The 282559-nt window shown below is 41.9% G+C and overlaps 16 protein-coding genes across 34 annotated transcripts; 9 read left to right on the top strand and 7 right to left on the bottom strand.

The window, feature by feature from the left end:
* The first annotated feature begins 13749 nt into the window (after window positions 1–13749).
* Window positions 13750–27705, top strand: SLC4A9 (solute carrier family 4 member 9). The gene is made up of 21 exons (XM_036750969.1): window positions 13750–13958; window positions 14300–14460; window positions 14977–15114; window positions 15896–15951; window positions 16235–16392; window positions 16831–16918; window positions 17090–17244; window positions 19348–19470; window positions 19693–19867; window positions 20292–20425; window positions 20769–21049; window positions 21513–21574; window positions 22273–22461; window positions 22624–22737; window positions 23697–23858; window positions 24231–24409; window positions 24664–24736; window positions 25551–25619; window positions 26027–26200; window positions 26991–27107; window positions 27652–27705. The coding sequence occupies exons 1-21, from the start codon at window positions 13750–13752 to the stop codon at window positions 27703–27705; spliced, it is 2871 nt and encodes a 956-aa protein (XP_036606864.1).
* Window positions 27706–45652: 17947 nt separating this feature from the next.
* Window positions 45653–164905, top strand: LOC118843675 (ankyrin repeat and KH domain-containing protein 1). Of its 9 annotated transcripts, none has more exons than XM_036751416.1 (35): window positions 45663–46046; window positions 74976–75129; window positions 92004–92160; window positions 92786–92933; window positions 93775–93922; window positions 94676–94909; window positions 96464–96558; window positions 98483–98720; window positions 99022–99213; window positions 100776–100885; window positions 107649–107708; window positions 113580–113667; window positions 114979–115106; window positions 115338–115481; window positions 116646–116748; window positions 123539–124291; window positions 129747–129892; window positions 130057–130168; window positions 130648–130793; window positions 131321–131463; window positions 131851–132064; window positions 133402–133577; window positions 133802–133964; window positions 135947–136042; window positions 137691–137807; window positions 143708–143882; window positions 145259–145715; window positions 146559–146705; window positions 156377–156526; window positions 156685–158291; window positions 160777–160953; window positions 162469–162669; window positions 163101–163276; window positions 163997–164161; window positions 164395–164905. In XM_036751416.1, exons 1-35 carry the CDS (start codon window positions 45696–45698, stop codon window positions 164452–164454), a joined length of 7731 nt encoding a protein of 2576 aa, XP_036607311.1. In that variant the 5' UTR covers window positions 45663–45695; the 3' UTR covers window positions 164455–164905. The 9 variants fall into 9 exon arrangements, with proteins under 9 accessions (XP_036607317.1, XP_036607319.1, XP_036607311.1 ...); XM_036751415.1 differs by having other exon boundaries at window positions 45664–46046; window positions 162418–162669; XM_036751419.1 differs by lacking the exon at window positions 107649–107708.
* A 3680-nt stretch (window positions 164906–168585) lies between these two features.
* On the top strand, window positions 168586–170850 carry EIF4EBP3 (eukaryotic translation initiation factor 4E binding protein 3). The gene is made up of 3 exons (XM_036751425.1): window positions 168586–168710; window positions 169965–170144; window positions 170508–170850. The coding sequence occupies exons 1-3, from the start codon at window positions 168608–168610 to the stop codon at window positions 170534–170536; spliced, it is 312 nt and encodes a 103-aa protein (XP_036607320.1). The 5' UTR covers window positions 168586–168607; the 3' UTR covers window positions 170537–170850.
* Window positions 170851–172118: 1268 nt separating this feature from the next.
* Window positions 172119–176009, bottom strand: SRA1 (steroid receptor RNA activator 1). The gene is made up of 5 exons (XM_036749647.1): window positions 175182–176009; window positions 174409–174534; window positions 173769–173971; window positions 172965–173073; window positions 172119–172624 (listed from the first exon to the last, which is right to left on the bottom strand). The coding sequence occupies exons 1-5, from the start codon at window positions 175285–175287 to the stop codon at window positions 172419–172421; spliced, it is 750 nt and encodes a 249-aa protein (XP_036605542.1). The 5' UTR covers window positions 175288–176009; the 3' UTR covers window positions 172119–172418.
* A 3746-nt stretch (window positions 176010–179755) lies between these two features.
* APBB3 (amyloid beta precursor protein binding family B member 3) lies at window positions 179756–186544 on the bottom strand. Of its 4 annotated transcripts, none has more exons than XM_036749642.1 (13): window positions 186290–186544; window positions 185404–185567; window positions 185213–185289; window positions 185052–185112; window positions 184366–184512; window positions 183798–183925; window positions 183447–183452; window positions 183150–183264; window positions 182945–183029; window positions 182536–182619; window positions 182105–182247; window positions 181691–181888; window positions 179756–180374 (listed from the first exon to the last, which is right to left on the bottom strand). In XM_036749642.1, the coding sequence occupies exons 1-13, from the start codon at window positions 186336–186338 to the stop codon at window positions 180132–180134; spliced, it is 1500 nt and encodes a 499-aa protein (XP_036605537.1). In that variant the 5' UTR covers window positions 186339–186544; the 3' UTR covers window positions 179756–180131. The 4 variants fall into 4 exon arrangements, with proteins under 4 accessions (XP_036605537.1, XP_036605538.1, XP_036605536.1 ...); XM_036749643.1 differs by having other exon boundaries at window positions 182105–182220; XM_036749641.1 differs by having other exon boundaries at window positions 182105–182619.
* Window positions 186545–187099: 555 nt separating this feature from the next.
* SLC35A4 (solute carrier family 35 member A4) lies at window positions 187100–198766 on the top strand. 4 transcript variants are annotated; one of them, XR_005009878.1, is made up of 4 exons: window positions 187111–188670; window positions 189143–192151; window positions 198059–198221; window positions 198516–198766. XR_005009878.1 is itself a non-coding variant. In XM_036749646.1 (3 exons), exon 3 carries the CDS (start codon window positions 189795–189797, stop codon window positions 190755–190757), a length of 963 nt encoding a protein of 320 aa, XP_036605541.1. In that variant the 5' UTR covers window positions 187100–187142; window positions 188572–188670; window positions 189143–189794; the 3' UTR covers window positions 190758–192042. The 4 variants fall into 4 exon arrangements, 2 of the variants coding, with proteins under 2 accessions (XP_036605541.1, XP_036605540.1); XM_036749646.1 differs by lacking the exons at window positions 198059–198221; window positions 198516–198766 and having other exon boundaries at window positions 187100–187142; window positions 188572–188670; window positions 189143–192042; XR_005009877.1 differs by having other exon boundaries at window positions 198059–198766.
* On the bottom strand, window positions 198491–204807 carry LOC118841349. Its single transcript, XM_036748723.1, has 13 exons — window positions 204787–204807; window positions 204653–204707; window positions 204448–204521; window positions 203915–204034; window positions 203716–203793; window positions 203514–203596; window positions 203061–203147; window positions 202591–202721; window positions 202068–202282; window positions 201905–201988; window positions 199061–199223; window positions 198819–198952; window positions 198491–198673 (listed from the first exon to the last, which is right to left on the bottom strand). Exons 1-13 carry the CDS (start codon window positions 204805–204807, stop codon window positions 198491–198493), a joined length of 1428 nt encoding a protein of 475 aa, XP_036604618.1.
* A 687-nt stretch (window positions 204808–205494) lies between these two features.
* CD14 (CD14 molecule) lies at window positions 205495–208467 on the bottom strand. Its single transcript, XM_036748321.1, has 2 exons — window positions 207404–208467; window positions 205495–206854 (listed from the first exon to the last, which is right to left on the bottom strand). Exons 1-2 carry the CDS (start codon window positions 207404–207406, stop codon window positions 205709–205711), a joined length of 1149 nt encoding a protein of 382 aa, XP_036604216.1. The 5' UTR covers window positions 207407–208467; the 3' UTR covers window positions 205495–205708.
* A 1590-nt stretch (window positions 208468–210057) lies between these two features.
* Window positions 210058–217271, top strand: TMCO6 (transmembrane and coiled-coil domains 6). 2 transcript variants are annotated; one of them, XM_036749219.1, is made up of 12 exons: window positions 210058–210433; window positions 211140–211252; window positions 211476–211588; window positions 211893–212076; window positions 214308–214412; window positions 214531–214616; window positions 214830–214946; window positions 215302–215413; window positions 215609–215795; window positions 216031–216125; window positions 216418–216585; window positions 216883–217271. In XM_036749219.1, exons 1-12 carry the CDS (start codon window positions 210349–210351, stop codon window positions 217027–217029), a joined length of 1512 nt encoding a protein of 503 aa, XP_036605114.1. In that variant the 5' UTR covers window positions 210058–210348; the 3' UTR covers window positions 217030–217271. The 2 variants fall into 2 exon arrangements, with proteins under 2 accessions (XP_036605114.1, XP_036605115.1); XM_036749220.1 differs by having other exon boundaries at window positions 210235–210433; window positions 213863–214412.
* On the bottom strand, window positions 217228–218559 carry NDUFA2 (NADH:ubiquinone oxidoreductase subunit A2). Its single transcript, XM_036749221.1, has 3 exons — window positions 218392–218559; window positions 218010–218116; window positions 217228–217547 (listed from the first exon to the last, which is right to left on the bottom strand). Exons 1-3 carry the CDS (start codon window positions 218493–218495, stop codon window positions 217453–217455), a joined length of 306 nt encoding a protein of 101 aa, XP_036605116.1. The 5' UTR covers window positions 218496–218559; the 3' UTR covers window positions 217228–217452.
* Window positions 218560–218868: 309 nt separating this feature from the next.
* Window positions 218869–229745, top strand: IK (IK cytokine). Its single transcript, XM_036752451.1, has 20 exons — window positions 218869–218957; window positions 219161–219227; window positions 220636–220728; window positions 221009–221068; window positions 221706–221873; window positions 222079–222193; window positions 222369–222439; window positions 222533–222579; window positions 224102–224265; window positions 224383–224491; window positions 225658–225697; window positions 225858–226083; window positions 226712–226730; window positions 227110–227188; window positions 227853–227933; window positions 228157–228214; window positions 228739–228827; window positions 228980–229088; window positions 229323–229357; window positions 229587–229745. The coding sequence occupies exons 1-20, from the start codon at window positions 218942–218944 to the stop codon at window positions 229612–229614; spliced, it is 1674 nt and encodes a 557-aa protein (XP_036608346.1). The 5' UTR covers window positions 218869–218941; the 3' UTR covers window positions 229615–229745.
* A 1508-nt stretch (window positions 229746–231253) lies between these two features.
* Window positions 231254–234281, top strand: WDR55 (WD repeat domain 55). Of its 2 annotated transcripts, XM_036748007.1 has the most exons (8): window positions 231254–231930; window positions 232030–232184; window positions 232404–232504; window positions 232801–232888; window positions 233033–233212; window positions 233311–233410; window positions 233516–233685; window positions 233775–234281. In XM_036748007.1, exons 1-8 carry the CDS (start codon window positions 231760–231762, stop codon window positions 234088–234090), a joined length of 1281 nt encoding a protein of 426 aa, XP_036603902.1. In that variant the 5' UTR covers window positions 231254–231759; the 3' UTR covers window positions 234091–234281. The 2 variants fall into 2 exon arrangements, with proteins under 2 accessions (XP_036603902.1, XP_036603901.1); XM_036748006.1 differs by having other exon boundaries at window positions 231429–232184.
* A 146-nt stretch (window positions 234282–234427) lies between these two features.
* DND1 (DND microRNA-mediated repression inhibitor 1) lies at window positions 234428–236579 on the bottom strand. The gene is made up of 3 exons (XM_036748722.1): window positions 236372–236579; window positions 235476–235937; window positions 234428–235267 (listed from the first exon to the last, which is right to left on the bottom strand). Exons 1-3 carry the CDS (start codon window positions 236577–236579, stop codon window positions 234816–234818), a joined length of 1122 nt encoding a protein of 373 aa, XP_036604617.1. The 3' UTR covers window positions 234428–234815.
* Window positions 236580–237047: 468 nt separating this feature from the next.
* Window positions 237048–246795, bottom strand: LOC118841705 (histidine--tRNA ligase, cytoplasmic). Its single transcript, XM_036749298.1, has 13 exons — window positions 246254–246795; window positions 245746–245835; window positions 244688–244807; window positions 244210–244305; window positions 243438–243563; window positions 242854–242961; window positions 242562–242660; window positions 242268–242361; window positions 241843–241970; window positions 241517–241759; window positions 239506–239622; window positions 239128–239274; window positions 237048–237458 (listed from the first exon to the last, which is right to left on the bottom strand). Exons 1-13 carry the CDS (start codon window positions 246341–246343, stop codon window positions 237381–237383), a joined length of 1536 nt encoding a protein of 511 aa, XP_036605193.1. The 5' UTR covers window positions 246344–246795; the 3' UTR covers window positions 237048–237380.
* Window positions 246442–256104, top strand: LOC118841703 (histidine--tRNA ligase, mitochondrial-like). 3 transcript variants are annotated; one of them, XR_005009868.1, is made up of 14 exons: window positions 246515–246834; window positions 249128–249202; window positions 249630–249749; window positions 249858–249953; window positions 250320–250445; window positions 250551–250658; window positions 250902–251000; window positions 251529–251622; window positions 252165–252292; window positions 252376–252618; window positions 252763–252876; window positions 253068–253214; window positions 254246–254523; window positions 255714–256104. XR_005009868.1 is itself a non-coding variant. In XM_036749297.1 (13 exons), the coding sequence occupies exons 1-13, from the start codon at window positions 246532–246534 to the stop codon at window positions 254303–254305; spliced, it is 1713 nt and encodes a 570-aa protein (XP_036605192.1). In that variant the 5' UTR covers window positions 246442–246531; the 3' UTR covers window positions 254306–256104. The 3 variants fall into 3 exon arrangements, 2 of the variants coding, with proteins under 2 accessions (XP_036605192.1, XP_036605191.1); XM_036749297.1 differs by having other exon boundaries at window positions 246442–246834; window positions 254246–256104; XM_036749296.1 differs by having other exon boundaries at window positions 250359–250445; window positions 254246–256104.
* A 103-nt stretch (window positions 256105–256207) lies between these two features.
* Window positions 256208–262600, top strand: ZMAT2 (zinc finger matrin-type 2). The gene is made up of 6 exons (XM_036752942.1): window positions 256208–256324; window positions 256932–257025; window positions 259103–259226; window positions 259901–259974; window positions 260594–260739; window positions 261635–262600. Exons 1-6 carry the CDS (start codon window positions 256307–256309, stop codon window positions 261776–261778), a joined length of 600 nt encoding a protein of 199 aa, XP_036608837.1. The 5' UTR covers window positions 256208–256306; the 3' UTR covers window positions 261779–262600.
* The last annotated feature ends 19959 nt before the right edge of the window (window positions 262601–282559 follow it).

Here is a 282559-nt window from a genome sequence, read left to right as displayed (position 1 = left end):
GAATTGGCCATTCTCTATGGCCTCATCTCTACCGTCCTCAACTATTTGGTGAGCTGGTGACTCACTCTGACCCTAGTCCCCAGGGGGGGCCTTTTCCATACTTGGGGGTTGTTCTCAGCAACCAGTGGGTGGAGGCAAAGGGGGTCCAATCCTATAGATGGGTTCTTTTGAAAAGAAAATGCCTTTCTAGCTAGAGGTTTTGGGTGCAAATCCATATTTTTATGCCTATGTATCCTTGAGAAAATAACAACCTTTCTGGGGCTAACTTTCCCTTTATCTGTAGAATGAGGTTTAGATGAAATGATTTCTTAAGGCCCCATTCAGCACGAATTTCCATAGTCCTGTGATCCCGGCTCCAATCACTTATCACAGATTGGGAACTGAATTCTTGGTCATGAAAAGATAATCCCAGATTTCAAGGGGTGGGGAAAGCATTGGTAGAAAAGGAATCTGTACGCCAGCTATTTATCCCCAACATCCTGATGCTTCTTCCTTTCCTCATTCTCCCTTTTGCTCCAACTTGCAGTCCTCAAAAAATAAGCAGCCTGATTCTCCTGTCTCCGTCCTGCCATCCACCAGGTTTCTCTGTCACCTTGGTGGTATGCAGCTTCTGGCCTAGGGAAAGAGAAGGAATGGGGAATGGGGGTGCTGGAATGTTGTGTTCTTAGGCAGTGAAACTAGAGTGGAGGTGGCTGGAGGGAGGAAGTGCCCTCCAGTGGCCATCAAGAGAAGCGCAGAGTTGCCTCCAGCTTCCATAGGCAATTACGTGAGACTTCCAAAAAGCATTCACTTAATCTCCAAATCACAGATTTAAAGCAGGAGATGACCTTAGAGACTTTCTTGTCTGACCCCTTCATTTCACATAGCAAACAAGACCAGAGGGTTAAGGGACTTTCTAGAGGTCACGCAGGTTAATAAGAGACGGGAAGGGGTCTTGAGACTCCAAAGCTTTCGCACTTACACTGTCTTACGCTTATCTCATTGGATCTTTCATCCTGCTCCCCTTGATGCCAGCCACAGTCTTGGAGCTCACAAGTCAGCTCAGGGGAAATACCTGATCTTTTGGTCAAGTAGCACAAAGTAAAATTTTGAAGGTAGGGACTCTTTTGACTTTTGCCCCAATGGCCCCAATACCAAAACATTGTAAGTATTGAAAAACAAATGTTTGCTGAATAAAATGACTTGTGGCTATTATGGCTGAACTTGGTATTCATGAAGCACAGAGCGGTGAGGACGAACCTGGGGTTCTTCAACATGGTATCATATACTGGCCTCTGCTATTTAATGCTGGGTGATCTTGGGCAGGGGGCTCACCTTCTTTGGGAGAGTATCAATGAATGCGGACGATGGACGAAGACCAGTTGACCACCCCACGCTATTATCCCTTTGGCCCTGCGGGATCCAACAAGTCTCTCACTACCTCAATAATCTTGGTCGTCTGGCCAGACTTCTTCATAGTGAGCAGATGTTGCCCCCAGAACCAGGATGTGTCCTCTTCATTTTGCACAGGAAAAAATAGAGGTTCACAGAAGTGAGGTGACTTGCCCAAGATCATTCAGGTAGAAGCCGAGTTGAGATGCAAACCCAGGTCCTCTGCCTACAAATACTTCCATTCTGCTGCTATTTATTCCTTCATTAATTTTCCTCCTTCCCTCCCCCTATACACACATTCCAACCTCTCAGACCTCCAGCAATCCTCAGGTTAGGGTTCGCCTTTGCATCTGATTTATTTCAGTCATGTAGCTCCTCCTTCTGCTCCACACACACACACAAACACACACACACACACACATACACGCACCCCTCTTCAAGCAAGGTTGGAGAATGACTCATACTTAAGCCCCATTCACTACACTCTGGATATCATTTTCTCCCAGTTTCTATGGCACTCTGATTCAGCTTACAGGTAGTGAAGATCATCTTTTTTTTTTTTAAATAAAAAATGGCATAGAGAACTCCCAATAAGGAGACTCCTTCTACCAATGCAAATAGGTAATTACTGTATACTTATAGTTGTATTAAGCTATCTGGGACACCAAAAAGTTTGTGACTTGCTCCACATCATATAGTCAGTATGTCAGAGTTGGGACATGAACTCAGTTCTTCCTGATTCCAAGGACAACTCTCTATCCATTGTGCTGTTGTGGGTATAATCTTGGGGAGAATATAATCATGAAATCTGGTTACCAGGGACTAAGAACTGAGGGCAGGGTCAGAACTCAGAGGCAACAATTTGGGGGAAGAGAAGGACAAGGGATGATGGGAGGAGGACTCAAGGTATGGGAGGGAGCTGAATTTTCTGTCTTGATCTAGACAAGAAAGCTTGACTTTACCTAAGTTTCTCTTAGCTAACCTTGTAACCTCTGATAAAATTCTCCTCTTATGTTTTATCAAGTCATGGAGATGATCCTGAATATACACCTGGAAACTACATTAGGTCTTATGCATTTTGAACAGATTCCTCACTATCTCTCGCCCCACACACACATCCCATATCCAAGCTGTTGCCAAGACCTGTTGATTTCCCCTCTGTAACATCCCTCCAATATGCTATCTTCTCTCCTCTGACACTGTCATCACTCTAGTGCAGATCATCATCACCTCACACTTGGACTATTGCAATAGGCTGCTGGTGGGTCTGCCCACCCCAGGTCTCTCCCCACTCCGATACATTCTCCATTCAATCACCAAAGTGATTTTCCTAAAGTGTAGGTCCAATCACATCACTCCCTTACTCAACAAACTCTCTGTTGCCTCCAGAATCAATTATCATGGAGATGATCCTGAATATACACCTGGAAACTACATTAGGTCTTATGCATTTTGAAGAGTTTCCAGTATGGGCTTGTGACATTCCATGTGTTTTTCAACTAAGGATCAGTCTAGAGAAATTCAGGAAGTCTCATCACCAAACGCTCCAGCCATGGCCGAGAGAGATTAGAACATGGTGATGATGTTGGCCAAGAGAAGCCCCACAATGACTCAGGCCAAATCCACGAAGGCATCAAAGAAGTTAAGAGAAGAGAAAAAGATGTGGGGACTTCCAAGAAGTGGGCTACTGGCCAGGACAAAAAAGACTCCATCATGAAAAACACAGCCAAGCTGTACCAAGAGACTGAGGAACTTCACTAAGACTGATCACTCCAGAAGTGAGTAAAGTGATCCAATAGGACCATCAGAACAAGGGATTGACTCAGAAGGATGATCACAAAAACCAATAAAAAGTCCCACATTATCATTGACTGTATGGGCCATTCCTAATAACCAGGTCTTGAGCAAGATCAAAAGAACCATTGGTCTAAGCTTCATGAGAAGGACACCTGAATGCCAATTGAGATAGGACCAAAGGGGAATTGAACATAAAGCCTCAAAGTCAGTTCGTTCATACTGTTCTGGTCTGGTGGGTTCTCCTTCACCACTAGAATCAATGTGTCACTTCATATTATCAAGATGAACAGGGGGATATTAAACTCGTTTGTGGAGGGGGGGGGGAACCTTCCAAATACATACCTGCTATAACAAAAAAAAGCAAAACCTCACAAATTAATTTTTTTCTGACACCACCCCCCCTTCCTTTTCTGAAAATTGAGGAAGTAAAACTAATAATTCTCTTAATTTTGTCAGAAAATGTTTATCTCTATAGAAGCAGTTTTACCTTTTGGGGGCATTACGGCAGGTGTTGAAATGGGATCAATTTATATTAATGTCTTTTAAGGGGAAGGTTAAATATGGAAAAGGATATATCTGTTTTGTATCCAGGGACCCTGTTCCTTGTCTCACAGAGTGCAAATGTGAACTTTGTGATCTCTGTTCTCCTTAACCTGCATTTTTAAGAGAAACTAATAAAACTTGTGAAGAAGGAGAATAGGAGGAGGAGGAGAAGAAGGAGAAGAAGAAAGAGGAGAAGAAGAAGGAGAAGGAGGAGAAGAAGAAGAAGAAGAAGAAGAAGAAGAAGAAGAAGAAGAAGAAGAAGAAGAAGAAGAAGAAGAAGAAGAAGAAGAAGAAGAAGAAGAAGAAGAAGAAGAAGAAGAAGAAGAAGAAGAAGAAGAAGAAGAAGAAGAAGAAGAAGAAGAAGAAGAAGAAGAAGGTTTTATCACCAGGGTGGACAGGAGGATGGATTTTTTGGCTAAATAAAAGTAGTTCTTATTCAGTGTTAAGAGGATTGCAATATGCCTCAGTGAAAGGAATATTATATCACAGAACCCTTTCTTCTCTGCCTCCTGGGGAATGGGAGGAGCTTGGGTCTCTAAGGAATCCCTCAGACCTATACAAGTGAGTTCCCTGAGGGAGGAATGGCAGCACCGTTCACACAAATACCCCTGCTGGGGGAAGGGAAAAGGAATGGGTGGTGGTATCAACAATGGAATTGCTTGATTTGGGTTCATCATGAGTCAATTTTTAATTTTCATTGCTAATTTTGCTTTTATGTCAACTTTTAAGTCCCCAAATATATCTCTTCTTAACTCTTCTACAAAGAAAGTTGTGCCCCCTTAACAGAGGATAAAAAAGAAGAGGAGAAAAAAGCGATTCACTCAAACTCATCAACATATCAACCCAATCCAATAGTATATCTACTTCTTCACATTCATGGTTACCCACCTCTGAAAAAAAGGGAGGGAGGCACATTTTCTCATCCTGTCTCTGGGGCCAAGTTTGGTTGTATGTGTTCAGTTTGGGGTCTTTTTGCTTTTTCTAGTGACATTGTTGGAGTTAAAGTGGATGTTTTTTTTTCCTGGTTCTACTTATTGTGTTTTTTCATGTGTGTATTCTTTTTTTTAAATTTATTTTTATTTAATATATTTAGTTTTCGGCATTGATTTTCACAAGAGCTTGAATTTCAAATTTTCTCCCCATTTCTACCCTCCCCCCACTCCAAGATGGTGTATATTCTGGTTGCCCTGTTCCCCAGTCAGCCCTCCCTTCTGTCACCCCACTCCCCTCCCATCCCCTTTTCCCTTCCTTTCTTGTAGGGCAAGATAAATTTCTACGCCCCATTGCCTGTGTATCTTATTTTCTAGTTGCATGTGTGTGGGTTGGATAATTGTGAAGACTTCACAGGGTATGTCTAATGGAGAGGTTCTGGGATCTGGCTTTGTAATTTTGGGAAGGCATGCCCTTCCCCCCCTCTCTCAGATATTAGAAGATAATGAACTTCCTGTGAGCTATTTGTTCTCTGCTCCAGGAAGGGTCTCTCCTTCCCCCATCCCATTTCTCCTCCTAGACTTTCAGACGCCACCTTGGCAGTTGAGTTCTGATAGGGAAAAACCTGGACAAACCGGATCAATCTTGGTCCTCTGTGTAGTTTTCATGCCTAGACTGTAAGCCCACCTCTCAGCCAATGGTGAGAAGGGATAGAGGTGGGTGAGAATCTTTTTCATTAAGACTATAAATTAAGGCAGGTTCTCTTTTTCCTTGCCTCCTCCCTTATGGAGGTGTGCCCAGATCTTGCAAGGTTTGTAGAATAAAATTTACTTTGTTTCTCTTAAAGATGTCTCTCCTATTATTTTAAAATTCTGTCCCATCCACATGCAAAAACTTTTTTTTTGTTTTTGAACATCTCTTTTTAAAACTTTGAGTTCCAAATTCTCTCCCTTCTTCCCTTCCCACCCACCCTCCCTAAGAAGTCAAGCAATTCAACATGGGCCACATGGGTATCATTATGTATAACCCTTCCACAATACTCATGTGAAAGACTAACTACATTTTGCTTCTTCCTAACCTGTCCCCCTTTATTGAATTTTCTCCCTTGACCCTGTCCCTCTTCAAAAGTGTTTGTTTTTGATTACCTCCACCACCATCTGCCCTCCCTTCTATCATTCCCCCCTTTTTTTCTATCTTTTTCCTCCTTCTTTCCTGTGGAGTAAGTTACCCAATTGAGCATGTATGTTATTCCCTCCTCAGGTCAAATCTGATGAGAGCAAGATTCACTCATTCCCCCTTACCTGACTTCTCTTCTCTTCCTACAGAACTGCTTTTTCTTGCCACTTTTATGTGAGATAATTTACCCCATTCTATCTCTCCCTATCTCCCTCTCTCAATATATTCCTCTTTCATCCCTTAATTTGATTTTATTTCTTTTAGATATCTTCCCTTCATCTTCAACTCACCCTGTGCCCTCTCTCTCTCTCTCTCTCTCTCTCTCTATATATATATATATATATATATATATATATACACACACATACATATATACATACATACACACTCACATATACATATATATAGATAACATATATATATATATATATGGATATTCCCTTCAGCTACCCTAATACTGAGGTCTCATGAATCATACACATCATCTTTCCGTGTAGAAATGTCAACAAAACAGTTCAACTTTAGTAAGTCCCTTGCAATTTCTTTTTCTTGTTCTTTTTCTTGATTACCTTTTCATGCTTCTCTTGATTCTTGTGTTTGAAAGTCAAATTTTCTATTCAGCTCTGGTCTTTTCACTGAGAAAGCTTGAAAGTCCTCTATTTTATTGAAAATCCATATTTTGCCTTGGAGCATGATACTCAGTTTTGCTGGGTAGGTGATTCTTGGTTTTAATCCTAGCTCCATTGACCTCTGGAATATCGTATTCCAAGCCCTTCGATCCCTTAATGTAGAAGCTGCTAGATCTTGGATTATTCTGATTGCGTTTCCACAATACTCAAATTGTTTCCTTCTGGCTGCTTGCAATATTTTCTCCTTGATCTGGGAGCTCTGGAATTTGGCAACAATATTCCTAGGAGATTTCTTTTTGGGATCTATTTGAGGAGGCAATCGGTGGATTCTTTCAATTTCTATTTTGCACTGTGGCTCTAGAATATCAGGGCAGTTCTCCTTGATAATTTCTTGAAAGATGATATTGTAGCCATAATGGCTTTTGTTTTCTTTGAATGGCTCAGCTTGCCTCATTGAGCCTCTGGACACTGTGGCTTGCTCTTCCGGGGCAGGAGGCCCGGGGAGCATGCCGGGAGGCAGACGGCTTCCTGTGTGGGGAGTCATGGGGCTGGCTGAGGGGAGGTGTTAGCTCCAGAACCTGGTCTACCCTAGGGGGAGGAGCCAACTCAGGAACCAATCGGCCCTGGTCATTTGGGCGGAGCTTGATGATGTCAGAAACCCTATAAGAGGGGAGAGGACAGCTTGAAGATTCTTCCTCTCTTTCCTTTTCCGGTTGGAGCCAGAGGCAGTTACAACGACCGTTACAGAGGCAGTTACGACCGTTACATCGTCAGTTTCAGTTGCAGCTTCAGTTTCAGAAACAGACACAGCTGAGGCAGGAGCTGCCAGCAGCAGAGCTGATCTACGGGAGGAAGTTGAACAAAGACTTCAGTCCAGTGGGTAATCTTATTACCATCAAGGGGGAAACATGATTTTGCTTTACGCAATCATGTTTCTCTGTAGCCTCCTGGTTACTCTTTCAAGGCGTACCTATTGGGCCTGGAAGATTATGACCAACATATCAAAATGGGGCTTCTGGTTCATGGGTTGGTTACTGTGGAGCCTAAATAAATGTTTTGATTCTTCTGCCTTCTACTTTGAGAGTTTCTTCTATCCGGCGATTCCGAACCTTTCAGACATGTTTATGATCTTCTTTGAGATTATAAACTCGGCCCTCCTGATACATTTGGCGTCACGAACAGGATCGCTAGATATAAGATCTCTATTTAGAAGCAGAACAATTCCAGAGGAAGAGATAAATATCCCAGGATGGGAGGATCCATTTTATTCCTCCCTAGCAAAAGAATTGGCTAAAAAAGCTGGACCCTGTGAAAACTGGGAACCAAGGCTACGGAGAGGAGATCCTAGGGATTTAGAAAAGTGTTTACGAGAAGTTGGGATTCAGTCAGGGGCATCACTATCTAGGCAAAGCTGGATAGTGTTATCAGCCTACCGGCTAGTATACGAAAGATTGAGATTAAGTGAAAGACATGGGGGCACTCGTACCCCACAGGAAGAAGGGAAATCTCAGATAGCAGAAGACCAAACTGACTCAAATGAGAACTTTTCTATTAATGTGGCTAAGAGCAACAGGAGACCAAAAAAGCCCAGAGTGCATTTCAACCCAGCCCAGAAAGAGCCGGCTGAGGCACAAAACACTACTGGGGTTCAGGATGTGCCTCACATAGAGAATAGGAGATGGTTAAATGATCAGACAAGGGCTCGACCCATACAAAGGAGGAAGACAGAAACCCGAGGTGAAGATTCAGTTACAAGGGAAATTCAGGAAGATTTCTCACCGCAAGAGGTCACAGATATTTTGAGTAGATTCAGCCAAAGAATAGGAGAACCATTGATATCTTGGATGGTAAGACTCAGTGATCAAGGGGCCGGTGGAATATCAGTAGATGGGACAGACTGCATGAGATTCATAGGTATCAGCCATGATCCTCTAGTTCAACAAGCTTTTAGGGAACATCATCAGCAAGGAGATGGTGATAGCAGGACTACTCTGTTGGCATTAGCCGCTGTGGGATGCAATAAGAGATATGATACTGATTCTATGTGGCCCACTGAGCACAGACCCTGGTATTCACTTAGAGATTGTATCATGAGACTAAAGGAGGAGGTAATGAAGACTGCCATTATGACAGGAACTGCAGACAAATATTACAATGATCCAATGGGACTGTCTCATAGGAATTTAATAATTAGGACAGCTCCCCCTGCTTATAAACAACTAATTTTGAATTTATTACTTGGAGAAGTAGGGAGCCGTCTTACAACAGTGATAAATAAGATCTTACAGTTATATGACTTAGGTGACTGGGGAAGGGATAGATCTCCTCAAGAGAGAAGAGTGAATAACCAGCAAACTTGGCGCCAAAGGAGAGTAACAAGGAAAGAAATGTTTACTACTTTATTGAGAGCAGGAGTAGGTTTTGAAATGATAGATGGAATTCCAACCAATGAATTATACAGAATGTATAGAGGACTTGATAACACGAGAAATAGGGAAATAAGAACTGCTCCTGCAAACCTACAAGCCACTCAGACTGAAGGTGACCTTGTGTGATTAACGGATGAAAACTTGTACATTTGGGGAAAGGCTGGGAGGACAATCTTAGTCTATATCTAGGGTGGGATCCTCTTGGCTTCCTCATTATGTTCCTTTTGAAAAGAAACATTTCCCACCTGAGTTTGGCTCTGATGTTGGATCTTTGCATAACTGAAATCTCAACCAAACTTGAGATGATTTTATTTGAAGAATTATAGTCCATACTTGACTATTCTTTTTGTCCTTTGTTTTGGCTAACCTTGTTGCTAGTTTTGTTTCCTTCAGGCTTAAGCACCCTGCACTTTCCGGTGACTGCCTAAGCATGTAGCATTCTTGGAATTCCTGCCAGCTCCTTAAAGAAATGACCTCTGGAATGGGACTTTTTGGGGGCAGGGCCATCTCTACATCCAATTTCAGCATGAAGAAGCTATGGAAAATGAGACCTTCACCCCTCACCCCAAGATTTTGAGCCCCAATCGTTCAAGGGGGGTGGAAATGATGATAGTGTTCTGTTTACTTATTTTGTGTTATCCTTGCTGTGTTGTTTTATTGTTATGATATTATTGATCCTATGTAATGGATACAAGGATTTAGGGGTGGACATTTGAATTATTAATAATTATTTTGGGGATGATTGATTGAAGAGATTATTTTGCTGGGATCTAGGGGTGGATCACATTTGAATCGTTAACCAATGTTTGGGAATGTCACTGAATGATATGTTTTGCTTTATAATGAATGATATGTTTTAGTTTCCTTTGTAATTGAATCACAATGTATGTTCTAGGATACATGGCTGATTAGATTATGTATCCTATAACAAGGGGTGGAATGTAGCCATAATGGCTTTTGTTTTCTTTGAATGGCTCAGCTTGCCTCATTGAGCCTCTGGACACTGTGGCTTGCTCTTCCGGGGCAGGAGGCCCGGGGAGCATGCCGGGAGGCAGACGGCTTCCTGTGTGGGGAGTCATGGGGCTGGCTGAGGGGAGGTGTTAGCTCCAGAACCTGGTCTACCCTAGGGGGAGGAGCCAACTCAGGAACCAATCGGCCCTGGTCATTTGGGCGGAGCTTGATGATGTCAGAAACCCTATAAGAGGGGAGAGGACAGCTTGAAGATTCTTCCTCTCTTTCCTTTTCCGGTTGGAGCCAGAGGCAGTTACAACGACCGTTACAGAGGCAGTTACGACCGTTACATCGTCAGTTTCAGTTGCAGCTTCAGTTTCAGAAACAGACACAGCTGAGGCAGGAGCTGCCAGCAGCAGAGCTGATCTACGGGAGGAAGTTGAACAAAGACTTCAGTCCAGTGGGTAATCTTATTACCATCAAGGGGGAAACATGATTTTGCTTTACGCAATCATGTTTCTCTGTAGCCTCCTGGTTACTCTTTCAAGGCGTACCTATTGGGCCTGGAAGATTATGACCAACATATCAAAATGGGGCTTCTGGTTCATGGGTTGGTTACTGTGGAGCCTAAATAAATGTTTTGATTCTTCTGCCTTCTACTTTGAGAGTTTCTTCTATCCGGCGATTCCGAACCTTTCAGACATGTTTATGATCTTCTTTGAGATTATAAACTCGGCCCTCCTGATACAGATATCTAGGCTCTTTTTTTGATCATGGCTTTCAGGTAGTCCAATAATTTTTAAATTATCTCTCCTGGATCTATTCTCCAGGTCAGTGGTTTTTCCAATGAGATATTTGACATTGTCTTCCATTTTTTCATTCCTTTGGTTCTGTTTTATAATATCTTGATTTCTCATCAAGTCACTAGCTTCCACTTGCTCCAATCTAATTTTTAATGCAGTATTTTCTTCAGTGGTCTTTTGGACCTCCTTTTCCATTTGGCTAATTCTTCCTTTCAAGGCATTCTTCTCCTCATTGGCTTTTTGGAGCTCTTTTGCCATTTAAGTTAGTCTATTTTTTAAGGTGTTGTTTTCTTCAGTATATTTTTCAGTCTTTTTCTGGGTCTCCTTTAGCAAGTCATTGACTTGTTTTTCATGGTTTTCTCTCATGCTTCTCATTTCTCTTCCTAATTTTTCCTCTACTTCTCTAACTTGCTTTTCCAAATCCTTTTTGAGCTCTTCCATGGCCTGAGACCAGTTCATGTTTTTCTTGGAGGCTTTTGTTGTAGGCTCTTGCACTTTGTTGACTTCTTCGGGCTTTATATTTTGGTCTTCTTTGTCACCAAAGAAAGATTCCAAAGTCTGAGACTGAATCTGCGTGCGTTTTCGCTGCCTGGCCATGTTCCCAGCCAACTTACTTGACCCTTGAGTTTTTCAGCAGGGTATGACTGCTTGTAGAGTAAAGAGTTCTATGTTCCAAGCTTGGGGGGATGCACCAGCTCTGCCACACCAGCCCTCCTCCTTCCCCAAGAACCCCCAACCCGGACTGAACTTAGGTCTTCAGCAGGCTCTTCACTCCTGCTCTGATCCACCACTTAATTCCTCCCACCAAGTGGGCCTGGGGCTGGAAGCAACTGCAGCTGTAGTTCTGTAGCTGCCCCACCTCTGCTGCCCCCGGGGCGGTGGCCGAACCATGAACTCCCTGTCCCCAGCAGCTTTTCCCACTAACCTTCTCTGTTGTCTTTGGTGTTTCTGGGTTGAGGAATCCGGTAACTGCTGTAGCTCACTAATTCAGGGCGCTAGGCCTCCGCCCGGCTCCTGGCCTGGTTGGTCTGCCTGCCCACGCTGAGCTCTGCTCCGCTCAGCTCCGCTCTGCTCCAGGCTCCATGCAGGATAGACCTCACCCAGCGACCATCCAGGCTGTCCTGGGCTGGAGCCCTGCTTCCCTCTGTTATTTTGTGGGTTCTGCAGTTCTAGAATTGGTTCAGAGCCAATTTTTATAGGATTTTGGAGGGACTTGGCGGGGAGCTCATGCTAGTCCCTTCTTTCCAGCCGCCATCTTGGCTCCACCCCTCATGTGTGTATTCTTAGTGGTCATCACTTCTTATAGCAGATTAATATTCCATTACATTCATGTACCACAATTTGTTGAGCCGTTCTCCAATCAATAGGCATCTACTTTGTTTTCATTTCAATGTTGCTACGAATATTTTTATTTATACGAGACTTTTCTTTATGTCTTTGACCTTCTTGGGGTATATACCTAGCCATGATATATCAAACAGAAGGGACATTTTAGTCACTTTCGTGGTACAGTTCCAAATTCCTAATTCCTATGGCCTAATCCATAGCTTCACCAATCATGTATTCGTAGACCTGCTTTTTCTGAAGTCTCTTCAGCACTGACTATAGCCTACTTATTAACAAAGTATTTGCTCATTTGGAACTATGCTCTAAAAATCCATTAAGCTGTGCATACCCTTTATCTAATGATACTACTATGTCCCAAGATCAAAGAAAAGCGACTAGTGTATGGAATTATTAATAGCAACTCTTTTTGTAATAGCAAAGACTTTGAAACTAAAAGAGTGCTGCTGATCTACTGGAGAAATGGCTAAACAAATTATATAATTTGGGATATTATTACATTATAAGAAATGAGGAAATGGATGAGTTCAAAGAAACCTGGGAAGACATGTATAAACTGATACAGATTGAAGTGAGCAGAACCAGGAGAGCAATTTAAAAGAAAAACAATTTTGAAAGACTTAAGAACTTTGATCAATGTAATGCCCAGTCATGATTCTAGAGGACTAATGAAGAAAGATGTTGCCTATCTCTCGACAGAGAGTTAACGGACATTTTTTTGGATACAGTCAATGTGGGAATTTGTTTTGCTTTACTATGCTTACCTGATACAAGGACTTTGTTTTTCTTTTCCCTAATGGGGAAGGGACAGGATAGAAAAAAAAATGAAAAAAAAAGAGTAAGAATCACTGAGACACCTATGTGTGTGCAAAGAAAAGAACAGAAAGGTAGGATAGCTTTGAAAGCTACAAATTGAATTTATGTACTTAGAAAAGCAAACGACGTAATAAGAGGATTCATATGTCAGTATCATTTTCAGTTCTATCATGTATATGGAAATTATATTTGGTGTTTGTTAGGTTCAGAATAAAAATTAAAATTTAAGTGATTGCTCCCACCTACCTCAAGTCATTCTATCCTTCCTAACTCCTACTCCAGAAACCCTGGCTGTACCATTTATGATCTCCTGTTACACAATAAACCCCTATTTTGGCTCCCTCCCCAAATGTGACTATTTCCCACCCCCACTGAAGTGATGACACTAAAAACAGTCTTGGATATTTATTGTTTGCACTTGACACAAGATAAGGGGAGAAAAAGGGGCATACAACGTGCCCAGAGTATGATATGAAAGCAAGTTTGGCTTTCCCAACCCAACTACCTCCTACTGTTTATACGCAACAAACTGGCCAAAAGCCCATGCCCCTCAGACCTCCCCTGTCTTCTCCTGGGAGAAGGGGGAAGAGCTGGGGCTCTGAGGAGTCCCTCAGACTTAGACAAGTGGGTTCCCTGAGACAGGAATGCCAGTAATGGTCGTACACAAACACCCATGCTTGTGTGGGGAAGGAGTGGTTAGTGTTGATAATGGAATAGTCTGAGCTGGGCTGATCCAGAGTCAACTGGGACTGATGTGTTTTTCTTTGTGTATGTGTTTATGGAGGTAGGATGGGATGGAGGTGGTTGGAAAGGGGTGGTGCCCCATTCAGCTGGGACTTTGGAGGGGTCGCCTTTTTAAGGTAATCTGCTTGTCTCCGTAAGTCACTCCAGGCTTAGGAACTCTGGACCAGGCAGACACAAGAAAGAGTAGTTTCACTGTTTCTCCAACCTGTTGGATAGATGAGGCCACCAGAACAGGAGCTTGAATACCTTGGGGATCCTGAGACTTCCCCGCTGAGGGACTCAGGCAGCAGCCATAGACCTACCCCTCTGGGCTCCTCAGAAGAAGAAGGGAGGAAGCAAAGAGGGGTGGGGGGTCCCTACTTCTTCATTCAACTGAATGAGCTCCTGGGAAGCCCTCAAAACCAGGAATGGAGAGAAACAGGCAGGTGAGTGGTTTAAGGACCCTTGTCACCTTCCCCCTCCCATTTCCCCTGGGCCTCCTACTCCTTTAATCATCTAACCTACTTTCTCTTTCCTCAACTGCTTAGTTTGGGAAGAGGAGACAGAATCCTAAGAGCCAAAGAAGGGGTGCTCCCTTTTTTGCCACTGTCACTTCCCATATTCTTCATTCTCTCCCCTCTTATCCTCTACAGAGGTTTATTAGGGGAATTGGGTGTGTCCTTTTTTTACCCAGAGCAGTGAAGAGTGGGGAGGGTAGAGAGGGGGAGAGGGGTTGGGTATTTGGGATCCATGGAGCCAGATGCTATTCCCTTCTGCACATACCCAGATGGATGTTGTTTGAAGAGAAGCTAGACCTAGAGGCCAGACGTTGGAGCAGCCCACATGTGCCCATCCTGTCCCTGTCAAGCATCTGGGAGCTTCGGGCCCTGCTGACCACAGGCCTGGTCCTCTTAGACTGTCCTGTACAAAGTCTCTCTGAGCTAACAGGTATCCAGGGAAGATGAGAAGTGGATGGACCCTAAGCAAGGATGTACTCTGTCTTCACTCATATAGCTTCTCACTCCAGAGAGGGTCCCACAACTTTTCCAGATTTGGGGTATTTCTGTGAGACCCCTAAATACTGGTAGTGACTCTGTCAGACAGTATGGAGCTTCCCACTCCCCATCCCCTAACAAAGCTAGAGCTAGATCATTCAATCTTCACCAGATTCATTCCAGTCCCCTAGAATGGATTCAGCATTCCCTAAAACTCAGGCATAGAGATTGAGAGGATAAGCTGGGTATTCTGAGGATTTCAGAGGATAGAGGAGTAGAGAGACAACCACCATTATTGTTCCCCCTTCTCAAATTCTCTCAGAATTAGAACATGATCACATGGCAAATGCAGCTGGAGGAGAAAGAGACTGGTTAAGGAGGAACAGGAGGGGAGGTAACTAGGGGAGGGAGCAGTCCCTGGAATGAGAAGCAGGAACAGAAAGTAGAGTTTTGTGTCTCTTTTCCCCAGAACAGGTGACCAGGGTGGAATCATTGAACCCAGAAGTGAGAGAGAGGCTGAAATCAGTCCTGCTCCAGAGACCTCAGCACCACATGCAGCCCATGTGTTGGTCAGCTGCCAGGAGACTTGGCACAAGACTCTGCAGGGGTAAGGGACCTCTCCACCAAATCCTCAGAGGGCACAGCTCCTTCAAGGGAATTCCTAAAAAAATATTCCTGATAAGTGTTTCCATGAGCACTATACCCACTCTCTGGAAGAATGTAATAAAATGCCTTCCTCTGCCTAAAAAAAAAAAATATTCCTGAGAACAAGGAAGACTTCTGTGTTTTGAGGGTGAAAATTAGTGTAATGAATATCTCTTGACCTTTCCCCCTACAAATTCAGGGAGTCCTAGAATCATTCAATTGGAAGAGACCTTAAAAGTAATTTAGTTTAACCTCTCACCCAGTAAAGAAACACCTCCTGTAGCAAGGATTTGTAGACTTTTTGTCAGTCTGGTAAAGCCTATATATGTACTCCTCAGGGAAAAAAAATGTTTTTAAAAGCATAAAATAAAATTCGTCAGATTACAAAGGAAACTAATTATACCGAAATGCAATTATCAAATTAAAAAAAAGAAGTAGTTCATGGACAGAGCAGGCTAAGAACCCCTGTTCTACGGCGCCTATGACAAGTGTTCGTTTATTTGTCCTTTGCTTTTACATATCTGGTGATAGGAAGCCCAGTCTTCCATGTGACAGTGCATTCCACTGGGGAACACTTCTTAGCCCTCAAAAGTTGTTTCTTATATTGAGCTGAAGTCTGCTGCCCCCACATTTGCAGCCATCAACTAGAGAACCACAGACCCTTAAAGTTGGAAGGGACCACATGGGTCATCCAGCCCAACCTCCCACCCCATAAAGGAAGTCCTTGATAACATCCCTTACAGGTGGGCATCCTACTGAGACTCCTTCTTCTGCTGAAGAGCCACCCCTGAAGGAACAGGTCTGTGTAACTTCCTACCTTTAGGCAGGACCGGAGGGGATGGTTATAGGGATCCACATTCACCTCTCTCCCTGCATGCACAGGAGGACCTGGGCACAGATGAGTGGGATGAGACAGTTCTTTCTGTGGGCAAGAAAGGGAAGTTCTCATCACCCCCTCCACTAAGATCATCTGATTCTCACCAGCAAAGATTCTCCTCATCTCCCCTTCCTCAACTCACTGCCTCCCATGAGTCTCCCTTCCAGGCAGTCCCTCACCCTTTGTTCCCCACCCAATTCACCAGCTACACAGCCCTCTGTGGCAGAAGCTGCCTCCTGGGACCGAGGCTGCGGCTGTGCTGGTTGGAGAGTTGGACTTCCTGACGCAGAGACTGGGAGTCTTTGTGCATTTTCCGGAGCCAGTGGTACTGGGGACTTTGACAGAAGTGCCCCTACCCACCAGGTATAGGCTGGGCATTAGGGCCAGGGACTCATAGCTGGGAAGTAGATCTTTGGTAGAAGCATAAGGAGTGAGTTGGAGGCATGGCAATCAGGAGTCGGGAAAACTAATATCAAATCCCAGTGTGGACACTGCCTAACTGTGTGACTGTGGATAAGTCACTTGATATCCCAGCCTCACTTCCCTCAACTGTCAAAAGGGGAATCATAATATTGGTAATACTGTCCTCGTGGGGTTGTTGTGAGGAAAGTGTTTTGGAAATCTTAAAGAGCTACAGCAATACCAGTTGCCGTTGCTCTCCAACTCAGATCCCAGGTGACTAAACTCAGAATTGACAGATATGTGCTTGGGAAGCCGGGTCAGAATGGCAGTAGTAGGGAAAGCTGGGTCTTTGACTCTCCACGCTGTGTTTGCTCCCCTCGCCCACTGTGTCTGCCCTAGGTTTGTCTGTATCATCCTTGGTCCCCCAGCCCTGGGTAAAGACTATCGTGAGATGGGCAGATCTGTGGCTGTTCTCCTGAGTGATCAGGTAAACAAACCTTAGAATCCAAACTATGGGGCTTTTTTTTCATGGAAAAAGAATAATACATAAACTTAAAACCAACGATAAGAATTGATTTGTTTGCTATCTCTTTCTGACCTCTTCCTATGCATCAAGGAAGTTTTGTTGCTTTGGGCCTAACTCCTCCTACCTCCGCAGTTGTTTCGTAGGTCAGCCAGCCAGGCCAGTGGTCCCCAAGACCTTATCTCTGCAATGGATACCTTCCTAGAAGAGGTGATGGTGCTGCCCCCTGGCGGAGGAGACCTCACAGAACGGATCCCTCCACCAAAGTGCCTGTCTATTTTGCACAAGAGGTACATGGAAGGGAAAGGAGGAAGACCCAGGAGGCCTTCATTTGGCATAGATCCATCCCCCACAGATTCCTGGTTCTGGGCATGCTGATAGAGAAAAGAGTAGGCTCAGTAGAGAAATGGGTGGTCAAAGGACTTTGACAAACAAATCTCTAAAAAGAAAGCACCAATTGTCAATCACAACTTGAAAAATTGTTCAAACTATCAGCAATACAAACTAAAACAACTCTGAGAAATCACCTTAAACAGGCAAGGATAGTTTAAAAAAAATAAACATTTCAACTACTACACTCCTGGTGGAACTGTCCAGCCAGTACCTTCTTTTTAGACAGCAACTCAGCATGAGAAGGTAAGAGCTGCCAAACTGCTCACATATTTTGACCCATTAATGCTAAGACTATGGCATATGGAGGTTAGGGGTAGAAGGAAAAGATGCTTATATATACAAAATATGCATGTAATCTCGAAAAACTGGGACGAACCCAAGCATGCAACAATTGGAGAGCTGCTAAATAGATTGTGGTACCTATGAATATAATAAAATATGATTGGCAAATATGAAGACTACAAAGAAATATGAGAAGATGCTTGGAGTGTTCCACAGAGAAAGAAGCATAAGCAGATAAGATTCTTGCCACTGAACGCTATATACCCTGACTATGTAGAAAAAAATCCTAATGTAGAACTATGTGAAAAACCAATAATAAAAATTGCAACAAAATTTGAAAGAATACATACAAAAAAGCAAAAGAGATCAGAAGGGGACATTGAAGCAAACAGGGCATTTTATTGTTTTGTCACAGTTAGCATATGTATTTAAAAGTAAAAATATCTCAGTGTTCACAGTTTTATGGAACATAGTCTTTCTTTAAATTTAAATGATTTTTGGTAAGAAACTCTCAAGATTAGAACTTTTTGTTTAAAAAAAAAGGGACACCCATTTCAATCTGTTAAAGAAACTGTATGCGGTAGCCACAGGTAGCCACCAGAGGGCAGGGCAATTCAATCCAACAAACCTTGACTAAGCCATGACTGTATGCCTAGCATACCTCGAGGTGTTGAGAATATAAAGACTACAGCAAAATGAAACCACAAAAGAGAGATGGTCTATGCCTTCACATCCTACTGGTATGTGGATGTTCAACATGTATGTATGTAAGTAAATAAAAAGTATATTCAAAAAACTCTTCTTGTTCGGTCACGTCGGACTGTGACCCCATCTGGCATTTTCTTGGCGAAGATACTGGAGTGGTTTGCCATTTCCTTCTCCAGCTCATTTGACAGATGAGGAAACTGAGGCAAACAGGGTTAAGTGACTTACCCAGGGTCATACAGTTAGTATGTGCCTGGGGTCGCATTTGAATTCAGGTCCTCCTGACTCCAGGCCCAGTGCTCCATTCTATGCACCACCTACCTGTCTCTATATACAAAAACACAACGAGAAAAAGAAGGAAACATCTGGGAGCACCAAGAAAAGTTTCACAGAGAAGACGGTATCTGAATTGGGTCTTAAAGGAAGCTGGAGATCATAAGGAGCAGAAGTGAGGAAAAAATACGTTCCCTGGAACAAAGGCAGAGATGGGAGGCTGAATTTCTTGTATGAGGAACAGCTAGTAGGCCAGTTGAGCTGGGAACCAAACGGGTAGGCCAGGGGGTGGAAGGCCTTAAAGGCCTGACTGAATTTTTTTGTATTTTATCCTGGAAGCAACAGGAATCCCTGAAGATTTTTGAGAACATGTGTTGATGTGTGTGGCACAGTCAAAGCAATGTTTTAGAAATCTTAATCTAGCAGCCGCGTGTAGGATGAATAGAGAGGGGTGGGACTGGAAGCAGGAAGACTAATTAGGAGAATGTTGCAATAGTCCATGTGAGAGGTGATGCATGAGGGTGGAGGATGTGTGAATGGAGAGAGGAAAATGGATGGGAGAGGGATTGTGGAGGTATAACCAACCAGACTTGGCAACATCCTGGGCATGGGAGGAGAGGTGGTGGGGGGTGCCAAGGGCCAAGAGTCTCAGAAGTTGAGGGAGTTCCCAGGGTGGAGTGGGGGGGAGGGGGTGACAATTGGTATGACTCAACAAACCCTATAGTCTTTTCCCTTGTTAGGCTTCCTTTACAGCTCCGGGAGCCCAAGGACTCTTGCAATGGAAATACTAACCCCAAGAGGGATAGGCATGGCTATGAGCATGAGCCTCAGCCTGTTAGCAAGGAGCTCCAGAGGACGGGGAGGTGAGTGTGGGCCAGAAAGGAGATAGGAAGTGGAAGTGAGGGGGAAGGGGAAAAGGGGTACATGAGACCAGGAGAGGGGGAAGACCAGGGGAAGGGTGTAGAGAGGGCGCGGGGGATGGACTTGCTGTAGTGACCCAGAGGAAACCCTGCAGAAACTGAGCGGAATGGGGGGAGGGTCCTAGTGACTGATCTGATGCCTGGGATGGGTGTGGGGGAGGGTAGACTGTTTGGGGCTTTGGTACAGGATATAAGAAGGAAGGCCCCCTGGTACCTGAGTGACTTCTCAGATGCCCTGAATGTTCAATGCTTTCCTGCTGTACTCTACATCTATCTGGCCACGATCACCAATGCTATCACCTTTGGAGGGCTACTGGGTGATGCCACCGACAATTTCCAGGTGGGTTAGGGGTGGGAGCCCACTTACCGTGTAGTTTTCCCAAAGAGACTAGAGACTGGAGTCAGGGAGCATAGACCCAGAACCCCTAGCTCAGCAGCCCACTTGTACCCTTAACTTTCCTTGTCTTATCCAGCTTGCCTGAGGTTGCAGGTAGCCCAGCCAGGACTTAAACCTAGGTCCTTGGTCATTTGAATAAAATGAGCTATGGGGGTTCTGAGGAGGGAGAGATGACTTCTGGAGCAAGTGATCCTAGCACAGAAAACTGGGGTATCTGAGTCAAGCTAGAAGACAGACATTAAGAAGTCTGTACCCTCTCTGCATGGTTTTATCCCCTTTCTTGTGAAAGCTACTGAGGACTGCTTTGGTCTGAGGGGTTGTTCCTGCTCCCTAAAGTTTAGTGCATCCACTTCCCCCTATTGACCAGGGCGTGCTGGAGAGCTTCCTAGGCACTGCTGTGGCGGGGTCCATATTCTGCCTCTTTGCCGGACAGCCTCTTACCATTCTCAGTAGCACAGGGCCTGTCCTTGTCTTTGAGAGGATACTCTTTGCTTTTAGCAGGTAAGAGAACATCACCTCCCTCCAACCCCCACTGTCCTATCCTCTCTTACAATCCAGGGCAAGACTGTGCCCAATGGGAATTCCCAAGCCTGAGTAAGCAGGAGCTTCCTGTCCCCTTGCTCCCACTCAACCCCTAGCCACCACTGAACCAGCCATGCCTTTTACAGAGCCCTATGGGAGTAAGGAAGATAGGAGAGCTTTGGGAAGTAGTTACTTCTGTCCTTCAGGGAATTATAGGTCAGCTACCCGGGGAGGCCAGGCCCAGGCCCAGACCCAGACTAGGGATTGCAGATGAATTCAATCAGAGCCCTTGAATCTTCTCCCCATTTCTTCCACTGAATAGGGATCATGGCCTAGACTATCTACCCTTCCGTCTGTGGGTGGGGATCTGGGTGGCATTCTTCTGCCTGGTGCTGGTGGCCCTGGAGGCCAGTGTCCTGGTGCGTCATTTCACCCGCTTCACAGAAGAAGGTTTCTGTGCCCTCATCAGCCTTATCTTCATCTATGACGCCATTGGCAAGATGCTGAGCCTCATGGAGGCCTACCCTATCTACCGACCTGGCATCTCTGGAGATACTGGCGTTGTCCCTTATGGCTGCCTCTGTTACTTCCCAGACACAAAAGGTGGGCAGAAAGGAGGTGGGCTAGAGGGGAAACTGTCCGATGCTCTCAGTGAAGGTATCATAGGTGTCATTGCTCCATCAATGGGTGAAAGGCACAATACACAGAGAGAACTTAGTCTCAGATAGGTGACTGAGTGCCAAGATTTTTCTAAGTTTAGAGAGTTGCAAACACCAGGCCAGTTCCATGGAATCAGAGAATTTTAGAGGTAGAAAGACCCTCAGTGACCATTGAGCTCAACTCATAAGGGAAAGGAAATTCCTACTATAGCACCTGTGAAGTACTCATCGAGCCTCATCCAGAAAGAAGACTGGGAGAAATCTGCTGCTTCCCAGGACAGCCCCTCCCCCTTTGGGAAAGTTCCGATTATTAAGAGCTGACATATTACACGGAGCTGAAATTTGGCACTTTACAACTTCGATCACTGGGTATGAGTGAACCCCGGCTGTTTTGTCTCCTCCTTCAGGGAACGCGTCTTTGTGGAAGGGGCAGAGCCCAGAGGACAAAGATGCTGCTCTGAGGATGAAGGTGAGGCAAAATTAAGGATGAGATGGTTCTTGGGTGGGAATGGGAGCTACTGGAGGGTTCTTGGGGCAGGCCTCGGGGAAAATCAGTGCTTTCTGGCTCTCTCCCTATTGCCCTCGCATGATTCTCATGTACTATATTTCACTGCGTAATGATTGAACCCTAAATTATGGATTTTTTACACCAAAAATTGGTTTGTAACCTTTCATCACGTAATTGTCACATGGTACAGTTCTGTTTGTCATGCCGCTTAAAAGATAAATGGAGCAGCAATTTATTCACCAATGGCATATGGCTATGCATTTATCTCTTGTGCTTTGGGAGCTGGGAGCCATGAATTCTCAGCCCACATGCATTGTCAGTATTCAATTTTAACATATATTCACAAGTATTCTGTGTGTCCCAAACTTGCACCAAAGACAGTTTAGTAATAAATGATATTTAAGTAATACCCGCACAAATTAAAAAAAAAACAACTAGCTTCATGTAATGATCACATCCCATATTTTTGCAAAAAATTGGTATAAAATCTGTGACAATTATACGGTGAAATATGGTAGCTCAGCAGTTCCTGCAGGCCACAGGGCCCTCTATCCCCACCTCTACCCCCCACTCCAAGGGGCTCCCCAGAGAGATGTATCCAAAGAGCCAGACTTCCCTTTTAGCTTTCCCCTGTCTCCCTTTTTTCCTCTTCAAATTAGGACCTAGGCCTTGGCAATGTGTCTCTGCTGTCCCCACCTGAGTGTGCCCTTCAAGGAGGCCAACCAAGAGGTCTTGGCTGTCACTTTGTCCCGGATATTGCCTTCTTTTCCCTCCTACTTTTCTTTGCCACCTTCCTCTGTGCCACCATCCTCAAGCACTTCAAATCCAGCCATTTCTTCCCCTCCAGGGTAAGTATCTCCTTCTACACCACCCACTCCCCCATCCCAACTATCCTAGAAGATGTCAGTTACAAAGGACATTGGGATGGGGGAAGGAAGGAAGGGTGTCTTAGTTTGCTTCTCTGATGGGCCTTGGAAAGGCCAGATCAGGATTGAATCTCGTGTGGTCAGGTACGGAAGGTGATCAGTGACTTCTCCATGGTCCTCGCCATCCTGCTAGGTTGTGGACTGGATGCTTCCTTTGGCCTCAGCACACCCAAGCTCATAGTGCCCAGTGAATTTAAGGTGAGCTAAGGGTCCTAGAGGGAGTGGGTGGGCACCTGAAGCACATGGGGAGGAAGAAGGAAACAATCCTAATAACCTCACTTCTGGACCTGGGACTGCTGACTTAAGTAAGAAGACCCTAAACCCTCACTCCATCATCTACTCCCAGTTTTCTGCTTCTAGGAGGACTCTTGTGGATTCTGACTTGACTCCTCCTACTAAATCCCAACCTTCACTCTGGGACTCCTTTCTCTGTAGCCCACAACTGAGGATCCTCATGCTTTTAGCTGACTTTTGTAGTTTAGGAGGAGCGAACAGACCATGCATTCACAACATAGGGGACCTTCAGGGCACAGGGTATGGCTTATCTCAGACAGATTTTGTCTCTATGCCTGAGAGTCTTCCTCTGGCTCATGGGGCCCAGTATCCTACAGGGCCTTCAGGGCAGGAGGTAAAGGGGAAGAGAGGGCTCCTGTTCAGGAAGCTTTAGGGGTTCAGGAACTCAGAAATAGTCAAGTCTTTACCCTCACCAAGTCTCCACTCCCCAAGCACTCCTCTGGCTCCTGTAATCAGAGCTGATGCTACCACACCCAGTCCTGCCCCAGACTCAGGCTTCTAGGCAGGCCTGAACTTGGGTTGACACACCCTGGGTCCCAAGATGGCACATATAGGTCATTTTTTACCAGTTCTTTGTCATCTTCCAATAGTAATAGAGGGACAATTTCCAGGGTCCCCTAGCTCGGGTCCTCCAACTATGTGCTACCCTTTTTTAGGAATCTGACCCATATACCAGCTCTTCTAGGTCCTCAGTAAAGTGGAAGAAAAGAGGTAATGGGATGGAGTTTCCTCATTGAGAAGCAATGGGGGCCAAGTAGGGGCAGAGATCATGGATTTGGAGGAGTCTTGGTTTGAGTTCAAGGGGCAAGATACCTTTTTGGACACTTTCCACTCCATCCTTTCTCTACCTCCATCGCACATAGCTCACTCATCCTGGTCGGAGGTGGCTAGTACCATTGTTTGGAGCCAATCCTTGGTGGCTGTGCCTGGCTACAGCTCTGCCAGCCCTTCTGATGTCTATCCTTGTCTTCATGGACCAGCAGATTACTGCTGTCATCCTCAACCGAAAGGAGTACCAGCTTCAGGTGAGATTGCCTCCTTACTCCTGTATACCTAGTCTTCCCCCAGGATACAGTCTCTTCTAGCCCTGGGGCTGTCAGTTTCCAACCCCTAGGAATACTGGAGTAGGAATAATCTAAGAATATTTTCTTGATTTCCCCAATTGTCCCCCCAAAATTTGTATTTATTTTGTATATATCATCTATTTGATTATGTACATGTATGCTATATGCCTTCCAGTAAAATTTAAGCTTCTTAAGGACAGGGGAAATTTTTCATTTTTGTCTTTGCATCTCAGTGCTTGTCAAATAGCAGGTGCTTAATAAATGCTCCTTAAATTGACTTAAATGGGGGTGGGGATGTTGACCAAGGTCTATGCTGTCCCTCCCCTACTGCAGAAGGGTGCTGGATTTCACTTAGACCTGTTCTGGGTTGCCATGCTGATGCTGTTGACCTCAGCCTTAGGGCTGCCCTGGTACGTCTCCACTACTGTCATCTCACTGGCCCATATGGATAGTCTTCGTCGGGAGAGTGCAACCTGTGTTCCTGGGGAGCTGCCCCACTTCCTGGGCATCAGGTGGGGCCGGTGTTTGAGATGTGTTTTGACTGAGGAGGGGGAGTGTCTTTGGCTCCTTTAAATCAGAGCTAATGGTTTCCAAAGGTTCTTTTTTCTTTCTTTTCTTCTTCTCTTCTTTCTCAAAATCCAAACTTGAATGAGAATCTGGAGGGAAGGGCATGGTCAAGGGTTTCGGTATGAGGGTGGGGGGAGGAGGGTGCTGGAATGATTGATATTTTTATCCCATCAACCTCAGCTCCTCACTCTTGACACAGGGAGCAACGGCTTACAGGCCTAGTCGTCTTCATCCTCACCGGTGTCTCCATCTTTCTGGCCCCTGGGCTCAAGGTAATAGTCTTTGGCATAGAGATACTGTTAGTGGGGCTCTGGTCTTCTTAGTGAGAGCAGGTCCTTCCCACTCCTACGCCACCGGGTCACAGTCTTGGCTTGGGGTCTCAGAGTCCTCCATCCCAATCCCAGCCTTTCTGGGACATCTCAGAGAATAGTACAACTCTACAGCCCAGGACAGCTTTGAAAACAAAATCTCTTGATTTCTCCATAACCAAGTATTTATTGAACACACATGTGTAAGGCACTCATCTGGGAACAGGAGAGACAAAAGAAACATAAGATAAAGCCCATGCCTTCTGGAAGCTTCTTCTATTTAGGGAACTAAGACATAAACATATGAAAAATGAAATAACAACATGAGGTCTTCTGATAGTAATACCGAAGCCACCTATCATAGGGTAGCTTATCTTAAGTGCTGCAGGATTCAAAAATTAATAAAATCCTAAAGCCGGGGGGACTGAAAAGTCATCTTGTCCCGGCTCTTCCTTTTACAGATGAAGAAAGTGAATCTTAGAGAAGTTAAATGACTTACCCAAAAGCACATAGTGAGTTACTGACAGAACCAGCACCAGGACCCAGGGGTCTTGATGCCCAGTTGAGAACTTTCCCCACATAGCACCCTATCTTCCCCCAAGTTAAAGGAGATAGCACTATGGACTGATGGCCCCAAGTCCCCATCAGATCCGTCAGAGTGGGAGGGAGGAAGAGAGCCTGAAGACAAACTCCTCTGAGAGAAATCTGGTCAGCCTGCTTTCATTGTGCTCTATCACCGGAGCTCCCTGAAACCAGCTCCTTTCTTTGGGTTTTCCAGTTTATCCCCATGCCTGTGCTCTATGGCATCTTCTTTTACATGGGAATGGCAGCACTGAGCAGCACCCAGGTAAGCAGAGTCACCCAGAGGGCCTTTCATCTTAACCCTGATCTCCAAGCCTTTGTTGTTGTTCTCAGCCCCACCCCACCCCCAGGCTCTTTCTTGCCCTGGTTTTCCAGTTCTTGGTCCCAGTGGCCATCTGTTCCTATTGCTCACATCCCTCAAAGTCTTACTCCCCTTTTCTTGATCCCCATTGCTCTCTTCCCTGGGTTCAGGCCATCTGGAGTCAAATTCTATAGATCAAAGGATGATGGAAATAGTTTGGTTTTCTTTTTGAAGACAGCTTAGAAGAAGAGGATAGAGGCTTCCCCTGTACAGTCATCATACCTGAAAGTACTCCTGGATAGTCAAGGCTTTAAGGGGTAAAAGTTATTCCCCTGACCTCCATCCCCTAACCTTCCTTTCTTCTCCCACAGTTCTTAGAACGTGTGAAGCTGCTGCTGATGCCAGCAAAACAACAGCCAGACCTGTTGCTTCTAAGGCACGTGCCTCTCAGCCGAATCCACCTCTTCACAACAGTACAGCTGGTCTGCTTGGGTCTACTCTGGGCAGTCAAGTCTACAGCAGCTGCCATTGTGTTTCCCCTCATGGTGACAGTGGGCTGCGGGGGTGGGGTGGGCTTTATAGTACAAAGGTTTGGAAGAGAGCAATTTCCCTAGTCTTTGTGGTCTAAGTGGGGTGTCTATGGTTCCCTAAAACTACTTTCTTCTACCAACATTCCATGAAATGGAAACTATCTTCTATAGCAGTTCCCAGGTCATAGGTCTGGCTATTGAAATGAGGTTAATTAATTTGACTCTGGGAATGTTCCCAAGGCAACCCTTAGGGTAATCAAAGAGAGAAAAGAGAAAAGTCTGGTTCCAAGCAGACAGTGAAGTGGTATACAGACTGAGAGGAGAGCCCTTCTGACATCTAAGACCTCTCCTCCCACCCCTTCATCAACAAGCATTTATCAAGCAGTTACTGAGTTCAAGGTACTGGTTGGGGATCCACATGTAAAAGAGATAGCTTCTGCCTTCCAGGAGCTAACCTTCTACTGAGGGGATACAAAATGTTCTCAGAGAAGTAAATACTGATATATGCAAAATAAACACACAGACATTAATTACCAGGGGAATAAGGAAAGGCCTCCTGGAGTTAGCACTTGAGCTAAAAAGCCTTAAAGGGAGCTACGGTTCTGAAAACTGGAGGTAAGGACAAGCGAGCATTCTAGAACCTGAGAGAAAGCCTGGGCAGGGGTAGGGAGGTAGAAGATGAAATGTCAGGCATGGGGTACGGCAAGTGGGCCAGCCTGGCTGGAGCAGAGTGCAAGAGGGAAAGACAGGCTGGAGCAAGGTCATGGAGGGTGGCTTCCTGACAGCCACTTTGCTCCTGGTACAGCTGCTGGGCCTGGTGGGGATCCGCAAAGCCCTGGAGAGGATCTTCTCACCACAGGAGTTAAGCTGGCTAGATGACCCAGTACAAGAAGAAAATGAGAAGAAAGTGCAGGAAGAGAAGGTATTGGAACCAGAATTTAATTCCACAGGGAACAGTGAGCATGTGAGCCTGTAGCCAAGGGGACTGAGATGGGGAACCAGGGCAAACAGTGGACATCTGTCCCTGAGAAGAGGAGCTTCTATTCAGCCCCAAATAACACAGTAATTCCATTCTCTACTCAGCTACAGGGAAAATGACATAAAAGTTAGAGGGTGACCCTTGGAGTCAGGAAGATTGAAATTCAGGTCACTTAAATTTCTCAGCAACCTAGGCAACTCCTTATAAAATCCCAGAAGGCTTGTTGATATGCATTATTGGAAGGAGTGCCATTGTACTGATGAAATCACAGATCCAGATCCCCCTCAAAAATGTTTGTGCTAACTAAGAGGAAATGCACAGGATGAATATGGGGCTTTTCCCATGGCGGGGGTAAGGAGGTGGGCAGAGGGGCATTCTCCCTTGCTCTCTCTTACTCTGAGATCTGAGTGATGGGGTAGCCCAGCTGGATTGGCCTCTCTAGCCCTTACTGGGGAACCCAGTTTTTTTTTCACTCTTATCCCCAAAGTCTGAGTTGATATATCAGCTGAGGGCTCCAGAAATTAACATCTCTGTGAATTAGCTGGAGGAGACGGAGGAGGAGGAAGAGATTCTCACAGCTACACCTGAGGTAAGAGTGTGTAAAGGATTGGGGATTTTAGTCCATCTGTGTTTTTTTATGACACACTCCCTAGGAGGAAATGCCTCGGGGTTTAGGGGAGTGAGATCTGTTGGCAATTTAATAGGAGCAAACCTTCACCCCATGTAGAGCTGAGATCTGGCCAGGAGAGGGAGCCCTAGCTACCAAAATTCCTGCACTAAAGTCAATGGGTTTATTTACTAAAGGCAAGAGCTTCTCAAACTGTGGTCTTCCAGGTCAAAGCTATTTTCATAATAATATCAAGATGTTTTCATTCCTAACATGGCAATAACAATAGACATAACTCACATAAACAAAAATTTTTTTGGGGGGGGAAGCTTTAATCTTTTGAGTGTAAAAGGGTCCTGAGATGAAGAGTTTGAGAGCCATTGACGGAAGGGAACCAACCCCCTCCGTTTCAACATCCCCACTCCAGCCCTGGCCCCAGAAGGGAGAGAAAAGAGTGAAGAAGGGGAAAGGGGAAGATTGTAGAGAAAAAGATAAGAAGATTGAGAAGAGTGAGGCAGGGAGGAGAGGGAAGGAGATTGGGATGAAAAAGAACTGGGCAAACTGCTCTGTCTTCTTGCCCATAGTTGCTTTCTCTGGGCACAGGTCATTTAGAGTTTATGCACTGGGGAGAGGGGTAAAGAACAGGAGTTAGGAAGTCTCTTGCATTTCTCCCTTCATTCCTACCTCCTTCAAAGTTATTTGATCATAAAAGGGATAAGTGTTACACTTCCTTTCTCACATGATTCCCCCAAATTTGTGTCTGTGTCTGGTCAGACTTCTTGTTCCCACAGTATCTGGAGCTAAAAGATAGCCTCTCTCGATGGGGGATTCTTTCAGGAGCCCCATGCTGTGGAGATACCACTTTTCACAGATTCTGATCATGTGGGTATGCCGTAAGGTGTTGACATGGGGCTGCAATACCAGCAGGCACAGCATAGTCTGGTGTACGAAGCTGACTTTACTTAGACACGTACCTTTCTATCTTGGAGCAATGGCAATTTTGAGGACACCGGTTGTTTGGCAGAGGAACTGAATGAACACTGAAACCTAGGCTGCAGCTGTTACCATCTTAATCAAGGACTGGATAAGATATTGGGGTTCAGGATGCCATTCCCTCCCCCTGCCCCATCTATTCCATTCCCTTTGGGCTATTCCCATGCCCCTCAGATACTGCAACCTGCACACGTTGTCCCCCTCACGACACTGCTAAAAACCATAAAAGCACACCTACCTAAACCAGAGTATACACTACATGATGTCGCCATGCTGCAGAGGCCATGCAGTCTTCTAGGAAGTATAGCCAAAGAATTTCCCTCTGTGAGCTGGACTCATTTCCAGACACTGGAGGATTATGGAATCCATGCAAAGGGACACACATTGAGAACAATGAGGAGGAAGTATGATTTCCTAAGTGGAGAATGGGGTGTCCCAGGCAAAGAAGCCAAAAAGTTGATCGTTCCTCCTTTTTCCAGGTCTCACCTGTTTCGATCTGCTCCACTCTTCTGCCTTGAACAGTCCTTGGCATATCCAATCTCCATTCCCCTCAGTATTCCACCACCTTCCACCCTCCCCATCCCACTCTCTTTAACGGGCACATTTCTCAGATGCTGAGACAATGCCTGCTTCTGTCTCATCTGTTTGGCTGGGCATTATGTGTGGTGGCTTGGGCTGAGCTCCTTCATTCAAGGCTCAGGAAGTAACTGCTGGAGGGGGGAAGGATCCAGAGCCAGCCGTCCTTCAGACTAGGACTCCAGTGAGCTGAGGTCTCAGCCATTGTCCTGATCTTTGCCTGAACTGGATGAAATTTAAAAAAAAAAAGTTGGCTGTTCTGTCTGCAGAAATGTTGAATAGGCAAAATCGCTGTCTAAGGACTCTCATTAAAATGAATAAAACCCTCAAAGTATTTCTCATTTCTTGTTTCTTTTATAAGCTCTTATAATTTGGTCAGATTCCGGGATTACAATGTAGGATATTCCTCCTGAAGACAGGAGACTGTTCTTCTTGCTAAAGCTAGGTTTCCTCTTTAGTCCCCAAAGCCCCTGGTTCTTTGCCTGACACGAAATCAGGGTAGAAGGGCTGGACACTTGGGCATCACTCCCTACTTCCAGAGAAGCTAATGCACGTGATGGTGAGAATGAGGACAGTGGTTAAAGAGGAATATAGTGAGACAACCAGCAGGTACAGAATACTACTAAGATGCCAGGTTACTAGGCATCAGTGTATAGAGGCCAAGATCATTCCATTCCTCTCCTTACCTTCTCTCACTAGAATGAGTAAAAAAGGCACCAGTACCTAGCTCAAAATTCAAGTGCCTTAATACTCTCTAGGCTGTGGGTTCGTAAACTAGGGTCTGTAAAAAAAAAGTTCTGATAACTATATTTCAATATAATTGATTTTTCTAGTCTTATATATCATTTTCTGCATTTGAAAATTATTCTGAAAAGGGGTCTACCAAAGGGGTCCATGACACAAAAAGGTGTTCCTAGCAAACCTGTTTATTGGGACATCTCCTTCTCTAGCTCTTGTGGCTGGATTGGCTAGTTAAGCCCACATAAGGCTAAGCAGTTCCAAGGGACACAAGGCAAGGTATGCGGTCCTTTTTTTAACCCCTTCAAACCAAGAAAATGACTATGGGTATAAGGAAACTGACATTGGGTTATTCTCTCTTAGCCACCCTCCAAGTGCCCAACTCCCTCCGAGACAAAAGAATGTAGAATCCCCGCAGAACACCCACCCAGGAAAACCTTGGAGGGAGCACTTTCGGCCATGTACTGCCCTTTTATTGACTAGTGCCCAGGACGTTTAATCAGCAACAGGAAAATAGTAAAGAACGTCAGGAACTAACAAGAGATAATGAGTTGAAGTTTCTGGGCATAGTTTGGGAAAGGATTCCAACCTCAAGAAACTAACAGGTAATCCTAGTGAAAATCTGTGCTGTAGATCTAACCTCTAGAAAAGATGCAACTTAAATGCCATTTCCCAATACTTATGTGTGTGTGTGTGCGTGTCTGTATGTGTGCATTTGTATAAGTGGATATATGCAAGTGCACTTGTCCATGCCTGTCTTTTGCATGAATGTGGGCAGGCTGGAGTGACAATAGAGAGGAATAAGCTTGGTAGGAAGGTGGATACCATATTGCCTGTTCCTCTGCTCTTTTCAAGCAATCAACAATCACTTATTAAACACCTGCTCTTGCCACTGTTAGCTGCTTCTCTCTCCATCATGAATCTGGGTTTGTATATCAGAATAAGGGGTATCATTCTCTAAGGCCAGTCCCCAAGATTTCAGTAACACTGGCTAACAGATCCTGAAATATACTTGGCTTTCTCCCAAAATCTTCCCCAGTCACTGACTCTCATCCTAAGGCTCCAAAAGTCAGAGGGAAGGACAGGGCTCAGCTTGAGGGAAAGGGGAAAGGTAAGCAAGTCAACATGTTAATTCACATTTTTACTTCCCCAAAGTCTGACTTTATTCATGTCCTAGACTTGCTCTAATTTAACAGGTGGGACAATGAATGCAGATATTATTATTTAATTTTTAAAAATGTTAAGTGTTTGTGTCACTTCAATAAGGGGCTGAGCAAGAGGTTGATAATGGACTTTTGGAGGAATGTATACTCTGTCTCTAGAACTGAACTCATTTCTGTCCTCAGCTCTTCATACTAGTCTTCTTAGACAGCCCTGGCTCAGTCTCAAGCTCTTATCTCCGGCTGTTACTGCAAGGGCCTAAAAGTTGGAGAAAGGTGAAAAAAATTCCCTTTGGCACCAGCCCAGAACTCTGCTGTCCCTCTCTCCCTTTCCTAGTGGTCACAGGTGGAAGAGGGCACAGGCCTTCCCTTTCATGAAGTCACACAGAACTATGAATTCTAAGCATTAGAGAAAACTCTCCATATGGCCAATGCCACACATTTCAGCACTGCTCTCGGGTTCTTTCTGCGATTTGGCTTCACTGATCCAGAGATACACTTTAGGGCTAGAAGGGGAGAACTGGTGATAGAATAAAGTGAGTATAGCACAGCTACTTAAAAGTTATCATCACCCCCAACCAGGAACATAGATTTCAAACTTTAAGGGCCTTTAGAGCCTTGGAGCCCAACCCTTCCATTTTACAGATGAGGAAACTGAGGTCCAGAGAGCTTAAATGACTTGCCCAGTGTCCAAGGAAAGATTTGAACCCATGACTTCAACTCCCAGTGTCCTGTGCTCTATGATCCATTACATAGTGCCAGATATTTCCACTAAATAAGCAAGGATAATTAAATGTTCTTTCTAGCAGAAAGAAATAAAAGTTCAAATTAACATTTTCTATCACTTCAAATTTTCTGAGTTGAATATATTTATCCAACTTCAACTTTAAAAACAATTTAAGTCAAAGATAGAGCAGAATGTTTTCTAATTTGGGGGCTCTAAGGTTTTTTTAAAGTGAGGCAGCATGATGTAGGGAGTGTTCTACTCAGAGTCAGGGAAACCTGGGTTTCAAATCCCAGCCTCTGACACTAACTAGCTGGATAACCTCGGGCAAGTTACTTAATTCTTTTAGCCTGTTTCTTCAGCTGTTTAAAGGGGGTGCTAATAATACCTATTGTACCTACCTCATAGGGTTGTTGTGATGATCAAAGGAGATCATGGATATGAAGCACTTTGTAAATCTTGAAGCTATATATAAAGGTCAGCTATTACTATTATTCCATAAATGGGACAAATGTGCCAGAAATAGCTGTGAACTCTTAAGTAACAGGGTCAGTGGTGTACATGCAGTGAAAAAAAAATCTCTTACTCTGGACTTATTCTGTCCAACACCTTCCCCCCAGAAACTCTTGGTTTCACCAAGAACTTCCCAACATTCCCCAGAGGCTATTCACTGGATATCAACTAGGGCCCCCAGAACCTAAGCTGACGGAATACATTCCTCCTTTCCCTGGAGCCTCTACTGTGGCTTAATCTCAGTTAAGTAATTTGTATTTCATAAGCAGAAGATCTGCCAGCAACCGTTGCCCTACTCTCTATAGGACTGGCTGAGGAACTACCTTCAGCAGTAGAAACTCCTCTTTCCTCCTACTCCCTGCAGAAACAAAATGCTTTATCAAGCCAGGTCCCTCCCATATATCAGACATATGAACTATGGATGGAATGATGGAAACCGACACACTTTCTAATGGTTGTTGGCCAGATTTTTCCCTACCTCCCACCCTTACCTCCCATGCCTAACCAGAAGGCTAACCCCTAGTTGGTTTTACTATCTTGCTATTGTTTAACAGTAAACCTGAAAATTGGGCCTGTGGCTGAGAGAAACTTACAGGTTAGAAGAGTGCCTGGGCGAGTCCTGACAATCATCCCTCTTACTCATGGTCCCAGGATCCATGAGGTGTAGGTCCTGGTGCTTGCTCCATGCTTGAATCTTACCTGGGTTCTCTCAAGACACTCTGCAGCCACAACATGCATTACACTGCTTCCTTAAGGAACAGCACCTGGTGGGCGGCACTGTTACCTGCCCTACAGGTGAACACTGAACCGCATCTCCTAATTTATGGGCCTGACCTCATAAGCAAGGGGTGCGGTAAATTGAGTTCAAAGACTGAATAAGAGTGTCTCGGTTCTTGGCTTAACCAGCAAGGTGACTAGGTTCCCACTTATAAACAAAAATTGCTCCCCAAATAGGAGTTCTGGATAGATGCCCTTGAGACTTTGGTCTGTTTGAAATGCTTCTGATTCTTGATGGTTAAGTCAGAGGTTGAAGAACATATGTGGGAGACCATGCTGTAAATTTCCCTGGACATGTTGTACCAAATGTGAAGCCTCACTAAATATAAAATTTTACATGTTACTGGAAGATGAGTTGATACCAAATCAACCAATATCTAGCAGATATACACGCCTGAAAGGGTGTGTAGATTGGTTTGGAAAGTTCTGAAGTTTTCAAGGCCCTGTTCCTATAAGCCAAGAGGGACAGCCCAAAGAGCCCTCCTTGCTAGTTCATTGTAAAATCTTGGTACACTTTTCTTTCTAATTTTTAAAAAATTTAATTCAATTATTTATTTGTGATAAATTTCATTTACATATTCTAACCTTAACAAACTACAAATAAAATGGGCATTTCCATGTGCTTATTAGAACAGAAAAAGAAAATGTGATCTTCATATGAAAATGTAGATCTTTATTATGTTTAGCTTGCTTTACTTTTTAAAATAAATAATAAGTTAAACCTATAGCTTTCAAAGCTGTCTCATTTTTCAGTACTTCCTATTTACTCTTAATTTAAAAAAAAATCTTTTTAAAAGATTGACACATTTCAATTGTCACTGTCTCCCTATAACATCAGGATGTCCATTTCTAGAATAGTGATCCAAGGCATTAGTGGCACCTGTTTTTGGTCTGTGCCTTAGAGAAGGCTTCTTGACTGAAATGGAATGTGACTGGAGAAGGACTCATGGTTCTAGGCTCTAGCTAAAGGAATTCCAACATCTAGAGTGTGAAGGCCAACTTGGGAGAGTATTGTGAAGAGGCTGAGTGTAGATTAAATAAATGTCTAAAATGTGTAAGAAGTCACCTGAATGAGACCAATGCAACACTGAAAAGCCATGTCTCTTCTAACTAGTTGCCAGGCTGGCAGACACAGTCAGGTGCTATTTCAAAATATACTGAGAAGGAAGAGGAACTTCTTCTGTTTCAACTATGTATCAAAATGACCCAGCATTTAGTAGACTGAGGTGCTGCTTGTTTGCATAATTTCTATACTGTCTAGAATGGACCTCAGACTTCTTGATGCATGAGATGAGGAGACGTATGGGCCTTAATAGTGGATTCTCAGTCTTTTCATTGGATTACAGGTCTCTGGAGAGCTACATCTTGCCTTGAGTCCAATCAGACCTTTCTCATCTTATATGGGCTGGTGTCTATCTACTTTGCACCTCACACACTTATCTGAGTTACACTCCTATCAACCAATAATTAACAAATGTTTAATAAGTGCTATGTTCCAGGTACTGTGCTTGGTAAAGGAGATACAAAGACAAAAGTGAAATAGTCTCCAACTTCAAGTAACTTAGTTTCTGACAGGGAGACAAAATGTACATACATAAGTACATACAAAAATAAATACAAGGTAGATATATACAAAACTGATACAAAGTAGTTTTGGGAGGGAAGACGCTAGCAGCTAGGGGTAATCAGAAACTTCATGCAGAGACCAGGAGTTGAGCTAAGTCTCAAAGGAAACCAGGGATTCCAAGAGATAGAGATGAGGCAGGAATTCATAGCCAATTCAAAGGCAGATGACAGGAGACGGAGTGCCATGTAAAAGAAACAGCAAATATACCACACTATGGGGAGGACTGTAGTGTGTGGAAGGTAATAATGCATAATAGGATTGGAAAGGTAATTTGGGGTCAGTTTGTAAAGAGCTTTAAAAGCCAAAGAGTTTATATTTGGTTCCAGACATAATAAGAAGCCATCGGATTTTGATGAGTAAGAGAGTGTCATGGGCAGACCTGTGTTTCAGAAAAATAAGGAGGTACTTAAAGGAGGTCAATTAGGAAGCTAGTGCTGTAGCCAAGGGAGAGGTGATAAAGAACTGAACCAGAGGGGTGGCCACAAGAAGAAAGGTACGCTTGGAGGAAAGGGACATTGTGGAGATAGAACTGATAAGGTTGGGCAAGTGAATGGATATTCATATCTGTATTCACAAATGGATATGGAATGGATATTCACATGCTTATTCACATGAACAGATATTCATGTCAGGTCAGACAGAGTTGAAGAGGTGAAGATATCAAACTCGATTTTGAACCTGAGTGACTGAAAAGATGGTAGAATCCTAAACAGAAATAAGAAATTTTGAGAAAGGAATGGGTGACAAGGGAAAGATAATCAATTCTGTTTTGGACATTTTGAGCTTGTGGTATTTATCGGGCTTCCAGCTGGAAATGACCAATAGGCTGTTGATGGTGCAGGACTAGAATTTAGAACAACTATGGCTTCACATACAGATATCTAGGAGTCATACGCATAGACATATAACAGTTAAATGCAGGGCAGCTGATAAAATCACCAAGTGACAGAGGATAGAGAGAAAAGGACCCAGAACAGAGACTTCAGATTTACCCATAATACCCATGGGGGCATGATATGAAAACTTAGCTAATGAGACTAAAAAGAAACAGACAGGTAGAAGAACCAAGAGAGAGAAGTCTCTTGAAAACCCAGAAAACAGTGACTGTCACTGTCATCAGTATCAATGTGACAAAGAGGTCAAGAATGGTGAGGACTGAGAGATGGCCATCAGACTTGGCAATTAAGAGGTAATCTGCTTTCCAACTCGCATGACAAGGTCAGAAGCCAGAATGCAAATGGTTGAGGAGTGAGGAGAGGAAGTAGAGGTTATGAGTGCAGATGGCTTTTTTCCCTAGGAATTAGTCTGTGAAAGGAAGGATGGATATAGGACGGCAGCTTGAGGGGATGGTAGAGTCCAGTGATAGTTTTTTTAAGGATAGATGAGTCTTGGGTATGTTTGCAGGCTGCAAGAAAAGGAAGGAGAGAGAGAATAAATGTGGGAGTAGTGTGCTGAAGACGTGAGGGAATAGGATCAAGGGTACATGTTAGAGGGGCTGACTTAGGAGAAGAAAAGTGGCACTAAAGACCAGAGAAATGGAGAAGAACGAGGGATAATGTCAAAGCATTCTGAGATGATGGGAAGGGGAAAAGAGGGAGCTCATGGTGAATAGGTTTTATTCTCTCGGTGAAGTATTAGGCAATATCCTTAGTTGGGGCGGGGAGGAGGGAAAGAGGTATTGGAGGCTTGAGGAGAGAAAAGTGGGTTTGGAACAGCCTTTGTGATAGAGAATCAATTAAACAATACAAGAATTGCCTTGCTGCAGTGAGGTCCCAGTTGAGACTAAATAATATAAATTTGTGGTGGACCCTGGTCAGGTATTTCTAGACTTACTCTAACTTACAGAACATCCCTTCCTTCACTTAGTGAAAAAAAAAAGTGTGTGTGTGTGGGGGCAGCTTACAAAAGTGCCAATGTTTATATTTTCGGTCTTCTAAAAGGGCTCAAAGCACTGAAGGCAAGGACTGATGAGGAGAAAAAAATGGCTGAATCATCATTTCTGGTCATGACTCAACAATGTTATAACTTGAATCCCAGTGACTATCAAACATTTCCCTTTTTCAAAGAAACATTGGTTGACAAGAGTAACTTGTCTGATACTTAGGACTTCATGGTTTCATTACTGTGGGTATTCCCTCTCCTGATCCTTATCACAATTCTTCTAATACTTCAATAGTTGCTACGACCAAAAAAATTATTCGTTAGGGGTCAACCTGGTGATAAGCCTCACTGAAAAACACACAAGAGTCCTACAAATGGCAGTACCCCTCAGACCATCAGTTCTGCTTCTAGCCCAGCCCTCACAGCCATCATCTGGGGAAGGAACTCCTATGGAGAAGAGGCCAGTCCCATCAACTGCCAATCAACTGCCACATACACAGGGCATATGCTCCAGGCTAGCTGAAGTAGCAGGTCACTGTGAGGGAGAGATAGGAGGAAGTAAGGTGCTAAGCAAGTCAAGCCACAATCACCATCATCTTTCTTCATGTGCCAATACAGGGAGCCCAGGACCTTGAGCCCAAGAACCTGGAAAACAGCAGTACTTCTAGCAGTGTCTGAAACGATCATACCGAGAAGTAATCCTTCTGGAGATGCAGCGTGGTAACTACTCCTTCCATCTTTTGAAGGTCCAAAAAGAAAGTTCTTGTCACCAAGTCCTTGGCATTATCACATGGTTTACCATCAGGAGCTGACAGGATTTTATCAGTGGAAATGACATTAAAAAGAGGCATTAATATCTGTTTTGCTTCTGTACCCTAAGAACCCTGGGACATTTCCATCTAACTTAACAGCTCAAACCTTCCATATGTTTTATCTCTTCCATTAAAATGTGAGCTTCTTGAGAGCAGGGACTGTCTTACTTTCTTTCCTATTTGAATCCCCAGTGCTTTGCACATAGTTAAGACTTAGAAAATGCTTCATTCATTCATTCATTTTAAACTTAGCTAGACTGGTACTGAACAAGATAAAAGTATGCTTAGAGTGGCTTAGACTGAATGTCAAGGGTAACTGTTTCTCTTTGGAACAGCAACCCTGAGGGTCTTCTCCTCTTTTTTTCTAATTAAAGGGGCCACCCCTTGACTCACTTCTTAAAAAGGCCTATTTACTGAATGGGCCTTACCTCACTCTAAGTGATCACACGAAAAGGCCTAAGCCTAAAAGGGCCAGGGTCTCCCATTGCATCCTGGGTCATCTCCAGTCATCCTGATGAATACCTGGTCTCTGGATCCAGATGACTCTGGAGGAGAAAGTGAGGCTGGTGACCTTGCACAGACCTCCCGCACTCAAATCCAAGTCAACTGCAAGTCACGTCATCATTTCATTGATGCCATGGTCTTCTTTGAAAATGAAGGACAAACACAAGTATACTGGCTTAAAAACTCACCTATTTCAAGCCTTTTATAACTAACTCCACGTGCCACTTTGAGCACTATGTACTTCATATCTCCCTATATATATATACACACACACACACACACACACACACATATATATATCTAGGCCTCCAGACTTGACCTCTACCAGATATCTTTTTCTATATGTTCCACTAACCCATGAACAAGTCTAATACTGAATTTACTGCCCACATACTAGCACCTCCTGGTTTCCCCATTTCTGCTGATGGCACTACCATGTTGTTAACATCATGTAAAATGCTAGGCTGGATGAATCAAAAGCTGGAATTAAGCCTGCCGAGAGAAATATCAACAAACTCATATGTAGATGATACCACTCTGATGGCAGAAAGTGAAGAATTAAGAAGCCTCTTGATGAGGGTGAAAGAGGAGAGTGTAAAAGCTGGCTCGAAGTTTAACACCAAAAAACTAAGATCTTGGCTACTGGATCCAATGTTCCTGGCAAACAGATGGAGAAGAAATGGAAGCAGTGTCAGATTTTATATCCTTGGACTCAGAAATCTCTAAAGATGGCAAACTGCAGCCACAACATTAAAAGATGCTTGCTCCTTGGAAACCAGACCATGGCAAAATCTGGACAGTATACTAAAAAGCAGAGACACCCCCTTACTGACAAAGGTATGTAGAGCTAAAGTGATAGTTTTTCCAGTAGCAATGTATCACTGTGAGAGTTGGACTATAAGGAAAGCTGAGTGCTATAGAGTCGATGCTTTTGAAATGTGGCAAAGACTTCTGAAAATCCCTTGGACAGCAAGGAGATTAAATAAGTCAATACTCAAAGAAACTAATCCAGACTATTCACTGGAAGGTCAAATGCTGACATTGAAGCTTCAATACTTTGGCCACAGAATGAAAGACAGGACTCATTAGAAAAGACCCTGATGTTGGGAAAAACGGAAGGCAAAAGGAGAAGGGGACAGCAGAGGAAGAGATGATATAGTGCCATAGAAACAAAGAACACGAACGTGGGACAGACTTTGAGAGACAGTGGAAGATAGAAGAGCTTGGTGTGCTATGGTCCGTGGGGTCATAAAGAGTTGGACACAACTGAATGATTGGACAACAGCCAAGGCAACACCATCTCCCTGAGTTCAAATCTGACCCCAGACCCTTACTAGCTGTGTGACCCTGGGCAAGTCACTTACCTTCTTTTTGCCGCAGTTTATTCAACTGTATAATGGGGAAAATAACAGCACCTACTTTGTGAGGATCAAATGAGATAATGTTTGTAAAAGCACTTAGTACAGCGTCTGGCACACAGTAGGTGCTATGTAAATGCTTATTCCCCTCCTTAACCTTTCCCTCACCTAGACTTAAAAGACTGGAATCACCTTTGACTCCTAGTTCATTTTTGCCCCATACATCCGATCATCAAGTCCAACTGACTGAAATGGTCCCTAAGTCCTTCCCCAATGTCACCTCCCTAAATTCAGACCCTCATCTCTCAGGGTCAAAACAGTGTCAGATTTAGAATTAGGGGTCATGGATTTGAATTCCAGATCTGCTATTTATTACCTATTTGACATAGAAAGCAGCAATTAACTTCTCTGAGCCTCAATTTCTTTATCAGTAAAATGGGGAGGAGGGGTGGTACTAGATGACCACTACAGTACTTTGTAACCCAAAATATGTAATCCTATGATTTACCTTCTATCGAAAGTTTCCTAACTAGTCCCCTCCCCATCTTCAATATTTTCTTCTTCTAATCTTATAAATTATTGTCAGATTACTCTTCCTATCCATTGTTATATTCATATTAATCCCCTGCTCAAAAGCATTCAATGGTTCCCCACTGACAAGATAAAGTTGAAACTACTTAACTTGGAATTTAAGATTCTCCATAATCTGGCTTCAACCAACCTCATCTCATATTTTTCCCCTCCATGTATCTACTTCACAGGTTTCTTTCAGGGAAAACCATTTTGTAAACCTTAAATGGGAATTACTATTCTATACTTTTCCAATTCTATGTTTTTGTTCACATGAGTACCTCTGCTTGGCATGGCAGGAAACCCTACCTTGTAAAAAAAAAAAAAAGATTAAGAAAAAACACCAGTTCAGCAAAATCAACCATGTCTGACAAGGAATGCAATATTCTCTATACCCACAGTCCTTCATCTCTTCAACAAAGGCAGTCTCCCTCTCATTTTTGCTTGTCAGCATCAAATCCATCCTATAAGGTGAGTTCAAATGGCATCTCTTCCACAATCCTTTCCACCTGAGAGTCATCTTTTTCTCCTAAAAACTTTCATAGCACTTTATTGCCATACCTAGGATCACAAGTTTTAGATCTGGAAAAGATTTTAGAGAACATTTATTGCAGCATCATTTTAGAGAAGGAAATGAAGGCCCAGAAAGATTAAATGATTTGGCCAAGTTCATATAGGTAATAAATAGCAGTCAGAATCTGAACCCAGGTCTTCTCAACCCCAAACCAGTAAACTTTCCTTTTATCCCATTCTGCCCCATACATTTACTGCTTTCTGCTTTGTGCACATGTTGTATAACCCCAACCATACTTAGGGTAGGCACCATATCTTATTCACCTTCATATGTCCTTCAGAGTCCAGCACAGGCCTCTCGCATACCAGCTGCTCAATAAATACTTGTTAATGGATTAAAATTATATAGAATTAAAGCTGGTTTTAAGGGTATAATTTGCTTGAGCCGTGTCACAATTGCATGTAGATTTAAGAAACATATTTATGGTGTAAGATTTACTTTCAGTACTGAAAATCTCTAAAAAGCAACCTGGGTAAATTCCTCAAATGACAGACTACTAGGCAGTTTCTACAAACCTTGGCCCTCTCTCTGGAAAAGGGCAAAAGGTGTGAGCACAAATGACTAACTGTTCTCTGTGTAAATCTCACTCTGAATTCCCTTTCCCCATTACCACCCACCTCTCACCAGACCCCTCAAAGAGTAAATCAAATAAACAATGTGGTGACAGATTTGGATTCTGTACCCTATTGCCACTGTTGGTCTTTTTTTTAACTTGCCAAAAAGAAAGGCCGAACAACCATCCAAATTCAGTAGCCCACTTACCTCTTGAAGTGGCATTAAGTTTGTCAAGACAAAAAAAAAGGAGTTATTGCTTACTGTCCTCAAGATTTTGTCAGGATTCACTAGTATTTATATTGCTAGATGAAAGTAGAGAAATTAAAACATGTATGTAGTAGGGTGACATGGGCAATGGTGTCTAGTGGGATTCAGGTCTTGCTCTTGGCAAAACATATGGCTCTTTGTCTCTCCATGGATGATTCCAGTTCGTTTTCTAAATAACTGATTAAACTATTCCTTAAGTATAAATTGAGTTTGTTGAGAAATTGAGGGGGGAAGGTAAAGAGTATTTTAACTCCTTTAAAATCCATAGTGGAGCATCTCATCCCCTGGAAGACTAAAATTATAATGAAACATTACTGTTATCTGGATTATTTGGCTCTGCGATTCTGGAATACATTTGCAATCACTTATTAATCAATACATCCAATGACTGAGCAACAAGCCTTTACTAAACACTTATTGTGTGCCAGGCACCATTCTAGGTATTTTAGATACAAAGTAAAACAAAAAAGAATGTCCTTGCCCTCAGGAAGCTTATAGTCTAGCATTAGAAACAACCTGTACACCTATCAGTCTTATCAGATAAACGAACTGAAGTATATCAAGCATAAGACTTATATGTTGAAATTAGATGTCCTGGAAAGCTTTGGGTTGTATGTCAATAAAATGTGGATTGATAACTTCACTTTCATGAGTGTGTATCGCTGGTTTGGCTTATCAAGCTCACATCCATCACTAGTGAGAAGCTGTTTACCATGTCAGCATTTTTGAAATTCTGTGGTTACAGAGTTTCCCTTTCTCTGTTTTTCCCTTCTTGGCTTTACATAGCACTGTTTTACCCTTCTCTATTATACTTACTGTATAATACTGTATATACGTTATATGTCTTAACCCTCTACTAAACCTGAGCTCTTGGGAGGCAAGGCCTATGTCTTATTAAGATTTTGCACCTCCTTCTCCAGGGCCAGAACAGAGCTATGTACATAAATGTCTGCTGAAATGAAACAACAGTCAAACTAGAGTCAAAGTTCTCTAGACCAGCTCATGGATACGCAAATAATTGTTCTGATCCTTGTTCTATATTAAATGCTGTTTTCATATTCATTTTAAACAAAACATATTCTTTAAAAGGGTTCTGTGTTCTTCAAAATTTATTCAATACTTTCTAATCAAAGTTTTATCCTTTCATTAGCTTATTAACACATTTGTCACATCAATATGAATCTCGTTCTTCTACAGACGTGGAAACTGAGGTCATATTTCAATCATACTGATAGAGATTCATAACTTTATCTTGAATGTGCAACACGTATCAATTATGATTGGGGGAGGTGATCACAAAATAAGGAGAGATCTACTACCATGGCGCTTAAAGATCATCTAGTACAATCCTTTCATCTTACAGATAAGAAAACTGAGGTCCAGAAAGGTTAAATGAATTGGTGAAGGTTATATAGCTAGGAAGTAGGAGAGCTGGGATTTAAACTCTGGTCCTCTTGACTCCCAATCCAGCACTTCTCCAGAACTATACTCTCTCCCTCTATCACAAGTTTCCTCATCTGTAAAACTGTTTTGTGTAGTGGATAGTGCATCGGACTTGGAGTAAGAAAGTCCTGGCTTCAGATTTCAATGTAAAATAGGGATAACAGCACCGACCTCAAAAGTGCTTTGAGAATCAAATGTGATAAGGTATGTAAAGGACTATGAATCTTAAAGCACCATGTGGGAACTATTATTATACATTGAAAATATTAAATAATTTTTAATATTCATTTTACATATCAGCAAGTACAAGAGTGGCTTTGGAAGTTTTCAACTACCACATTATCTGTAAAACCATTGAGCCAAGTGTCCTACCAATCCTTGGGCAGTTACACTTCCAAGACCTTACAACAAGGAGATAATTTTTTTCCTCAGGTCTCTTAAGATTCAGAGTCCTTGTTTAAATAAATTTAAAAAGACAAAGTTTTTAGATAGTTCAAAAGTATGTTTTGAGTTAGCAGGTATGCCAAGAAGACCCCTCTCCTCCCTAATAATGTTTTACCTGTCAGCACCTATTTTTGTTGCAGGATGTATACATACTGAGTTTGAATCATCTAGCTTTGAAGTGGGTTGGGCAGTGTGGTGCTTCTGTTGTTATTAGTTTGGGTCATAAACTGGACCTATGTGACTTCAAGATTCTAAAACACTGAGGATCTGAAATAATTATGTTTCATAGCTGCTAGGTGAAGTCATAGTAAACTATCTTTAACTTAATATTCTTGTGTAGTATTTACAGAAGAATTCCTTTCCATTAAGTATAAACTCCTTTGAGTAGCTGAAAATAACAAGCTTATCTAACATGCTTTATTCAGGTCATTTGAACGTTTCACATAAAGGGAAATAAATCATCATGCCATGGATACACTGCCAATCGTTATTAGTTTCCTAATATTTTTGCAGAAACTGGTTTACTAGATTCTTTTTCCAAAGGTTTTTTTCAGTTGCTAGTTCAAAACGGATGAAACAATAAATACTGCACAACCAAGCTGTACAGAAACTAAGTTTTACTAATAAGGCTGCAAGACAGCAAGCAATGTCAAATCTTTAATCTTTAGCCAACTCATTATCATGTTGACATTTTCTGGGTCAAAGGACACGTGGCGACTGAAGTCTCCCCAAGGTTTCTCTCTTGCTCTGGCTAACCGAGGGGAGAGGCCTGGCAGGTGGAGTGGCAAGAGCACCGGCCCTGGTAATCTTCAGGCCTGGATTTTGTCCCTAGCTCGGCCACTACCTGTGTGACCTCGAACGAGTCGCTTTATCTATGGAGGCTCGTTCCTGTAGCTGTCCAATGCGGTCCCTTCCAGCTGTGACATTTATTCTAGGAGATCAGCCGCGATAAGGACTTCCATCCCCGTCGTGCCAAGAGCACATACAACTTTCTCCGGAGGAGCCTTCAAGTACCCTCCACTTAGCCTGTTTTCTTTTACAGCCCGGGCCGGGCGAGGTCCTCGGGCTCTTTGCTCCACCGCGGCCGCCGCGCTGCCCGGCCGGGCGGTCGGCACAGTCCCATCGAGCCCGGCCTATTTCGACACACTCTGCGTGGGGGAGTGAAGGTGACACCGAAGCCGCGGCTGCCGCTCAGGGCTGGGGGGAGGGGCGCGGACCAACACTCCGGGTCCTCAGCTGCCCGCGCCCAGGCCTGCGCGGAGTCACCGAGGCTGGGGGCTGGTAGGCCTCCCGCGGAAAGTCCTCGGAGCGGTTACTCGAGGGTGCCCCGCGCGCCCCAAGTCCAGAGCCTCACCATAGGGCGGGGGCGGGGCCAGACCCCAGGAAGCCTGGGGCTTCCGCAGCTCCCGAGAGCTTCTCCCCTCCCCTTGGCAACTCTCCGCCTCCTATATGGTGGAGAAGCCAGAGCAAACCGCGGAGAGCGCGGGAGGGTGGGGTTCGAAGGGAAGTGCAGCCTCACCTGCCCAAGAGGCGGAGCTCGCTTTTACTGACTGACGCTCAGTTCCCCCAATCATAGATCGACATGAGGGGAGGAGCCTTTCGTTGACTGACAGCACCCCTTCCTCCAATCAGAGGGTGGACTTTCTCTGACCGGCCATAGTTTCCGCGCCTGTCTTAGAGCGGCGCCTGGGAACTGCGTTGCCCTCTTCTTCCCCCTCCCTCTCTAGTTCTTTGGGCCGGTGCCACGAAAGCCCAACCAACCGGAGAGTGAATGCTACTCCAAACCTCACCTATCCCTGGGCGTCATTCTCGCCAGCACTGAAATAGGGATTGGGGATTCCCCAGGCCCTTCCCGTCACCTCAGATGGGGGGGCGGGATGACTGCTACACTAACCGGCCAATTGAGCCACTCGACGTCCGGTGAACAAATGACCGACACTTCATCGCGCCAATGAAATCCCCCATTGTGAGGGGTCAACGGGACTGACGACGCGGCCGGCTAATCCGCATTAAGGTTGTGAAGAGATGGGCAAGGGAGCTAGCCAATAAGAACAGAGCAAGACCGGAAGTTAGCGCGCGCGGAGTAGAGGGTGGGCGCTCGCAACCGCCTCGGCCTGCGCTGCTCAACGCAGCTTGGTGGCCTCGAGCCAGCGAGCAGCGCGTGACGAAGGGACTGAGCGACGGGCAGCCGCGACCAATAAACGGCGGCCGCCGGGGCTCTGCAGCCAGTGGCGAGTGGGGGGGCGGGAGGCAGCAGGTTAGGCTGTGGGAAGTTAGTGGCGCTGCTGGGACTGGGGGAAGGAGAAGCTTCTTCCTCCTGCAGTTCCTCTCGCTCCGGGGACCAGCGGCGGCGGCAGCGGCGGCGGCCGCGGGCTACTCGGCTGCTGCTCCGGCTCCGCGTGCGAACTATGTTGACAGACGGCGGCGGCGGGAGCGGCGGCGGCGGCTCCTTCGAGGAGGATCTGGACTCTGTGACTCCGCGCTCGGCTCCGGCCGGGGCCTCGGAGCCACCTCCGCCGGGAGGGGTCGGGCTGGGGCTCCGCACCGTGCGGCTCTTCGGGGAGGCCGGGCCCGCGCCGGGTGGCGGTGGTAGCAGCGGTGGCGGTGGCAGTAGTGGAGGTGGAGGTGGAGGTGGCGGCGCGGGCGGAGGGGACGCGGCGCTGGATTTCAAGCTGGCAGCCGCCGTGCTCCGTACCGGGGGTGGCGGCGGCGGCGGCGGCGGCGGCGGCTCCGGCAGTGATGAAGATGAGGTTTCGGAGGTACGTCTCCTCTCTCCGCCTCCCGGACCCTCTCCACCATCCCCGGGGGTGATGCTCCCCTTCGGTCGAGTGGGGGAGTCAGTTCGCTTTGCCTCTTTCTGTCGCCTGAGCTGTCTCCTGACAGCCAGCGGGGCCCATGGCGGCGGCGCGGGGCCTACTGCGCACTCGGCCCCATCTCACAGCCTGGGGACCGGGAGGACGGGCTCCCCGGGCTACCCCACGCCCTCTGAACACCGGGAAAGAGGAGACAGTCTGAGGCCCTTCATCTTCCGGCCCCTCAGGGGAGTGAGGGGTTCCTAATGGCCCCTCCCCCACCCGCCTTCGGGCTCGAAAGGGGAGCGGGCGTCGGTCAGAGTGTCCCTGTCCCTGGGACTGAGTAGAATCGGGGATCGCCGCTGAGCACCTGCACCACTTTTTATTTTTCGGAGGGGAGAAGGATTAAGGTCCCTTTCCCCCGCCTCCCCAAACTTGAGCTGGATGCTCGCCATATGAGTTCTCTTGCCTTTGGATTTAAGAGGCTTTTAGTTAATGTATCGTCTTGGTAGATATGGGAAGTGGGCATTCCAAAGAACTTCCGAACATGACCTGAAAAATATTTCCTGCCCTGTTGAGAATCCACTATGAAGATGGAGAGGAAAAGTTGTGCTGGTGCATTGTTCCCTTTTGGGATGATAGCTCCCATAGTCTTTAGAAAGCTTGAGGAACATCTGGCACCCTAGGGTACCTTTTTAGCATAAAAAGAATTAGGGTCTTTGAATTCCTTGCTCTGGGAGTATTTCCTGCCCGTATAGGATGAGACCCAGGTACGGTTTCCCTTTGGACCCTGGGGAAAACGGGAGACCAAACAGTTCCTCCCTTCTCATGATTCTGTACCACATGAGGCTGCTCGTGGTACCATTCTTAATTTGTAACTAAGGTCATATTTTGCAATCAACTATTCCATCCCTTTCTTTTCTTGGTATATATATATACATACATGTATAACTTCTTATATATGTCCCCGTGCTTCTATGTGAGAAGATTCTGAAAAGAGAAACCCTGCTAAGGGGCTACAGAGAGCTCTGTCCCTTGTATACTGCGCTAATTAAGGGGTCTTCCAGAATAGGATAAGAAGAGACAGCCTAGGATAATAGATAAGGGAGCTGGCCTTGGAGTCAGGCCGACCTGAGTTCAAATGAAGCCTCTGACACATACTTGCTGAGTGACTCTCCGCAAGACATTTAGCTTCTCAGTGCTGTACGCAACTCGCTAAAACTATAAGTTATGGAGGAGGTGCCTGTGCACATTAGTAGAGGGAGTTGATTCATGCTGGAGTTCCTTATATTCGTGAAATCACAGGTGCAGTCCGTATCCAGAACTGCAACCAGGATTTTACCAACCCAGGTATTTTGTTTCCTCGTATCTTTTTTGAAGGAGAGTGGGGAGGAGGTCGGGGCTGAGATTTTGGCTCCATGATTAAAGAAAGTTGTCTTAATTGTGTATCTCCTTTAGTATCAGCGTCTTGCACTTAGTAGGTACTTAACAAATGTTTAATGAATGTGTGAAATCAAGGTGGGGCAGATAATATTTAAGTAAGCCTGGTTCAGCCGAAGTTAGGTTGTGGGGAGTGTCTGGAGCACGTACTGCCTTGGGCTTATAGATAATCCACCTTGCTAAGAACGTCTACACTTTTAATTGGAAGTGCTTGGATGCATATTTAGTACTTCAAAATCTTGGAGGGGGGGAGAGGGAGAGAGAGAGAACTAGCTGTAATATACCTTTGTTTAGTGAACTGATTCTTTGATTTTTTTTCTGAAAACTTGAGAGTAGTCTCTTACTTTGAAGGGGGGGAAGTTCCTGTAACTTTCATATTGTAGATAAGAGTAGGAGAGATAAAAACACCTATTTATACCAGTCAGTATTCCTAGTCATATTCTGGAATTTTAGTGGGAGAGATCCCATTAGAGGCAGTTTTTTATCTAAGGATTCAGTTTCTTGATCTATCCTTTCATTAGTTATGTGACTTTAGGCAAGTGACCACTCTGACTTATTGGTGAAATAGGGTACTAAAATTTACCCAGTGCACCTACCTCACAGGGTTGTTGTGAGGATCAAATGAAATAGATGTCTTGATTACGTTATAAAATTGTAAAGAGCTATGCAAATGTAGTATGATAATTTTAATGTCATTTGGACAGAATTGAAGGGAAAAGTTTCACCAGCATATCTTTGGTTGAAGTATCCCTAAAATTTTAGTCTTTGGAGTACCATTTATTTTGTGCTCTATTGGTAGAAGTGGAGTGCTCCAGATTATCCTTCTTTTTTTTGATACAGAGAACATTGTGTATATGCCCCTGCCCAATACTCCTATATGAAATGGAAGAAATGTTACTTGTGGGCTACATGCAGATCACACTTGACACATGATCCTTTTTATTCTATTCCAATTAAAGGCGATTCTAGAACAATTTCAAAACCTTTCGATTCTAGTTCTTTAAGAGAAATGGTTTAGGGATTTTTCTAGGATTTTTAATGTGACTCAGAACTTAAATTTTGTTTTGGGAATACTTCCTGGTTCCCATGTAAGGGTAATGGTACGTATATCCTCATTCTGTTTCTCAGGCTAAAGGGCCCAATTACTTACATGTTCCTTGTACCTAAGGATATTGGTGATAATGTCTAGATAGGTTCACAGTTTTGAGACTGAATTTCTACATATTAAATTGAACAAAGGTATTAGGTGCCTATAGTATCTTCAGGGCACTGTGCCAGATGCTGGGGGAGAGATGATTAAAAAAAAAAGTTTTGTTAAGACATAGTCCCTACCCTCATCGAGCCCAAGCAAGAGGATGAGACACATATGCAGAATATGATACACACTGATTCATGATTAGCATATTAGAAAAGAAATTGTTTTGTGATGTCCTGATGAGTAAAGGTAGTAATCCACCCTAGAGGGATAGGCTTCATGGTAAAGCTGGAATTAGAGGTGAGGTGAACTTTAAAAAGATGCCCAACGCACATCACTTGTGACCTGCCCAGTAGGAGAAAGAACTTATCTTTTTATCATCTTATTTTTCTGACATCTGTTAGAAGAAGTGTCTCCAGAGGACCTGTGTCTCTTTCATTGAGTAAGACAAGAATCTTTTATGCACCCTTTCCACCCTTGTGGGTGAAGAGAAAGTAAGAACGACCACATGTTTATGCTGATCAGGTAACATGCTCAATACTTTTTTCTTTATTCCATGAGATAGGATGAAACTCTTTATCCTGTGTATCTGTGTGTAATACTTTTAAGTCCCAAGTTACTATGTAAAATCTAAATATTTAGTAGGGCATGCTGCTTAGATGTAAAATACCGAGTTTATATAGAATTTGTTAGACAACTTTTTACCTCTTTTGCAAATAGTTTGTAAATAGGCTGTATTGAAAATCTATGCAGAATAGTAATTGCTGACGTTTTTAGCCTGGCCATATTTGCAGTATCTCATTGGATCATTCTAAAAATCTTGTGATTTTAGTGATGAGGGAGGGAATTGATGCTCAGAAAGATAAAAGGGAAACAGTTGTTGAGGGAAACAGGAGTACAGTCCAGGTCTTTTGGCTCCACCCCCAAACGTTCTCTACACCATGGGACTTTTTCCCTGGAATTATGGTAGGTTTAATAACTCTAGATTGTGATCTTTGGGCTTTTATTGCCTTAAATGTAGGAGTATCCATAATGTATTAAATGAAGCCCATCATATTGTCAGAGTGTTCTTTATTTAGAGCCTTGAATAGAAAAATCAGAATTTGAATTGTATCCCATTGAATTGATAGCTATTGTTTAAAGTAGAGGTCAGGTTGAAAAGTTGTTTTAATAAGTGCTGAAGGGTTGAAAGCGGAAAAAGTTTAAGAAACCCTGCTTTAGAGGTTGTTCAAAATTGGATTCATTCATGAATGTAGTAACATTTATTTATTAGGTTAAAAGAGAAGTAAAAGCCATTCAAAAACCTAGGAAGTTTAGGACCTATTTTTTTTTTGTTATCTATGCAGTTTAGTTCCCATTTTTTGTCATCTTTTAAGTGTGTGGAAGCTGTACACACTCTGAAAGATATTCATTGGTTTGTAAATCAGAAATGTATATCATTTTTGTTTTCTCTAAGTGGGTATGAGCTCAGCAATTAGGTGAGACTGTAAAAATTGTATTAAAATTGAAACTTTTAAGTAGAAACTCATCACGAAAATCACTACTGGAGTCTAAAGGTGTACAATATAATAGATACATATTTTGTATATATTTCTGTGTGTATAAGTAAAAGATAGGTCTTTAATCTGTATACATACGCATATGTGTGAATTTAGACTCAAATTTAAGAAAAAAATTTATATAACTAGAGCTGTGCCAAAATGGAATCTAGGTTGCCTTTGGAAGGTAATAGGGTTTCCTTTCACCAGGGTCTAAAGGCTGAACATTTGTTAGGGTCATTATAAGAAGGAATTCTCCTATTTGAGTATAGCTTTAACTGCTGAGGTCTCTTCCAACTTTGAGATTCATCGATTTTGTATAAAGAGGAAAACCAGAGAGAAATGCCGCTCTCAGGAGAGCAAAGAACTGTCCTTTGGAGAATTGATTAGAATCTTGTACTTTTCAGTGGATACTTTCCTTATTGGTGGTTCTGTCATCTTTATCATGAAAAGCCCACATTTATTCAGACTACACAGGCTAGTAAGGTGAGTCACTGCTTTTAGTAGCATTTTAAAGTTTACACTTACTATTTAGATTATGAAGAAATAAAAATGGAATGCTGAACAAAATTAATGTAAAATTAAGATATTTACTATACTTTTTTGTTGAATACCAGCTTATCAGCCAGAAGACTTTTGCAAATGTAACAAGCAGTCAGTTGGAAAGAGTACTTGCTTTTTACAAACTTGAATTAATCAAGTTTTTCTATAAACTTTTTACACAAACTTGAGTTAACACTGTAGTAAGAGTAAATTTATTTTGTGAAGTTTGGATTTTAAAAAGGAAATAGGAATTTATTCTATTAGGCTAAGTTTTGAAGAAACTTGAAAATACCGAATAAATACAAGAAGGCCATGTTTGTATGCTGAAAAATTCCCTTGCACGAAGGTGCAGCTTATAAATAATGAATTTTTTTGATTAAAGGTTGATTTTTTTTTTTTGCAGGGGGGAATGCTGGGCAATTGGGGTTAAGTGACTTGCCCAAGGTCACACAGCTAGTAAGTATGTCGTCTGAGGCTGCATTTGAACTCAGGTCCTCCTGACTTCAGGGCTGGTGCTCTCTGCACTGCGCCACCTAGCTGCCCCAAAGGTTGATTTTTTTCTAAAAGAAGTTTAATTTGAATTGAATTTTGAAAATGGAATTTTCAAAATGAAATTTTGAAGTAAAAGATTTAGGCAATTTTTAAAAATTTCAATGGATTTGTGCTTTCTATAAAATTTTAGGAATGAAGTAGGTGAATCTCTTTATGAGAATGGTTTAAGTTTAGTTTTATTTAAGTATGGTTTGAAAATTATAAACTAGATGACTTTTGAACATCCATTTTTAAATGTCTCTGATTTCATGAAAGATGAAATGATAATGGGTTTTAATTTTATTTAGTACTTTTCCCACAGTAGCCCTGTAAAGTAGATAGCTAGAAAGATGAATGATAAAATTTAGATTCAAATGGGAAGGCATCATTTTTGAAGGACAGAAAAAAGTGGTTGCATTTAGTTTGATATAGAATAATAAAGTTAGCTATACCAAACAGGCCACATTTTAAGGCAGTTTATAAATAATGGGGGAAATTACTAGTTTTTGGCCAGCTGGCCTTTCTTTAGAACAACAAAAGTAGTTTTAAAAAGAAAAGGAAGAAAATGAAATTAGTATTTTTTATTAAATTACTTAATATAAATAATTGCTAGTGGTGGGTAGCAGTGAGATTCTAAGGAGAAGAGGTGATAAATGTCAATGAGAAATTGAAATTTATATTGCCATTTAGATACAAAGTGGGATTAAGGCAAGAAATAAGCTATGGTAAGATTTAAGGAAGATACAGAGACTGACTCTTAACATCCAGTATCCAAGTAGTTTTTTGGGAAATGATTCAAAAGTCAGTATGTCCTTGATGGTCCAAGGTAGGCAGCTACTGGCCTACCTTGTATTTCAAAATCGAATAATTAGAAAATTGTACCCATTTAGCTTATATATTTAATAGAGATAGGTTTCATTGATATAAGGAACTCCTGGGTAGGGAAGCTCCCTTTACACCAATTTAATAGTCTTAAGAGAGGTACCTAGACTAGAGCACTGAGAGGTCCAGTGACTTGCTCAGCTTCTCTCTCCCTCATCTCCCTCCTCCCCCCCCCCCCAACCATGTGTCATAGGTTCATAAGATTTAGAGTTCGAAGAGACCTTAAAGGCCACAAAGTTCAATCTCCCCATTTTACAAAGGAGGAAACTGAGGAATACAAAAGTTTAACTGACTTCTCCAGGATCTTACAGCTATTAAGTATCTGAGGTGTAGGATTTGAATCCAGGTCCTCTTGACTCCAAGCCCCATTTTATATCTGCTATGCCACACTTATGCATTTACTAAAGAGAAAAATAAAGGTCATCTTTTGCCTGTATACATAATTATATTTCTTCATATGGATAGATTGATTTTGGCAGTATAAAAGTGATGTCTTTTAAGGCAGGTTTATAGATACAAAAATCAATATTCTGGAGACTGGTTGAAGGTTTGAGGTTGCAGTACACCTATTTTGTTGGTTGATAAATTTGTAGGTTTTTCTCTCCAGAAAGGAGTGAGGCATTCTCATTTGCAAGTGTCATTGGAATGTGCAGTGCTCTATAAACAACAGACACTCAATAAATGCTGGTTGACTCATTGAATCAGTTGTGGGTTATCATATTCTTGCTGTTATCCATTACTTTGAAATGAATGGAATAGTAATTCAATGATACTTTTGAATTGTGGCTTCTTACAGAAAACATTTTGTCAAGTGTGAAGTACTTTGGATGTGAGCTCTTATTTGGATCATTTGCAACAGGACATATAAATAAATACATATACTTCTTTTACTAAAGTATAGTGCACTGTAAGGTTTCCAAAATGCTTTCACTCTAACCTCTGGGAGTAGGTGGTTTGAGGATTATACTAATTTTACAGATAAACAGATTGCTTTAAGGGGCTTGCCTCAGAGTTGCACAGTACTTCTTGGAGCCAAAGTTTAAACTTAACTATTCTGATTTCACTACTCTACATGACCTTACCATACTATTCTGGATAGGAAAGTTTGTCTAATTTGGAAAAAATATATGTATCTTGGCAATTGATTATGTTTCCCCTTTGGAAGTTAGGCCTTCAGAACTTTCAGGGGGAGGACCTGAACATTAGCAACAACTACCTAACGGCTGTTCTTTTTAAAATCTTTTAAACTAACATTTCATTTTTTCCCCAGTTATGTGTAAAGACAATTTTAAACATTCATTTAAAAGAATTTCTTCTCACCTTCCCTCTCCCCGAGACAGTAAGAAATTTGTTATAGGTTATACATATTTAATCATGCAATATATATTATCATAATAGTCATGTTGTGAAAGAAGACACAGACCCAAAGGAAAAAAAATACAGAAAGTGAAAAATGGTAAGCTTTGATTTGCATTCATATTGATTGTTTCTCGGGAGGTGGATAGCATTTTTTCATCATGAGTCTTTGGAATTGTCTTGTATTATTGTATTGCTAAGAATAGCTATGTCATTCACAATTGATCATCACAGAGTATTGCTGTTACTATGTACAGTGTTCTCATTCTGCTCACTTCATTTTGTATCAGTTCATGTTCATGTAAGTCTCTTCAGATTTTTTCTGTAATTAGCCTGTTTATCATTCCGTATAGCACAGTATGATTCCATTACAATCATGTACCACAACTTGTTCAGCCATTCCCCAGTGGATGGGCATCCCCACAATTTCCAATTCCTTGCCACCACAGAAAGAGGTACTATAAATATTTTTGTAAAGATAGGTCCTTCCTTCTCCCCTTTAAAATCTCTTTGGGCTACAGAGTTAGCTATTTTTGCTGGTTCTATATTGCTGTATTGCTAGGTTGAAAGGTATGGTCAATTTTGGGCATAGTTCCAAATTGCTCTCCACAATGGTTGGATCAGTACACAACTCCACCAACAATGCATTCATATCCTAATTTTTCCGTATCCCCTCCAACATGTATTATTTTCCTTTTCTGCCATATTAGCCAATGATAGATGTGAGTTATTTTAATTTGCATTTCTCAGTAGTGATGTAGAGCATTTTTTCATATGACTATAGATAGCTTCAATTTCTTCATCTGAAAACTGCCTCTAACAGCTCTTCTCAGAGATAGTAAGAAAATGATTAGCCAATTGGGGCAGGCCCCATAGGTTCTGTTAAATTTTTTAAAAAATTATCTCTTGTTGATTTCCAAGGCCATCTTGACTTAAGTGTCCCAGAGGAACCTCAAATTCAACATGCCTGAAACAACTCATCTTTCTCCAGATCACTTTGAAATATGATGCCCATTTTAGCTGAAATCGTTAACCATGCAAGACCAAACATTCCTTGTGGGATTTAGGAGGCTGAAAATGCCTGAGATATACGCTAGAAGTTAAGATGCCTTTTTCCATTTTGTTTTTTAAAAAGTTAAGTTGACTTAGAAAAATTATCAGGAATATTTTTAGATCCTATTAAACATAGGTTTTGGTTTTTTTTTACATACAGTGTTAAGAGTTATGGTTTTGCTGGCATCTGAGTATACAATAAAATGGTTCTGAGATCCAGATTGAATAAATGAGATAGTAATGTCCATCTTATACAGTATGACTTGGTTACTTAGTCCTAAAGATATCCATATTTCTCCCTCTTCCCCACAAATTATTGGAGAATTTTTAAAATAAAAGGACTAATTCATTGTCGGTGGAATTATAAACTGATGTAACTATTTCAGAAAGCAATCTGGAATTATGCCCAAAGAGTTATCAAACTACCTTTGACCCAGCAATACCTCTAATTTGGTCTATTTCCAAAGATGATTAGGGAAAAAGGAAAAGAACCTCTATGTTCTAAAACATTTGTAGCAGCTTTCTTTGTGGTGGCAAAGAACTGGAAATTGCAAGGATTCCCATCAGTTGGGGAATGGTTGAACAAGTTGTGGTGTATCAGCGTGATGGAATACTACTGTGCTATAAGAAATGATGAGCTAAGTGATTTTAGAAAAAACATGGAAAGATTTGCATGAAATAATGAAGAGGGAAAGGAGCAGAACCAAGAGAACATTGTATACAGTAAAAGAATGACTTCGAGCAAATAAAGTTATTTCGACTATTATAAATACCCAAACTAACTATAAAGGACACATGAAGATGCTATTTGCATCCAGAGAAAGAATGGATAAGTAGAAGTATGTATAGAAAAGTTTTACACCCACCCACCCTATATGTAATGGTAGCCATTTCTAAGATGGGGGAAGAAGAAAAAAGGGAAAAAATTTACATGATAATTTTGTTGCGTATTTGAATGGAATAGCAAGTTGTGCATAGTAGATTTGCAGTTTCATGTGCAATCATCTTTTTAATTGTACTGTTATGGAAATGCTTGTTTTATTCCAAAAATTATAAATAAATTAATTTAAGAAAATAAAAGGACCATAGATTCACCTGGGTGGAAGGGACTTTAGGGATAATTTAGCTCAACCCTTTCATTTTCTTTAGATGAAATGGCCCTGTAGGGAGCAACCTGCTAACATCACAACTTTTGACCCTTCCAGTACTCTTTCCATTGACTATACCATCTTGTGTTGTACTGGAGCAGTGAACCTGTTAACATTTCACAGAGTCTTCTCTGGTAAATGTTAGTTCTAGGTTAGTGTGTAGCACAGATATGTTTATTAAGAACTGATTTGATATTCACTGACAATCACATAGCTCAAAATTGTTAATCTAGTATTTGATGCCCCCAAAATTTTAACAGCTAGTCTTTTGAAAAAGCCTCTTAAGTATGCTCCAGGACTCTGCTATAGAGACTTTTCTCTTTTTGTATATTCTCTTTTGGTCTCATTACCTCCTGGGGATTCAGTGGATAAAGCTGGGCTTGGAGTCAGGAGGACCTAGACACTTACTATGTGAGTCTGGGCAAAGTCACTTAACCTCTGTTTCTCTGTATTTCCCCAGCTAGAAAATAAGAATGATGATAATAGTGCCTCCCTCCCAGGGTTGTTGTGAGGATCAAATGAGATAATATTTGTAAAGCACTTAGCACAGTACCTAACGCATAGTAGCCACTTAATAAATGCTTATTTCCTTCCTTCCATGGATTCAGTTATTGTCTATGCAAATGACTCCCAAATTTACATATCAGTCATTCTTCATTTGTCTCCCCAGTACTTAGCACAGTCCTTGGCACACAGTAAATGCTTATTAAATGTTTTTTCCTTCATTCAGCTCTTCTGAGGCCAAAATCTGTATTACCAGCCATTATTAAACCCCATATTACCCCATATTACTTAACATTTCCCAAACAACTTATCTTTCCCTCTAAATTTAACCGTCTTTCTAGTAGAGGGTACTAGCATCCTTCTAGTCACCTAGATTTACAGTCTGAATTATCTTTCACACTTCTCTTTCTTTCACACTACCTTGCCTCCTCCCCCCCCCCCCCCCCCGGCCCATGTAATTATTTGCGAAGTTTTGTTTCTGTCTCCATTATTGCTCTCATCCATCCCCTTCTCTTCACTCCTGGGGCTACCATCCTAGTTAAGGCCCTCATTTCCCCTTTGCTTGGACTATGGCAATACCTTCATATTAGGTCTGCCTGGCTCCAATCATTTCACCTCTCTAATCAGTTTTCCATGTATCTGCTAAATTGATATTCCTGAAGAACAGGTCTGACTGTCACTATCTTGCTCAAGAAGCTTCATTAGCTTCCTGTTGGCCTCTAGGACAAAATATAAACTCCTGTGTTTGGCGTTTGAAGCTTTTTATCGTCTAGTGCCCACTTCTCTTAAATTTTTTTTTGCAGGGGGGGAGGGCAGGGCAATTGGGGTTAAGCCCACTTCTCTTTCTAGACTGATTTCATGATAATAACTCTCCTGAGCTAAGCTGCATGTATACATGATATTTTGTCTCCCATCTTTGTTCTTTGGAATAGGATCCCCCACATTCCCTTCCCTTCTATCCACTCTCTTCCCCCGTGCCTAGAATACTCTTCCTCATTTCTGGCTCTTTTAATCCTTAGTTCCCTTTGAGGCTAAAATGAAGTGCCATCTCTTAGTGTAGAATTTCCTTTTTGTAACCACTCCCCTCCCTTTTCTATGCTGCCTCCCAATTACTTTTTATTTGTTCTTTGTATACTTTGTATTTACTTAGACAAGTTAGTTTCCCTTGAACAAAATGTAAACTCTTTGATGGTATGGACTGTTTTGTTTGTACCTTGGTATACTCGGCACCTAGCAAGCACTATGCCTTGCAAATAAGAGGTAGTGGTTGTTGAGTGAATGGTTATGAAATAACTACGGATCAAGAAATAAGAGCTGTAACAAAGTATACTTTAGTAATAGGAGAAGCACTCTGTTTGCAATACTTAGTATATGGTACCTTGATTTATTTTATAAAAATTAATCTACATGGGCTGCTGTTCTTCAGAGGAAGCAGATAAAAATCTTTAAAATAATCACTGGCAGTGCTTTGTCCATCTGAGTGGAATCAAATTGTTTTTACTCCAAATGGCATACCTTAGCTGAAGTTAGTGATTGACTGACTTAATCCAAAAAGCTAATGTGGACTTACATAGCTCTAAAATTTATTTTCAGTCCATCAAAAAATCATTACATTTTGTCTGTATTCATGCTTCTGTTCACAACCTAAAGGTTTTGTTTTAACTGGTTGCTGTCCTTATCAGGTTCTTAGCTACACACCAATGCAGTAGTAACTTTGGGAGCAAAAAGTAAGCAGAAGCACATTTTCAACATACCTGGCTAATTTTTCAGGTTCTGTCTAATGACGGATTGAGAACAAGTGTTAACTCATAAGAAATTTATCAGTTGTTTTTTGGTCCATGATAGTAATAGTAAGAGATTGAAAATCTTAGCACGTGAGAGAATATGAAGGAAAAAAAATCTGTATGTATACTATATGAATGCTCAATGCTCCCTCTCCTGAAGTCAACAAGAGCCCAGCTATTTTCAGTTAAGTTTACTATTTGCCAAGCACTGTTAAACACCAGAAATTACAAAGCAAAACCAAACCAAACCAGCCCTCAAGCAACCTATACCTATATTATATATAAGTGCTATGTTCTAAGTAGAAGATGAAATAATAGTGGACATATAGCTCTTTAAAGTTTGCAAAGCACTTTATATGCATTAATCTTGTTTTAACCTCATAGCAGCCTTGGGAGATAATTCTGCACATTTTACATATGAGGACACTGGCTCTAGGAGAAGTTAAATAACTTGTCCACAATTGTAAAACTAATGTGTCACGATTGGGATTTGAAGTTAGGTCTCTCTTGTCTCTAAGTCTAGAGCTCCTACTGTATCATCTTTTATGATTAAGTCCTCTTTATGTACTTTCAAAAATTCAGGAGATTACTTTTTAATTCTTGAAAGGAGTAGAGGCCTATTAGCATTTATTTTATCACAACATTAAATTGTGTAGACTTGTATTATCTCTTTTACAGGTACAAAATTTGGAAAGCTTTTTGCCTGTGTATTTTGTGAAATCTGAGACAGAAGTTAAAGGTCAAATCTTGTCATTTGAAACCTTATAAACTTATATGTGACATGACTTCTAAGTCTCAGCATCTAGCTCTAACTGCCTGATTGTTCTTTTCTGAATATTTCACTTTTTAAAGTTGTAAATGCCTTTTCATATGGGAGAAGAAACTTGGCAGGAACTAATAAGTTGAGGGGCAAATTTAGAAGGAAAGAGTAGTCAGATTAGATGAATAAATTACTGGTTCCTTTGGTGGCCTGATTTCTGAGTGGGAAATATTTTTTTTTCTAAGCTGAATTTGTAGTCACAGGTTTTTTCCTTCTATCCTGGATCTGAAATTGTGCTCCAGTCATTGAAACTTCACTGCATCTTTGTGTGAATGATGGTGGCTTTCAAATAATTCAAACTTGTAATTAGTATTAAAAGAACTTAAAGTCTTAGTTGAAGAACTTTTTTTTTTTTTTGCTTCTTCCCCCTCTTCCCTTAACATGACCTTTAGAAAATCTCTCCTTAAAGAAAAGGGTAAGAGTGAGATTAGAATGAGTTAGGAGAACTGAGTAATTCAGTGGATTTTGAGGCAATATTTTTGTAAACTTATATGGGGACATATGAATATTCACAATAGACTTTTTTTTAAAGTAGCTACAATTTTTTGACCACGTATAGTCAATTAAATGTGATATAAATAAAACAGCAGTAATTTTTCATTTCATGTGTGTTCAGCAACTAATCACAATTATTTGTCAACTTAATTCTTAAGTAATGTTAGGTTTGTTTTTATTTTATCTTATGTTATGGTTTAAATGATTATCCAGCAAAAATGGATCTTGAATGTTAGAGCTTAAATTGTCACAGTCATGCTGTATTACTGATTACTTTTTGTGGTAGTGAGCTGCATAATGAGACTGCAGCATCTTAGCACCTATCTTTCTTTGCTTTTGAGTGACAGGTTTATAGAGAAAAGTTAGTTGTTTGAAGGTATCCTTTAATTTTTAGCATGACATTTTTACCATCTGCATGGACATGAACAGCACTGCATGTAACCAGTTTTGCCTTCATCTCCTTGCCTCCAAATTGAAATTATAATTTAGTTTCATTTATTCCTTGCACATATGGGCATGTAGACACACAAAACTTATAAAAGAAAATCAACAAGGAGAATTTAAGCATAGTTTCAATGTAAAAATTGTTGCCAAATAGCAGTACTATGTAATATATGTATTACAGTTAAATTTTACCCTCCAAAATGAAAATTACTATTATTATACTGCAAAAGATTTTATCAGTGTGGGTATTCTCTTCCTCAATACAGATGGTGTCACCCTTAGTACTTCTTTTCATAAGTTGCTTTGTTCAGAAATCTATCATGTGCAATGTTTTGATGATGATCCTCTTCAAACTTGGCCAGGAAGGCAGGAGGGAGGGAAACAAGCATTTATTACTGCCTGGCCTACTATGTGCCAGGAACTGTGCTGAGAGTTTTATAGATATCTTAGGCTGCTCTTTCAATAACATTCTGTCACAGGATCCACATAAAAACTTAAAACTTGCCACTTGTTTTGCATTGGCAAAAATTTGGCCTTCTAATGAGTGATCTAATGATCATGGTTGCTGGAATTTAGATGTTTATTTATAAGGATTTGGTGGAGGAGTGGCACTTTCCATAACACCCGTAGTAAAATAACTCATTCAGATTCCTCAAATATAGTCAGTTCAAGGACTCTTTTGTACATTTAAAATTGATTTGTGTTAACATGCAATATACCTCTCTAAATTTGAATATATGTAGATGTAAAGAACTTCTTATCAGTAGTTTTTGACTTGAGTGGCAAAACAGTAAATTGTTGGAAAACTGTACTGTTATTCAGTGTTGCTAGGTGTTTTCTCTTCCATATTTTTTTCTGTTATTAGGTTCAGTAGGAGAATATCTGGTCCTCAGATTGTATAAGAATGTATAAACCAGCTTTTTAAAATTTCCTTAAGAAAAAAACCAAGTCTCTTGAAACTTAGTATAATGAGAATAGTAAACACCTTGAATGTTTTTCTATAGTGTCACCAAGAAAAGTATATGACCACTTTGGCATATTGTAAGCAAAATTCATTGGTAAACAGTTTATTTTTGCTTACGTTTAGCTTTATGTTGATAGGATTTAGATGTGGAAGATTTTAGAAAAAATAATCTAGTTCATCCCCTTTTATTACAAATGAAAGGTAACTGAAGGAGGAGGGGGCTGGGACAAGCAAATGGCTTGTCCAAGATCACAGTAGTCATAAGTAATAGAGCTAGGATCTGTACTCAGGCAGGTCCTCCAGTTCCAAATCCTGTGTTCTCTCTCACATCACTGTTTCATTTCAAATCCATAGATTTAGGATTGTAAAGGACCTTCAGTGTTATCATTTCAAACCCATTCATTTTATAGATAAGAAAATTTGAGAACTTTTAAAGAGGTTAGGTAATTTGTCCAAAGTCATACAGGTAGTAAGTACCAGAACTAAAATTTGAACCCAGGTCCATTGACTCCACTGCAGCATTCTAAACTGTTATCCTACAGTAATTTGATGAGTTAATCTTAATAAATTGGAAGAGATTTTCTAAAAGTCATTTTATAGAACATGAGTAATAACTAGATTTTAGATATCTTTTCATGACCTTGTGTTGTCTCCGAATTCTAGGTGTAAGAGACAACTCTTTCCCTGGGGTGGACTGATGTATGCCATACCCTGCCTTTGATAGCTTAATATACTTTCCTGAGAGGATTCTGGCATAATTATTCAAAACAAAAGTATATATGTGCAATCTATACAACAATATTTGTTCGCTTGCGCATCAGCATAACCAAAATTGACAACCTCAGTATTTAGGAATAGAATTGAGCGTGTACGCCATCTACTGGCACTGAAGGAGCAAAGCAGGCACTGAAACACGTTCACATAGGACTTTAATGGGAGACACACCTGCTAGCGGGGCAAAGACAAAGGATGCAGGTGGGTCATTGAGGGTGAGGAGTTTGGGTAGCCATGAAGAGATTCTGGGGCATGCTTACTTCATTATTATTAATGATGGATTATGGTATTCGAGGCTCTTCTGAAACTATTGAAGAACCTATTTCTTTTGCAAGTCCATTAATTTTTTTGGTGGGGGGATGAGAAGACAGGGTTTATGCCCATTATCCCTTGGGAGGGGGTGAAGAGGGCAGAAGGGTGGAATTTCATCTATCCTTTTGGCCTTTTTCATAGTCCAGATTTATTTAGATCTGGTGGTGCTTGCAAAGATGGTGTTTTTTCATTTGGTTCTCACAGCTCTGGGGCAAAGACTATTATCCCCCTTTTAAGATGAAGGAGCAGGTTCAGAGAGATTAAGTGACTTGCCCAAGTCATGTAGTCAGTGATGTGTATGTAGGGCAGGATTTGAATACAGGTCTTTGAGTATTAAGTCCATGGGTCTATCCATTACACCATGATGTTTGGTTTTGCTGCCTGGCATTCCATTTTGTTAGCTTCATTAACACATTTTCAGGCTTTCTTCTTGTGGCATTTTTTAAATTTACCTAGTTTAAAAGGAGATAAACTATTACCAAAAAAACCACTAAATAAAAGCTCTGCATTTTTAGGATAAATTTGGCAGGCAAAGTGTTTATGGGGTTGAAGGTTGTCATTATTGTGATCCTTCTTCCATTGCCAAACTTAACCCTTGAAAACTTCTCACTAGGTCCTTCTCACTTAGAATTACAGAATTTTAGAACTATAAGAGACATGAAAAACTATGCTATCCAACTCCCTCACTTTATAGGTGAGGCATTTGAGACCTAATGAGGTCAAGTTGCAGAACTAGTTAAGAGTGTATGGCCTGGTCTTATAACCTCTCTCCTTGTTCTTCAGCTACATCTTAAGGTTTTGATAGCACACACAGAAGGTAGACCACTTGCATTTACAAAATAAAAAGACAAAACCTGGTGAAAGATACATCAGCTTTTTTTTTTCATTTCAAGTTCTCAATCTCCATTCCCTCAGGGAGTTTTCACATGTGGAAAATGTTTTAGCTTTTTGAGGGTTAGCCTGTGATAAGAGCTTATTGTTCCCTTAATATATGTGGTTAACTCCAGTTAGGAGATAATACTTCTATACATCATTAACCCTGACATGATCAAGGGATGAGAGATTTAAGAATATAAGTTGATATTTAAAAACGCCAAAACAAAATCATATGTATCCAATTTAAACCAATCAAGCAGTTGTCATTGCTTTCAATTCAGCCCTATACTAAGCAAAGGAAATTTTTAAAAGGGCCCAAACAGTCTCTGCCTTCAAAGAGCTTCCCAGTGGGGAAATTGATGTGTGATTAATTAGTGCATACAAGATATGGAGTAAGTGGAAGGAAACCCTTGAGGGCAATGCTATAGCAACTAAGGGGGAACTGAGAAAGGCTTCCAGCAAGAATGTGAAATTTGAGCTGTCTTGAAGGAAACCAGAAATTCTGAGAGGTAGAAATAAGGAGACAGCATTCTAAATATGGGGAAGGGGCAGGGAGATGGGAGATAGAGAGTGCTGTTTATGAGGACTAGCAAGTAGGTCAGCATAGTTGGATCAGTCAGTTGATAAACGTTTATCAGTTGCCTGTTATGTGCCAGGCACTGTGTTAAGTGCTGAGGATACAAAGAAAGGTAAAAGACAGTCCCCATTCTCTTGGAGGAATCAGGAAAGTCTTCATGTAGAAGATGACATTCTACCTGAGACTTGAAGGAAACCAGGGAAACCGGGAGGTAGAGACAAGAGGAGGGAGAGTATTCTGTTCATGGGGCAGATAGGGAAAATGCCCAGAGTGTGGAGATGGAATGTCTTGTTTGAGGAACAGCAAGGAGGCAATTGTCACTGGATCAAAGAGTATATGTTACCTGGTAGTATTGGGGGAGTAAAATGTAAGAAGATTGGAAAGGTGAGGGGGGGCTAAGTTATGAAAGGCTTTGAGAAGTTAAGTTGTAAACATGTTGAGTTTTTTATCTATGGGATATCCACTTCTATATGTCCAGTAGACAGTTGGAGATGTGAGACTAGAGGTCAGCAGACAGGTTAGGGGTAGATGAATAGATTTGAGAATCATCAGCGTAGAAATGATAATTGAACCCATGGGAGCTGATGAGATCACCAAGTAAAATAAAGGGAGAAGAGAAGAAGGTCTAGGACAGAACCTTGGGGGGATACCCAGGATTAGAGGGTGTGATTTGGGTGAAGATCTAGCAAAGGAGACTGAGAAGGAGCGTTCAGATACGTTGAGAAGAGAACCAGAAGAGATCAGCATCTGAAAATGTAGGGAGAAGAGAGTATCAAAGGAAAGAGAGTGATTGACAGTGTCAAGAGTATAGAGAGGAGCAAAATGTAAGAAGACTTGGAAAGGTAGATAGGGATCAGGTTGTAAACCTAGGCATTCTGTCTAGTATTTGTCACTGTTAAAGTATTTTAGTAATAAGCCTTAATCACCGAATGGGCTTTGCCTCAACCAAACTGAGACCTGTTAAAGACCTTAGCTTGAAAAGTCCGAGGTCCCCCATTGCATCCTGGACCATCTCCAGTTGTCCTGATCTGTATCTGGCCACTGGACCCAGATGGCTCAGGAAGAGGAAATGCAGTTGTTGACTTTGCACAGCCCTCCCTCACTTAAATTCAATTCTTTTCCTTGTATGTCATGGCATCACTTCCCTGATGTCATGGTCCTCTTCCAGAATGAAGGACAGACAGCAACAACAACTCATCGTGATAGTAACAATTGATCACTGATTACATTTGCTAGGTTTTTATCTTAAATTATTAGGGTTTAAAATTAGTGTTTTAAATTCTGATTCTTTTCACTCCTGCCCCCCTTTGCTGTCATTCTACTACTGTCACTGCAGATTTGGAAAGAGGATGCACAGAATTGAGGGCCATTTTATATTTTTCTTTGGTTTTTTTTGGGTTGCCGTGGCCAAAGAATTCATTATCTCATGGGCATCCTATTGAGTAATAAGAGCTAGTGTGTTCATTTGGTAGCAATATAATATCCAGATGTAGTGTGTTGAGGAAACATGGGAATCATAAATGCTTAGGACATAATTTTGGATGCAATCTTTTGGATGGGATATCCAAATGGAGCTGACACATCTATTGAAATGTTGAATGTGTTCAACGAACACATTTTGGTTATTTTGTCCCCATAAATTTAAAGGGTTATAAGGAGAAATAGATGAACCTTCTATTGCTATTTCTAAGTAAACAACACTTAAATTATTAAACCAGTCTTTGTTTAGGTAGACTGTTCCACCTGCCTGGTTCTTCAGGCTTATATAACTCACCTCAGTGGTTTAGTCTCCGCAGTAACTGTTACCATCTAATGGTTCATTTGAAATGTCAGATGTAAAAAAAGCATCCTCAGGTGTTTGTTTTTGAGTTTTTTTTTTTAAGTCTGGATTGAAGTTTGAGGCATGCATGCACGTGTGTGTGTGTGTGTGTGTGTGTAAAAAATGAGGAAAAGTCACTGTGAGTTGGTTGTCATGGGCTCTTGCTCTACAGCAGCTGGCTTTTAAGAGGTACTATCTTTAGCAATTAACAGATATATTGCTTTTGATAGGCTTTATATACTTTTTTCCACTTGAATCTAATCACACTTAGGGAAAGCAAAGCCCTGTGGGACTCGTTTAGTGCCGTAAGTCTATGACCTGAAACAAATTTCCATGTTTTTGAAAAACATTATACCAATATAGTTGTATCTAAATGTTTGTGAACATTGCTGTTGGCCAGGGATAGTGATGTGCAACTGTATCTTTTGAACAGTTTGAAATCTGTCATTACTAAGAACCTATGAAGATCTTGTATTCCTTTGAGTGATAATGTTACTAGATATTTATTTAAGGCCTATAGTCATTGTCTATGGTGTGTCATCATGAGATACTAGAAATCTGCAGTGTTTTGTTACACAGCATTTATCTGATATCAAAAATCTCTGTAATTATACATGACTTAACTTAATTTGAGTATTTATATACAAACTAACTTATGCCAGTATTTTAATATAATATAAATTGTCAAAAGTGGCTCATTAACTCTTCCCCAAATAGTAAACATTATGTAAATATTCTGTCATTTTACTATGATGGATTACACTTGAAAATTCAGAGGAGATAGAGTATGATTGATTTACGTGTAACAGTAATTGCCTCTCTTAAAAGGTGTTGGTGCTATTTTATTTTAGTTTTTTTTTTGTTTTTTTTTACCTAAGCAATCAGGGTTAAGTGACTTGCCCAGGGTCACACAGCTAGTACCTGTCAAGTATCTGAGGCTACATTTGAACTCAGGTCCTCCTGACTCTAGGGCCAGTGCTCTATCTACTTTACCACTTAGCTGTTGTTGGTACTATTTTAAAGGCAGGACATTTAAGACCTGGCATAGTTTGGCAACATCCTACCTTCCAACCTTTTTTTCCCCATACTGTTTCCTTTCATGAACTTTTTTATTCCCATCTAAACTCAGTAGTCCAGATCCCACCTCTGAGACTTTACACAAGGCTAGCCTTCTTCCCTGAAAGGCAGTCCCTCATTTCTGCCTCTTAGAATTCTGATTTTCTTTCAAGGCTTAGCTTGAAGCCTTCCTTGATATTCCCCTTACATTGCCTTCTTCCTCCTCAAATTGTCTTGTATTATACTTATTTGGGTACATTTTTGTATCCTTCCAATAGAATATAAACTCTCTGGGCAGGGGTATTTATATTTAGCCTTTTTCATGTCATGGACTCCTTTAGCAATGGCAGCCTGTGGACTCCTGAGGATAATGCTTTCACATGAATAAAATAAAATACAATAAGCTCACAAAAGAAACTAATATTGAAATAGTTATCAAAATATCAAAATAAAAACATTCACGGACCTTGGGTTAAGAACCAAATCACCTGCTTTGTGGACAGGTAGTTTGGTTTTTGTCTTCATATCCCCAATGTCTTGCACATAATAGGTACTTAATAAATATTTCTTAAATTTAAAATATATTTACAAATATTTTTGTCATTTTACTTTATAATAGACCTCAAGTGTATTATAATATAATAAAATGTAATTGTAATAGATGTATTATACAATTAAAATGAAATTATATTATTTTGTAATTTTTGAAATATATCTTTTAGTCAAACTGGAAATATCAGTGCCTAAATAACTATTTAATGATTTGACTAAATGCAAAGCATGCTGCTTAAAATTCATAGCTCATGATTATTTCTTATTTAGAAGGATGTATTTTAAAAGTTGCAATTCTGCGTATTGTTGATTCAGTTGCCACAGCATCTCTCAAATCCATTCTATTCCCTCCATTTACTTTACCCAGTATTCTATTTCAGGTTCTTTTAATCTCTCAACTCTGTTACTGTAATAGCCCCACAGTTGGTTTCCCTGTCCCATGAATCTCCCGTTTCCAAAATACCCTTCACACAGAGCTGTGAAGTTGACATTTTTAAAGCATACTTCTGACCATAGCACTTTCATTAAGAACCCCTTATGGTTCCTTAATCACTCTAGGTTAAAATACAGATTTTTCTGTTTGGCCTTTCACAGTCTGACTCCAGCCTACCTTTTCAAGCTTATTGCACATTATTTCTCTTTAAGCACTCTACATTCCAGTCAAATTGGCTTATTTAATTACTGTTCCCTGTACAAGACATTTCATCTCTTCTTGTTGAGTCTGTACAAACTTTTCCCCATTCCAGGAATGCATTCCTTCTTCATATTTGCCTCTTCGAATCCAGAGTTTCTCCAAGGTCAAGTATTATTCCTACATGAAATTTCCTGATTTCACACACAGACACACCCACACACCCACACACACACACACAGGTGCCCTTGACTTTTCCATGTAATGTTACTTCCTTCTAGGAGAATGTAAGCTCCTTAAGGGAAGGAACTGTTTCTGTTTTTATATCCCCTGCCTGGCACTTAGTCTCTTGTTTGTTGAATGAATGAATGATTATGTCAATTTATGTCCATTCATTAAGCTCTGCAAGCTCTGTAACCCCCATAATCAAATATAAATTCTTTTGTTTGACATTTAAAGCTTTTACATAACCTGCCCCCCCATTCCACCTTCCCAATTTTCTTACACTTTCATCTCCATGAATTCTAAATTCTAGCAATGTTGTCCTATATGACACTCTTCCCATCTCCCTCCCTTTGCTGACCTCTACACCTGGAAGTCTCTGTGTCTTTACCTCTGCATCTCAGAAAGGCCTCTCTAACCCTGGAGCTCTTAATCTTTTTTTTTTTCCCATCATCAACCTCCTTAGCAGTCCGAAGCCTATGGACCCTTTCTCAGAATGCTTTTAAATATGTAAAGTAAAATACGGATTACAAAGGAAACCAATTACATTGGAATAGTTTTTAAAAATAGCTGCTATCGCCTTGTATCTACTCTGTATTTATCTTGTCTACCTAGTTGTTTCATTTGTCATTAGCACAGTGCCTGACACATAGTACACACAATAAATGCTTGTTGACTTACTGACAAAATGACTTGTTACCTCATTTGAACTTTGCAACTACCTTGTAAAGTAGGCAAGGCACATATTACCTTTTATAGATGGGCAACTGCAACATCAAGGAACTTGCCTGTGATTGTGAAGCATGTTTAGTGAGGGAGGCATAACTAAAACCCAAATGACCTTCATATATCAAACTGCTTCTCACAACACAGATCTACATGACCTTCAACATATAAGAGTATTATGTTCAGCAAATTTGTTTGAGGTGTTTTTTCAGACTAGTCATGCTTTTTTAAAATGAGGGCAAGAGTTTTTCTGACCACGGTTTCTGTGTGCTGTTGCTGGTTAAATGTAGCTACTTCCTCTCTCCTGTCTGTCCTCTCTTCCCTTTCCATCTTCCTTTAATTCATGCTTATTCCTCTAGTGATATCTTGTGTTTCCTTACCTTCAATTATCCCCTATACAAATGATCCCCAGATTTAGATCTACTTGGCTTCAATCTTGCATTGCTAACTTCCCATTGAGCTAACAGCTCATTGAAAGGCACAACTTGAATGGCCTCTCAATATTTCAAATTCAGTATAAAATCTGACTCATTATTTTCCTTACCTGTTCCCCAGTCCCTCCTTTCTCTTCCTGATTTCCTATTTCTGTGATTAATATCACTGTTCTCCTGGTCAAATTCAAAACCTTGAGGCCTTTGATTCTTTCCTTTTCCTTGTTTCCTCACATCCATTTCTTGTTCTCAGTCAACGAGTATTTAATAAGCACCTACTCTGTACTACGTACTATGATAAGCAATAGGCTTACAGGTATAAAAAATGAAGCGATCCCTATTCATGAGGAGCTTAATGCTATGAGGATCAAATAATATAGGTAAAGTTTATGAATCTTTTTTTTTATTTTTAGTTTACAGCACTTTGTTCTACATAATTTTGAGTTCCAGATTTTCTTCCCTCCTTCCCTCCCCCCCCAAGATGGCACGGAATCCCATATAACTTCCATGTATAACTTCTCATTGAATTAATTTACACACTAGCCAAGTTGTGGAGAATTATGACCAATGGAATAAATCATGAGAAAGAAGAAACAGAACCAAAAAAACCCCAAAAACAGAAAGACAAAAAAGGGGGGGGCGGGGAAAGGTAAGCATGAAGTGTGCAGACTGAGGCAAACTATTTGCTCTCTCTATCTCTGCATTCATACTTCATAGTTCTTTTTCTGGATGTAGATAGTGTTCTCCATCGTAAGTCCTTTGGAGTGGGCTTTGCACCTTGTGTTGTTGAGAAGAGCAAAATCTATCAGGGTTAGTCCTCACAGAATCCATACATGTATCTGTGGTTGTGTATAATGTTCTCCTGGCTCTGCTCTGCTCACTCAGCGTTACGTCGTGTAGGTTTTTCCAGGTTGTTATGAAGTCCGTATCATCCCCATTTCTTATAGCACAATAGTATTCCATTACCTTCATATACCACGGCTTGTTCAGCCATTCCCCAATTGATGGGCATCCCTTTGATTTCCGATTCTTAGCTACCACAAAAAGAGCCGCTATAAATATTTTTGTACATATGGTTCCTTTTCCCACTTGTGTGATCTCTTTGGGATACAACCCTAGAAGTGGTATTGCTGGGTCAAAGGGTATGAACATTTTTATAGCCCTTTGGGCATAGTTCCACATTGCTCTCCAGAATGACTGGATCAGTTCTCAACTCCACCAGAAATGTAACAATGTTCCAATTTTCCCACGTCCTCTCCAGCATTTATCATTTTCCTGTTTTGTCATTTTAGCCAATCTGACAGGAGAGATGTGGTATCTAAGAGTTGTTTTGATTTGCATTCTCTAATCAGTAGTGATTTCGAGCATTTTTTCATATGCCTTATAGGTATCTTTAATTTCTTCCTCTGAAAACTGCCTGTTCGTATCCTTTGACCATTTCTCAATTGGGGAAAAGTTTACAAATCTTAAAGTCCTGTATGTTAGATGTTGTTACCATTATCCTAGTAGTTGCCAGACCCAGCCCGTTTCACCTTTACAGTGTATCCTGTATCCATTCCTTTTCAATAACTGCTATCACCCTGGTTTAGTCCTTGTTTCCTCTTAGAATATTTTCCTAATTAGTTTCCCCAATTTCCCAATATCAATGCCTTCCTTTTCTAATCTGTCTCACATCCTGTTGCTAGTATAGATCTAGAGCTTGAAGGACCTTTAAAAATATCCTACTAACCCTTTCCCTGTCCACTCCCAACATGGCATATGAGGAAACTGAGGTTCAAAGAGGTTGAGTGACTTGCCCAAAGTAACCCAGATTTGAACTGAGGTTCTCCGACTCCAAATATAGTCCACTTTCTACTAGTCTTTGCTGCCTGCCAATATCTTTTTCAAGCAAAGTTTTGATCTTTTCATTCCCCTTAACAATAACTTTTAGTTGTTCTTTGTTACCTACCATTTAAAATGTAAGCAGCCCAACTTTTGATGTCCCAGCCCCAGTTTATGTCCTACTTCCTTATAGTTTCTTACTTTATCAGCCATTTGGAACCATTTTCTGTTCCCTGAACATATTTCTGTGTTCATGTTATTCTGTCTGCTGGAATTTGTAGAATGTTTGTTGGGAGCATTTGTTACAGAAAAAGGAAGAAAGAAATAGAGGAAGAGAGAGAGAAAGGAGGAAGCATTTATAAAGTGTTTACTGTGTTCTAGGCACTATGCTTAAGTGAAACACATTGGATACCCTAACTTGAAGTGGTTGCTTCTTCCTTTGAATTCATATTGTGCTTTGGTACTCATGGCATCATTTATATCCTGCCTCATATCTATTTGTGTGGTTATATTATCGCTGTTAGATTGTAAGCTCCCTAATGACAGAGGACATGTGACCATGTAATATTTGTATGAATGTGTATGTAAGAGGCTTAGGGAGATATGATAACAAGAGTACTGGACTTGTCAGGAGATATGGGTTCAAATGCAGCCTCTAACATTTTATACAATGTGTGACCATGGGCAAGTCATTTTGAATTGCAATTTCTTGTCTCTAAAATAGGAATACCTATTAGTACCTACTTCTTAGGGTTGTTGTAAAAGCCAAATGAGATCATCTAAGTGCGTTACTGTAAAGTGTAAATACTTTAAAGTGCTATATAAACATCAACTACTATTATTTGTATACCCTAGCAGGACTTTGTCCAATGCTATGACATGTAGTGATTATCAAGTTGAATTTAATTAGGATTCCATCAATAAGTATTTAGGGATAATGCCTCTTAGTAACTACTTTTTAAGGTTATTTTGAGAATCAACTGAAATTGTAAAGCACTTTTCAAACTTGAATGTGCTTTATGGGTATCATCTATTACTACTATTATTAGTTGGAATTCAAGGACAGAAATGAAAAATATACCCTTCCTTTAAGATGCTCACATTCTATAGAAACGTAACCTTAACTTTTTCATTCTGCTATTTAATCTGTGTTTAAATTCCAATAAGATGCCAAATAGTACATCTGTTTGCTTTTTTGTTTAAAATGAGAATTTCATCTAAATACAATCTTTAGTAGTAATGAGAAAGTTGATACCCAATTTTATTTAGTTTGTTTGAAATACTGTTCAGTCTACCCTCAAAACTGACAGGTAAGTCTGCCAGGAGATGCCTAACTCCCTTTCTGTGTTTGTAACAAGCTCTTTGTTGTGCAAGAAGTTGCTGTGCAAGGTCATTTTGACAGTTGGTAAGCTACATTTATCCTACTGGCCCAGATCCAAAATGAAGTTCTCTTTGTAAAGAAATAACATTGCATCATAGTATATGGTTTAATTTCAGTAGTTTTGAAGTTAGAGATTGGTTATATAAAATAGTTGTTCTTCGCGGCTGGTTCAGAGGTAGGCAATTTCTAGACTGTTTGGTGTTTACCATCTTTTGTGGGAATCTCTCTTTTTGTGGTAGGACTAGCAACCATTTGGTATGCATTATAAATCATAAATTAACATATAGAACAGATGCAATTTCTTATAGGCCATTGAAGTAAAAATTGTGGTGTTTGGAAGAAGAGAAATAATTAATTTTGGACTTATCCAAAGCACAGGTTGTGGATTGTAGATCATAACTGTTCTTATCCCACTTTGGTTTTGCTGTTTGTCTTTTTAAGTTCCTCACAACCTGAACATTCATTCTTTACTTTGATTTTACTTCTCTCTACATACTGCAGCCATACTGGCCAACTTCCTTGCACATAATACTTCATATTTATCTCCTTGCCTTTGCATTGGCTGTCAGTATACCTGTAATGCTCTGTCTTCTCACCTTCACCTCTTAGAATTTGTTTCTCCAAGACTCAGCTTAAATAGCACCTTCTCCAGGAAGCATTCTCCCCCTTTCCCTCCCCAGAGGCTAGAGCCTTTCCCTCTCAGGTTAACTTCTGTCTACTCTATATGCATCTGGTATATACTTATTTATTTTCTTGTTGTCTTTTTGAGGGCAGGGAGTATTTTTACTTAGCTCAGTTTCTGGAGCATGTTATTTTTTGAGTTGTATGTAATTCTTTGAGGTCGAATTTGGGCTTTTCTTTCCAAAGATCCTAGAGTGGTTATCCCTTTTCTTTTCCAGCTCATCTTATAGATGAGGAAACTGAGGCAAGCAGGGTTAAGTGACCTGCCCAGGGTCACATAGCTAGTAAGTATCTGAGGCCAGATTTGAACTTGGGAAGATGAGTCTTCCTGATTCCAGGCCTGGGACTTTATCCACTGTGTCACCTAGCTGCCTTCTGGAACAGAGTACTTAGATAAAATATGGGTGACAAGCAGTTTAATTGACTGGCATCTTCCCTCCCTTATTCTGGAATGTATTAAGTGCTTAAATAAATGCTTGTTGATTTCCACCAATAGGGCAGATCAGAGGGAAGATGCCAGTCAGACTGCTTGTCACCTGTATTTTATAGGTACAGTTAGTACTGTTATAATGCTTCTTTGTAAAATATTAATTTCTTCCAATGGAATTTATATATTAGGGAATTTTTTTTTTTAGCATAATGCAATTTTTGAGTTGTGCAAGATGTCTTATGCAGAAAACAGTACCACTTTGCAATAACACACAAGCTGCTACCCTTCCATCTCCTACTTCCACAAACAAACTTTAGGGCCTTTATCAAGGCGAAATGCCATATAGTCAATTCAATTCAATAAATATTTATTAAGGGGGCAGCTGGGTGGTGCAGTGAGTAGAGCACCAGCCCTAGAGTCAGGAGGCTTTGAGTTCAAATCCGACCTCAGACACTTGACACACTTACTAGCTGTGTGACCTTGGGCAACTCACTTGACCCCAATTGCCCTGCCTTCCCCCCTCTAAAAAACCAAAAAAAAAAAATTATTAAGCATCTGCTATGTGCCAGGCATTGTGTTAAGCAAGACAAAGCGCTGGAATTAAGAAGTGTTAAGGAAGACTTCGTGTAGAAGGTGCAGTTTTAGTTGAGACTTACAGAGAGATCAGTAGTTGAGGTGGAGGAGGGAGAGCATTACAGGCATGGGAGACAGCTTGAGAAAATGCCCGGAAAAATGGTTCAGTTGTAACTGTGGGCAGAGGAGTGCTGGTCCAGATCCCTCTCCCCCTTTCCCTGGACCTAGGGTCAGAGTTGCCGCTTGCCCAGCTTTCTTGGCGGGAGAGTGTGTGTGTGGGGGGGGCGTGGCACGGTAATATGAGGATGTAGGCAGAGCAGCAACCCAAGGCTGTAGATGGAGGCCAAGGACTCGGCCACTATGTATTTCATAACTATTTAATGTGTTTAAAACTGCACTACTGTTATTTATTAGGTTCTTATCTTTTTTAAATGTGTTGTTGAGGACATTTTAAGCATTGTGCTCCTAACCCATTTTCCCCATAAGCCCTGTGGTTTTATTGCTCGATTTTGCATAGTACAATACATTTGGAGGACATATATGACACTTGACTTTCTACTGGACATTCCATTATTAACTCTTATAATAAGGAAGGGATTAAAATCAAAGCTTAACGACATCTAATCAGTTTTACCAGGAAATGGGGAAATATCAGGTAGCTTGCTGTTTTTAGAGAAAGCTTGGACCTTTTTTATATCAGTGGTTTAAAACAGAATAGATTATAAAATCTGTGATGTATAACTTGTATACACAAATAGTACAGCTTATATAATTTATTAAAATAGGACAATGGCTTTTATACTAAAATAAATGTACATGTTTTCTAGTTATAGAGGCAATCAAATTACCCAATTCAACTAGTGACTTAAATTCCTACTGATTTACATTTTTCTTGAAGAAAATGCCCATTGAATTTATTACAGTTTATGAATCCGTGAGGGTTATTTGTTAAATTTCCTTAAGTATAATGATGTCATGTCCATAAAGGTCTTAGGCAAGGGGTTTTTAACTTGGGATACATGGACACCCCACCCCCAGGGGTCCCTGTATAGATTATAGGGGATCTCTGTGACTTTGTGTGTGGGGGAATTGCATACTTATTTTCACTAACCTCTAACTGAAGACAAATTAAAATAAATTTGGTTTTATTTTTTTCTATCCCCGTGAGTCTGTAGTACGCCTATTTTTCTCTCTTTGTCTCTCTTTCATACACAGACACAAACATACACCTCTTTTAAACTCAAGTTTAACAGGAAATTTATCAGACAGTAATTTTAGAGATATACTATAGCTTTTATAAAATCTGTTTAATGGAGCTCACTTTAATTCTCAAACAGGTTGAGTCATTTATTTTGGACCAAGAAGATCTGGATAACCCAGTGCTTAAAACAACATCAGAGTTATTCTTATCGAGTGCAGCAGAAGGAACAGATTTACGCACAGTGGATCCGGAGACGCAAGCAAGATTAGAAGCATTGTTGGAAGCAGCAGGTACTTTATTTGCATTCTCATGTTATCCTTGCCAAGTGTTTTTTCACTTTACGTACATATAAACTGTTAGGTGTCTATACAGAATTGATTAAACTTTTAGTTATTAAGAATATGTTCACATTTTTTAACTTGAACGCAGAAAGTTCCAAGTTTAAAAAATGAAAGGCACTATGAAACTTGAATACCTTAAATTTCAATTAGTGACTATTTTTTTGTAATAGTATAAAGTGCTATTATACTAATGGCAAACTCCTTTGCTCTCAACACTTCACAAAATAAAAATAATGTGGAAGACAATTCTCATTAAATTTGAGAATCCTTGATTTTGATCTATAGAATCCCATATGTATTTATGTTTGATCATGATAAATTATATTTCCCGTATAATGAATTAATCAACATAAAATAAGCCAAAATTTTTGGTATATCTATAAGTGATGCTAAATAAGCATAAAATATTTTTAAAAATAAATGGATGAAAATATCTAGGAACACAAAGTTTGAGATAAAAGTCAACAAGAGTAGACGTGTATCTTCAGACTTTTAAAACATTACAGAATAAATATCAAAATCATCTGATATTAAAAAAAAGGGAGAGACAGACAAACCCATGGAACAGAATAGAGATTTCAAGCATGGGATCAAAATATACAAAAGACTAATGTTTGCTCAACCTATAAAAATAAAAGATGGGAAAAGGATTAATCTTTTAATAAATATTGAGAAAACTGGTTAGCACTATGATAGAAAATAGATTTATTCTCATAGCTCACATACACCAGAGTAAAATCTACATGGCTTATAGACTCTGTTTTAAAACCTGTAACAAAAATAGAAGAAAATAGAATAGCATATCTTTATCACTTATGGAGGGAAGGTAAGTATCTATTAAATGGAAGAAATTATTGAGGACAAGATAAATGGGCTTGATTATTTAAAAAGAAAACCTTTCCATGTGATGGAAAATAACATTGTATGAAAAAAACCTCTCAATTTTTAGAAGGAAATACATGAAGTAGTCAAAGACCTAGTCTCCAGTGCATATCTGATTAAAGGATAGGAACGCAAATTTAAAAAAGGGGAACAAGTGGTCCTTTTTTAAAAAATCATGTGAAGAAATATCATCCTTGACAATAAATAAATGAAAATTGAAACAGCCTTGAAAGTATCACCTCATGCCAATTAAATTATCTTTTGAAAAAAATAAAATTAATTGCTGGCATATTGGGGGATAATGCCCTACTCATACATTTTGGATGAAATTGTAACCTGAGTTTTTTTTTTAACAAGCAATCTAGCAGCACTCCATAAACATTACAAAAAATAACAGTAATTCATCCCACTGTCAGGAATGTAGCCTTAGAATGTTCTTTAAAAAAGAAGAAAAAAGTGTCTGTTCAAATATATTTATCTCAGCACTTTGTCAATGTGAAAAAACTGTGTGTGTGTGTGTGTGTGTGTGCGTGCGAGTGTGATCACATGTATACACTAATAGTAATTGGGCAGCTAGGTAGCTCAATGAATAGAGTCCTGGATCTGGAGTCAGGAAAACTTGTTTGTGAGTTCAAATCTGGACTCAGATACTTGGTAGCTACATGACCCTGAGTAAGTCACTTTGCCCTGTTTGTCTCAGTTTCCTCATCTGTACAATGAGCTGGAAAAGGAAATGGCAAACCACTGCAGTATCTCTGCCAAGAAAACTCCAAATGAGGTCACAAAGAGTTGGGACACAACTGAATAATAGCAAAAATAATAGGAATATGGAAATAGCTAAATACATTGTTATGTTAGTGTAATAGAGTAGTATAACTTTGTTAGTAAATTAGTACTGCGAGGAATATAAAGAAATCTAGAAGGACCTTATGAAATAATATAGAGTATAGAAATCAGACCAGAAGAACAGATTACATGCTAATTATGATGATATAAGATGAAAGTGTACAGAAATGGATGGACAGATGACAAAAGCTTATTTAGATCCAAAGAGAGATTTCCAACAAAATGTTGTTTATGTCACATGTTAAAATTCATTTTTTCAAATGCATATAGTTATAAAGCAAGTAGAATTTTTTTTTTGTTAATGTCAAGTTTATTATAAGCCATAAAAAAATGCACAGGGCTTTGTAAACTACCAAAAAGCCCCAGAACCCTGAAAATGAGGCAAGGCAAAAATAAAAATATGTTAAATGTATAAAGCCTGCTTCATAAAGACAATGCACACTTATCAGTTTTAATTGTATTTTAACAATTTTTCTTGATTATTTCCTGTAAGAAGCTTCCATCAAATTAAAAAAACAAGCTTTCTTTAGAGGTTAACCATTCAAGTAAAAGTTAAAGTCTTTTATGCCCTATACGCATAATAGTCTCATTCATATATTTTATTTTATTTTTTTAAAGAAAGAATATGATGTATAAGAGAAGGAAATTTTATAGTTTATTATTTTTTTAAAGCGCCTCTAGAAGCATCTAGGTATACCCCACCTAATGTCTTTAGTTCCATGAAAAAAAGCTGTTAGGTAAAATGACCTTATAGTGGGGAGTTGCATAGGAACAACTTTTTAAAATGGACAATTCACTGGAAACTACTTTCAAAAAGATTTTACAATTTTACATTAGACCTTGGTTATTATGTATTATGAAATATTATGTGTCAGAAGAGGAAAAGGAAAATTCCTTGGTTTTCCAGTGTGCGATGGTAGTGGAAAGAGTACTAGACTTCTCAGGAGAACTGAGTTCAACTCTCAGCTCCAGAATTTAATAGTGGTGTGACTGAGCAGGTAGCTTAAACTTTTTGTGTTTCGGTCCCTACATCTTTCAAATAGTGGTAATATTTGTATGATTTACTGCACAGGGTCCTTGTGAAAAGGGGGCTTTATAAACATCAAAATGCTGATAAATAGCACAGTGCTTGGCTTGGCCAAATAATGATGAAATGTAAGTAAGGAATAAAGGGGCAAAATTTAGAAGTATTTTCATAAGATTATAGGAAATCAGTTGATATTAAAATGTACATTTGTTTAGGATCTCATTTATCCATAAACTTTATACTATTATGGAAAAGCACAGGTAAGATTGTAGCAAGATTGATTTTCTGATTGTGGTTTCTCTGACGAATTAGTGGATGGCTCTAAATTAGATCTTTAAAACTAGTCTGAATAGAGCATTTGAATTTGACTTATTACCATACTTGCAGTTTGAAGCTTAGTTAAAAAAATTTAAATAGAAAAGATTTTGTGATGACTATTTACTTTAGATCTACTATAACAAATGAGCTAAAACTGTAAGTGAAATAGCTTAATTCCTACTTTGTCACTTTAGTCGAGAATAAAGGTGAAGCACAGAAAACTTCATCTTTTTCTAGAATGATTTTGAAACACTGACTATAAGATGGGATCTAGCTAAAAATTATTACTATTAATAAATCTAGTAGCTGTATCCCACCAAAAGTAAAGAGTAATTACTTCTTCAAAGTGATTGAAACCATCAGAATGGTGACTCCTCTTCCAGTACAGAAAAAAGTTTAAAAATAGAGAAAAAAGTTTAGTGCTTTCCATTTTGTCTGCTGATATATTGTTTAAATATTCCTTACAGAACAAATTTCAACATGAAGATCATTCTTGAATCCTGTTTAAAATAGATTTAATTATGGAGGTTTTAAAAAGACCACTATACCAAGGCATTTTTACCAAAAGGCCATCTCATGGAGTAAACCTAGATAATAACATTGTCATGAGCACATACACTGTTATGGATAATGTAGGAAAATGTTTCTGACCTAGTCATGTTTTTTTGCCCAAGTTTTTCTTTTGTCAAGTTGATGCTGAATCCTCTTGAGAAGTAGGTGACTTTGCACGATGGTACTTTGTGCTTGGAAACATTTACCTTTCCTTTGATATATAATCATTTGATTTTATTTATTTGTGGGGTGGGGGGGGAGGCAGGGTTTACAGAGCCTATCCAGGAAAGTAGATCAGGTTTTGGCTGAACTCCAGTGATGGAAATCTAGACTAGGGACAGACAATTACAATTTTTGGGAGCACTTATACCTGTCTGGAAGGTTTCTAGGAAGCTAGATCAGCTTTGGGGTTGACCCTACTGATTCAGGTCTTCTCTAGGGTGGAAATGGGGATCTAATTCATCTCATACTGAATCCAGAGAACCAAAAACCTTGTGCTTTTCCTACTTTGCTCATAGTCTCAGATTTGGGCTAGAAAAATACCTTCATAATTCACCTTTTAGTGAGAGGTGCTGCTGTCCTATTTTGATGCAAAGGCCAGAACTCATGAGATCATTTAGTGGATGTGCTCACTTATGTGTTGATTTGTTTCTTATTCAGGATATTAAGCAGAATCTTGGGGAGTTTTTTAGAAGCCATATAGGAACGTGTCATAAGTATGTCACTTTTGTCAGCAGGTCTCCACTAAAGTCCTACTCCGATGCCTCATTGTGGCCTACAGGTGACCCTGGGTTCTTGAAGGTTATGCTAGCAGAGCGCAAGCTCCGGCAGGTCCTACCAGGCTGGAAAGGCTTCAAGTATGGGCCCTTTGAATGGACTCTATATCTGTCATCCATGGACCAACCTAGCTAAGTTCGAAGAGGCTCATCACCAGAAGGTTGGACACCAGGTGATGAATTTTTTGGCTACAGCAATTCATGAAACAGTCTATTAAGGTATGGAGGGGTTGCAATATGTATAGGCAGAGGGAATTCCACCCACACTAATAGAATCATGTATCTTTTGAAGTATTGAAGTATGTCAGCAGGCACTATGAGAAGAGACATCTTAACTCTACATTCAAACAATTATGCCATTGTAAAATTCACCTCAAAAATTCATAGCATTATAGATCTAGAGCTGAGAAGAACCTGTATCTAGTCTAGTGCCTTCTTCCATTTGAAAAGTTTTGGTAATCAAGTATTTGTAGTCTCCTTAAATAATCTTATGGATAGTTAGATGTAGCCTTTCAGCTTAGATTTCATTTAAGAATAATATAACCTTATACTTTGAAATACAAACAATTTTAAAAATCCATAAGGAGTTATACTTAATTCAAGACAATTACTCCTTCTCCACATATACAGAATCATTTGATAATGAAAACTGTCTTGAAAATTAAAGTTTGGAAATATCTACTTTTAAAATTGTGGCAGATACTGAACTTAGATGCAGAGAAGATAAAATGTTGAAAAATGTCATTGCCAAGGCAGTTAGCACCAATATTTAGAATGCCAACTATTAATACTTCATTACTTCAATGGATCTTATTGATGTGGGTATTTTATTTAAGGATGCAGATTACAACCCATCCATGCCTTCTCATCCTGTTCAGTTCTTGTCCATGTTATTTATGGAAATAAATTCTGCTGAGAGGATCTACCCAATGTGGGGGCAAGAGGCCTTCCCTCTAGGTCTTTAACATATTCTGGGTACTATTACAGCCATTTGGGCTATCCGTCTTTAATTCCTTGATCTTGATACATGACCATCCCACCTTCTTTTCTCATCATACATTTCCTGGATGACCTTTTATACTACTTCTTGTGTACAAGTGACCTTGGTTTTACTTGATTTTACTTTGATTTGACAGCATCATAGAGAAAAAGAGGTGTTTATTTTAATTATTTTTTGGTCAAGGAGAATCTTGAGTGCATTGAAAGAAAGCACTGTGTATTTTTTGCAAATGTAATCTGTTCTTTTCTTTTTGTTCAGTTCTGGACCCAACTCATTGTCCATTTGCAGTGCCTGTCTAAGAGTTATACTAATGAACTGACTTATTGTTTGTTCATCTAATTGCATGTCTGGACAATAGGTATTTTTTCATCCCTTGGGCATTTCTGAATAGATTATTAGGCCCATTTCTTCATCTTAGGGATTTTGTTGAAGATTATCCGTAGTAGTATTCTGGGCCCTGATATAACAGAGTTTTATGCAAATAGTAGTATCTGGAGGACCATACCATTGAAAATAGTGGAGAATATCCTCTATGATAGTGAAAAACATCTTTCGTGAGCATGTATCCCCTTGTTATGTGCCTCACTCAATAGGACAAATGGTCGTTGAACAAAGTTTCCTCTGGTTATACCTACCAAGGAATCTTGTATGATAACAAAAGTGATCTATGATAATTTCAGATTTGAAAAGTATTTTATGTACATAATTTCATTTGAGTCTGACACAACCCTGGAAGTTGCAGCCACATCTGTTATTATTCTCAAGCTTAGTCTGAGAGCTTGTTGAATTGGCCATGGTGGCAAAGCTAGTGTCACCAGTGGAGTTTGACCCCATGTTTTCCTAGCTCCAAGTCCAGTGCTTTGTCCACTCTGCCAAGCTGTCTTTTAGCCTATGAATTGGAAAGAAAGGAAGGAAACTAGCATTTATGAAGCACTGTGCTAAATCCTTGGCAAATATTATCTCATTTGCTCTTCACAACAACCCTGTGAAGTAGGTGCTATATATTATCCCCATCTTACAGTTGAGGAAACTGAGACAGAGGTTAAGTGACTTGCCAAGGGGTTGCACAGATGGTAAGTGGCTGAGGCCAGCTTTGAACTCAGATTTCCCTGCCTTTGGGCCCAGTATTTTATCCACGGTGCCACATAGCTATGTGGAAGATACTTTGTTGGAGGAAGGCATTGAATGCATTTTGCCTTACAGGTTCAAATACTTTTTTAAAAAATCTTAAACACCATGGAATCTTACGTTTTCTATACCTTTCCTTCAATTTAGTGACTGTGAAGACATAGTCCACTATAGAAAATGGTTTGTGAAAGCATATTTATTCTCTTCTCATATTTGCATCAAGGATGCCTTTAACATATGTGTAGATCATTCTCTTAAAGATCTTCTGGAGATTAGAAAATATACCTATGGATTGATAGTTACTGACATCCTCATTTACTTTTTTGGCTAGTAATATAGTCATTCTCCCCTCACTCCAGTCATTTGGTATTTTCTTCTTTTGAGGTCTTGAAAATTGATTCCCCAATGCCTTCAGAATTATGTTTCATACAACAGAGATTTGATTTGTACTTAGTCTAGTCTAGCTACTTTAAGTACTTTATCTAAATGTCATTTCCAGTTTCTCAAGTGTTTAGTAAGTCATTATTTCCAAATGTGTTGATTCTGCTGCGCACAATGAGAATAGACTGTTCCCTTTTCTGTTATCCTCCCTTCAATTTTGTTTAGGAGCTTTTGAGATAACCTGGTTCACACTAAACTTTCTACAGACTTAAATTTTTCACTTCATTACTTTTCCTTGTTTTGTGAGGTGATACTGCTCATAGTCTCCCATGATCCTGTGCTGTGTAATGAATCTTTACTAATTTCTGCTTGGTAGTGAGGTCAGATATTTGTTGGTTACAGAGGTTCCTTGGTTCTTTTGGTCACCTTTGTGGTTACTGTTCTACAGTGGTTAAACTTCTGTAGGAAAAGGTAACAATAAATCTTAGATTTTACCTTTGTTCATTTCCCATTTTTGAAAAAAATCACCACCTGCTTTGAATAGGCCAAATTTGAACTGTCCTAATTGTAGTGTGTCTTTTCATTTTTGAGCTTCAAAATTTATTATTGTTTTTGACATTTGCTTTAGTTGATTACACATAGTTCATTGGAATAATTCAGTAACTACTCAATGAGCAAGCAACCAGTCTTTTTCTGTATATTAAAATGTAGTCAGTTTCTTTTTTTGTGTGTCTTATTATTCAGTGTTTGCCACGTCTGGAAGAAAGCATTCAGTATTGTGTGGGCACCAGGCTTCTGAGTTCACCTGCTTTTGGTTTCTTTCATTTCATGATCTCAAACTACACCCCTTCCCTCTGGTCATCTTTGCATTCATGTCATCTAAGTTTGAAGATATATTCTAACTTGATCTCGTGGATCTTGGCAAATTTTTGTTGCATTTCTCTTTTACTTGGCCTTTTCAACAGTGGTTTACCTATAAGCTGCAACGATTTTTATAACGGTCATTATTGTTTATGTTCATCATATACACTGCAGAGTGAGATAACCATATTCCATGAGTGATGTTTATTGCCTTTGGATGCATGATGAAGACAACTCTGCCAACTGCTTTATGTGCTTTTCCAAGCAGAACCTGTGAGCCATCCTTCCTTTTTAGCTTCTACTTCCTTATCCCTTCTTCTTTCATTTGTAGTGAGAATATCAATGTTGATATTCTAAACATGTTAATGTTGATGTTGTTCCGCTCTTCCAGTAGTATCTCAACTTAATTCATTGGTCGTTGAATAGTCTCATATTTAAATTACCTAGAGTTAAATTAATCTTTTTAGGTGAGTCAAAAGCTGTGAATCTTAGTGTTCTCTGCCACAGCACTGTAGAGTGAACAGGGATTGCATAGGATTGAAAGTTCATTTCTTTATTTTTCATTGTTTCATGGGTTGCCATGGCCAAAAAATTCCTGTCATATAGTCCCAGCCTACTTGTGATGAACATCTTTACTTTGTCTAGTCTCTTGATGTAGTTCAGTGCTGGGATTATACTCAGGGCCTTTCTAGTTTGAGAGAGAGAGAGAGAGAGAGAGAGAGAGAGAGAGAGAGAGAGAGAGAGAGAGAGAGAGAGAGAGAGTGTGTGCGCTCTCCTGGAATATTCTTCAGGTATCCAGAGTCACCTCCAAATCATGTTGAGGCATCAGAGGACTATCAGGGAAATAAAATATCAACTAACCGTCCAAAATTGTCCCTTTTTTACCTGTAAGAAAATAGTTTAGTGATGAATAGAGGGATCTTGAAGAAGTAGCAAGGCAAAGGCTGTGGAAGGAACGTTGTTTTATAGAAATTTCCTGTCTTGGCCATCCTTAGGTAATTTGAGAGGACCACATTAATTAGATAAAAGTGAGAGATGAAAAATGACTAGTTACAGGTGACAAAACAATAACTTTATGGGTACAGTGGATAAGTTTTGTTGAAGATAGATGGAAATTCATTAAATATTTAAAATCAAAACCATATTCATTCAACTAACATTTTTCGAGGTGCCTGCTATGTACTGTTTTGATCAGCCAGCTAGTTTTTGTCAGCAGCATCGAGTGCTGTGTGCAAGGAGTGTATCAGTTCCTTTAAAAGTAATGAAGCCATTACAAACAGACCTAGATAAAAGACAATAAATGAGATGGCTAAGTCTGATGTCTAATGGCTAAGAGCAGTTTTGGAGATGAAAGGTCAGATGGAATTGTTTGTACACATTGGTTGGAAATCCCAGGTTTGAATAGTAGAAGGTCAAGTTTTTCTAAAACATCAAGCATATCAGTTACTTTTGGTAAAGAAGGAACATGGCGGTAGGAGAGAAGTTTGAAAAGCCTTAAGCAAAGCCTCTTCATAGATAATAAAAAAAATAGTTTAGGGCTTGCTTAAATGCCTACTATTATGGAGATAGGTGATGGAGATATGATCATGAAATAAGATACTGTCCTTGCAGGAGCTTATAGCCTATTAGAAAATAAGATAAATATATTAAAATATGTGTGTGTGTGCATTTATTCCATCCATTTTGGAAGGCAATATATAATATGCATATGTGTATACACACAGACATACATGCATATGTAAGTATAACGCACATTTGTTTTATGATAAGTACATAAAAGTAGTTTAAAAAGCTATGTGGCTAAAAGAAGAGGGATATTGGTATTTCTTAGTGAGAAGGCCTGTAGAGGACTCACTCTGAAGGGAGCTCACATTCATCACAGACCCCAATCCTCAGGACACCGGGGCAGTAGAGGACTTGTTCCAGAGGGAACTCCCATCCATCACTGATCCTGAGACCCAAGATTCAAAAGTACTGGGGGACTTGTGCTTCTTCATGCAGATTGGGAGGTCAGCTCCATGTGTATGGGAAATCTTCTGAATGTGTCTTGCCCCTCTACCTTGGGATGAGGCTAAAGGGCTAGTGCTGAGTGGTGTTTTTTTTTTTTAACTTTTACTTTTTATTATGAACTTTTGCTACACATCAACAAATGAATATTTCCATATATGTGAAGAAAAAGATTGTATATAAAACCACAAATCTCTATTATGTATACCTTGAGTTTTTTAAAAAGTATGTAACAAATTAATTCCAAAGCTCATGTACTTATCTGTCTCCCCCTAAACTTCATTCTGTTCTCTTTTGAGTCTTTGTATTTTCTTTTATATTTCTTAAATGTTTAATTGATGCTCTGTTTTTGCTTTCTTTTTTTGGCATCATTGTCACTATCTGTCCTTTCCTCTGCCAAAAAAAAAAAAAGCCCTCCCTTGAAACAAATAAGCATAGTCAAGCAAAATAAATGCAGACATTGACAGTGTTTAAAAGTATATGTCTCGTTCTGCACCTCTAGTCCATCATCTCTCTGACAGTGAGTGAGAAGAATGTTTCATCATCAGTCTTCTGTAATTATGGCAGATCATCACGTTGATCAGAATTCTTAAATCTTGCAAGGTTGTTTTCTTTTACAGTGTTGTAGTCATTATATAAATTGCCTTCCTGTTTCTGATCATTTCATAAGGTTATGTAAGTCCTACCAGGTTTCTTTGAATCTCTCCTTTTCATTATTTCTTATTTCACAGCAATATTCTATCACATTCATAAACCATAATTTGTTCAGCTATTCCCCACTTAAGAGATACTTCCTTAATTTTTCAGTTCTTTGGTATACCAGAAAGTGCTACTGTGAATATTTCTGTACACATAGGTACTTTTCCTCTTTATTTGATCTCTGAGGTATACGTAGGCCCATTGCCAGGCCACAAGGCACTCATAGGTTATGATGACTTTGAGTGTAATTCCAAATTGCATTCCTGAATGGCAGAACTAATTCACAACTCCATGGACAACAGTACCTTAGGTTTTAAAATTTTTTTTTAAAGAATTCTGGACTTAGCAAACACCAAATAAGATGCTCATTTCCATATACAACATAGAATAGAAAAAGAAGATTGTATGTAAAGCTGTGAGTCTATATTACACACAGCTTACTTTTCTCTTTAATTGTATAATAAAATTAAAAATGTTATTTTCAAAGCTGATTTGCTTGTCTATTCAGCAGGGCATTAACATGGCTGGCTACTTGAGGTAGAAGATCAGAGTTGTTTTAACACTAGAAAGACTAGAATTTAACAATACCACAAAACACCAAGCTTTATCAGTTGAAATATTTTTTTTATCTGCAAAGCAAATAAGATATAGTAGGATACAATTTTTCATTTCAAAGTAAAATTATTTTTATTTCAAAATTTGATGTACTTAGTTCTTTTTGTTAGTAATATAGAGCATTTTTTCCTATATGGCTGTTGATAGCTTTTATTTCTGTTTTTGAGAACTGCCCATTCATGTGGTTTGACCATTTGTCTGTGGAGAATGCTGTGTGAATTTAGTCTAACATTCAATGGCCTAAACACTACATCTACTCATCTGCCACTGCTGGGATCTCAGAATTGTAAGAGATACTGGTCCTTAGGGAGCCTGAGGCAATAGAGGACAGTCATCGAAGGGGATTGAAATAATTCACAACTGCCAAACCTTCGAGGTATATGACATAGTAAAAGGATTCCTTCAAAAGGGATTTATGCATATCACAGATCTTGTGTCTCAGGAAACCTAAGGTACCTGCGGGCCTGTGATTATGAAGTCTCTGAGATGTTTCATGTTTGCTTGGTGGGCCTTATTCCTCGCTGTCTTGGGGTGGGGTTAAATGGCTGTTTTAAAGCCTGAATTCAGCTTCACTAGGAGACTAGAACATTTTTCATTGACCTAAGTGCCTGTATTGAGACCTCTGCTCCCTCTGTACTCTTAGTCATTTCCAGTGTCTCTGGAATTTCTCTCTGTTTTGGAATACCCAGTCAGGGAAACTTAAACCCACTGCCCTGTACTCTGTGCTCAAACATCACAAGACCTTTGTATCTTTCCCTCATGTTATGGTGGATGAACTGCCTAATATTTCTTTTTCATGCTTCTCGCTATGTTGTTGTCAACCTCTGGCCTACCCATCTACACTTTTCCTCCTCTGCCCTTTTGTTCTTTTGTGCCCTCTGAACCTCCTGTTATTAACAGACTCCCTTTCATGCTGGATCTCCTTTATTTCTTCATCTTTCCATTACCTTGTACTCAGGGAAACCTGGCTCTCTCCAGAAGATACTTTATTCCTGTTCACCATCCTTCTAGATGCACTTTTTCTCATGCCTCTGGATTCACTAGGCTAGGATGAGTAAGAGTAAATTACAGATATTCTGAAAAGGGCTCCATAGGCTTCTTTAGACTTGCCAGAGGAGTCCATGACACTAAACAGATGAAGAATGTCTTCCCTGGATCATTCTCACTCATTCTCAGGGAGTTCAACCCCTGGTTCATATTTTTGCTACTCACCTTAGCCCTTGCCCTCATACTTGAAGAGCTTTCATCTGCCCTTGAACACTTCAGTCTCCCAGTTCATCAGTCTAGTCAACTTCTATAACCTACATCTCCACTCTATCTTAGGCACCCGTTGAGATTGAATGTTCAAACTATCTGTCCATCACCTGTAATTGCTGCCTCCGTGATCTAGAGCTCTGAAATTCTGATTTTCTGTCCTTACATCACTCCTCTGCCTCAGTCCTCCTAAGTGTATACTTCGTTCTAACTATGACTGCTCTTCCAAGTTCAAAACTTCTATCTGGCCTCACTTTGCTTCACAGTTTAGATTCTGTGATTATCCAGTTTATTTATACACTGTCGTCTACCCTTGAATACCTTGTCTTCTTTCCTCTTTTGCCATACCAAATCCCGACTTAATATCTACCTTTTCTGTTCCCCCTTGATTACTTTGGAATGGTGCTGGACAAAGTTAAATAACTCTACTAATTATAAATTTGTCACATTAATTCAACTGATACTCACTGGTATATGGTAATTCTTTTTATTTTTCCTTTACTTTCTAGCACGCATCCTATTGCAGCTGTTCCAAACCTCCCTTTCTCCACCTATATCATCTCTTGTCTCATCAGAGGGTCTTAATGCCTACTTTCTGGGGAAATTTGTCATGACCTTTCTCCAAAACATTTCTCATATCCAGTTGCTTTTCCATATTTACACAGTCAGCACCTTAGTTCTGGCCCTCATAACCTCTTGCCTAAACTATTAGAATGACCTCCTAAATGGTTTTCTGCCCCAAGGTTGTTTCTGCTTTGTCCTACCCTCTATTCAGCTATCAAAGTATTTTCCTTAAGCATGGATCAGTCACCCTGCAAAACCCCAAATTCCTGTGGCTTCCCATTGCCTCTATGGTCAAGCATAAACTCTTGTTTAGCTTTCAAAGCCTTTTTTTTGGTATCTCTAGCACTTAGCACATAATAGGTACTTAAAAATACATACTGGATTGATTCTCCTTTGTTCCACACACCAGAATGGCATCCCCTAGTCTTTCTTCCTTTTATTCATACTCTCAGCCTTCCCTTCATACCCTTCACCCTCAGTAGAAAGGCAGCCACTTTAATGAGGGACTGTTTCATAATCGTTCTTGTATCCTCGATACCTACTACACTGTCTTGCATGTTGTCAATGCTTAATCAGGATTTGTTGAATTGAGTTTAGTGTTTATGATAAATTTTAACCATGAGCGCTCAGCAGATCCCTGCCACAGCTGCATTGGATCAATTTTCTTCTTTTTTTTTCTGTAAAGGAATTAACACCTTTTGTGAAATAATGATTTTAATTTAAAACAGTAAGATAGCAATTGTGGTTTTGGAAATATCCCTAATTTGAAATAATTCACATGTCAGTAATCAGACAGTTTTTTCTTATAAAAATATAGTCAATTTCATTTAATTACCATAGGACCTATTTAGAGTATCATTTCTTACCCGAATCTTGTGAGATTATGAATAAGCAGAAAAAATGCCTATGTGAGTCACACAGTCCATGGTGGACTGAATAAATTTCAGGTAGTCTGGCCTGTTGTAGGATTTAGTGCAATCTACTCTTCATCTCTTTTTATATATAAAACATGGCTAAGTCACCAGGAATTTGATCGTAGAAATAGGTGCCACTCTTTCTAAACCTACTTTGTAGTGATACACTGAATATTGTTTGTGCCTGGTACATCAAAAAAATTGGCATCATTATTTATTAGTCAAGGACAATTTAGTCTTCAGTTTTCCCTCTCTGTTTAGATAGTGGAAATTTTTCGTGGCCACCTGCTAACTGGTTCTGCAGTCTTTAACACTAGGTTCAGTTCATCACTTGCACTGTTATTTCAAGAACTGCAGTACTAATGTTAAAGATAATAGAAGGCTTATATTCACCCATTCATTATGTTTTTTATTTTTTGTGTGCTACCTACAAGTCTTATAGTAGGTTCTCTATGGATTTCCTAGAAGATTAAGACATAATTGTGAGTTTAGTGGAACTGTTGTACCAGAAGTGAGCGAGACACACCACAGAGTATAAGTTTTAAGTGGAGAATTTATTAGCCGGCGGCCATCGGGGTACAGCACCACAAATCAATGGCAAATGTGTTGGGGTGATGGCTTGGCTTATATAGGATATGGGGGTACAGAGTAGGGGGGAAGAGGAACAAAGGTCCTGGCTGATCAAAAGATTCAGTCAGGTTATCGTACTAGTGGGATAATCTCATTTACATTCCTTGGTGGAGTCCCAGAGTCCCAGGGATATCTCCCAGGAAGGGTCTGTCAAGTTATCTCTCAGTGGGATGGTCCTATCTATTGAGATTCCTTGGTGGAGTCATGGAGTCCCAGGGGGTTTGCTAAATGCCAAAGATATCTGAGTCCATTCTTTCTGGGGGGGCTTGTCAGTAGCTAGGGGTTACTCAGGGGTTCCTAATTTTCCTTGTATTACAGAACTTGACTCATTTGTACTGGAAACATTTGGACAAGTAAGTTTAATACAAGGCAAGATGTGGGGGGAAAAATACAAATACAAAGTTCAAAATACCAAGTGATAATTTCGTGGTACAGTGAAAAAAGCACTAGATTTGGAATTAGGGAGCCTGGACTACAGTCCTGACTGGTTCTGCCATTTACTGTCTGGGTGATCTTGAGCAGGTCATATGACACCTCTGCATTTTTCCTGGTCTGTGAAATGAAGGTTAGATTAAATCTGATATGTTTATATGCATTTTAATGGTGAGTAGATTTTTTTCAGACTTAGGGAATTGTTGGATGTCAGTTGCTTAGAGTTTAGTTTTTTCCTATCTCCCAAGATGGAAGAATGTCATCAGCATAGTATATAGTTGATTTTTTAAAGGTAATATCAAAAGGTAGGACCAGTAGTAGAACATAGATAAACTGTTAGGTTAGTCTATTTCCAGTGAAAATCACTTGTTTATTTGTTAACCTGTATTCTCAGTGTCAGAGAGTAGAAGTTGGTTTGATAGTTTTGGGAGCCATGGAAAACACTGGGAGAAAATATGAAACAAGATGGATAAAGTAAAAGAGGAAGGTCAGTGTTGAATAGATGATGCTACATGTAGCCCAGAAGATGTTTACATATCACATTTTACAAAAAGATGGGAGTTCGGTAAATGTTGTGTACTGTTACCACAGAGTAGTTCCTATTGGATTGGTATTAAAAGGTAGGACCAGTTGAATCTTTGCCTCTTTTTGCATCCCCAGTGCTTAAGCACATAATAGATGCTTAATAAGTGTTAATTGACTGACTGACCAAGTGGATTCCTATCCTGCAGATTCTTCTGGATCTTTTGGTTTTATGTAAAGAGTGCTTTATGTTTATATTTCACCTTATAAGGAATGCCATGCATTTGAATGAGTGAAAAGGTTTAAAGGTTTCCTATAAGGTTTGTGTTAATCTTTGGGGATGCAAATACAAAGTGTTTAGCAAATAATCTAAGCTGTTTTCTGATGGTTTAAATTTGAAGACTAGTATTATACCCATCATAAAGATGGCCACACAAAGAAGGGTATTAGATCTATTTTCCTGTAGCATATAAAATTAGTGACAAAGCTGGGATTTTAGTAGCTTTTGTATGCTGATCTTCAATTTAGTACTCTATTCATTAAACTATGCCACCTTTTAAGACAAAGATCTTTGAGGGGAAAATTCTGCCCAATAAAGAATCATTGGCATACTATCTGCCATTAGTTTATAAAGCTACTTCTATTATAGTACATACTTAAAGTTAGTAGCTAGTGTGTATAATTACAGCCTGTATAATTTTGTTCAGTGCAGTTTTAAAATTAAACACCAAAACATAGTGTTTAGCCATACCTGCTTGCTATTCTTTAGATGATCAATAGTTAATGTTTGAGTTTTAAAAACTAAGCTGAATTTCCCTTTCTTTGATGCATTTGTCTCTGGTTGCATACTTAACACAAAGATAATGAAGGGTAATTCTAAAATCATTTCAGTGCAACTCATATTTTTATGAGACTCAATGTCCTCTTTTTTTTTTTTTTTGAATGAAGAAGGGTGGGCATAGGTATTTGAGAGGGCTATATGTCAGCATCTTAAGCCCATGAAAAATCAAGCACTTATTTTCAAGCACTTAATTTCTCTCCACTCTTCCTTACACATACATCACCCTCAGCATACTTACAAAGTGAAGGTTTTTATTTCATTCTTAAAGGACTTTTAAAAAAATAATTTGTCACCAAATTTTAGTTTAAATAATAAATCCAGTAGCCTAAGTTTTTGAAATATAATCATCTTAAAACAAGTAGTTTAGACTAAAACATGCTTTCTTGTTTTGAACTTTATTATTTCTGCCTTGTTTGTAAATCATACTTTCAAAGTCAGATGTGTTGAATGTCATTTTTTAGCATGTTTATAAATTATTTGGGACTAATCATGCATGTGGCTGAAATTTTAAAATTGTGCATCTTTTGTGTGATTTTTTTTTTGTACTAACCCATTTGATGAACATACTCTGAAGGAATTGGTAAATTGTCAACTGCCGATGGTAAAGCCTTCGCAGATCCTGAGGTGCTCCGAAGACTGACTTCTTCTGTCAGCTGTGCATTGGATGAAGCTGCTGCTGCTTTGACGCGAATGAGAGCAGAGAACAGTCATAATGCAGGACAAGTGGACAAGTATGTATTTGATAACTGGAGAGTAGTTATGTTTTTCTTGTGGGCAATTTCTAGGAACAATAGTTTCCTTTAAATATTTTATTTATTTGAGGGGAACCAATAGACTTTAGCTTGAGGTGTTGCTGTAATTTTGTTAACTTTGTTAACTTATTGAGTGCTTACTATATTTTAGGCACTGTGATAGAAACAAATGTGAGTAGGGTACCATCCTTGCCTTCAAGAGAAGTTACCTTTCTAGCAGTTGCAGTTTTATTTGATTTAACTCTTAAATTCTAAGTAGATCTTCCTGTATGTGTACTGATATTTCGGCTAGTGAATGAAATGTGTTGTTTGAGTAGAAAGAAAAATAGAAATACACATTAAAGTAATTCACCTGTTTCTACTTTGTTTTAAAATAATGTTTTTTAAGAGTCTGGAGTTTTTATTTTTTTGTTTTAAAAACTGAATCTTTTTTAAACTTTGAACCATTTGTGTATAATAGCTTATAATGATTCAGTAGCAGAGGTTTAGAAACTTTTTAAAAAATATTTTTGACTCTTTAGTGTTGTCCTTAGCACATTATAGTATTATGAACTCTAGCAATTATTTATTGAACATTTCTTTATCCTTTGATTTTGTTTTTTAGTCGCAGTTTGGCAGAAGCTTGCTCAGATGGGGATGTGAATGCTGTCCGAAAATTGCTAGATGAAGGAAGAAGTGTAAATGAGCATACTGAAGAAGGAGAAAGTTTGCTCTGTTTGGCCTGTTCAGCAGGGTACTATGAATTAGCACAAGTGAGTAGAAATGTTTGCATTAGAAGGGTTTTGGCATTCTTTTTATGTCTTAGTTTCTTTGATTTTAAGAAGCAATATAACCAGAGGATGTAGCATTGTTTCATTAATACTAGTGAAATAATTCAGTTATTTTTACATATGGCTAGTCATTCATATTTCTTTCACCCAGTTATTATATAGGCCCAACATATACGAGTAAATAAGAGAATTAAGAGGCATGTTATATAGCATTGGGGGGGAGGGTACATTTTTTAAACTTTTGGAGGATAAGAGTAATATATCTGCTTTTAGAATAAATTTTGTTTTAGTTTTCTCCTAACACTATAGAAACTAGCCACATAAAGAAGTCTAATCAACCACAAGTAACTTTTACACATACAGATTTTTACTATTTAAATAGTTTGGTAGTAAGAGCATTGAATGTGAAGACTGAAGACAAATTGCTTCCTTTTATGGGCAAAAAGTGCTACGTTATAGCAAATTTGACAGCTTTGAATAGCAGACATTGATAGAGTCTTTAGCACTTACTATGTGCCAGGCAGAAGTCCAGAGAGTGAGGCAAGCAGGGTTTGAAGTGATTGTGTTTGGGATCCCTCAAGAAGTGTTGGTGTGAAAAAGGGAGTGATGAGCCTCAGGGTGGAGGTTTCTCCAGGTTGGGAAGACAGGAGATAGAGACGCTCAGTTTAAAAACCAACAAACATAAAACATAATTTATTCTATTCCTTGGATTTGTTTACTAAAGGAAAAAAATTACCCCAGTTTTTATGGATTCAGCAAAAATGGTATGAAGTCTAGTAGTTATGAGCTCGCATGACTATTTCTGAACGCCTTTTTTTTAAAGGTGTTGCTTGCTATGCATGCAAATGTTGAAGATCGAGGGAATAAAGGAGACATAACTCCTCTAATGGCAGCTGCCAGTGGAGGCTATGTAGACATTGTGAAGCTGTTGCTTGTTCATTGTGCAGATGTCAATGCCCAGTCTTCAACAGGTATGTATTATCAAAGCATATACAGCATAATTGACAAAAGAGAAATCTATATTTATCACAACTCTCTTTTTGTAGAGTTCCAGATTTTGTTTATCAGTAGTTTTTATTTTAATAATTCTGGAATCAATTTAAAGATATTCTTGCTTTTTAAAGAATTAAAACATTTCCTTTGAGGTTTTATAATAGTGGTGACCCATATGCCACCTAGTGCTCCTTGTCATTTAACTGCACCTGTTCCCACAGTGGCTAGTTGAAATTAATTAAGGTTGAGTATAGAAATAGAGTTAACCTTATAAAAATGATTCTCTTGAAACCGTCTGATAGAGTAATAAACATTTATTTAGTGTTTATTGTATATCCAATTCTATGCTAGACCCTGTTGAGGATACAGAATTTTAAGAAATGATTCTTAAAATATCAGGCATTTATTATCTTGTTTAAGAGACTAGACTAATTTTTATGAAATCATCAGAGAAAAGTTAAATAGAAATGAAGTTATGAAATTATCATATCAAGTGCTATATGGTATGTACGAAAAACAGCTAAAAATGGCTGCTACTAAGAAAATAGCCTTGATAAAGCCATTCATTTCTTTCTGCTACCTAGTTTTTACTACTTCTATTTAATACAAACAAAGAAAGTTGAGGGTGCTCCTTCTAGAAGTTTACAGGAGATGGAATGTTTTTCTCAGCTATGGTTGTGATTAGTATAGTTTAATTGCAATTTTTCACCTTTTTTCCCCTGATTTGTTAGGAAACACAGCACTAACTTATGCTTGTGCTGGGGGATTTGTGGACATTGTGAAAGTGCTGCTGAAAGCAGGAGCTAATATAGAGGATCACAATGAAAATGGACATACCCCCTTAATGGAAGCAGCCAGTGCTGGTCATGTGGAAGTTGCTAGAGTTCTCCTGGAGTATGGGGCAGGCATCAACACTCACTCAAATGAATTCAAAGAGAGTGCACTTACACTTGCATGTTATAAAGGTAAGTGCTACTATATATTACATGATAGGTTTAGTGGTGGCAGGGTTTTTAATGTCAAAAATTAAAATATCCCTGCTGAACACAATATGTGATGCTGCTTATATTCTTAGTTATGTGGTGACTATGACTGGAATTAGTTTTCGGTTTTTTTTTTTAACCTACTTCTCAAATTCTCTAATATTCAGGGAATCCCAGTTTGATTTTTATGTTCACTGGTTTCATATAAGAGTTAAAACTTATCAAAGTATGATTCTTTGTTATAGTACTTTTACTTTGATCTTAAAAAACCCCAATTTCCGTTGATAGGCTATGAGATCCATGATAATGGATAATCAAATTTAGAAGATTGCCATTGTTTTAAATGGAATTCTGTATAAGTTACTTATATTTACATTTTTAGATTATGGTATAATTTGAGCTGGAACCCTTGTAACAAATATATGTAGTCAATTAAAACGAGTTTCCTTATTGGCCCTATCTGAAAACTATGTCTCATTATGTACCCTGTGTCCACTTTTCTCTCAGGGTGGGGGTGGGGTGGTGCTTCATGAGAGGTCCTCTGGAGTCATGGTTTGATCAGAATTTTTAAGTCTTTCAAAGTTGTGTCTTTTTACAGTGTTGCTTATTATATAAATTGTTCTTATTCTGCACACTTCCCTGTATCAGTCTTCCCAATTTTCACTGAAAACCATCCCTTTCATCATTTCTTCTAACATAATAGTATTTCATTACATTCATATTCTATAATTTGTTCAGCTATTCCTCAGTTGGTAAGCATTCCTTTAGTTCTTTGATACTACAAAAAGAGCAGCTATGAATATTTTTGTATAGATACGACCTTTTCCTCATTCTTTGATTTCTTTGGGATATAGGCCTACATAGTAGTGATATTATTGGATCAAAGTTATAGTTTAGTAACTTTTTGAGCATAGCTCCAAATTATATTTCAAAATGATCCGACTAATTTGTAGCTGTACCTACAATGCCTCAATATGTGCCTGTTTTTCTGCAGCTGTCTTTTCTCTAGCAAATGTCATTTTCATTTTTTGGTTGGTTTTGCCAGTCTGATGGGTGTGAGGTGAAACCACAGAGTTGCTTTAATTTACATTTCTCTAATTCTTATTCAAAGCACTTTTTTTATATGGCTGTCAGTAGCTTGGATTTCTTCCTTTGAAAACTGACCATATCCTTTGATCATTTATCAGTTGGAGAGAATGACTCTTAATGTTACATATCTTTGAATGGCGTTAGTTTTTCATATTTAATTTAAATATTTCTGACACGATGAATGAGTGAATCATAGAAAGCATCAAAACATGAAGAATGCTGTTACTTCTTCAATGGTGAGCAAGACTTTTAAGAAAAACCCACCATCAGTGCATGTCAGCTTTCATAAAATCTTGTCCTTGGTGTTTCAATTTTTGACTGTAAAAAGAGTATTTTACAAGCTTTCATAGTCATGAAAGAAAATTGTGGAACACCTTAATAGGAAACTCTTTGGCAGTTATTTCTTTTAAAGCATTGTTTTAAAATATTGTGTATTTTTTTTTGAAGGCCATTTAGATATGGTTCGTTTTCTGCTTGAAGCTGGTGCAGATCAAGAACACAAAACTGATGAGATGCACACAGCTCTAATGGAGGCCTGCATGGTAATGATTTTTGAGTTGAATTCATTTACTCTTTTTGAGGGGAGAAGAGAAAAATACATTTATTTTTAACCTTTCAGGATTTAGGAAACAGACTTTAGTTTCTAAAATTCGTTACTTTAGTTCTAAGCAAAGTTTAGTTGATTCAGCACCCATAAGAGGTTGACAGTTTATAGGTGAAGTGCCAACTCTGGCCTGCCCACTTATTTTTTTTTTTCTATTTTCATGGGCTAAGAATGATTTTGACATTTAAAAATACAGTGACACTTCATTCTAAAATGTAAAAATCATTATCAGCTTGGTGGATACAAAAGCTATTGGCATAGATGAATCAAGGAAGAGATCAGTGGCACAACTAAACCTAAAGGCATTAATATGTTTAGGTTCATAAATAGTGTGTTGTGGGTTGGGGCAGGAGTTAGCAGATAAACTTTTCTAACTAATAGGTAATCAAGAATTGACTATAATCTAAGCAACTGGTAAAAATCACTTTTGTTTTTTCATAACACTAGAATCATATAAACATTTTTTAAAATCCCTTAAGACTTAAGGTTGGGTTTCCAAGGCCTTGGATTCTTGCTGGAACTGTACTCAGATTATGTTGTTGGAAAGTTATTTTGTTTTTTAAATTACCACTTAGTGGGTTTCTTTGTAATTTTATTATCATAGAAGGCCAGGAGCCATGGTTGCTGATATGGGGAGAGGGATAGATGATGCATTTTAAAAAAAAATTTTTTTTCTTTTTAGTCAGTAATTTAATTGATTAGAAAGGACTTATATGAAATAATTCTTAGGTAAAATCTGTTATTTTAATTGAGTTTTGTGCTATTTTCTTGGACTGTCTTTAGGTGCAGTTGATCTCATTTTGGCCAGTATTAAATTCAAGTCACAAATATTGATTAAAAGTTTATTGTGCTAGACACTAAGAAAGGAAGTAACTGAGTTTAAGAACATGTAGACATGGTTCCTACTCTTCATGGAGTTTACAGACTAGAGAGGGATAAAACTTAGGGCAGAAGTGTATAATAGGGTACACACGTGTAAAACTTGGCATCTGCAGTAATCATAGTACATTTGAGCAGGAATTAGAATCTGAAGGAGAGGAAATTGTAAGGGTAAAGTTGGAAAATGGAGTATCAGTGTTAAAACATTTTGTCACTAATTGCCATTGTCTAAGCACATTTGTTTACGGTGCAATTGATTACAAGTGATTAATACTTTAATTTTATATGTATTTGAGAAATAGAGTTAATCTCCAAGTCAGATTTGTCCCATAACAGCAGACTGTTTCACCAGGGGAAATGTATGGGACTGCTTTGAGCCACAAGAGGATTTCCCTTAATGATATAATCTCCAGTGGCAATAGCTTCATAGAAATCAACTGTGGTGGTGGTGGTTTTCTTTTTTTTGGTGGGGAGGTTGGGGGCAAGTCTTTGCTTTTAAAATTTTTCACATGACGTTTTCTGCACTTTATTATATGATACCTGTCTGTGAAATTAGAGTGATTCTTACTAAACTCCTAGGCTTATGATTTGGCAAGATTAAAAACCATTATGTGCTACATGGTTTCTAAATTATCTTGAAGTATCCTTGGCTACTATGTCTTCTGTTACACGTTGTTTTCAGAAGCATGCTCAGGTTAATATTGTTTGCATTTGATGGTATATCTTTCTATGTCATCAGTCCTAATTCTTTAAAGAAATTATTGGGTTAATGCAAAAATTGGGATATATCAAATATGTAATTGGCACACACACAGCTGAGAATTTTGAGCTTGATATAACTGATAGTATGAATCTAAGATAATGTTCTTTTTTCCTCCCTTTTCTTCTTCCTTCTCTCTTTCTATCAATTTCTTGCTTCCTTTCCCTACTGTCAACATAAAACCTATAAAAAATTTTTTCTCTTGCTCCTGAAAATTCTACAGGATGGACATGTAGAGGTAGCACGTCTGCTTTTGGATAGTGGTGCTCAAGTGAATATGCCTGCAGATTCCTTTGAGTCCCCACTAACATTAGCAGCTTGTGGTGGACATGTTGAGTTGGCAGCTTTACTGATAGAAAGGGGAGCAAATCTTGAGGAAGTTAATGATGAAGGTTATACTCCCTTGATGGAAGCTGCTCGTGAAGGCCATGAAGAGATGGTGGCACTCCTGTTAGCACAAGGTAGGAAAATTTGACCTCTGTTCTTTTCCTCGAGTTGGTTTGGATGTCTTATTCGAGAATGTTAAACCAGATCATTTTTAAGTTTCCTTCCAGCTTTATATCCTATGAACATATTCTGTTATTGCTAAATTTTATTTTATCACATAACTTTGTTATATATCAATGCAAAAATATTTATTTGCGTTGGCAACAAACTAAATATAACAAAAGTAAAGAAGGCAGAAGTGAATATCTGAATTTTTGTGAATATATTTTTGGAAATTTTGGTAACCAATTTGATCTATCTATATGGCTACCCTAGGAGCAAATATAAATGCACAGACAGAAGAAACACAAGAAACTGCTCTTACTTTAGCATGCTGTGGAGGATTCTCTGAAGTAGCTGATTTCCTAATTAAGGCTGGGGCTGATATAGAACTCGGGTGCTCAACACCGTTAATGGAGGCTGCTCAAGAAGGACACCTCGAGTTAGTTAAATATTTGCTGGCAGCAGGTATGTGAATTATTTTAAAATGCAAAAAAGGACATTAGATTGCGTGGCTAATTTTTTTAATGAATTTTAACCTTGTTAGTGGGTATTCCTTCCATCAACAGAGATCACAACCCTTTTATAACAAAATAGATGATCTTTGAGAATTGCTGAGGCCAAATAATTTATGACTGCAGTCAGCCTAGTAATGAACCTTTCCAAGTTACTTAGTCTAATCCTTTGAAAATGGACAGATTGCACCTTAGCAGTCCCATGCTTTAAGCTTTTCCATATCAGTTTATTATCTGCTAGAGCTTGTCTTATCCTCCACAGGCAGAACCTTTGAGAAGCAAAGGTCACTCCATGCCAAAATGAGCCATCATCATAGGAGGACTTGATTATGGAACAGTCACATTTTAAAAGAATCGTTAGACTCCTTGTAAAGTTTTCTAACTGTAAAGTACTATATGAACACTGAGCTATTTACTATTTATGATTTGTACTCAAAAAGTGTTTCTTGTTGAACGCACTCTTTCTATTATGTGGTTATTGATCTCTGAATCAAGAATAGTAGCTACCACCATTACCATGTCCATTCTACAAATAAGCATGATGTTAGAGTTCTCTTGATTCTGTTTATTCTCTGGCTATCCATAAGACTTACAGAATGGGAACAACTAATTTATATGCATTTTTGTCCTCTTTGGCTGGAGGAACATCAAAATGATTTGTAAATTTTATACTGTTTTGCAGTAATCACCCATTTATGTCGCTCGTTTTTCAGATTGATAATTTGAAATAGCATAGACACGTTTCTGAACACATGCATGTTATATTTGGGTTTTTAGAGTAGCAAGGTAATATTAGGGGTAATTTATTTACATGTACATTAGATACCTGATTGTGAGAAATGATATATGTAAGTCTGAATAACTCACATTCTGGCAGGTTGGTTGCAAATAAGACTTTTGTAAATTAAGAAAATAACAAGTATCATTCATCCAGTAAACTTTTAAGGAAATGCTATGATAATTTTGGTGATAGCTTTAGTTAGTACAATCAATCCACAGCTTTTTTTTTTTTTTTTGCTTTGAAAAATTCATTGAAATTAAACTAGGAAAAGTTAATATTTTGGATTATGCTTCATATTTTGAGCTAATGATCAAACCAGTCGTGAAAGTTTACTAATGTCTTCCCTTTGACAGGTGACCATAAGCACTCACACACTATTAATCAGTGTATATATGCATTATTTGGCCTCTTTCCCTGCTGTATTCACTGGGCTGTGAGAAGAATGATCCGTATTCTTAAGTGCTGTTCAGCCATTTTCTCTATTGTCATCTTCTCATCTGCTTATTTTAAGCTTAATTATTCTTGGGTATTTATTTATGCTTACCTATTTTGCATCATTTGAGAATATGGTCCCTAGTCATGTAGCAAAGTACATAAGATTTATTTTATTTATACCACTTGGATGATTTTTTTTTAAATGAGGAAAATAAACATATTTTGAAAGTACAATGCAATTCTTTAATTTTACCAGATTTAAGAATTGAGTGATAAAGTGCTTTTCCTTTGTCATTTAGGGGCTAATGTTCATGCCACGACAGCAACAGGAGACACAGCTCTGACCTATGCTTGTGAAAATGGTCATACTGATGTTGCAGATGTATTACTTCAAGCAGGGGCTGACTTAGTAAGATAAAATTACTTTTGTGTTTTTTTTATATGGGAAGTGATCATGTTTATATTTTCCTTTACAGAAACAGTACTGAAATTCTGGCTTGCGTGTTTTATATGAATAATGTTGTCAGACAACTTTTCTGTCTACCATGCATGTGTGCTGAGTGGGTGTGTCAAAGTGTGTAATATTGAAGGGGCAGGTACCTTAGTTATTGACATTAACTAAGTTTCTTCTGTTGCTTTATGACTTTTCCAGCTTCCCTCAGTAAAATATACCACAGATTCACTGACATGCGCAGAAGTAGTCTTAGAAATACCTTTGTGTGGCGTGTTACTTTTGTTTTTCAGATCCCAGAAAATTAAGTTTTAAATAGCTTATTGTCTCTGAATGATTAATATGAAAACAGAGCCTTTGTTTCCTCTTAACAATTTTTATTGCTATTTATGTCCTGATCTTCCAAATTAGAAGGCAGACCCAGATGTAGTAAAAAAACAAACAAACCTATAGGTTATTATTAACTTCATTTTTACTCATTCCACTACACTTTGAGAAAATAAGCTTTATGAGCATCCTTTAAAGTTGTCAAGTGATATGTAGCATTTCTTCCAGATCCCAACTCTGTATACTTCTGCATAAGACCACTCAGATGTACGTAAGAGTTAACATTCAATTTTCATGACTTGTCTTTAGAACTTTGAAATACTCTTGATGCATTCTTAATTGTGTTCAACTAAACTTTTTAGGAATTCAGTTGAAAAACAAAATAGCTCAGTGACTACTTATTTTGTAACATTTTCTTTCAAAACAGTATACCACCAAAAAAATAGGATTATGATAATATAACTATTTCTAAAAATAATTAAAGGACTTAAAGGTACTTAGCAATCATTCATGTCCATAGAGACTTTACTCTGTAAATTAAAATCTGCAGGCAGCCCCCAGTTTAAAATAAAACAAAACTGCTAGCAATACTTTGCTTTTGATGATAATATTAAATGATTTGTTATGGGAATCAGATTATTTTTATCACCTTTTTAACATCTCCCTCCTCTTTCAAAGTATTACTTCTGTAGATTGTACAGGAAAATGGGAGCTAAAGTATTTATCATTTGATGGAAGAGGATTTAGGTATAGGTCAAAAGTTTATAGATACTCTCATAAAAGTTTAACTCTTGCCTTCTAAATTTTTAATCTAGAATATCTCAACCATACCTCTTTTACATGGGAGAGTATTGTATCTTTTATGTATGTTCTAAGGTATTTTTTTTTAAATCTCAGCAACGTTAAGAGGAATTTTAAGGTGTAGCAAATCTCACAAACTTCAATTAGTTGATGGAAAACCTAGTCTGAGTTAGTGAAAAATGCAAGTCAGAAAGTATGATTCTGTTATTTTCTGGAGAAGCATAGTATAGGGCAAGGTGTGCTCAGGAGACTTGACTTTTATCAGCTTTATATATTATTCAATGTGTGATGCTAGACATTTCATTTCTCTTGTGGGTACTTCATCTGTAAAATGAAGGGGGTTTGATCTCCAAGATTCCTTATAGTTTTGAAATTCTGTTTTAATGTATATTAACTGCAATAAAGTTATAATGTTGACTCTGTGTTTCAATAACTAATGAATAGATAAAAGAATGATATTTAAGAATATTTAGAATTTTGGAAAAGTGAGAATATTTGTTATTAGCTGCTTTTAATGTAGTCAGAGTTGTTTAACTTGAAATATACTTAATATAGTTTTAAGTTTTAGTGACTTCAGAAATATAAATGTTACAAATCTATTTTTTTAAAAATACTTGAAAGATTATTTAGATTTTTAAAATATTGATGTTATTAAATTTAAAATAATCACCATCTTGTGCTATAATCACTCTAGCTGATTTTCAAAATTTATAAAAACTTTCGTCATCATTTCTCAATGTTTAAAAAGGTTACATTTGCAGCCCCTTATGTTAAGATCTTCCATAGAATAAGGTTTTAATCTATACATGACATTTTTCATATTACCTTGCAAGAAAAAAAAATCTAATGGCTGTAGAACAAGTGACAGTCCAAGAAAGTCATGTGTGATGCATAGCTTTATCTTGTTAAAATTAAAATAAAAATTTACTATTCAAAATTCACAAAACTAAGTGTAAAATACATTTAGATAATTGAATTTTCAAATGGGGGTGGGGTGGGATATGTGTGTAGCATTTATGCTGTAGGAGTTATTGGAGCTTAAAACTGCACCAGGAAGAACACCCTGTATTTAAGAAGGGCTTAGATAAATTTTAAGAAGTAGAGAGCTGTTCGTAAAGAAATTAAGGGTGTTTAGGGTATAACTCTAGCCTTTTAAGGTTGAGGGTATAGAGGGCAACTGTTTTATCCTCCCACAAAATATTGTTTGGTTTGGTTCTCAGAATATTGAACTCTGGTTCTTACTCAGTGAGAATAATTTCTTAATGTCTTAAAATGATTTTTCCTTGCAAAAACCTGGCCATATTTTGAACCATTTCTTTGTTAGTGGAAGGTATGCCCAGCACACATTTAAAAATGTTAAGAATTCCTTATTTAATAGAATCTGCACTAATTAAATATTACTGTTCTTTTTAGTTATACATGATATAATCTTTTTGGAGGCGCTCTCTTGGGGGGTGTTAATTTGTGTTTATTTCTAAGAAGGGTATTCTATCAGTGTCAGAACATTTAGGTTTGTTTAATAAGACAAGCTACAGGAAGTTTACATGAATTTCAAATATTGAGTTACATTTTGAATCTTCCTAAAGTCCTGCTCTGGTTTTGTTATGGAGGTGACTCTAGGATACTCAAAGGCAATACCTGCAGAGCACAAAAGTTGGGCAGGTCCTGTCTAACTGGCTTTGAGTATTGGCGCAGTGATTAGTTATAAATGTTAACTGTTGGAGGATCAGCTTAGTTAAGTTCAAAGAGGTTCATCACAAGTTTGGCAACAGAGTGAGGAACTTTTTGGCCACATCAGCTCTTAAAGACCATCATATAAGCTGTAGATGGGATATACTTTGTATTGGCTGAACACTGAATAAACGAAACCACAGATTATTGTCTATTTAAAATTTTTTATTACATTTTGTCATTAAAACAGGAATGATTCCTTATCTAAGTATGCTTTGCTTTGTTGATATTATTTCTAATCTAATTGCATAAATAAATTGGGCTTATTAAACTGCCTACTAAGATAAAATTGAGACACTTTAATGGTATTTAATTCTAGAAGATACAATACACATAATTTAGAATTCACTTTTAAAAAGGAATTTAGCAGTTTTCTCATCTATTCTAATAAGACAAAATTTCTTTGTAACTGAAAATTGCTGATTTACCTAAATTTGTTTCTTTTAATTCAGGTAGATGAATCTGAAACTTTTGATACACTTCATAATACTGGTACTTAGGCTCTCCTATAGATTAAGTATTTTTTAAAGGTGATAGTAATTTTAATGGTTAAAGAAAAGAATACCTGGCAGGGTAGAATAATAAGTATCCTTTTCTGTGTTACAGTGGCATCTATTATAATGATACTAAATTATACCCTAATGGAAAAAAAAAATCAGTGTTTGAAAAATATTGATGTCATTGCTGAAGACTTCAAGAAGACCATCTCAGAATTACCAAACTGCCCAGTTTAACAATTTCATTCTGAACTAGTTTTAGAGCTTAAAAAAAAAAAGCTTCCCTTGAGATTATTAACCTTAGGCTAACCAGATTTTTCTTCAAGTACTTTTCTAATATCCGTTAGCATTATATTATTGGCCTTTATCTATCATCCAGATATTTTCCTTTATAATGTGGAACATTATACATGCAGTAAAAATTATAGTTGTTAGGTCCCCCCCCCCCCCCCGGCCTCCCTTTTCCTGATAGCATGTTTACCTTTGTTAGGACCAGGTTTGGTTTTTTTTTTATTTGGTGCCCACAGGCAAACAGATGGTCTGAACCTGTCTAAGAGAATTTATATATAAAAAAAAATTACCAACTGCAGACCCTCTAGAATACCTACTCAAGAAGAAACAGTAAAGGACTTTCTTTGGAAGACCCACTTAAATCTGGTTCTGTGAAAAGTGTAGAAGTATTTTGTGAATGCTTAATTTCCCTGAAAATTTGTTATCTAATCTGCTTGACTAAATAATTTCCTTCTTAAACTGAATTTGACAAGTCTCTATTTTAATTTCCATTAACCTTTATTTTCAAGGTATATTTTGGTACTAAAATTTTTTTCTTTGTGAAAAATAGGATAAGTTCATTTTTAATACCCTGACACTCAGGCATTTTAAAATAATGGATCCTGGGGCAGCTAGGTGGCACAGTGAGTAGAGTACCAGCCTTGGAGTCAGGAGGACCTGTGTTCAAATGCGGTCTCAGATACTTGACACACTTACTAGCTGTGTGACCTTGGGCAAGTCACTTAACCCCAATTGCCTTGCGTTCCCCCTCCAAAAAAACAAAAAAAATAACGGATCCTTTCAGAGACTTATCATTTAGTCTCTAGAAGGGCACTAAGAAGGATCCTCCCAAAGGCCTTAGTTCTGATTGTGAGTTTGGACTTCGCCCCGTGGTCACTGTTTTATGCAATCACATTTCCTTGACTAGGGTCACTGATCATGGGTGATATACTTCTCTTTCCCATATAGTTTGTGGAAAAGATGTAATGTATTGATTCAGTTTTCAGCTTGACATGTTAGTTTTAGCATTTAAGCCATTAAACATTAACTGACTTGACTGTATCAGAGAAGTGCTGTAGAAACAGTATATTTGGATTTGGCAAAGCATTCAAGAAGTTCTTTTATGATATTTTTGTGAACAAAATGAAGAAATGTGGTCTTGTTAGAGTAGGTAGATAGATTTGTTTCTGGCTGAATGACCAGTCTGAGTTGTCAGCCTGGAGGGAAATCTGTATTCATACATAAAATCTTGAAGCTAAGATTGCTTTGAGCCAAATGTATTATATATGTGCAAGAACTAATCAAAAAATTACCAGCACTATGTTTTTTAAAACAACTATCTCTGTAGTCATAAGTTATTTTAATGTGATTACTTAATTCTGTGAGTGATTCCAGAGTTTGGATACTGACAAAATAGTCCTAGGAGGCATAACATTTCTATAATAAGGTCCCTTCTATTTTAACTTAATCTTTTTCCTCTTCCTTTATGGAATATTCATTCAATTTAATCTTAGCTTCAGCAAATATTAGCTGTCTCTTTCTGCAGATAGTTTGTTGCATGGTGTTGCATGGAGTTTGGAACTAATTGGTATATCCTTGAACTTGTCCTTCTCTTCCTATATAACTCTCAAACCTTTCTCTTTTAAACTTGTTTACCTTTGCCTCTTCAGGGAATTGTTACCACAAGTTTAGTTTTGTAGCTATCATGGTTGCAGTTATCAGTGAAACTTAGAACTCACACTTAGATTTCCTAGAAGCTTACCACCTTGGGAATGGATGGTTGGTGGGAAAATGAATGCAAGGCTATGATCACTCCTTGCTTCCTGTTCCTACATGTCTGCTCTAGCATTGTTTAGATCTGAAAGAAAGTAAAGCTCTGGAGGCCCGTGAGTTGGATATAGAGTTCATATATGTATACATACTATATAGTTCGTTGGTTTTTCTCTCTTGTGATGAAGTTTAAGAAAAAGGTTAGAACCTGGTATGAAACATTTAGGTGAGAATCCAAATGAGTGGTAATCATTAATCAATTCATTCTTAACTCATTTTACTTTCATAAAATTCACTCAGTTCTTCCTTCACTGAAGTAAAGGTGATCTTTTTACTATTTTGGCTGTCCAGTAATGTTGACCGTAATCTTTGAGAGCTTATAATTTAAAACTTCTTACTTTTATGGAAGTTAATATTATACATATTGCATCAGTGGTGAAACTTGGGTCTTTTTAATAAGTTTTATAGTAACTGATTAGCATCTTCTGAACATTTAAGTTAATCATAGACCATGAATTCGATGGGACTTTTGATTTTTCTTAGGCCGACCTATTTTACTGGTTGAGTTACCTGTTGGCCATTTTCCCAAAACAGTAAGAGCAGATGGTACTTTGGCTATACTGATGACTCTGTACTATTTTCTATGGCAAAAGTGGGGGTTTAATTGGTCTTAAAGACCATCTAGATAAATACAGTTCACTAAGCTTAGTGTTGAGTGCTTTTGTTACAGGTTTTGTGCATAAAATGGACTATTTGGATTTTTCATTTGAGTGAAAAGAAATTCTGAAAAGTTGAATTCTTATTCAAGGCATCTTATAAATTAAAAGTTGTAGGTGTGTGCTAGCTTTCTTTTGAAGGTAGCTCTAGTTTTAGTTTGGAAAGCTTAAGCAATAAGTTCCTGTAGCCTTCCTCTTATCATCATAGTTTCCTTATGCCTTACCTCTCCCCTTCAGGAACCTTCTTCTCAGAATTTATTTGTATTACTCAGCCTGTACTCAACTCAACCAGATGTAAGATACTGACTCTTATTTACTTCCATAGCTTTAGTTGTGTTAGGAGACAAAGGCATTAGTTGATGACTTTCTGTTTATTTCTCCAGAAATATCTAGTAGTTTAGGTTGAAGCTTCTTTGCTAGTATTACTGGACCATTAAAAACATCATATTCTGCTTATAAGTCCGTTGTTTGTAGAGATGAGAATCTTTTAGAGAAGAAATTTAGTTTTATTGATGAACACCTTAAAACACCAATCACTAGGTCTTCATGGCCAGGTGTGATTTTAATTTTTGGAATAAGACCCGTGAGTTCTTCTTTTTCCTTCCGCAGGACAAGCAGGAGGACTTAAAGAAGACTATTTTGGAGGGCATAGAGACGGCCAAGCATCAGGTGAGGGTGGCCTTTGATGCTTGTAAGCTACTACATAAGGAATAGATGCTTGTAGATGACCAGGGCTTTGTATACCTGGATTCCATCCTTGAAGTTAAAGAATTCAATGGGTAGCAAAGGAGACCTCAAAAGAGATAACAGAGTGGAGAGCTACACCTGATACATGTCCCTTTAATATTTCTTCCAGGAGATAGACTTAGAATCTCTCTGAGGAATAAGGATTTATTTAGATAGTTATTTTTAGCTGACCCTTTAGGAGAGAGTTAAGGTTAGTAGGGAGGCCTCAACATTTATTATAAGTTTCACTGATATTTAACTTTTTTCACCTACCATCAGAAATCTAGCTTTTACATGTGTTGTAGCATTATGTTTTTGTATAAGTCTTCAAAAAACTATTTCTCAAGTTTAGTGAAATTTTAACTTTGTTCATACCTACCAAACAGAGACAAGACTTGATTACAGATCTTTCTCATTCCAAGGCCAGCTTTCTATATACTACACCATGCTACCTCCTGAAATTAGTGTCTAAGGCTGATGCATTGTTTGATTTAGGATATTCTGAGCTGCAATAGGGCTAAAATGCCTTTTAGCATCTACACTAAGTCTAGCACACCAGTATGGTGAACCCCTAGGAGTGGGAGAGAGGGTGCCACCAGGCTGCCTAAGGAGAGGCAACCTGGCCCAAATCTGAACTGAGCTGATAGGCAGTGGGGTCGTTGGGCTCAGGATTGCACTTTTAGTCTAGGGATAAGAAAACCCAGTATTTAAAAACAACCACCTGCCCTAAAAGAGGAAATTAATGTCTAAGGAAATAAATGTTTGTATGTCAAGACGTGATCCACAGAGATTTGCTTTAACACCAAAAACTCAGGGTAGATTTTGTGTTTTTCAATACAAATGAGTCTTTCCTCCATAGATTAATTCCTATCTTTTGTCGGGATGTCATTTGCCTTTTAGATCCAGCCATTGTTTATTTTATCATCATACTTTAAAATTTAAATTGTTTTTTAGCATTTAGGTATCAGGGATATGTAGAATAGAAATTGTTTTTTCTTTTATTCAAAAGAAAACTTTTACCTTCACTATGGGATGTGTTCCTAAAATATATAAACTTTAACATAATTTTAAATTGTTTGACTCCTTTCTAGTCCCTAAATTTAAATTCTGTTTGATGCTCTTTGGCTCCATAGTCTTCTGAGGTCTTTCAGATGAGACCATTATTCAGATGTTTTGGAACTGGTCTCTAATAACTATTTATAATATACATGGGTCCATCCTCTGTCATTGTTGAGACCAGTTCTCTTTTGTTAGTTCTTTGAACTATACTCAGTCGTATAGTTTCCTCTGACTAAATTGTGAAACCCGTATATGATAACTCTTCTGTTTGTGCTTTCAGCGTGTGATTTCTAGGCCAAGTGCTAAATGAAATCACTAGAATATCAATTCAGCTTCTACGTGTACCTCAAATATTTTTTTAATGTTTTAAGAAAAAACAGGGTTTTTTTTCCTTGATTATTGTGCATTTTGTTTTAGCAAATCAGGCAGGGATTTCTTAACTTTCCATTCACTCCTCTCATGCTTTGGTAGTATAGTTTTCATAAAAGTTTCTTTAGGTGCCTTAAGAGCTCCACTTCTACAATCATACTGAAGATGTAATCTCTAATTGTTTAAGTCCTGTCAAACCTGTTGGTTAGTCAGCCTAATTTTAGGTTTATAACTTGAAGGATAATACAGATGTTTCACCTTGTTTGTTACTTCAGTAAATTTTTATTAGCTGCCCACTATATGCAATGTAATGCTACCTTTCATTCCATTTTTAATAAGACAGATTTACTTGTTTGATGCCTTTTAGCCATCTCAAGGGTTTTTTTGGTTATAAATATTACTGCAAAGTTTGAATATGCAAACCTATAACTAGAGAACAAAGAATCAAAAGTCATTTATTTCCTAAAGCAGTTCAATTAGGAAAAAAAAATTAATTCAGTTTTACTTTCTGTTCCAAATTCTCTCCCTGCCTCCATTCCTCCCCCACCCTTTGAGAAAGCAAGAAATATAATATTAATTATAAGTAAGAAGTCATGCAAAATATATTTCCACATTTGCCATGTTGATATAAAAAAAAGGAAAAAATATGCTTCAAACTGCATTCTGAGTCTGTCCAGTTTCTGGAGGTAGATAGCATTTTTCATCATGAGTCCTTTGGAACTGTAGTATATCATTGTATTGATCAGCTACATTGTATTGAACTGTCTTTGACAGTTGATTATCTTTATAATGTTTCTGTTACTGTGTAAATTGTACTCCTGGCTCTACTCATTTCACTTTGCATCAAGTAAGTCTCATTTGAGTTTTTCTGAAACCATCCCCTATATCATTTTTTATAGCACAATAGTAGTCCATTACATTCGTATATTATAAGTTGTTCATCTATTCCCCAGTTGATGGGCATGCCCTCACTTTCCAATTCTTTGCCACCACAAAAAAGAATTGCTATAAATATCTTTGTACATATGAATCCTTTTCCTTTTTAAAAAAATCTATATGTATATGCATTTACATATATATAGATATATCTTTAGGGTACAGAGCTAGTAGTGGTATTGGGTCAAAGGGTATGCACGGTTTGTAGATTTTGGGACATAGTTCCAAATTCTTCTCAAGAATGGTTGGACTAGTTAATAGTTCCTCCAACAGTGTATTAATGTACCTCTTTTCCCAGTTCCCCTCCAGCATTTATCAGTTTTCTTTTCTGTCATATTAGCCAATCTGATAGGTACAAAGTAGTACCTCAGAATTGTTTTAATTTGCATTTCTCTAATTATTAGTGATTTAGAACATTTTTTCACATGTTGATAGCTTAGATTTATTCCTCTAAAACTACCTGTTCACATCCCTTGACCATTTAGCAATTAGAGAATGGTTCTTATTCTTATGAATTTCATTCAGTTCCCCATATATTTGAGAAATAAGACTTTTATCAGAGATACTTGCTGCAAGAATTTTTTCCCCCAATTTCCTGCTTGTCTTCTGATTTTGGCTACATTGGTTTTATTTATGTAAAAACTTTAATTTTATGTAATCAAAATTGCAATTAGGAAAAAATATTGACTAGTGAGTGAACCAAATATTCAAACAAATGCCATTTGCAGCTTAACCTAATTAGACATTAAGGATCTTTCTGGATCAAGTACTATGAAACTTTTGGAAAATGCTAAATCTTATAAAATATGCAGCCTGAATTTTAAAGCTATATTAGACTGTGGGTATATTGTAGGCAAAGTAGCAGCATCTTTATGACCTAAGGTTTTCATTTTTTAAATACTATTTTTAGTTCCAGCTTTTCTCTATTCCTTCATCACCTCTACCTCCTTGAGACAGCAAGCATTTCAATATAGGTTTTTCATGTTCAGTCATGCAAAACATATTACCGTATTAGTCATGTTGTGAAAGAAGACAGACCCAAAGGGGGGAAAAATACAGAAAGTGAAAAAATAGTATGCTTCAGTCTGCATTTAGACTCCCATTGGTTCTTCCTCTGGAGGTGGATAGTATTTTTTATCACGACTCCTTTGGGATTGTCTTGGATCATTCTATTCCTGAGAATAAAATAAGTAAGTCACTCACTACTTGATCATAGTACAGCATTGCTATTGTTCTCCTTGACCTAAACTTCTCAAATGCAACCATATTGTTCCTCTAGGAATTTGAGGAGAGAAACAGAGTTCAGGGGTGAGCAATTTCTAATCCTGATAATAAGGAGTATCTTGGGATTTGTCGCTTTATCTTTTAAGTCTCACAGTTGTTGTTTAGTCATTCAGTAGCATCCAATTCCTCAATACTGTCCATGGGGTTTTCTTGGCAAGGATACTGGAGTAGTTTGTCATTTCTTTCTTTGGTGGATTAAGGCAAACAAAGTTAAGTGATGGTCACACGGCTAGTAGTCTCTTGAGGCTGAATTTGAACTCAGGTCTTCCTGACTCCAGGACCAGTGCTCTATTCACTGAGCCATCTAGCTGCCCCAAGTCTTTATGTATCATTTCATAGATGCCATATTTAGCATCTACCTCCTATGTTTGGGTCCCACCGATGGGAATAAATAATTCAGTGTCACCAGTAGTAAATTCTGGCAGTTTTCTTTGACATTTGACTACTGTGTTTGATTTCTTGTTTATTGACTTCTCATGCTCACATGTTTATCCAACAAAAGATAAAACCAAGTCATCAAACTCAAGGTAGGTTTAGCAATGATGCATTTTTGCAGCTGGAGAAAAGTACTATCATAAGGATTATAAAGTAGGTTGCAGTGTGTCAAGGATCAGAATGGGAAAATTAAACAATTCTCCAGACTTTTTTTTCTTGAGTTAGATCTCCAAAATGTGGCTTTATTATTTTATTTTAAATTAATTTTAGGGCATTAGGTATACTCATATTGAAATATAAGAACAAAAGCATATTCCAAAACCAAATATAAATGATTTTGACATTGTCTATAAGTTTTGTCCTCATTTTTGTGGATGATTTAAAGTGACTCCAAATTGCATGATGTACTACAGCAACTAGATGGAGTCAAAACTTTTTTTTCCCTTTTAAATGAAGAGATAAATAATGAACAATTAAGTTAAACCCTTCTTCAAAAAGTGTATTGTAGCCATAAAACGTTTTAGGGTTCACATCTTGTATCTAGTTTTCACTTTGTACTTTCTAGCTACAAGATCAGATAGAGATGCTTTATTGCCAGAGATTTTTCTTAATTTAGATACACAGTCAAATAAAACGAAATAAAAAACTCTGTAACTTTCCTGAAAACTAAGAGATGTTAAATACATGTATAAATACTACAAAATAAGAGGTGAAGTAGGTGTTTTATCACTTCTATGTTGTTTTGTCGATCTAGCAGAATTTATCCCAAAGCTGAAATGTGGTTACCATCTAACAAACACTGCTGTTTATCTTTATCGAAATATTATAGTATCTTAAAGTTTGGATTTCAGAGTCAGAAAGTTCAGTTCAGGTTCAGAAGAGGAACACCAAGTTTGTCTTCATGAATTCTAAGTAAACTAAAGAGTAAGAAGATACGGACACTGGTCAACTTTTCATGGAAATCCCCTAGATTCCAGATGTCATTGCCTGTGTGTATGTGGAATATGAGGTTGAGAAAGACTTTCTTACTTCTTTTGGGGTGACATCCCCCATCATTAATTACAATATAGTTAGAGCAAGCTCATTTTCAATGATATTTAGTCTTGGGCAGCAAGATTGGGAGTTTTCTCGTTCATGACAAGTGCTGGTAAAATTCAATCATTTCTTTGCTACACTGTTTTCTCTCTTGGCTACATAGATATTTCTTTTTTTAAAAAAAAATATTGCTTGTCAGGACTTATTATTCTCTTTCTTCTACATTTCTTCATGATTTACTTGTTTGTTTCTTGGGTTTGACTGGTAAAGACAATGTGGGCTTTTGAAAATTTCAGGCCTTTCTGATTGTCTCGTAAGGCTAAGGTTCCTTTTTTTAATAGGAAATAGTTTAATAGTTTGAGAAATATTTATTATAAGGTAGCTTAGAGTTAGTTGGATGGAATTTTTGGATTAGTTAGAATATGAAATAGATATTTTTTGATGTGCAAAGGTGAGATTTCTGTTACAATGTCATACTGTGTCTTTGTACTTCATTTACTCCTGCTTGTTTTCTGGAATGAGTTGGGTTTGGTAGTAGGGGAGAATCAAGTAGGTAATGCCAAGTGACTTTTAAAAATATGTTTTCCTTAAAGGTCTGGCTATATTTGATACACATGAATTTTGAGATAGTACTGTATATCTAATGGGGGCTTTTGATTAGTTGACACTGATATGTGATTCTTTTTATTATCACAGGAGCATGAATCTGAAGGTGGGAGAACTCCTTTAATGAAAGCTGCCAGAGCTGGTCATTTGTGTACTGTACAGTTTCTTATTAGCAAAGGTAAAGCATTGGCAATTATTCCTAAAACTGTACAAGGTAGTTCTGAATTCTGCTCAAGTGTCAGGATACTTTATTGTCTATTAACAATATAATTTTAAAACCCATAAATTTATTCTATATCTAGTCTTTTTTTAAAAGGAGGTATGTCTAAATTTACTCAGTTTGCATGTAAATTTTGAGCCAGTTAAAAGAAACTGCATCCACAAGGTTCAGTAACATGTCTACAAAAGTTGTCCTACCACAAAGAATTTTGAGTTAGGCAAAATTATCTGTGTGGATCTTCATTGAAGAAGATAACTGGTGAAATCCAAAGCATCTCTCCCTAGGCAGCTCCAGCTGTAGTTACTAAGAGTAGGATAAGGTTGCTTGTCACCTCTTTCTATAACAACTTCTAATCTTTACCACTAATAATGAAATTCATTTAATAAGGACACCTACATTTATTAAAGACTAATAAAAACAGTATCCTATATAAGAGTACCTAAGAGATTGGTGTTTTAGTGAGAATAACATTGCCTTACTAGCTAATACTAGCTTTTTACCATATAGTAGGATATGAAATTAGCATGCTTACACTTAGAAACAGAAGGATTTTGTTTTTAGTACTGCTATTACTTAAAGAAATACTAAAAACAACATTCTTTATATTTCTGTGAACATTTTGATCTAGGACATATTATCTTGCCAGAAAGGTATGATGAGAATCATTTGGAATAGAAGGAAGGTAGGTAGAACATAGGAATACATGTATTTGTTTTCTTTTTAGGTAGTTTATAGATGACACAGCTGCTTTTTTCCATAGTCCAAAAAGCAATATTTAAAGAGTCATTAAAGAAAACTGAAACCTTTTGCAAAGATATTGGCTGCTAAATGACCTCTCCTTCATTTTCTGTTTAATTATACCAGACTGTTCAACAACTCACTTTAAAAATATCTAAAAGTAACTTTAAATATTTGGAGTTTTTTAAACTGTTTTAAAAACAGTCACCAGAGCAGTTAATCGATTTATTGTATAGGATTACATTGCTCTTTAATTTTTTTTCTATTCTTGCTCCTATAATTCCTATTGCTTGCTTCTGAGCCTTAGTTAAATCTTTATATTCTAGTAGGAACCTAAAAATGTTTAGTGATCATTTTGAGAGCTCTAGACAAAAATGCTCCCTTGACGCACAGGATTGATTCAGTTGTAACAAACCTTGGTCTTGTATATTTTCAATTTTGAGAATGTTACTTTCTCTGAGCAGTTCTGACTGATGTTTCATTTTAAAACATGTGGTTTTACTTGAGAAGTCATTTTTTTTATTCATAAAGGTGCTAATGTGAATAGAGCTACAGCTAATAATGATCACACAGTAGTGTCACTGGCATGTGCAGGAGGCCATCTGGCAGTTGTTGAACTACTCTTGGCCCATGGGGCTGACCCTACTCATCGACTCAAGGTATTTTATTTTATGTTTATATGAATTTAGGTCCACTCTGTGCTAGGAACTTGGGTGCTTAATAAATTAATCTAATTTAATATTTGAGTGAGAAGTGCTGTTTCTAAAGTCTATGATTCTGAGATGGTAAATTTATAACAGGTAACTTCATTAATTCTTGATCATGTAATCTTCATATTTTGACTTAAAAAACACACACTAAATTAATTTTGACGGTAATTCTCTTCTTAGGATGGCTCCACAATGCTTATCGAAGCTGCAAAAGGTGGTCATACCAATGTTGTTTCTTATTTGCTTGATTATCCAAACAACATTCTCTCAGTTCCTGCCACAGACATGTCTCAGCTTACCCCACCTTCTCAGGATCAATCTCAGGTAAATTATAAAATTAAGTTTAATTGAGAATATAAATATTATTAAAATTGAATTTATTTTGAGCATAACTACTGTGTTTGTTCTTGTTATGTTGAAATACACATGACTATAAGGTCTTTGACCAGTGTCTTGGTCTATGGTAAATGGACAGTATAGTGCACCCATTCTTTCAGCTGCTTAGTAGAATGATATTTGAGGCATTAATATCTTTTTATTTGTTTCTGAACTTCTTTTATTAACCTAAATTTTTTTTATTCAAAACAAAATTCTCTGGGGGAAAATATAAATGTTGGAGAAAATCTTTGTACTGAGATATGCTTCAAAGATAATATCAATCAAATATTTTCTTAATTTGGGGAGTTTGGCATATTGAAGTCAGTTTTTCTGATTTTGTATCAGCAATTTCACTGTACCTAAATACAAGCTGCTAGGAAGAAAGCTTTCTTCATTTACAACCAAGACATGTGCACAATCTTTAAATGTCATGTATCCTTCAGAAATATTAGTTATCCAGGTGATGTCCAATTTTGCCCATCTAGTAAGTGTTAATTATCTCGATTAATTGTACTAGAAGCACCATTAAAATGGCTCTCAGCAGGTGTTAAGGGCTATTCAAAAAAAATGGAAGGTAACACAGAAACTAATGAAACCTGGACTCTATTTTCTACAATGATTTTTAAATAATGAAATATCAAAAATGAGAATATTTTAAGTTACTTGGATAGAAAATTGACCAACGGTAAGTTAAGCAATAAATATATAACATGTTTCTCAGTGAAAGTTGTACCAAGCCAGGGTGGGGGGTGGGGCATGGGGTGTTGTATGTGTGTGTGAGTGAAAAGTTTTTCATCTTATGGGGAATTAGGATGCTTTGTGGCATCTGAAGCCCATAGAGGATTAAGGATTATATGTGTGGACTACCTACAGCACTTTTCTTAGTTTTGGATTCATTAAGCACTTGTAGAATGAGTAGACTCTTAGGAAACCCTTCCTCTTTGAGGTTAGCATCTTAAGGAAATAAAAACTTGATAATGTGGAGTGTTATGGTTGCAACAAACTGAACTTAAAATGAAGACTCTTAAGGGGAATTGTGAACATATATAAATTTGAATAGTGCTATGTTACCCAAACTGAGATGAGTTTTTTTCTGAGTTGACTTTTTAGGTTCCACGTGTACCAGTGCATGCACTTGCCATGGTTGTACCTCCCCAAGAACCTGACAGAGCTCCTCAAGATAGCTCCCCAACAGTCTTGGGAGTGCAGAAAGGTTAGTATTTGAATTTTTTTTCAGAAATAATAAAATTTTATCATATAGTTTATTGCTGAACTACTTTAATAAACTCTCAGATAGTGTTTTAATCTTACTTGGTATTCAGCATTAAGAGTCATTTCGATGTCGCAGATAGAGAACCTAAGAGTCTGCAAAACCTGGATTCTCATCCTACCTCTATTACATATTGGCTGTATGATTAAAAATCATTTAATCTTTCAGTGCTCCGTGGAACTTGATAATACTGTTAAGTTGGAGAACAATTTGCATTTCTACATTGGTATAAGGAGTTTCCTTCTTAGTTTCCTAAGTAATGACACCCCTGGACACAAAAAAGAAAAAGAAAAGGTAGAAATGTAGGGGAAAAGTAGAAAGAAAAGTAGTAGAAAGTAGAAAAAACATAATGCCAAGAAAAGTAACTGTCTAGTATATAACTGCTAAGCTTAGTTGGATGTTTACTATAAATGAGTTAAACCATTCTTGGTTGATTATACTAAAATTTGTTCGGTATTTTTTCCACTTTTAATTTTTTGGTTAATCAGCTATGTAGTATGATGAAAGAAAAATGCATTATTGATCTTGCATATTCTTAATATTATGAATATGAATTCACCCTGGCAGATGAGAAATTTGAGATTTACTTTCTTTTGCAAGATTGAAATAATGAAGTAGCTTGAATCTGTATATGAATATGTAAACCTAGAAGTTTGACTATGGGAAAATAGATGGATAAATCCAATTAAGTTACAAGAGATGGGATTCTATACACTATTTAAAGAACATGTACTTACGGGCTCTGACATTTATTTGTTTTCTGCAGTGCTTTGCTTCATATGTATAAACTTTCCAATCTTTATCTGTAAATGTGTTGAATGTACTTGTTTGTTATAAGGGAAGGTTCTTTTGAGGAGAGTTATTGGAAGGTAAAAGTAATGTAAAACAAAAAAGGGAAAGAGCATCAGTAAAACATTTTTTAAATGTTATGAGATTTTTCTGAAATAGGTAAAAGTGGTTACATTATAGGATGTTCCAAACTAGAAAAAAAAAATTGTAATCCTGCTTCAGGATATTTGAGGTAATGCCTAGGTGTAGTTTAAAATGTGAAATCATTTTATGTTTTATGAGTAGATCTTACCATTCTGATGATGCCCTAATTTCTTAAGCAGAAAAATAGATATGGGGAGACAGATAGCAACAAAAGAAGATGCTTTTCAAGTCATGTGGATTTTTGTTGTTAGCATAAAGAACTTCAAAAGGTTTGACACGGCTTTTCCGCTTGTATTTGGGAGCACAGGCTTCTTCATCAACCTCCTTTCCAATACTTTGAGTTTTTCCACTTGAACACTGCAGTAATAGAAATTTTTGGAAAATACGTTTTTTACCCAAGTAATAAATTGCAGATCAAATAGAGACTCCATTCATTGCTAGCTGACTGTTTTTAGAGGATTTAAATTGAAATTCCTCTGTATTTTTTAACCACTTAACACATGTTATAGGGGAAAGAACAGTACATTTGGAGTCAGAGGATTTAAGTTCAAATCCTGGCTTTGCCATCTATATGCCCTTGAACAAGGTACTTCATATCTCAGGGCCTCAGTTTCCTCATTTGTAGAAAGGGTTTTGGACTAAATACCTTTTAGTCTCTCTCTAGCTCTAAATCTATGATTGTGACAGAATAGGGTGATTCTATAGTTACTAATCAACTAGGACAACCATTGCTATTAAGAAAAAGACATTTGTATATTGGGAACAAAGTCATCAGAGTGAAAACACAAATAAATTAAAAATGTCCTAAGTATACTTGGAAATGCACACAAGAAAACCTTAGGACGCTGCTGTTGAAAACAAAAGTTTTTCAAAAACTGATGTACATAGAGGTAACCTGATTTTTGCTAGTTCATTGAATCACTTCTTTTGAATAGGAAGTACCACTGCTGAGTTGAATGAAAGTAAAATAGTCTTCCTAGAATGTTCTTTATAAATCACTAAGCCAAAGAAAGTTAATTGTCTCGGTCCTAATGTCTAAGTGTAGGTTCAAGCATAATAATAACCACTTGAGCAAAACAAAACTTTTGATGTTACTTTGTAGTGATCCTGTTATATTCATACATGTAAATGTACCATAGGAAAATGTATTACCAGGAAAAATCATTTGATAGAAAATACATGATGGTAATAGCTTGCACATTCGGAAAAGCTAGCCATATATATTCTTAATTTGGGGAGTTTAGCATATTGAAGTCAGTTTTTCTGATTTGTATCAGCAATTTCACTGTACCTAAATGCAAGCTGCTAGGAAGAAAGCTTTCTTCATTAACAACCAAGACATGTGCACAAGACTGTAAATTGTCTTTTCTCACCTAGTAAAATCCTTTATCTCAGTTTTCTGCACTTTCAGTATCTTCCACTTTTATTACCTGCTTCCCAAAGTGTCTCAAAGGAAGTTAACTTCAGATGATAAAATAGCTCTTTTGTCCACTTTTCCCCCTATTTTAATCAAGTCCATAAATTCCTAGTGTTTTATCTCATCTTCCAGAACGCCCCTTCTGCTCTTCTGTTTTAGGAATCATGCTTTCAAATAATTCTTTTTATGCTTCTTTATCTAGCAATCTGATAGGTTTTAGTATTATCCATGTAATTATCATTTATTCTCTTTTTCACTATTCTTTCACAGTTCATGTTCTTTCTACCCAGGTCCTCTTTTTTCCCCTTATTCCTCTAATTTAATCATTTTTTCCATTCCTTTTCTACCTAAATATTTAGCGCCTAATGATTTAGCGTTTTATCACAGCCACAACATTACTATTTACACATGAACAGCTGTCTAAAAATGACATTCTTAGTTGAAGGAATTTTTAGTGTTATCTGTTTTTACTACCTGGAGATTAGTTTTACTACCCAACCAGCCCTATAAAAATGTACTTGCGTATATGTAAGAGGATTACCAAACTCCCTTAAAGACTCAGTAAGATTGTTAGAAGGATATTGCCAAATACTCTACAACACTTTTGCCTTCCAAATCCTGACAGCCATATTCTTTGGCATTAAGTTTTATGTATGAATGGAATCACTTCTTTCGTTTTACCTGTTTACAGCAAGGTCTGAAGAGACATGCTAAAGGAACAAACTTAACTTTCATCTATTGAACGTACTTTTGCTTTTAGAACTTGTCACTTACCAAATCATAGGAATGGTATTTGGCTTCCTCATTTAAAATGTGTGCTTTGTTTGTTTTTAAAATGCAATACACACATATTTATATTTACATAGACTCAAGACCTAGATAAGTAAGGTATATAAAGTTCAGGGCCAAGAATCTGACATTTATGGGAGCTAGTAGAAATGGAGCAAGTGAGACTATTGCCATAAATGTAAAATATTAAGGGTTTAAGACATGTTACCTTATATGACTGAGTGTGGGGAAGATTTGCTCTTGAAATCTGTAAAGAGATAGGATTTTCGTTGAATTTGTTTGTGACATTTGTTCTTAGGAAATTAAGCTCCCCATTTACAATTCAAGGCTAATCTGAACTATCACCTAAGACTTGTATAGCTCTTATGTTAACAGTAAACATATTGTTATTTATGATTGTGATTTTGGATAATAAAAAAAGCAAACAACTAAGCTTTTGTCACTTGAAATAATTTAATGCTAAACCTTACATTCTAAAAAAGTCTTTTTTCAACCATATTTCCCAAAAACCAAAGCCCAGTGTTCTTAATCTGCATGAATCTCTTAATTTGCTCCTGACAAATTGTATCTAGTTTCAGTAATAGGGAGAGTAGTGTAAGAGTCTAATGACAGACTATAAGTCTGTCTCCAGAACCATCCTAGCTAAATATGTAGAGGGTCATCACCAAAAGATGGCTATCAGGTAGTGATTTTTATCTGGCCACACCAGCTCAAGAAAGAACAGCTTATTAAAGCATGGAGGGTTTATAGTCTCTAAGTAGGAGTGCTCACACCATTGACAACATAGTACTTTGAAGTTTGGAAATAAAAAAAATAGATGAAAGAGGAAGTGAAAGGAAGATAGACATGTGAGTATTAAGTTCAGTACAGAAAACAGAGGAGAAGCGTTGAGTCTACCTTAATGTGTTTCCAAATGGTATTACTTTTATGATATTACAAACTCATACAAGAAGATTAAATTTATTTTCAGTTAACAAAGTGCAATTAACAAAACACATGCAGGAAATGGGGCCTTCATTGTTTGCTGGTGTCCTGCAAGTAGTACCTGCATAACTACCAAAACCTAATTTGTACATGAGTTAGTTGCCAACAGGAAGCTTATATTACTTTCACTCAGGCTCATTCCTTGGAAAATAGTATATATATACTGCTACATATAGTTGATGCTTCAGTCTTTAGAGATATCACATTATCTCTTCCTAATCTCTATGTATCTTATATCCTGGGAACCAAAGATTTGAATTGGAAATAATTTCTAGTCAAAATTGTGATATTTGGTTTGGCATGCTTATATAGATGCTTTCATTAAATGCAATTTAAACAATAGGCAAAAACGACAAATTGCATCCATTCTTTTACAGTGCGTTGAGCTGGCACTGCTCACTGACTCCAAACACATCTCATTTCAAAATCTTTTTCAGAAAGAAAGTTATTCTTAGGTGGCAAGGATAGTCATACTACCAATAAGTGTATGTATCACATGCTGCTCATATCTGTTACAATTTTTTCTTGTTACCTACCATTTTCATGGGAAATTTTGGGAAGACGCTTTAAATCTTCGCTGTGGTTACACTCCTAAAGAAATAGTAGCACCAGTCCAGATTTGATCGGAACTACCTTAGTTTAGATTTATCCCTTCCTTTTTCTTGTTGTGTGTACACAGCTCTAGTCACTTACATAGATCAATTTCAATTATCTTTTATTCTAAGCTTCTTAAATGAATTTGCATTAGCAAGATTGACAGTGCCATTCCGATCTGTCATTGACCTCAAAGTTCTAGGCTTAAAATGGAGTATCACCTTATTTTGACTACCAGTCTTCCCACCATTGCTTATTTGTAAATCAGAATTATATTGCAGTTACACAAAATTATTTCAGAGAGCGTAAATGGCTGCAGGAATCCTCATGCTTTGAAGAATTTCTAAATTCACTGACTGATGTAAATGCCTTATGTGACTAAAGGTTATGTCCTAAATTTGCTCCTTTTCAGCTCTATTTAATTGTCACTCCCCTGAATTTACATAATCTAAGTAATACTGTGAACAAATAGTAATCTATTTCCCTTTACCTGTTAACAGCAAGGTCTGATTTAGAAGCTTCTATGGAATCTTAAGAGTAGTAATTGTTTTAAAAAAGTGTTGCTCAAGAAATTTTTCTTTATTGCTGTGTTCAACTGATAATCTGAAATTGAATGCAGATAATGATATGTTTGTCTGAAGGTTATTTTTAATTTAAAATTAAGCTTCTTACAATAGTTGCATTGATGTGTTGGGAAAGGTAAGAATATGATAGTCACAAAAGAAGAGCTAGCTTATAAGGGACAAAGTGTTAGATACTTTCATACACATGATGCAGCAGGTGAACTGGGTATAGTATTGGAATTTCTTTAGTAAGAAAACAGTTGAATTCTCACTTTTCTTTAGAGGTCTCGTCACTCTGTTATTGTTCAAGATGTGTTAATGCTTCCCTCATGACCTTATATTTTTCCTTTGAACCTAAGAACTGTTGAGTGTGGTTTGAATATATATTGCCTCTAAATTTTAAATTTTTAAGTACTCTGTTACTCAAGTGACTAGACACACTGACCCCAATCAAAATGAGCCATGAACTATTTTTGGCCAATTCTTTCTAAACAGGATTTGTTTTAATTCACTTCGAAAGGAGCTTTTTGATTTGCGTTATAAATCTAAAGTATATTTTTTCTATTTTGTATCTAAATGGTAGGATTTTTAATTTTTTAGCAGCCAAATAGACATGATAGAAAAAGAGGAAAGGGGGAAAAGATGAGGTACCTACCCAATTTTAAAAAAACAATTAATACCTATATCATCAAAGTTCACTTGTTTTAAGCACCACCCATAAAGCTGAGGGATTATAAGAATGTTATCTAGCTCTCTCAAAGCCAGAACACCAGTGGTTCTCTTTCAGAATGAGTTTGTCTTCTCTCCAAAATAATGACTTCATTCTTTCTGAATTGTTTTCTTTTGATTGCCCTTTGAATGCTGAGTTGAATGGTGTGGTATTTGTAGTATCCAAAATCAGGGAAGCTGCAGTAAGAAAAGCTTAAATATTAGAAAGATCTGCAAGGATAAAACATGAAAAATTATGATCACGATGTGATTCATCTTTAAGAAGAAAAAAACGGATAGCTTGGAAAACCCTCACCAGAGCTGTACCCACAGAGTACTATCTTTTTTATTATCTCTTCTTATTAGAAAACCGTTAATGCTGTTTTAAAGGATTTAACAGATTTGCTAATAAGCCCATTAGGCAAATTTCTAAAACAGGACTGATGATGATTTAGATTTGATGCTCTTTGAATCCATTCTAATAAATTCAGTTTAAGATTTATTTAGTTCAAAATACTGTTGCTTAAGGCATTAAGAATTAAAATTCAGATCTCAAAATTCGTCACATGCCAGTTTACAATGTGTTGTAAATGAGCATAGATGTTAATCTACTTAATATTAACATGACCTTTTTGACATACATTCTACAGCATTAATAAGGGTTTTTGTGGGGGGGGGGGTCTGGGAAGGGGTGGCTAACTTTTTTTTAGCATGGCACTTTTTCAAACATTTTTCGTGTGCTTAGGTACATCCAAGCAGAAGTCAAGTTCCCTGCAGGTAGCAGATCAGGATCTACTGCCATCTTTTCACCCCTACCAGCCTTTGGAATGCATAGTAGAGGAGACTGAAGGCAAGCTGAATGAACTGGGACAAAGGATTAGTGCTATTGAAAAAGCACAGCTCAAATCGTTGGAGTTAATTCAAGGTGAACCTCTGAACAAAGATAAGATAGAAGAACTTAAAAAGAACAGAGAAGAACAAGTCCAGAAGAAAAAGAAAATACTGAAGGAACTGCAGAAAGTGGAAAGGCAATTGCAAATGAAAACACAACAGCAATTTACCAAAGAATACTTGGAGACCAAAGGTCAGACAGACACATCAGTAGCACAACAACAGTGTCCTCACAGAGGTGTCTTTCCAGAAGGGGAAGGAGACGACAGTATCCCAGAGGATAATTTTTCAGCGTTACCTCAGGTTGATGCAGTCTTAGCTAAAGAGGAAGATGATGATAATGAGCAACAGTCTCCACCACCTGCAGAACAAATTGATTTTGTCCCTGTCCAGCCTTTACCGTCTTCACAGTGTAACTTTTCTGGTGACTTAGGTTATAATGGGACAAATTCTCTTGAACTTCAGAAAACATTAGGTAATCAGCAGAATGTAGGACAACAACAGACTGCTGGACATGGGCAGGGACTGTTAGTTCAAGAACCAGATGGACTAATGGTTGCAACTCCAGCACAGACGCTTACCGACACTCTTGATGACCTGATAGCAGGTGGGTTAAGAAATATATCTATCTATATTTACATATATGTACATATATAAATTTTTTTTGCTTTAACTTGTGTGCTCAGCTTCTTTACACACACCCTCCAAAAATATACCTCTTGATGTTTTTCAATTTGGAAATGTCTTATGTATAATTACTCATTTCCTTGTGTATTTTTGGAAGGGAATATTATTAAGTTTAACAGCACTCAAACACAAGATTTTTTTATTTTTTTCCTCTCCTTTTGTCACTTTGCAAAAATGAAGAAATAAACATTGCTAAGTTCCTTTGTTGGAGATCTCTGGTATATCAACAACTTTAATAACTTCCTCACATGTTTGTATGATATCTTAGTTCACAGGGAATGAGCCATATTTTTAAAGAAATGATGGACTCTTCCATATTTCTTGTGGAAATTACCATATGTTTATCCTTTATCCATCTGTTATTTTACTGTACTATTTTTTTTTTGTTTTTGGCAGGGCAGTTGGGGTTAAGTGACTTGCCCAAGGTCACACAGCTAGTACATGTGTCAAGTGTCTGAGGTCAGATTTGAACTCAGGTCTTCCTGACTCCAGGGCCGGTGCTCTGCTCACTGTGCTATTTTACTGTACTATTTATTTTTTATGTTTGGAGTCATAATGTAACATAGTCTTTAGTTAAATTTGCTTTTAATTTTGTTGACATAAGTTATTGTGAGCTTTGCTATTTACAAAATTAAAGTGCTGAAGAGTAGTCACAGTGTGATGGGTTGAAGATTCGAGGCTTCCCCTGCATTAAATATCTCGATGAAAATACCCCAAAATGTACATGGAAGGGCTAGCAATCTACACTTATGCTTCTCTGTTTAATCATTATCTGGAAGTGTTAACTTGTTGTAAGCAAATTAGACAAGCTTACTTTGCCTTTCATCGTCTTCCTAGCAAAGGGGGAAACAGGACAATTAATTGCTTCCCTTCCTAAGGATAAGGAAAGGACCCTCTGAAAGAGCTAACGTGGCTTTTGGTAGTACAGTAGGGTCAATTCAGGAATAAAAACCCACTTCAAATAATATTCAAGAGCATGCCAGATATTGGTAACTTAATTCCAACATTTTCCCCCTTCTGTCATTCATTGCCTTTTGTTCTTCTTACACCTCCTATTCCCTAACTCTAGTTTTCCGTTCTGTTTCCTTTGTGAGATCAACCGTTTTTTAATCTTGAGTGGCATTATCGAAATGTGATTCTTTAAATTAGAAATTTTTCGCTTTTGAACATGAGTTATTGGCAAGCAGTCAGTTATGTTTAGGATTGTCTATAGTATTTTCTTATAATACCTTGAATTACGTGCATCACCCTGCAAATGAGGCATATATTAATTTTTTAAAGGGAATTAAAAAACAGTGAAAATCTTCCAATTATTGTGGTTTATAGTGTTATGATCCTCAGTCTTTAATTGTTGTGTGATTCCAACCCACCTCTCAAATCTATTGTAAATTTTAGTGATGAACATGAATAAAATCTCATTGTTAGTTTTGAGCTCTCGTTTGGACAAAAACAAATCTTGGTCTGCGAATGAACTGTGGTGATGATAAAACTCTGGTGACTTGCATAATACTTCTAAAATAATACCTCTAAAACTACGGGTTCCACAGTTAGCATTAGTTTAAAGAACTACGATTTCCTTGATATGGGTACTCCCTTCATTCACAAAGATCATAACATCTCTATATGCCTTCAATCAGTCACTGTAAATAATCATCTTACAATGAACCTCTCTGATCTTAGGTCCTGAGGTGACTAAATTTTCTGTCCACTTCTGAGAGAGCATGTAGGGAGAGAGGGAGAGAAAGAGAAGTAGGGAAGATGTGGAGGGGGAAGAGGAGTAGAGGAAGAGAGAAAAGGAGGGACAGAGAGAGAGAATGTAGTGGAAAAGTACTGGATTTAGTCAGAAGACCTGGGTTAGACTCCAGATTCTGCTTTTTTTTTTTTTAACTACTCGTGTGACTTTACTTAAATAAATCAATTAACCTCTCTGGACCTCAGTTTCCTCTTCCAAAAAGTGAGTCAGTTAGGCTAGATGATCTCAGAGGTTCTTTTTAGCTTTGTGGATCTTAGTGCTTAGCTCACATTTTAAATATCCCACATCACTAGTCAATCAGTTGTATGCATTATGGAAGATTTTCTAAAAGGACATGTCAAAGTCATCAAATTGATGTTAGCATTTTAGAGTATTTTTAAAACTTGAAATTTTTAAAAACTTAAAAATTTGTTTTAAATTTGAATTGAATAAAATTTGTTATTGGAATAGTGAATTGCAAAATTATAATCAGGGCTTAAAAAGTAGGTTTACAAAACATTTTAATTCTTGTACATATGCAAATACTTCAGCCATTTTATTAAATAAAATTGATGTTTAGTCATAATTCGAGATCTGACTACCTGTCTGTGTCATCTCTACAGTAAAGTATTAATGCTAGTTTTGTAACATCTGCAAATAATTTTTAAAATTACCTTTACGTAAAAAAAAATCATTATTGTATTAAAATTTTTCTTCCTTAAGGAACAGGAGCAAGAGGCAGCATGGCATAATCGATAGAAGCCGTCCTCTGAATCAGGAAGTACTTAGGTTCCAATCCTCACTATGTGACTCTGGCAAAGCACGTAGTCTCACAGTGCCCAGGAAATTCTAAGACTAAATTGCAGAACAGTTGTGGCTCTGCTTTTGTGGAAGGAGTTTCCTCCCTTGAGTTCCCTACACTAATTAAATCACAAATCCTGACTTCCCCAGATTGAACTTTAGTACTTCATGCTGAAAACATTATTTTACCAATAGTCTAACTTGTTCTGAAATCTTTTTGTAATTTTGGTGGAAAAAATTGAAGTCAACAAGAAAGGTAGTGTTAGATAGGAGCTCTTTCACTTTGGTGTATCAAGTTTTTCAGACCAGAATTTTTTAATTTCCGAAACAAAAAGCCATTTAAAGGCACTCAATTTTTAAAAAATTAAATTCACAATTATAAATTATCCCTCATTGTCTCTAGTATAACAAACACCACTTTCTTAAGTTTATCTTTCTATTACAAATAGAATAACTGCACTTCAATGATTAGTTTACTCAAAGAAGCATTTAGATAATAAATTCTGAATGTTAATTAATACTACAATAATTTAGTAATAACTGACCATTAATATAATGCTTTAAATGCATTGTCTCATTTGATCAACTAATATGAAAAATTAAAGGTAAAAAATAGCCATTTTCAAAGGAAAATGATAATTCATTTTATTCAGTTCCACCTTCATCATTTTTAATGCGTTAAAGTCAATTAAATTTAACATCTCAACTTACGTATTTGACTGCTATAGCCTCCCATTATTTACACCAACCTGGATTAGTGTTTGACATAGTACAAGTAGTATTATAGAGGCAAAGTGTGTCATTTTTCAATGGAAAAGATAAATGTAAATTATAAGTGAATGAATTTATTTGAAAAAATGTAAGCTAAAGAGAAACTATTGGGTGATTGTAGGATGTTGTTTTGAAACAGTAGCATGGCATTATTATAAAAGAAAGATTGACTACAAGCAAGAGAGATATTTTGAAGTAAACTTAGAGGATATAGGCCATATCATAAAATAGTCTACATTTTCTAATTTAATGGCATTTTGGATAACTTTTTTTTAAAAGGTTTCCTATGTAAAATGTTTAAGTGTATATGACATCAATTTGTTTCTATTTATATTAATTGGTCAGTGTATGTGGCACAATATTGGAAGCTAAAAACAAATTACCAATGCTGTTTACTTTGGTTTGTGGAAACTTGATATGCAGAAATACAACTTGAAAAAAATAAATCAGGAATGGGTTTTATTTAAGTTTTCTTGTATAGAAATAGCTTGGTTTTAAATGAGAAGCCCCATTCAGGCAAACATTTACCATAATTTATTATGTAAATCACCATTTCAGAACTTGACTATAATACAAAAGCTAGGTTTAATGGTTTTCATTTCAAGGAACCTATCGTAAGTGTGCTCTGTGACTCTTATAATTGTCAAGTATAGATGGATTTGTATTTACTTTATGAATATATTAGTAGATTTGAATGGGTAATATTCTTCCATGGTTCTACTTTAAGGGGAGACTTTTTTGTCCATGTATGGCTTACTAAGGTGAATTTCCTTAATTTCATAAAGAAATGGAGTGAGTGATAACAGTCTTCCCACATTTCTACACTTTAAAATGTTGGTAAATCCTTTGTTGCTCTTGAATTAGATTTTTATTATTAGTTACTGATAATATTTAGCTAGGAATGAAAAAAAACCTTAGGAATCTTACTTGAAATTTTTACCTTTCTGATAACATTTTCTTGAAATATTTCTTGTTATTCCACATGTATTTTAATTTTAATTTTTCATTGTTAATGCTTTTTAAGTTTTTTGTGGACCTTTGAGACTTTCAGCAGAGATGTTTTAGATATTTCCTGTTACTAAAGGAAAAATATTTCTTAACTAGCAAGGTACAAAAGGCAGAATGCTATTAAAATACTAGTCACTTATATGATTGGAGCTATTGAATGTTAGTATGTGTTAATTACCAAAAAAAAGAAGAAGAAGAAAAGCTCTGGAACAGCTCCTGTATAGCTGTAATATTGATCAAAATGTCTTAATGTAAGTTTTAAAACATTTCTTCACACTATGGAGAAGTATAGCTTGAATAAGCAAAATTCCTTAATTATTTTTAAAACTTTATTTAACTATTAATAAAAATACTCTAGATTCATACAATGTTTTGTAGTGCTCCAGGGCATTTAATGTGTGATCATTATTAAGTTTGGCAACAATTGTCCAGTAGATGAAGTGGAAATTATCCTCACTATACAAATGATGGCACTAAGAAGTTGTGCTAGAAAAGGCACCTTTGTTCTGGAGCACAGACGTGCGCCTACCTTCCATATAGAGAAGTTACGACATTTAGAAAGCCTCCAAAGAATAACTGGCATGGAACCTTTTAAATGGTGACAGACTACCATATATTTTACACTCTGGTTCAGTAATTATTCAGGGATACCTCAGAATGAATGAATACCCTGTGGTCATTTTTATTAGTTTGATTTTAGACATGGAGTTCTTTTTAAATTATTTCTAAATGTCTTAAATAATAAAAATCATGATACTTTGCTAATTATGTAAAAACTATTCCAACTTTTGGTTTTTCTTCTAAATGACACTTTTTAAAAAGAATGAGCCATAATGAGAATTTGCCTAATAGCTGTAATTAAGAAAAATAATACTTTTCAGTCCTTGTCACAGTCAAGGGAGTTAAGTGCAGATGATTGCACTTAGGCAGCGTATTATGTAAGCTGACTATGGTGAAATGTTTATTTTAAAAGTAAATTTGTGGTATACTACATAGTATGACATACTGTTAATCCCTCTTCCTTTTAGGAGAGGAATTCAACAATATGTATTTTGTTTTTCAGCTGTGAGTAGCAGAGTGCCCACTGGGTCCAGCAGTTCTTCTCACACTACAGAGTCCCCAACACCTGAACCCTGTTCACAGACCCCAAGCAGTGCGGCTTCCCAGCCAGCGCTCCCTATGTACCCTTCAGTTGACATTGACGCTCACGTAAGTAGATGGTTTTACTTAGATTCACCTTGTGCACTGAGATTTCAGTTTGGGAATTAGAATCACAATTTTACAGAATTTTGCTCACACAGATGCCCCATATCTCCATTTGAATAGTATTTCACATAAGAAATATTTAATCTTTTTGCTTCTACATTTCCTAGACGGAGAGTAACCATGACACTGCATTAACGCTTGCCTGTGCAGGTGGTCATGAAGAACTTGTGTCCGTATTAATTGCACGAGATGCAAAAATTGAGCACAGAGACAAGAAAGGTAAGAAATAAAATCTTGGTAATTAGTAAATATCAGCTCATAGTTCGCAGAGAAAATAGCTAGATTTTCATCTGAGCAATAATTGGCTGAATAAGTTTTATCTCACTTTTGAAATTAAGCAAAAAATATTTTACCCATGAACATCTAAGGTCCTCTGTGGTCCCAGTAAGCAGCTTTTCAAAATCACTGTGTACCTAATTTGCAAGAAGTGAAACAAGTTATAATTTTCCTACTCCAAATCTAATCCAAAAATACAGCTCAAGAGGGCATCAATTCTGAGGGTTCTTACTGACTTAGAATTGCTTTTTCTTTCTTTTTTTTTTTTTTGCATTATGTGATGGGTGTTTGTCACTAACAGAGTCAATTTAGTTTATTGTTTAGTGCCTCTCATAGAGTAATGACCATTATTTTCACTGAATTGAGTATAATAAAATAGATGAGGGGAAATGCTCAGGAAATAATTACTCTTTTTGGCTTAGGTTTTACCCCACTGATACTAGCAGCAACTGCTGGGCATGTTGGAGTAGTGGAAATTCTTTTAGATAAAGGTGGAGACATAGAAGCACAGTCTGAACGCACTAAGGACACCCCACTTTCACTTGCATGTTCTGGTGGACGTCAAGAGGTAACCACTTTTAATATTTTACATAGAATTTTGACTTTCTTTATAAATACACATTTCTGTCATTTTAGCAGCATGCAACGGAAACTGTTACACATATTTCTACATCATTTGCTCTGTTAAAGAATGTGAGAAATATGAAATTTTCATGCTTGTAGGAAATGCTGTATGGTAGAGTCCACAATGTACATCAGCTTTTCTCTGTATATGAAACCCCAAGCTTCTGGTATTCTTCCAGTTAAGATCTTATTATTAACTTTGAAATAATCTTTCAGCATTTAACCAGTTGAAAAATTAACAGGGTGACATTTTGCTGATGTAGTAGTTTCGAGTTTCAAGGCTTTAAATCTATTGGAAACAATTTGGGTGCTTTTTCTGATCTCTAGAGATCTAAGGCCTTTTTATGAGGCTTCCCTTTAATCATAATGTCACAAATTTTGATACAAAAGTTCTAGACCCCAGTGTTTATTTTTTCCTGATGGATGAACCCTTACTATAAACTTGATTTCTCTTCATTCCTTACTTTCCAGGTAGTTGACTTGCTGCTGGCTCGAGGGGCAAATAAAGAACATAGGAATGTGTCAGATTATACACCATTGAGTCTAGCTGCATCTGGGGGATATGTGAATATCATCAAAATTCTGCTTAATGCTGGGGCAGAAATTAATTCCCGGTAAGAATGGTTCATTCACAATAATTCTGAATGGTAGCTGTCATCTAAAGTCTAAGCCGTCTCTCCTAAATGTTTGGATGCATGGTTTTAGATTAAGTCAGCCAAAACTCCTCTAACAAAAATGCTTAATATAAACAGTAACACACAGCTTGTTTCTTATTTTGCTGCTTTCAGTGATCCATAATTTCAGTAGTCTTTTTTTTTAAGGGAAGGGGTGTTAAGTTAACCATTGGCTGGGAGAGTCACCATTTGAAATTTTGTCTATAACTTTGGAGTCAGAAAATAAAACAAAGTTGTTTTTTTTTTTTTTTCCAACAAAACATTTTCCTCTTGTGTCTTTTGTGCAGGAAGTTTTCTGCTCGCTGAGATTTTTTTTTTTTTCCTCAGGACTGGGAGTAAACTAGGCATTTCTCCTCTCATGTTGGCTGCCATGAATGGGCATGTTCCTGCAGTGAAGCTGTTGCTTGATATGGGTTCTGATATTAATGCTCAGATAGAGACTAATCGGAACACAGCACTTACTCTGGCCTGTTTCCAGGGACGAGCAGAGGTAGTCAGTTTGCTCTTGGACCGAAAAGCAAATGTTGAGCATAGAGCAAAGGTAAAATATTGCACCTTCGTAACATTTCATATTGCTTCTCTAAGAGGAAAATAACTTTAATGTCAGATTTAATGAAAATTCTTTTTAATTGTTCACACTGGTTAAAATCACTTTGTTTCCTGTAGTGACAGAATTTGGGCGAAGACATGCTCGAATAGTAGCTTGGTAATCCCCCTCCCCCCAATTATTTTATATTAAATAGAATTTCTGATGTGGAAGGGAGCTTAAAGGCCATCTAATTCTAGCCCATACCTGAACCTCTACAATATAACCTGTAAGTGGTGAACTAGCTTATCCTTGAAGACTTCCAATAAGGGAAACCCACTGCTTCCCAAAGCAATCCATTCGACTTTTGGATAGTTATTATTGTTTTGGAAATTTTTCCTTTTATCAGGCCTAGATATGCCTCTTAACATTTTCTTAAATGCTGGTTCTCCTTCTCCTGAACTTAAAACCAATACTCATATGTTAGATTTGGAAAATGTACCATAAATCAGTCCATGTTCCATTTTCACTATTTGTGGTGTTATATTAGGAATAGCTGTGAGGCTTCTTGCCTTCTCAATGGAAGGGAGAGGGGGTAGACAGAGAGAGAATTTGGAACTGAAAATGAAAAATAAAAATAAATATTTTAAAGAGAAAATGGAGTAGAGATGCGAATAATCACCATATTTGTGGGTCATTTCATGTTAGGAAAGCATAAGGTTTATTAACTGATTCCATTAAGTGAAAATCTGGGTTTTGTTTTTCCTTGAGCTGTATTTCCATGGTTAGATTTCCTAGAACTTGAATTAAGTTAGTTTGGTGTTTAGTTCAAGAAATTTAGTAAATATAATACCCTTACCTGTAATAGGTGTTTAAAAAATACTTATTGAATTGTACCTACTCTGTAGTGCACTGTGCTGATCATTAGTATTGTTCAGTTAAGATATAATTTGTGCCCTCAGCTTACAACTGAGAAGACAAAAAACTCACTTCTTACTTAGGCTTTGCAATCGCCAAAGAGACCTTGTTATTTTCTAGTACCCATGATTGTGTGCCCTAGGGAAAATTCAGGATCTTTTGGAAATTATATTTGGCAGGGAAATGCCTTTCCAACAGCATTGTTATGACTACAAATATGTGGGCTTGAAGTATTCATTTCTCTTTGTCATCAGATTTGCTCAAAGTCATCCAAGTTTGGATGAACTAAAATGTTCTCTAATATATTGGTGTTTATATCCAGGATGATCATGCTTTAACTTAATCACTAGAACTAAAACTTTCTTATCACTTGATTTTTTAACCTTTGAAAAATAGCCATACCGGCTTATGCTAACATTTTTTTCTTTGCTCAGACTGGCCTTACCCCTTTGATGGAAGCAGCTTCAGGAGGATATGCAGAAGTTGGAAGAGTTCTCCTAGATAAAGGAGCAGATGTCAATGCTCCTCCTGTGCCTTCTTCACGAGATACAGCTTTAACAATAGCAGCAGACAAAGGCCACTACAAATTTTGCGAGCTACTTATTAATAGGTGAAGTTAGGTTTTATCAATATGTGAATAATCTATTTCCCTTTTGCTAAGCCCTTTAATGCTAATTATAATGCTTATATTTTTCTGATGTTTTTTGAGATAGGAAGGCCGTTTCCTACATCACATCATAGTATCTGATAGAAGGTTTTAGAGAACACTTGAAAAATTCAGTCACTTTTTAAACCGAGCATATAACTATATTAAATATATTTTGATTTTTATAGGGGAGCCCATATTGATGTTCGTAACAAGAAAGGAAACACACCACTCTGGCTGGCAGCAAATGGTGGTCACTTTGATGTGGTGCAGTTGCTTGTGCAAGCAGGTGCTGATGTGGATGCTGCAGATAACCGAAAGATTACCCCTCTCATGTCAGCATTTCGCAAGGTGATTTGATATCAGAAACTAGATTTTATAGCAAACTTATTGATCAGACATTCTCAAAGTGGGCAGTACTGCCCCTTGGGGGGCTCTGGAATGATCCAGAGGGGTGGTTGTAGCCTCAGGTGTAATTAAGGGGCATTGAATTTAAAAATGAGCATAAGGAAAGAAGAGAAGAAAATTTTGAAAAACCATTTGTACATGTTTCATCTGTTGTGTAACAGAGCTGAAGTCGTAGTGATTACATTATTTTCCAAATAAACACACAAAATGCAAATTATAACCACAAAATGCAAGTTATGACCAATCAGTTGTCAAGTCTGCGCATAGGTCTTAACAAGCAAGTGTTGGCAGGAAGTTCAGCGTGCATTGTCAGGAATATTTTCATGTAATGATTTGTTTACAGCACTGTGCTATATGGTTACATGATGAAATATTTGCATCATCAGAATTCAAATACAAGAAAAAAACTCACAAATTTACAATAAATTATTAAATTTAAGATGTGTTATTTTTTAAAAAAAATTTATTTTTTTGAAAATGATTCCAATTTCAAAAAACTGTTTACAGATTTCCATGGGAGCACTGAATTTTTTTTAAAGGGGGCAGTAGGCCACATAAGTATGGATTAGAGCCATTGTGGTGAAGAAGTTGAGCCATAAGAGTTAGACTTGAATCCTTGTTCTGTTGTTTATTAGCTACATGACTGTATAAGTCACTTAATCTCTCTAGGGCTCAGTTTCGTCATGTGTAAAAAGAGAGTATTGGACTAGATGATCTCTTCAGTTGTTACAGTTCCAAATTCAGTGAGTCTGTGAATGCCAGGTACCTGAAAGATAAAGTATTCCTGAAGCACGTGTGTTCTCAGCATGAGTTACTGCTTATGTCATTTAGAAAATAACTAGAGGGACAGCTAGGTGGTGCAGTGAGTAGAGCACCAGCCCTGGAGTCAGGAGGACCTGAGTTTAAATTTGGCCTCAGACACTTGACACACTTACTAGCTGTGTGACCTTGGGCAAGTCACTTAACCCCAATTGCCCTGCCTTCCCCCGTCCAAAAAAAAAAAGAAAGAAAATAACTAGAAACCAGGCATAACTGGCCATGTTATAATGTTTCCATATGGAAAAAATCATATCTAGGAAAAAGTCATATCTAAGAAAAGATATTATTTGTTGATAGATGTACTTTATTAAGTTGATGGAGGTGGGGTGGGAGAGGAGAAAAAAGTAGCTATTACATGTGAGGCCTTCCTCTACCTCATTTAATGAAGCCTAGTTTCTTATTACACTTTGATAAATTGACAGTATAAGCCGGTTGCCTTTGCAACATGTTTTCTCTACAAGTTATTTTGTAAATAGATTTAGTAGTAGCAAGATAGACTTATTTGTTCTGTGTAGAGCCTTTTACTACAGGAAGAAAAGGAAATATTTTTACTTCTGAAATAGTTTTAAAGAAATCATGTTTGTCAGACATATTAATTATAGATGATTGCATTATATCCCTCAGTATTCTTAGTAAATTTGTTTTCAAATATTCCCTCAAATAGTATATGTGCTTTTATTGGGAATTTTATTTGAAACAGAAAAATGAAGTTTTAAGAAAATTTTTAATTACTTCCCAGAGCAAGTTCCTCTTGCTAAAAAGAAATAAAATAGATAACAGTTTAGATTCAATAGGTTTGTTTCAAAAGGCAAATTTTTTATTTAACTAATTTTATTTATTCTAGAAAACATTATTTCTTGCAAGAATCTATTTCTATTTTCATTGGGTTATAACTTCATGGTTGAAACCAGGAAAAATTACCACAGTCCATGAAATGTCTTTGTAGTTGTCGTCTCTCTATAAATAGGATATTTTTGATTTCCTAATCTCATTTTGAAATGGATAATTATTCTTTGTAGCTAATTACCACTCGTTTTCATTCACTCATAAATTTTTATGCACTTAGGCAAAAGTTGAAAAAATTTTCTTGTGTTCTTTCTCTGTAGGGCCATGTAAAAGTTGTGCAGTATTTGGTGAAAGAAGTTAATCAATTTCCTTCAGATATTGAATGCATGAGATACATAGCAACTATCACCGATAAGGTAAGTGTAATATGATTTTGAAACATTGTTCCTCTGTAGAAGTGTTACACTATGGTAGAGCAAATTTCTATTTTTATTGGCAAATCACCTTTATTTTTAAAAAAAGTTTATTGATGCGTTCTATCTTAAACATGACAGTCACTTCTCAATAACTCTCCAAAAACCTTTACTACCTTCCCCCCCCCCCAAAGGCAAAACCATCTCATAGAACAATTGTATGTAACAGATTGAGTAATATCCTGTACATATTGTATACCACCACTCTACTGAGAGAAAGGAAATTGTTCCATCATTGGTCCTCTTGAGCCAACATTGTCACTGCAGCAGATCTAAATTCTGTTATTTTTTAGTGCTGTCTTCATTTACATAATTGTAGTATTTGTGCATGTATTCTCTTTGTTCTGTTTTCTTTGCATCACTTCATATAAGTTTTTTCATGTTAATTTGGACTCCTCATATTAGTTGTTTATTATAATGCAATAGTATTCTGTTACTTTCACATACCAACGTTTTATTAAGCCATTTCCCTTGACCTTTCTCTTTTAATTGGCTCATTTGTAGGTTGCAGATAACTGTTTTTCGTAAAGTGTTTTGAGATATTTTTTCCTATGCAAGATATATTATAATGACCATGTCATCTGGTCTGTTATCCGTTCTATATGTAGTACTGCTAACTCAGTTATAGCTGGAGGGGACAAAGAGATGGCCACCAACTTATGAAAAATGTAAATTCAAGTCCTGAGTCTGAAACATACTATCTATTGCTAGTTGTATAACCTGTCAGTACCATAGACCAGAGGTGTCGGACACCAAGCACATAATGCAGCATGAACTAAACTGTAATTGAAGAATATTTGACATAATAAATAAAAATGCAATAAAATATAGATAACATTACATTTTAAAGATAAGTCAATATGTGCCCCACAGGGGTCCTTATGTCCAATTTATTGGCCCCCATTTATATTTTAGTTTGATGCCTTTGCTCTGTGGGGTGCCTTTATAGAGATCCCTCTAAAACTGTTCACTATTAGGCAGTTGTCATTTTGCCTTGAAAGAGGAAGTTTCTTCATCATGAGTTCCCTATACCAATTGGTGTAAGTCAGGTAAGATATGGAGAGTTATTAAATGATACCTTTTCTGAGACTACTTAAGCTTATCGGCAAATAGTTCTGTTCCCTTAATGTACCTAATATTGTACCCTAGAGGTATACTTCAGAGCTTTTGGCTTTCATGTAACATTCCAAACAGATCTGTGATAGGTCATGAAATCAGAAGTTATAGGTGCCCTTTGTGTCTTTGTTCTGCCTCCAGAGTGGGCAAGATGAACCTAAAACAAAGAGAACAAACAACCTTCATCCTTCTTGTTCTCTGCTACTTTGCCTGAGCTGTTGGGAAACTTATATGTGAAAGTCATTACATTTCAAAGTGCTAAAATGTGTTTTATACAATGGCTTTGGAAAAGTAAGATATTAAAGTCACCTATTTCAATAAAACACTTATTTGCTCCTTATTTTGAAGTAAGACTACTGCCCACATGGTTGAATTTTCAGTAGCCTAAGCTTTTCTCTCTGGACCCCATGCATAATTGTGCTGTAAGTTTTATTTGGGCTATTCCACAATTATTTAGTCCCTTTTTCCACCCTAGGAACTGTTGAAAAAATGTCACCAGTGTGTTGAGACAATTGTGAAAGCTAAAGACCAGCAAGCTGCTGAAGCAAATAAGAATGCAAGTATCCTGCTGAAGGAGCTCGATCTAGAAAAGGTAAATGGAGAAACAGTGCTGCACTTGGGACAACACTGCCATATATAAGTAATGCTACATTCTTCTAATAAAATGCTTAAAGAGGAATTTATTGCTGTATTACCACCCACATTGTTTTGGGAAATATTTCAACATGTAGTACTTAACAAGTAATTTAAGATCCAGGAAAGCAAAACATTCACCTTTTGGAGCAAGCAACACATTTGTCAAATGGTACTCCCGGATCAGTAGTTTCGGTATTTAGTCTGGGTAGTAATTTAGTGAAAATTTAGTAGTTTGGAAACAGTTTGCTCTAAGGGCTAAATTATAAAGTGATCTCTTAATAATTTCTTTGCTTAGGGGTATTAGATTCATGTTAAAAGGATCAACTGATTTGCCTTATAACTCAGGTTTATGACACATCAATTCTATGTATTACCATTTTTATTTTTATTATTAACAAAGCATTGAAATGCCTTTGAGTATCCAGCTCGTGCTCCCTGTAGGTAAATAAGAATTTCAGGGGGGCGGAGCCAAGATGGCAGCTAGAAAGCAGGGATTTGCATGAGCTCCCCCCAATGTCCCTCCAAAAACCTATTAAAAGTGGCTCTGAACAAATTCTAGAACTGCAGAACCCACAAAATAGCAGAGGGAAGCAGGGCTTCAGCCCAGGACAGCTTGAATGGTTGCTGGGTAAGGTCTGTTGCGCACGGAGCTGGGAGCAGAGTGAAGAAGAGCCCAGCTTGAGCTGCGCCTGGACCAACCAGACCAGGAGTCAGGCGGAACAGGCCCTAGTGTCCTGAATCAGTGAACTGTGCCAGTTACCAGACTTCTCGACCCACAAACACCAAAGACAACAGAGAAGAACTGCAGAACCCATGAAATAGCAGAGGGAAGCAGGGCTCCAGCCCAGGATAGCCTGGATGGTCGCTGGGTAAGGCCTATCGCCCGGAGCTGAGAGTGGGGGGAGCAGAGCCCAGCGTGGGCTGCGCCAGCTAGGCTCTCCTGTGGAAGTTACCAGACGTTTCAACCCACAAACACCAAAGACAACAGAGAAGGTTAGTGGGAAAAGCTGCAGGGGACAGAGTGAAGGAGTTCTCAGTCACCGCCCTGGGGGCAGCGGGGGAGGTGCAGCTACAGAACTACAGCTGCAGTTGCTTCCAGCCCCAGGCCCACCTGGTGGGAGGAATTAAGTGGTGGATCAGAGCAGGAGTGAAGAGCCTGCTTAAGATCTGAGTCCAGTCTGGGTTTGGCGGTTCTTGGGGGAGGAGGAGCACTGGTGTGGCAGAGCTGGTTGTATAGAAATAACTCTGAAAACAACAGCACATCCCCTCGAGCTTGGAAGAAAGTACTCTCTACTCTATAAGCAGTCATACCCTGAGAAAAAGCTCAAAGGTCAAGTTGTTGGCTGGCAACATGGCCAGGCAGCAAAAAAGGACTCAGATTCAGACTGGAATCTTTCTTTGGTGACAAAGACCACCAAAATATACAGCCAGAAGAAGTCAACCAACTCAAAGAGCCTACATCAAAAGCCTCCAAGAAAAACATGAACTGGTCTCAGGCCATGGAAGAGCTCAAAAAGGATTTGGAAAAGCAAGTTAGAGAAGTAGAGGAAAAATTGGGAAGGGAAATGAAAATGATGCAAGGAAACCATGAAAAATAAGTCAATGACTTGCTAAAGGAGACCCAAAAAAAAAAATACTGAAAAAAACAACACCTTAAAAAATAGACTTACTCAACTGGCAAAAGAGCCCCAAAAAGCCAATGAGGAGAAGATTGCCTTGAATGGCAGAATTAGCCAAATGGAAAAGGAGGTCCAAAAGACCACTGAAGAAAATACTACCTTAAAAATTAGATTGGAGCAAGTGAAAGCTAGTGACTTTCTGAGAAATCAAGATATTATAAAACAGAACCAAAGGAATGAAAAAGTGGAAGACAATGTGAAATATCTCATTGGAAAAACCACTGACCTGGAAAATAGATCCAGAAGAGATAATTTAAAAATTATTGGACTACCTGAAAACCATGATCAAAAAAAGAGCCCAGATGTCATCTTTCAAGAAATTATCAAGGAGAACTGCCCTGATACTCTAGAGCCACAGGGCAAAATAGAAATTGAAAGAATCCACTGATCACCTCCTGAAAAAGATCACAAAAAGAAAACACCTAGGAGTATTGTCACCAAATTCCAGGAGCTCCCAGATCAAGGAGAAAATGCTGCAAGCAGCCAGAAAGAAACAATTTGAGTATTGTGGAAACACAATCAGAATAACCCAAGATCTAGCAGCTTCTACATTAAGGAATTGAAGGGCTTGGAATACGATATTCCGGAGGTCAATGGAGCCAGGATTAAAACCAAGAATCACCTACCCAGCAAAACTGAGTATCATGCTCCAAGGCAAAATATGGATTTTCAATAAAATAGAGGACTTTCAAGCTTTCTCAGTGAAAAGACCAGAGCTGAATAGAAAATTTGACTTTCAAACACAAGAATCAAGAGAAGCATGAGAAGGTAAACAAGAAAGAGAAATCCCAAGGGACTTACTAAAGTTGAACTGTTTTGTTTACATTCCTACATGGAAAGATGATGTATATTATTCATGAGACCTCAGTATTAGGGTAGCTGAAGGGAATGTGTGTGTGTGTGTGTGTGTGTGTGTGTGTGTGTGTTTGTTTGTATATACACACACATATATATGCATATATGTGTGTATATATATATACATATATAGACAGAGGGCACAGGGTAAGTTGAATATGAAGGGATAACATCTAAAAAATAGATTTAAGGGAAGAGAGAGGAATATATTGAGAGAAGGAGAAAGGGAGAGATGGAATGGGGTAAATTATCTCACATAAAAGTGGCAAGAAAAAGCAGTTCTGTAGGAAGGAAAGAGGGGGCAGTTGAAGGGGAATGAGTGAATCTTGCTCTCATCAGATTTGACCTGAGGAGGGAATAACATACACACTCAATTGGGTATCTTACCCCACAGGAAAGAAGGAGGAAGAAGATAAAAGGCGGGGGGGGACAATAAAAAGGAGGGCAGATGGGGGGAGGAGGTAATCAAAAACAAACACTTTGAACAAGGGACAGGGTCAAGGGAGAAAATTGAATAAAGGGGGATAGGTTAGGAAGGAGCAAAATATAATTAGTCTTTCACAACATGAGTATTGTGGAAGGGTTTTACATAATGATATGCATGTGACCTATGTGCTTGCCTTCTTAGGGAGGGGAGGGTGGATGGGGAGGGAAGAGGGGAGAGAATTTGGAACTGAAAGTTTTAAAAACAGATGTTCAAAAACAAAAAAAAAAGTTTTTTGCATGCAACTAGGAAATAAGATACACAGGCAATGGGGCATAGAAATTTATCTTGCCCTACAAGAAAGTAAGGGAAAAGGGGATGGGGGGTGGGGAGTGGGGTGACAGAAGGGAGGGCTGACCGGGGAACGGGGCAACCAAAATATATGCCATCTTGGAGTGGGTGGGAGGGTAGAAATGGGGAGAAAATTCGTAATACAAACTCTTATGAAAATCAATGCTGAAAACTTAATATATTAAATAAATTTTAAAAAATCAGGACAGTGAAAAAAAAGTTTCAAAGACTATTGAATTGCTCATATTTACTATTACTAATCAATCAGAATCTTAATGGGTGATAGACTGGAATTGCTGAACTTGTTATAATCTGTAAAAAAAAAATTTTCATCTTTCATCCACTTGGTTTGTTTTGTATGGTATACAGTCTTGTGTACTCATTTTTTTGTTCTCCAGCTTTCTGAGGAGTTTTTGTTGAATATTGGTTTTCTTCCCTAGTAAAATGCGTGTTTATCAAACACATAACTTCTCTATATATACGGTGGGTTATATTTCTGTGTTCTCTGCTCTGTTACTTTATTTTGATACTCTTTTTCTGGTACACGACACTTGTTAGTTATTGCTTTATACAATACATTTTGAGATGTAGTAGTGCTTATCTCCTTTAATTTTCTTTTTACATTTTTATGCTTTTACCCATCATTTTTCTATATAAATGTTTATGACTACTTTAAATTAGTATTAATGTTTATTTATATTTTGTTAAATATTTGTTTGTTAAAGTGCCAGTATTTCCCAGACTATTTTTGCTTGATCTATATACATACTCTATTTGTTGGCTTCATCCTTGATTTCAATCAAAATCATTTTGAGGTTTTTTTATACGTATAACTATTATATGGCTTGATAGTGTTCAAATATTTTATTCATTTTGTTATTGTAAAGGTTATTTTTCTATCTTTTTTTTTATTCTTAGTAGTATTATATAGAAACACAGATTATATTTTTTGGTTTATCTTGTATCCTGCTACTTTACTAAGGTAATTTGTTACCTCCATTTTTTAGTTTACTTTCTTAGATTTTTTTTAGGCATACAATCATGTCATCTGCAAATAAAGAAATTTCAATTTCTTTATTACAGATGTTTATTCCTTCACTTTCTTTTTCATGACTTAACTGCTATTTGCTAAGATTCCTAAAACCGATAAATAGACATGCCAAGAGTGAATCCTTGCTTAACAACTTTTTAATGAGCATGCTTTTAATATGTCTCCATTATATGTAATAAATATGTATCAAATAATATATGTAATGCACTTTGTAAATCTTCAGCATTGTATAAATGTCATTATAATCATTATTATTGTTGTAACTTTAAATTAAATATGTGCTCCTTGTGAGCAGGGACTGTATGGTTTTTGTCTCTATCTCCAAAGCCGAGCCAACAATAGATGCTTAATAAATATTTGTTGAAATGAAGGGTTTTTTTTAAGTGATAAGGGTATGAGGATGGAACTTTGCTTATAATGGACCTTTTCAGCATGTTTCTTAATTTTGCTGGCCTTTTCCATCCCCTTTCTCACCCTTTATTATAAGGGAGGAGAATGAGACTGATTTACTAGGAAATGTAGGCGAAGTAAAAACAGAAAACGTGACTGTTTGTTAAAGAAAAGGCAATAGTTAACATTGATATAAATGCTTTATGATTTGCAAAGCACCTTACATATATAATTTGATCTGGAGTTAGAGTCTGTTATTTTGCCCATTTTAAAGACAAGTTAAGTAAGCCTGGCAGAGAGTAAGTGTGAAATGACTAATTAATGTCTGAGAACAGGATTTCACCTTTGGTCTTTTTGACCTCCCAAGTCTACCACTCTATTCACTTTACCACTTAGCTGCCTATAAAAGGGGGAAAAAAGAAAAACATTGTATCTTTTTTTAGGGAGAAGATCCTTCTGTAGTTAAAAAATAAGCATGAAGGAGGGCTATGTTTTCTTGAAGACTTTCTCAGAAGAAATTATCATTTAGCCTGTATGTTTTTATTTTTTCTCTTTTTGATGAACTTAATTTTTTTACTGGTATTACACACTTTAATTTCTTACTTTTCTGTCTAAAGTAGAAGTGGAATTCAGGGGAAATTCTACTATAATCCTTCTTGTGATTCCAGAAGAAACAAGTTGATGATGACCTATTCTTCCTTGCTCAAGCTGTTTCCTGAGATGGAGTGCAGCAGCTTAATGTTTCAAAGTTGTTTTTGTATTACTTTTGGTGGAAATTTTATTTTTACAATGTAGAAATTACGTCTAATATTGTCAGTATTGTGAATTGTTTTTTAAAAACTTGGCACACTTTTTCAGTATTATCTCTTGCTGTTAACATTTTCTTACAGTATGCTTTTTTTTTGTGTCCATGGGGCAGCCATCCTAAAGAAATGACAAATGCTAGATGTTCATTCATAATAGTTGTAAAAATGATATCTTTTTTAAAATCCCATATATATATATATATATACACACACACAACAATATAATGAATATCTTTTATATAGTTTTAAAATAATATTGACCAAATCACTGGTAACATTACCTGATTGTTTTCTTTACAGTCAAGAGAGGAAAGCAGAAAACAGGCTCTTGCAGCTAAGAGAGAGAAAAGAAAGGAAAAAAGAAAAAAGAAGAAAGAGGAACAAAAAAGGAAGCAGGAAGAAGATGAAGAAAACAAGCCTAAGGAAAATTTAGAGTTACCAGAGGATGATGATGAAGAGGAGAATGATGATGAAGGTACGTGATAGTATATCTTTTTAAAAGTAATTAAAATTCTCTTTTGTTTATCTTTATGGTTTTTACATTCCCTTTTTTCCTAAAAGCTCACCATGATGTAGAACTTAATTCTTAATTTTACAGATACCTTTTATAATGAACATTTTTTAAATTTAAATTTTTTTAATTAAAAAGTACTACTTTTTTTCCCTCTCATCTCCCATCCACTGAAAAAAAGAAAGAAAAACAAAACTCTTATAACAAATACACATAGTCAAGTAAAAAAAAATTCTGTTTTCATGATGTCCAGAAAATGTGCATTTCATTCTGCACCCTATGTCCATCACTCCTCTGTTGTGTGATGGGCAGCAAACTTCATCATCAGTCCCCTAAAATTGTGGTTTTTCATTACTCTGTTCAGAGCTCTTAAGTCTTTCAACGTTGTTTGTGCTTACAGTGTTGTAATAATTTCATAAGTTGTTCTCCTGGTGAAGTGAATATTTTAAACACCTTTATAACATTTTGAGTTAACATAGAAATTAGAAAATCAGGGAAAGAAGCAAGAGCGGGAAAATAAACAAAAGTAGTTTGAAGAAGTACAGTATATTCTTTTGTGAAAAGTTATGCGCCATACTTTGTAATTATAATTACCAAGCCTGTCCTCCTAGATGAGATGTAAAAATATATCTCTTGTCCTTCGTTGGAAAAAAAGAGGTCAGACTCAGTTTGAAGTATCGCTTCATTTTGATGAATTTTCTTTTCCTTTATCTCCTTCTCATTCCTTTTCTTTATTGTAAGGGTTGGCTGTGTTCTCAAACAAGTATGTTTTTTAAACTAACTAGCCACTTCCTGTCCTCATGTTCTCAATAACCCAAGTCAGAAGTTAGAGGCAGTGCACATATAGAGAAGTAGAACAACGTTATTCAGCGACATTCATTGAGAGGTTTTCAGAGCCAGAACTCAGTGTGCAATTTCACTTTGTTCCTAGCCCCGGGGCCGAACAGAACCCAGTGGTTGGAGGCCATAAAGTTAGGGCACAGCTCTTTAACAGTATTTTGTATCAGCAAAATGGCTGTACTGTGCTTTATTTGGGTAGTAGTTCTAAAATACTACTTTTCTAGGTGTGTTTTTAATTCTAAATTCAAACACTTCTTACCTAGAGCATATTGGTAAATGTGATTAGGAAATTTTAATGAGCTCTGTTTTTCATATCACATTAGGTTTAGAATGTGTTATACATTAGTGCTAATAGGAATAGGGATTTCCTTATATAGAGGGAATTTATGAAAATAAAGCTATTAACAGTGTCTTGATTTTCAGACTTATTAACCATTGACTGTAGAGCTGTTTTGAAACTTGTGTTTTGAGTGTAATATTTATTTATTCTTTTTTATTAGCAGAGCCAGAAGTTCCCATAGAGCCTCCTAGTGCAACCACTACCACTACGATTGGGATCTCTGCCACATCGACTACATTTACCAATGTGTTTGGGAAAAAGAGGGCTAATGTGGTAACAACCCCCAGCACCAACCGAAAAAATAAGAAAAACAAAACAAAAGAGACACCTCCAACTGTGCATTTAATTTTGCCAGATCAACATATATCTCTTGCACAGCAAAAGGCAGATAAAAATAAAATAAATGGAGAACCGAGAGGTGGTGGCGCAGGGGGGAATAGTGATTCTGATAACCTGGACAGCGCAGATTGTAACAGCGAGAGCAGTAGTGGCGGCAAAAGCCAAGAGCTAAACTTCACAATGGATGTGAATTCAGCTGGTGATAGAAGATACACATCACTGTTAATTCATTCCCAGGAAGAAAAGACCAGCAGTACTACTTCCAAAATTCAAACAAGGTGAGTTTTTTGGGTCCTGATTTCTTCTGTCTTTATCTTGTTTTTCCTTTCCACCTGGATGCTTTCATGTTAGTTTGAAGTTATACAGGTTTTGTAGTGTTGAATACCAACAATCAAATTTACCAGATTGTCATCTGTGTTCGAAACACAATTAAAAAACTTATCTCTGCCCCCCCCCTCCCCAAGGCATTCCACTCTCTGATTTAAGGAACAAAATGGTTCCTAGCAAATTATTCCTGGTGACTTGAACCAAGACAATTTGTGAAAACTCTCTAAAGTCAAAATATAAGTACTCCTTAATCTTAGTGTAACTTTCTTTGCCTATAAAACTCACAAGCAAACCTATTTTGACACCTACAGTTTACTGTTTTGTATTAAAACACATTGGGTCTCATTTCCAGCTGTTAAATTTAACATTAAAATTTAAATTTGAGTATTTGCACCTTCTTTTTCTGCATTAGTGGTTAAACATTTGATGTATCAAGCTTTAAATCAAGTCCATCATTCTACTAAGTGTGACACAGCCTCTCAAATATGAATTATACGAAGTATTATGATTCCATAAATATTTGAGAATCAGGAGAAACTTGTTTTAGTTCTGCCTGTGCCACTAAATTATGTGACCTTGTATAAGTCACAGACTCTGTGAAGTTTATTCACATGTACACTTGGACAGAGGAGAAGACATTTAAATAACTGTTCTCTAAGATCAATTCCAGCTCAGTGATTTTATGACATTTATTGACTGTCTAATCACATATTGCTAATATCCATCTCGATTTAGTCTTCAAAGGATTTTGTTTTATTTTACTATTACTAGAAGGAGTCATTTTATCTTTACAGACTTGAAGGTGAAGCTAATCCTAATTCATTGTCAACAAACTATAAATCAGTGTCATTGCCAGTGAGTTCTCCAAACATAAAGCTAAATCTTACCAGCCCTAAGAGAGGTCAGAAGAGAGAAGAAGGATGGAAAGAAGTTGTACGAAGGTAAAGTCTATTTTTATAATTTAACATTCATAAGTGTTACGGACACTTAAGATTTACATAGTGAATTATTATTTTAAACTGAAATCATGATGCATCCTAAATGTGGCAAAATTGAAATATCGCATGTGCTTTTGTTTTATAAACAGTAAATGTAATAGAAGATAGGTTTGGGGAGTAGCACACAGTACCTTATGAATTGTGTTTATTGCTCACTAAAAAATATTTTGCAGCCAGGGAAGATACAAAATTTAGCTAAATCTCAGCCTTCAAGGACCTTACAGCCTAGTGGAGGGGAAGGATAAGACATTAAACATAGCATTAGAGAATTATTTTTTTTTTGTAAACTTTTTGTAGTCTTAAAGCAAAGTTGTTCCCTAGCAAGAGGGATCAAGGTAGTCTTCTTGGAGATATAACGTTTGATTTGGTCTTGAAAGGAATTCATCAACTAAATAAATGGAGGGAGAGCATTTCAGACATAGAAATAATCTGAGCCATGTTTGCTCTGAGTGTATGTAAATAGGAAAAATATGAGACAAGGTGGAGGGAGTAACAACTGGTTATGAAGAGAGATAGAGGATGATAGCCAGGTCATGTAGAAGGGTTAGGTGATGGTTATTTCTTAGAATCAGAGAGACTTAAGCATGATTTGAGGCCTTTGGAGAGGAGCTGGTTGTGACAGGGTTGAAGATATCTGGAAGAAGATGGAATGAAAGGTAGAACAAGGTCATGGGGAGATGCAAGAAAATTAATGCTTTTTCACTGGGATCAAAGGCTCAACTTTGTCATGTACTACCTAGGTGTTGGGAATGCAAAGTCCAAAAAAACCCAGAGAAACAAGAGCAGGAGTAGAAACAGATGGGGGCCAAGGCCAGCCACATAAAGGCCTGGCTGAAGCCAAGAGGAATAACATGTGGGTGGCAGATGCTTGGGGCTCTGATCACAGACTCAGGAGATGACAGGTGACAAACAGGGGCTGGGGACAAACATGTAGTACCTGAAGATGGACGAAAGACATGCTCTCATCGGATTTGGCTTAAGAAAGGAATAACAGACAAACTCATTTGGGTATCTTACGCTACAGGAAGGTAGGGGGCAAGGGGGATAAGGTGGAGAGATGATAGAAAGGAGGGCAGATTGGGGGAAGAGGTAGTCAAAAGCAAACACTTTTGAAAAGGGACAGGGTCAAAGGAGAAAATTGAATAAAGGGGGGACAGGATAGGGTGGAGGCAAATAAAGTTAGTCTTTCACAACATGACTATTATGGAAGTGTTTTACATAATGATACATGTATAACCTATATCAAATTGCTTGCCTTCTCAAGGAGGGTGGGTGGGGAGGGGAGAAGGGAGAGAATTTGGAACTCAAAGTTGTAAAAACAAATGTTAAAAAAATTGCTTTTACACACCACTGGGAAATAAGATATACAGGCAGTGGAGTATAGAAATCTATCTTGCCCTACAAGAAAGTAAGGGGAAAGAGGGGACAAGGGTGGGGGAGTGGGGTGACAGAAGGGAGGGCAGACTGGGGAAAGGGAGCAATCAGAATACATGGCCACCTTGGAGTTGGGGGGAGGGTAGAGATTGGGAGAAAATTTGTAACTCAAAATCTTGCAGAAATGAATGTTGAAAACTAAAAATAAATTTAAAAAATTAAAAATAAAAGATGGACGAAAAACAGACAGATGGGTGGGCAGAGTAGGGCAAAGGTCTCCTCTCTCAGTGCTGGAGGGCTCAAGCCAACATACCCTCTCCCCACTAGCCCCCATCCCACCATGACAGCAGTGATATTCTCTCCACACGTTGATCCTTCTGCTTTCATTTGGAGGGTTTTTTTTTAGGGGGGTTTGGCTGGTGGTTTTTTTGGTGAAGGTGCAGGAGGCCATGCTGAGCTAAAGGACAGGGTTGGAAGAAAGAAAGAGAACACAGTAGTGTACAGTAAAGTCAATAGGTGTTTTTTGGAATACGGATTTCTTTCACAATTCTTTATACGAAGTCAAATTTGTGTAATGGGAATTTACAGAAAGTGAGAACTGTATGTAATGAAAAAAAGATAGGAGTGAAGGAAGAACAGCACTTTCCGAACTCCAAACTATGTTAAAAAGTAGCAATCAACACAACCATTTGGCTCTGTTAAAAAAGAAATAGAAAAGTGGATCAATGGAACAGACTAGACAAGGAAGAATAGAAATGATTCAACTCAACGATCCAATGTTATCAGTAAAGCGAGAAGTGCAACTTACCTAAAAAAGAATTCCCTGTTTGGGAAAACTAGAAAGCGGGGTGGCAGAAATTAAGCTCAGCCCAACATCTTATGTTGTATTCTACTATAAATTCAAAGTGGATAGATGATCGGAATGTTAAAGATAATACCATTAAAAGAGAAGCAAATCATATGCTTTTCGCAGCTACAGGTAGGGAATGCCATGACCAGACGAGGATAAAATAGAGGATTTCTGCTACGTGAAATGGAAAAACTATTGCGCAAACAAACACATTTAGGATAAAGTATTCCTATGTTGCTGGGAAAGAAATCTTTTTATCAAAGAGTTCTGATAAGAGTCTAACCGAGATACAGACAGACAACTCAAAGAAATAAGACCAAAAGCTATTCCCCAACTGAGAAATGCTCAAAAACTAAGACTGATAGTTCTCAAAAGAATTACAGACTTTAACAGTTATATGATAGAATACTGTAATAATCACGAATAGTAATCCACAAACTTTTAAAGCAGACTTGTATTTCTGTGCACATATCAGAACACAAACAGAAGATTCTATGTGAAACCATGAAGCTTCTCTTCACCCTGCTTGCTCAAGTATATGAATTATGTTACTTGTCTTCCTCCTTCTGAAATTCCTTATGTTCTCATCCATGCGTTTTTTAAAAAATATTACAACAGCGGTTTTTCATTTGTTTGTTTTTGCATCACCATTGCTAACACCCCCACATCTTTCTCCTGGCATTCATGGAGAGAAAGGAAGAGGGGAGGGACCCTAGAGTAGTAAAGCAAAATGAATCCTTACAGTGCCCATGTACAAAGAATCATTTCTCAACATCTTGTGATCATCACCTTTAGGAAGTGAATAATATTCTTCATCATTTGTTGACAGATATTAGCTAAATATTTCTATTGTGCCTCACACTATGCTAGCTGGATGGGATACAAGGGGATACAAGTTCAAAGAACCAAACAATCTGTACTCATAATGAGCTTACATCCAACAAGGGAGACCAGTACATATAAAAATATATACAACGTAGCTCTAGATCCCTCAGGTATGTGGGCCACAGGTAGTGCAGGCCTGTTCAAGAGTTAATAAGTGCATACACAAGGTTTTGAAGAGAGGGCATTTGGCAAGCTTTCAACAAGCATTTATTAAGTGCTTATTTTGTACCGGGAACTATGCTAAGTGCTGGAGATACAAATACAAGCAAAAAGAAAGTCCCTGCCTTCAAGGAGCTTTTATAGAATAATGAGAGGACAGCACACAAAAAGGAACGGAAAATCATGGGGGAGGGAATGTGGGAGGACTAAAGGTACTTGAGTTGAAACAAGGTATTGAATTCCAAAAAGACCGAAGAGAGGGGAAAAATGAAGGTTATTGGGCCCCAAGCCCCTCCCCAAAATGGAATTTCCAGAAAGAACTCACAGTGGAAGAAGAGACCAGTAATTGGACGGAGTGGGGGGCACAGGGGGATGTTCCAGGGTGAAAAGACAACATCACTGGATGTCTGTTCCAGGGTGAGGAAGCCCTGGAACTGAGGGAGGTTTCAGGGTGAGAAGGCCACTGAGAACATACTTTTAAATTTTGACAGAAACACAGCTAGAAAGAGGGGGATTAGGAAAAATTTCATTCAGAAGACTTAAGGGGTGGGGTGGGGAGACTGAGGTAGAAGTAAGGATAGGAAGAGAGAGAAATAGGAAGGATCCCTTCCAGGCATGGAGGACAGCCAGTGCAAAAAGCACTGAGGGAATATGAAGGGTCTTAAGTGAAAAGCAGAAAGAAGACTTCTAGATTGCATAGTGCAGGAGGGAGAGCGATGTGCACTGAGGCTGAAAGAGTGGTTGGGCCAGATTGTGTAAGACTTTAAAAACTGAAAGAGGGGATTTTGTTTTATTCCAGAGGTAATAGAAAACCACTAGGGTTGCTTGCATAGTAGAGTCACATGATCCTGAACTTAAGGAATAACACTTTGCCAGCAGGGGAATGGATGAGAGATGAAGCAGGAAGATCCAGTTAGGCTGTTGGGATAACCTAGGCAAGAAGCGACGAGGGACTGAACTAAGGTAGCTGTGGGAGTGGAGAAGAGGAAGGGACTATAGTAGGTTTTATGAAACAGAATAACTTAATTCTATAGAGGGTGAAGGAAGGTGGAAATGTCAGGATAATGCTGATGACACCTGAGCTATAGGGAGAATGGTGTTACTTTCAACAAAAATAGGGAAGTATGGAAGAGGGAAGAGTTTAAGGGAGACAAAAGACTTGTTGAACATAAGACGTTTCTGGGACATCCAGTTTGAAGTTTCCAGTAAGCATTTGGTATCCAGGACTAAAGTTTGGTAGAGATGAGGCTGACTAGGTAGATCTAGGAGTCATCTTCAGAGAAATGATAGTTAACCCCATGGGGGCTGATGATGTCACTAAGACAAAAAGTATAGAAAGAGAAGAGAAGGTCAAGAACATAAAGAGTATCTTGGAGGAGAAGGGTAGTCAACAGTGTCATACAGCAGATGGGTTGAGAAGAAAAGACGATCAGATTTGGCAATTATAGGAGATCATTAGGAACTTTGAAGAGAGCCGTTTCAGGTGAATTCTGAGGTTGGAAGCCAAATTGCAAAGAGTTAAGGAGCGAGAAGAGAGAATGTGGACGTAGTAAGAGTAGACATGTTTTTCAAGGAGTTTGGCTGAGATAGCCTAGTTGGGGGCGGGGGGGGGCGGAATTTTAAGAATGGGGAAGATTTGGGCATGTTTGAAGAAAATAGCAAAAAGTTAAAGATTCAAAAGGGGGTGAGATGATGGAGGATGCATTCTGCTGAAGAAAATGAAGTGATAAGATCCAAGGGTACCTGTAAAGGACACGTCAAAGACTAGGGAAAAGGATGGCGTCTAGGGTTTTTGAGGTAGAGAATAGGAGGAGAATGGCCAAATCAAGTGGCTTCGATTTTTTCAGTACATTAAGAGTCAAGGTCCTCTGGCAAGAGAGAAAGGGAATGGATGAAATATGAAGGACTTGAATAGGCAAGCGTTTTAAATACCTTCTTTGAGAAATCAAATAAGGTAGTTAACTAGGGGGGAATAAAAGGACTACCTTGCTCCAGTATGAGGACCCACAGTGTAAGGTGGATAACATGAATTTGCAGTGTACCAAGTCAGCACAGTTATGGGACTTCCTCCATTCATCATTGAATGAGAAGAGTGAAGGAGGAGGTGAGTTATGGGAGTGATCTAGGGCTGAGGTTTAGCAAGTAAAGAGCAGCAATAGGACAGGCAGAAGTGTGGGGCACAGAGAACAATGCACCTCATTGTACCACAGGGTACATTGGAAACGGCTATTCGGTTGAGGTTGGTAAGGAAGAGAGTGAAATTAGAGCAGACATAAACAATCTGAAAAAGTGCTGAGGGATATAGGTACAAGAGAGATAAAACACAGGGAGAAGTAGAATGGTAGGAGGTTTCAGTCAGATAGGGGAATGTAGAGTTTTTAATTAGGCAAGTGGAACACTTGTAGGTAACGGCAAGATCTCATATATAACCATCTCTTGGTGTAGCTGAGGTTGATTAAAAATGAGGTAGCATCTGTGTAGGTATTAAAGTTCCCTAGTGTAAGGGCAGAATTTGGGAAAGAGAGGAAGATGGTGAGCTAGGTGCTGAACTCCTTGAGAAAGGAGGTAAAATCACCTGGAAGTTAGTGTACTTAAAGCTACCATAATTTTGACAAGGTAGAAATTTTAATTGTGTGGACGTCAGAATAGGAAAGGTTACTGATAATAAGAAATGAAAATCAGAATAACCTTGAGTTTTCCCTTGCCAGCAAACTGGCAAAGGTGATGAGAGGGCAGGAATGATCCTTGTTGGAGGTGTGTGGAGAAACAGTCACCACTAATGCACCGTTGCTGGAACTATGAATTCATACAACCATTATGGAAAGCAGTTTGGAATTAGGCAAAGAAAGTGACTGAAATGTCCATACCCTTTATCTCAGAAGGAGTTCATTGACAAAAATAAAGGCTTTATGTCAGATTATTTACGTCAGCACTTAGAGTTAAATTGTGGTACATTAATGTAAATGGACTATTTTATGGTTTTGCTGCATGAAACAGTGCACATGATGAATACGGAGAAGCAGGAGAAGACTACCATGAACTGATGCAAAGTGAAGTAGCAGAGCCAAGAAAAGAACGCAGTGGCAGAAACAATGTAAATGAAAAGAGCAGCAAGCGCAGAACAATCAAAGCTGCATGTTGCCAAGTCGTAAAGAATACCAATAGCTAACGTATATATAGCCCTTTAAGGCTCGCAAAGTGCTTTACGTAACCCTGTGAGGTGGGCGCTATTATTATCCCCATCTTACAGGTGAGACTGAGACTGGGAGAGGTTAAGTGTCACAGGGGTCAGTGCTGGGGTCACACACCTAGTGAGTGTTTGATGCCTGACTCCAAGTCCAGCACTGTATCCACTGTGCTAGCTAGATGCCTCAAGAACAGGCATGACCCCAAAGAAGAGATGGGAGAAGGCACCTCCCCCTGCTCCTTTGTAGAGGTCAGAATCCATGGGTGTGCAACATTGCATGTGGCGTCGGAATTTTTTGATGCATTGATCAGTTTTCCTGATTTTTTTGTCTTTTTCTTTTAAAAAGATGATTTGTCATAAGGGATGACTGGGAGGGAGGAGAGAAATGGATGCAGTGGGAAATCTGGGTGATATAAAACCAAAATATGTCAATAAAAATCTGTTTTTTAAAAAGTTAGGAAGGGGTGCTGTGCTTTTCTGCTCTTTCAGTTTCCAGGGATAATTAAGTATTCCTATAAAAAAGCTGAAATATGTCAGTGTAAAAACCGTGAAGAAACAGGATCTGAAGAGGAAGAGGGAATCCTGACTTATGCCATGAAATTAGAGTGTGGAAGAATGTAATGCAGTGGAAAAAGGGAAAGTGGAAAACCGCTGAACATTTACTTCATAGTATCATATAGATTTATATAGTCTGAAGGAAGTTAAGTGACTTGCCCATGTCACAGAGTTAATAGGTATCTTAGGTATCTTAGGCAAAAATTCAGCTCAAGTCTTCCTGACTACAAGTTCAGTGCTCTATCTATCCATTGCGCCACCTCAGTGCCTCTCAGGAACGTCTTATAGAAAATGAAGGAGCTTCTTGTCCTCTAAGGAATAATGATGTGGATCCATAGGTGGTGTTAATTAAAGGCCATCCAGTAAGGGTGATAAGTAGTGCTGTTTTGTGACTCCCTGTGGAGAAAATCCTGAGATACCTCTTTGACAATCTGGTAACAAGAGCAGTCTGCTGTTTTCGCGAAGCATGCGTCCAAGACGTGACAGAGAAGTTCTCAAGGCTTTTCAGACTGTATTGCCATTGTCTGCCTCTGGTGACTCACTCGGGTACAAATGATATTGCGGGAAGAAATAACTTGAATACAGATGATAGTTCTATCACTTCCATCAGTTATGTCACAGGCTTCAGAAAAGAGAAGATTGCTGTGTAAACACCTAGTTTAATCTTGTCAACAAGCATTTATTAATCACTCAGCATACAATGCCAGGCACTATTTAGGTTAAACTGGTATCTGAAAATGAGATTGGACTTCTGAATCTTGGCTTTTAAAAATAGCAATGACAGAGTGCTGGCAAGGGATGAAGTACACCTGACAAGGGTTGATCATGTTATATTTTACTGGAGTTTTGCTAACTTAACCTAAAAGTCTTAAAGCAAAAGGAATAAAGAGGGGAAAAAAATGATCTACATATGCCTACAAAGCCATACCATGGGAATGTAATACTGGTAGAGTAGCAAGGGGGATACTTGGGATTTTATAGGAGACAGACCCAAGAATGGAGCCAGTAATAAAACACAGCCTCTGATAGCTATACATAAATATATAAAGTCTGCGTAGTAAGCAAGATGAGCTACAGGGCCTAATACAAGAAAAGAAATTTGGTATCATGGACAAAGAAAGGCCCCCTGTGCCCTGAAGTATTTGTACTAGCACATTCTATAGTTAACAAAGAACTGGAAACAAAGTAGAGGTTCTTAGACTGGAGGCATGGCTAGACAATTTGTGGTGCAAAAAGAATGTAATGATTCCTATAGGTACTTAAAAAAAAAAGCATGGAAGACTTACATGAACTGATGCAACAGGAAGTAAGCAGAACCAGAAAAAATATATTCACAATAACTACAACATAAATTAAAGGAACAGCAGCAATAATACGACGATAGAAACATATGAGGTTAGTGACCCGCAATTGAAGAAATGCTTGAAGGGGTCTTCATTGAAAAAAGTTTAAGAAGCCCTGGTCTAGTCCATCAATCCAAATCTAATCGTTTGAAATTTTAATGTTAATAAACCTGACATCTGGGTTCAAAAAGTCTGCTTCTTACAAGATTAGGGAAGTGGAGATTTTATGGGACAACTAACTCAATGTGAATTAATAGCATGGTATGGCAGACAAGCTAATGCACCTTGGGCTGCATTGAGAGGCATGGTGTCCAGAATGAGGGAAGTTCTAGTCCTTCCTCACCCTGCCTTAATCAGAGAACATTTAAGAGTGTAGTGTTCAGTTCACGATGCCACATTTTATGAGGAATATTGATAAGCTAGAGAGCATCCAGAGAATAGTGAACGACTGTTCAAGATCTTACCCGAAAAAGTTGAGGATGTTGGATGTTTAGCCTGGAGAGGAGAAGACTTAGAGGAAACAATTCCAAGTATTTGATTGGTAATCACATGTCACTTGTTCTACTTGGCTTCAGGGCAGAACGTGGAGAGTGAAACTTAGGTTTCCTTTGAAGTAACATTTCCTAACAAACCTACCGATGGATAGCTGGCTTTGGTGTACCTGCGCTTACTTATTCTCTTAAGTGCCCTAGGCAACTTTTAAAGACCTTACAATTTGCCGAAAAGGTGCAGATCTGAATCTGAATTGTTATTAAAGGACTTCCAAGAAACCCCTGGACTTCACCTGCCTTCTAAAACAAACAAAAAAGATAAAACAAAACTCTCCAAAGTGGAATATTAGTTGCCTCAGGAGGTAGGATGTTCTGCTATCGCTGGAGCTCTTCAAGCATAGCCTCCTATGACTGCTTTTTTTGAAAAAGCCTCATGATGTGGGAGGATTATTATTCAGATGTGTATTGGGACTAGCTGGCTTTGAGGTTCCTTCCAACTCTTTAGAGTCTCACTGATTCCGTGGTTATGATTTCTTTGGGTGCGTTGGAGTCAATCAGATAACAAAATTTTTCATTGTAATCTTAAGTCCCATTTTTAAAAGGTTTATCATTTAGGAATTCACCTTCATTATTTGATAAATGAGCCCTGTATGACTAGATACAAATCTGTTAAAATGAGCTATTGTAAGTTCATTAGTGTGTTTGAAATGAAAACAAGATATATTAAAAATGTGATGGCTTCTAGTTGATTTGTGATCTCTGTCGCATAGGTCAAAGAAACTGTCTGTCCCTGCTTCAGTTGTGTCCAGGATAATGGGAAGAGGTGGATGCAACATCACTGCAATACAAGATGTCACTGGTGCACACATTGATGTGGATAAACAGAAAGATAAGAATGGTGAAAGAATGATCACAATAAGGTAATTATGAAAAAGATTACTAACTAACTGTGGCAGGGGAGGGGAGGGTGCTTTACACAGGGTGAGGGGTTTTTTTGTTTGACTGGGAGAGTTACAACTAATAATGAACTTCCTTTAATGAGTAACTTTTCCTGTTTATTTTGTCTTTAAATTTTCAGAGGTGGCACAGAGTCGACAAGGTATGCAGTTCAGCTTATTAATGCTCTTATTCAAGATCCTGCTAAGGAACTAGAAGATTTAATTCCTAAAAATCACATCAGAACACCTGCCAGCACCAAATCAATTCATGCAAATTTTTCATCTGGAGTGGGTACTACAGCTGCTTCAAACAAAAATGCATTTCCATTGGGTGCTCCAGCTCTTGTAACTTCACAGGCAACAACACTGTCTACGTTCCAGCCCCCCAATAAACTGAATAAGAACGTTCCAGCAAACGTACGTTCTTCTTTCCCAGTTTCTCTTCCTTTAGCTTATTCCCATCCTCATTTTGCTTTGTTGGCTGCCCAAACTATGCAACAGATCCGGCATCCTCGCTTACCTATGGCCCAGTTTGGAGGAACCTTTTCACCCTCTCCTAATACTTGGGGACCATTCCCAGTGAGACCAGTTAACCCTGGAAGCACCAATAGTTCTCCAAAGCATAACAGCGCAGGTCGCCTGCCTAACCAAAATGGAAATATTTTACAGTCAGAGTCTGCTGGACTATCTGCTGCCAGTTGTCCTATCACTGTGTCTTCTGTAGTTGCTACCAACCAACCTCTATGTGTTCCTAATAGCCGGACTCCTTCATCAGTCAGAAAGCAGTTATTTGCCTGTGTTCCTAAGACAAGTACCATGGCAACAGTGATCTCTACTGTGACAAGTACCTGTAGTTCTCTGCCTTCCGTTTCCTCTGCATCTGTCAACAGTGGACAAGTTCCCACAGCATTTCTGCCCTCTAGTGCTCCACAAACACAACTTTCTGCACATAAAACAGACTCTTTCTCTGCTATATCAGCCCCCAAAGAGAAGGTGACCACGCAAGACCAGCCTGTGGGAAACCCGTGTACCCCATCTTCAGTTGCAAATAATTGTATCTCTGCCAGCAACAACCCAGGAGCCCTAGAAACCCGCTCTGCTAGTAGTCCTGCTCCTCTCAGTAACACACAGGAGGAGGTACTGCCAGCAAACATATCTGATTTAAGTCCTATGTCATTGCCTTTTGCATCTAACTCAGAGCCTGCTCCATTAAGCTTAGCCTCTCCTAGGTCAGTTGCTGCTGATAATCAGGACACCAATAATTTACCTCAGTTAGCTGTACCAGCACCCCGAGTTTCTCACCGAATGCAGCCTAGAGGTTCTTTTTATTCAGTGGTACCCAATGCAACTGTACACCAGGATCCGCAGTCTATTTTTGTTACAAATCCAGTTCCTTTAACACCACCTCAAGGTCCACCAGCTGCAGTGCAGCTATCCTCAGCCATGAGCATTATGAACGGTTCTCAGATGCACATTAACCCAGCAAATAAATCTTTGCCACCTACATTTGGTCCAGCCACACTCTTCAATCACTTTAGTAGTCTTTTTGATAGTAACCAGGTGCCAGCTAACCAGGGTTGGGGAGACTGCCCACTGTCTTCTCGAGCTGCCACAGATCCGTCTTTCACTGTTCAGTCAACTTTCCTGGGCAACTCTGTTCTTGGACACTTAGAAAATGTGCATCCTGATAACTCCAAGGCACCTGGATTCAGACCACCTTCCCAGCGAGTTTCTACTAGTCCAGTTGGTAAGTTACTAGCAGCTAAATCATCTCTGTTCAGCCTTTGTCAGTCAGCTCATATTCCTCTTCAGAGGTTCCCAAACTTATTTGGCTTAAAAAAAAATTATTCAGTATCACGCCCCCCCACCCCCACCCTGAAATCTACTTCCTTGAATCCTTTAACAGTTTTTTGATTGGGTGGTTTTGTTTTTTTTTTTTAATTTCTGTCATTTCAAACTACCGCTGCCCTCCTACCCCATCATTCTAGCACCCCCCAGGGGGCAGCATCACATACTTTAGGAACCTGTGCATAGATGGTATGTTTTTCCTGACTCTTTAGCAGCGAATTGTGCCCTGTTGCCAGATATTTCCCTGCGGTTGTATAAAATGACAGTTTTGATAAAGGGCTTACTAACATGTTAGGGAAAATTCACAGCTTGCAAACATTTTCCATAGTCTCTGAAAAATTGTACTTGGATAAAAAAATGTAAGTTGTGATTTTAGAAACAGGTTAAAAGCATTCTTTCTTAGTTCCTACTCCTGTTTGAAATTCATTGTTCATTTATTTTTGTTGTCATTGAGTCCTCGTAATCCCTTTTGGGGGCTTTTCTTGGCAAAGATATCGGATGCTGGAGAGATGCTGGAGTGGTTTGCCTTTTCCTTCTCCAGTCCATTTTACAGATGAGAAAAATGAGGCAAACAGCGCTAAGTGACTTACCCCAGGATCACACAGCTAGTATCTGAGACTGAATTTGAATTCAGGTCTTTCTCTCTCCAGGCCCCTTGCTTTATCCGCTGAGCCACCTAGCTGCTCCTGTTCATTCGTACATTTGTTGTTGTTTTTGTTTTTGTTTTTTTTTGAGGAGGGAAGGCAGGGCAATTGGGGTTAAGTGACTTGTCCAAGGTCACAACTAGTAAGTGTGTCAAGTGTCTGAGGCTGGATTTGAACTCAGGTCCTCCTGACTCCAGGGTTGGTGCTCTACTCACTGTGCCATCTTAGCTGCCCCTGTACATTTTTTTTAAAAGACTTAATATGGTTGATTGTTGTTTCCATGGACTTAGAAACCAACTGTTGAATTCACTACATGAAAGAATTGGGTGAATTATAAACGTGTCAATTTTGAACTTATTTTGGGAAACTTAGTATGTTTATCGGACTCACAATGAAGTACGTGCTGTAGAAATGAGAATGGCACTTTGGGGCTGTACTGTGCTGAAAAATAATTGTAGTTGGTGATTGTAATTTGGAATTGAAATCGTTGGGGAAAAAACAATTAGAGGCCTTAACAATGGTATTTTTCTACCATTTGCTACCCCTGTACTGATTGGCTGTATTGTTTAAACTGTGTCTGTGTATGGCCTTAGACACTTACTTAAAACTGTGCGACCTAGGGCAAGTCATTTAAGGCCATTGCCTCCAAAAGAAAAGAAAACTAAAGTGGCCTGTTTGGGTGGGGTTTTTTTGTTTTTTGTTTTTTTGGTAATTTACAGGTTTGTCACAAGCTACGTTTTCTTGAAATGAACATAAGCTATTTCATTTTTCAAGCCTTTTTACCCATTCCCCAGTAGGTCTCCCACAATAGGTAATAAAATGTTAGAAAGCCAAAATTCACCCCAGGAAACTTTTAGGAGAAAGATTTTGAATCTGTTTATAACTTGTTAATTTTATTGTAACAAGTAATATATTCCGTATCTATTTGGTTCCTCAACTCCTCAGGAACACTAGTAGTCTTAGTACTCATTTCTCATGGAACACATTTCTGTTGGATGGAAGTAAAGAACTATTCTCTTAAAATTTTCTTCAAAACATAACCATTCCATCAAGTAATGATACGGATGCTGTCTAGTCACAAGTTCTCCTGTGCTGGCCTTAGGCTCATAACATCTTAGACCTAGAGATGAAAATATGTCGGAGACCATCTAGAGGCCAGCTGTCTCTCCAACTCTCTTGTTTTTATAGATGCAGAATCTGAGGCCCAAGGAAATGAAGTGACTTGCTCATGGTCACACAAGTAGTAAGCATCAGAGGCAGGATTTGAACCTAGGTCTTGACACCAGAGCCAGTGATCTTTCTATTGTACTATTCTGCCCCCCATGACCTCCACCACACTTTCCCTTTCAGTGAAAGTTATGAAATTAATCTAGACAGTTATCTCATTCTTAAACAATCATTCTTTCCTGACGTGTTTCAATACGCTTCATCATGGGCTACTAACATGCCACAGCCAGTGTTTTGGTGTTAACTGTGTATTTTTTGTTTTTTATGTACAACCTTAACTGACCCTTTGGAAGCACAGAAATCTGTATATAGTGGGTTTTTAATAAGTACTTACTGAATTGAAGGGTTTTTAGCCAGTTCAAGGAAGCGCTTCCCTTCCATATCATTTCTTTGTTTGTAAATCTTTGGATTAACAGCAGGAACTCTTTGTCTCTTCCTTTTCTAAAAGAAAATTAAGGCTTTGGATTTGAAAATCTCAACTAAATGTATATCTTGGCCATGCTTTCCTTTCAGGATTACCATCCATTGATCCATCTGGCAGCTCCCCATCTTCTTCTTCAGCTCCTCTGACAAGTTTTTCCAACATACAAGGGACACGGGTTTTTCTACAAGGGCCAGCACCTGTTGGGACTCCGAGTTTCAACAGACAACATTTTTCACCCCATCCTTGGACAAGTGCTTCAAATTCATGTAGGAATTTTGGGGAAATGATTATGAAAGTTTCTTAAGTTCCTATTTCAGAGAGTTTTTCTAGATTTAAGAAACCATGAGGCTCACCAGCACCCAAAGTTATATTACAACGCTTTTGATAATCTTCGGTCACTGTGGTTTTTTATTGATAACGTAAGCAGTATGGAAAATGGTCAGACTATCTGGTCGTGATAGGGGGAATCTAGAATGCTTACCACCAGTAAGGCTGAGACTGATTGATCATTCTCTCTCAGGAATTCTATCTTGTATTAAGTTTGGGACTAAATATGGTGAGCCTCCTAGAATTGGGGGTGGGGTGATGCTGCCAGGTTGCCTAAGAAAGAAACTGAGCCAAGTCAAAAATGGAGCAGGCAAAAGGCTCCCTTGCTAATCATAGTGAGATTGGGCCTGTAAGCAGCCATTGTGCTTCTAGTCTGGGTGAGATAGGGTGACCTAGTCTTTAAAAATAAAAAAAATGCTCAAACTAGTCCTCAAATCTTGAAATACTTTTATTGACTTTGTGCTGAGTAGAACAGGAATTGGAAGTACTTTTACAAAGGACCCTTTGCATTGCACTACTATTGAATAATTTGTTTAATTTGATCAGAAGCTAAAAATTGTTAGATTGCCCTGATCTTTGTGTTTTTTTTACATTTAGGAAAGTTGCATAAATTCGATTTTTTTTCTTACTCATCGATAAAGACTATTATGATTAAATCCCCACAAATATAATGAATCATAAGATGGTCAGTGATTCAATTGCCATTTTCAATAGTGCAAAAACTTAACCCCAGAAAAATGACCGTCTTGTTACAGTTCAGTAACCAAGCAGTCAGTTGAAACTTGTAGCACTTTTCTAACATTTATCCTTGTTTTTAAAATGTAATCATTTTCAGTCCTTATAATCTAGGGCAAAGATGAGTCTTGCTCTGAAAGTAGCGGTAAATATATATTACCTTTCTTTTCTGACTTCATCTGAGCAGCCTAGGAAACTTTTAAGCCATAATTTTTAATATTCATTGAGTTCTATTCAGAATTATATATAATCTAAAACTAATTATTTACCGAATCTTGGTTTCAGAACCTAATTTTTCACCTTCAGTACTTAGTCAGTTTCATCAATGTGTTTACCCACCACCAGCACAAATCCTTTCCATACCTTTAGCTTTATTTGTTGTTGTGGCAAAGAAGATTGATAACCTTTTTGATAATGTACCTTCCCCTTATTTAACATGCTAAATTGTCATAGAATACAATCCATTACTGGGTACTATACCCATAAAGATTTTTATAGCTTGAATTCCTTTAGCATACTGAACCTTCAAAAACCCAGTTCATATCTCCTTCACAGTACAACATCAGACTAGGCCTTTGGTGGAAGAATTCTCCAGCCAGGTTTCTCAGATACTTACCATGACTAGTTTTGATATGTAATAAAACAATAGAGAAATATTTTGCCACCAGGTGACTCTCCTATTCCATCTGTTTCCTCGGGATCATCTTCACCCCTTTCAGCTACTTCTGCACCACCAACATTGGGCCAGCCAAAAGGAGGCAACCCCACTCAGGATAGAAAGGTACCTCCCCCGATTGGAACAGAGAGACTTGCTCGGATTCGACAGGGAGGTTCTGTTACACCAACACCTTTGGGAACTAATTTCACAGCACCTGTTGGACATAGTGGTATCTGGTCCTTTGGCGTCAATAGTGTGTCAGGTAAGATTGTCCTGCCTTCCATAGAGGGAACAGCTCAAGTAGGGCTTTTAAAGCAAGAAATTCTTGTGATGATAGAGGTTTTATAGCTATCAAATTTACAGCTGTGCCTTAAGTCTGAAATGTTGCTTAGGGTGAGTATTGTAAGCATAATGCATAGCAACTAGAAACGATTAAAAATATATTTCCTTTTCCCTTGAGTTTTTCTAGCTCAGGTAGTAGCACCCTTGGAACCCCTAAGAAGACCAGTCTGTGTCACTGAAGACATCCTTTGAGGAGGCGTCATGGCAGTTACTAGAAAGTGTTTGTTATTCAGAAAAGTTTTCTCACTTAGCATACTAGTCAAGCTGCTGACATAGACCAGGAGTTCTTTTTTCCAAGAAAAGTCTCTGTTCAAATTAAGTAACACATAGCTCACTTATGATTCTTTCCAGAAGGCCTTTCTGGTTGGTCACAGCCTGTGATGGGGAATCATCCACTGCATCAGCAGCTCTCAGACCCAGGCACCTTCTCCCAGCACCAGCCAATGGAAAGAGATGATTCGGGAATGGTGGCTCCCTCTAACATTTTCCATCAGCCTATGGCAAGCAGTTTTGTGGATTTTTCTAAAGTAAGGATATAAAATTTCCTGAATGTGGAGTTGTCCATGTAGACCTTTTTGAAAATCTTAGCAAGGTTAAGGGTAATTTTTTGTGTTTTTTGAGATTAAATATCCCTTTCTCTGGAGTCTGCATAAAGTCAAGTATTTGCTGGTCATTTTGCTTCATTTAGTAAGTGTGCTGTGTCTTTCAAAACACCAGGAGGCTTAAATAAAAGCTAGTTGACTGTGTTACTGTATTCTGTAGGAAAGGATCCAGGATTATGATAAAGAATACAGTCTTGAAACCAGATTCTGGCTCTGCCGCTCACTCTCTGTGTGACCTTAGCTAAATCAAGTTAGCCTTTCGGCACCATTTTCCTTTACCTGTAAATGAGGTTGGTCTAAATGATACTGAAGGTCCTCTCTAATTCTAATTCTATGATCTTTTGACCTTAAATTTAAATAGCTTTTTTCAAGTTTACAAAGTATTTTTTCTATAGTAATCCTATGAGATAGATTATGCATATTTCAGGTGATGCATTTATTTTGACTTTCAATAGGGCTTATGTTTTTTCTCTCCTCTTCCCAGGAGTACTATTTATACATGTTATTTGGTGCAGAGAGCAACTGCTTCTACCACATATAGAGTCTTTGGACTGTTGTATTCTTTGTTTGAAAAGGATTTCAGGGGCATAATCTGATTATTTGTAATTACTTTATGATTATAGATATTTGCTTTCTGCTTTGTAGGGTCTGCCAATTTCCATGTATGGAGGTACCATAATACCTTCACATCCCCAGCTTGCTGATGGTCCAGGTGGCCCTCTGTTTAATGGACTTCATAACCCAGATCCTGCTTGGAACCCTATGATAAAAGTTGTCCAGAACTCAACAGAATGTACTGATGCTCAGCAGGTAAAAGATATTTAACTCTTGCTCTTAATTTTCAGATTTTTTTCACATTCACTTTTGACTGTAAATACAAATCCTTAGCACCAAAAATAATTTCTGTCATCTTGCTATTTTAGTATCAGTCTACTTTTACTGCGCTTTAATGTCATATGGAAATAATTGCCATTAAATTTGTATTTTGTTTTGTTCATGTGCACCATTCCTAATTGGAAGTTACGATTTTTCCCCCTTTTCAGATTTGGCCTGGCACGTGGGCGCCTCATATTGGAAACATGCATCTCAAATATGTCAACTAAGTGAGAAGGTCTTTTCTCTTTAGCCTTGTTTGGGAAACCTATGACCTTGGAAGAACCCCGGGGGATGTTTTTTAATGTGCCTAACTAAGCAATTTTCTGTGTGGGCTTTAACAATGGAAATTTGATTGCCCATTGTGTAGGAACAAATTGATTCTCCTATCCAACTGATTCTGTTCTCCAGTTAGTTTAGCCATTTTGAACGTAAAATCAGATGAACCTAGTGCTTTTGGCTAAACAGTACTGAATGCTCCTTGTCTGCAGAAAAGAGAACTAGATGATTACATGATTTCAACCTTTTAGGGTGGTAAATACATGTATAATTGTTTACATACTTAAAAGGAAAAAAAAGTTGAGTAAATTTCATGTCGTATAGTGGCTCTACTTTATGTAGCCTGTATTAATGTGAAATATTTACCTGAATATTCAATAAAAAGATGAACAGTATTTGGAAGTTGGTTGTGGTCCTTTCATTGTTTGCATATTGTATATTTACTGCTGCCTGAGTGATTTCACTGTCACTTGGAACTAGTTGAGAAATCCTCTAAAGATCACTCAGCAGCTATACTTTGGAATCTGAAAAGGGAGAGGTCTTTCTTAACTAGTTTTTCAACCTGTTTTACTCAGTAAACCTAATCAGTATTTGTGAGCCATACATATCATGGCCTTTTCATTGAGTGAAAGCACAAACCCTGGCAATGGAGCTTTATCAGGCATTGGTACAGTCATCAGAAAAAGAGCAGGATTTTGAGTCAGATGACGTTGAATATTTGTTTAGATTGATTTTTCTGACATGGGAGGAAGGACACAGGACTGGGGAAAGCTCATACAAATTTTGTAAGGCACTCTATAAAGTGCAAGTATTTAGCGAGTTGAACTATGGACGTATTAGTGCCCCTTTCCTCAAGAGTGAAAAGTGTTGTCTGTAACTAGCAAAGCAAAGGTAATGCCAAGAATCTGATGCAACAGTATGGGAAAACACTGAAGTACTAAATAATACAATTGTGTGCCCATGTTTAGATGCAAGTGAATTTTCTGCTTCTATAGAGAATTTATAAAAATAGAGTACCAGAAAGTGATTTGGGACTTAGAGAGAAGTCACACTTAGGTCAACACGACTGGAGGGGAAGAAGGGGGAAAGGAACAGCAGAAAATAAGATAGGGCTGGAGGAAATTCAATTTCAAGAGATCGTGATCCTTTAAAAGATTCCCTTGTGCCCTGTGAATCCTAAAACTTGGGGACCAAAATTTGGTTGATCTATGCGGCTTTGCTCTGCCCTAGCTCTAAAACGCTTTGAGTCTGAAGACACAGCCATACTTCATACCATACAAAATTAAAAGCATATGTTCAATGTCAAACATGCCTCTTTTCTGCGCTGGAACACTATGGATATTCCAGCCATTAGGCTGAGCTTTTTACTGGACTTTGAAGCCAACTGTTATTTTTTTTTCCAGTTCCCTTTTCAGTAATTTTTTGGTTAGAGCAGTCATTCCCAGATTTCTTTAGCTGACAAGCTTTTTGGAGCTCATGATGTGGTAATACCTATTATCTGTAAACCTTGCTGCTACTTGCCACTTTAAAAAAGCGCCTCACTAGAATTACTGAACAGAGTTATGCAGCGTCAGATGAGAAAACTAGTGAGGAGAGTAACATGGCTGAATTACATGCGCTGGTCATAAAGGTGATCCAGCATATATAGTGTTACAAGAAGCTGTTTGGTAGGCTGGCTGACACACTTTCCTGCCTCTTAGGTTGTAATTAGGGGAGAGTTTTGAGAGAAAGGATCTTTACAAGGGCTCAGCTTCTTTTATCAGGACTACCTGTTTTGCTGTTGAATCTAGTACCCAGTTTAAACCAACCACTCCCACCCACCCCCCACAACACTACTACCATCGGCCTGCCTCTCCTACTCTTCTTTTTACTAACTTTAACATTGTACAAAAATAAACTCATAATTTTTCTTGATATGCAGATATACTGTTGTCAGTTGTCCCTTCTTGATAGCACATCGGGGATGAGTGTATATAGTTATAGAATTAATAGTGAAATAGTTTGATAATTAGTATTTCCTTTTAGTTATGCCTTAAAGGAAAAGGTTATTGTGGGGCAGGGCATGAGATGGAAATTTGGATGAAAATACCATATGCTTACTGGAAATACTTTAGGCAATTTAAAAATCTATTCCATTACAATAAAAGTTCATTACGAGGAAGGCATTTTATATTAAAGATTTTCCCCACTTATTTAAAACAAAATAAAATTCCATCACAAAAGAATTGCGAGTTTGTAGCAAGACACTTAATGTCTACTATCTATGGTGCATTGGTTGCCTTTTTGTAAAGTGGTCTTTCTTTTAGTGCTGGTACAAGTATAAAGTGGACACCAGCACTCAGCGAAGCAAATGGGAGAAGGAAAAAGTAATAAGGGGGTGCTACAAACTAAAGGTTAAGAAATTTCATAGCCCACAGAAGCTCTTTCACTTTATTCATCTGTTCACTCACGTCACCTGCTTCCACCACTACCACTCCTTCCTGGGTAAATCAGTGAGAAACTTCAGCAGTGCTACATGCCAGGGACTATTCCCAGTCAGGGCCAGCTTGGAAAACGGAGGGGCCAGTCATTCCATAGTTCCCATCCAAACAGAATTAAGTGGGTGTGCTTAGTGATGGCGACCTTACTTCACTCTGTTAAGACCTTTGGACTGCGTTGTTATGCTAAGGCAGCAAAACGCTTGATACTCTAGTTCTTAAACTCCTCCTAGGCCCCTTCCATCATGAAAAAATACAGCTATAACGTGGTTCCCCAATAGACACTGTCTGGGGTTAAGTTACTGTTATTGCTAATAGTCCATCTAACTACTTGTGGCCTGCCCAAAGACATAGTCGCTACCAATTTTCTTCCCTTAATCACTCCTAAGGGGATTTGGTCCAGAGAAGATGATTTTTTTTTAAGTGAGCAGCCAAGAAAATTTATCTAACAACCTCTTAGATTATGTGAAAACTAAATGTTTCCCCTGTGGGGAGTGGGAGAGAAGAGGAATTGTTTGGAAACACTTCAAAATCATTCCTCTTTAGTGATGGAAAAGGGGATTTTTCACTAAATGATGTTGCATATTCACAGAACTTTTATTTCCGTCAACACTTCTTAAGAAAATTTTCTGTTTTGCTACAGAGGGAGGAAACACTTTCTCTCAGACCTATACCCAACTGTTTTTCTTTGTTACCCTGGTCAGAGTTAGAGGAGAAGGAAGTGGATTGTATTGGAAAATGACCAAAGTATACAAAAAAGAGGCATGAAAAACTTTTTAGATAATAAATTTTGAGGGGTGGAGGCGATAACGTTGAAGAAACTGATCTGGAACTGAGGCTACTACTGCGACATCAGCTCCTTCCTTTGACCCTTGCGGTTCTTCAGCCACAGGAGAAGGAGGGATAGGACAGATGGTGAGGACTGAGGTCACTTGTACCCTTGTCAAAATCCTCTGCTGTCTTTAAAATAAAAGGACTCATGGGGAAAACCAAAGCGCTTTAAGAGATGTCAGGAAAGCGGACATTTCACCTCCACCATCATCATGAGAGAAGCCTCTGTACTCTTATGTATACGGGTGGCAATGAGTTTATCAGGTTGCGCTTTTTCCTGACGTCACTGAACTGAGGGAATTAGTGATTGCCTTGAGAGGATCCAGATGTTCCCCAAAGCCCCCAAGGCCAACGTTTTTCATGGATGGAATGGATGCCTCACGAATGCCTTTCATCTGTACAACTACCACCCTTGTCCAGTTGGATTATTTTCCTCTTGGAGCCTCTTGGATTAGGTTATCTGTACAGCTGTTCCCCCTCCACACTGCTGAGTTAATTGACGAAGATTTTTAAAACCTTTTGCATTTAATCACATCAAATATTTAGTTTTCCTTTAACATTAGGAAGAAACCCGGGCGATTTGATGCATTGTCTTGAGATAAAGGAAATTTCCAAGCGTAAAATAAAAACGCTAAGAATAAGGGGTCTTAGAGTCACGCCCAGCCTGGGAATTAGTAACTTGCTGGCCCCGCCCCCAGTGGGTCCGGCCTCCGTGTTGTTGCCGCGGGCAGCACGTGGTTGGCACCCAGCCCGCCTCGCTATCCGGGCTCAGTGTCCTCCTCGCCACCAGCTCATCATGTCCACGTCCACTAGCTGCCCGATCCCTGGGGGCCGGGACCGGCTGCCCGACTGCTACAGCACCACGCCCGGGAGCACGCTGTACGCCACCACCCCGGGAGGTCAGCCGCTGGGATCGGGGCTCGGCGGGAGGGACCTGCCCCGATCCCAGGCGCCGGGGAGCCTGGCTACGGCTCGGGGAGGAGACCAGCGGGTGGGGTGCAGGTAGTAAAGGTGGGCGTGGGGGCTGGGTGAGCACGCGCCGTCCGTTCCCGTGCGGATCTGGCTCGCGAGGCGAGCCGTCCAGGCTTCAGAGCCGGGTGACCTGTACCTGCCCCGGGCGGAGCTTCACTCCTGGGAGCGCGCTACGGGAGGGCTCCGCACTCAGCTCGCCCTTTCTGGAGTCGCCGGAGTTCGGGGGAGCGGCCCGGGCTGTACGAGGACCCCAAACAGTTGGCATGCGTGTTTGCCTCAGCCCGTTTCCCACAGCCTCCCAGATGCTGCAACAGCGTTGGGCACTGCAGCTGGAGAACAAGCCTGAGCTTGAGGTCTCGGCTCCCGGAGTGAGGCAGTGACTTTGGCCTTGGGCCTCCAGAGGTGACCCAGGGGCCTGGGCTTGCTGGTGCCAGGACATCTCCGCACCTCGTCACCACTCCTGCCCCTCCCCCCTCCCAAGACTCCTCGCCAGGGCCGAGGACAGGTCAGCCATTAGTAGCTTCCAGCCGCTCTTTGATGCCCCACCAAGGTGGGGGCTGCCACGGCCGAAGACGTTTGCTAACAGCTGCCGGAGTTGGTCAGAGAACCCAAGATCACCAGTTCGGCACCTCCTGCCTTGTTCCTCCCAGGGGAAACTGAAGGAGGGGGAGGGGAACAAAAAAAAGCCACAGGGCGGGGTCCTCTACATCTACCACCAGGCCAGCCTTTTAGGGATTGAGAGAGGTCCAAGATGAGTGCTCCCAGGACCGGGGTTTAAGCTTTTCTCGGGGACTCCCTACTGTTTACCAGCGGACTCTGGGATCGTGTTCTCAGACCCTCGGACTCTCAAACCCTTCCACCACACCCACCGTACCACCCCGGGGAAAGGGAATTCTCCAATGAGAGAACTGTGCAGCTGAGCACTATTCTAGAAAGGTAAGGCTGTCATGCCCTCCCGTCCATCATTAGCTATTCTCGTAGAGTTCCAGACGGAAGGCATCATCTAGCCCAGTCTCTTTGTTTCAGGTAAGTAAATTGAGGTCCAAAGAAAGTGTCCTATTTGCTCAGTTATCCCCAGAGGCAGCCAGTTAGTTTAGGAAGGGGTAAGGGCTAGGCAAGGTGCTACTGCAGTTCTGCCCCATAGAATCTTGCTCCCAACTTCCATGATCCACTCCCTACAGGAACTAGAATCAGCTACAATCGAAAATTCCTGCTGGAATGTAAGAACTCACCCATTTCCCTGACACCACCTGGCTACCTCCCCGAGATCCCTGGGGTCACTGGGGTCACTGTCCCAACACAGGCCCCACTGGCCAAACTGGAGGAATTAAAGGAGCAGAAAGAAACTGAAGAGATCCCAGGTAAGGAGGCACCTTAAAGTTTCAGAAGCAAAGCCTCCATTACACTCTTGCCTTGGCTTAAGTGGTAGGGTTCAAGACAAAGCAGAAAAAGTGGTTTATAAGGCATTATGGAACCTTAATTGTAAAAGTTGCCCTAACCTTCAGGAAGGGGGAGTAGGGAAAACTGGCCACCCCCACCCCCCAATAACTCCGGGAGGAGACGGGCCAATTCTAAGGAAGTTTTGATATTTCAGGGCTGGCCCCTTAACTATAGAGCAGCTTCTAGCTGAAAAAGGTATAAGGGAGGGAGGGAGTCAGGGGCAAGACAGCCTAACTGCACGGGAATTAGGGCAATCTAACCGCCAGGCTCCTCTTTCCCTCCAGATGAGGCACAATTCGAAATGGACATCTGACCCTGTTAACACAAGAATTCTGCCCCAGCCCGTGTGCTACTGCCAGGTGGCTCTTCTTACTGCAACAAGCAGGGCCTCGACTTCCCCAGGCATGCGAAAAGCTTGTTATTTCTAGTGGCTCCTTCAGTTCTCAGAAGTGACTGAGCCCAAGGTGATGGGGGAGGGAAGGTTCAGATTTGGGGTGTGGGTAGGAGAAGGTGCTGTTCTGGTGGCCACATGGATTTGGAAGTTCCTTGCTGAGCCCTTAATAGCCAATTTTATCTACTGGGTTGTGGGATTGGATGCTGCACCCTGTCAATGCTTAATAAACACAATGAAAGACTTCCCCTGGGTCACATTTCTATTTTCTCCACCTTCATTCTTCTTCTGAATGGGGAAAAGGCATTGCTGTCCCATCCCTGGTCATACTGAAGCTAGAATGAGGAATTCCTGTCCCATAGGACTCTGCTTCTAAGATCGGGCCCTGTTCCAGCTGCAGTCAGATCTAGCCTAGGGTGGGGAGCAGGGCCAGCAGGAACTGTACTGCAAGCAGCAACAGCTTGGCACCTGCCAAGGGTGTTTCCTGTTCCAGGAAACAGCCTTCCAGGATCTAGGCCTCCACTGTAACTACCTGCTATTTTAATATGGGACATCATCCCTCAGGAAGAGGTCATTTGAGGCTCCCCTTCTACATTAGTAATGGAAGGGGCTTTACAAGGATCAACTTGTTGACCCGTTATTCCACAGATGAGGGAATGTATTTAGAGGAAATTATTCAGCCAAAGTCGCATACATGGTAAACATCAGTTGGGAATTCAAACTTGAAATTTCTGAAAATGAAGGCAGGATTTTCCTTTCTTCAGCAACCAGGAAGGCATCTTTCTGGATTCCTTCTCACCACCTGCCATTTGATATCAAGATTCAGTTTCTACTCCAGTTACCCAGTGCTCCCCAGCTGCCCTGATTTCTCTTAACACCTGGTCCAACATGACTTCAGTGGCTTAGCCAAGGCAGAACTCCTTTAGGTCTTTATTTTATATTTCTTCTTTTGGTCAGCTGGAGCAAAGGTAGCAGTGAGGCCTGGAGTCAGTGCCCAGGAATGCTAGAAACCAGCTATTTCCCCATGCTACAACCTAGAGGAATCCTGTGGTAATGAACTTCCTGATTTCCTCACTCTCCTGGCCCCTGGAGCAGTCTGGCTATGAGTTGCTCATTTTAGCTAGGTTGAGCTCTACTGTCTCTGCTGGGGGGGGGGGCGGGCCTGCAAGCCCTACCCACATTCCTCCTCTTCCAGCCATCTTCATTCTCTCCAGGGTCAATCTTAGGAAAGGGACAGACTGATCATTTATTTCCAAGGTTCTATTTTTTTCTCATTTTGAAGCCAAACTAAAAAACATGGCTGCTAAAGCTGTTAAGAGTGCTTAGGTCCATTTGAAAATTGCTACACAGCAGGGACTTTGTCATACCCAACCCTGTACCAGTTAATGTTAAACTATATCTGTAAGAGAGAAAAGGAAAAGAAATTGAGAACCTTTATGGGTAGTAAGACCTATGCTCCTAGATGGCCTGATGGCCAATGGTTTGGAAAATAAAAAGTCCCCACTGCCCTACCAAGACAAGATGTTTTTATTTAATTGCATATGTCAGAAGCAACCAATGAACTGCCTACACAGTCTTCCCTCCCCAGAGTCAGGCCAGAGTCCCAGTTAAGAGTTGAAGCAGCTTCTCTGTTAAAAAGAGAACCTCCTTTCTCTTCTTCCTTCTTTCTTCTATCCTGCTGGTGTCAAGGAAAGCAAGGCAAACTGTCCCTGGACCCCAAACCCCACCATGTCCATTCAGAGATATTTAAGGTCTAGGATATTAGGGCAGATAGGGACTTGTTGGGGAGGAAGAAAATCAGGGGTCACAGAGTCGTAGAGAGGCCTGAGACCTCCTCATTCTCCTCTGTGGTAGCAGGCTTCTCCTCATCAGCTTCCCCGGAAGGTAGGCTCCTCCTTTCTGCAATTAACCTTTTCACTCCCACCATCCATTGACTGACCTCAGTCACATGATCCACCATCAGTGATCGATGTATGTCATCAGCTCCATCCCAGTTGTGGTTCCTGAGCTCTAAGAGGAGAGAGGCCCTGAGCATGATGCAGTGCTCCCCAACCCTGCCCCTTCAAGGCTTAGGGAGTGTTTTCTTCACCACAACCCCAGGAGTGGACGTATTATTTTGCAGATGAGGAAATCGATTCAGAGAGGTTGGAGGCATGCCCACAGCCAGGGTCTGAGCCGGCAAGCGTCTTCATTCCAAGTGCAGTGTTATTCAGCTTACTTCACTACTTCCTGCTGCCTCTCCAGCAGACAATTCCAGCCCCATGCTGGCTCAACCCAAGGCTCTTTTGGCCATGCAGGTGGCTGCATGGCAGAATTCAAGGGCATCCTGGGGTCCCTCACCATGGCTCACCTTGCACCAGCAGTGCCATCCTCTTCCTCACAGGAACTGACAGCTTCTCACTCTTCCACTGTCCCTGAAGCAAGGCTAGGCGCCGGCTGATGTCATCAAAGACCTGTTTCTGAGTACACAGAAACTCTTCCCAGTCAGAGCTCTAATCTGCCTTTCCATGTTCCCTCCACAATACTCCCATCCTATTCTAATCTTTTCTTCTATTTCTCCTACTATCCAACAAACCCTTTCCTTCCTTCTAGGCACTACTCCTTCGGAGAATTATAGCATGGCACCTTGGAAAAGAACAGAAAAGTGTTCGCCTCCCTCGAAGAGAAAGCCAAGGTAATATGTGTAATGTCTGGGACACATTCCCCGGGTCTGCACGTAATCAATGAAGGGGGATAGAAAGAACAATAGGAAAATGTAACTTAGGGTCATCAAGCACAACACCCTCACCTCGTAGATGACACAGGCTCAGAGAGAGGTGATAGGATTTATCTAGTCACACTGAGGTGGAATTTGAACTCAAGTACCTATGTTCCAAATCCAGTGTCCTTTCCACGAAGGAATTCTTACCTCTTCTATACTATGCTGCCTAGGTTTAACTCAGCACCTGTCCAATCTAGTCCCTTCTTTATAAAAATTCCAGAGAATTTCATGGTACCTCTTAGGGGTGAGGAGAGGGAGACTGAATTAAGCAGAAGGCACTAGGGATACAAGCATGGATGTGCCACGGATCTTGTTCTTGAGCGAGTTGCTTACAATCTAGCTAACTCCCTTAGCTCAGCTTCCACTCTGAAACTGGGTTCCCTTGGGCCTCACCTTTGTATGAGCCTGGCAATCCTCCAAAGCCTGTTCCAAGGGTCCCAGCACATCTTCCAGCATTGTTTCACAAGTGACTGGGGAACTGATAGGTTCCAACCTCAAAGGAGAAGAGCTTCCCCCAGGAGGGGGCCCTGGAGCCTTTGTCAGGAGAGGCGGTGGTCCCACTGGAGGAGCCCCAGTAAAAGGCTCTGAGGCAGGCACTGAGAAAGTAAATCAGTGTGCTGAGAACAGCACTGAGCATCGTGGCCTAACTGGTACCCAGTCTCATCCTCTCCCACTGCCCCCCCCCACCAGGACCCCTTCCTGAGACGTTAGAGAGCAGTGAACATCCTTCGGTCTTTCCCGGTCAATGGCCTCAGGACTAGATAGCTGGAAGCAGGGGCAGCAGAGAAGGAAGGAAACGGGCAACTTGTTCATTAAGAAGCTAAAGCTGGGACCCTGTACGCTTCTCCTTGCAAGAGCAAGGACTGCTCCCGAGACCATTTTGGGTTTAGGAAGTCTGTTGTCAATGCTCGAGGAGAACAAGCCCGAATCTACGTCACTATAACCTTTTGGCAAGAAGTGCCCCAAAGGCCAAGGAAACGGGAAGTGTGGGCAGCCCTCCCCCAATCACCATGGGGATCTGCCCTGGGCTCACCTTTGGGAGAACCATCCTGGGGAGCTGCGACCCGCTTAGTGAGGGGCGTCTTTTTATGGCTGCTAGCCTGGCTCTGCAATCCGTAAGAGAACTGTGGAGGGTCATTCCAGCCTCTATCCTTGTTCCCTGAAGGCAAATGGGGAAAGAAGAAAAGATGAAGAAAAAGAATGAAAGTGGGGAGGGAGGGGGGCCAGAAGGAATCGGGAAAAAGAAAGGAATGGGAAAGGTATTGGAGAAGATGTAACAAAAGAGGAAAATGATGGGAGAAAAGGCAGAAAAAAGAAGAGGAGAGAAAAAGGGAGGTCAAGAAAAGGCAGGAAGAAGAGAAGAGGGAGGAAAATGCAAAGAAAGGAGGAGAAAAAAGGGAGGTGGGGAAAGGTGGGGAGGAAGGGAGAGAGGAAGAAGGTAGGGATGGAGGGAAGGAGAGGAAGAAGGCAGGAGGAAAGGGAGGGAGAGAGGAGAGGGAGAGAAGATGGAGAGGGAAAGTAGGAAGAGTGGAAGGAGGGGAGGAAGGGCAGGAGAGGGTGGGGAGGGAGGGGGGAAGGGAGGGGAAGGGGGAGAAGGTGGAGAAGGTGGAGGGAGAGGGGCGAGGGTGGAGAGAGGTGGAAGGGGAAAGACGGGACCTAGAGCGGTTCTACCCTGCACCTCCTCACTCTTGCCACCACGTGACCACCCCGCCCCCGCCCCCGCGCCTCACCCCTGAACGGCCCCCGCCCGAGTCCTCCGGCCCCGCGGCTGAGGCGGGGGCTCTACAGGCGCCGTGTCCAACTCACCCGGCTTCACGTACAGCTCCGCCATCGCCTCACTTCCGCACGGCCAGCGGGGCGGTGGTTTCGTCACTTCCGGAGGCGGGCCACGCCGTGCTACTCCGCTTCTCATTGGGCCGTCCCGTGGCTCGCGCTCCGCTGGGGTTCCACCCACCCCCACCCTCGTTCTGGGTCTGGCGAAGAGGCTGCAGCTTTGGGCTGAGACTGCCAGGGTTGAGTCCGTGGCTCGGAGGTGGGGCGGGCACTAGTCTTAAAGAGGGTTCGAGGGAGGGGCGCCTGACTCTTTGGAGCCAGTTGGTCCGTAAGTCAGTAAGCATTTACTGAGCACCTGTGGTGTGCCAGGCACTGCTGAGCGCTGGGGGCATACATCCAAGAGGTAGAGACGTTCCAGAGCCTGAGCTGCCCACAGCCTAATGGGGTGAACAAGCACCAGAGAGAATGAATGAGCGATAACCAGTAGGGAAGGCACGAGAATGACGGGGTTGCAAATGCTTCCGGGCATGGGGGGCAGCCAGAGAAAATGCCCCCGGAGCCAAGTGTCTGGTTCAGGGCACAGCCGGCAGCGTCCCTGGATCCAGGAGTCCTGGGGGAGCTGTGAGCTGTGGAGACTGGCAAAGGGAGTCAGTGACGAGGGGTTTTGCGTTTGATCCCGGCGGTGATGGGGAGCCACTGCAGTTTATGGAGCGAGCGAAGCGCCAGGGTCCAAACGGCCCCGCAGGTTTCTCTTTGGCGGCTGGGTGAAGGCTGGCTTGTGGCGGTTAGACCTGCGACCGGGAGACGGCCCAGCAGCCCATTCAGCGGTGCGCGCCTCGAGGGCAGGGGGTGTCTTCTGCCTCTGTCTGTGTCCTTGGCGCACAGGAGGCGCTTAATGAATGCCGGCCGGCGCCGGGCTGGTGGCAGCGTCGGAGGAGAAGTTACAAAGGTGAAAGCTGCCAGGCCCTGGCACCTGGTGGGACACGGGAGTCAGAGCGGCGCCAGGCATCGTTAGGGTAGTCTGGAGGGAGTTTGGGAGGAAAATAACAACTGTTTTGTGAATGTTGAGTTTAAAACGTCTACTGAACATCCAGTCTGAGAAGTCTGAAGGGCAGTTCAACAGGTGACCATGGAGGTCAGTAAAGGTTAGTGCGAGACAAGGAGGTTTGAGAATCACTAACAGATTGAGGACCCTTAAATCCATGGGGGTTGGTGAGATCACCAAATGAAGTAGCATAAAGAGAGGCGAGAAGAGGGCCAGGGCACAGCCTTGTGAGAGCCCGGTGCCATCTGTCACGGGGAGACAGAGACTCTGTATGCCCTAACGCATCCACAGGAGAAAACCCACATTTCTGTACTATTTTAAGGTTTGCAAAGCGCTTTCCTTACAATGGGCCTGCCATCATTCCTGTTTCTTAGTTGAGGCAGGTGAAAGAAGTGAAATTACTTTCCCAAAGTTGAAGAGGTAGGACTGGAAGGCAGGTGCAGAGTACATTAGCCAGGTCAGCCTGTGGGGGCCAAATGTTGAATTTTCAGTGTGAACATTTACCACTCATAATTGGCAATGGCTATAAATCAGGGCTTGATTTATTTTCCTGGTTAACTGTCTAGATTTAAGTAAATGCTAGTACTCCTGAATAAACTTAAAATTGTGTCCTGTTTACATTTCTCCCCGCAGAGTCCAGGGGTCAAACATTTGCCAGCACACCCCTGAAGCAAGATTTCCAACTCCCAAGTCGGGAGTGCTCTCAGCTCTTAGGTGCTGCTGCCTCTCCTCTCCCATCACCCTGGGACAGAGCATCTTTAGAGCTTGAAGGGAACTTTTAAAATTATCTAGTCTGGGGTAATAACTTAGCGGGGCCATTATCTTGAATGGGGGAGAAATTACATCTTTATTTTCACTGTTAGCTGAATGTATTTCTTTTAATGATGAACATAACAAACGGTATACCAAGGAGTCCATAGGCTTCACCAGATGTTAATAATCCCTGATCTAGTCCAACACACCTGAGAAAACTGAGACCAAGAGAGGAGTGCCTTACTTCGGCTGACAAGGAGCACTGCACCATGCCGGCTTCTGGTCTAAGCATCAGAATCAAATTTAGGCCAGTAACGGCAGGTAGCTGCCAGAGTGACATTCCTATTACCACTCCCCTACTCAAGCTCTAGTGGTTCTCACTCACTTTAAGATGACAACGGTAATGGTTAGCATTTATATAGACAGCACTTCAAGGGTTACTAAGCATTTTCTGTAATCCTGTAAGATAGGTACCATCATTAGCACTGCTTTGCAGATGAAGGAACTGAGGTTGCTTCTACTTAACCTACCTTATTCAATGCCATCCCAATTAAATTACCAAAAAATTGTTTTATTGAGCTAGAGAAAACAATAACAAGTCATTTGGAAAAACAAAAGACCAAGAATATCAAAGGAACTAATGAAAAAAATGTAAAGGAAGGAAGTCTAACAGATCCAGATCTTAAGCTGTATTATAAGGTAGTAATTATCAAACTATCTGATACTGGCTAAGAAAAAGAATGGTGAATCAGTAGAATAGATATACAATACACAGTAGTAAATTATTACAGTAACCCTGTATTTGATAAATGTAAAGATCTAAGCATTTGGGATAAGAACTCACTATCTGGCAAAAATTGATGGGGAAACTGTAAAGCAGTCTGGTAGAAACTAGGGATAAACCAATTCTTATACCACTTACCAAGATAGAGTCAAAATGGATACATGACCTAGACATAAAAGGAGATATAAGTAAATTTGAAGAATACGGAACATATTACCTATCAGATTTATGGATAGAATTATTAACGAATAAATAAAAGATATCGCTGTGAGATGGAAAATAGATAATTCTGATTAAATTAAAAAAAGGTTTAGTACAAATAAAACCAATGGAGCCAAGATTAGAAGGAAAGCAGAAAACGGGGCGGGGGAAATTTCCATAATTTCTTGGATAGAGGCCTTTTATCTCAAATATAGAAAACTGAGTCAAATTTATAAGAATATTGAATCATTCCCCAACTGATACACGATCAAAGGATATGAACAGGCAGCTTTTGGAAAAAGAAATTGAAGGTATATATAATCATTTGAAAAAATACTCTAAATTATTATTGATTAGAGAAATGCAAATTAAAACTAAGGTATCATCTCACACCTATCAGATTGGCTAAAATGAAAGAAGGGGAAAATGACAAATGATCAAGGGGATGTGGAAAAACTGGGACACTAATACATTGTTAGAATTGTGAAGTGACCCAACCGTTTTGGAGAGCAATCTGGAATTATGTAATATACTCTTTGACCCAGCAATACCACTATTAATTAGGTCTGTTTCCCGAGGTAATCAGGAATAAAGAAAAAAAAACCCCTATATATTCTAAAACATTTATACCAGCTCCACTTGTGGTGGCAAAGAACTGGAAATTGAGGGGATATCCCGTCCATCAATTGGGGAATGGCTGAATAAGTTGTGGTACATGATTGTGATGAAATACTGCTGTGCTGTAAGAAATGATGAGCAGGCTGATTTTAGAAAAATATGGAAAGGCTTGCATTAAATGATGCAGTGAAACGAAAAGAACCATGAAAAGCACATCATACACAGTAATAATATTGTTTGAAGAATAACTGTGTATTATTAAGTTATTCTGAGTAATGTATACATTCAAATCAACTATGAAGGCTTATGAAATGTTATCCACCTCCAGAGAAAGAACAGCATGGAAGTAGATTATGTATGGTTCCACATCTATGTCAAATGTTGGCCTTCTCTAATACAGTTTTGGGAGGGAAGGAGGCGCCAACTCAGAATTCAAAATGTAAAAAAAAAAAATTTTTTAAAACTGAGGCTAAACTGTAAGTGATTTGTCACACAGTAAGCATCTGCTTCAGGATTCAAATTTCTTCCTGACTGCAGGGGTCTATTCACTGGGCCACATAGTGACCCAAGGGAAATGCAGACTCTCTCTTTGGCATGTAACAGAACCAAACTCCAACCTTCCTTTCCACCCTACTCTCCTTCCCTCTCCTATCTAGCCAAATGGGACTGTTACCAACCTTCCTATGTGCACCCCATCTCCTGTATCTGTGCCGCAGGCTAGGATCGCACTTTCTTTACCTCTTGTAATACTTAGCTTCCTTCCTCAGTTACAGTGCTTGCTCCTACATGAAGCTTTTCTTGGCACTCCCAGCTGCCAATGCTTCTATCCTCTCCCCCACCAAGCACCTTACATTCATTTTCTCTATAATATTTATGTCTTGTACTTGTATGTGTAAATACTGCCTCCCCCAGAGAACTGTAAGCTCCTGAGGGCAGGGACCATTTCACATCTCTTACTACCAGCACCCAGAACAGTGCCTGGAATTGAGTATTTAATAAATGTTTGCTGATTGCTCTTCGAAAGTAAGTGCCCAATCCCTAGGATTGGCAGGCAGTGGTTATGCTCAACCTCTTCTGCATGGGGAGAGACCTAGTCAAATTTCCCTCTGGACATATTGTCTCCAAATGAACCATCTATATCTCCTAGCACCAAGCACGGGAATAGCCACTGACCCCTTCCTTGGCAGCACAGTCACACCCAACGAGGCCACTCTGAGATTTTATTTGCACTGATTTTGCTAAAAAGTGTTGCTGAGGTAGAGCCAACTGCCCAGGACTGGACAGGGGCAGGGATCATAGGAACCAGGAAGGAGGGGAGGGGAAATGGGTCTGGGATAGGGGTTGAGGTTGCAGTCAACCCAGAGAAGACTAATAAATATTCAATATAAATCAGTAACATATTAGTAGAGGAGACAGGGATAGGGCAGGCAGGAAGATGAGGGGCAAGGAAGACCACAGATCATGGGGGGCAGGTGAGAATAGGGAGGTGGTAGGGTGGCCAGTTGGACCCCTAGAATATAAGTGGTGTGAAATTGCTGGCGGGGCCCCCAAAGCCTCCCTTTCCAACCTTCCCCAGCTCAATCTAGGGCATATGCAGTAAGGAGGGTTTCAGACGGAAGGAGTCAAAGAAGGAGAATACACCTCTTTTACGGGGGGCAGCCCCTGCACCTCCAACTCCACCCTTGAGCAAAGGGAGTGGGAGAGGCAGGGGTCCTCCTGCAGAGTCCACAGAGCTTGTCCTTTTGAGGCGAAGTCGAGCCCGGGCTTGGGCACCCCTGGCCTTTCCTCGGGCAGCAGAGGCCACAAGACACTTCTGATACTGTACCTAAGAAAAGGGATGCAATACAGTACAGTACAACATAATATAAATATTTATTAAGCACCTACTGTATGTAGTCCTGGGATAGTTGAGGGACATACAAAATTAAGGAAAGATACCACAGCCATATTCAAGGAGCTCACAATCTAATTGTGGGATAAGACTAACATAGATGGTTACAATGCACAATATTACACAAGCATATTAGAGAGTTATAAAAGAAAAGTATTCTATGAGGGCTGGGAGGAAGGTTGTTACAAAGCAAGAACACCGGGGAAGGATTACTGAGCCATAGGGCATTTAATTTGGCTTTTAACGACTGGGTAAGATTTCAACATGTGAAGAAAGGGAAAGGAGGGCATTTGAAACGGAATAAGGTGAGCAAAAGAAAAGAGCCAGGAGAACAATCACATTGTAAGTCTGGTGGGTAGAGAATAGTAGAGTTTGACTGGACTGTAAAATGCATGAAGGAGAGTGGCTGAGGTAAGCTGTAAAGCAGAGCGGACCACATTGTGAAGGTCCCTGAATGCCAGGCAGAAGACACTGAACTCTACTTGAGGGCAAGAGGGGTCAAGTGACAGCATCAGGTCTGTACACAAGATTATTCTGGCGGAAATACGAATGACAGACTAGAGCCATCCAAAGATGGCATCTTTCTCCAAAAAATGGAGGCAGGACAATCTCTAGGGAGACTACTACCTTCAGGGGGATGGCACTGAGGACCAACCTATCCTGGTGTGGTTACAATGAGGTTAAGGAAAGATGGATTAAGAGGTGTGGTGGAAGTGGAATTAACAGAACTTGGTCACTGACCAATGGGATGCAAGGAGGAGAGAAGAATTAAAAATACCCCAGGGTTATGAAAGTAAATGGTAGAAGGAGATGGGACAATCATAACGAGGAGTCGGGGATGGAGGGGATGGAAGGGAAAAGGAATCTGAGGAAGAATCAATCTGTAGGAGACAGCCAGAGGTGCAGAAAGGGTACTGACTACCACTAAGCTCTTTAAAGTTAATTCTGGAGAAAGGAGCTGTTCAAAGGCTGCCATCAGCCGACATTTGTCTGTCTGATCATCCACCACAATCTGTGCTGCCTGAAGTGCAAGGCCTATGCCGGAAGTCCTCAGACAGCTCTCTTTGCTGCCTATGGCTGATTCCCAACTAAGAGGAAGGAGTCCATGTAGGCCAAGGAAACTCTAGCGATCAAGAATTTTACGTACCACAGTTCAGGAATGAACTAGAACTCCAGAAAAAAACCATCCTTCCCTTCCTAGGGCCCCTCCCTCATCCCTGATCAAGGTCCTCCCCACCCTCAAAGCTCACCATGCATGCAGCCTGAACAGCCTCAGATAGTGCCCCAGCATGGGGCTGGCACCAGAAGGCAGCACACTGGAACCGTTGGTGACCAAGGTCAGCAATGAGTCCAAAGGTGTGGGGGTCATGGCCAACACCAATGAAGGTCACATGTCGTACTGGACATTGCCACAGCGGCTCTTCCTCGGCATCCAGCTTTGCCTGTCCCTTCCCCCCCACCCCCAATATGCAATCATCAATGGGGGCTGGCCCCTTACTGAGGACCTCCCCCTCCCATGAATGCTCTCCCTTCACCCCAGAGACCTGGCCTTAATCCCTGCCTCAGTATTCCACATACATTAATGCAAGATCTTGGTTTCCTCCCTTTCCTCCTGAAATTGGGATCTCCTTCTCTAGCACTTAATGGTTGCCAATCCCTATTACCTGGATAGGTAATGCAGTCATGAGTGAATCAGAAACGCTGAGTATAGTTGGGGCCCAGGAATGATGGTCCCCCTGGGAAGTCAAGGCCCCAATGGCTTCATTCAGCACATCCATCCCTGGGGGGGATACATCCATTGCAGCTTCTATCCTGGTCCAGAGGGATGGGAGTCTGGGGGTGGACCTCAGAGAGACTTTTAAGAGAAAAGGAGTGCGGGCTCTCTGGCTCACTTTGGGCCCAGAGAAAAAGTGAGCAGGGTGACCAAGTAAATATAAATCATCGGGTTGGGGAGGGAGAGTCAGGCCCTCGGGCTTTACACAGTTAGACTTTAGACACTTCAGAATCTCCCATCTTATTTCTAGTCCCATGTCCACTCCATTCTCCTCCACCCAGCTGTGCCTTGGACTTTCCCCCTGCCCCAGCAGTTCCTCACCCATGGCCTTGCTAACTGGCAGGGTCCCAACGTAGAGAGCCTCATACTGCTGGGCAGCCTGGCTCACCGCATCAAGAAGCTCCACTGAGGGGTAGATAAAATCAGTGTAGCCCCCTCAAAGTGAGCATTCCTCCCCAGAGTATCCAATGCAAGTGCAGCATGGGAGAAGAATGCCTCCCTACTCCCAAATCTCAAGTCTAGAACCAGGTAGGTAGGGCCTGCCACTCCTAGGGCCCCTCATTGTGAAATAGGAACAGAAAAAGATGGTCACAAAGTATGGGCTAAACTCCTGGGACTACTTTCCCTCCCACTATACCCTTCCCCCAAGCTACCCACCCAACCCCACTAAACCTATTCTCATGGCCTTGTCCCTGTGGTCCCTACTCTTTACCCCATCCTCCAGCTATACCTTGCCTGGGTAGATCCTCAGGAGAAATGGGGTCCAAGGAACATCGAGGAGGGTCACCACTCACCCCAGCTCTCTCTGACAGAATCTGCAACATAAACACTCTGGGGTTGGGGGTGAGAGATCAGGCAAGGGGAACTCTTGGGACTCTTGTTGTCCCCATTCACCTGCAGTCCCCTCCTACCGTATCCCCTTCAGGGCCCCTCACCTGGGCACACAGCCCATGCAGGGCACTGGCAATGGCCTTGGCTGGGACATCACAGCGAAACACGTGGCATTTCAACATGCAGGTGTCCTTGTCACCCGCCACAAAGGCGAAGTCCCTGTGAGGGAGTAGGGATGGGGGTGGGAAGCTGAGTGATGGGAGTGAAAGGGAAAGACATTGGGAGGAAGGGAAAGACAGGAGAGAGGATATCTAGGAAAAGAGGACAGAGGTCTTCAGAGTGAAAGGGAATGGAAGGAAGTGAGGGAGGAGAATAGAGGGGCACTTGGCCCTGTCACTCACCTGTCCCTGATCCAGAAGCATGTGGAGAGCATAGGGGACAGTCAGCCCAGCCCTTTCCTGCTTCATCCCCATCCTTCCTAATCCTTTCAGAGGCAGGAAGTAGTTCAGTTTGCCCTCCCCCACCAGGTCCATGCCAGAACAAAGAGGGGCATCAGCATCTAGGAGGGTCAAGTCTGGGAGAGGTCTCGGACTAAGGTCCAGCATGGGAAGGTCAGGGGGCCAGGGTCTGGAAGGTCCAGCTTGGCAAGGTCAGGGAATTAGTTTCCATGGGGGTCAGTGTCGAGAGAAATCAATCCTGGGGGACGGGGGCTTCAAATCTTCAGTAAAATCAGTTGTCCAAGAATTTCTCACCGGCCATTGGTGCTGCCCACACCCCAGACTCGGATGTGCACAAGGGGCTGACAATGGATGAGGCTGTGGTCCAGGGGATTCACCAGACTCATCATGTCTTTCTTCAGAATCATCAACATGTTCTGACCCTACAGAGTCCCCAAGGGAGTTAGCGGACAAGACAAAAAGAGGGTTCCTGTGAGTAACAAATGACTTATGGAGGGCTCCAATGGGAGACTGAGGTTGAGAATGGCTTCTGGGAAAATAGGACAGGGAGGTGAGTCTACAGAGCCAGATCCAGAGGTTTGTGGAAGGAGAAAGAAAAAAGTCAGATCAGATTCTTTGTGCCCGTAGGGTCACAGTACTTAAAACTAGAACTAGTCTAAGAGTGGGGAAGTAACATTTGAGAAAACACACAAGTAGTAACAGGGATTTGAACCTTTTCAAATGACTTTGAAAAACTTAGCGTGCTCTGCTGCCCCCTAGCCAGGGATATCGGCCACTTCTATCTAACCTCTGGGTCCTTCTAACCCAAGCCACAGAAGGGGGAATTGAAAAAGGGGAACAAGCTGCCAAAGGGTAGGCTCACCTCACCCCAGGCTGTAGCAGGTGGGCGACTTTGACCTCGGCTCTGTGCCAGCTGTTGAATGCAGTTATTGACAGCAATGCTGCTCTTTCCAGGTGCCAAGTCCTCCTCGGGCACCTCCACCCAGCCCAGAGATCGTACTGCAAAGCACTGATAGATAGTAGGGCCAGGTGGGAAAGGGTTAAAAGGGGAAGAGGGGATTCAGGAGTTGCAACAATGAGGAACCAAGCTCCTCCTCTACGGATGGGTCCCTATAGTTATCAGAAAAACAACTTACATTTATACAGGGCTTAATTAGATGTTTTACAATATACTCGCCTCATGACACCATGAGGAAGACAGCAGAATCCTCTATTTTACAGGTGAGAAAATTAAGGTTCAGAAAAGTTAAATGTCTTGCCCATGGGCACACAGCAAGTATCAGCATTATCCTACCAAGTAAGCCCATCATCCCCTATGAAAGGAGCGGACCAAGGTGTAGCACATGATGCCCACTCAGCTCTGGAAACACAGGCCATGATCCCCTTTGTACCTAATGATAGGCTCTCTCATAACCCTTCCCTACCACCCCATGCCCAGAGATCATTCTGGTCCAGGCTCCAATTCTAAGAGTTCATTCATGCCTGCTTCCACATCCCCAGGGGAGCCCCGTTATGCAAAAGTAGGCACTGGTACCCACCACCCTCTACCTTGGAGCCTGGTTCCATGTTTCGGATGTACGCTTCTTCCCCACACCAGGGTAGAGAAGTCCTGAAATAGAGCAGGGCTAGTGAGAGGAGGCTCCCTCCTGGGAAGGACACCAACTGACTCAGAACCCAAAGAGCCGAATCCACATCCCTATCCTGATTACCTTCGGTCCAGTGAATTTTCCAGGCTAGAGAAGGATCTCCCTTTGGGGGGTCGTAATCCCCAAGACCCTTCTGTGCCCTATGGAGAGGGAGGTCAACTTAAAGTCAAATGAGATCAGGGACCCTAAAAGGAGGATTACTATCCCCTCCAGTCCCAGCAGGCATTATCAATCTTTCCCCAACTTCCACATACCGCGTCAGGTGGTATAGAATCCCCAGGTTCCCAGACTGGGCGCTGCCACTGAGTGCTGCCACTGGGTACATGCCAGTAATAGGTGCCAGCAGCATCATGGATCTTCCGCCACCCAGGAGGCAAGCCTGGCTCTCCCTCTAGGCTCTGGTCACCCCACAAGTCATCTGTAAGAGCACCATGGTCAAAAGCGCCGGCTCTAGGGTATTCGAACATAATGCCCCCCGGCGTCTACGGTGAAGCAGAGCCAGGAAGGGCCTTAGAGATCATCTCACCCAACTCTCTTTTTGCACATGAGGAAAATGAGGCTCAAAGAGCTAGAGTGCCTTGCACAGTCACATAGCTAATAAGCGAGCAAAACAGGGACTCCTTTCCAAGGTTTCTTGGTCGGTGAATTTTGTCTTAATTTCGTAGCTTTATTGAAATATAACCGGCTTCCTTTTTAATGCTATCTATTTTACTTGATGCATTAAAAACGTTATTCTGAGAAGAGGTCCATAGGCTTCACGACACAAGAAAGGTTCGGAATCCCCGAGCAGCGCACACCGAGCTCCTCGCCCTGGGCTGTGCATACGTCCGGGGTGGGAGGTGAGCGGAGCTGGAAGTACTGACCAGACACACCAGAGCTCCGCGGCCGCAGCTGGGCTCAGTGTCTCTGCTCCGCTTCACTGGCTCCCTCTTTAATTCAACGATGCAACATCCCACCGCCTCCCGACCCCCAGTCCCTCTTTCCGGGCATCTGGTCCTGCTGGGTCCCGCCCGGGTCCATCGGCTGCGGTCTCTTCCGATCCATCTCTGCCACCCTCCCCTCCCCACCATCCCTGGCTCCCTCGTCTCCCGCTCTCCCCGGATCTCCCGGGTCGCCCACCGCACCCCGGACCCCACGCACCGTCGCAGTTGACCAAGATGATAGCTAACATGTAGTCCTTGCCCAGCATGGCCCCGGCCCCAGCCCGTCCTCCCAGCCCGACCTCGGGGATGCGGCTCCTACAAGCCCGGCCCCTCTGCGCCAGCGAACCAGGCCAGAGCCGCACGAACACAGGGCGGAGTCGGGACCGGGGCCTGGTCGCTGTGAGCTCAGAGTCGCGGGAGTGCGGCGTCCGCAGGCACGCACACGTGCTGCGTGTTGGAGGGGAGAGGAGGGGGGAGAGGAGGGAGGAGGGAGGAGAGGAGGGGGGAGAGGAGGGAGGAAGAAGGAGGGAGAGGAGGGAGGAGGAAGGAGGGAGGAGAGGAGGGAGGAGAGGAGGGAGGAGAGGAGGGAGGAGGGAGGAGAGGAGGGAGGAGAGGAGGGAGGAGAGGAGGGAGGAGGGAGGAGAGGAGGGAGGAGAGGAGGGAGGAGGGAGGAGAGGAGGGAGGAGGAAGGAGAGGAGGGAGGAGGAAGGAGAGGGGGTCGTCGTCCCCCCCCGACCCCGCTGGCGGCGCAGGCACGTGCGCGTGCGTGCTCTGCGTGCGTGCCTCTGTACGTGGCCCCAGCAGGCGCCCCGACTCCTGCCTTTGGGCGGGTGCCCGGGTCGGCTCCACCACCTAGATGTACACACACCGCCCTCGCGGTCCCAGCTCACACCCACACCCGCCCCACCACGTACGTTTGCACACTCGCGCAAAGATGCCGAATTTGGTGGTTCGACATACGACCGACGTCACCCGGTCTGGCCTCACGGGGCGTTCCCGGAAGTCGCGGTGCGGGGGGCGTGGCCGCGGCTGCGCACTGAGCGCGCCGGGGGAAAATGGCGGATGACAAGGTGAGTCCGTGGGAGCGTGGGGCACACCGGAGCAGGGGTATTTTTCTCTCTCCCTCGCGCCCCCCAGAGAGATCATTCGGGGACTCGAACCCGTTGTCTCAACTTTGCAAACTCCAGCCCCAAGGAAAGAGTTGTAAGCTAGGAGTCCAGGACGCCTGCCTTCTGACATTTAAATTTGCTGTGTGGTCTTGGGGGAATTACTTCCCCTCTCTGGGCCTCAGTTTCCTCGTTTGTAAAGTGAGGCTGGCCTGCCGAACCTCCAGGACCACTTCCTTTCCAGGTATTCCCTCTCTGCAGGAGGATTTGAGTGGGAAGAAACGGCCAGTCAGGTGCAGTGAGTCAGCCCCACCTCCCTGACCTCCATCCATCTTCTTAGAAGGCAAAGGCGTGGGGAGGGGAAACGGCCGGCGATCCCCCGCCTGGCAGTAACTTGTGTCCCCGTTCCTTGGCCCGGGTTAAGACTTACGGATGCGATGGTAGTGAGTCGCTGAGAAATAGGAATTAAGCGTTTCTCCTCCCCCACCCTCTTGTCAACATCGTGGCTCGTGCCCGAGCCGGCACTTGGATGCAGTGGCATGGGGGGCAAGGCAGCCGTGTCCATCAGCCCTAGGAAAACTTGGAAAGATTCTCAGGCTTGGAAGGGCCCTCCCGTTCTTGAGCCGGCCCCTGACAAGCAGACAGCCCCCGCCTCCCCTGAAGACGCGTGGTAGTGGTGGTGGAGGGGCGCGCCCCGATCCCCCGAAGCTGCCTCTTATTTCCCTTTGGGCTGTTCGTGTTAGGAGGTTTTTAGACTCCCAGGGGAGTCGACTCAACCTCACCGCGCGTCTTTCCCTGTTCCAAGCGTTGGGGAAGCGCTCGGCCTTAGGCCAGGGATAGAGGCATCCAACACCTTCCGTTTGATCAGATCCCTAGATCCTGCTGTTCCAAGGAATCCAAAATTCCTCATGCTCCTAAGTGTCACGTTCTCTCTCAGCTCTGGGGAGAAATTTCTAAAATTTCAGATTCAGAGCTGAAGAGTTTGGGTAAGAAATAATTCTGTTTTATCTAATTACTAAATCGGGTTATCCATCTATCTATGGAAAGGCTTAAATATGATTGATTTGTATGGAAAGTGCGATCTCATCATTTCAAAAGGGAATCCTTTGGAGATAAAGGTTTGAGGCTCCGGCCTGTGGGACATTCCTTTTGACTTGTGATAACATTTGGAGCTTCCAATGCTAGGCTAAGGTGAGGATTGTGAGAAAAGGATGCTGGAAGTGGAAATACTCCTTGCCTTGGAAAGCAAAGGAAGCATGCTGGGAAAATCACGATTGACTGTTTTTTACTTCTCCCTGCTTCCCCTTAAGCCTTGATAGCCATTGAAGAGGGGTAGGGGGACAGGGTACAGAAGACTCAGACTGTCCTGTAGAAAGCTTCTCTCCTACCCTAGGACTCGATGCCAAAGGTGAAAGACCTGGCTTTCCTAAAGAATCAGCTGGAACATCTACAGCGGCGACTAGAGGAGGAGGTCAAGACAGGTGTGGAACAGGTAATTGATAAGGTTGGCTGAAGGCACAAATAGATGCACATACTCCCCACCTGATGCCACTTAGCAGTAAGCTGATGTTTGGTCCTTCTCTAGATCACCTTCACATCCCATATACTAATGATGTTTGCCTGCAGTTTTGTAATGAAGTGTAGGCGGGAGCCCTGTGATTCACAGAAGGGGAGCTGTGGCATGGGAGGCTAAATTACTAAGTGGCAGAGGTTTAAATGGTTAGAACTGGTGGAGGTGGGCTAAGATTCCTCCTGGGTCTTCTGGCCAAACAAACTTGAGAAAATATCTCTACTTCTCTTTATTCACCTGGAGCTCAGGGGTAGCTTGGGACTGAGCTCTGTTTAGAAGGCTCCTGGCAGGAGAGGGAGGCAGGGAGTTTTTCAGCCTCATTGCTAAGGCATATGTCCCAGTGTGATTCTTCCTCCTGTGTTTTCCATGGTGCCTGCCTCTGGCTTTCTTGCAGGAAGGCTCGTTCCTGTCATCTCCTTTTCTCAAGGGCTTCCTGGCTGGCTATGTTGTAGCCAAGTTAAGAGCATCTGCAGTGATGGGCTTCGCAGTTGGTGTCTGCACCGGTGTCTATGCAGCACAGTCCTATGCAGTCCCCAATGTCGAGAAGACCTTGCAAGATTACCTCCGAGCCCTTCGTAAGGGACCTGACTAGTGCGCCCTAGACGGTCCTCCCTCCAGGCCTCCCCAGGGCTGAGGAAGAGCCTTGGAATCTGGATTAGCAAAGATAAGCAGCAAGTCTGACTGTATAGGGTCATCAAGGATAGAGGCCAGCTGTCTTGCTCCATCTCCGGCCTCCCCAGGCTTTTAGTTATCTCTGCTACTCCAGACTGCAGATGTTTTTTATTGTCCTACATATATCCTTCCTTCCTTCAAGCGCATGCGGTTGGGGCGGGGGAGGCGCACGTGTGCATATCCCTGCTTTCCCCACTTCTAACTCTAATCTGTGGCCTACCTAGTTCCTTGTCAGTTTGATAATGGGTCCTGAATCCCCCTTCCTAGGAGCTGGCTCCATGACTCAGTTTTACCAGACAGACTATAGACTTTCCTTCCCACTCTTAATCATGCCATTACTTACCTACCTAAAGGCCTAGGTTGGTAGAGTGGGGATGAATGTGGAAGAAGGGGGCATACCGGGCATAGGGCGCCCGAGCCAGGCCCGATGGGTGCTTATGCTCCTCTTGTCCACAACTATGTATGGTGCCCACGCCCCGCTGTTGGCCTTGTGTCGAATTGATGGCCGTGTCCCCTTCCGCCCCTCCTCGGCTGTGCTTTGGACAGAACTGACCAAATTGCTGCTATCGGCATGCTCTTTGATGGCCAGGCGGCAGCCAAAACTCTGGGACACTCCACCTTGGCGCCAGGCTGCCCCTTTTGCACTCTCTGCCCTGCTCTATGGTGCCAACAACAACCTGGTCATTCACCTGCAGCGGTACATGGACCCCAGCACCTACCAAGTGATGAGCAACCTCAAGATCGGCAGCACAGCTCTTCTTTATTGCCTCTGCCTGAACCGCCGTCTCTCTGCCAGGCAGGGGCTGGCGCTGCTGCTGCTGACTGGTGCCGGAGCCTGCTACGCTGCTGCAGGCCTCCAGGATCCTCGGGGCCTCCTCCCAGCCCCTCCGGCCGCAGCCATGCCCCTCCACGTGACCCCCCTGGGTCTGCTGCTGCTCTTGGTCTACTGCCTCATCTCGGGCCTCTCCTCGGTCTACACTGAGCTGCTCATGAAGAAGCAGCGCCTGCCCTTGGCCTTGCAGAACCTGTTCCTCTACTCCTTTGGGGTACTTATGAACTTGGGGCTCTATGTGGGAGGGGGGCCAGGCCCTGGGCTCCTAGAAGGTTTCTCAGCCTGGGCAGGGCTGGTGGTACTGAGCCAGGCCCTCAATGGACTGCTCATGTCGGCCATCATGAAGCATGGGAGCAGCATCACGCGTCTCTTTGTCGTCTCCTCCTCACTGATCGTCAATGCCGTGCTCTCAGCCGCCCTGCTTCACCTCCAGCTCACAGCCGCCTTCTTCCTGGCCCTCCTGCTTATTGGTCTGGCTGTACATCTCTACTATGGAGGCCGGTAGAGCCAGAGAGCCCACCCTCTGGAACTGTTTTGCCCTCCAGTGCTATTCATGTAGGCTCCATATTACTGTGGTCAACATTGTCCTTTCCAGTGACCAAGGACTCACCTCTTGAAAAAAGGTGCTTCTCTCCTTCCTTGATGGTCTTGGAAGGCCCATCAAGATGGGGGATATGAGAGGTTATCCTTAGGGGTGGTTCCAGTATGTACTAGTCTCAGATCGTAGCCTCTTTCTAGCCTATCTGCTGCCCTCTACGTGACTGCACTTCTTCCTTCCCACGTAGGTTTAGCCTGCTATTTCCTCATCCTGTTCCCCGACAGAATCCCTGATAGAAGTGCCTTTGAGAGGAGAGAGCTGCAGTCAGGCTGGGGCAGCCCCTGGTAGGAGATGAAGGGAGCCCATGGAGGCCTGAAGCAAAATTGAGTTTTTGCCAAGGAAACACCATCATTGGCTCAAGTTTGTCCCCCCAGATTCTGATAACTCCTTTCTGTTCCCATCATTGTGTAGAGCAGAGGGAAATCATTTAGGGATCCTGCCTCTTATCAGCTGCTATGTGGAAGGTCTGAGGCCTAGCTACTTTCCTGCTATGTCAGTCCTGATGTCCCAATCCCCTCACTATCCCTCCTCCTGTGGTAATTTAAACTCCAACCTGGATCTCTGTCTAGCCTAGTAACTGGCTTGTTCTGTTTCTCCTTTATTCTCTCAGACCCAACAGCAATACACCAGAAAGCCAAAATGTAGGCAACTTTGACCTCCTCCTGTGTCCCATCCCAACCTTTCTGGAATGTTCTGCCAGTGCCGGGGTCCTTGTTGCCTGGCTGTTTTACCAGTCACATGTATCTCTCCCCACCACTGCCCCCCAAAAGCTCCAGCATTTACTGGGAGAAACTCAACTGCTTCCCTCTGTGCTGCTGCTCTTCCAGAATCAGGTCTGAGTCTCCTTAATCAAACCAGGGATGAGCCTTATGGGTTTACAAGAAATTCTGCTTGCCCTCTCTTATGGCCCCTACCTTTTGTTGCAGTCTGGAGTTCTCTCATCAGCTCTATTGCTTTACACTCCTGGACCCTGCTCCTGCCAGGAAGTATTCTGTTCTTAGACCCTCAATCTGGCCACCTTTCCCAGGATATACCCTTAAATTCCTAGTAAGAGGGAGACTCCTTTACAGGAGTAACTTAGATTAGGGCATGTGAGATTTTTCTATAGCTCAATCAGTGTCTCCTTAACTGCATAAGCAATAAGGTCTCAATAAAGTGTTTCTGGGAGTAGGGATTTCCCTACTATCTGCCATGTTCTGTGTCTTGTGTCCTCTAGAAACTGTCCCCACCCATGGTTCTAATTGAGCTTCTTGCTGCTGCTGAGTCGAGGATCCTGGAGAGTCCCACACAAAGCTTAGGAGGTAGGTTATCAGTGTGGGTGTCATGTAACAGGTACCATGAGGTCACTGGCTGCCATATTGGTTTGTGCTTTTATTGACTTCTAAAACAGGAATGAGCCAGGGGACAGCCAGTGAGTAGTGTACTGGCCCTGGAGTCAGGATGACCTGAGTTCAAATCCCCGGCCTCAGGTGCTTGACATGCTAGATGAGTGACCTTTGGCAAGTCAGTTGCCCTGCCTTCCTCCTTCCAAAAAAAAAAAAAATGAGCCAGGAGAGTAGAACCCCAAGCCCAGGCCTTTTCACTGCTCTAAATTCCAGTAGGAAAAACAACCCCTAAATTTAAAATGTCTCATAGCTTCCTTGCTGCTCCATGCACTCCACAACCCACAGCAGTCTGGCTTCTGACCCTAATCATCTGCTGTGAAGTGGTTTCCCCAAAAGTTGCCAGTCATTTAAATGGCTAAATTGAATAACTTTTTCTCTATCCTAATCCTCTGATCTTCCTGTTGCTTTTAATATATTCCCTTCCTGGATGATAATTCCTTCGTTGGCTTCTATGGTCGTCTCTTCTGGTTTTCCTGTATAACTGCTCAGTCGTCATCCGTCTCCTGCCTCTTTAACAGAGAGATTCTCTGAACCCCTCCTCCCTGTATTCTCTCCCTCGTCACTTTCATCAGTTCCCACCTTTCCAGTCATCTTTTTGCATATGATTCCTGATCAAACCTTAATCCCTCTACTGAATGCTACTAGTGCATTTCCCCAGTTACCTGCTATATATCTCCTGGATGTCGTTTACCCTGCACACTTAAAATGTCCAAAAGATCTGATTATCTTCGCTGCTGCCACACTTCCCTCCCCGACCAGCACCTTCAAATTTCTCTGTTTCGCCTAAAGGAATTGCTGATTTCCCAGTGAGAAACTTGTAACCTCAAAAATCATCTTCATTCTCTCTCATCTCCATCTCCCTCATGCAGTCAGTTGCTCAGCTTTGTCAAGTCTACCACCATATCATTTCTCATATCTGTCTTTTTCTCTCCCTGTACACACGGAGAAAATAGATTCCCTGTCTCTTAACCATGCCATTTCCTGACCCATTTTTCACTTTCAATTCAGTACCCTTCAGTGAGCAAATTTATTAAGTGCTTGGCTACCTCTCTCAGTTACAGAACATGCTAATCTGCATTGGTACAGGGAATTTGCGCACTGGGAGGTCCCTTTGGATGTCTAGGCCAAAAAATAAAATTTTTCAAGGCCCTGAGAATGCAAAGATACAAATTGTCCCCGTTCTTAAGGATGTTAACATTCCTTTGGTGGCTGCAACACACATTCCAGGCATGGGGGGCTGGGGAGGATGGCTTATGAAAAGGCATACTGGCAGAAAATGAAAGATCTTCCACAGGGGACAGCATGTAGGCCTGTTTGGCTGGAATGGAAGGTGCACATTAGGAAGTAATAGGAAATCAAACTGGGAATATAAACTGAAATTGAATTGCCACATGAGTTTGTATTTATCCTAACAGGGTAAAGATACACCAAAATTTCTTAAGAGAACATGGTCAGACCTGAGCATTAAGAATATCAATCTGGCTGCTGCATGAAGGAAAGATGGGAGGAGAGAGATTGGAAGCAGGTAGTCTAATTAGGAGACATATTCTGGGTAAGATGATAGGGCCAGAACCAGGCTAGTGATGGTGCGAGTACAGAGAGGGACAAAGGCAAGATATGTGGAGGTAGACTTGAGAAGACAGCAATTAATAGGATGTATGGAGAGTGATGAGTTAAGTGTGACAGGTTTTGAACCTGGGACACTTAAAGGACAGTGTTCTTAACAGATGGGTGAATGTTGGAAGAAAGATAATTATGGTTTTAAATATGTTGAATTTGAGATGCCTATGGGCCAGACTAGATGGAGATGCCCATCAGCTAGTGATATGGGACAGGCTCAGGAGAAAGATGAGGGTTAGATATGTAAATCACAGACATCTGCATGGGGTTGGGGTGGGATAGGGAACGACCCCTACTATGTGCCATGCACTGAGCTAAGTGCTTTACAAATATTTTAATCTTCGCAGTAACCTTGTGAGGGATGTCCTGTTACTAAATTCCATTTTACAGTTGAGGAAACTGAGGCAGACAGTCATGCAGCTAGGACGTATCAAAGGTCACGTTTGAACCCAGGTCTTGCTGACTCCAAGCTCTGTGTCCCGTAGCTGCTATAGAGGTAATAACTGAAGCCATAGGAGTAGAAGCTTTCAGAGTGTAGGGAAAGAGGACTGAGCAAAGGCTGCTGGCTGAACAATTAAGACATTAACCTGAAAGAAGCTGGGTTTCAAGGATTCACAGAATTTTGTCTTCCCTCCAAGCTCAGTAACCTGGCTGTATCTCCTCAGGGTATTCTTTGCTGATCCCTGATGTTAGAGCTTTCTCTTCCATGACCTTGTATTAGCTTCCCTTTGTACAGATCTCTAGCAATTTTAAGTTTCTCCAGTTCAGGAGTTGTCCCCTTCTCTAGCACAGTGCCTCCAATAGTGTGCGCACTTAGAAATATTGGTGGATTTTAACTGTGCTGAATTTGCATCAGTGTTCTCTTAGCCATTTTGATTTTGTTCCTAAGATTGTTATCTAACCTTCCCACATCTTTCTCGGAAAAAAACAATTCAAATTCTACCAATATTTATTAAGTGTGCAAGGCAGCATGACCTTGTGGATAATGTGCTGCCTTGGAATCAAAAAGACTTGGGTGCAGGTTCTGCTTCTGATCCATATTGGGTGCATGCCTCAGATAGGTCACTTAACACCTTTGAGCCCCCAGACTATTGTCCAAGACTAAGTTACAGATGATTTGTTGATTTGTATTGACAGGGAATTTGCAGACCAAGAGTGCCCTTCACTGATGAAATCGCAGGTCCAGATTTTTTTTTAAATGTGCCACACCCTGCAGAAGCAAACACAAAACCAAAATCATCCCTGGCCTCAAGGAGCTCATATTTTACTTCATGAGCCCGATGGATAGTGTTTTCAGAGGAGCTGGGAAGGAATGGAATCAAAGGCAAAAAAAAAAATGTTGACATTAGTAGGGGTGGCAGTGAGCCACTGTGAATAGAATACTGAACTTAAAGTCCGGAAGAAACGAGTTTGAGTCCTTCCTCAAATGCTCACTCTTTGGCTACAGGCAATTCACTTACTTTCTCTGGGCCTCACTTCCTCATCTATAAAATGAAGACCATAGCAGCTCTTTTCTCACTGGGTTGTTGTTAAGTACAGGGGAAAAAAATCTGTGTAAAGTACTTTGCAATTCTTTGAGGCACTAAGTACATGTGAGCTGTCGTTCAGAGACTGGAACTAAAGAGGGTGGGTGAAGGCTTAAAGTAAGAATGAATGGTAAGAACAGATGGTCTCCTTTCTTTGATTGGGATTTTTGTGCATTTGTTTTTCAGTTAAGCCAGAGTCGAAGTCCTCTGCAGAGAGAGGATCGAGAGAAGTTGTTATTGTTAAGTCAGCACACCAGGCCTTCTGTTCTCTATTATCTCTGGAAGTCTGTCCAAGGTCATGTTTATTGCTTCCGTGGCACTATCTATCCATCTCATTCTCTGCCGTCCCCTTTTCCTTTTGCCTTCAATCTTTCCCCAAATCAGAGTCTTTTACAGTGAGTCCTGTCTTCTCATTACATGGCCAAAGTATTTAAGCTTCAACATTTGACCTTCCAATGAATAGCGTGAATTATTTTAAGTGTTAACTGATTTGATCTCCTTGCTGTACAAGGGATGTTTTTCAGAGTAGGATAAGAGGCTTGAAGAAAGATAAGGTTTTCACAAGCTATAGATTAAATAGCTATAGGGACAAGGAGAATAAAAGGATTGCAAAAAATAAAAAGATGAAGCAATGAGGATACACTTTAGATAACATTAATTTGGACCCAGTTGGTAGCAGGTGATGGATGACCCCAGGGTTAAAGATGGCCTGAATGGACCTAGGAAAAGGGAGCAAAAGATTCCTGGGGAGAGGACAAGGCATAGACTGGTCAACTACTATTAAGATTATGAAGGGAGGAAAGTAAGGCCAGAGTAGAACAGACTTGGGGGTCTTTGACCTACCGGTCAAAGTGAATATGAAGAATGTGTTTAGGAAGAGTTGAAGAGAAGGAGAGAGGGGTCAGATTATTATCTGAGGGTGGTAATGGTAGAGGTCAAGATCATAAAGGTGACAGAGATATGCATGAGGTTAAGATCTAAGGCATGATGATCTCTGTGGCTGAGATGGAATAAAGCTATATGTGGGTCATGGTTTGCGGCTAAAAAACTTCTTTCTTTTGAGGAAGGATAAACTTTAAGAGTAGAAAGTAGTGTGCTCAGTCAGTCACAATTAGGTTTTACTTCACTTTTTACGGCAAAATACTATAGGTAAATAATTTAATGAGAAGTGATTAATTTGTCAAAATGTGTCAGTAAGGAAATTTAAAAAAATATATCATGTTTACTAATATAACAGAAAAGGAAAATGACAAATGTTGGAGGAGATGTGGGAAAGTTGGGACACTAAAGCACTGTTGGTGAAATTGTGAACTGATCCAACCATTCTGGAGAACAACTTAGAACTGTGCCTGAATGGCTATAAAACTGTGCATACCCTTTGACCCAGCAATATCACTACTAGGTCTGTATTCCAAAGAGATGATAAAAAAGGGAAAAGAATGCACATGTACAGAAGTATTTATAGCAGCTCTTTTCATGGAGACAAAGAATTTGAAATTGAGGGGATGTCCACCAATTGGGGAGTGGCTGAACAATTTATGAATGTAATGGAATACTATTGTGCTATAAGAAATGAGGAGCAGGATGCTTTCAGAAAAACCTGGAAAGATTTACATGAACTGATGTAAAGTAAAGTGAGAAGGACCAGGAGAACATTGAACACAGTAACAGCAATACTGTTTGATGATCAGCTGTGAATGACTTAGCTATTCTCAGCACTACAATGATGCAGTCCCAAAGGACTTTTGATGAAAAACGCTATCCACTTCCAGAGAAAGGACTGATGGAGTGTGAATGCAGATTGAAGCACACTTTTTTTTACTTATTTTTCTTGAGGTTTTTTTTTTTTGGCCTGTGTTTTCTTTCATAACATAGCTAATATGGAAATATATTTTACATGACTACACATGTATCACATATCAAATTGCTTGGCTTATCAATGAGAAGTGAGGAAAGAGAAAGGGAAAGAATTTGGAGCTCAAAATTTTTAAAATATTAGTGTTAAAATTGTTTTTACATGTAATTGGAAAAGTTATATATGTATATATCTGTATGTGTATATATGCATACACATATGTGCATACATATGTGTATTTGTATGTATGATTATGTGTGTATGTATATATATATATCATGGAACCCAGGGTGTTTGAAGAGGCATCCCAAGGATGAAGATGATGAGATCATGTGTCATAGTGAAAAGAGAGCGCTCTGGAGTCAAAGAACTCGGGATCAAATTCTGTGTCTGACATTTACTGCTCCATGTGACCGGGGCAGACGACTTAACCTCCTTGGGCCCCATCTCCTTCATCCCTACTATAAGTAGAGGAGGTTGGACCAAGAGGTTCATCAATTTTCTCAAGGTCACACAGTAAAAAAAAAGTGGGGGGGGCGGGAAAGTAAACTGGAGAAATCCAGGATGAGGAGATCTTTGTCTAATAGTAGTGGAGGATTTCCAGAGAAGCAATGAAAGGAGAGTAAAGATGAAGAAAAGGATTGTGTAGGGGGAAGATTAAACTGGCTATGGGACAGGAGATAGCAGGAGAGGGCAGTTTTCCACTGACAGACTCTAGAACTGAGTCACCGTAATTAGGAGGACAAAAGATGGGAGTTTGCCAGGACAGAGGGGTCTCCATTCTCCAAAGTTTTGTGATATTACACATTCTTCTCCAAACAGGGAACTGGGAATAAAGAAACAAACTTCCAGCTAGGTGTCAGGATCAGTAAATATCTGGTGATCTGGTACCCAGAAGCAGCACTGAACCAGGTGCCAACAAATAAAGAAGACTCGTAGGTATGGTTGTCAGAAGCTTGTTTTTAATTTGACTCCTGCCGAACAGGTATGACTCTGGGGCCAGGTCTGTTCTGAATACCTTTACTTTAAGGGAAAAGTGTCAGGACAGATTGCCAGAGCTTAAACTTTTTTTCTCCTCTCTGTGATTTCTGTTGGGAGACATGGGACACAGAATCAGTGAAGCCCTGCTGGAGGATTAAGGCTGGCACCCCAATCTCATCTCCCCTGATAGTATTTCCCTATAGTTGAGGACAGACTCTTGGATTTAGATTAGTAGAACAGTCCCTACTTCTATTGCCATTTGAACCCCACTTCCTACCTACACTGTTCCTCCTCATAGTCCTCACCCTGCTGAAGTTGCTTGTTCTGGACTTGGAGTTGTTGGGTCTGTGTGGCCAGAGAGACAGCATCCTCTAAGACTCTAGCCAGCAGGATTCGGTGATGGAACTCCCTGGCATCAGCCTGCTCCTTCCACAGCCTCCGACAAGCCCGGAACACCTGTGCTTTTAATGGATAGGTTGATGATTGGAGGAATTCAGCCATCTGAAAATCCTAACCCTGCCTGCCAATATAAGATGTAGAATGGGTAAACAGCTGCCTGAGCCTGTCATTGCTCTGCCACTGTCCTCTGTCCATTACTGACCTGCAGCATGTGGCAGGTCTGGGCCCGGGCTCCTTGCACATGCAGCTCATACAGGGCCTCTAGGTCCCGTTCAGCTGCATCCCGCTCCACTTTCATGGTCTCCAGCTGTAGGACCAGTGCTGCATGATCCTGCCACCAGCTTGGACTCTTAGCAGATAGGTCTGGGGCCTGGGATAGAACATAGGCATTTGCTGAGACACAATGAGCCTACTCATCAGCCTTAGCCCTAGTCTTGGTCTCTTTTTGATTCTCTTTCCCCAAATATCTGGGACTAACCTGGTCTCCTGCTATTTCCTCGTCCTGTCCCAAGCAGCTCAGCTCCTCTTGGATCTGGGATCGGTGATGTTCTTGGAGCAGCTGCCTATTGGCCTGTGCTAACTTAAACTGCAGTGCCACATCAGGGGCCTGTGAGACAGAACAGACACCAACCAGGAGGACTTACATCCTGGTCTTTTCATCTGGCCAAGTTCCACTTTCCATGCTCTCAGAGCAGGGATAGTTAACCTGAGATCCATTAGATTTTAGGTGTCTGTGAACTTGGATGAGGAAAAAAAAAATTACATATTCGTTTTTACTAACTGCTAACTGAAACCTAGCAGTTCCTTCAGTTTATGAAGGTGGGCAACAAACCTCAGCACTATTAGGCTTCACCTGATTGCCAGATGGGTCCATGACACAAAGAAAGTTTAAAAAAACTCCTGCCCTACTGATATAAAAATGTTTTGCATGACCTCAAATATATAATGGGTATCATATTGCTTTCCTTTTCAAATGGGTGAGAGAGGGAATGGAAGGAGGAAGAGGATTTGGAACTCAAAGAATATTAAAAATAAATTAAAAATTAGATTAGATTTTAAAAAGAATTCCTGCCTTAGAGATAAGGCCTAACTTCCCCCTTGGGGTCTATTGGTCTTCCGTAGCACAAGGCCCCAGTTCCAAGTATTGCCCTCACCCCAGATTTAGGGGATTCAGCACTATAGGCAGTAAATTTCTGGGCAATAAAATCAGAGCTACAGTCCAAGAGAGACAGGAGATCGCTTTGCCAAGTGCTCCTAAAAGAAGAGGCATTGTGAATGTGAAGTCAAAAAGACCTGGATTTAAATGCCTACTAACTACCTGCTAATAAGTACCCAGGTGGGCCAGGGAAATAACTTAATCTCTGTTGTCCTCAATGTCCTCACCTGGAGAAGAATGAGATGGGACTAGGTGATCTCTAAGGTTCTTCCCAGCTCTAAAGCCTGTGGCCCAGTAACATCAGCCCATTCCTGATCATCACTACCCTCGCCAAGGTGAAGCTTTGGGACTTCCCTTCCCCTCTTCCATAATGCCATCTGCCCTTTGGTGATTCCTTTCCTCCTTTCAGACTTCATGTGGTACTCGTTTGAAATCAATTTCACCCACAGGAAGGAGCATCCCACAGTGCCATCTACCCCCTAGAATACTCCCGTGTACTCGTTATAGGAATAGGTGAAACTTTGCCTGTTTCTTGGAGCCCCCAACAGGGTGGTTTCTCAGTGCTGCTGGCAGGGGTGGCTTCCTCCCCGGGCTCAGAGTTTCTGAAATTCCTGCTGCCAAAGAGAAATACTCATTCTGGATGAAGATTGTTGTCTCTCCTTTGTTCTCAAAGAGGACCATGACATCAGGGCGGTGATACCATGCCATGCAAGTGAATTAGATTTAAGTGAGAGAGGGCTGTGCTGGGTGAAGATAGACAAGTGAGGAGCCCCAAAAGATAGTGTCTGTGCCATAAGGCCTAAAACTCACCTTGGGGGTGCTTCTGGAAAACAGGCGGAAAGGCCTCTTTTAGTTCTAGCACCTAGAGGGGAGATGTTTTGTAATGCAACAAAGCCTCCTTGTCCCAAGGTTGCAGATATTTTCATTTCAGTGTAAAGGGTGAGTTTTAAGCAACTGTAATGGGTAACATTGAAAAGAAAAGATTCTTACATGTTAACAACATTGTGAAGACAATGTTTTGTAAAGACAATCTTTGAAAGGTTTGAGCGCTTATTCACAAATGCCCTGACTTAGCTTAATTCCAGAGGGCTCATGTTGAAACAGGCAGCCCAACTTCCTGATCAGAGGGAAATGAATCAGGGCCCATATTACGACACATTTTTAGACATGGCCAATGCAGGGATTTGTTTTGTTTAACTATGTGTAGTTGTTACTAGGGTTTTGTTTGTCTTTCTTTTTTTCTGTGGAGGTAGGGAGCAGGTGGGAAGGGAGAGAAGGTGGATTTTTGTTAACTTAAAAAAAAAATTCAATGAAGTTTAAAAAGCAAAAAGTAAGATTGTGAGATCAGATGCTAGACTGCAAGAAAACTCAGAATTCTGATCTTCCTTCCTTCAAGATAAACAAGGCACCAAAATAAATAGGAATCAGGGTTTTTAAGAGAGGTCTGTCCCTCTACCATTCCTCTATGTATGTGTAAGATATACTGCTTGAGATAAGAGCAGGGGTAGAAGGGCTACAGAGTACCTCATAGACCTTGGAAGGAACATAGCAGGGAGACTTCTCTTGAGGAAGATGGAGATCTAGGAAAGCCCTAGCAAGCTATGTGTACTCCTGCCCATCCTCTTCCCTTCCCCTTGAAAGTCTGAAAATGGTTACTGTTCACTGGACCTCTGACCTCTGATTCATTCACAAAAGTACCTGCTGCTATGGAAAATAGAATTTTCTATTATTAAAAGCATGCAATGGAGATAGACTTCAACCTCCCTATATCTTATACAGACTTGACTGAGGAGGCTCAGAGATGTTAAGTGTCTCAGGCATCATGGCCCAGCTTGTCACCCTAAGGCCGGATTTGAACCCAGGTATACTAGACTGCAAGTCTGTCATTCAGTTCATTACTAGACCAAACTGTCTCTGCCTTCAAAATAGTCCATTTGTCAAAAGCCATAATAAAGTGTTCCTTTTTGTACCCGAAGTGGTTGCGTTTCCTCTTGACTACTTCCAGTTTTCTACCAGCTTTGAAATCAAGTGCACTAGGAAAGGGTGCTTTAAGAAGCCTTGAGAGCCCTAAACCCCAGAGTTGTCTCGATCAAGTGCCAATCTCAAGGTCTAGGAAGCTGGCACCCACATACCTGCAGCTTCTGACATCTAGGTGCAGAGGCTTCAGCTTCCTTGAGCAGCCTACTCTCCCAATACCGGCTTTGGTTTTTCAGTACCTGCAGACAGCAGCTTCAGTCAACAGTTTCCAGAGCCCCTGATGCCCTAGGTGGAAGGGTGTTCCTGGTTCTGTCTTACCTTCAATTCCCTGAGTACCAGGCTGAGCTGGGTAAGCTGGGTCTCCTGTAGAACAATTCCAGAGAGCCCAGAGCGCAGGTCCTGAATAGCTGCACGCCGGGCCTGGATTTCCTCTGAAGCATCCCACAGTGTAGGAGAAACCTGTTTCAACTGGGCTGGGTCCCGAGCTCCTTCGGGCCCTGATAGTGAGGCCAGGAGCAGGCTCAATGGGGTAGCTGCCAGGGAGAACAGGGAGGTAGTGGGGCCAATTCATGGGGAGCAGGATGGGCTTTTGACACAGTCCTGTCCACTCCTTCTAGCCTCTTCTACCAAGAATCACACTGGGTTGCCTCTTCCCACTGGACTGGCAGTGGGTATGCAAAGGTCATCCTTCACCAAGAAGCCTGGATGAGGAGCCAGTGGAGAAGAGGGCAAGGCAGGATTTGGGACCCTGGGGAGCAGAACTTTATGGGGACCCTCCCCGGAAAAGATTACATCTCACTTCACTTATTCTTTTCCTTTTCCTCCCTTCCCACCTTCATACCTTGGGGATCCAAGTGGAGCAGCAGGCTACTGTAACTATTCCCGAAGAGTAACCGAGTCACAATCCAAGGCAAGGAGCCCATATGGGCCTTAGAAGCCTTCCCTGCCAGTGCCAGCAATAAGGGGCAATCCCTACAAGGAGTAAGGGCTAAGGCCAGGCACAATGCAGGTCCTTGTTATGAGTTAGGGAAACTAACTGCCCCTTATTACATGGAACCCTCAAACTGCTAGCCTACCCCAAGTTGGACTCACTGAGCTTCTGGAAGCTGTAGGACTCTCAGTGAGCCCCTCCATATGCCTCTGGCCCAGGGCCTCTTTATGGTGCTGGGCCCTAGGCAGGACATTGTCACAGTGAGAAGGGAATAGGCCCTGGGGAGGGAGAAGATGGTTAAACTCGGGGCTCCTTAGGTTGCCCTCTAAGTTTGTATCTCCTTCCCTCATGCCTTCTGCCAGCCTCCAGAGCTCACATACCTGTCCAAGCCTTCCATTGCCTTGAGGTAAAGCTGGCAGCCAGACTTGGAATCAAGGATCTCTGCTTCACTAACTCCTTCCACTACCCTGGGGAAAAAAGGGAAAAACCTAGGCTTATAGCACCTCTGGACTATGTCCCTCTGCCACAGGACCTTCAAAGCCTTGAATCCCAGGCATGAGAACAAAAGGAGCAGGTAAACCCTAGTCATATAGAGATCCAAGCCCTGAATAGGGCACCTGTACAGAAGACAAGCTCTCTGGGAGAACAAAGAACCATGGGTAAGATAGTGCTTTTTCTGCTCTCTTTCCAAAAAAGAATTACAATTTGCTGAACTCTGGAACAAAGCCCAGTAGTCTGGCTTTTGTGGGAATGGTGCTAGGAGGTGGGGAATGAGGAAGGGAGAGTGACACTGCGAGACGATACTCCCATCCTGAACAAGGCAGCATACTCACAGACCCAGCGGGCACACGTCCAGCAAAGTCAGGTCACTAGCTCCAGGTAATAGTAAGTCTCGACCCCTCCCACTAGAACTGAGCTAAAAGCAAGGGAGTGCAAGGGATAAGTCTGTGTAGAACCCAGAAAAGCCTTCCAATTCCTGGAGAGCACTCTCCAGGGCTGCCCAGTCCTTGTAAATCCTTCTCAAGATCTTGTCACCTGTACTAGACTTAGGGTCCGGAGGGAAGGCTCAGAAGCATCTGGGGGTTGAATCTCCTCAAACAGCATTGCCAGCAGCTGGAAATTATTAGAGAAGGTAGTGGTGGAGTGGGGATGAGAGAAGAGATAGTCACTTTGGTCTGCAGTCCAACCAAGTCTGGACTGTGCAGTCCAGGCAAAGTGGTTTCTAGCTCCTCACCTGGGGGACCAGATCCAGTTGTTTGGCTTCTCTGCCCCTAATCAGCACAGACACACTATAACCTCTGGATACTGAGCCCAACACAGCCCGAACCTTCTCCAGAAACTCTTGTTCCGCTTCCTATGTCAATAGTCAAGAGCTCACCTCTCTGGGGAAATCATCTCTCTGTTCCACTACATCCCTAGATTTTCAGCCTGGGGTGCCCTAGTCTTCCTTTGCCCCCCTAAAACCCCCGCCAGCAAACAGCATGCTCTGACTTGGGAACATGCAGATGGGGTTGTCTCAAGGGAAGTGAAGGGTATGATGTTACAGAGGGGAGAAACAGAATGAGGCTGATAGGGACAAGGACATACCAACCATGCCCCACCTGGCCCCTTATTCTACCTGTGCATGCTCTGGGCCTAGGACTTGGTCAAATGTGAATTGTTGCTCCTAAGTGCAAGACCAGGGTCACTAAGATTAAGTCCCACTTACATCCTCTTTTTCTTCCAACCTCCCCATGCCTGGGCCCACCTTTCCAAGCCTCATAGTACCTCAGGGCCTCCTGAATGTAGCAGGGGCATCTTAGGACCACCTAGAAGGAATCTGGAGCTGAAGGTGTCATGACCTATAACAGAATAGTGGGTTACTGTGAGACTTTGCTTTAGTTTTCTCCTGTTAAGGAGAGGAGAAATAGGCCCCAGCCTACCACCTTCAGGGTTCCTTCTAGGCCTGACCCTCTTAGGAGGAATTTCTTACCTGCCTCTGGCAAAGAAGCTACTTCCACAACCACTGTTGCTATTGCAGTCCCAGCCTGAAGGGAAAGAAAATAGTGGGGCCTAGGCCCTGAGCCTAAGCTACCAGGGAATTCCAGAAGGCAAGTTTCTGCTCACCTGCTCATCTCTGCTTGTCATGGTTCTGGAGCCTCCAGGGTTCTCCTCAATAATTCATGCCCTATTCTGTGGTTTCAGGGCGGGATCTGCTGTCCCCCAATCCGTGTCCACTAGGCTATTTCAATCGACCTGTGTCTGTCTTCCAGAGTTCTGCTTCTGTTCCAACCACAAAGCCTCCAAGCTCCCAATACAGCTAAATGATATCTCTCTCTCTCTCTCTCTCTCTCTCTCTCTCTCTCACACACACACACACACACACACACACACACACACACACACGCCAACACCAGTCTCTTCTAGGGAGGTGAGATCACAATTTCCAGACCCTCACTGGGATTTGACTATCTTAGTGAAGATGGAGAAAGGAAAAGGAGAGAGGTACAGAGGTTCTTGACCTTTTTCATTGACTCCTTAACGTTTTGAAACGCATAAGATTACAAAGGAAACAAATTATACTGACATTGAGTTATCTTTTTTTTTTTGAAATTTTAAGTTCAGGAACTTTAGGGTAAGAATCTCTGGACTTGGTGACCTCCAAACTTCCTTTCAATGAGTTCCAGGAAGGCAGCTCCCAGTCAGGCAGAGGCACATGGCACAGTGCCCTGAGGCTCTTCTGCTTTAGGAGGGGCAGTCCCACTTGTGACAAACTTTTCCCTCTTCCTCCCCCTCTCCCTCCCCCGATTACCGGCCACCCTCCCCCTCTCCAAATCCAATGTCCTCAAGCTAGTCTTCAGAGCTTCTGCGGAAGAAAGAAATGACATACATTTTGTTTCTCAGTTATCAGGTTTTTGTTTGTTTTTTAATGAAAAGTAGTGGAGACTGACATCCTGGCAGGTTACTCTGCAGTCCCTGGAATCACAAGGCTGCCAGGTGGGACTTGAACATGTTTTTCCCCCCTCCCCAGTTTGCTCCCCACCCCCCTTCAGGCGAATCCTCTGGCGCCTCCAAGCAGCACCAAGGCGGCAGTCCCAGAGATCTGGAGGGCTAGTGGTGTGCCTGCGGACTTGTTCCCATGGGAAGGAACCTTACAGTCCTCTGGCACCTGCTCCCCTTGCAACCTGGCTGAGACAGCGCTGTTGGCAAAAGGGTTCCCTTCGAGGATCACTTCGGTTTCCTGGGGCAGCTCCATAAGTGTCGGCTGCCTCATCAGCAAGTTATAGCTCAGGACCAACTGCTGCAGCTTCATAGGCAGAGACGTGGGCACACACTTCAGCTTGGCATGGGACAGGTTGAGGGATAGCAGGGTGGGTGGCCATGTACACTGGGGAGCCGGTGTATCCTTCAGCTCGTTGTAGCTGATGTCCAGTCGCTGAACATTTGTCCCTGTCGCCTCTAGAGCCCGGCACACTTCCCCCAGGGACTGGAGGCTGGTGTTCCGAAGTGCCAGATCCTGCAGTGCCTGGAACTCCTTGAGGCAGAAGGCTGCAGACAGGCCACTCTCTCCTATCTCTGGATTGTCTGACAGATCTAGAGAGTTCAGTTCCTTGAAGGTGCCCAAGTCTGAGCAGGGCACACCGCTCAGGCCCAAACCGGTCAAACTCAGTGCCTTCAGTCCAGGTTTTAGCCAAGGCCCCACTGCTGCCAGTAAGTCACTCTCTCCGGTCAGCGACACTCTGCTGAGGCTCAGGGCTGTCAGCGGCAGGTCATTGTCAAAGGGGGTTTGCGGTGGCAGGGGTGGGTGTGAAATCACCAGGTCTTCCAGGGTCAGCTCCTTAATCCGAGTGTAGGTGAGCGCCCGTAGGAGCTGGTGCAGAAGTGGGGCGGGGACCAGGGCCTCTTTTACCTTCAGCCGTTTGAGGCGCAGGGCTCTCAGCACGTCCGTGGCTTTGCTCGGGTCAGCGACATCTTTCTGCAAAAAGCTCTCCAAGCTGTGGCCGCCTCCCTGGATCTCCACCTCCACAGCGGAAATGCACATCACAATGTCATTCCATTTAGGCTCCGGGGCAGAAAAGTTGCAGAAGCAATTGTCGCCCTCTTCGTCCAGGATACAGAAGGCTGAGGATGACCAGGGAAGCCACAGCAGGGGAAGCAGCAGCAGCGGCAGTGGCGGCAGACTCGGCTGGGGCTCCTGAGGATGACATCAGCGGTTTACTTCAAAGCTCATCCCACTGCTGGGTAAACAGGAGAGCCAGAGGAGTGCTAATGGCTGGAGTTACTAGTTTCTAATTTGACTTTGGAACCCAGCCCAACCTGACTTCACTTACTCTTTCCCAGAATACTATCCTTCCCCCCATTTTCCTCACCGCTGACACCCCACCCCCCTCCAGTCTCCTGCTCTACATCCCTACCCAGGTCTTCAGCCCCAGACTGGCACTGAGAAGCACAGGGTTTGGGTTTGGGAGAATCTATATACAGTCAAAGATAGAACCTGGGCCTGGACTCAGGAGGACCTGAGTTCAAATCCGGCCTCGGACACTTACTAGAAGCCTGACCCTGAGTAAGTCACTTAACCCTGTTTGCTTGATTCCTCATCTCAAAATGAGCTAGAGAAGGAAATGGCAAACCACTCCAGTATCTCTACCAAAACCCTAAATGGGGTCATGGAGAGTCGGACAAGGCTGAAAAACGACTTAAGAACAACAAAAGTGGAGGGTAAGTCTAGACATAGGACACTCACCATTGGCTGGTCCCGGTAGTCTGTGCACCTCCTACTCCTTTTATGCTTGGAGCTGGGCTTCCTGGCTTCTGGAATCTGAGTCTTGGGTCTTGAATGACCTTAGGCTTTTATACTGTGCTAGTCAACCCAAATCCTGTTTCTCCACCCCAACTTCCCCTCTGTTTAATTTTGCAATCAAGGTTGTCAGCACCAAGAAGGGCGGGTACTGGGACATTGGGGGTACCAGGAAAACAAACACTGGGCTTTCCCCTTCAGCCTGACAGTCTTCCAACTCTTTCTTTTCCTCCCATCCCTGAGCTCTACAATCCTAACTTGAGCCATCTGTTTCTAGTCTGGCTGCAGATGGAACTAGTGGGTCTCCACAGTCCACAAAAAAGTATAAAATATATATAAAATATAAAATGAAAGAATTCTGTTTCTGGCAACCTTCCTTTACCTATTTAGTTTCTGAAACCCTGCTGGATTTCTGGGAAGTGACAGAACAGGACAGGAACGAAAGACAGAGAAAGCTCATCTGTGCCGGGGTAAACTTGATGGGTGAGCCCCAAAGCTCCTTTTAGTGTTTTGTTTCCAGATCTGTAAAATGCCAAACTTCTTTTTCTTTCACTCAGGCTCTCTGTACACTGTGTACACTGCCCTCTTTTGTTTAGGGAAGGGTGGGGGATGGGAGTCTTTAGGATTACTCAACAACTTTGTTCCAACAGAGAGGGAAATGATCAATTGGACTTGTTGGGGTAGAGTTGTGGTTCCTCCTTTGAATTCAAGAGGAGTAATGATGCCTTCACTTGCAGGAAAATTGGATTTAAGTGAGACAGTGCTCATACTGCTAAGCTATTTATGGAAGCCTCAGCCCCTAACTTGCACACGAGGAGTGGGGTTTGGAGAGTGGGGAAGTGTAATTATAAGGTAAAGCCTCCCCACTTTTCCTCACCTCCATCACATCTGTGCATTTGTCACAACAAGGTTGCTGGCAGCGGCTGTGGAGGCGAAAGACCGACAATAAGCGCACACAAGAGGGCTGCTAGCGCACGTTCTTTGATCTCCTTTTCTAAGGAAAGCAACTTTAAGGGCTTAACAATCTTACTTTAATTAAACATACATATACCATTCACTTAGTTCAGGAGGGAAAAGCCATCACCCTGAACTTCAGAACAAACACAAACAGAAATCACAAACAGATCATCAGACAGGATTTTATCTGTCCGACCAAATCACAATACACACGCAGTTCCCAGAGAGAAGGGCCAACACCTGGGTTTTCGAGCTGGGGGACTCCTTCACGGCTACCCAGAGTCTCCACACCAACACTCTTCCAACGAGTGAGCCCCAAACAACCTCAGAGCACATATACACTACTTCAGGGTCGGAGAGCTTCATGCCCATCAAGGGCTTCATGCCCATTCAGGGCTTCGCACCTCTTGTGTCCTCATTGGCAAAAGGGTGTGGGCCTGCCTACAAACCAAGGCCAGATTCAGTCAAAGGCACTTGATTACCTTAGCGCTGGGAAGCACTCCAGCACTCCAAGACAAAAGACAACAAAAAGTCCCACTTTGCTTGCCATGACAGCGTCCCTGCCCTGAACCCAAACTCAAAATCCACCTGCTAACTCCCACAGATTATAATGGGTTGTGGTTAGAAACTACCATAGGGATCATCTGGTCGAAGGTCCTTACTTTACAGACGAGGAAACTGAGGCAAGTGACTTGCCCAAGGCCACACAGGTAGAAACTACCAGAGAGGCAATTTGAACCCAGGTCTTGCAAGTCCAGATGTCCTACTAGTCTTTTCACTGCTGTTCGCTGCCCATCGTCTGATCCTCAGGACAGTCCCGGTTACGTCCCCAGGCTCGGTGCCTGTCTTGGAGACCAGAGAGGTCACTCCTTTAGAATATCGATTAGTAGTACATGAAATATACTAATATATGCATAATTTATTAGCATATTAGAACTAGCAGCTCTTCAGTCACAAACCCGGCTCTTCCCCCTTTTCCCTTAAGTCTCAGTCTGCAAGATTCAGGACCAGCGGGTGGGGGGTCAGCAAGGCCTGAATTCGAATCCAGCCTCGGACACCTGTATGACCCTGGGCCAGTCACTTCAATCTTGCTCAGTCTGTTTCATCTGTGAAATAGGGATAAACAGAGGCCCTCCCTCGCAGGGCGTCGTGAAGACGGGCGCAGTGACAGTGACAAGGCGCTCAGCCAACCCCGGAGCTCCCTCGCACGGGCTGGTTATCGTAATTATCGACCACCTGCGTTTGCAGAGGGAAGCCCGTGAGCCCGTCGCTCCCACCGCGCCCTTCACTTCCCATTCGGTACAGCGCCCCGGGGCCCAGCGTCTACACAAGAAATCCCTCCGCTCTCGTGGCAAGTGAAAGAATCCCCATCCGCACTTGTTTATCCCAGATCGGGCGCCCGAGGGGGCTGCGGGGAGGAGGGGCTGCGCGGGCGGGGGGGGAGGGAAGAGCCCGGATGGCGGCGGGGGCGGGGGCGCGGAGGAGGGGGGGAGGGGGGAGGGGGCTACGCGGGCGGGGGGTAGGGAAGAGCCCGGATGGCAGAGGGGGCGGGGGCGCGTGGGAGGGGGAGGAGGGGGGAGGGGGCTGCGCGGGCGGGGGGGAGGGAAGAGCCCGGATGGCGGCGGGGGCGGGGGCGCGGAGGAGGGGAGGGAGGGGGGAGGGGGCTCTCGGCCAGTCCTACGAAGGAAGGAGCGGGGGAGCCGCTTCCTCCAGGAAGTCAGGCATTAGGGAAGTGAAACGAGATTTGTCCTCGCAGGCCGCGCTGGCCCCGGAGGCTCCGCCCCGCGCTCCCGCAGCCCCGCCCGACCCCCCGCCACCGGAAGTGCAGCTGCAGGGCGAGTCTAGACGCCTCCCGCCCCCGCTCCTCCCCCCGCCGCCTCCGCCGCCGCCCGTCCTCGGCCTGGTCCTTTTGTGCCCGCGGAGCGCCCGGGGTCATGTGGAGTCACCGCAGCGGCCGCCTCCGGGCCCACGGCTACAACCTGCAGGAGCAGCGGGATCGCTGGCGGGAGCGGGAGGCAGGTGCGGCCCGCCCCCGAGGGGCCCTGCGGGGCCGCATTCTCCCTCCGGTCTCGATGGCCCCCGGCCCGGAGCCTCGGGACCCTCCGATCCGCCCCCGCGGCCCCGCGATCCTCCCATGTCCCCGACCCCCGAGAATCGACCCCCCCACCTCCGACCTCGGCTCCTCCGATGCCCCGGCCTGCAGCCCCTGGCGGCTCTGATCCTACGGCCCCCCCCCCCTTCCCAGCTCCTCCCCCAATGGTGCCCGGCCCCTCTGACACCCCTTTACCCCTTCCCAGTCCTGGCCCCGCTGATAACCCTCCTCCCCTTTCCTCCCCCCATCCCCTCCCAGCCCTTGGTCCCTCCGTCCCCCTCCCCCAGCCTCTGGACCCCTTGACACCCCCCTCCCAGCCCCCAGCACCTCTGACCCCAACCTCTGGCTCCTGTGACCCCCAGTCTTGAGCCTCTGGCACTGAACCCGCCCCCCCCAGCTCTGGCTTGACCCGGGCCTCTGGCCTTTCTGTGCCAGCCCTGAGCCTTTAGCTCCTGTGACCCCCAGCCTCTGGCCTCTTGGCTTTTCTGTCCCTCAGCTTTGGCCTGAACTTCTGGCCATGGCGGTCCAGTTTTGGCTTGATCCTTTGGTCTGTGTGTCCTCTAGCCCTAATCCACCCCCCCCCCCCAGTTTCTCCCAGTTTGGGTTTGAGCTCCTGGCCTCTCTCTTCCCCAGCTTTAAGGAAGGCCAGGCGGGAACAGCATCTGGTCAGCAAGAGATTGCTGAGGGACACTGATCTGGAAGAAGCCAGAGATGAGTTCCAGAACAAGCCCCTGGAAGAGCTGGAGGTGAGATATCTCTTTTTAGGGTTGATAAAGGGTTCTTGTCTGGCCGTGTTGTACTTGGAAACACTATCCCAATGAACACAAAGCACTTCGTATGCTACTGGTGCTTAATAGCTTTGTTAGGTACGGTTAAGAGAACCCTGGGGTTGTTGAATGTCACTATCTGGGAACAATTCTCCGGTGTTGTTTCATTTCTCCTGCCCATGGCCCGCCCCCCTCCCCCCAGGTGCTGCACTTACTGCGGATGTCTCAACGGGGAAGCGAGAAGGAAAAAGAGAAGGCATTAATCAGCCTCCGGCATAGCCTACAGCATCCTGAGACCCAGCAGACCTTTATCAGGTCAGTACAGATATCCCAGTGGCCTAAGTACCTGGGGTGCTGGAGCCATCAGGAAGCTGATACCTGCTTCCTGGAGAAGAAAAGCAACCCAAGAACCTGGTTAGATTTCATAGGATTAGTCCGACTGCTTTCTATTGGAAATGGGGAAGAGAGACCCAGATAATTGAAGTGACTTGCCTAAGGCGTCTCAGAGCTAGTTGGGTGGCAGAGCTGAGATTTAAATCCTGCTCTGAGTAGCTTTGAGGAGAGGAAGGGGAGGGACCTGATGCAGGGTGGAGCCAAATTCTAATACTTTGTGCTTCAGGCTAGAAGGCAGTATTCGGACACTCATTGGACTCCTGACTAGCAGCTGGGCTTCACTCCAGATGGAGGCAGCTCGATGTCTGCATGAGCTCTCCCATGCTGACCAGCCGAATGTGGCCGAAGCCTGTCTGCCTTCCACATCGTACCTCCTCACGTACCTTTCTGGGCACAGTGCTGACTTCATAGTAAGAGCTCACCCTATTCCTTTCAACCCTTCCCTCCGTGCATGGGATCCAAAGGAGGCTTATTAGAGACTGTCAGTCAAATGATCTCGTTTTATAGATGATGGAACTGAGGGCCAGAGATGTTAGGTGTCTAGCCAAGGGTCACACACATAGTAGGTGGTAGAGCTGAGATTCCTGGCTCCTGAATTCCAAATCCGGTGTTCTTTCTGCTATGTACTATTGTCTTCATTTATCCTTTTTTCTTTTTGGAGCTTATATGTAGCTCCCATTAACTTTAACCCCCGTGACTTTAAATAGCTGAGCTTTTGGAGGACATACTCTGTTATTTTTAAATTAAATTTTGTTTTGTTAAAAGTTTAACAGTGAACATCAATAAACCATTCAACTTACTTAGTAAATGTTCCATTTAAATACATTTCAGTGCATAAAACATTTAAGAGGCAGAGTGGTGTAGATAGGGAATTCACCTTGGAATCACAAACACTTTGGTTCAGGTCTTGTCTCTGGTGTATACCTGTGTGACCCTGGTCACGACACTTCGATGTCCTGGCAAATCTATAAGACCAAATTGCAGAACAGCTTCTGATCTGAGTTGGCAGAGGGAATTTCCTTCCTTCACATCAATGAACTTAGTCTAGCTTTTTAAAAAGCATCAGAGAATTTTTGTCATCCTTTTATGTCAGACATTCTTAGCCTGAGGTCCATTACCTTTTTAAAAAATTATACTTTATTAACTTTAACAATCATTTAAAATGTTTTTGATTTCCCAGTTCTCTCCCTCCAAACCCTCTCCCACCCATTGAGAAAGCAATATGATACCAATTATACATGTGAAGTCATGCAAAACGTTTCCATATTAGCAATGTTGCCACATAAAAAAAAGCAAGAAAAATAAAGTGGACAGAGTATGCTGCAGTCTGCACCTGGAATTGATCAGGTCTCTCTCTGGTCCATGAACTTTTAAAATAATATAATTATTTTAATATAACACTTCATTTGTAATCCTAAATGTTTTATTTTATGCATTTAAAAGCATTATGCTGAGAAGGGATCCGTAGGCTCCACCGGACTGCCAAAGGGGTCTGTGACATAAAAAAGATTAAGTACACCTGCTTAAGTCTTCATCAGAATTCTTTGTCCATTTCTTCTCATTCATTCCGCCCCCCCCCCCCATATATAGTATTGATGTGTATTCCATTCTTATGGCTCTGCTTTTTTCAGTTTACATTTTTTCATAAAGGTTCCACAGATTGAAAGCTAGAAGGGAACTCAGAGGTCATTTAGTCAAAATTCTTCATTTTACAGATGAGGAAACTGAGACCAGAGACAGTCTCTGAGACTGACTTACTCAAGGTCTCACAGGTAAAAGAACTGGGACCCAGGTCCTTCGATCCCAAATCCAGTGCACTTTTCCACTGTAGCATGCTGGACATACCAGATTTTTTTTGCATATCTTATACTTGTTTATCTTATTGTATTATTATGTTACATTTATATAGAATAATTTATGTAACCATTTCCCTATTGAATATTTAAGTTGTTTGTTTTTGAAAATTACACATACTGCCTATGATAACCTTTGCACAAATTTCTTAAAAATTTGATAAGATTTTCAGAGTAAATTCCTGACAAAGGAAATATGGGATTATGGGGGTATCGTGGGGAATATTATTCTCTTGACACTTTTGGCCTTTACCTTTGCCAGCAGGTACATTAATGAGATGTGTACTATCCTGAAGAATGACTTAATTTGTTTTCTCTCTGTGTTCCTCTTGGTCTTTTTGAGGTCAGACACCTAGTGATGGAATTTGGATCCAAGGGCCTGGTTCCAGACTCATGTCTGTCCATCCACTGCTCAGATGCCTGAAACCCTGTCTCTCACTGCCATCCCACTGCAGGACCTAGTATCAGAATCAGTGACTCTTGGACCCACACATTATGTCACATGTCCTTTGAAAGTCATATTATTAGCATTAACTAAAGTGGTGGTATAAGGCACGAGTAGGTACTGATCCCCAGCTTCTGATTACTGGGACCAACAGCTCATGTGTCCAGTCTGATATCAATTCCTCAGGGGCATGGGCAGGACCCTGGGGGTGGCCGTTGTTCACTTGTTGAATGTTGAATTGTTGGGCTCAGATTTGTTGATAAAAATGTTTCAAGGATTCCCCTCTTCTTAGTTTGGGGAAGGGAAAAACCTCAGAACTCTTTCTTGTTCCTTCTGTTCTCAGGAGCTATGTCTCTACACACTAGGCAATCTGGCTGTGGAAAGCGAGGCTGTGAGGAGGCAGCTTCTGCCACAGGGCATTATTCCAGCTCTTGCTTTATGCATCCAGGTGAGGGATTGAGTGTTCTTTCTTCCTCCCACCCGCTGCATGTCCTTACTGACTGGGGAGGATGGCTTTAGCCACTGCTTTTAGCTTCTTCATTAAGATCTACATTGTCTTATTCCAGTCCCCTCATGCAGCTGTTCTGGAAGCTCTTGGCTACACCTTGTCACAACTTTTGCAGGCCAATGAAGCTCCTAAAGAAATCATTCCGTAAGTAAATTGTCTTTCCTTTGGGAAAGAAGCATGGGAAGAGGGAGACTGTGGTGGCCAGAGGGGAGCCCAGGCTACTGCCAGGAATATAGTTTCCTCCTGGGTTTACTTTCCTAGTTTCCTACGCTGTGTCATTTTCACTCACAGTGGGGTCCTGATGGGACCTCAAATTTTCACTCAGATGCCAACTCATTGTGCCCCTTTGACCGGCAGGTCTGTCTTGGACTCTGCCATCCTCCCGAACATGCTTCGACTTCTGCACCCTACCCCAGAGCTCGGGGCTAGCGTTGCTGTGGAGTTTGCCTGGTGCCTTCACTACATTATCTGCAGGTACCACGGGCCCAAACCAGGAATGCCACCCATAACCTTTCTTAGGAATCCCTGTGCACCCATGGATACATGGGGTATTGAGTCAAAGCCACAGCACAGCATTTCTTGGTATTGCAGGGAGGAGGGTGTGACAGTGCCTGATTCCTACCTTATTCTTTTCTTTAGGCTTGGAACACAATGAAAGTCCTGTTTTTCTCCTCCAGTTCTCCATATGTTGTAGGTTCCAGGGGGGTCATACTGACTTTGGTTGCCTTCCAACCTGTAACAGAATTCCTCCTGGCTTTATGACTTAGACCAAGCTAGGACTTAGGGACCCAGGATGTGGGACATGACTATACTTTTTCCTCTACTCCAGCCAGGTGAATAATCCACTGCTCATTACCCGAGGAGCTTTGTCCACTCTGGGGCTATTGCTGATGGACTTGGCTAGGGCTGCCTCAGGATCTGTGGATACAGGACTGGATCTGGTAGGTAAAGGGAGGTCACTGAAGAATACCTCACCACCTGGGAGAAATCAGCTGTGTCTTCAACTCTGCTTGGGTGACATGTTCTGTCTGTGATGTCCTTGCTGTCTTCCCTTATCCTCTGTGTTAAACCTTCCCTTGGCCTTCAGTTCCCAGCTAGCCCCCTTGGCCTCCTGGCCTCCCATCTTGCCTTTGCAGTTGGCCTGCCCAGTACTTCGGTGCTTTGGTAACTTGCTGGCAGAGGAAGGAGCGGCAGATGCAGGAGTGCGAGCAGATTTTGGAGATGAGCGAATTATAGTGGCCATGTTTATCCTCATGGAGTTCTTCATCCAGCATCAACCTAGCCTGGTTCCTGAGTGCCTCTGGGTCCTCAACAACCTAACTGGTATGTGATGGGGCTCTGAGTCAGTTCACTGCAATGACCTTTTATCCCTGGTTAAGTAACAGTGGCTTCTCCAGACATCTGGGGAACACTTAGCTTGAACTCAGATTTGGACAGATGATAGAGAAAGGTGTTTCATTACCTTTTAACACATGGGTAACCAGCTGTGCTTTAACTGTAACTCACTTCTTTGGAGTTGAGTTCCTTGAATAACCTGGTCATGGTGCCTCTTTTTTAGTAAAAGATCCTGGCCTCTGCACTGCCATGCTCTCCCTGGATCTGGTTGCTCCCCTCTTGCAGCTCTTACCCATTTCACGGGTGGTACGTATATTGGTAAGTAACTTTTGGGGCTTTTGTTTATTTAGAGGTTAGAAACACAAGAGTGTGTGTTGTCCTATCAAATATTCAGTAGTCTGGTGTAGGAGGAAACAAATAGGAGTTGAGACTGAGGGTGCTTTCCTCTGAACCTTCCTAGCTGTGACTATAGATGGTGTGTAGCTATTTGAAGCCTTAGCTTCCTCATTGGTAAAACAGATACAATGCTTGCTAATTGTAGCACAGAAGAAAGCTCTTTACAAATTCTAAGGGGTTATGCAAATGTTTAATGTTGTTATTGTATTTGTAGGTGCTCACAATCCTGTGCAACATCGCGGAGAAGGGCCCTTTCTACTGCCAGAGGCTCTGGCCTGGTCCACTACTCCCCCACTTGCTAGAAATCCTGACCCTTTCTGACTCAGAGGTGGTAGGCCAGAGCCTGGAGCTTTTGCAACTGCTGTTTGTACACCAGCCTGAGGTGGGTTTTGATTCAGGTTCAGTGTACACTTTCTTTCAGGCCTTGTAGTTTTATAGGTTTAAGATAGATCCCAGCCCTACCCCATCTTAATCAGCCCTGATATTCCATATCAGTAGATATACCCTCCCTGCCCTACTTCTCCCAGTATCATTTGGTGCAGAGAATGAGACACATCCAGTGGCTCAGAAACTCTTTCCCTTAGAAGTGTCTAAGGAGGGTGTGACCCTTTCCTTGAGGGAAGAAAAAGGAAAAACTAATTTTATGCCCACCACAAAACTTTTCTTGCTTCTTAAACAGGCAGCTCAGGACTTCTTACAGCATGCTGGCCTACAGGCCTTGGAGAAACACAAAGAAGAGGCTGACCTCCAGGAACGCATCCAAGCTCTTCAGGAGGTGGCACTGGGAGGAAGTTCACTTGTACCTAACGCATTGGCGCTGCCATAGCCTCTCTCTTGCTTTCTTCTAGGGGCTAGCCCTGTCCTTCTGTGGTTCAAAAGTTATCCTCTGTGCTCCAGTAATGTTTCCCTTCAGGGATGACTAAATGGGCGCCAGATGCAGGCTGCTCAGAGTCCTGTCCCATTTCCTGTCCCCCTCCCCTTACCCCCCCCTTCCTTTTCCCTCTTTCATATATCACAGCTTCTCTTAGAACTGAAAAGTTGTATTACATTAAATTTCTTCAGTCACAATGTTGGTGGTAAAATGCATATGTTTGGGGGTGGGGAGTTGAGGGAACATTCAGAAAAATTATAGTTCAATTACAACACAGGGTTTGCATGGAAAGATAATTTTAAAATATGTGGATATTTCATTCTTGGTCCAGCAGAGCCCAAGCTCTGAGGCAGCTCTTCTTCATGTTTTCTTGGGACTTCAGGCTTGGCTGCTGTTGATCACATTCACTAGAGCTGTGGCCACTTGTTCGCTACTGAGGTTGTTCAAGGAGACATTCTTCTCCTGGCCAAAAGCTGAGGGGAAAACAATAAACACCTACTATGTATGTATCACTGATTGAGAAGGTAGCCTCTGACAAGTACTAAACGTGACATTCAGACAAAGCATAAACCAAGACGGGCTGGAGTGGCTACAGGATTCTGGACTGAAGGGTCTTTGATTTACCCAGCAGCTTTCCTGTTTTTAACTGATGGTGGCAAGAAGTTAGAGAGTCTAGCCAGCCTTGCGGTAAACTATATGCGAGTGGCATAAAGCTACGAGATAAGGCAAAGGGCCAGGCTGTCTTTGCTTCCATCTGCCCTACTGTGCCAGAAGGCCCAAGTGGAGGGTTCGGACCTAGCTCTTCACCCTCGGATTCCTTCTCCACCTTTCAGGCTCTCCTTATGTTTACACCTGTAAATCTCCCGTTAGAAAAACCCCTTCCAGCTGAAGGGGGGGCTGCCCGCCACCCCACAGAGCCCCAAGCCCCAGCTCACCGTAGCGGGCCCATAGCTTGGGCTGCACCTGGGAGCACTCGCGGATCAGGATGGGGAAGGCGGGGTTCGCCTTCTTCAGCTCCACGTAGTGTTTCTCAATGAAGTCCCTGCGGGACACAGTGAAAGGAAGCGGTTCGGGGCTAGGGGCGCATCGTCACTTACAGAACGAGATGTCTGACGCTCACACCATCCCGTTTTACCGGTGGGAACACTGAAGACCAGAGAGGCGGCGTGACTGGTCCAGGGCACAATAAGCGTCACCGAGAGAGGAGTCCCCCCTCCCCCCCTCTCGCCCCTCCCCAGCGGCTCCCCCGAGAGGTCGTGACCTTCCGACCTCCGTCCAACCTGCCCCGCCATCCCAACCAGCGCCGTCCAACCGCACCTCACTCCTTGGCTGCTGGCCGAGCGCTGGCACAAGTGGATGCGGATCTCCCTCAGGTTCTTGCCCACCTTGACCCCGACCCCGCGGGCTGCAGCTGCCGCCATCTTTTCCAGACACTGCAGAACAGCTCTACTCCCTCAGCCTTCGGAAGGAAAGAGCTCGTACAGCCAATCAGGGAGAGGCATCAGCCACCTCACCAACTAGCTTCGTGCTGCTCTGGTCTCTTCGGCGAATTGTGTCTGTTGTCGCCGACGATTGGCCAGATGCGGGGAAAGGGGCGGGAAGTGGGCGAGGCAAAGTGGAATTCAGCCAGTTACGTCAGGGCTACCGAGAAGCCTGGAGGATTACTGACCGCCCACTTTTTGCTCATTTCCGCCGAAGAGTCGCACACGTATACGTAAGCGGAGTTGCCATGGTAATTACACGTCGGGAAGGTGGGGCGAGGCGTAAGGCGGAAGCTGATCTCGTCGCAGAGCACTGTGGGTAACTAGTTTGCGAGTCTGCTGTTCTAGTAGCGCGGCTTGTTTTGGGAGCTAAAGCTGGGGTCAGGATGCCGGAACGAGATAGTGAGTCCCGGGCTCCACCTCTTCTTCCTTGGGACTCTCCCTGGGGTCGGCTCTTAGTATTAAGGGCCTTCCCTGCGTCCAGCATGGGGCTGTTGGGGGCAGGCTGGGCGGGGGGTGGGGAGGGTCCCTGTGGCTGCACCGAGCTGGGTCGGCGGGGCTCGGCACGAGGGGATGCGGGGATCTCAGTCTTTTGTTCTCCCTAGGTGAACCGTTCTCCAACCCGCTAGCCCCGGATGGCCACGATGTGGACGATCCTCACTCCTTCCACCAGTGAGTAAGACCGGCGGGTAGGGGCCGAGAGTAGAGGGGGCCCCTTTGGTAGGGTGGGACCCCCAGAGTGGGATTGCGGGCTTTTGAACTTGTGCTGTCAAGCGCACCTCAAATGCCTCGTTCGTGGAGGTGACCCTGGGCTTTTGGAAGCAATGCCCGCTGAACATCTCCTGCAGCTCCTACAGCTCCGTATGTGGTCAGTGAAGTCTGTATGGCTTCTGGGCACCACAAGACAGCGCTTGCCCTAGTGAGCAGGATTTGGAGTCAGGACCTAGTATCTGCCACCTGGGTTTTGGTATTTGTTTGTCGCCTGCATAATCTTGAGCTGAGGGCCGTCTCCACTCGACCTGATCTGTATCTTGCCATTGGACCCAGATGGCCCCGAAGGAGAAAGTCAGGCTGGTGACTTTGCACAGCCCTCCCTCACTTAAATCCAATTCACCTGAAAGTCATGGCATCACGTTCCTGATGTCATGCACCTCTTCGATAATGAAGGACTAACCACAACCTGCGAGTAGTCCGAGCTGCCCCACTGAGGACTCAACTGACCAATTACAGTTGGGTATCACAGCTCCTTTCCTTTCCTTCCCCTCCTCTCCCCTCCCTTCCCTTCCCCTGTTCACATAGGGTATCATATCCCCACCTTCAGATGCTTTGCCCAAAAGAATGAAAATTTTGTTGCCTGAAACCTAGCAAGCTATCTTGGGGTTTATGGACTGGATTGTTTTTTCGAAGATCATGCCTTAAACCCAGTTCACCCTGGCTCTCATTGATTGGCCAACTAATAATAGGTCCCAGCCCAAGCCCCACTTACTGGTGATTGTTTGAGGCTGGATGGCTCAGAGTGAATGTAAATATTAATTTTTTTTTCTGTTTTGGCCAAAAATTGAGGGTTTTCTCCTTGCAGATTGTTTTTGTCCCTCCATAAGTGGGCCATTTTTTGTCTCTTTTCTTAACTAGCCTTAATGACTGAATGGGCATTGTCTCAAGTCCAAGTGAGAACTCAAGAGTTTACAACTACAGCAATCATGACCTAATTATTTACTCTCTTAGTTTCATTATCTTTTTAATGAGAGATTTGAACTAGATAATCTCTCTGGATATTTACAATTTGTAAAGGTTTATTTTTTTAGTGTAAGATTGTTTGCCAGTTGATGAATTTCTTCATTCATAGCAAGGTGCTTATTTAATAAAACTAAACTGGAGGGTTTGGGATCTACGTCAATGGGAATGTTACTTGCACTAATGAAATCAGGGGTCCTCAAAGTAATGAGTGTTACTATTTGTTGCTAGCATGTTACTAGTTATGTAGTTACTTACAGGGAAAGGAGGTGCTAGATGGAAACAGATGGAGGAAGTGCTAATTTTACCATTCCGTGTTAGACAGTCTTGTATCTTGTTTCACTAGGTCCAAACTCACCAATGAAGACTTTCGGAAGCTTCTTATGACACCTAGAGCTGCACCCACCTCTGCACCGCCGTCCAAATCTCGCCATCATGAGTAAGCTGAGGGATATTCCTAGTGGTTTCCCAACCATTCCCAGCCTGTTCCTATTGCATGTTTTCCTATAGAAAACATTTAGAAAATTAGAGGGTAAGAGGGATTATTTTGTTGAGGCTGTGGTTGGGTTAGGAGTTGGTATATTCTTCCAAATGTATTCTCCTGGGGCTTCTTCCTGCTCAGCTTTAGTGCCCTGATCATTTTACCACTGAGGCCTCCTCTTGGGATTTGTGAGGCTGTGGTAGCCACTTGGGATGTTTGGATTTTCTGCTCCTTCTAGGATGCCAAGGGAATACAATGAGGATGAAGATCCGGCAGCACGAAGGAGGAAAAAGAAAAGGTGAAAAGAAGGGAAGGGGAGGTTAGATCTTAATGTGGACACTGTCCTTACGGAGGGTGGAACTAAGTTGGGTTAGGAGTTGGCTATGTGGGAGTGTAGTTTTCATTTAACGAAGAAGCTGAGGTTTCTCTTTCTTAGAACCTTTTTAAGGATTTTATACTTGTTAGAGGAGACGTGCACTTGTTAGAGGGCTTTTTGCTTAGAAACTACAAAAGTTCTCTCTGGGCCTGGAATTTTGCTTTCTTTGTTCTCGGAGGTGGGTCAGCAAGAATTATGAGATATTCAGCTGAAATTTGTGAAGAGTTGGAAGTCCAAATTAATCTTCTGGGCTGTGTGGCTGACTGGTAGTAGATACTCCGTAACTTGGAAGTAACTAAGCAGGAAGGGGCTCAGCAGTGACTGAGAAAGCCTCAGGTGTTGCCTTCCATTAGAATTACAGAGCAAACTGCATTGTACAGAGAAAGAGAATTGCTGTGGGAAGGTATATAAGTAAGTAGGTATCACAGGGGGTATATTTTTTGGTCCGGAGGTGTATGTATGAGGAGTGAGGGCAAAGATGTAGAGTCCAAGCAATAGAGAGGAGCAAATTTGCTACACTTATATGTGAATGCCTTACCCGCTTTCTTTTCCTTCATAGCTACTATGCTAAACTCCGTCAACAAGAAATTGAGCGTGAAAGGGAGCTAGCGGAAAAGTATCGGGACCGTGCCAAAGAACGGAGAGATGGTGTGAACAAAGATTATGAGGAAACAGAATTGATCAGTACCACAGCTAACTACAGGGCTGTGGGACCTACTGCTGAGGCGTGAGTAGCCTTTGGCCTATGTTCATTTAAGATTTAATTTCCGAAGCAGCCCCAGTCAGGCTGTGTAATTGTGGGCAAATCATTTAACTCTTCGGGGCTTCAGTATACAGTAATGTGGACCTCTGGCCTCCTCATCTAAGCCAAACCACTATAATAACCCCATGTCAGCAATACTAGGTTGATAATGGTTTCTTTTGTTGAATAGTGACAAATCTGCTGCAGAGAAGAGGCGACAGTTGATCCAAGAGTCCAAGTTCTTGGGTGGTGATATGGAACACACTCATTTGGTGAAAGGCTTGGATTTTGCCCTTCTCCAGAAGGTGAGATGTTTTTCTTTTGTTTGTGAGTTATGGATGTTGCTGGAATGCTGAATGTCTCTGGGCCTCCAGGAAGGGGAGCTTTGGTGAATTTCTGGCTGTTGTAGTATTCTCTCATGAGTGCTGAAAGTGGAGTTTTATGGTAAGATCCCAGACATCCTTCTGATTCCTCCTTTAGGTTCGAGCTGAGATTGCCAGCAAAGAGAAGGAAGAGGAGGAGATGATGGAGAAACCTCAGAAGGAAACAAAGTGAGTGAATGAGGGGGGAGATTGTTGAGTTGGAGGGGCAGGACTTGGACTAATGGCAGAACTGGCTAATGGCTTCTTTCTTGTTTCCTAAAGGAAAGATGAAGATCCTGAGAATAAGATTGAATTTAAGACGCGTTTGGGTAAGAGCAGAAATGTTTTAATGCCTTGACACGTCTTGTTTTCAACAAGAAGAGATCTTATGAGATTATACCACCAACTAAAAATGCAGCGGAATTGTGGAATTATGGCAGAATTTTAAGAAATTCCACATATTTGTTGTTTCTTCTTCCCCAGAGTACAATATTTCTCTTTTTTTTTTTTTTTGGAGGGGGGAAGGCAGGGCAATTGGGATTAAGTGACTTGCCTAAGGTCACACAGCTAGTAAGTGTGTCAAGTGTCTCAGGCCAGATTTGAACTCAGGTCCTCCTGACTCGAGGGCCTGTGCTGTACTCGCTGTGCCACCTAGCTGCCCGCAGAGTACAGTATTTCTAACTACATGCTCTGAATACTGAAGCCATTTTCAAACTTTATTTAAACCAAGGTTTAATTACTTATAGCCCCTATCCATTTTCTCATGCACCATTGGAATCAGTTTGAGACTTAATCTAACATCAACTATACGTCCTTCCAAATGAAGACAGGAAATAGACGTTTAAACTTCACTATCCTGTAAAGTAATTTCTACATGATTTTAAATCACATTTTGTAAAGCATAGGTTGGGAGATATTACATATTCTCTAAACCTAGACAAAGGTGCTTTGAGACCTGCATAAAATAGCCCTAACTTGAAAATTTATTTATGATACCTATGGTATCTTTTACCACTTTTCTGCCTACACTATGAAAATTTGCTTGAAAAACTCACTGTAGAGCAAAACCATCACCAGTCTGACTTCAAGGCTTTCTTTTGAAAGCCTTTAAACTTGCAAAATGTCCCAATTAGATTACTGTGGAGGCAAATCATTACTTGAGAGTCTTATGTATTTTGCTTCCCTGGAAAGATGAAAGGCTTAGACCCTCTAATGGAAGTTAGTAGAGAATAATTCCCATTAGATGGAATATAACTTAAATTTGTAGCCCCTGGGATTGGCCGTTACATAAATTTTCCTGTTAAAGGTATTTTATCCTTTTAAGTTCCTACTGGTGCAATTATAGAAAATCTTAGGCCATCAGATATTAGAGAAAGATAGAGAAATCATTGCCTGTAGGCATCTCTCTGTCTATATTCTACAGAGTTTTGTCGTCGTGTTTAATTTACTAATCTTAGTTAGCTATCTAACTTTACTTTCGAAGTAGTCAGTCTTAGTCCCCAGCCTTACCTTTTCCTACCCCTATAGTATTGCTTTTGTTATCTCCCACCCCTCAATGGAATACTCTTCCTTTCTTTATCTATCCACTTTCTATTCGTTCTTCAGGGTCCAGCTCAAGTCTTGTCTATTTCCTTTATAAAGCCCCTGACTACCCATTCAAACCCTGGTTTCTCTCTTTTCTGACCTACTCTAACACTGGTAGTATGATATATTTTAGCATTGGTTTTCTAATTCTTTGCTATTTTTATTAGTTTTGTCTCCTCAACTAGATTATAATCTCTTTGAAGATTAGAGCTAAGTCATATGACAGTGCCACTCAGTGAATGCTTACTTATCGCCCCCTTCTCTTAGGCCGAAACGTTTACCGTATGCTCTTCAAGAACAAAGCTTATGAACGAAATGAGCTGTTTCTGCCGGGCCGCATGGCCTATGTGGTAGATCTGGATGATGAATACGCAGACACAGACATCCCCACCACGCTTATCCGGAGCAAAGCTGACTGTCCTACCATGGAGGTACTCGCCCTAACACTCCCTAGGACTATCCTTTATAGGAAATGTAGGAGGGACACTTTCCTCCTAGACGTGGTCTTTTCTCAGTTGGTTGACTTATTTTCTTCTTGGGATTTTCAGGCCCAGACTACACTGACCACGAATGATATTGTCATCAGCAAATTGACACAAATCCTTTCCTATTTGCGGCAGGGCACCCGGAACAAGAAGCTGAAGAAAAAGGACAAAGGTCCCTGGATGGTTTGGGGGAAAGACCTTAATTTTCTTTGGGAACTGAGTCTTGTGGTGACATGTGGAGTGTCAGGAAGCAATAAATTTATTTAGTGATATGTAGAGCTATTCTATTCCCTTTGCCTTGGGAGAGAGTTAGGAAGTCAGAGAGAGCCTTGAGAACTGGGGGACAGAAGACTATTTTCAGAATCAGGGCTGGAACAAGACTGCAACATATATTTCTCCCTGACCAATTCGGGAGGTAGTGTTGTGGTATAAAGCAGATTGAGAACAGTGTTGGTGGTTTTTCCTTTACATCCCCTCCCCACCCCCCAAATCAACAGGGTTTATGTAGTGTTCCCTGTATATGTAAGAGCTTTGTGCCGGGGACTGTAGGAGATTGACATTTTTGTGTAGATATTTACAATCTGTTGACTCCGTTTAATTCATTTTCTGCATTCCTAGCACAACGTGTAAAAATAGGTAGTTGGAAGTACCTTTCCATTGTGATGACAGCATAGAGTTATAGTCTATACCATGTGTCTCTTCTTCCTTACCAAACCCATTCCTCAGCTTCTTGAAATCTGGCCTCTATTCTGCTGAAACTATTCTCTGAAAGGGCACCCGTGAACTTTTAACTGCCAAATCCAGTAGCTTCTTCTCAGAGTTCTTATCCTCCTATTCGATGAGACTGTCCTTCCCCCCCTTTTAAAAAAACAAACCTTTTTTCACCCTTTTATTCTTTCTTAATGTTCTCTCCACTCTGTCTTCTGTGACTCCATAGTCTTCTAGCTTTCTATGTTCTATCTCTGTATTGTTTGCTGGCTGCTCTTTTTGAGCTTGCAGTAATTGTCAAGGTTTTGTTCTTGACCTTTTTCCTTTTTCAGTTCTTTTGATTTTTTAATGCTTCAATGTTTTATGGACTTTTTTTTTTTTTTACACATTACGGTCTCTTCTTAATAAATTCCTACCAAACAATAGGGCCCCTACTTTTAACAACTAAATCAAGCAAAATAAATGTACACATTGATGCTTGTGTGTGTGCCTCACTCCATTGTTCTGAGAGTGAGGAAGTACACTTCTTTGTAGATTTTTTTACAGTAATAATGGACAGGAGAATTGATGGTGACACTGAAAGTGAAATGGTCCTACCTTGTTATCCTTATTCTTATTCTCACTTTACAGGAAAGCTGGATGAGAAGAAACCTCCGGAGGCTGACATGAAGTATGTATATTAGTTTCTAACATAAGTGATCATAGGAAGAGAGCTTTGTAGGAGACCAATTGTTCTGGAAGCGTGTGGGAAGCCTAGTCTGGGAACCTGAAGACATAGTGGGGTCCATACTTCTGGGTAGCTACTGACATCTAGGTCTGTGCCTTCCCAGCATATTTGAAGACATTGGGGATTACGTACCGTCAACAACAAAGGTTCCAAGGGAAAAAGAACGAGAGCGATACCGTGAACGGGAGCGAGATCGGGACCGGGACCGAGAACGAGAGAGAGAAAGAGAACGGGACCGGGAGAGAGACCGAGAAAGAGAGCGGGACCGGGAGAGAGAAGAGGAGAAAAAGCGACACAGCTATTTTGAGAAGCCCAAAGTGGATGATGAGGTGAGGCATGAATTCCAGGATTTTTGTTACATGCAGGAAGATTGACTAAATACAGATTCCCAGTATGGAAGTCCCTGTAAAACTTTTTGGAGAGACCGAATATAATTTCCTTGGCAAATGGAGTATAATTTGGAAATTCTTTGCTTACTAAGTGGCGTTTTCTCTGGTTCCGTCTTGTCTTTGCAGACTTTGGGGTGGTGGTGTGGGGGATAGAATGGGAATTTACTGACAGAGGAGAGAAAATTAGGAGCAGTAGGCCCATTCATTCAGTCAGAGCACTGACTAGAACATTGTTTTCTCCTTGGTCAATCTGGGAAAAAATGGTTATGATGTGAGATAGTAGTTGAAGACACCATCAGTAGCAGATTTTTCAGAAGCTTTGAGAGGGTACTGGATGGTGATGTAAGAAAGAATGGGAGTTCTGCTTTTTAAGAAGAATAGCTATGGAAGGGAGTATGATATCCCCACTGTAGCTTCCTAACCGAATGGGAAAAACCATGAAGTTGGTGGAGGTTTGGGAGAATTGAGAGATCAGAAAAGGACAGTAGATTTGTAAATTGTGGGTGATAATTAAAAGTAGGTGTTTCTGATATTTGACACTGACCTTACTCTCTTTTTCCCTTTTCAGCCCATTGATATTGACAAAGGTAAGTGGTTGTTAAGTATGCTGAAGAGCCAGAAGCCTGCGTCCTGGCTTCTGCCTTTTATTGGAAACTGGCTTCAAATTTTGATACACTGCACAGATCAGAGGTGGTATGCATGGAGCTGACCCTGGGCAGTAGTGTCCATGATATGCTCAAAGAAATCAGGGTAGGGCCTTATCTCACTGTTGCTTTAGTTAGGTAGTATAGGGTCAACCCTGGTGTTTGCACAGTAATGGCAGGATATAGGACTTGTTAGAGGGAACATGGAGGGAGCTGAGGCTCCCAAACTTGGTCCTCTTAGGAACTGGGCTTGGGTGGGGTTGGGTCCTGGCTCAAGTCTCTCTTGCTTCAGAAGATGGTTAATATAAGTCTTTACCTACAGGTCCTGGATCTGCCAAGGAGTTGATAAAGTCCATCAATGAAAAATTTGCTGGTTCTGCTGGTTGGGAAGGTGGCGAATCATATCCTTTACTATAAAATAGGGCCGTGAGTTCTAAAAGAACTTTTTAGCTTGCCCCTGCTTCTGATTCCGCCAAAGCTGTTCTCTTTCATATGGAGAGGTTTGACTGAGAGTTGCCCTTTTCCCTATTGGAGATGCTTATGACAACCACTCTCTCTCTAGTATTGCAGACTCTCTAGGGCCTTTATTCTCTGGTCTTGTTCTTTCTCCCTCCCTTTCTCTGGATTCTAGCATTTGTTTCAATATATCCCTCTTTTTCCTCCAAGAGAGCCATTTCTATTAATAAATAATAAAAAGAAACCACTTCAGCAAATCTCACCATCTCTCATCAGTTCCCTGCCTTTGCAAAATAGGAAAGGAGGTACACTTTTATACTTGCTCTTTGGGGCCAAGCTTGTTCATTGTAATTTCTCAGCATTTTGCTTATTTTGTTGCTTTTCCATTTACATTGCTTTAATTATTGTATATATCGTTTTCTTGCTTCTTTGTGTCAGTTCATATTCTTTCCCATTCTTCTGTGTAGTCATCATAGCATTTCATACAGCATAGTAATACTCCATTATATTCATGTACCAGAGATTTTTAAAAGCTGTTCCCCAATGGGCATCTAGTACGGGGACATGTACTTTCTGTAGCACTTGTTATTATACCTTAACACAGCATACACTGAAGAAGCCAGAAGACAAGAAGCAGCTGGGAGATTTCTTTGGCATGTCCAACAGTTATGCAGAGTGTTATCCAGCCACGTAAGTGAAGCTCCACCCTCGGAAGTGGGATATGGGGAGAGTAGTTGGAAAATTGAAATTGCAAATAAGAGAACTGGGCAGTTTTCTGTGATTCTGAAATATCCATCACTCAGAAGGATTGCCTACGCCAATTGAGTCAGCCGGAAGAAAGGGCAAAGGGACTGGTCAAGTTCCTAGACAGTCTTGGTTCATTAGAGCATTTGACTTTTTTGCCTCTTTTTAGGATGGATGACATGGCTGTGGACAGTGATGAGGAGGTGGATTATAGCAAAATGGACCAGGTATGTCTCTGTAAGGTTTACATTAAGAACAGATTATATCTTGGCTGTAGCTATTAAATGTGTCAAGTGTCTGAGGCCAGATTTCAACTCAGGTCCTCCTGACTCCAGGGCCAGTGCTCTACTCACTGTGCCACCTAGCTGTCCTAGAAAAAAAAATATTTAACTCAGGCTCAGGGTGGTGGTGGGGAGGGGGGGGGCACACAATTGCTATAAAGCCTCATTTTAGTCAAGTTGCAAGGTTGTCTCTTCTATATTTGTAAACACAGTTATAGAATAGTAAATAGAATTACTTTAACCTGCCATTCTTTCTCCTTTACTCGGTGGCAGAGATGATTTGGATAGCTAATCATCTGGAGTAACTGATTATTTTTCACAGCAGCCCCTTCATCTCCAAAGAAACCTAGAACTAGAGAAAGACCTTAGTTAGTTAGATTGTCTAGGCCCTGTCCTAAAACGTTGTTGAATGTGATCTCCTGAAAACTAGAAAGGTTCCTGCTGACTGCCATTTTCTTTTCCTGCCACAGGGTAACAAGAAGGGACCGTTGGGTCGATGGGACTTTGATACCCAGGAAGAGTATAGTGAATATATGAATAACAAAGAGGCTTTGCCTAAGTGAGTCTGGCATTGAAACTAAACAGGGTTCTGGGAGCAGGGAAAGGGGGATGGAGGAAGGCACAGTCTGGTAAGTCTAGGGCCCTTTTTCTGAATCCTGCTCCGGGTAACCTGATTATACTGTTACCCTGACTTTCTTCATCTCCCTGTAGAGCTGCATTCCAGTATGGCATCAAGATGTCAGAAGGTCGGAAAACCAGACGCTTCAAAGAAACAAATGACAAGGCAGAGCTTGATCGACAGTGGAAAAAGATCAGTGCAGTGAGTTTAGGGAGGTGGGAAGCTATAGATGGGAACAGAGATCCAGAGATCCAGATCCTCCGATCCCTTAGGCTTGGGGTTGAGAGTTTGGAAACTCCAGGATTATCCCATGTAGATGGGAGCGGCTTGAGATGGTTCACCCTGTTTGTTAGAGCTTCCATGGGCCCTTGCTCCCCTCTTACTGGTGAAGATAGGCTTGGATATGTAGCATAATTATCTCTGTTCTTTTTGCAGATTATTGAGAAAAGAAAGAAAATGGAGGCTGATGGGTAAGAGACTTTTTTTCATTTGGTTGGGGATCACTGGAACAAGTGTGTTGATTCTTTTTTTTTGGAGGGGGGAAGGTGAGGCAGTTAGGGTTAAGTGACTTGCCCGAGTTCACACAGCTAATAAATGTCAAGTCAGGTCCTCCTCACTTCAGGGCTGGTGCTCTATTCACAGTGCCACCTAGCTGCCCCAAGTGTGTTGATTCTTGATGCTGTCTTTTTTCCATTGTAGGGTTGAGGTCAAAAGACCCAAATATTAGTCCAGCACTCTGATTCCTGGAAGATTACTTGTCTGGATATTTCTCAACTTACTTTCTCTCCCTTTGCACTTTCCATGTGTATGTATGTGTGAAATTGTATTGTTTTGACTATTAAAATCCATAACCCTCTGGTTTTTTTTCTTTTTTGCTGAAGAGATTGTATGAAGGGAAAGATGTGGGGGATAATGAGGTCAACTCCAATTTCTCAGGGTTTTTGAAAACGCCAGTTGGGCCAATTTCACCATTTTGTTCTCGATTCACAGGCTCTAGCACATACTTGGGTACAATAAATTACAGGTGGGAAGTCATTTTAATTATGTACTTTACAAGCTGAGATTACAGTATTATAGCTAGCAATCCCAGCATTAATAGCAAGTACTAAATATTTTTTTTTCCAACACATCTTCAGCTGAAAGCATGACACTGCCTAAGAGGTCCTGGCCAGTGTAGTTTCAAAAAAAAAGGAGGGAAGGAACGAGTATTAGGCTGATCTATTCCTTTTTAAAAAAGTTATTTTATTTTTTCCACATAAGTCTTTACCAAGCAAAGGTATGCCAGGTATATATCAGTATACTTGAGTAATTCATAATAAAGAAGATCGCTTTTACTTTTATCAGGCCAACTTACAGGGGCAGTGACTCTAGGAAAAGTGGTTGGCCTTTGATTATGGGCAATTTGACTGTAGGGTTGTATAATATGGCTTTAGGTATGTGTAAAAAACATTTTGGCTTATAAAAACAAGTAAGCAGTCTTGTGGTCTGTTGTACTAATGGATCACATAATGTTCCTCAAAGGTATGCTGTCTTATGATCTGTCCTTGCCCAATAGAATGGGCTATGGTGGTGTCTGGTCTGTGACCCTTTCTTATATGCTTATGTGGAATAGGAATGTCCTACCTCTATCTAAGTCAAGCTGCACATGAATTCTTGCCTCATGGCTGCTAGAGTTTCAGCAAAGCTGGCCTCCCAGTCGTTTTTTTTCCCTTTTATTAGATCCTTCCTCTCCCTTATTGCCCTCAGCCAGCTGTATATAGCTGAAATACGAGCTGCTGAACTGCTGGGAGTCAGATGGCAGCCAGCTGTAAGAATATCCAACCTCTGGGGAATTACTGGGCTCATGGCCTTCTGGCTTGTTACTAAAGGCCAGGCGGCTGACACCCATGATCAGATCTGCTAATCAACCATTTGCTGGCTTGCCAGATCCTAGTTCAACTTTCAACTTGGATTCTTCGCCAAGGTCCACTTTAGGAAGCTGTGGGGGTGGTGGCAATCCCAGGCAGATGTGGCCATCTGCAGGGAATCCAGAAGGTTAAGCTTAGTAGCCTTCGTTTTTACGGACTTATTACATTAGAGAACTATAGGGAGTTACATAGTTCGGCTTTAGACCTATGGTCACCCCCAGTAAGTGGGTTCTACACAGCAGGCATAATGAGTTACGAACAAACGAACGTGACCCAGACGGCTGGCACGTGGGTAGCCCAGGGATCCCTTAGAGGTCGGCCATTAGCCAAGGATCTGCTAGTTAAACACTAAAGAAAGGGGACAGCTTAGCGCTGTTTTTTCGCAGCCACTCTTGGCTTTGGTGCCTGTCGACTTCACCTGTTTTTAAATAGAAAGAGCAGTCATTCCCAAAGATGTGCCGGGCTCCCCGCCCCGACTAGCGCATGACCATCCTGGCAGCGGTCGATGCAGCCATTGGAGCCCCGGGCATCCAACACGCCCATCGGCACTAGCCATCGAGCTTCGTCCCCTTCTACCCTCATCGGCTGATGCCGGAGCAGCCAGCTAGGGCCGGGTGAAGCCACCGCGGGGCCTTTCGAGCTCTGAGAACTGGCCAGCCCGAGCAGGTGGCCACTTGGACCGGGGTGGTGTGGCCGCCTGCCGGGGGAGCCCGCCGCGGCCTTTCACTTCTCCGAAATCTGCGGGAGCTTCTGCTCCTTCCTCGGTTCGGTGGTTGGGCCTGGTGACTCCCAGCAGGGGGGACGCAACGCTTTTTGCCCTGTCTGGACCCCCATCCCCTGGGCTTAAGGGGCCGCGCTGGCGAGGCCGACAAGAGGTTTCCAAGCGCATAATTTAGAGGGCCCAAAGCCTCAGGACTGGCCCTGGCAACCGGCCCACCGTAGGCTTCCGCCAGGAGGCCTCCCAGATGCCCCGGCTTAGTTCCGGGGCTGTCAGCTTGGCAATAGAGCATGCGCAGAGCGCCGCTTCCGGGCCCTCACCGCCACCAAGCCTTTCCCTCTCGGTGGTACTTGGGAGGACTCGTGCGCTTTCCGGTCACTTGACGGAAGTTGGCATCAGCATGGCGGCCTCCTGTGAGGTGAGGTACGGGACAGGGCAGTGGGATACCCACGAGCAGGCGGCAGAGGGAGGGTCCCGGCGTTCTCCGACCACCCCTCTGTCGGATGCTCCCTTGCAGACAGACACCGACACCGAGGCGGAGACGGAAGCCCCGGAGCCCCGGGAGCGGGACACCCCCGAGGACGTAGTGTTGGAGGCTCCGGCCAACGGGCTCGCCTTCCACCCGGCGCGGAACCTCCTGGCCGCCGGCGACGTGGACGGGGACGTGTTCGTGTGAGCGCGGGGAGGGACGGGGCCGGGGTCCTGGAGAGAGCCCGAGGTCTGGGGCGTCGCTAGCCGTTGTTACTGTCGTCCCCCTCCCGCTCCTTGAGGAGCAGCCTTGGAAGGGACTGGAGCGTCTCTCCAGTGACGGAAGAGGAAACTGAGGCTGGGAGAGCGCAGGCGCCTTGGCTGGAGGTACCTGACCGTCCCTTCCCCCTTTCCTTCCCGCAGCTTCGAGTACTCCTGCCGGGAGGGAGAAACCAAGGAGCTCTGGTCCTCGGGACACCATCTCAAGTCCTGCCGGGACCTGGCCTTCTCCGAAGACGGACGGAGTGAGTGTAGGGGACAGGAGGGGCAGCCCCGAGCGCCCGCCCACCAGAGCCGGGATTTGTGCTGAAATAGCCCAGCGCCAGACCTCCCAGGGGCTCCTCCGGCCCCGAGGCCAGAGTTTTTATTGGGTGGAGGATGGACTAGCCCTGGCCCGGGAGTCAGGACGTGGCAGCGCAGCACTGGGTCCTTCAGCTTTGCTCCTCCGTTTGTTATGTGAGAAGAGGGTCAGACTAGGACTGGGACTCCCAGACCACCGCCGCTGCTTCTTCTTCATGTGTATCCCGTTTGTCTCCACCAGAACTTGTCACCGTTTCCAAGGATAAAGCCATTCACATCCTGGATGTTGAGCAGGGGCGGCTGGATCAGCGCACTTCCAAGGCTCACAGGTGTGACAGCAATAGAAGAGATAGCTTGGGGGTGTTGGGAAAAGTTGGGATCATCCCTTGGGGCATGCAAGACAAGGTTTTCTTTTCACATCTTTCATCACTTTTTTTTTTTACTTCCTCTTAACTCCTAATCCTGCTTCACAGTGCAGCCATCAACAGCCTGTTGCTAGTAGATGAGCACCTGTTAGCTACAGGGGATGATAGTGGCAGGATTCGGCTCTGGGACCAGAGGAAAGAGGGTCCAATCATGGACTTGAAGCAGCATGAGGAATACATTGCAGATATGGCTCTGGACCCTGCTAAGAAGCTGCTTCTTACTGCTGGGTAAAGAGCCTTGGAAGCTTCCCTCCTCCTCCACAGTTAAACTACTTCTGTCAGAGGTGCCCCTATCCCCCAATCAACATTGCTTGCTTTTTCCACAGTGGGGATGGTTGCCTTGGTGTCTTCAATATCAAGCGGCATCGATTTGAACTTCTATCAGAAGCACAGAGTGGGGACTTGACCTCTGTTACACTCATGAAGGTACAGTGGTGGGGGGGAGGGAAGGAAGGGAAGCCTCTAGTCCACAGTATCAGATCTAGGCTTGGTTGCCCCTCCCTAGAAATAGCTCCTTCATTTTCTTTGCAGAGGGGAAAGAAAGTTGCCTGTGGCTCTAGCGAGGGGACCATCTACCTCTTTAACTGGAATGGTTTTGGAGCCACCAGTGACCGGTTTGCCCTGAAGGCAGAGTCAGTTGACTGTATTGTGCCCATCACGGACAATCTACTATGCACAGGCTCTACGGATGGGATCATACGGTAATGAGAGGAAGAAAAGGTGGTGGAGAAAGGATTGGGCATGTGGTAGGTCAGGTTCCCCAGGGACTAATTCCATGTTTTCTCCATAGGGCAGTGAATATCTTGCCTAACCGAGTTGTGGGCAGTGTGGGACAACATGCTGGTGAGCCTGTGGAACAGTTAGCCCTCTCCCACTGTGGTCAGTTTCTTGCCAGCAGTGGCCACGACCACCGGCTCAAGTTCTGGAACATGACACAACTTCGTTCAGTGGTAGTGGATGATTATAGGAAGCGAAAGAAGAAAGGCGGCCAACTGCAGGCTCTGAGCAGCAAGGCCTGGGGCATGGATGATTTCTTTGCTGGACTTAAGGAAGAGGAAGAGACAGTGCCTGATGCAGCTGAAGAAGAAAGTGAGGACAGTGACTGAGGGGAAGGTAGTGGGGAATCATCCAGGCCTGTTGCAGCTGAGGAAATCAGGCCCTGCTCTCTTTGACACCAGTTACTAAAGCCTGTTCAAGGACCTTCTACAGAGACTGCTTCAAGAAAAATGGAGACTGAGGCCACTCTGGTTCTGAGACAAAGGAGGGAGGAGGCAGATTAAAACCACTAAGCTCAGTAGTTAACCTGAATTTTTTTTTTTTGAGCGAGGAGTGCTCCTGGGTTAGTCTTCTACTTAAAAAGCTGAAAAATTGAACAACAACCTATCTCCAGCTGGGCCCTAGTCAGAACAAAGAGAAGAAGCCTTGTAGAGGATACAACATGGATACATATACCAACTTTAGGTTTTTAATTAAATGGAAGAAAAACAGATTTAAACTTACACCAACACAGAATACCAAGGGGGAAGAACAGTAATGGGCATAGGGGCCAAAAAGTTGACTTTGGGCCTAAGTAAACAGCTTGAGGGACAGAACCATAAACACATAAGGATTAGTTGGGTGGAAGGGATGTACCTGGCATAAAGGAAACAGAACAGGGGAACAAGGGGAGGTTTTCCTTCTAGATCAGCCAGGTACAGTGTGTTCCATTTCGTCCAGCTTCAGGGCCCTGCCCTTCTTGAAGGACGAAGGAGCTCTTTACCCTACCTCTGCAGCTAACTGGTGACCAACTGACCAGGATGGCTATGACATTACAGAAAAAAGAAACAACTATTTAGCAGGAAAACCACTCCCACCCTAGGCTCTCATTTTCCCTTGGCTCACCTAATGCTTCTAGGAGGCGAAGGGACACAGCATTCTTGGCAACTTCGTGTCCGCTTGGTCCCTCCTTTGTTACAACTACCCAGATGAGGCCACTGAAAGGCATGGGGTGACCAGGGATCACCACCTGGTACCAGAAGCGGTGCCAGCCTGCAGGCCCAGCTCCCAAGCACTTAGTGAGGAACACGGGCATGCCTAGGTGCCTCTGTTGGCACACTGTTTCAAGGGTGGTCTGGGCACAGCTAGGGGGCATCAGGGTCCCCAATTTCTCAGGTAGGATCCTACGGCTGCTCTCAATCCCCAAGCCCCGAAACAAAGGACCTTCGGTTTGCTGTCGGAGTCGTTGCTTCAGGTCGGGCTTCAGCCATTCTACTGTCACCTGCTCGCCACAGAGCTTTGAGCGCCCTGCCGGATGGAAGACACACGGTAATGATGATGGGGGCGGGGGCGGGGGGGAAGAAAACCTAAGCTTCAATTTGGACACACCCCACCCCCCAGAACCCCTTACTTCCTAACTTATCTTTGAGCGCCCCCACTCCCTCATATGTACGAACTTTCTGAGCCAAGGTTTCCGTTTTCCTCGACTCTGCCCCCTCTTCGGTGTTACTCCTACCTTCTACCAGAGCCTTCTTGGCCATGGCCGCAGCCCGGTGGGAGCCAAACTTGAGCAGGGCGATCTGTGCGTGGGGGCGCAGAAGGCTGGGCAGCAGCAGTGCTTCCTGCAGACCGGAGCCTAGAGGCTGCAGCGCCTGAAGCAAGGCCTGGTGGCTCAGAGCCGGGGGCAGCCCATCCAGGGTCAGCTCGCACTTCTCGGTGCTCCGGCACACCAGCAGTGGGCAGGCAGGCCGAAGCGGGTGGTTGTGCAGCGTGGCGATGGCGGCTTGGGCCCCGCGGCGGGAGCTGTATCGAGCGTAGGCAAAGCCTCGGTTCAGGCCACTAAAAGTCATCATAAGGCGAAACTCGTAGAGACGCCCCACTCGCTGGAACAGTGGGATCAGCTGGTGCTCATACACGTCCTGGGGCAGGCGACCGATGAACACCTCTGAGCCTGCGGGTGGGGGGCTGCCCACCCAGCCTGGGGATAGAGCGGTCTCTGAACTGCTGACCTGGCTGGGCACGCTAACCCCAACCGGCCAGCCTCGGAAACGGCTCAGTTTGGACTTGCCGCGGGTCTGTGAAATTGGTAAGCTCACACTCGTTTACGAAGCCCCATTTAACCATCACGGACCGCCCGCTAGCCTTCCATCATTCTAAAATGCAAATACGAACCAGCTTCTGCCGGCTTGCCTTTCCCTGAACTCAACTACAGAAGGAGGGGACAGTTTTCTTTTCCTCTTAGGGTGCAAACCGGGGGCAGTTAAAGGGCAATTAGCTCCCAGACCCGGCTTAAGTTCGGTTCACACGCCACTCCCCCGAGTCTGGGGGGGGGAGGGGTATCAGGCGCCTAACAGACCCGGCGGCAGGGAGCTCAGGCTACCCACCCCCTGGGGTTGGGGGCGCAAATGTTACCTGGGGGTGGACCGCCGTATTTCCTCTGCCCGTTCACTTGCACCAGTCGGATCCCCGTTTCCCTCACCCAAGCCTCCAGCGCAGCCTTGTTCACTGGATTCACCCGCTCACACCACAACTGGGGAGGGTGGGAGAAGGGGTGAATGGGGGCGCTCGGCTCCGGGCCACATCGCAAGGAAACGCCGCTCGCGGCTGGCCAGGTTCCCATCCCCCAAATCGCCCCACCTTGAGGCTCCCTCGTCCAAGGCCACTCACCTCGCACTCTCGCTTGGACTGCATGTTTGAAAGAGACTCGCCCAGCCACGCTTTTATAGCCTCCCCGTAGCCTCTGGAAACTTCCCAGGCCCCCTAGACTCCCATTGGTTACGGGGCGCGACCCCGCCCCGCGTGGGAGGGGGGAGAGAGGCCACGTGCTCCACCCTCTGGGGTATAAACAGGTGGCAGCAGGAAAACAAGGGCGGGGGGGGGGGGGGGGGGGGGGGGGGAGCCCTGCCCATTTTCCCCTTTCCTCCTTTTTTTACTAAGCGATTTAGTCTCGTGTGTGAGGAATAAAATTAGGTAAAAGCCCATTTTCGGCAGAAGCAGGTCACCAGGGCATTGCTTCCAAACTGGGGTGCCATCAGAATATAAGGGGGAGCCCTGATCCATAAGGGAGCACAAAAGGGTGACTAGCAGAAACACAGACACGTTAGGCATTTTATTGGACCCACAGGCAATCAGCTTCACAAAAGTCAGTGGCGAATGTCAGCATCATCGTGGCTTTTCTGCCACAAACACAGGGACACAAGTCTACATACATAATGCCTGGGGCAACGCCCAGGGCAGCTTCTGTCCATATCCATGTCCTGAGCAGCTCCAGAAAACAGCCTCTGAGAAAGTGGCTCCTGCTACCCTCCCCAGTGCTTTTACAATAAAATACTATCTCGGCTTTGCCCTCCCTCTAACTCTTCCTGATGAAGCAGAATGTGCACAGCCTCCAAGTAGTGCAATTTCTACCCACAGACTGCCTTCAGTTCAGCAGACTGAGGGGATGTTGGCTTGTTCGTCTCCTGATCTCTTCCACAAGGTTTTCTTTCCGAACGTCCACCTGGTCAAAACAGGGAAGAGAGCATGAGCAATGTCTGTTCCCCTTTTGCCCCTACAACTTTCTTTCTCCCTTTCTGCTTTCAGATTTCCCTAAGAATTACAACAGCGTGCATTTATATAGCACCTATTTATACAGCCAGGCACTGTGCCAAGCAGTTTTTACAACTATTATCTCACTTGATCCTGACAATCTTGGGAAGCAGGTGATACTACTAGCATCCTCACTTTACAGATGAAGAAACTGAGGCAGACCGTTTAAGTAACTTGCCCAAGGTCACACAGCTGGTATTTGAAGTCCACCTTGAATTCAGGTCTTCCTGACTCCAGGCCCAGAGCTCTATCCACTATGCCACCTAGCTGCTTCAAGTCACAGTAACCACAGACTGAGTCTGAGGAAGTTTTGGCTGGTGTCCTAAAAGGCACAGGGCTACACTGGGGAATGAAGTGGGGAAGAAGTTGTGATGTGATTTCAAGGCCATCAGGAAAAGCTCAAATTCTACCAAAACCTCTTCCCCACTAGCTTGCTAATGTTTCAAATACCTTAACTAGTACATTTAGAGAGAAAGCTTACAATCCAATTACTGTGCAGAGAAATTCACAGGGCTCTGAACCTCCATAGGTCTAAAAGCCAGAAATACTTTTCTCCTTGTAGCCTCCTGAGAGGCAGGACTGAGCGCTTTACCTTGGCCAACATTTATTTCAGCCTCTATTATGCACAATAACATTTCTATACATAAGACAGTGCAGAGCAGGAGTTCAAGTCCTTGTTTGATACATCTGAGGTGTGTGACCCTGGATAAGTCACTCAGCCCTTGCAGTGCTACAGACTAAGGTGTCAAACTCAGATAGGAAGGGATCTAGGAAGGTCACATATTGACTTCTGAAACCTCAGATTAACATTATCTGTGTTGTACTGTACTTAATTTACTTTGTGAAACATTTGTCAATTACATTTTAGTCCACTGGACAGCATTTCTCTGCTCTAGGCACCTCAGGGATATCTAGGAATTGCATAAATAACCCTCAGGGATGGAGAGCTTCCACATCTGGGAATTCTCTATACCAAAGAAATCAAAGGTCCAGGTCCCATCCCCCAATCTCTCAGGCATAAGACGCTGCAAGGTTCTGACGATACGGAGATGAAAAGAAATGCAAGGGCCTGTCGTTTCAGTTATAATTTATAGCCTTAGAGAGTTGTCTTAAATTCACAAAGATTAAATTGACTTGTTCACAGGTCCCAAAGCTAGTATATGACAGAAACAGAACTTGAACCCATCTTTCAAACATCAGGTTGGATACTCTGTCAGCTGTACCCAGCTGCCTTGGGCAGCCTAATTCAAGGCAGAAAGCAGGGGGGGGGGGTGCTGGGAGGAGAAAGGAGAGCCCTAGGCAAAATGCTCTAGGGAAATCTGAAGAGGGAACAGTTCGAGGCCAAGAGAGAAGGGGCAAGGAGAGCCAAGAATGGAGGCATGGCAGGGGAAGGGAGCAGCCAGTCTGAAAGCCCAGGAGATAAGGCTCAGGAAACAGCTGTCGGGGCAGCGGGTACAATTTGTGAAGGTGTCCATGGTGATTTCAGCCTCATTTGAGGTCAGAAAAGGAAAACAGACTTGCTTCAACTTAGATTTCTCCCCCCAGGTCCTTCTACTTCAGCTCCCTCTGGGCTCACTCACCTCTTCTCTGCTGGCCACAGAGCGAAGCTTGACAACCCCATCCTTCAGCTCCTGCTCCCCAATGATGGCCACCAGTGGAATACCAGTCTCCTCACAGTACTGCAACTGGGTCAGTAGCTTGGGGTTCTTCTTGTACAGTAGTTCAGCCTGAAGAGACCAGAGCAGAGGAGGGGCTGAGACAGAGCCTTGACTCAGAGAGAAGACTCCCGTCTGGTCCATGGTCTAGCAGAGAGGAGTGCTGGTAGTTCATCTGGTCCCACGAATTATAATTGTTGACCAGCCGTGGAAAATCAAAAGGAGCCCTTTAGACCTGTATTTAGAATCGAGTTCTAAAGCAACAGAGCATTTCCTTTGGGACTCCAGGTCATTCATCCATACCTTAATGCCCCTGTCCCATAGTTCTGCAACAAGCTTCAACCTTTCCTCCAAGAGCTTCTTTTGGGCTGCAGCCACAAGCACCTGGGTCTCTGTTGTCCGAACTTTTTCTTCAGAAGCCTAAGGAATGGACAGAGAGGGGCACAGTGTTGTGTGTGACAAGTTAGCAGTTTGGCAAACTGGATCTCTTCAAGCTTCTGGGCCTGGAGAAATAGCAGAAGTTGGGAAGAACAGCCCAAGAGCCAATCTTTCCCCCCCACCCTACCCCCTCCAGTGGAATTACAGCCAATTCAAATTTACAGTCCAATCTCCAAACCGAAGAGTATAATACATGAATATTCACAACATTCACACTTTGAAAAGAACAAAGGAGAGACCTGCAACAGCAGAATAAGTGGCTCAGTCCCTAGAGGTAGATTTGATTAACAAAGTCACAGTTCTTTGTTACATACCCACCTTCTCACACACACACACACACACACACACACACACACACACACACACACACACGAACTCGCGCGCGCATGCTCTTGCTCTCTCTCTCTCTCTCTCTCTCTCTCTCTCTCTCTCTCTCTCCCCCCCCCATCCCCCCTCTACCTAGTAAGGAGAAAGGGGGCTTCAAAATGTGAAATAAATTATTCAGAAGTCCCAAGCAGACAGTTTGCAAATGAGGACATTAGTCTCAGCCTCCCAGGAACACCACCACAACTCTAGGAGTTAGGCTCCACAGATATTATCCCCATTTGACAGGAAAACACTGAAGTTCAGAGAGCTTATTGCCTGTGGTCACACTACTGTTAGATATCTATCCGAGGTTAGGCCTGGACCAAGGTCATCTGCTTCTAAATCAGCCCTAAGCTCACTCTACCACCTGAATTTTGAGCACCATTTACTGGAATAACAGAAGGCAGGCTAAGAACTCACTAAGAACAACTGACTCAGTGAGAAGCTGCCAGGTAAGGAGGCCCAGAGATTTCAGGATGGGGTTTTCCACTCTCCATGTTAGGTCTGGGTATAGGTTTGCACCTTTTTGGGTATATTTTTTGAACCAGCACTGGGATTTCATCAGTAAAGGAAGTGTTCTGTGGAGAAACTGCTACTCAGTAAGGTAGTCTGGGAGAATTGCCTGGAGGCACTGAAAAATTCAGTGACTCTCCACCAAGACTGCCATAATAAAAAGGGTCAGAGACCACACTTGAGCCTAGGTCTTCCTGCCACCCAAGCCAGCTTTCTCCCTCTATTCCAAGCTGCCTTCTTGACCTCTTTTATTCACTCTGTAAATCATAAAGCCTTATGTGTGAGTCACTATAATTGCAAACTATGCACTTAATGATATTACAAATTTGAATACATCTAGATGTATTCAACTAGATGGCAGGGTCTATCACAGAGGCGAGGAACTTGTGGCCTTGAGCTCACATGTGGCCCTCTAGGTCCTCAAGTGCAGTCTTTTGACTAAGTCCAAATTTTACGGAACAAATCCTTTTATTAAGGGGATTTGTTCTGTGAAGTTTGGATTCAATCAAAAGGCTGCACTTGAGGACCTAGAGGGTCACGCATAGCCTTGAGACAGCAGGTTCCCCACCCCTCATCTATCCAGACAGAATCTCCCTTATTTCTCTCTATTTTACACTCCTGGTTCAAACAATGGCTTTGTATGCAGTAACACTAAATGAAAATTTTGTGGATAACTCCCCAGGAAGAGTAGCAAGGGAAGGCAAGGGCCTACAACAGCAAAAAAGGCCTCACTATAAGGGCTCAAGATAAACCCGGTAGGCAGGAACCAACTACCAACTAAACCAAAACCACTATAGTGATATCTTTTTCTTGACTCTTCCCTCAGAAAAAATAAATAAACAAAAACCCTATGCCTTTCCCAACTACGGTATTATTTTAGCTGTTCAGAGACAGACGTACTAACTGGTATATGAGTTAAAAAGCTAATTAGCCATCTCTTTGTTCTCCTGCTTAATCGTGAAATGCAATTGACACAAATATCCCAACAGGGTCCTACCTCCATCTTCTGTTCCACAATGGAGAAGATCCTTTCGACCCCAATGCTGAGCCCCACACATGGCACCTTGCGGCCCTTGGGGTCAAACATGCCAACAAGCCCATCATAGCGCCCTCCAGCAGCCACACTGCCCACACCAAGTGGTTCCTCCCCCTGTCGGGCTGGGGTCTGAAGAAGCACTGCTTCATAGATCACGCCTGTGTAGTAGTCCAGGCCTCGGGCCAGGCTCAGGTCAAAGGAGATCTGTGGAGACATGGAAATATGGTCAGTCCCAGAGGGACTGGGATCCTCTGCAATCTGCTGGGGCCTGTGCTTCCCCTACTCACCTTCTCTGTAATTCCAAACAGGGTCAGATACTCAAACAGCAGTTTCAGGTCCCTCAATCCCTCCAGGGCCTGCTTGTTCTGTGAGAGTTTGGGATCCTGCAGTAGTTGCTCTACTAGGGACACTCCACCTGAAAAACAAAGAGAGGAAAGGGTGGCATCCATCAATCTTTCATTGACTATTTGGATTGTAGCACAGTCTAATACCACTTTGCTTTGCAACTGTCTAATCTTTACAACCAATATGAATACTTATCTCATATATAAGGGTCAAAAATGGCAAGAAAATCTGAGGGTATAAGGAGCCACCAAAATGACGTACACTGGAGGCCTGGTTCACGTAGAGCAGAAAACCCAGCAACATTCCGCACCCCTCTTCCCCCCAAGAATGTCATCATAGGCTACTTCCTCCCCTCCCAAATTCTTACCTTGCTGTTTTACATAAGCTCCAATATGATCTGCCACCTCATGGGCCAGGCCTTTCTCTTCCACCATTTCATTCTTCACATCTTCCCATGACATCTGCATAGACATTAGATTCAAGGGGCCCAGAATGAATTCATAACAATGGAAGGTGGGGGCTTTATTCTTCAGGATGGCCTGAGGTTTCTGCCCCTCAACTCAGAGTAAAGGCCCTCTCCCTCCCAGACACAATTTCCCATTTCCTGCGACAGGGTAACTTTCAAGGGAAAGACGTAGGAGCTGTACAAGTTGGCTGTCACCTTGTCTAGCTTATCCACTGAAGAGCAAATTGTGCGGAACTTGCTGTCAGGAACACCACAGATGTTGAACATTCCATCCAGAATTCGCCGGTCATTCACCTGAGGATTCCAAAATCACTTTAAGCTGTGTAAATCTCTACCCTTAACTTCCTCCCTTCATGATCCTTCAAGACAGCTATTTTCATCTCTCCAAACCAGACAGGAGAGTTCAGCCATAGGAGGGGAAGACCAGGACTGTTACTCAGTCCTGATTTGTTAGTGCCACCTGGGCAGACGCAGCCCTCCCTCTCACCTTGATAAGGAAGTCCCCCAACTGAAGTGCGCTCAGGATCTCACAGATGATCTTGAGACATTCTGCATCAGGGATCATGGGGTCAAACTGCCCAGCGATGTCAAAATCCTGCATCAAAAGTGACAGGAAGAAGCCCTGAGTCAAGAGGACCAATTTCTAGCCCCTAAAGCTCCAGAGACTCCAGACCCCCACAGGCAACATCCTACAGACCTTACCGATCCCCTTCACTGCACTTCCAAACCTGGAGGATGCCATACAGTCATAAACCTCTTTAGACCATGCTGTTTTACTCTATTTTCTATTCATATCCATCATCTCTTTTAGTGAAATCTCCCCTCAAAGACTTTTCCTTTAGCCATTTATTTGCTTTTTCCCTGCTCAGCGTAGAGCTTTAATTCTGATGTGCTTACAGCTGGTTTTCACATCTTCATTTTTAGCTGCTCCTCATTTGTTCTCATCCTGATGTATCTAGACACAGGCATCATGTCTATATATGCTGCTCAGGGAAGTGAATACGTACTAAATTCTAACTGATCTCAGTGAGAACTCCATGCCCTGAGCTTTCTTGGCTCTGGATCACTCACACACTGGTAGAACTCCCGGTAACGACCACGAGTCATTGCAGGGTTATCTCGACGGTACACCTTTGCAATGTGGTAGCGTTTAATGTTGGTCAGTTTATTCATTGCCAGGTATCGAGCGAAAGGAACCTGACAATGGGTTAAGGAGAAAGTCCTCTTGCTCAGAGCTAATTACCACCAGCAGCATAAGCTAGCTGAAAACAAAGTGGCCATACTCTCCCTAAGCTCCTTGTGCAGTTGGATTACCCCAGCAAGGGGCATCAGAACCTTGGAATACTCAAAGGGATGATACCTGACATTGCAGAAACACCAATGTGGAAGAAACCCTACACTATGCTTAGTAGCTGCAGGACCATGCTATGATTGCTTTTCCTAAACAATCACTGCAGACACATAAGCATGCTTTCTGTATCATTAAAAGGAAAAGAACATCATTCTTTACCGAAGATTTACCCAATGGTCTGAACAGCCTTCAAGATGGGCAAAAGAATGGTATTCCAGAATCAGAAGATTTATAATGGATTCAGATTTGGGTCCTGGCACTATATTAAATTCCCATGTGGTGTTCCCAGGGGTGGATCCCACTAATTAGAATTTGCATCTCTATTTTAGAGAGGGACTTCGTCTAACTCATTCTACAAGTGATTCTTTGGATCATTCATTCAAGGACTTCTTCCTGTGTCCAATGTTCTCCAAATATGAGGATTCCATCACCTCCTGTCAATTAAAGTCCAATCTAAACGACAGCATCCTAGAGCTCACTTTGAAAGGATACAGTGAGATCGTAACGAAGGGCCAACAGCTCACCACCCTGATCCTTTAGGTCATAGATAAGCTTAGAGTCCTCCCCATACTTTCCAGTCAGTGTTTCCTGGAAGGAAGAGATGAAAATAGATAACTATTTCAATCACCGCAGCGAACCCCCAATAAAGATGTCTAGCATTGTATAGCCCTATCACCCGCCATGTAAAGTGTTCTGTTAGAGGATTTCAAGACTAGTTGTGGCTGTAGCTAACCCAATAGAAAATCTATCTAAAACAGGAACCAGAGCCAGAAATCAGTACAGGGAAAATTAGGTTGGTTCTCACTTTTAAATGTAAATCAAGTTCCTGCACACCAGGAATAGGGCTGGGATTGTCTCAATAGCTGATCCCTCACAACTACATCCCATTGGTATTTAACCTACTATGTATCTGCCCTGTACTCCTTCCCCTCTCCTTGCCAAACACTTCTCCCTTGGCCTTGGACCTCACCTTCAATTCGAACACAGGCGTATCTATTACTTCTGCACCATGGCGCTTGAAGCAGCTGATGATCACATCAAAAACCTTCTCCCGAACAGCCATCTGCCTAGGGCTGTAATCCCTAGTGCCCTTGTGGTCAAAATCAATCACCCAATGAAAGGAAAAAAAAAAGCAAACAAACAAGCAACTCAGTAATAAGAAATCAGGAGGAGGTGGTATTTCAGAAGTATTCTATTTATAATCTCAATTATAATGGGACAGAATTGCATTTAACTCCCTTTGAACCACCAAGCCAAATCTGCATGGCCTTAAGGGGTGGGGTTAGGCAGGATAGCTATCTTCTAAATAAAAGGCAGCTTTTAACTTTTAGCATTAGCGTTGTGCTTGGAGAGGGATATTTGGTTGGTTGATTTTAAATTATGTTAATTGTCTTAAAATATAAGTTTTAAAAAATTAACTATGGAATCCCTACAGATAATCTACATGTTATTTCTATAACCACTGGAATTCCTACTGATTGGGAAGTGTGTAAAAAAAAAAAAAAGCAGAGATTTCAACAGAGCTGCTGCCAATCTAGATTCTTCTTAAGAAATCTGCAGTAGTGGCAGTTCTCCTACAGGTTGAGATGACTAAGATCCTGCCTATCTTGACAAATTCGTAATACCCAAGTAGAATCCCATTCCAGCCGAATGCCCTAAAGTGCTGAAACAGGCACTTCTTCCCTCCTGCCTCCCAAGAGAAAACCATGTTTTCAAGTCTCTAGTAGCACTATGACCAGACCTCTCCTCTTGAACTTATTTCATTTTCCTTTGGGGCTTCTATCACTAAATTCTTTGAAGGTAGGGTCGAAATATTACCAACTTTGTATCCTCAGTGTCTATTAGTGTCTTGAACTTGTTAAACTGAACTGACCACAAACACATGTGTGTCAGATGTTGGGAGGGAGAAAGAACTTGGAACTCAAAACGTAACCAAGAAAAAATATAATATATAAAAATAAGCCAAACTGACAATGCAGTGAGGCTCATCAGAGACCCTCTGAAAAGCTTCTCTAAAAACATATTTACCTTTGGAGTTTTAAGCACAAACTTCTGTTTTCCTTCATCAGGGCCCAGCTCTGCCTTCAGCTTCAGGAGCTTCGAAACCTCCTCCTCGATCTGAGAAGGAAGGGGCCCAATCAACATGGGAATTTGGAAGGATCTGGTCCCGACCCAGGGCCCTCGTCAAGCCTGATTTTGGAGAGGCATGTGGGTACCGGGGTTCCAGACCTCTGAGTCATAGCCAGCTGTGTGACCACGGGCCAGTTGCTTTCCCTTTCTACCTCTGTCTCCTCCTCTATAAAATGGGGATAACCACAGTGCCAATCTCACCGGCATTATAAAGCTCAAGGGAGAGAATGAATAGAAAGCACCTTAAAGAATCGGAATGACGTCAGCAGGACCCGAGGCTGGTCTCTTTCAAGGCCCTCGCCCAGCCCCTTTGCGGCTTCCGTACGAGACCCCTGAGCCGGAGCTCCGTCTACCCCGGGACCCGATCTGGCCTTCCTGGCCCACCCGGCCGTATCGAGACGCTCACCAGCTCGGCGCCCGCCTTCTGCTGCTTGAGACCCCGCACCCGCTCGCCCTGGAGCCTCACGGCCTCCTCCAGCGCCGCTCGATCCGCCATCCTCGAAACCGCCGCCGCTGTCACGGACTACTTCCGGCCACCGAGCTCTGCCGGCGGACCGCGCGCCCAGAGAGAGCTTCCGGCCGGCTCGCGCCTAAACCGGAAGAGCGGAAGCCTGGAGGCTAGAGCAGCTGCGTCCTGACCTCAGGAGACGTTCTTCCCTGGCATCCTGCCCCTTGGCGAGTTTGATGCGTGGGAGCGTCACTTCACTTTTCCCTGGCACTCTTTGCCTCAGTTTCCCCCTCCCTACCTTGTCACCAGCCCAGGCGCTCTCTTGCCCCAGTCGTCCCTCCCCCTACCCCCTTGTACGGTCCTCTGCGGGGCCGCACGAACCCCAGGAAGAGAAGCCCCCAACCCTCGCCATGCAGCGCCTCGGACCCTGGTCCCGGGAGGCCTGGGCCGCGCTGGCCCTCCCGTTGCTGCGACCTCCCCGCGCCCTGTGCGCCGGGGCCACGCTGCTTTTCCGCCGGGTGCAGCCTCCAGCGCGGGAGGTATGTTCCGCCGTCTCACATTTCTCCGCGTTTTTCTGGGCGATCGTTGGCTGCTCCTGTGTTCTGCTTTCTAAAGGTCGATATCCCCCAATTAAGGTGGTAAGGGCCGAAGCCCTGGTGGACTCTTGAGGTTTGTGGAGTCGGACCGAGTTTTCTGCGTGTTCTCGGCCTGATCCTCCCGCTGTGTGCATGAGTTGTCCCGCTTGTGAATTTGTGTCCCACGATGTGAGTGCGCTTTCAAATAATCTGGCCCTGAATGCTTGATGTGTTTAGAAGGCTTTAGTTTCCTCATCGGTAAAACGGAAGTTTAAACTAAATGCGCCCCTCTGTTTCTCACATTTTCATGTTTGGCATTTTGACGTCCAAGTGACAGAAGTGCCTCTGGATCTTGAGCGAATGGACCGCAGCGCTTCGCCCCCTGGTGTTTGTGACTGGAGACCCACAGTCTACGATTTTAATTTATTCACTTACTTTTTTTTCCTACGTTTTGTTCTGAACTGTCATCCACAGGAATCTTGGAGATCTCACCTGAATGAAGACTTCAAGCAAAGCCAGATGGCTGTTTGTTTGTTATATTATAGAGCGGATCCCCATTTAGGTACAGGTTGAGATAATTGGCTTCTGAGGCCCTTCCTAGCGCTGAATGAATGAAAACATTTATGAAGTGCAGACTAAACTCAAAGCACTGTGCTAAGCGCTGAGAATACCGATAGAAAGGCTAAGCTCACGTTCTAGTAGAGGAAACCACACATACAAAAGGTTTCAATTGCTAATCAGATAGAAAGGGCCCATGGTCCTTATGGTGCAGGGCCAAACCAGGTAATAATGTCTTCTTTAGAGTCCTACGATTTAGGAAACTTAATCTCTCAATTTCTGTTTCCTCATTTTAAAAATAAAGATAATATTTGCACACTGCTTATCCTTCAGGTACGAGGAAAACACATTGCAAACATTAAACTATTCTGTAAAAGTGATGTATTACCATAATCATTGTTAGAGATGAATCAATTGCTGCCCTGAGAAATTAAATGATCAGTCACCCAACTATTAAATAGCACTACAAGGACTATCTTGAGGTATAACTCTGTGTTTTCCCAGGTTTCTGAGAAGTCTTATTGTATTGCCTGTTATAATAAACTAGTATTTTTCCATTCAATTAAATTTTTTCACACATACTGCCAAAAAAATGATAAGCTCCCTTCCCTTGAAGAACTTATGATCTAGTATTGTGATGCAGTGAAAAATGTGTTGGATTCAGATTCGGAGGACCTGAGTTTAAATCTAAATTGTCACTAATTCCCAGTGTGACCTTGCATAAGCTACATAAAACTTTCTAGGCCTCAGTTTCCTTATCTGTGCTTAAAACGAGGGGATTGAGTTAGATGGTCTTGAAGGTCCCTTCCAAGCTGCAAACCTTTCATCCTTTTCATGGAGGGAAGGGAAAGGGAATAAACATTTATATAACACCTACTGTGTGCTGGGCACTGTGCTAAGGACTTTTTTTTACAAATATTTGATCCCCACAGCATCCCTGAGAGTTAGGTGCTGTTTTTATTCCTGTTTTATATTTCAGGAAACTGAGGCAAGTAGGTTGTGGCTTTCCTAGCATGACACACGGCTAGTGAGTGCCTAAGGTCGGTTCGGACCTCAAGTTTTCCAGACCTAAGCCTGGTGTTCCAGCCACTGGGCCACCAGCTGCCTCAGTAGAGGAGTTAATAATCCAATGCTAACAAGTAAAAATCTAATAAATTTTTCTTGTTGTATCTTTATTCTAAAGCATGTTTCTGTCAGAACCTTTCTAGGTCCAAAGGGCCATAGCTTAGCCCTTTTGTAGGGAGTCACCCTTCTGGTCTGTCGTTATTATGGTATTTTGAAGCTAGAGGTAAAGACCCTTTCTTTTAGTTCCTGGTCTTGCCATAGGCTTATTCTTTTTGTAAGTTCTTGTTTGTTTCTGGGTCTTAGTTTCCTTGGGTATAAGTCATCCAAAAGTCTTGGGTAGGATTGACTGGCTGATTTTGACTCACCGAAAAGTCAGAGAACCTGACTTTTGACTCTCCCAGAGATGGAGGGTACCAGAATGAGAGTGAATCACACAGTATGGTGGGATGGATATCTCAGTACAGTGAGAGCCCCTGGGGAAAAGATCTGACTTCATTCAGAATCCTTTATGGACACAATTTGGGCACAAGTGAAGAGCCTGGGGAGCTTTTCTCCCTGTAACTGGAAGACTGGAAATTCCGGGGCTCAGAGATGTATGGTCATTGCTTAGTGTGCTGTAATGATTTCCTTCCAGTTTGCAGAGGCCAGGCTGAAGACTCAGCTGGAATCAGATAAAGAGAAATCCAATTTTGTTATCAAGACTCCCAAGGTAATCCTCTTCTGTCTTCCTTTTTGGTCTCCTTTCCCAATATCCTGGGTGCTTGGGAAGAGCAATCTGCCCCTACTTGAGGTGGGACCTTGTAGTGAATTACCATTTGTATCCTACAGTGGATAGATTGCACTGGGAGTCAGAAAAAGCTGGGTTCAAATCTTACATCAGACATTTACTAAGTATATGACTCTTCTCAGGAGACTTCTCAGTTTCTTCATTTGTAAGGTGAGAATAATAGCTGTACCTGCCTCATAGGGTTGTTGTGAGAATAGTGTATAAAGTACATTACGAACCTTAAAGTGCTTTACAAGTGTCAATTATTGTTGTGAGGCCTGTCCATTGTTCCCTATTTCCTAGGCCTTCTGTAATTTGCCTTTAAACTCTTCCCCTACTTCTCTTTATTCTGGTTGCTTTTGGCTCATAGGGTACCAGAGATCTTAGCCCTCAACAGATGGCTATTCGAGAGAAAATCCTTAATGCTGTCATCAGCTGCTTCAAGCGCCATGGAGCTAGAGGGCTAGACACACCAGCATTTGAACTAAAGGTGACAGAAAGGAAAAGGGGGGAGGGAGGAATAGTATTGAAATTCTTCCTTTCTTAGCCTCCAGTATCCCAAACCATATTTTTAAGCTATAGATTTGTGCTTGTCCAGGAGGTGCTAACAGAGAAGTACGGAGAGGACTCCAGACTCATCTATGACCTGAAGGATCAGGGTGGGGAGCTACTGGCACTTCGATATGACCTCACAGTATCCTTCTAAGAACTGTTTTACTTTATCCCGGGCTGTCCTTTCCCAAGTCAAGGGAGGGGATTGTGGGTGTTGTGGCCCTATTTGGAGGTCTGATTCCTGTTTTATGTTAGATGGCCCAAGGAGGCATTCTCATAGTAAACTGGTGAAGATCAGGCTTTCAAACTGAAATAATCTGGGAGAAGTAAGGATTGGGGTGAATAGGAAAGAAGGATCCCAGGGGTCTTAGGCCACTTAGATCCTTGTTTGCCCTTCCCTGAATTTTCAGTTTGACAAGATGATGTTGGAATCTACTGATTTGTATAGATGTGGTTGGTTGTCAGCTCTGGAAGGGAGAGTGCTTCTTCCTTAATGATTTCTTGTGAGGTTCCTTTTGCTCGTTATTTGGCCATGAATAAGATAAAGAAGATGAAGCGCTATCACGTTGGGAAGGTGTGGCGACGGGAGAGTCCCTCCATAACCCAAGGTCGTTACCGGGAGTTTTGCCAATGTGTGAGTGACTGGGGCAGAGAGGAGGGGGGAGTTCTGTGAGCAGTGCTCCTGGAAACACATTTAGTTAGAGGATTTTCAAATTTTCATTGTTTCTATTTGCTACAGGATTTTGACATTGCAGGTCATTTCGATCCTATGATCCCTGATGCAGAGTGTTTAAAGATCATATATGAAGTCCTAAATGCGTTGCAGTTGGGGGACTTCTTAATTAAGGTAAATGTGAAAACAGAAGAGGAGGGGGGTGTGCATGACCTGAGATTATTTCCTTCAGGTTCTCATCTTTGCTCCATGGTAGTCCCAACCTCACTCCTTGGCTTTAGCAGCTGTTTCTAAATAGCCTGGTTGCAAGACTTCCGTTCTCCTCCTTTTACTAGAGGGAATCACTGGGAAAGGAGAATGGACCTCTCTTTTGGGAATAGGTATTGATGGAGTATCTGGTGCATATGGAATTCACAGGTGAATGACCGGCGAATTCTGGAGGGGATGTTTGCTGTCTGTGGTGTCCCTGATAACAAATTCCGATTTATCTCTGCTTCAGTGGATAAGCTGGGCAAGGTAACAAAGGAATATCTTTTCATTTTCCCTCATCTAAGTTTTCGTAGCTTATCTCTTTCCAAGCCATTTTGTTTCAGAAAATTAAAGGACTATGTGTAAATTAAGCCATCTTAGTTAAAGTTATTGTAAAGAGGTGCAGAGAAAGTCTAACTAAACTATGACCTGATTTCAGTCCTTCAGTGGGTACTTGGAGTTTCCCTAATAACAGTTCACATTAATGTAGAAATGTAAGGTTTACAAAGTGCTTTCCTCACAACAGTCCTATAAGGAAGCCATTAAAATGATGATTATCCTTACTTTACAGGTTAAGGAATAAGCAGTTTAGGTGGCTTGCCTTGGGTCACATAGCTAGTAATTGTTTAAGACAATTCCTGGGGTTCTTTCTTGAACCCTCAGTTTTTGCTCTATCCATTACTCTATCCTGGTTCTTGTCTATCATGAATTTTAGACACATGGCAGGCATTCAGATGTTTACTGATTGAAAGGAAGCAGGGTCTTGGATATGAGCTCATATTTCTCTATCTGCAGATATCCTGGAAGGACGTGAGACAAGAGATGGTAGGAAAGCTGGCTCTGGCCCCTGAAGTGGCAGATTGCATTGGGGTTTACATTCAGCAGCACGGTAAGAAGCAGGTTCCCCTAGAATTGAATGTACATTTGATGGGGCTAGAGTCTGTGTCTGTTGCACATCTAACACTGAGCCCACTTTTCTAGAGAGATGGGTCCCTCGGGATAAAGCTGGTCTTGAACTTATTTCAGCCTTTTCCTATCTTTTCTGCTTCTTTAGAAGGCAGAAGGCAGAAGCAGGGGAGTAACAGTGGTAGTGGGACTTCTCTCAAACACCATGGTGGGTACTGTTTTGGAAAGATAGAGTCAAAAGGACACTCAACTTGAAGTCAGGAAAGACCTCAATTAGAATCTTGCCTCTGATACACACTGGCTTTGTGACTTAGCCTCTCTGAGTCTCCCCTCATTTATGTAATGGAGCTGTTAAAACTCTGTACTACTTACCTCACAGGGTTGATGTGAAGATTAAATAAAATATGTAAAGCAGTTTGAATGCTAGCTATTTTTATTGTTTTATTCGTCTTGTCTTTTTGTTTGGATGAATTCCAGAGACCCTGTTTCCCCTGTCTGTCTGACTTTTATGTTTGACTCTCCCAGGTGGAGTGTCCCTGGTAGAGCAGCTACTGCAGGATCCCAAACTCTCACAGAACAAGCAGGCCCTGGAGGGATTGAGGGACCTGAAACTGCTGTTTGAGTATCTGACCCTGTTTGGAATTACAGAGAAGGTGAGTAGGGGAAGCACAGGCCCCAGCAGATTGCAGAGGATCCCAGTCCCTCTGGGACTGACCATATTTCCATGTCTCCACAGATCTCCTTTGACCTGAGCCTGGCCCGAGGCCTGGACTACTACACAGGCGTGATCTATGAAGCAGTGCTTCTTCAGACCCCAGCCCGACAGGGGGAGGAACCACTTGGTGTGGGCAGTGTGGCTGCTGGAGGGCGCTATGATGGGCTTGTTGGCATGTTTGACCCCAAGGGCCGCAAGGTGCCATGTGTGGGACTCAGCATTGGGGTCGAAAGGATCTTCTCCATTGTGGAACAGAGGATGGAGGTAGGACCCTGTTAGGATAAGTGGGGAAGTCCCTTCCATGCTTTCTAAGACTTATCTGGACCTTCTTTCTGACAGTGAGGGGTTTCTGATCCTGATTTGTTGAAGAGGAATTTTAGCCAGTGTTTCTTGCCTGTCTTTCTTTAGGCCACTGAGAAAATTCAAGGGACAGAGACACAGGTCCTTGTGGCTGCAGCACAAAAGAATTTCCTTAAAGAACGGATGAAACTGATTGCAGAACTCTGGGAGGCTGGGATCAAGGTGCCAGTATCCTGTGGTCTGGGGAGACACTCCTCTTAATCTACCTGGTCATCATCAGAGTGGCTTTCTAGGGGAGGAGGGCCAGATGTTGGGAAGAATCTTTCTTTTGGGGGTAGAAGGGCATGGGGAGGAGGGTGGTGAGGCAGTGGGTTTACTATATCCAAATCCCTGGGATTATTTCTTGCTTCAAGGCTGAGATGCTATATAAGAAGAACCCAAGTTTCCTGACTCAGCTGCATTACTGTGAGGAGAGAGGCATTCCACTGGTGGCCATTATTGGGGAGCAAGAGCTAAGAGATGGTGTTATTAAGCTTCGTTCTGTGGTCAGCAGGGAGGAGGTAAGACGGCGATGGGAAGGTAGGGCAGATCAAACTGTCCAAAAGAGCTATGCTTAAAAAATCCTTGGGAATAGTGAATTGTAGGGCAGCTGAGATTCTAGAGAATGCAAGTAGCCACCACAATAGCCTGGAACAAGGGGCTCAAAAATTAGGCCAGAGACAGATGGCATGTATCTACATGGTGAGATTTTGGAATTTAGTTCAACAGAATAATCAGACTACATAGTCTTGCCTTCTTAATTTGGATAGATGGATCTTACACAAAAACCCTTGAGACAGCATGCTGTTGTAACAATTCGGCTAGCAGCTGCTGTGGGGGTGAAAAACCAACAACAACCAGCTCATAGAATGCTGCAAGCCCAGGTTCTTTTCATCTGCTTTACTAAGGAAAGCAACGTTAAGGGGTTAACAATCTTACTTTAATCCAGCATACAAATATCATTCACTTAGTTCAGGGGAAAAAGACAGACAGCACCTTGAACTTCAGAGCAAATACAAATTACAAACATCAACAGACAGAACAATTCATAGTTACCAACATCTGAGTTCAGCCTGGAGCTTGACAGGGGCTGGCCCAGAGTCACGCAGTATTCCTGCTGTGGGTCAGAGCTTCGAAAAAAGAAAGCCAACCCCTGGTTTTATATTTCTTGTTTGGGGTCAAAGGTGAGTCACACATGTGACTCACCCACGAGACCTAAAATCATCACAAAAATTCGACTTAATCCCATGTGATCTAAGAGCCCCTGATGTCACAAACATGTCACTCAAACCCATGTAAACTAGGCTTTCCCTTGAGGCAAGGAGGTCATCAAAGACTCCTAATTTAATCAAGGAAACAAAGGCCAAACTCTTCAAGGGCACTTGGTTGAATAAGTGCTAAGAGCCCATCTTGATTCCCAGTACACATGCACATACAAACACCTTCGTGATAACTTCATATGTAGATGCTGACAGACTATAGGATGAAAGCTAGCAAGCAACTAGAGCTGCTGAAGAATTTATTTTTCTATAAACTAACTTTCATGTTTCAGGTGGACATTAAACGGGAAAATATTGTAACTGAAATCCAGAGGAGAATGTCTGAATCCTGATCCTGCCTGTTCTTCATCCGCTTGTTCAATTGGTGAAGGCCCTATCCAGTTTCACATTTGGGTCAGGGTAGACTACACATCCCTTCTACCTCCTTCCTGCAGCTCCCTCTTCAGTCCTTGTTTGGAGGTGGGGGAGTATCAGTGGAACATGGGCTCCTGAATCCTGTTGCTTTAAATCAGTGGTGTTTGAGAGGAAGCGGAGCATCCACTTTTAACAGGTGGGGATAGTGACTTCTAGAATAAGAATGTCACAGAGACACTAGTATGTTTGTACTATCACTGACTGCAAAGAAGATGTAAGTTGAACTGTGTTCTCTGAGCAGTCATTGAGGGAGTTAAACTCTGAAGAAATCTTGAACTGAGGGAGTTCTTTCTGAGGTCAGAACTCAAACCTTCAGTTACGGTCTGAACCCACCAGGAAAAAAGCTTGGCTGTCCCAGAGATATGCTTCTAGCCTGTTACTATCTTGCTTTGGGTGTTGGAAGGAGATGGGCAGGAGGGAGGAGTGGATGTCCAGATTGAGTCCACACTCCAACGAGATCAAAAAGGCATGGTGTAGCTCCCTTCCTAGCTTTTCTCACTTGTGCTAGGGATAAACTAATGCTTAGCTTCGTCATGGTCTCGGATGTTGAACCGAGCAGGTCACTTATGCTCTCCGAGCTCCAGTTCCTTATCTGTAAAATGAAGAGGTTGAACCAGATGACCTCCGAGGTGCCTTCTAGGTTGTACATACATGAAATATGTCCCCATGAACTGCAACAACAAAAAGGAATACTTGATAAGGGTGAGATTGGTGCTTTCTTCCCCTCCACTGATTCTAGGTTATACAACTATCATATTGCGATCTTTTCCCTGGGCCAGAATAGCTGCTGTTGTTATCCTGTGGCTTGCCACATGAGTAGCTATTTGGAGATGATTTTTATAATATACTAAATGTAACTAATTTAGACACTTTGTAATTAGAAGCATTTGATTTACATTCGGCATGGGGAATGATTTGGGTATAAAAATCTGGGCTATCTCTGACCTGGGAATGTAGCTTTCCTTTTACATCTTCAGACGTTGCAGTGGAGATGTTTCTGTTCTCAGGATCCCCAGTACTTAACTATAGTTATTCTGTTATTCTCGGGAAGGTGCCAAGTTCTGAGTGGCATCTAGTGTCTCGGCCCTTCATTATGCACCCAGTAGCGGGCACTGAAATAAACTAGTCTCCTTTGTCGTTACAACACTGGAGGAATACACCCAGGCTCCTAATGTTCTGGTGATACTGAATGTTTGCAGCATAAATGTTCACAGCCTATCATCCCTTTATGGCTCCTTTGCTCCATTGTTGGTAATGCCTAACTAAAACTACGCCTGCAAAGTTCTTTATGCTCGGAAGACAAGTTTTGGCTTTTCTGGATTTTAGGGTTCACTGCCACCCCGTAGACCCCCACTCCAGGCCCGCCTTCGGCTGCCGAAGACCATGGGAGTTGGGGGCGGGGAGGGTTCCTGGGTTCTTCCCTCGCTGTGGCTTCATCTTCTGGGCAGAATCGGGTCGGCCTCGGACCCTGAAGGAACTGGCCCCTTCGTGGGACCCTCTTGCCGAACATTTAGGGCCGGTGTCAAACGTCCGGCTCCCATCTCCTCGCCCCGGGGACGTGTTCCTTCCCGGGCATTCGGGTTCTGTTTACTGCTGTGTGTCAGCCACAACCCCTGGGATCAGCGTCCACGTCTGTACAACGAGAGTTAGGCCTGAGCTTCGATTTTGTAAGAGACATTGCAGCGATCATGTCGAGAAATAAAACGTTCTTCCCGTTGCTTCGTGTGGCGCGTGCGCAGTTTCTAAAGGGGAGGGCGGGGTGCGTTAGCGCTCCGGCTGAGTCGGAAGTGCTGATCTCGGAAGTCCTCCGGTGACGCTCTAGCCTGGTAGTACGATAGAGACGTGGGAGGACTGCTCTGCTTTACGGCTCCGGGAGCCTTTACATTATTTTCCGTCTTCATCTTCTCTTCGCCGCGAAGATGGCGTCTGGCAGCGGGGTAGGTGTCTTGCGGGGGGTGGCGGAGCTTCGGGGGTTTGAGCTGGGTCCGAGTGTCCCTTCTCGCAGAGCCTCCCCTCCAGGCTGGCCCTGGAGGCAGCAGCCCTGGGTCTGCTGCCGCTTTCTTCGGCGCGGAGTGGCGCCGAGGAGCCGGCGTCCTGGGGTCCGGAGCTGCCCGGGCCGGGGGGCTTCGGCCGCGGAGGCTCGCTGCCGGCTCATTGCCGGGGTGCGGCGGGCCCTCGCCGAGGCCGGGGTTGCCTTGAGTTTCCTGAAGGCCTTTGGGTCACACAGGTCAGATGGTCCTTAGTTAAGCGCCTACTGTGTGCAGAGCGTGCGCCAGACGCTGGGCCGGTAGGAAGTTTACATAAGATCGTGGGGCCTTGTGGAGGTACTGTCTCGTCCGAGCCTAAGACGCCGGTCCAGTTAGTGACGATCGACGGTGTGAGGTGACGCTTGCTTTGAGCTTCCCGAGGACCTGGCTCTGTCTGGAGAAGGGGAGGGAGGACTGACACAGTGCCATCGTCTGTGCTTGAGTGCCTGAACACCACCGACGGGTAGGGTTCCCCGGGAAGGGTAGCAGAAAATCCAGAAATGTTTTCTTTTGACAGACTAAAAACCTGGATTTCCGCCGAAAGTGGGACAAAGACGAATATGAGAAACTTGCAGAGAAGCGGCTTAACGAAGAAAGAGAGAAAAAAGATGGTGGGTAAAACTCCCTTGAATTTCTGCTTTCTCTGGGCATGCAGAAATAGTTCAGTGAATTAGTGAGTTTTGGTTCTCCTCTCTGCCCTGTTACTAGCAGATTCTTTGGCATTTGGGCCAATTTCTGGCCCTCAGTTTTTAACCTATGCTTCCTGGCCTTCTACCTTGCCTCCTTTCTTTAGTTACTGTTCTAAGGCAGGGGAATTTCAGAGCTCAGAAATACATGTTTTAGATGGTGTGAATTACTACTAGGGACACTGCTGTCCACCTCCATACATAGAAAAATGTTTGGATTGACATGAGGTTTATGTCCCAACTTGGAAACTTCAGTTAGCCTGTGAAAAGCAGGGCTCTATATAGTAAAGTTTGTGAATATAGGTCTTTAGAGTTGCGCCGTTGCCCAATCTGATCGTAATCCTTGATGTACCGGTTCTTTGAATGACTTAAGCATTTGGGGATTTGTTTCCTTGTTGCTGCTCTCACTTGGTTTGCTCAACAATCAGTTCTCCCTTTCTCCGCGTCAGCTGTGTACTGAAGGATACCTTCATTCCACCTTTTACATATTGTTTCCTGACAGCTCAGCCTCATTATTTTTCTTCTTCGTTCCTATGGATTAAGTAGTTGTCACCTCCCAAGTCTGTCAATTCTAACTCTGTGACATCTCTCACATCTGTCTCCATCTTTTTTTTTCACAGCTGCCCCTCTACATCAAGCCCACATCACTCCTTTCCCAAACTATTGAAAATACCTCTTAATTGGTCTCTCTGCCTAAAAATCCCTCCCGCCCCATCCAACCCATTTTCTACACCATTGCCAATATATTGCTAAAGCACAGATCTGCCAAGTCACTCCGCTGCTCAGTAAACCCCAGTTGCTCTCTCTTGTATCTTAAATCAAATATAAGCTCTTCTGTTTGGCATTTAATGTCAGTCTGCCTTTCCAAGCTTATTGTGTGATACACATTCTAGGGTCCAATATTGGCCTTCTTGTTCTTGTTTAAACATGATATTCTGTCTCTTAATGCTGTGCCTTTGTCAAGCTTTCAGACCCGAATGCTTAGAGTGCAGTCCCTGCTTACCTCCACCTCTTAAAATCTCCAGTTTCCTTAAGAGCTCTGCTCAAGCTTTATCTCCTTCATGAGATCTTTCCTTGATCCCAGCAGCTGCTAGTATCTCTCACCCCAAATGACCTCATACTGTATTTATTTTGCATGTAAGCATGTGTATATGTGCAGTGTGTTTTCAGCTCCGGTAAAATGTCAGTTCCTGGAAGGCAGGGCCTTTAGTTTTTTCCTCTTTATCCCCATTGCCACATAACACTGTATGTGGTAGGTGCTTAATAAATGCTTGCGATCAGTTGATTATTAGTCTGTGCTCATTAAATTGCTTGAGTCAGCGATGTCTTCCTTCAAAGTATTACTGAAATCTCTCCTGTGACTTTTAAAATACTAGTTCCCAGGCAGGCATCTAATTCAATTGAATACATTATTTACAATCTGCTGCTTTTGGAGCCTCTGCCAAAGTTGGGGAGGAGGTAGCTGTTATTTTTTCTTTAACTCATTGTTCCATCTTCAGCCATGTCCTAGGGAGTTAACTGTCATAGGGAGCTGGTCAATTAGTCAACATCTTTGAGGAGTCTATTGTCTGTAGAGCCGGGCTTCTTAGTGTTTTTCTGTGTCACGGACCCTTTGGCTTGACGAAGCCCACAGACTCCTCAATGTTGTAGTTTTTGTTTTTTAAATCGTATATAACTGAAGGAAATGCTGAATTTCACCTGGAGTTAGTGGAAAAAAAATAAATATTTTTTTTTTCCCTATCCAAGCTCACAGAGGGCCCCCTGCCCAACTCCCCGCCCAGGTTATGCTTAGAGCTCTCGGGATTCTGGGAGACCCCAGCGTAAGACACTCAGTCTGATGTATTGTTGGAGTATCTGAGTCTGGAGAAAAGGGGAAATTAAATTAGATTGTTGACTTTTACTTTCTGTCCTAGCAGAAGAATTCCTGCATTGAAATGAACTATAGTTTCTAGCATTCCCTTCCCCAGCCGGGTCTCACTGACCACATCCATTTTTCTTTCAGGAAAACCAGTGCAGCCTGTCAAGCGGGAGCTCTTACGACACAGAGACTACAAGGTTGACTTGGAGTCCAAGCTGGGAAAGACCATTGTTATCACCAAGACCACCCCACAGTCTGAAATGGGAGGGTGAGTAGCCTCTTACTTTACCACAAAGAGCAGGACTTATGAGTGGTCAGTAGTAAGAGCCAATAGGGTAGCTTCATTTGGCTCTGGGGAGAGTTTCCAAAATAAACTTTAACTTATTGATAGATTGTTAGAGATTAGTTGGCAGTCAGCTAAGTTGAAGACTGCCGGAATAGGGTTTTTTGGTAGTGACAGAACTGGAAATGTGCTATTAATAAGGGAAGTAGCTGAGGAATGTCTCCAGGGCTTGGAGTGGTGGGATCCTGGGGGGTCATGATTGATTCTAACTCTTAGAGCTTGGGGATTCAGGCCTCCTGGCAGCCTAGGAATAGAGCTTTGTCACATTGACAAGGACCCATGTTTAGAGTTCTTCTCCTTAGTCCATGCCAGAGACTGACCAATAGTTTTTAAAGATTTATCTAGCAGACCCCAGGCCTGTCACCATACTTCTCTTCTGCAGCTTGCTAAGATTTTTGTCAGAACTGGCCACAGGTGGCAGCTATACCCTCTTATCCATTTTACTTGGGAGGTTCTCTCTTAGCACCTCTTCCTGGTGATCTCGGGATGTCTTAGGAAATAAAAAGTTGGGGAAGCATTGACCTAAAGTTTTCAATGAGGTAAGGGTCGTGACATGTTTTCAGGCAGCTCAAATAAGAAGTACTTCCCTGTCTATGTAGGTATTACTGCAATGTCTGTGACTGTGTAGTGAAAGACTCCATCAACTTCTTGGATCACATCAATGGAAAGAAACGTAAGGAATGATGAAATTTTGGAGTGGGTTTTGGGGATCCCCACAGCTCTTGCTGGAGGCTCAGAGTAGATGCTTTTCTTGCCTTTGCACAGGGAGTTCCTTTCTCTTCATCAGTAGATGTTTATGGAGCTCATGAGGTACATCATACTCTTTTGTTCTACAATCCAATTAGCATATCTTCCCAGTGTCCATTTTTATTGCCCAAATATAGACACTTCTTTGAGGTTGCTAGGTGCAGGGACAGAAGAGGTCCCTGGAGCTGCCCTCAGCAGAACTGGCTCTTGTTTCCCGAAACTATCTAGGTTGTGGAGAGACACCTTGGAGAGGGTTTATTGAGGCAGCAGGGTAATTTGGCAAGAGTACTTGATTTGGAGACAGGAGACTTGGGTTTAAATCCTAGCTCTGCTATTTAACTAGCTGAATGACATTGGGCAAGTAACTTTATTTTTCTGGACCTCATTTTCCTCATTTGTAAAATGAGAGAGTTTGGCTAGATGTTCTCTAAATCTATACCCTTTGGGGGATAGGGATAGAGGCAGGGGAGAGAAGAGATGTGAGGGAGAGTAGGGAGGTGAGGAGCTGGAAGAAAGGATAATGGTTCCATACTTCTCCCCCTCAGATCAGCGGAATCTGGGCATGTCAATGCGAGTGGAGCGTTCCACCTTGGATCAGGTGAAGAAACGCTTTGAAGTGAACAAGAAGAAGATGGAGGAAAAACAAAAGGACTACGACTTTGAGGAGAGGATGAAAGAGCTCAGAGAGGAGGTGAGGCTCAAGGCAACCCTTTCCAGACTGAGGCTTCTATAAAATGCAGCTTTTAGGACCACTGGGAAGCACTCTTCTCCTCTCAACAAGGTGGAAAAAAGTTATCTGCTGTGGAGCACACCCTTTCCCTATCTCCACTGCCTTTCTGTGGTTTCCAAAACCCAGAAATGAGTAATGAAATAAATAAGTTTAGACTACATCATGTAAACCCTAATTCCAATACTATCTTCCTGACTTGCTTACTTCCCAGAGGGGAGACACTAGTCCAGAGGTGGGGAATCTCTGTCCTCGAGGCCACATGTGGCCCTCTAGGTCCTCAGTGAAGCTCTTTGACTGAATCCAAACTTCACAGAACAAATCCCAAAGGATTTGGGTTTGGATTCAGTCAGAGGGCCACACTCGAAGACCTAGAGGGCCACATGTGACCTCGAGGCCACAGGTTCCCCACCCCTGCACTAGTCCTTTAGCAGTGAACCCTTTGATTTAGAAGAATTTATTTCTGGCTCCTGATTTCCTGTGGTTCTGGCATAGGGGCCTCTTTTGATGTTGAAGTGAACAGGAGTTTGAAATAATGGAAAAGAAACTTTTGCCGTGTATGAGATCATCTGTTTTCCAACTCCCATCCCCTCTACTGCAATCTCTTCCTTTTTCCTGTACCGTTGTGATTGCATCATTTTCGTAGTAAGTCTGTCAGTAGGAAAAAGGGAATCTTGAAAGCCATTTGGGCCTCTGTCATGAGTTAGGTGGGAATCGCTGGTAGATGACTCATAGACCAGCATCCATGGTGGCCATTCCTCCCTCTGAGCTACTGCAACTTGCCTTGGGCTCTGATTTTGGCTTTATGACGGTGCTGTGGATTAGGAAAGCTAAAATGATCCTCTTTGGCTCTTTGCAGGAAGAGAAGGCCAAAGCCTACAAGAAGGAGAAACAGAAGGAGAAGAAGCGAAGGGCGGAGGAGGACTTGACATTTGAGGAGGATGATGAGATGGCAGCTGTTATGGGCTTCTCTGGCTTTGGCTCCACCAAAAAGAGCTACTGATTCCCTCCGAACTTGTCTTATTCCCAAGCCTGACTCTGTGGGATCACGGACATCCAAGGCATTTGGGGAAATTCTTCAAAGACCTGACACACGGAGGGAAGAAAGCAATGTATTTCTCTCCCTTCAGCCTGAGTGCGGCCAGGACCTGGAGAAGTTGGGTTCCAGCCGTCTGATGTTCATATTTGATGGAGCTGCAGTTCATCTGTCCTAACTTCCTAATAAAAAAGAAACCTCCCACTCGTCAGCTGCTTCCCCCCGAAGCTCTTCCTGCATCCATCCTTCTCTCTTCCCTTCTCCCTCCTACAATGATTGTCATAAAGTTACTGCTTTTGTTCTCTTCAAGCCCTTGCCTTCTCTACCCTTCCTCACCTTACACCTCCAGTGTTCTGGCTGTTTACTCCTAATGTTCTGTGGCCATGTGTGTGCACATATAGTGTTCTGCCAGGTACTTGTATGTATGTGTGTGTGCATGAAGAATTCCTGTAGAGGGCTGGAGCCTGAGCCATAAGGCCACAGCTGCTCTCATTCCTGACGTCTTGGGCTGCAGGTGCCTCCTGTGGCTTGTTTTAGAGCATGTAATGGGGAATTAAATGGATGAGTGTTTGGTGTGGTTTGTTTCTGGTGAGTTATTTGACCTTTTTTGTTTAGTCCTGGGCTGTTTTAGCTTTTAAATTTGTATCTTTTAAATGAAAATTACTCTGTTTTTGTCTTCCTTGTATTTAGGCTCCGATATGAATCTTAACTGATGCAAAAAGCCCCAGTGTGGGATTTTGTGTGTGCCCAGGGACAAACTTAACATATAGAATTAAAAGAAGAAAAGCATGTTGGCTGGCACTATTTCTCATATTAGTACTGGATGCACCATCTTTCTTTTGTACTCTTTTTCACACTGATGCTTTTTGCATAGAGCCCGACCTTAAATTTTCTCTTCCTTTGATTCCTATTAGCCTTTCTGCTTGGGTCTCTAAACCTTTTTTATCCCCTCGCAAATTTAACTTTCTACCTCCTCTCTTAGTCAATACTGGTCTCTTCTTTGACTTCTGAAGTATGACCCTAATGAAATCGTTGTGCACCTGACTTTTAGTATAACGGACCTCAGTACTGGCTGCAGGATCTAATTATTACCAGCTCTAGCAGGCAGAACTGTAAGCAGCTCTGATCCCTAAGTAGGCAGCATGAAAGGGTGCTGATAAACATTTAAAACCTCTTCATGGGCGGTGGGCATGGAAGGACCTTGGGCTCTGGGACGTCAAGGGCTAGTTCTCTCTGGGGAGGGTTTTGAATGGAAAGAATGTTATCCCGTGAGTAGTGGAAGAGGGGAGACAGTAGGTAGATTCTCCAGAGGGCTGCTGGAGAAATTTTTTACCAGCTCTCTCCCTTTTCCCTCCCTTCCACCATTGCCTAAGCATAGAGAATGGGGTCTGGTTGTGTAAATGTTGGCATCCTTAGGCAGAACACCAATGGAGTTTGTTTATTGGTTTGCTTTGTTGCCATAGTGAGGAGAAGAAGATTTTGAGGACTAGTGTTTATTCTTCCCTAGCTCTTCTGATCCAGATTTATAGCATCCATGCCTGTGACAAAGCTTTCCAATGTGCCTAATCACTGCCTGAGGCCCTGTATAAGTTATATCTACAGTAATAAATTTGTACCAGGATTTAGAAGAGGGTACACTTGCACCAACAGGCAACCCCATAAAGTGAATCTGTATAGCATCCCTTTAGATCAAAGCCAGCTTCACGTTCTTTTGGTTCTTTTTCGAGATATTCTCAAGGCTTTTCAGTTCATGTCTTCTCTTGCACCTTTTCATAGGTCTTTGGCCTCCAGCAGGTAAAAAGTTTCCATAAGACCTTAGCTTTAGGGTTATTGCCAAATTTTTCTGTTGCTTTTGGCAGGGTCTAAGCAGTACAGGAACTCGAGCCTCGTTTTCTAGTTTCTCATGAGCTAGAACCCAGTGGTGTCTCTGTGACTGAAGATACACTGCCGATTACAAGAGTGCAATTTTGCCAAATAGCAGGAGAACTATCCTAGTCCTGTGGAGGGGTGGAGGGACTGGATATGACAGAACTGTTATTTAGCTCTCCCTCCATTCCATGACTCCTCAACTAAGGAGGTAGGTGCTATTTCACTTTCTAAGATCTCTGTCTAGTGACATCTATAGAGCTTTAAATTATCTGGACCTATGGGCTGCCCCATTCTTTTTGGGGATGCTTTGGTGACTACACTTTCATCAGCAACACCAATTTGCACTGTGCGATGCCCAGTATGACTAAATTTTACTTTTAAATTTTTGGTGGTTTTACCCTCTTGCAATACTCCTTCCCAGATCTGGATTTTAAAGTGTCCTAGAGAACCTTAAAGTTGTTGCTTAAGCAAAAAGGCAGGGTCTCTGGGTCACAAGGTAGGAGGCTAAGGTTAGAGTTAGGCTGTAGGAGTCACCTGGGTTGCTGCTGTTGGTTGGGGAAGAGATTGCAGGAAATTTGGAATGCATGAATTTTTGTGCTGTAGATTGTACAGTTGGTTGTTACTAGAACCTTAGGTGCAGCTGAGGCTGGATGAGAAGGCTATTTAAGCCATGATGATTACTTCCTTGCCCTAGGATATCCACCAACATATAGGAAGAGAATACCTTTGCTCCTTTACAACAATCTTAGAAGAAAGACTTTCTTCTTCCAGCATAACGAGCATGGAGGAGAGATGGAGAAACTACACAGTTAGGATTCTGTAATGAAACTTCCATTTGGTTTGAGATACTGTGATTTCTTAGGACACAAGATGTTCATGCTAAAATGAAACTACCAGGAACTATAAAGCCCAGTAATTTTCAGGTTTAGATGGCTGGAAAGAAAGGCCCAGATTATTGTCATGCTGAAGATGGGATGGAAGAGGGAAAAGAGAGGGGAGAATTAGAAGGAATGTACCTTTACAATGCTAGAGGTATTTGGGAACACAGATTTTGCATCATAGGAACATAGATTTAGAATTGGAAGAGATCTTAAGCCTAGTCCAACCTCCTCATTTTACACAAAGAAACAGACGTAGGAAAGGTAAGTAACTTGGCCAAGATAACTGGTAGTAAGTGGCAGGGGCGGGTTTTGAACCCAAATCTTCTAACTCCAAATCCGTTGCTGTCTCACCCCCCAAAAGACTCCCAACAAATTTTTGTTAGGGCCTATTATGTAGAAAGCTTAGTTCTGGGAGCACAAAGATGTAAAAGGATACAGACTTATTGTTAGGTTGCTACAGGCCTAAAAAGTAAAACTAAACAGAACCAAAGAGCTTTTCCTCAAGTTGTGTCTTACTGTTTCCCACTCCTCCATCTCAGGCAGAATTCTTCCTTTTCCCAGCCCCAGCCTGTCACATCTTTGCCTGAATGTCTCCATGGCACTTTCCCTCGTCGCCCTTGTTTCTTAGTTGTATTTATGCCTTGATTTTATCCCTATTCAATTGCATGGTGAAAGTAGGATCTGTAGCCAATTTGGGAACGTATTAGTTGGTAGAAGACAAAGTAAATGTATGTAAAATGGGGGAGTTTGGACTAGGTAGGCTGTCAGATCTGTTTCAACTGTAAATCTGTAATGATCTGAGTCCTAAGAATATTCAGGCCCAGGGATGAATGGTGAAGAAAGAATGTATCCATGTAGGTGGATACTTTGAATTATTCATCCCAAGAACTCATTAGACTGGAAAAGGTAGTTCATATCCAGTCAGCCTTTAGCTCAGTTTGGATTCAGGTTTGGATCTCAAATTTCAGTTGTGAGTAAACAATTTGCCCCTTAAGCATCCAGACCCCAGGACGCTCATCTGGCTTTTTAAGGAATTACTGAACTATTATCAACGAGCGTTTCAATACACAATTAGGCACAAAATAAGTGGCTCTTACAAGAAACTGAACAGTTATGTATAATTTTTTTTAATTTATTTTTATTTTTAGTTTACAACACACGGTTCTACATAATTTTGAGTTCCAGATTTTCTCCCCTCCCTCCCCCCTCCCTCCCCAAGATGGCATGGAATCTCATATAACTGCCATGTATAACTTCGCATTGAATTAATTTATACACTAGTCAAGTTGCAGAGAAGAATTATGACCAATGGAATGAATCATGAGAAAAAACAGAACCCAAAAAACCCAAAAACAAAAACAAAAGAGAAGAGAAAAAGGCGAGCATGAAGTGTGCCTTCATAGTTCTTTCTCTGGATGTAGATAGCATTCTCCATCGAGTCCTTTGGAGTTGTCCTTGCACCTTGTGTTGCTGAGAAGAGCAAAGTCTATCAGGGTTAGTCCTCACAGAATCCATACATATATCTGTGGCTGTGTATAATGTTCTCCTGGCTCTGCTCCACTCACTCAGTGTTATGTCGTGTAGGTTTTTCCAGGTTGTTATGAAGTCCGTATCATCCCCATTTCTTATGGCACAATAGTATTCCATTACCTTCATATACCACAGCTTGTTCAGCCATTCCCCAATTGATGGGCATCCCTTTGATTTCCAATTCTTGGCTACCACAAAAAGATGTACAATTTGTTTTAAGAAGTGTCTATACGTCTATTTCACAAGACAAATGCACACACACATCCATACAGTTAGTGTGTACGCACATACACACATGTATATAGGCGTGTATACACACATGCATAATGAAAAAGTTGTAAGCAAACTGCTCAGTTTCTGTATTAAAAAACGTTTGCTAGTTTTTGCATCCTTATTACTGCCCACTAAGCCCCCATCCGACCTTGTAACATGCATACAAAATTATGTACGCCCATGTATGTGTGTGTGTTTGCATGTACATATGTGCACATATACGTCTAGTATTGATCTGCAACACATTGCCCGTGTTTGAGAAGATACATCTCATTCTGTATCTAGTTCATCACCTCTCTGTCAGGAGGTGGAGGATGTTCCATCACAAGGCTTTAAAGTCATAGTTTTGTCCTACTGGTTTTGCTCTCTCTAATTCATATCTGCCTTTCTATATTCCTCAGAATCCACTGAGTTCTTCTGGTCAGTTCATTGCTTTTTTCTGGGTTTCTACTGGTAACTATTTGTAGAGCTATTTTCTTCTGAGGCTTATTGATTTGTCTCTTGGAATACACCTCAAGGTAAATGAGAGCTCCACATTCAGTCATACCGGCTTCAGGTCAGCCTTCTAAGTTACCTAGTTTTGAAACATTAACATCATCCTTGATTCATCAGTTTTGCTCACCCCATATATTCGAATCAATTGCCAAATCTTAACATATCTATTTGGGTAGATAGCATCTATCCAAAGTCCCCTTATCTCTACTTACAGTCTTTAGTTTAGGCTCTCATCACCTTTTCACTGGACTATTGTGATAGCCTTCTAATGTGGCCTTCCTGCTTCTGGAGCCTCTCTCCTCTCTAATCCCTCCTCCATTCAAATGTTAAAGTGACTTTCCTTGTGAGGGTCTTATCACTCTCTGATTCAGTAAACTCCACTGGCTCCCAGGTGTAGGCCATCCTCACTGGCCCAATCTAGTAACTGAGGTTTGAGGTTGGAACAAAATGTGGTGCTCTTGATTCATCTAACAGTTAACAAAATAGACTTAAGGTACCCTCCTCATCCCATCTCCGTTAAGAGACAAGTTTGTTTTGCAAAGCAGAGCATGGTGTTTCTCTTGCCTGGGAGACCTATAAGTCTGAAAGCCACTGATTTTTTTTTAACTGACCCCTTTTATCTTCTCATCTGAGAGATTCAAACAATATGGGAGAGGAAGATTGTAGAGCTGGAGGGACCTCAGAGAATATCAAGTATAATTCTCTCATTTTACAGCTGAGTAGCGAGGGGAAAAGAGGACACCAATCTCAAAGAGTAACTTCCTTTCACAGTGGATAGATGCCAGGCCTGAAGTCAGGAAGACTCATCTTTCTCAGTTCAGATCTGGCCTCATACACTCACTAGCCATGTTGACCCTGGGCACATTATTTAACAATGTTTGCCTCAGTTCCTGATCTGTCAAATGAGCTGAAGAAGAAAATGGCAGATCACTCCAGCATCTTTGCCGAGAAAACCCCATCTGGGGTCACAAAGGATCAGCACTATAACACAGAGCCAAAAAGGCCTTCAAGAAGCACCAGAGGATAGCTGGTCATTCTGGCATTTGAACATTCAACAAGAAGCTCTTAGGTTAAGAGAGGGACTGTTTAGAAGTTGCTGTAGGAACCACTGGGCTAAAGCCTGCCAGAAACCAGATTCCTTTTTTGTGCTTAAGGAGCTGGAGTGCATCCGCTTCATTAACTAAGGCAAGAGGTGTAAACTAGGAGAGTGGAGGGCAAGCCTTGCTTCTTTCAATTAGCTTTTTTGGTCAAAATAATTTGCATGTCAGGCAGAGAGGCTATGAGGATTGAAAGGTCCTGAAGTCCTCATTGATGAGTGACTCCAATTGGGACCCACTATATCAGGCTGGCTGCTTCAGACCAACTTTATCCTACTCCTCCACCCTGTCACTTAGCTTCTCTTGGGGAGTGAGGCCGTTTTGCTTTCTAGTTCTGGAATCATAATCAAATCAGTACTGCCGCTGTAACTGGAAAGGATGTGTCACTCTATTCACTCTTGCTTCCACTCATCATCCCAGTAATTTTCTGAAACAAATTATTCTTTCCTGGACATCACTACCCTTTATGTTTCTTCTCTAACATCTATTAGAATGTAACCTCCTTGAGGGCAGAGACTGTCAGCATTTCTTTTTGAATCCCTAGTGCTTAGTCCATAATAAAGACTTAGATGCTTTTTCATCCATTGGAATACGCTTCGTCTGCAACTCTTCACTGCTACCTGTGGGTGCTTTTTGTTCAGAGTCCCTGAAATAGTTTTGGGGGACCCGGATCCTAATCAGAGGTGAAGCAGCAGACACAAAGAACACAAAATTTTAGCCTAAAGGTTACCGGCCTCTGTTAGTTCTCCTTGGGTAGGTAAGGGACTCGGCCTGTCCTGCATAATACAGGATCTGTCACGCTGGTCTCATAAAGGAGTTCTTCAGCAACCATAATTCAGTAGATGGGAACACAGGGTCTTCTAGATGGCCCTGAAAAGCTGACGTCCAATACGTTTGAAATAAAGAGCAGTGGAGAGTAGCCGAGTGACCACAAGACCAGTGGAGGTGCCCTGAACAGAGCATCCCGATGACGTCATCAGAGGATGCCGGCGGCTCGACGATGATTCGCCCTCGGCCGCACATTTGTGTTCCAAGTACGTGTATCACTCCGTTCCTGGCATATGCCCAGCCATTCTTGTTCCTTCGCCTCGTGTGTGTTTTTCACTTGTGCCCTACCCCGTCTTAGTAACCTGTGGAGCAGAATAATGATAGCTAGCATTTACATAGTGCTTGAAGTTTTGCGGGACAAAAACATTTTTTTTCAGTCTATCAGACTCTTGTAACCCCATTTGGGGTTTTCTTGGCAGAGGTATTAGAAGGATTTAGTCATTTTCCTTCTCCAGCTCATTTTACAGATGAGGAAACTGAGGCAAATAGGGTTTAGGGATTTGCCCAGATTCACACAGCTAGTAAGTGTCCGGGGTCTAATTTGAACCGGGGTGTTCATGACTCTAGGCTCTGTACCACTTAGCTGCCGAATTGCAAAATACTCTCTACTTGGCCCTTACAGCAACCCTTGGGAGACCGGTACTATTACTTTCCGTATTCTATACATGAGGGAAACTGAAGCTAAGGCAGAATATAAACTCAGGATTTCCTGACTCCAAGAGATGCTCTTTATGTTGATAGGAAATGTTCTCTTGTCACTTTCTTTGGGGTTTGATTAAATTTCTTCTGATCAGTGAAAGTGACCACATTAGTGGATGCTTAGGAGCTATAGCTTTGAGAGGATTAGGGATCTAGAGAGCGGCCCAAACCTGGCGTGGTTTTCGTGGCCCATCATACGTGAGCAACGCTCCACTTTACATCCTTTACTAGTGTAAGGTGTGCGCGCGTGCGCAGATTATATGTTTACATGGGTCCATCTAGACATTTTTTCGATGAGAAAGAAAACCAATAATAACTCAGTCTTTGGTGGATGACGTGGCTGCATTTCAGCCACTTAAGCATCAAAAGGGCCCTGGTTTCCGGACCGGCTTTAGCTCAGCGGTTACTTCGCTATTTCACAGAACCGTGTTTGACGACTGATCGTCTCGCCAGGGGTTCGCGCCCCGAGACGATCCGCGACCCGCGGGCGCTTCCCGGTCCTTTTATGCTTCTAGGGTTAAGAAAATAAATAAAACCCAGGTTGCATTTTCGATAGACATTTGTGGCTTTTACTTCTTCTCACTACCCACATTTCCGAATGCAGCCTAATCACGGAGTCATTCCTTGTGACAAAGAAAAAGAAAAGAAAATGGAAGGAATAAAAATCTGACCTGAACTCAGGCTTCTTATAGCTGAAACTTTACCGAATTAAAAAAGCTGGTGACGATTTCCTCGTCAGAAAACAAGGCAAAAGCCTCCCTGAAAAGCCGAGGCCTCGAACATCCTTCGTCCTACACTGGCGCCCACTCCTCCATTAGGCAGTTAGTGAAGTGGGAAGAGAGTTCGGAAGAGAAAGTAGGGAGGGCTGGATACATATATTCGGAAGTCGTCTGCTCAGAGATGATAATAATGGAAGCTGATGAAATGACCAAGACACAGTGTAGGGAGAAAAAGTGACCATGTCACCCTTCCATACTCAATTATGTTCGGTGGCTCCCTATTACCCCTAGGCTCAAATACAAACTCCAGTGTTTGGCATTTAAAACTTTTCACCACCTGGCTCCGTCCTTCTCCAGTCTTCTCACATATTATTCCTCAACAGGCATTCTGTGATATAGCATATAGGGATATTTGTATCTATAATTGGTGGGGAGAGTGATGATTCCATGCTGTATGCCTGTGTGAGGGGTGAGATTGGTGGGAGAGCTTTGAAGAGGTAAGACGTTCTTTATTCCTGCTTTTTGGGAGAGAAAAGATCCCAGATTCTTTTGGGGGACCAACCTGAGGGAGAAGAAAGAGAAAGACACGTAAGGCGAAGCAGCAGCTCAATATGTCCCTGTTTTTTGGTTTGTTTCTTAACAGACTTCTGGGGATCTCCTCTTGGGTTAAATTGGGATCTTTTCTTGATTGAAATCTCAGCTTGATTGCATCTAAAGAGCTCATTTACTGCGTAGCTAGAGCCTATATCCGATTGCACGCCGTCTTGGGGAGGGGGGAGGAGAGGGACGGGGAGAAAATTTAAAACTCAAAAGCTTGTGGAAGTGCATGTTAAAAACTAAAAATAAATAAGTAAAAGTTAAAAATATACTCTTCCCCTATACATACATTTTTTAAGAGAGCTCCTTCACTTTCACGTGTATTTGTTCCAGGGAAAAATCAAAGTCTACCTTAGTGAAGGGTGCCCTTGCATAAACTACATTCAGGTAACCCACATAGAAATTCAGATCTTAAATGGGCAACGCACACATTATTGGCTTTTTTTTCACAGTTAATTGTTTCCACGCTAGTACCATGACATGGAACTTAGACCTTATTAAGCTCTAGAATAGGGAGCTGTTCCGGGTCGGCTATAGCTCAGTGGTTCCTTCGCACACGCTATACGGTTACCGATTGCGGTCTGGTGTTCTCCCACATTGCGATCTCGGGTTGCCAACGTATGTACGTTCGAGCCCCGCGGGCGCTTCCCGGCCCTTTTCCCCGCTTTAATTATCATTTTAAAAAAATTATCTTGTTTGTGAAAAAACCTTTCAATTTTATGTAGTCAAAGTTGTGCGTTTTATTTTCAAAATCAATCAAAGCCCCCACGTACCTACTAAATGGCGAGGATTCTTGACTCCATCATGGCGCCACCTTGAGGCCAAATTATACACTACACACTGTACTCACCAAACCCATTTATTAAAGATAAGACAAATCACGACTATTACCTCTACCACCACTTCCCCTTATCAGAGGTTCCCAAACTTATTTGGTTTACCGCCCCCTTTGAAAAAATTATTCAGCTTCCCTCTAGAAATCTTGAACTCTTGAACAGTTTTTTTTGAAATTTGTGTCATTTCAAATAAAATATATTTCATAAAATATATTTTTTAAATGATGCATCTTAAATTTAATAATTTTTTGAAAAGTTGTGGTTCTTTCTGCATTGAAGTTTTCATGACGCAATATTGCATCATGTAACGGTGTGGTACCATTTTGTAAACAAGTCATTACACGCATATATTCCTTCTGATGCATGCTAGACTTCCCAACAAAGGCTGAAGGACGTAGCTCTGGATCCTGAAGCCAAGATCCCTGAGAATATCAGCGGCCCCTAGACCAATAGCCCTGTTTCCAGCCTAGCTCCTCACTGAGGGGAGCACTCCTGGTGGACATGGGGCCCACCTTCTTTGACACTGCCCATGCCACGTACTATCCAATCCCCACCAAATTCCTTGGCACCAGCAGATGCTTCAGCGTCAGAAATGAATATGATTTTATCAGTAGAAATGACATTAAAGAAGATATATTACCATCCACTTCTCGGCTGCCATCTAAGGAGTCTCTCTATCTGACTTGAAGATGGAAGCTGTTTGGATGGTCTTCCATATTAGAATGTGAACTGCTTGAGAGCAGGTACTATCTGGCTTTCCTATTTGTAGCCTCATCCCTTAACACAGTGCTCTGCAAATAATAAGCCCTTAGTAAATACCTTTTGTGAAATTCACATTTTCGTTTTGTATCTGGGGACAAGTTTGGCCATATAAGAGTTACACATTTTCTTTTGTTCCCCCTTGTCCTTTCCATCTCTACTGTTGTCATTGTATATACTGTATTCCCAGCAGAAGTGGAGGACCATGGATATGTAAGAGTGCATATTATGTCAGACTTTTTCCATGTTTTGGTTAGTTTTGCTCAACCGTTTTTTCCTCTCTTTTTTTATTTTAAATTATAAATGAAGGATCCCTGGAAAGAAGAGAGGGGAAGAATACACTGGGAAATGGAAAAATAGAAAGTTGGAAGAGAAAAGCTAAGGACCAGGCCTGTGGCTTCATTGTTGCAGGGAACTCCCTGATCAATACAAGCTAACACCTTCTCTGCAGTCTTAGAGAATTACCCAGACCATTGAGAGGTTATGTGACTTGTCCAGCTGAGGTCATAGAGCAGCAAAAGCAATAATCAATATTATCAATAAAAATTTAAAAAATTTTAAAAATAATTTAAGTGAAAAAACTCAAGAAATAGTGAATATGAAATACAAGGAGGGCTGGAGAGACATATGCACTGATGTAAAGTGAAGTAAGCAGAAAAAGGGAAGGAAATTACATTATGACCAAAATGTAAACCAAAACCAACAAAATAAAAAATGAAGTCTGTGTAATTGTGATGACCAAGCTAGATTCCCGAGGAAGAAATATGAGGATGCGCCTTCCTTTGTTCTTGCCAGAGTGTGTGTGTATGGTGACTATGGATGCGGAACACTGCATCCATTATCAGGGTTCATTTGTGTATTGATTAATTTTGCTGACCAGCTTTTACTCCCCTTTCTTTTAAATATTTTTATTGGAATAGGGACATGGTAATATTGATGGGGCAGGAGAGGAGAACTATTTTGGGAATATTATTCGTACTTGAGTGAGTGGTGTAAGAACAATCCAAAGTTTAGTGTCATGTATTGAAGTCTGGGGGCAGATGAAAGGTGGGAGGGTACAGCAGAACTAGAGGGCATGTGCCTAGCCTAGAGGGATTTACTATAGAACTGAGGACACAGGTGTTCAAGCGAATGTCAATAGCCTAGGATCCCAGATTTAGAGTTGTAAGGCTCTTTAGAAGGCATGTAGTAAGTCCCTTACTTCAGAGCTGGATAAACTGAGAGAAAGGGAAAGTTAAGTGTGCCACCCAAGACCATTCAGGTAAGAAGATGCATAGGCAGAAACTGAATCCAGATGCTAGAGATCCACCAAATCCAGTGTGTGTTTATCTGCTAGGGTCTTGACCAGCAAATTGCCCTATCTCAGTACGCAATGATGAGGCGGGAGCAATGGTTATAACTGCGATTTATTGGAAGCCATTATCCATTTTTATAGGTTTTTGCACTACATAAGCAGAAGCAGGTGTTCAAGGGGGTGAAAGCATGGGAAAAAGGAGATGTGCTTCAGTAATGTATTGTTGCACTTAGATTAGATGTAAGTAGCGATATCTGGTGGGAAGAATCTGGATTATAGTAAACTATGTTGCCTACAAGCGTATGGGAAAACTAGGGCTGTGGTAAGGTGGTTTCCACAGGAGTATGGGAACAGGAGGGGAGTGCTAGTCTACAGTGACAGGGAAGGCTGGGAACAGGAGGGGAGTGCCTCCCAGAGGCCTGGGAAGGCTCGGGCAGGATACAAACTGATTATCAGAACTGTATGAGCTATGTGAGGCACGGGGCAGGATGCCCTTGTAAAGTATCAAAGAAGTTCCCATTAATTAAAGCATGTTTGTGTTAGGCACTGGTTCAAGAGCATTAGGTAGTGGCCAGCTGTGTTCCTCCTACTGGGCTTGTGAGTCCTTGGTGGATGGACTCTGCCTGCATGAGAAAGGATGGCTATCAGAGCAAGAGGGGGGCTGCTAGGGGGGCTGCTAGGGACGGAAGTCTTTCCTCCGGGCGCCTACCGTTCCAACCCCTACTAAGCCTGTCTGGTATTACCCAGGAAACAGGCCAAGCGCTAGGGTCCGAGCAGCCCCGGGGTCGGCACCAACTCCCTACATTTACCAAGCGTTCACCATGGACAGAGCACTGGGTTAGGTAGTGGGGATGCAAAAGGCACTAAAGGGCATGGCCTTCTGATCAGGGCCCCTCGGATTAAAATATGACAATATAGACTAGATGGTTTTTGTTGAAGTGTGGATGAGTGAGTTGTGTCCAGTGTGGGTCGCGTCTTACAAGATGGATTTCAGGTGTACAACTGATGCGCTTGGAGTGTTCGTGAAGATTGCTGGGTGGGAATGCGTGGTGAAGGAGGTTCTCAGAGGGTGTGGAGAGATGGGAGAGATCCTAAGGGGAGCAGACAAAGAACCTTAGAGACCTGAGCTGTTAGGCCTTAATGCAGCCCCTGAAGCTGAGATGCCACAAAATAGGCATCGATTGTCTGCTGCTCCTGCTAATTTTGGCCTAAAACCAAGAAAACACATGCGCTCCATCAGCCACCACCCACCATCCACCATATGTGGAACCATTGGCTACAGCAAATGGAGAAGTTCTGAATGTACGCCAGCGCCATGCCAGGAAATGGAATTGCTTCCATTTGAATTGTCTTAGGAAGATTCTGAAAATCACCTGGCAGGATAAGGTACCAGACACTGAGGTCCTTTCTGGAATTAAACTACCAAACATTCAAACTCTGCTGCAGAGAGCTCAACTCCAACGGGCTGGCCATATTGTTCCAATGCAAAACATACGCTTGCCAAAAAGACTACTTTATGGAGACCTCACACAAGGTAAGGGTTCACGCGGTCCTTAGAAGAAGGGATATAAGGACACTCTCAAGGCCTCTCTTAAGTACTTTGGAATTGGTTGTGTGAAATGGGAGACACCGATACAAGATACATCAGAGAAGGTATGGTGCTCTGTGAGCAAAGCAGAATTGAGGTAGCTCAAAAGAAATGTGAGATGTGCAAATTCAGAGAATCCACCCCAAATGTTCACATGGACTATTTGTGCCCGACCTGTGGTAGAGCATTCTGAGCTCATATTGGTCTGAGCAGCCAGTCGGACACACTGTAACTTGACTCTAGCATAGTGATATCATTTTGGTCCTCTTTGAGAATGAGGGACAACAACCAACTGAGCTATAGAACACAACTTTCTCAGGTTTAGCTCAGCGGTTCCTTTGAAATTACTTAACAGTCTGAGAACTGGGTCTCAACTTCTGCACCTTGGATCCCTGCGGCCGCTTCTCAGTTTTCTTTTAAACCTACAGTTTGCCTATTTTCTGTCAGTATGGCAACTTCTCCAAAGTCACTTGGAAGCAGAACAGCTTTCTTTACTGAAAAAAGGCACCTTTCCTTCCTGCTTTTATATTTTCCTGCATGCTGGAAATTGCCAGTAAGTTAATTTAGGTAGCTAATTTATTATATTAGCTTCACATGCCTATTGGTAATATTTCTCCAATTATTTAAATATGGTTTTATTTTTATAGAATTTTTTTGTAGCTGGGTTCACATAGTTCCTGAATATCTCTTGGCAAATAGACATAAATATTTAATACATTTTGTAGTAATTTTTATTGATATCTTCAGCACTTTTATATCACCAAAATTTCTCAGTATCCCCCTCTCCCATGTAATAAACACTATTTTTAAAGGAAAAAATTGGGAAAATAATAATATAATTATAGTAAAAATAAAAATACATGAAAATATGTGCAGTGCACCATACTTGTGGACATCCCATCTCTACAAAGATCGAAGCAATGGAAGTGTCTTCTCTCTCTTCTTTGGAGATGTGCTTGTTCTTTTAATTTTGCTATCTTTCCTTTTGATTGTTTTGTGGTCATTCTTTCCTTTAAATTGTTGTAGTCATTGTATATATTGTTTTCCTGCCTCCGGTTCCTTCATTCTGCACCAGATCCTGTAGATCTTTCCATGCTTCTCAGTATTCTTCATATTTATTCTGTAGTTCTTTTTTATAGTTTAATTGTCTATTATTTTTATTTTTTTACTGGTTAATTTATTTGTTTTCTGTATTTCTTTTTAATGGGATGTCTCTTTCTCCCTCTTCCTGCTGGGCTTCGTTGGTAACGTACAGGGACAGGTTGCTTTATATGGACTTATTTTATATCCTGTGACTTTGCAGACAGCTGCTTTCTTTGAAGCCAAGTGCAGTTTGCCCTCAAAGTTAGAGACTTTTGTTTAGGTCCCCAGTAGAAAGCAGGTCAAGGGTGTCCCTTGGATGCTCCCAGGCCGCTCACAAGTGAAGATGGGTTAGGAGGACTCCGAGAAAAGTTGTTGATGCTTTTGCTCAGCTTCCGTGATCAGACGTGGTGGGTGTGACCCCAGAATGTTGGGTTTGAGTATGTAGTCTGCAAATCCCCACTTGCCAGTGTGAGGGCAGGTTGGGGTGAAGGAGTCACTCCAAAGAGAAATAACACTAAGAATGGTTAGCATTTATGTAGCAGTAGTTGGGCACTGTGCTAAGTACTTTACAAATATTATCTCATTTGATTCTCACACCAAATGCTGGAAGGTAGATGCTGTTATTATCCCCACTTTACAGTTGAGGAAACTGAGGCTAAGAGACTTGCCTAAAGTCCCAGAGCTAGTGTCTGAAGCTGGATTTGAACTCAGGTTGTCTGGACTCCAACTGGGTCCTGTGCTACGTATAAAGAAGAGAAGAGAAAATGGGAAGACACATCTTATGTGAGGGGATGCATTGTGTGGCCTGATGGTCTGGGAGGTTTAACATTCAAAGAACGCAATGTCTATTAGTCGATGCATTGCCCATTAGAAAGCTTTAAGCATCCGTGGGACTCAGACATTCGGAAGCTAGTAACCAAAGACTGAGAGTTGGATGCAACTATCACCTGAGCTAAGCTGGCCTACTTAAGCCTCATTTTCTGGAGCCTAAGGAGTCCTCAGAGCTTAACAGCATGGGAGGGGACAGGACTAAACAGGTCTTCCCCCCTCCCTTCCCTCCTCCCTCCCTTCTTCCTGTTGGGCTTTGGATAACTCAGCTCTCAATAGGCCGTCTACGTTCTGCCTTCAGCACCTGTCCACAACTTAGGTGGTCTAACGTTACAGATCACTAGTTGGCACTGATCTCTGGGCTCACCTAAGTCGTTCACGCATGCCGTCTTCACTGTTCCTAATCTATCTACTATGTGCCAATGTTGCTTTTGCATGTGAAGCCCTTTAATTAATGGTACTAACGTGACACTGTTATTTAGTGATCTGTTAGTGTACAAATGGAGTGCTGTTGGTATCATCACTGCTAATTTGCCTAATGTATATAAGCCGTGTCAGTTGTTTTAAGGCACTACTTTAAAGAGCCTATATAATCTAATACTGCAAGGTTAGTTCATTTTTCTGTAAGTGGTTGGTAGAATATTGGCATTACGGATTAGTATCTTAAAAATATGAGTACTGCACGTGAAAGGTTTCACCTAGGTTGTTGTTCGATAGTTTCAGTTGTGTCCAACTCTTTGTGACCCTGTTTGGGATTATTTCGGCAAAGATACTGAAAAGGTTTACCATTTCCTTCTCCAGCTCATTTCACTGATGAGGAAACTGAGGCAAACAGAGTTAAGCGACTTGCTCAGAGTCACACAACTAGTACAGGTCGGAAGCCGGATCTGAGCTCACGAAAATGAGCCTACCTGACTCCAGAGCTGGCACTCTGTCCTCTGTGCCTCCTAGCTGCCCCTATTGCCTGGGTACTGAGCATTAATGTCCATAGGGTTGCCATAGGAAACTCCTATATGACATCAACCCAGGCCAGAAAGCTAGATTTGTTATGAAAAACTTGAAGGACTCAGTTAAACCATTTGGGGAGAAAGACACTGTAGTGTAGTCTATGTTACGACAAGGTTAGGAAAATCCTCTAAGGATATGCTCTATGAATTAACAAGGGCTGTTATCACTCAAAAACGCCTGACAAAATCCAGATAAGGCATATTAGCTGGAATCTGTCTTATAAGTCTCTTTTGCTGATGGAAAGGATGTAGAAAAATTGCTGGGTTAGGTGATGAAATAGCAAAGCAGTTGAGATACAGAATTGAATATATATTTGGAGTCTCATCTTCATCAGAAGTTGAGGCAAGAATCTTGCTGTAAGAATCAAGCATCTCATCTGTGGGTCAGACTGATCTCTCATTCCTCATATCTGTGTCTAGGCAGAGGGATAGCTCCCCCCAGAATCAGGCAGTGGAATGTCCCCTGTAGGAAGAACAGTAGAAAGTGACAGCACCTACTTGTGTCAGGTTGAGGCTGGATCCTTTGAGTTGCATAGAAAAGCTTAGCCCACAAGTTTATTTCAGACAAGATAATTCATTGTAGACCGCAACAAAAAGACCAATACAGGAGCTTTTTCAGATATTAGATCTCTCAATGCAGAATTAAAAAACAAACAAACCATGCTTAGCAGGATGGGAAAAATTGAATATGTGACGTGATACATTCTTCTCCAAAGAAGGAGAAGCCATAAGAGAAAGAATATCAGAGTTGAACATAAAAACACTGACTTGAAGGAAAATTAGCCAGAAGCAAAAGTCAACACAATTAGAAGAATACACAAATCCTCTGTAACTCTAAGGGATAGTCTGCTTTTTTATACGTTGAAGAAAGCAGGGAAATAAGCCTGATGTGGCTAACTATTGCTGTATCACCAAATGTTCACAAAGCCTATCCCAGTGACACTAGATTACTGTATACTTTTGATTCTCTATCTTGCTTGTCTACTCTATTCTGCAGATCTATTTTTTTCCTTTTTAAAAACATCTAGTTCCAGACTGTTTTGACTATAATATGTCTATATGTCTGTGTGTGTTATGTGTGTGTGTGAATTGTCTAAATATAAAGACCTGTTCATGTTTGATAAATGCAGAGATCTAAACTTTTGCAACAAAAACTCATTATTTGACAAAAACTATGAGGAAAACTATAGAGCAGTTTGGCAGAAACTAGGCATAGACCAACACATTATACCGTACACCAAGATAAGATCAAACTGGGTACATGGTTTAGACATAAAGAGTGATATCATAAGCAAATTAGGAGAGTGTGTAATAGTTTGCCTGTCAGTTCTATGGATAAGGGAAGAAGTTATTAACAAATAAGAGACAGAGAGAATCATGGGATGTAAAATGGATAATTTTGAACACATTAAATTAAAAAAGTTTTTGTACAAACAAAAACAATGCAGCCAAGATTAGAAGGGAAGCAGAAAATTGGGGGAAAAACTTTACAGCAAGTTTTCCAATAAAGGCCCTATCTCTCAAATATAGAGAAGTGAATCCCCAATTGATAAATGCTCAAAGGATATGAACAAGCAGTTTTCAGATGAAGAAATCAGTTATTTATAGTCATATGAAATGCTCTAAATCACTATTTATTAGACAAATGCAAACTAAAACAACTTTGAGGTACCACCTCATACCTATCAGATTGGCTAATATGGCACAAAAGGAAAGTGACTAATGTTGGAGGGGACATTGGAAAATTGGGACCCTAATACACTGTTGGTAGAGTTATGAACTGATCCACTCATTCTAGAAAGTAATTTGGAACTATGTCCAAAGGGCAATAAAACTGCATACCCTTTAACCTAGCAATGCTACTACTAAGTCTGTATCCCAAAGAGATAAAAAAAAGGAAGGGGGGAAAGACCTATCTGTACAAAAGTATTCATAGCAGCTCTTTTCATGGTGGCAGAGAATTGGAAATTGAAGGGATGCCCATCAATTGGTGAATGGTTGAACAAGTTGTGGTATATGATTGTGATGGAATACTATTGTGTTATAAGAAATGATGAGCAGGAAGCTTTCAGAAAAACCTGGGAAGACATACCTGAACTAATGCAAAGTGAAATGAGCAGAACCAGAGCATTGTACACGGTAAAAGCAATATTGTATGATGATCACTGTGAATGACTTAGCTATTTTCACCAACACAAAGATCCAAGACAATTCTGTAGCACCGATGATGAAAATGCTATGTACCTCCAGAGAAAGAACTGATGGAATCTGAATGTAGATTGAAGCATACCATTTTTTAACTTTATTTTTCTTGGTTTGTTTTTTTTTTTTTGGTCTGTGTTTTCTTTCACATGACTAATATAGAAATATCTTTTACACATGTAAAATCTTTATTAAATTGCTTGCCTTCTCAATGAGAGTGGAGGGTAGCAAAGAATGTGGAATTCAAAATTTTAAAAAAACAAATGTTAAAAATTGTTTTTTGCATGTAATTGGAGAAAAATGTAAAAATAGAAAAAAAGTATAAAGACCCGACTCATGGATAGATATGATCTGAGGTTTGGCTGACCCATTTTAGAGAAAAGGACTGTGCTTATACTACTGGCAGTATAGCTATGTGGAGGGGCTAAGGCTGGGCACTTTCCTCCAGTCTCCAAGAGGGGTGTAAAGTTATAATTACATCTATCTGCCACCCCTCAAAGAGTTCTGCTTTAGGAGATACAAGTCTGGGTTTATAAAAAAAACTACTTCTCTACAATAGCTCTTAGTTTTATTTACACTCTCCAGGTTAACTCCTCCCCACCCAAAGCTAGTTATGTAAAAGACTACTACAAATGCATTCATGAGTATGTCAATTTATCCAAGTAAAGCAGCAAACAGGGATTGCATATATCCTATAGTTAGAATATAACAATGCATACATGAAAGTTAATGAAATTTTTAGATGGAATTGGGATGAGATCTCACCTTAAAACAGGAGAGGGAATGGGGAAAACAGAGAGGAAGGAGAGAGGAAGGGTAAGGGAAAGATGGAGAGGGAGAAAAGAATGCTTCCATCTAAGAGATATCCTCTTTCTGTATTTACCTGAATCGCTGTTGTGTTTGTCCTTTGTTCTTGAAGAGGACCGTGACATCAGGGCAATGATGACATGACTTGCAATTGACTTTAATTTAAGTGAGGGAGAGCTGTGCAAGGTCACCAGCCTCACTTTCCCCTCCAGAGCCCTCTGGGTCCAATGGTCTGATATTCACCAGGACAACTGGAGATGGCCCAGGATGCATTGGGAGACCCTGGCCCTTTTAGGCTAAGATCTTTTCAGGTTCTCACTTTGAGTGAGGTAACCAGTGAATAGGCCTCTTTAAGGAGTTAATCAAGGGATGATCCTTTCAATCAAAACTCAAGAAAAAAAATCAAACTGGGAGGGGAAGATCCTCAGGGTTTCTGGCCAAGCTACCTCTTCACTAATCCTCCTCCTGGAGGCTCCTTACTACTTGGGAATGTTTATCAGCTCCTCATAACAAACACATTTCTTAATGCTCTAAGTGGTTTTCTGCTCCACCATTAGAATTTCTAACTGTAGTCCTGCTTATCAAGCAGCATTCAACACAAACACCTTTCTACAAGGACCAGCCCACTCAGGAACTCAAAAGATGAGGCATAAGGCAGTGGGGGTGGGCTCCAGACACATTTCCCCAGTAGCCACAATTCCTCCCAGAGACCCAGAAGACCAAAGAGGGACCTGAATTGTAGGCTCTACAGGCCAGGAAAGGGTGGTTAGGTGGCCCACTGGATAAAGTGCAATACCAGGAGTCAGGAAGACCTGAATTCAAAAATCTGGCCTCAGATACTTACTAGTTGTGTGATGCTGGGCAAGTCACTTAACCCTGTTTACCTCAGTTTCCTCATTTATAAAACGAGCTGGAGAAGGGAATGGGAAGGTACTCTTGTATTTTTTGCCAAGAAAACCCCAAATGGGGACATGAAATGTTGGGCAGAACTTAAATGACTGCACAACAAGAAAGAGATGAGGAAATGATGGCCCTGGCTCCCGTACATGTTCAAAGCTCAGAGGAGGTCAGTTCTCTATTCAAAAATCTTTCACTCTCTGCCACCCCCTAGGAGGTCTTTTCTACCTGTCTCTGAAATTACCTCAAGTAAGTCCCTTATAGCAGATATGCAGGGTCTTGCTCGTCATTCTCTTAACCAATTAGGAGTCATGACTCTCTCTCTATGTATGTAGCAGCATGCCAAACTTCCTAGGTTTGGATGGAAGCTAGTTTACATTTCTCTCTGAGCTAAAACTTATTGCAGTCTCTTGCAAAAATTGACTAGGGGTAAACTTGAAACTTAATAATTATAAAGCA

This window comes from Trichosurus vulpecula, chromosome 3 (genome assembly GCF_011100635.1).
Source record: "Trichosurus vulpecula isolate mTriVul1 chromosome 3, mTriVul1.pri, whole genome shotgun sequence".
NCBI lineage: Eukaryota > Metazoa > Chordata > Mammalia > Diprotodontia > Phalangeridae > Trichosurus > Trichosurus vulpecula.
The sequence above is the reverse complement of the archived record's forward strand: the minus strand, read 5'-3'. Positions and strand labels throughout refer to the sequence as shown.

Coding starts and splice junctions, on each gene's coding strand:
- TMCO6 (XM_036749219.1), top strand. CDS start 210,349: ATGTGGAGTCACCGCAGCGGCCGCCTCCGGGCCCACGGCTACAACCTG. Junction 211,253..211,475: donor AGCCCCTGGAAGAGCTGGAG/GTGAGATATCTC, acceptor CCCTCCCCCCAG/GTGCTGCACTTACTGCGGAT. Junction 215,796..216,030: donor GGTCCTCAACAACCTAACTG/GTATGTGATGGG, acceptor CCTCTTTTTTAG/TAAAAGATCCTGGCCTCTGC.
- LOC118843675 (XM_036751415.1), top strand. CDS start 45,696: ATGTTGACAGACGGCGGCGGCGGGAGCGGCGGCGGCGGCTCCTTCGAG. Junction 100,886..107,648: donor TTCAAGCAGGGGCTGACTTA/GTAAGATAAAAT, acceptor TTCCTTCCGCAG/GACAAGCAGGAGGACTTAAA. Junction 164,162..164,394: donor AATGTACTGATGCTCAGCAG/GTAAAAGATATT, acceptor CCCCCTTTTCAG/ATTTGGCCTGGCACGTGGGC.
- IK (XM_036752451.1), top strand. Junction 222,580..224,101: donor TGAATTTAAGACGCGTTTGG/GTAAGAGCAGAA, acceptor CCCTTCTCTTAG/GCCGAAACGTTTACCGTATG. Junction 225,698..225,857: donor CCTCCGGAGGCTGACATGAA/GTATGTATATTA, acceptor GTGCCTTCCCAG/CATATTTGAAGACATTGGGG.
- APBB3 (XM_036749641.1), bottom strand. CDS start 186,338: ATGCTGGGCAAGGACTACATGTTAGCTATCATCTTGGTCAACTGCGAC. Junction 183,926..184,365: donor CTGCTACAGCCTGGGGTGAG/GTGAGCCTACCC, acceptor GGGACTCTGTAG/GGTCAGAACATGTTGATGAT. Junction 180,375..181,690: donor CTGTTCAGGCTGCATGCATG/GTGAGCTTTGAG, acceptor CCCTTTTCTTAG/GTACAGTATCAGAAGTGTCT.
- WDR55 (XM_036748006.1), top strand. CDS start 231,760: ATGCCCCGGCTTAGTTCCGGGGCTGTCAGCTTGGCAATAGAGCATGCG. Junction 232,505..232,800: donor CTTCTCCGAAGACGGACGGA/GTGAGTGTAGGG, acceptor TGTCTCCACCAG/AACTTGTCACCGTTTCCAAG. Junction 233,213..233,310: donor AAGCTGCTTCTTACTGCTGG/GTAAAGAGCCTT, acceptor CTTTTTCCACAG/TGGGGATGGTTGCCTTGGTG.
- NDUFA2 (XM_036749221.1), bottom strand. CDS start 218,495: ATGGCGGCAGCTGCAGCCCGCGGGGTCGGGGTCAAGGTGGGCAAGAAC. Junction 218,117..218,391: donor GCCAGCAGCCAAGGAGTGAG/GTGCGGTTGGAC, acceptor TGTGTCCCGCAG/GGACTTCATTGAGAAACACT. Junction 217,548..218,009: donor CAAGCTATGGGCCCGCTACG/GTGAGCTGGGGC, acceptor TTTTCCCCTCAG/CTTTTGGCCAGGAGAAGAAT.
- LOC118841705 (XM_036749298.1), bottom strand. CDS start 246,343: ATGGCGGATCGAGCGGCGCTGGAGGAGGCCGTGAGGCTCCAGGGCGAG. Junction 241,760..241,842: donor TGTTTGGAATTACAGAGAAG/GTGAGTAGGGGA, acceptor ATGTCTCCACAG/ATCTCCTTTGACCTGAGCCT. Junction 239,623..241,516: donor TTGTGGAACAGAAGATGGAG/GTAGGACCCTGT, acceptor TCCATTCCTTAG/GCTTCTGAAGAAAAAGTTCG.
- SLC35A4 (XM_036749646.1), top strand. CDS start 189,795: ATGAATGTGGAAGAAGGGGGCATACCGGGCATAGGGCGCCCGAGCCAG.
- DND1 (XM_036748722.1), bottom strand. CDS start 236,579: ATGGGAACCTGGCCAGCCGCGAGCGGCGTTTCCTTGCGATGTGGCCCG. Junction 235,938..236,371: donor ATACGGCGGTCCACCCCCAG/GTAACATTTGCG, acceptor CTCTATCCCCAG/GCTGGGTGGGCAGCCCCCCA. Junction 235,268..235,475: donor CAAGAAGGCTCTGGTAGAAG/GTAGGAGTAACA, acceptor TCCATCCGGCAG/GGCGCTCAAAGCTCTGTGGC.
- LOC118841703 (XM_036749297.1), top strand. CDS start 246,532: ATGCGTGGGAGCGTCACTTCACTTTTCCCTGGCACTCTTTGCCTCAGT. Junction 251,623..252,164: donor GGTTTACATTCAGCAGCACG/GTAAGAAGCAGG, acceptor TGACTCTCCCAG/GTGGAGTGTCCCTGGTAGAG. Junction 253,215..254,245: donor CTGTGGTCAGCAGGGAGGAG/GTAAGACGGCGA, acceptor TTCATGTTTCAG/GTGGACATTAAACGGGAAAA.
- ZMAT2 (XM_036752942.1), top strand. Junction 257,026..259,102: donor AGAAAGAGAGAAAAAAGATG/GTGGGTAAAACT, acceptor TTTTTCTTTCAG/GAAAACCAGTGCAGCCTGTC. Junction 259,975..260,593: donor TCACATCAATGGAAAGAAAC/GTAAGGAATGAT, acceptor TCTCCCCCTCAG/ATCAGCGGAATCTGGGCATG.
- SRA1 (XM_036749647.1), bottom strand. CDS start 175,287: ATGAGAAGCGGAGTAGCACGGCGTGGCCCGCCTCCGGAAGTGACGAAA. Junction 174,535..175,181: donor GGAGCTGTACGTGAAGCCGG/GTGAGTTGGACA, acceptor ATTTGCCTTCAG/GGAACAAGGATAGAGGCTGG. Junction 172,625..172,964: donor GATGGCACTGCTGGTGCAAG/GTGAGCCATGGT, acceptor CTCTCCTCTTAG/AGCTCAGGAACCACAACTGG.
- EIF4EBP3 (XM_036751425.1), top strand. CDS start 168,608: ATGTCCACGTCCACTAGCTGCCCGATCCCTGGGGGCCGGGACCGGCTG. Junction 168,711..169,964: donor GTACGCCACCACCCCGGGAG/GTCAGCCGCTGG, acceptor CACTCCCTACAG/GAACTAGAATCAGCTACAAT. Junction 170,145..170,507: donor AGAAACTGAAGAGATCCCAG/GTAAGGAGGCAC, acceptor CTTTCCCTCCAG/ATGAGGCACAATTCGAAATG.
- LOC118841349 (XM_036748723.1), bottom strand. CDS start 204,807: ATGACAAGCAGAGATGAGCAG. Junction 202,722..203,060: donor GCAATGGAAGGCTTGGACAG/GTATGTGAGCTC, acceptor TACTCCTTGTAG/GGATTGCCCCTTATTGCTGG. Junction 202,283..202,590: donor GCTCCACTTGGATCCCCAAG/GTATGAAGGTGG, acceptor TCTCCCTGGCAG/CTACCCCATTGAGCCTGCTC.
- SLC4A9 (XM_036750969.1), top strand. CDS start 13,750: ATGAGGCCACCAGAACAGGAGCTTGAATACCTTGGGGATCCTGAGACT. Junction 15,115..15,895: donor TGGCACAAGACTCTGCAGGG/GTAAGGGACCTC, acceptor CATCCCTTACAG/GTGGGCATCCTACTGAGACT. Junction 19,868..20,291: donor ATGCCACCGACAATTTCCAG/GTGGGTTAGGGG, acceptor CCTATTGACCAG/GGCGTGCTGGAGAGCTTCCT.